Below are 288,358 nucleotides of genomic sequence, written 5' to 3'. Positions count from 1 at the left end.
CTTTCTGTGCACTGCGCCAGGATTTGCAGGTTCAAGGCCACAAATTATCAGTAATTTGTGACAGTAACAGAGATGGAATAAACGGAGAGAACATTGCTGGTATTCTTGCTCCTAGCGGATCTGGATCTTACATCTTCTCTAACCATACTTTATTGCTGGTTATTGGACACATCATATGGCAAAAAACAATCTGACATTCAGTGGGAAGCCACAAATTCAGCTAAAACCTGCACCCTTTGTAAGAGAAAATTGCACACCCCAGCTCTGAGTGCTCTGGTACTCATGCAGCAAATCACTTCAACACATATTAAATTTGAAACATACAAATAGTCCCACTGAAGTTAAGGAGCCAAACTGCTCAGCACCTACCAGGATTGAGCCATGCATGAGTGAGTGAGCACAGAACCTCTTAACATAATTATTATGTACTAAGTCATTCATACAGTGCCATAGACAAAGATGATCCTCATACCAGTGCACTGGACTGTATGATCCCTACTCCTGCTCCCAAAGAACTCAATGGTAAAAGTTCAGGACAGAGCCCTGTGCCTATCTTTCAGGGCATGTGAGAATAGTGCATTTCCTGATGCTCTTTTTCTAAATTGTCTCTGTTTAGCTTTTCATAGCAAACGGTCCAATGGGGCAGCTCTAACTCAGGTAAAAAGCCCCACTACAAGTGGGTGCCCACTGCAGTCAGTGTGATTACTCATATGACCACGGAGGAAGACCAGAACTTAATCAAATTACTGAAAGCAGCATCTCAAACCAAAGAGCTAATAAATGGAGCACTAGAATTACCAGTGATGCTGGGAATAATTCAGCTGAAATAATAGAGAGTTCTTCATTCGATAATAACAATAATAATGACAAACTCACAACACGTCCTGTCCTTTGGAATCCATCAAGTGTTTAATCATCTGCAAGAGGTCTGTTCCCTACACACTCTAAATATGCTGGGCCACATTCTGCTCTCAGTTTACACTAGTGTAAATCTGGAGTAAGACCACTGACTCTAATGGAGTCGCTCCACATTTACTTGATGTAACTGGCAGCAGAATCTGTTCTATGCATAATTTTCTTATTAGTGAGGTTTTAAGCAGGAGGGGACTGTTGATAAATGGCATAGTTAATTGCTTGACCCCACTTTGGTTCACAATGAAATAAATTTAAGAGACCAAATAACCAATGCTAGTTAGGTTTGTTAATATGGTACAGGAAAAAGGTTTGGAAAATGCTAGTTTTTGAAGAGCAGTTTCGTGAAGCAATGTTACGTTTACCTTACTCAGAAGATGTGCTTTCTAAGTTACACATTTTAACTGGTATTATTGATAGGACTTTAGAGGTTACACATTTTTACATGTTCCTAAAATGTAACCTATTAGTTTTAGTTTTTGAACTTGCTGTTTCGGGGAGGGTTTTTTATTTTTGTTTTGGATACTCGCATTTCAGGTACTGGTCTGTGAAGGTACTTTTCTAGTTTGTGCTAAGACACAGAACAAATGTATTGTGATTTTGATTTATTTGCTTATGCCAAACACTTACTTTATCATATACAAGGAGTTATGGGATCCTTAGAATAAGTGAACAGGATTATAGTATAGACCAGTTTAGGCTATATCATTGTTACAATATTTGTAGTTAATGCATACATACATGTATATATACAAACTTTCCAAACTTGCCTTCCTGTTGATAATTAGGCCATGTTATCTCAATATTTGCCGTGCTTCCTACACTAAATATCGGGAATTCCTAGCATGTGCTAGGAGATATACAGCTGGGATCAGCACAGGTGTTTGAGCTGGAGCTCCATTAAGTTTAAACTGGGAATGGGAGGCATTGCTGACAGGGCCTTGTCTTGCTGCAATTCACTCCCCCCGCAGGCCCCGCTCTGAAACAGCCCAGTTCTGGCGACCTTCAAGGCACATTACAGAGTTGCAGAGAGATTTGAGCTTATTGGTTCCTTACTGATGATGGCGGTATCTTAAAGTGCGTTGCTGCACTTAGCATGCATTTGTTAAACTATGGCAAGGGCACCTAGTGGATATTTCTTAGCCCATCAGTCTCTAAATACATAATTAAATAAATACTGAGGTAATGTCACTTACAACAGAAATGTTTTTAAGGATGACCTTTATACCTAGGGATTTGGAATAATTTGGAGATTTATTTTTATATGTAAAACTGATAAAATCTTTGAAAATATAAACATTCATCGTCCTTAAAATGTCACCATTTTGCAATTCCTTTGTTCTAAAAGACAAAAGTAAACAATGTAGCACTGACCTCCAGTGGAGACATGGGGGGAATACATCCATCCCATTCTTTAAGGTAATGAAGAGCTTTTCGTTCCCAGTAACATGGAGCAACGACATTTCAGCAGATGTGAGCACTGCAAATGAAGTTACACCTGTGATTAGCTTAGATGATGCTGTTATAATATATTAAAACTAATGGTGTAAATGATCTCAGGCCATTACCTTCTACAGCAATGACAGCAAGAACACAAACAGAATCCAGGAGGCTGTTTGCACAAGACATTTCTATGATGGACAGGAGCAATGAGGCTGCTGCTGTAAGGTAGACAAGGTCTTTGATACAATGACATCTCGTCTTGCCTTTGTGCCCATGTTAAAAAAAAATCAGCAACTTTGTGCATTTGTGGGCATGGGAGGACACCTGGCAGTTCAGAAACATCTAGTCCAGCTAGGGAGAGTTCTAGGCTATGGATATCTGGCCCATTTACTGGAAACAAACTTAGAGGAAGGTATCCTGAAGTCCTCATATAGTTTTCATTTAGTCCTTACTCAGGCAAATTCCCAGGGAAGTTTCGAGGATTTTGACTGCGTATAGGGTGAATGAAAATTGCGTAATTGTCTCTAAGAAATCTTTTTTCAGTCAGATGTTTTCATTTTTTTTTTTCAATTTCCCTTCAGTTGTTGTAACTGATGATGCATTAATAGGGTACAAGAGCTAAGACATCGTATGTATAGTACTTGCTATCTCAGGTGACCTCGAAGTGCTAGGGATTACTCCAGCCACCACTGAAATACAAACTATTCTGGGCAGGGCCAGCCCTAGATCAAATGGCACCTCAGACAAGGAGCATCTTCATTACCCCTACCTCCATTTGTTAAACTTTTGAATACCTTATTTTAAATTATATTTGTAGCCCATTTCACTACTTTGATGCAAAATCTGCACACATGATTTATCCCTGTCATATAAAACTGACTGGCAATGCCCTGCCCCTTATATACAACTGAGGGCATAGCTAACAACATTCTACGAGGTTTGAGGAGAAAGTAGTTCTCAGAAAGTCTGGAAGGTTCCAGGAGGTTCTACAAAGGTCCAGAACATTCTAGGAGGTTAGTGAAAAATGAATCCACATATGGAATACCTGAAGCAAAGGTAAACCTATTTTACCTCAAACGTTCAATTTTCCATTTTGTCATGAGCAACAAAAACAGTACCCCAAGCCTGGCACCCGAGGCAGTCACCTGAGTTGCCTACCCATAAATCCAGCCCTGATTCTTGGCAAAACGTTGCACCTGTTTCAGACTCTGAGATGGTTTCAAAAAAAAAAAAAAAAAAAATGGGCCACCCCCTTGATCTTTCAGTTATATTTGATTACTTGTAGCAACGTTACATTTACATGTGTGGTCTACTACACTGAAGGCTTCTCAGTCAGTATTTGCAATTCAAAGGCTGTGCTATACCCTGCACCAGGCAGCCTAAAAAAAACATGGCATGGTGGTTCTCTGCCTTCTGTTAACACACATCAAGGTCTTTTGCACTCGCCTTGTTATTTGGTTGTCATCTTATTAATGACTTTTGGAGACAGGTGTTGACTTCGAGGCATTGTTGGCCTAAGATTAGTCTTCTCACTTTCTTTTCTTTATGGAAGGTAGATCATTTTAAAATCAGAAGTGCCTTCACTATCACCATCTGCTGCTGCTGAATAGGAGGAGAACTTTGTTGACACATTAATAACGTTGGTGCTGGAAAGGATGTTAGATAGCAGGAAAGATGTATCAGTCATTAACACAAAAGCTTCAGCTAAATGCACAGGAATGACCTTCAAATTAAACAGACGAACAGCAGCAGAAGGGAAGAAGTTTGGTCACATAATGCACGCTCTGGCCCTGATTGAGGGAAAAATTCCCCTTTGGAAAGTCAGTGAGACTTCAGCATGTGCTTAAAGTTAAACACGTGTTTAAATGCTTTCCTGAACCAGGGCCTCTCCCTTGATTCAACACTTAGGCCCCACTTCTGCAACGATATCCAGGCACCCGGAAGCTTGCACCATCTCAAAGCCCCACTGAAGTCAGTGTCTGGAGGCTTGGGGGAAAGCCTGTGCAGGAGTTTTTGAAAACTGGGGTCTTAGAGAGATGTATTTGCCCCTGAGAGCGTGCACCATGCTCCCATTAATTCTAATGGGAGCATGTCAAGGGCAAAAGAGACCTCTCTAGAGCATGCAGCAGGTAACGACACGTTGTGTGATAGATCAGAGTTAGGCAACTCTGCGTACTTTCTTCAGCTCTCATTTCGCTTGATTGCGCTGCTGATGCCTTGGTCTATATTTTGTTAAGAATCTGAAATGTTATGGCCTCCAGCTCTGGGTGGGCATAATTGGGGAAAGAGCTTGAAATACAGTTAGACAGATGGATTGATCGTTAGCGGTTATGGTGATGGAAGCCTTAGAAGTGAGAGGATAGTAATATAAAAACAATTTAGGGGTAGATGAACTATTTTGGATTAAATAAATGGCTTTCTGGAACCACTGAATGGTCTCCAGAATGAAATCAGAACCTTTTATGATTTCTGGAAAATGTAGATTTATTTTTTTGACTGTCTCATTTTTATAAAACGCAGCCACTCCAATAGCTCTAGGTGCAGTTGCCGCCACCCCATCATCATTTTCCCATCATTGTATTCTCTGCGCTTCTGGGGTCCTCCCAGGACCGGAAGCTGAGAGTCCAAAATATCAGAAGAGATCCTATTCCTGTGAGATTTGGGGCTCCCACAAGTTCAGATAGCGCCTGATCCAATCTCCACTGAAGTCTTTTATCCAGTGTCCATTGCAGACTTCGGTTTGGTTAGGCATTGCGATTTAGTTCAGAGAAGGGGGAACCTCTGAATTAGATGAACGTACCCATCACCTCTGTGAATGAGCCCTTCCACTATTAGGAATGCCAGTGCTTCTCCTTTGTATTTAAAGAAGCTATGCTGTTGCTTATACTATCAGGACCTGCTGATATTACTTGTGCAAACAGTTCCTTTACTCAGTGGGATCCATTTATAATGCAGAATTAACACAAGATGACATACTACATCTCCTCCAGCATCTTGTTCTTGTGATACCTTAAAATACCGTGTGTTGATATTGTTCCTGAAAACTCAGATGGAATCCTGATATTCCCATACATGATGTTGCTTACAGCGTGTCCCCTTCTGATAAGATCTGCCCATGAGGGACTACTATATCTTTAAACAAACAAACAAACCACCCTTTATCCTGTATTGTAGCGTTTCTCCTTATAGGAGGAGCAATCTCATTCCATTTCTCTCTTGGAAAAGTTAGGAATGTAATTGTGCATTTTGCCTGTTTCTTATTACAACGAGAGGGAGAGCATACTAACATGTTCAGAAGAAACCAGTTAATGTCCCAGTGCATCACTCCTCATTGAAATGATGCTGCACAGAAAGGCAATTCTTCATCGTGTAAAAAACACTAACAATACTGCAGCGTCTCTACGTGCTACTGCCGGCGCAATATTAATGGAGGAGAGAATATATCGGCTTGAATCAATATTTCCCTGACTTAGTAAAGTTCGCCATCCATCAGCTCCCCTTTCACTTGATAAAATCCTTCCGTGTCACTTTTACTTAGACTGATGAGATCATAATGCCCCTTTCCAGTGTAACTGATGGTGCCTGGATGAATAATTTACCAATAAATTACCACTTCTGGATCAAAGAGATGAGATCCCCGGCTGCCAAGAAGGCTCACCAAACACCACAATAAAAAAACAAGATAATTAATTAAGGCTCAGTTTTGCCACCCTTACACACACTGAGCAGTACCTGACTTGATGAGTAGCACAAACTCCCTGGAAGAAATCCACACAGCCACTAATTCATTCTCATTCAAATCCCTCCTTAAGACTTCCTTCTGTCAGCATGCCTACAGAATGCTGCCGATTGACAGAAGTTAGGCAGGTGGCGAGTTACTTTGTTCAGCTAACTAATCTATGTGAAAATATGCTCATATTACTACTATCTCCACCTCTCCCCACCTGCACCTATTTATTTCATGCACCCATTGTATCTGATTACTAGCTTAAACCCCAACTTATTCCATGAAGGCAGAACTCACCCCTATACCTGCCCAGACCCTGCTGTATTCACTAGGGCTCTGTGTGGGAGCAGGAGCCTGCCCACGCAGAGCTTATTGCGGGATCAGGGCCCACAATTGTAAACTTTTCAGTGCAGGGACCATCTCGGTATTGAGACTGTGTGACCCAGGCACTGTACTGGGAGTTGGGAGAGCTGGAGTTTATTCCTGGCTCTGGCACAGGCCTGCTGGGTGATCTTGGGCAAGTCATTTTACTTCTTAGAGACTGTTTCCCTATCTGCAAAATAGGGATAACAACAGTTATCTGTTTAAAAGTGCTTTGAGATCTATGAATGAAAAGAATCTAGGTATTATTATTATTTGATGTCTGTATAGCACCTAACACTATGGGGTTCTGATTAAGGCCTCTAGGTGCTACCATAATACAAATCAGAATTAATTAACAATAATTATGGGTGCTACTACTTATGGATATTACAAAGCTCCTGCTGATTCCTTCTCTTTAAAGCACAGAAAGCAGCATCAGAAGCCCTGGCAGAGGAAAGCCATACAACCACAGAGAATAGCGGATGGAGGTTACATGTTGATGGGCAGTGTAGCCAATGTGCCCCTCTTGCCTCATTTGCTGCTCATTGACATTGAAAAAGCTGGAAGCAAACAGGGTGCATGGAGTGACAAATGATACAGCACTGCTTAAAGGTGCTGCTATTTGTTTTTAGCTTGGCAATTTGGCAGGGCTTGTTCTAAATGAGTTTGCTACAGTCAGTGAAACGTGTTAGACAGGGGTCAACGTGAAGAGAAGGTGGCGGGTCTCCATCACCAGGCCCCTGCTTTGAGGGCACCTCTGCTTCAACACCCTCTCTTCACCCAACCCCCATGCCCTTCTCCCCCAGTGGCTACTTCTCTCTGACTCATTTTGGATGATGGGATATAACTGGGAGTCACAGAGTAAAAGAAAGAAACTGAAGTTTAGGCTGGAACAATCAGGGAAGACAGAGTCAATAAGAACTATGGAACTCTGTAGTAGTCTCCCAAAGGATTTGTTGGGAGCTATGTACCATGAGCCATTTAAAAGTGGACTGGACAAAACACTGCAGAATATCATGTTGGGAGCATTCCAGAACTGGCCAGGGAATAGATTAGATTTGACCTAATGTGTCGTTTCTCTGACATCTATGATACCCCATGCACGGGAACATAGGACATACCACACTGGATCAGACCCATGGACTCTGACAATCACCAGCATCAGATAATTCAGAGGAAGGAAAAAGAAACCTCCTTATTCCTAGCAGTCAGAGACTGACTTATGGCCTGAAGAAAGAGTCTGAATCTCTCTTCCAAAAATTGTTAACATTAACTATTATAACTCTGGCTATTCTTGTTAACCATATAAATTTCGCTATATTTTTGACCTGAGCTCAAGGGATAAGCATAGTAGCAGTATGTTGTATTAAAATTAGTAGAAGTTGTTAACAAAACTGACTCAAACTGTTGTCAGTAGGCTTCAGGGTCAACAGACATCACAGTTGAGATGAATGAAGGCAGAGTGTTCTGAGGGCTGTTACTTCAGGTTCACCGTGTGCAGTTTTGAGCACTGGAACAAATGTTTGTGGAATGCCCAGACCTGCATGAACAAATGTCTTGTCACTTGACTCAAGGCTAATCTGTTAAAAAACTCGAGTGCAGACAAACATTCTATTACTGAAGGGCCTGATCCCACAACCTTTCCTCATGGGAGACAGCACTGTAAGGATTAAGTCCTAACATCTCTATATCTACTCTAATTCAGACAGTAGATCTATGTTTATTTTCCTCTGCATTGGTCTCAAGCCGAACACTGACAGTTTGCTAAACTGTGCGTGTGCACATGAAAAGATCCGCCTTTGCAAAGGAAAAAGAATAATGAACATATGGTGGAAAATTTTCAAAGAGACGTAGGAAGTTATTATATGGCTAAAACTGAGCAAAACGATGGACATTGAAGGGAGGGAATATGAGCTATTGTGGAAAGTGAACTTCACCATTTCTAAACATTGTGCTATGTTTAATTAACTGAGAGGTAGAACTATTTAATGGATTCTGTTTAGTGTACACTGTCTGGGTCATGTGTTCTGTGAATAATACATATAGAATGTAATGGAATATTTAAAAGCATGCAATGCTACTTAGAGGTTTTTAGATTTGCTTCTTTTTATGGGAGTAATGAGCATAAATCAGACTAAGGAAGCAAAATTTCAACAATAAGTAATAACATTGAGCAGTTACAATTCATAAGTCTCAGACAGCTGGATCCAAAACCCACTGAAGTCAGTTGGAGTCTTTCCTTTGACTTCAGTGTGTTTTGAATCATGCCCAAATGCTTACAAAGATGATTAGGGAGAATTACCCCCCACACCCCCCGCCCCTTTTTTGCAGATGTGGAAACTGAGGCTCTCAGAAGTCCCTCAACCATAACAAGGAGGGCTGGGGTAGTCCCACGAATGCAGTCCAAGACTTGCTGTGCTGTCCATTTCACCACGTTGCCTCCCAGGATTGGCTTTTTCAGTGCTCTCACCAGTTGCTGAGCATGGATCTGATTTCTGCATTAGTAGCTTGCCACCCACCTGTAGGCTGCTCTGCATCTGGGCGTGGAGGTGGGAAAGTGTTCCAAGATCATTTTGTCTTTGCTTGGCCTGCCCTCCCTTGGGAAACCACATTTACAATTGTCCAAGATCTATTGCTGCTCTGGAGGACCAAGACATACATCAGATTATAAATGTTCCCTAAAACCATAGTGGCTTCCACTAGACTCTCAAAAGCAAAGCCAAAGCTGTTTGTTTTAAAATTAATGTGGGAGCTGTGAGCCTGTCCCCTTTCTGAGCTCAAATAATTAAAGATTTTTAATGTGCTTTGTGGCATTCTGAAGGTCCAGCCATGACAAATCCCTCTCTTCCATAGTGTGTTCAGCCAAGACTTTTTGTAATCACGTAAAATTTGTCTATCTCAGCAGCATGCTTTGCTCTGCTGCTTTTGTGGCTCCATTTGCTTTTATGAATAGAAAAGGAACTAATCTACAAGGGGTTCTAATCTGAATCTACATTTCCCAACATGATCCAGTGTTTTGGTTCAGACTGTTCTCTAACCGGGTCACAGAGCTTTGATCCAGATATAGATTAGGTTTGGGCTCAAGGCTTAATCCAGGCTAGGACATGGGGGTTGAGTGACATCCAAATCTTGTAAGCTGCTTCAGCTTTATTATTGCTATTTACTACTTGTTTGCAGTAGGGCCATAACATGCTAAGCACTTTCCAGGCATACGAGAAAGTATGGTCACTAGTCTGAGGACCTCACAGTTTAAGAACTCAGACAAGTAGACAGAGGTCAGGGAAAGAGAACAGTAAAAACTGTTTCTTATACAAATCCACTACAATCGCTATAAACAGCAAAGCAGGGATGAAAAAGTGGACTGGGTGTGTTGAGAGAAGTCTAATTAGTCAGAGAGCCACACAGAAGAAGGTAGAGAGGCAATTCTGTGAGAAACCAACAAACAGGAGAAAGTGGGAACGTTGGTTGACTAGAGGTGGGGACAACAAGGGAGATTTGGACCATAAGTCCAGAATCTCCTTGAAAAGTGGAAGCCAGGTCATTGTGAGATTACTGCCATCCTGAGCCACACAGGAAACAGATCTGGTGGGGGGAAGATCCCTTTAAGCTTTGCAACTGAATTGGACCCAAAATCACCACCGTGGGTTTGGGGCTGGGAGAATCCTCTCACCAAAACTGAGTGCGAGGCTCTACTTTTCTGGGGCTGGTCAAAATTTTTTTATCAAAAAGACTTTTCAGTGGCAAGTGGCTTTTCTGTCAAAATAGAAATTTCCACAGGACGTATCTATTTTCATCAACGTTTTTCAGGTTTTCATTAAAAAATGAAAACCAAAAACATAAAACCAAAACTTTTTTTGATAAATACCTGACGAATGTAAAAGAAAAATTTTGACCAAAACAAAACAAAACTTGTTTTCATAAACATTTTTTTTTAAACAGGGGAAAAACCTGCAAATATTTCCCAACTAGCACTAAATCTCTACAAAGGCAAAAAGTCCAGAAGCTTTCAAATTAGCACTGGACATTTATGCTCCGTTTATTCTCAACAGTCCATACCCTTACTTTCTTGTTATCCTTTTTCAACAAAAAAACTATCTGAAGCATTAATTCACTTTAATTTATACCATGGAACATTAATGAATGAATGAACAGAATTGCTCAACCACACTGAGCAAAACAATGCTAACCTCATGGGTTTTCTTAAGGTAGCAAAGATTAGATCAGTAAAAGACACTTCCTCTGGTGTAATAAACAGTTTCAGAGCAAAGGAATAGCTGTATTGGCTCGAAGGAGCTGTGGTAGAAAACCGTGGGAACTCCTAAACTTCCCCAGACTGCCTCATATGGCATTTCCTTAATCTGCCCTATGAAATGGTTTGTGGTATGAAATGTGAGCATAAAGACCCATGAGGTACTCAAGTTCTCTATCACTAGTGTCAAGTATCAGGGGATAGCCGTGTTAGTCTGTATCCATAAAACCAACAAGGAGTCCAGTGGCACCTTAAAGACTAACAGATTTATTTGAGCATAAGCTTTCGTGGGTAAAAACCCACTTCTTCAGATGCACAGAGTGAAAGTTCACTATCACTAGTGGATATTCACTGAAGCTGTCCCAAGAGGTGGCGCTGTGTGTGTGTGTCTGCACACACGCACGCGCACACTAAGGGCACCTGAAACTTGAGCCCTACTCTTTTCTAGACAAAAGCTCTACTAAATTATCCCTGTCTGAGTGGGTAGGAAATACAATGAGCTGGGAGTTGCCTGCCACTCTTTGCAGGTCTTACAAACAAAAGTGTCACTGAATCAGATGCTTGAATCTTAAAAAGGTATTTAACACAGATTGGTGCCTAACTCCCATTTGAAAATACCACTTGGCCCCTAGATGCTTTTAAAAATCTGGCCTTTAATTCCCAAAACACCCCTGAACACTAGGAAAATTGAGATCTGGATTGCAATCTAGTTTTAAACTCCAAGAGTGTCCTTTCTCTGTTACAATGGGTCAAACCTGAGGGCCCTGAAACCCTGAGGAAGTTTGGAGCTTTGTTTGCTTGATCCCCTGTCTTTTGCTAGAGGACAAGGACCGTGGTTCCTGACAAAATAAGAGCCAGCCCAAGAATTATCAAAAAGAAAAGGAGTACTTGTGGCACCTTAGAGACTAACCAATTTATTAGAGCATAAGCTTTCATGAGCTACAGCTCAGAGCTGTAGCTCACGAAAGCTTATGCTCTAATAAATTGGTTAGTCTCTAAGGTGCCACAAGTACTCCTTTTCTTTTTGCGAATACAGACTAACACGGCTGTTACTCTGAAACCCAAGAATTATGTGAAGGTCAAAAAGAATGTTCAGCCCACTTTATTTTCCATTTTTACTGGCTCCCTGACTCTAGCAAGAACTGGCAGAAAAAAAAAATACTGAAATGCTGCAAGCAACATTGTTCTCTTAGAATTTCAAACCCTGTTTGATCAGACTCAAGGGTTTCCAGCAGTTAAGGTAAATTCCTGAACCACACAGAACTTCTGAGCCTGGCCCATTGCTACTTATAAACCACAGATACTTCTGTTAATGCTCTACCCCTTTGCTGCCCTCCACAAAAGGATGTTAGGGAAACTAGGAATCAGCTATCAAAACATAAATCACAAGCTCTTACTTTAACATCTCAAAGCCCTGACTGGTTTCATGCTTTTTCTTTTCTCCATACGCATGCAGGCTTCCTTGTTAAACAATGTTAGCCAAATATGTCACAGGTGCAGCCCCAATGACTTGAATGGAGTTGAATTTAGTCCTGCTGAGTTTAAATCTTGTGCACCTGCTTAACAGTAGCCAAGCACAACCCTATTGTAGCAACACTGATTTCAACAGGATGAATTTGGCTCAGTGGGTTTATGTCTTTGTACTTGCTGTCTCTGCTTCTCCCCTTGTTAAGTATGCAGAATACAAGGAAGCTTTTGGAACAAAGAGCCATTCATTCACTGGGTGACTTCATTACTCTGCTAGATGTCTTTACTGGATTTCACTTGATTCTCGCCACTCCTAATTTTATAGAATACTTCACCAACTTAACCGTTTAAAAGGGGGGTTTATCAATAGTGTGGTACACAGACTTTCACGTTTCTTGGGGGGGAGGGGAAGAGATGGGAGGGAAAGAAAATTAAATTACTTTGCTTAGTGCTCTTAATTGTCTGGAATAATTACCTCCAGTCAATTCTCAAACAAGAGCTTTCCAGAGAACTGAGTATTATAGTTGGGGTAAAGAAAAAGGAATTGAGTCCAAAAAACCCAATTTTGTAACTTATTTAGAATTACCTAATTAACCCTCTGAGTGAAGAATCCAATCAAAGCTTCTCCATTAGATTAATTATTAAAAGCCATTAAAGAGGGAAAAGTTTGTGTGTGCTGACTAATGTGCCACAAAGAGCTGTACATGTTTATATCTCCAAAGCACCATTCTGACATAGAACTGAACAGACTAAATAGGTAAAAGAACTGGAGGGGAAAATATTATTAATTAATTAATTATTATTATAACAGACTGAAAAAGGTGACTCAGGGCTAAATTCACAAGCGGTACTTATATACTTAACTGCCATTTTATTCCCCAAGCCTAATATTTAGGCTTTCCTAGCATTCACAAAGATGACTTAAACATTACAATACTGAGTGTCACAACACCTACCTTCTAGGTGCCTAGAAAATCACAGGAACAACACTACTATCCAGAGAGCCATGTTCCATGCTCAGGCTCTCTGTATGATGAATGGGGAGAGATAGACGCCTAACAACGCTAACCCCCTAAGCTAGCCAATAGGAGACACTAGCTATAGGAGAGGTTGCTAGGCCCTGTTCCTCTCTTAGTGATAGGCTGACTGCAGGGAGGCCCCTAGTTCTGTTTTAGCTATCCACAAATAGAAGCTCATCTGCTGGAGTCAGGTGTCCTAGGTGCATAAGCCACTTCTTAAGGGAATGAGTTAGGTCCCTCCCCACTCTGTAAAAAACAGCTGGAGGAGGAGCCTATCTTATAACTTTAAGCCCAATGGTTGAACCACTTATCTGCAGTGCTGGGAGATTCAGGTTCAATTCCTTCCTTTCATTGGTGAGGAGAAAGAATTTCAACAAGGGTGAGTACATTAACTATGGAGCTCTGGCTTAGTCTCATGTGGGACTCCCACAGTCTCTCCTGTTGAAAGTGTTCCTCGGTGGCTGTATAACGAAAGAGCTGTGGGACTGGACCCTGGGTCTCCCAGCCCCAAGATGGGGGCTCAAACTTCTAGACTGCGAAGTCATTCTCAGATGCTCTCTTTCCTCCCTGACCCAACAGAGGTGGGACTAGGCCTCCCATTTCCTATGCAAGTGCCTTAACCACTGGGCTATAAGGTATTCTGGAGGGGTATTTCTTAGTCTCTCCTATTGAAGCTGCCCCACTATGGACAATTAATTAACTATTACTTGGGAAGGTGGACAGGAACCGAAACCTTCCACTTTTCATGTGAGTGCCCTTGTCATAGGATGACCAGACATCTCAATATTATGGGGAAGGTCCTAATACTAGGGGCTTTGTCTTATATATGCAACCAGACTCTCCCCTGTCCCCACAAACAAAAAGTGTCCCAGTTTTTCACACTTGCTATCTGGTCACCCTACCTAACCACCCAGCTATAAGGTCAATCTCACACACTCTCTGGACCAGGGACTATTTAAGTATTTATGTAAAGTAGAAAAGTTGCACTAAAATCCCCTTACAAATCTAGCCTCAGTTACTAGCCAATCCCCCTAACCCAGAGGTTTTGTTCCCTTTATTGTTAAGATGGAATACAGTCATGCTCAGAACTGAATAAAAAGTAGAAGGTGGGTAGAACTTCACTGGATACTTTAGGTGGAATGGCTAAAAGACACCCTGTTCAGAATAGGTGAAAGTAGCAGTGCAGGCTTATAGCTGATGGCTCAGGTGATCCATGAGTCAATTTAGGGAGGAATAAAAGGACTCCTGCTAATTAAGAAGGAATTCACCTGCATACATTTTCTTTCTGGGGAAGGCCTTCCTGTTTAGTGCTCATGATAGTGTATAGTAAAAAGTTTGACCTGTTTCTGCTGCTTTAGTCTTTGTTATTGTAAGTCAGATATATTAGAAATATAATGCCAAATACTGGGAAAGGTGGGTTTTTTTTTTTGTTTCATCTGAAGTGTTTGTAAAATGTAGACTTTTAGTAGCAAAACCTCTTCCCTTAGCACAGCTCTGCCTTGCCCTAGGCCTTCCATGGATGGCATAAAGCTGAGGAGTACATTTCTTCTATTTTCAAGTCATAATATATTTAACAAGAACAACACTTTCCAAACATTTAATAGGGCCATGCACAATGGGGTGTACTAAATGTGATGCAAATTAATGTTTCTTATTTGGTACCTATGAGTTAAAGCCAAAACCTGAATGAATCTGGATAGCTCAGTCATAATAAGTGAGAGCTCAGACAGATTCACAGCTGGGTTTGAAAAGGGAGCTAATCATGAAAGCAACATTTTAAATCAGGAAGGAGCAAGGAGAAAATACAGGTTTGTTAGGGTAGGCCTAGCCAAGTGTCTGAACAGCTATAAGCATGTGTATCGTCCCCATACAAATATATCGGAATCTGAAAGGGCAAAGCGGGAAATGAAGAGATGAGTGAGAATTTAAAATAAAAGTTAATTGAACTTTATTTTCCATTTGCACAAGCGCGTGTGTTTGACAGCTGACATGTGGAAGCTCCACAGGGGCTCAGCGTTTCAGAGTAAAAAACTGTCACCATGTGCAAACTGCTTTTCCAACTAAAAACTGAGTCCCAGGAAAGTACCATGAGAGGCAGACTGACTTGTTACTCAAAATCATTTCTGGATGTCTTGCTCAAATTAACAAGAGCAACTCAAGGTTCTTGTTTAGTTCAGGAAGAATTTTATTTTACCTTGACATTAATCTGAACAAAAAGCCTGGGTCTGAACACCCACAAGCTGCAGGGAACTTGTAATGTGAGGAAAACTTACCACAACGTTCCATTCATGCACAGAGTATGCATCCTTTCCTAGTTCCCATGAGTTGTCATTTTCCACTGGTTAGTGGGAAGGAGTGTTGCCTAGCAGTTAGACTCTGGACCAGAAGTCAGGCATTCAGGCTTCCTCTGTGAGTTGCTTTGTGGTAGCAGTCAAGTCCCGTCCCCTCTTTGTTGTTGTTTTCCCTCCTGTAAAACAGGATAATAACTAATTCACAGAGATGTCAGTTAACATTTCAGATTCCTGGAGGAAGGTGCTATAGAAGTGCAGAATAGCAGCAGTATAATATAACTATTGCTAAGTACCAGGAGTAGTCTGCCTCAATTGCACTTTGCCAAGGATATTTATTGTTACTCTCTCACTACCCAACACACGCTTACTTCCTTACTTAATCACTCATGAAGATGCTTGTGCAGAGCTCTGAGCCTAACTTCTTAGGCTCCAAGGTAGTCATAGAGCTTAAATGCAGGACACTTGCTTTAAGGCTCAGTCAAAACAAACAAAATGCTAAAAATAAATTGGCATCTCATCTTTTGCTGGGAAAGGATCATTCAGGAGAAGGAATGAAAGGTCGGTAATAAACACCTAGAAATTCTGTGGCTTGAGAAAAGGAGTCTGTTTTTTTTTCTGTCAGATGGTGGAAAAGGCTCTTTCCTAAGAGAGCGTTCTTGATGGTGTGGGAAGGCAAAGAATGAATCTTGAAACAAAAATAATTTACAAATGAGCTATAGCAGATAAACCTGGTGGTGTTTGAAGGTTTAAATACTTGTGGGAGTCCGATCTGAATGCCTTGCAAGCCAGACTAGCCGGTTATATAGGCAGAGGGACTGTATCAGGGGAGAACAGCTGGTGCCATGGATCAACCATATTCCCATGGCAAAATGAGAACCTCCACCCTTTCTTCTTCTCTTGTCTGACGGTAGTAACAGTTCTAAGGCGAAGTGTTGGCCCGGGAGGGGAGGGGGGGGAACATATTTTGTAACCAGAGGCGGATCTACAGTGAAACACAGGGCCCTAGCACGGGCCTCCCCAGCTACAGAGGACCCCGGGCCGGGCAGCCCAGCACCCGCCGCGGGGGAGAGCAGGGAGGGAGCCGCGGGCTGGAGGCGCCGCGTGCGCTGCGCTGTCCCGGGCGGTGAGCCGGGCTCCGGCTGCTGGCTGGCGCTGGCGGCCAGGTGGGGGCCCGGCTGGGGGCGCCGGGCAGCGCAGGTAAAAGGCCAGGGACGCATCCGCCAGCCAGGTAAGGTAGCCCAGCGGCCGGGACGGCCCCAGCTCCCCCGCTCCCATGCACTGCCCCCTACACAGACACGCACCCCAGTCCCCTGCCCTGAGCCGCCCCCTGCCCTCACTCCTGCACCCCCAAACAACCCCAGCCCTGACTCTGCATCCCCCCCACGCACCCTAGCCCCCTGACCTCCCTGACTTCTGCAACCCCCCACCCCTGCCCTGAGCACCAAACAGGAGCTTCTGCACCCCCCCCCATTCCCACCTGCACCCCTCGCACCAAACAGAAGCTGCCCCAGGTAAGCGCTCCACACCCCAAACCTCTGCCCCAGCCCTGAGTCCGCTCCTGCACCATAACTCCTGGCCAGACCCCACACCCCAATCCCCTGCCCACTCCTGCACCCTAACTCCCTCCTAGACCCCACACCCTAACCCTGAGCCCCCTCCTGCACCCTAACTCCTGGACAGACCACTCCTACACCCCAACTCCCTCCTAGACCCCAACTCCCTCCCACACCCCAACCCTGAGCCCCCTCCCACACCCTAACTCCTTGCCAGACCCCACACCCTAATGGGTTTTTAAAAGTTTTTTTATTAAGCGTTCTTATCCAAAGCACTTAGAATCCTCCGCTAATGGTACAAACAATATTTGGAAAGATCATTGAGGTCTGCCTTGACCCTTAGCAATTTTCAAGTGGTCTCTGGGGGGGAAAAAAAAAAGTGTGTTAGCAAACCACAACAACATTACACACTGGTTTGGGACAGGAAGTGAAGAATACCAGGGTATGCCTACACAGCAACTAGACACCCGTAGCTGGCCTGGGTCAGCTAACTCAGGCTTGTGGGGCTTGGGCTTGGGCTGCGAGGCTATTTAATTGTGGTGTAGACTTCCAACTCAGGCTGGAGCCTGGGCTGTAGGACCCTCTGAAGTGGGAGGGTCCCAAAGCTCCAGCTGCAGCCTGAGCTTGGAAATCTACACCGCATTGAAACAGCCACAGGTTTCTCTTGTCTGTGTAGACACATCCATAACCGGAGAAGACCGTTTTGGTAGGCAGAAGATAATTACTTGAGTCAATGCCCTGGCCAAACTCAACTAATGGTGCCACAAGTACGCCTGTTCTTTTAACTAATATACAGTATCAATACATCTTTCAAGGATGATATGTCACCTGAAAGATGGGGTTGCCTTCAGAAACGTAGTGCTCCTTAACACCTTGCAAGGTTCCAGATCTAATACTGAATCAGAGGAAAGAATACCATCTAGTGTACACAGAGCACTTCCTTTTGCATTTAAACATTCCTTTAAAGGTCTTTGATTCAAGTATTGACCTAGTCTGATCCTGCTTAATTTATTTAAGAGCTTAGGGTCTGAGCCAAACCTCACTGAAATTAAAGAGAATCTTTCCATCCACTGCAAATGGGGTTTTGTATCCGGCCCGAACACTGATCACAGCAGAAGCTGTCATTTGATATAACATTATAATACAGCAATAACCACAAAGCATACCACAATTCTAGTCACTTTGACATCCTAGACAGCCTGAACTCCATCCCATTAGAGCACTTTGATTAGTGACATGCCATTTCATGTGTCATTCCTTTAACAAGAACATATTAAAAACCATCTTTCATATCAATGAATTTTATAATCTGATGTACACTACTTCTAGCAAGGTTAACTAATCATAGTGCTAAGAGAAAATATTCTTCTGCATAAATGATGCATCTGCCCAAGTTTGTATGTTAAGTATGACTAATGCCATATCCAATCTCAGCTTTATGAAGAATGGGCAAATTATATGTAATAAATAATGAGCTCTTTATTTATTAGAATCTAAATTTCTACAACTCACTGCAGATGATGAGGAAGAATATTTGGCAATAATTTAAGCAGAGGTGATGAAAGAGGTTCTGTTGGATGAAAAGACAACTCAATAAAACATAAATTTATTTTATTAGAAAAAAATAAATAGGAAGCACTAGAGCCAGAGGATAAACTAGTAATGTGATAGGGAAAGAGATTTCAGTCTCATGAGAGACGTGGAAATTTCATTTGCGGAAGTCTCTAAAGGTTCATCTGTAGGAGCTGATCCTCATTTGTTCACCCAGTAGGTAGCCTGCGATCTTCCTTGTCAATGTGAAATATGCCTGAAGGTTGTTTGTTTGGATTATTATACTGGCAGTGGGTTTTTTGCTTTGTGGGTTGTGGATTTTTTTAAAAATATAGAACAAGGATAGACAAGTAATATGAAATGAGAAACTCCCAAGTAAAGGTAGAGTCTGACATTTCAGTGTGTTGTGTTTGTCATTCTGTTCTTGACTATTCATGATTGTATATTGAAATAAAATGTGAATGTTACACTAAGTATCCTCTCTAAAATTCATTAGTTCATATCAAGTTAACCCTTCAGAGGCCTTCCTTTTCCATTCTATACTATCTTTGCCCAACAAACCCAACCAGAGTCTTCTGCGTTATCAAGCCCTGAATCCCATACCTATCTCCAGTTACAATAATCTTTGAGTCTCTATCAAGGTTTATTTTTACAATATACTCCAAAAGGAGAGGACTGAGTCATAAAAATAAATAAATGGGTTGGAGTGGTGCAAAATGTTCACATTAAAACTACATGCGACTCACCTGCATAAACAGTCCGACCCAGGTTGTCAAGGTTCGTGAACCTTACCATTAAAATTGGCTAAAGGTTGTTTGAACCTAAGTCAGGTTAAGGTTTGGATCAGACTCGGGCAAAATTTTTGCTTCTGCATGATTTTAGAACAAATCTGAGTAAGAGATTGTGGTTTCGGCCTTGTTTTGCTTTTAGTTGTGTGAGTAGGAGGAACCTGTTGCAACTTGTGGAACTCAAAACACAGAAATTGACTTTAATATTACAGAAAAAAATATACTAAATTTTTCACTATGTTCTGAGAACACTTTTTATATTGAGAGTATTTGCAGTGAATAGGGTATATCTCTGGCTTTTTTTATTCCGTCCACAAGGATCAGAATCCTAAGCAACTTCTTGGCTATAAATAATACACCCACTTCTGATTTTTCTCCCTCGAAGGTGGTATCACAGACGGTCCCCCTCTTTTTGTATCTTGCACCTTGATAAGGAGGCTCGGCATATATTGCCTCTCTTCCCCAATGCCAACCTTCTGAGAATGGACACTTGAAAGTGATTCCTATACTTTTGCAATATAAATAATAAACTGATTTTATTCTGGGTAGAATTCAGTGGCAAGAAATGACTCCAATAATAAATCAGAATAAGGCAGAATTTGGCATCTCAGCACTGATGTGCAGCTTTTATGAGGAAGGAGGTGACCCTCTTAGGAAACCTATCCGTATAAATCTCAGCTACTCAGAAGTTATAGCACTTGGCAATGCTGTTAGCAGGCCTTGTTGAAATTCAGGCCTTGAGCATGAAAAGTTGCAGGAAAGAGGATGGATTTATCAACTTCCGTGAACCACCCTAACTCTTGTTTTTTTATTTTCATACTTGTAAATTAAATTAAAGGCGGTGTAATTTGCTTACTGCTAGCCTTGCCAAAAGAAAGTTCTGGTAAACCTCAGGATACTGGGGAGTGGAAAACTGGTTCTGAAATATCTCCATGCCCACTTCATCAGTGGGAGCATCTGCTTAGTTTTAGAACTAAACCTCAAGCCGCCTTTGTACACTTGATTGGTAAACTGAGTGAGTTCCAGATTCTAAAAGCATTGCTCTTGCACCTATTGCATGTAGTATGTGAGCTGTGTGTCCTCTGCTACTGCCCTCTAGATTCAGAATTGTTCAGCTGTGTGTCACAGGGATTCTCCTTCATCACAGGACAAAGGGGTCTGTGCTTTTAGCAGCAGGAGGAGAGGATTCGCTGCCAATCTGCAGCCCCATTTGCCCACGGTTTGTGCAGTAAAGTGACAATGGAAAAGTTCTAGATAGTCCATGGATTTGTTACACTGATGTGAAAATGGAACTGAAATCTTGTGTGTGCCGCATGATCCTAACAGTTAAACTGCATCTAAATAGATGTCATGTATTGGCTAGTGGGGGTGGTGGAGTACTATTATCCTCTAACTGATCAGCTGTGTGTCAGAAGCTTTATACTACTGAAAGCTAATGGAGATTCTCCCTTGAGATCAAGTGGGAGGATCCTCTGCTGTTAGAAAAGCAGGACAATCTGTACTCAGCGTTGCTGAGTTCATGGGCAACACCAGATACGACAACTACGTTCTTAAGTGGATCTTGTCTGTTACAGCGTCTTTAGCCACAATGAAAAGCAACTTACCACCAGTGTCCTCCTTTAACTATTCTAAATAACAGCTGAAATCCATCATTTAAATGAACTATTTTTCCATTGTACTGCAATGCTCTTGTGCATTGTGGTTTATATTCTCTAGCCAACAACATTAAGTTCTGATGTTTCACTTCCCTGTGTATAGAAATCCCAGTGACATTCAGCACCTGCTTTTATCATTTCTCCTGTCCACATTCAGTTGTTCTATCCATATTTTTCTAAGCTGCTTACAAAGCCTGCGTTTTCAAAGGGAAAAATATTTAAGATGTCAGTCTCCATTATCCTCTTAGACAATGTAATTTAAGGGGCTGTCAGGTCACCTTAACGTGTACAGTTATCTGTCTTGTATGTTATCAAATTTTATAGGAAGGAAGCTTATTGCAGGAAGGTAAGAGGTGTTGATTTAAGGATGCTATAAGTAACTGTATAGTTTGTCTAAAGCTGACTCACTGCTCTTAAGGATAACATTCTATTTAAACAGTATGGTGAAAAGATAATTTAAACAGACTGGGATGTACTCCTTAAGCTCTAGTGGATGTATTAACTGTCAGCAAGTATAATATAACAATCCCCAAATAGTTAGAGAAGAGAGATTCTGAATTATTACTTACTTCTATCAATAACTATGGATGCATGCAGTATTGATGTAGCCATGTTGGTCCCAGGATACAGTACTAGATATTAGAGATACTACAGAGACAAGGTTGGTGACCAACAGAAGTTGGTCCAATAAAAGATATTACCTCACCCACCTTGTCTCTCTAATAACTATGGAGACAGGATTATCTGAGCCCCAAAACTGCCCAATGAATTATTGTGTAAGATGCTACCTTGGAAAATATTCCTGTATGTCTATGTTCTTGGCTCACCTGGGAGCCAAATAAAGTGAGGGACTCACAAGAGCTGATGGTCAACTAGATGCAGTGGTAAAGTTCCCAGAGCTTTAAGTCCAGGGTACTAAAGTCCAGTTTGTAATTACAGGCAGAAATGGGTTTCATCAGCAATCTCACATGCAGACTGATGGATTCTGTAGTTGCTTATGAAATATTTTGTTATGTATCTTCTAGTTTTCAGCAAGCCACTGAAAAACAAAAACTCATCAGGTGAGTTGTCTCACCACCTGTTGGGATTTTTTGGCTACTTATACTGAATGATAGAAGTCTCCCAGAGCTGATATAAAACCGAGAATTTGTTTATTTGTGATCACTAAACAAAAAAGCTAAAAAAAACCAAAGCCCTTTCCCTGATCTCACAAGTGTTAATGGTTTTAATCCCTGGGTCCTGCCAAAATTCCAAGTTGGCTAAATATTTTCTACCTCCTTTTAAATTCCTTGTACAGTTTAGGAAAGGATGTGAAGAATAACTTAAAAGTTAAACTATTTTGTAATGTTGCAGTGCATTCTTAAGTAGCTTCTGTGACCTGCCCCAGAGGTGGCTGCATTTCAGAAGCAAGCAAGGTGTTTCTGTCATGGTAGCATATGTGATGCATCAAGGGACTTTAGGCTCCCTTGGAATGTAGGAGGCCATATACATTGGCTTGGGAGAATTAAATTTTTATTTAATTTTTATAATTTAGTTGGATAATCTTGGTTATTTTTAAACTTTTTTCCAATTTTTATCTATTTAAATTTTCAGTTGCTGGAAATTATGGGGTGGGATCAGACAATAGAGGGGGTAGGGTAATTATTTAATGACAGTAGATGTTGAGATTCAAAAAATTAAAGCTTTATAATTGTCAAAATACAAATTGTCACCATTGCATGTCAAAATATACCAAGTAAATATTCTTAAACCAAGTATAATTTCACAAGCAGCATTTTTCTTACATTTACCGATCTGTAAATTTCAGTAATTATCAATGGAAATATGTTTGTCATGAAATTATGTTTACTAGCATCTACTGATTAAAAATCTCATCCTTCCAAGACTACATATAAAGGTAAAAATAGTTATAATTGCAACGTAAGGCGTAGTTTTTTAATGGTGATGGCAATTAACCACTGGAACAGGGTCGTGGTGGGTTCTCCATCACTGGCAATTTTTAAATCAATATTCGATGGTTTTTTAAATAAAAGATATGTTCTAGTTCAAAAGGAATTATGTTGGAGACATTCTGTGGTCTATATTATACTGGAGGTCAGATTGCTGATCTGTAACTTTCCTGCTGAATTGTAGAACAAGCTGACAGAACTAGTCTCTGGACTGAAATATTCTTCTGTGTAAACGCCATATTCAAAGGCATGTGTGGATTAGGCTCTAATATTTAATTTTTCTCAGAATAAACTCCTTTCAGAATGACAACTGGGTTGAAATTTCTCATGCGTCCATGTGGGGGAGCAACAGACCAAGCAATCTCACCGGTAGGAAGGTCATGGGTATACCAAACTGCTAAGAAATCATTACACTACTGACTGGATTTGATAGATGAATGTAGCTTGCAATTGGATTCAGAGCCACTTCACAAGCTTTGAGGACATCTGTTTTAAGAATTAATTAATCCTACACCCATTGAAAGAATCTGAGAAAAATCATAGGGAAAGATGTGCAACACTGTGTGTGTTTAGACTTGAACCAAGACTAAAGTTATTTACTTTTCAACAGCCTGTAGCTTTGTCCAGGTAATAGAATGCATTGTTAGCCAAATACAGATTTGTGTCTGTATTTTTATCTTTGGCTTTCTGACTCAGTTTGTATTCTGTTGTCGGGGGTTCATCCAACTGTAGCTGAGTCAGTTTTCCTTTTGCTACTCTTCACTTTTATCTACAGCTTTACCTACACTTGACCTTATAATGGTGTGTGGGTTTTGTTTTTTTAATAATTTCCCACCATTGCAGCTCACAAATATGTAAATATCCCACAAACAAGATCATCCTCCCAACACTCCTGTGTACGACAGAAGTGTTATCAGCATCCCAATTTGTGAAATCTCAGAGTAAATGTCTTGCAGAGCTGGGAACAGAATCTGTCTCACCTGAATCGGAGTCCAATACCATAACCATCAGACCAGTCTTGTTCTCTCTCGCTAATGGTTCACATTTTTAATCTTGTATCTGAACGTCTCTTATTAATATCTCCCTCTTGGGTAAGGGATAACAAGAATAATTTCATTCGGTCATGTTACTCTTGCAAACCAGAGCCTGTCCATTTGTTAGCAGCCAGAACATTATAACAGCCTCTTGCAATGAGCATAGCAGTAGCAAGTATAATAATCATCGTTAGACTAGCCATGACAACAATGAAAATTCCACATGTTGACAGAGGCCAGTACAGTTTGCAGCCCAAACCATGTGTCCTTCAGAGTAAATGCTGTGGGTACAGCCATATGATCAGCTGCACTTTGTTAACCCCTAATTCCCATCATCCTGATTGAGATTGCAAAACCCAAATACAGCAGCACACGTTCTTGAGTGAATTTGCTGCCACAACCTATCTGGAGCCGTCATGGAAAAGTTCTAACGGTCTCAATGTAATTCCTGCTTGTTTCTTAATCAACACCCTGCTGCTCCCAGTGGGAGACTCTGTGGCCACAGTTCAACATAAATACTAGAAAACAGCTGTACCTTCCCCCCACCCGTTCTTTTCTTGAATGTACTTTGGCAGAAAGGTAAAAAAGGATTTGCATAGGATCAGGCGTAGCCTATTTTGTTTCTGTTGTGCTAGCAATTGTATCAGTTGCTTATTCTTATTGGTCCCCTTTTATGTTGTCTTATTTGGAGCTGTTTTCAGAGTAGCAGCCGTGTTAGTCTGTATTCACCAAAAGAAAAGGAGGACTTGTGGCACCTTAGAAGCTAACAAATTTATTTGAGCATAAGCTTTCGTGAGCTACAGCTCACTTCATCAGATGCATTCAGTGGAAAATACAGTGGGGAGATTTATATACACAGAGAACATGAAACAATGGGTGTTACCATACACACTGTAACAAGAGCGTTCTCCAACTGGTTTTTGAATGCCAATTGTGCCCACATATCTATTCAGGGGACACCATCACAGGACCTAATAACATCAGCCACATTATCAGAGGCTTGTTCACCTGCACATCTACCAATGTGATATATGCCATCATGTGCCAGCAGTGCCCATCTGCCATGTACATTGGCCAAATTGGACAGTTTCTATGTACAAGAATAATAAATGGACACAAATCAGACGTCAAGAATTATAATGTTCAAGAACCCGTCAGAGAACACTTCAATCTCTTTGGTCACTCAATTACAGACCTAAAAAGTGGCAATTCTTCAGTAAAAAATCTTCAGAAACAGACTCCAACAAGAGACTGCTGAATTGGAATTAATTTGCAAACTGGATACAATTAACTTAGGCTTGAATAAAGACTGGGAGTGGATGGGTCATTACGCAAAGTAAAACTATATTTCCCCATGTTTATTGCCCCCCCCCCCCCGTTCCTCAGACGTTCTTGTCAACTGCTGGAAATGGCCCACTTTGATTGTCACTACAAAAGGTTTCTCCCCCCTCCCCTGCTCTCCTGCTGGTAATAGCTCACCATACATACTGTAATGAGAGTGATCAGGTAAGGTGAGCTAACACACATTGTTTCATGTTCTCTGTGTGTGTATATATATCTCCCCACTGTATTTTTCCACTGTATGCATCCAATGAAGTGAGCTGTAGCTCACAAAAGCTTATGCTCAGATAAATTTGTTAGTCTCTAAGGTGCCACAAGTACTCCTTTCCTTTTTATTTGGAGCTGATAATGTTACAGGGATATTTGTTTTCAGGGAAGCCCTTGAAATTTAAGATGCCCTGTGTAATAAGTATCTGACGTACAGTGCTAACAAGAAATTGAGAGGGCCTGATTCGCGACTGCCTTGCACCTTGTGTTATCATTTACACCAGTTCAACGTGCTACCAAATCTGAATGCTACCTTTAAAATCCACTCTCCCTCCACTTTCCATTGGTATAAAGATGCAGGGAAATAGTGAGTTGGGGTCTGAAAACTCATTTCCTGGCTCCAGCCACGTGATCTGGGCCAGGGCTCTAAAGACTAAGTCATCTGTTGCATACAGCTACCACTAACGTTACATACAAGTTTTTGTGTTTTCTGAAGTTTTAAAGTGACATATTGTAGAAAGAAACTATGGATTCACTGCTCTATCTAAAACTTCATGAAGTGAGAAGAACCGGTCACCCTAAGGAAACAATGAAATGTTGCAGGTGAGGATGGGGTTGTTTTGGTTTTTAAGGGTTTTTATTATTTAAAATTTTTGTCAATGGAGCATGCAGCATCTAGCAGGATAAATTTGTTCTGAATCAGCAAAGGAAAAAAAGAGAATATCCTGAGAGGCAGATACCGAGTCCTCCTGCTTACAGAGCATCCAGTCATGTATAAGGCCACAACATAATTCACAACAGTCTCTTGACCAGACAATAGTAGTTTGCACTTCAGTGCAACCTTTCCTACAGGGATTCCAAAATGTCTGATCGTTAGGTTTTGCATCATCTATGTGTTATCCCTTTTTAAAAAAAAATCAGATAGGAGAAGTGACTCTCCCAATATTACATTCAATAGCAGAGTCAGGAATATAACTCAAATCCTAACTATGTTTCTGACACTTCAATAAATTGCAAAAACCAGTACTGTGTCTGAATGCTAGTATTGTAATCATAATGTTGAGAGGTATCATCTTGCTGATATCAATGTGATAAGGGCAGAGGTCACTTTCAAATAGTGGGTTGGAGGGTTGCTCTCCCGTGGGGAAGGAGAAGAAATAAATAGGCTTGGTGACATTGAAATATGGCTGTCAGGTAATTTCTGTCTTCAAAGGCATATGCTGTCTCTTCACAGGTGCTGATCTACATGCTGCATTTAGCAAAATGTCTGCAGATTCCCCTTAAACCACTTTGACACATCTTCCTTTTGTTAAACTAGGCACTAATCCATATAATTGTTAGTGGTGGTTTGAATGAATGCAAGTTGACGGGTGACTCTTTCATATAAATGTATTACAATTGTAGGCTCTTGTGTATTGCTGGGTGTGCTCTGTATTACAGTGTTAAGTTTGGAATGTGTTCTCATCCCTAGAGGGGGAAGAACATATAAATTATCCCAATCTCAGCCGATCACATATTCCAGACTCCTGAGCTATTTAAAATTCCTAACTTACAAAAAGTGAGGGATTAAAACCTTTCAATTGACATGGAGTTGATACACTGTCCTTTTGTAGATGGATATTAGCCTCAAATTAGCCCCTTCAGACCTATTATGTAGCCTATGAGTAAAAGTTTACTAAATTATGCATCTTTGTTTGACCCTTGCCCATAACATGGAGGTGGCTACATGGACCCTTTTAGGTCTTTTCCATCTCTAATTTTTAGGATTCCAGTGCCACTACTTACTGATGGTGCTCCAATCCATCAATGTACATTATAAACAGATTGCACTTGATACAGTGTTGTATTTTATATAGTCTGGATAACTCTCCAGAAGACACATTCTAGCAAACCAAGAGGTTTTGGTAGGTGAGGTTGACAAGTAAAATATTATTTAATATGTGCCTGTTTTGACTTGCCATTGCCTTTGCCTTCGTGATAAAATGTAAAGTGATTCTCAGTGAGAAAGAAGGGAGACATGTAATGATAAAAAGGTTTGCTATGTTGTGTGTACGGTATGCAGGTATGTTCAAAGTGAGCATAATGGCAGTTCACCTCTATCATGGATTGGAAACTGAAATAGACACTGGTCTAAATTTTTACATAAGTTTTCAGACTTAAACTTTAATCCTGCATCAAAAAGATCCCCCCCCCCCCCCCCCCCCGAGCAGGAAGAGAGGTGGAGGGAATCGTACCTCAGAGCAGCATTGGTGGTACAATGCCTTCTCTGGCTACTGCTGGGGTGGTGCAACTCCTAGACCACCAGTTGCTCAGGGTTGTGCCTAAAGGTACAATCTACCCCCAAATGTTTTGGATTCTGCCTCCACTGGCTTTCTGGAGCTCATGCAACAGTTCCTCTCTCTGGCCCTCCTGCTTGGACTTTCATATACAGCTAGTGAGAGTGCTGCTAAGAGCCATGTTTCAAGTAGCTCACATGAGCCTCTGTTAGGAATACAGCATTGACTGACCTGAATTGTCCTTGCCTGTGGGTTGACATCATTTACGTCTTCCTGTTCACTGAGATGCTTCCCCCAGCTCTGCTGCTCTCCAAGGCAGTGGGGGAGCTTTCATGAAGAAAGTTAAAGAAGTAATTTTTTAAGCTCCTCATTCTTCACTTCTTACCCTAGTGCAGACAACATTCAGACTTCATGAGCTTCTCCCTCCCCAGATGCACAGCATCAAGTTCTGATTTATTATGGAGCCATAATTAGCCCCTGGAGAAGGCATCTACTTAAACCTCCATAATTAGTACTTAATTTCTCTAAAGCTAGTGAAAGGCCCTTTTAGGTTCCTAATTGGCTGCTACTTCCTGTTAGCATTCACTTTGAGCACGAATTACCAACTTGGGAAATAAGTTACTTTCACAGGAGTAATGCAGTGGCTGGGGATGTGAGCAGCTTATCAACCCAGAAGTGGGATGGTATGGTATCTTGGACTGCTGGTCAAATATGTTTCACCCATGTAGCAGCTGTGGAATGTAAACTAAATCTGTTGCCAGGTCTCACTTGAGTTGGAACAGTCTAGGCACAAACCCACACCAGCTGTGTTCAGGGTGCAGGGCACCCTCTGAGTACTGTAAGCTCCATGTGGCAGGCATTTGTATCATGCCAGTGTCATTTTTAATGATGTCCCTGGCTAGGTCCATAGGTGGGGCCTCCAGATGTAATATCATGAGTCTTTCCCATTTGAGGTGAAGGACCAGGCCCAGAGGTAGGAGCAGACCCATGAACCTCTAAATACTAATGGAGTGAGGCACTGAGGGCCCATACTGATCCTCAGGCCTCCGTCTTGTCTTGCCAAGTTGTCCCCCCATAACATGGTTCTCAGCACAAAGTTATGGTCCTGTCTCCCATCTACTAGCCTTAGAGAAGACACATACAAGAGATGGTTGACAACTACCAGTTACTATCCATAGGAAATCTTGAGTATTTGGGTTTTTTAAAAAAAGTCCTGCAAAAAATATATTTTGTAAGAAACTGAGATATATCAACATTTTTAGTGCAAAAAGATTGACCAAACTGGGGGAGGGGAAAAAGTTTTGATCAGCTCTAACGGTTATCATTGGACATGCAGCCATCCGAGGAGACACAGCCTTTGGCTTTCCATTTATACCAACAAATAAGATGCAGTGATAACTGACAAGCTTAAAAATATTTTTTTTAATTCAAAATTGACACGAACATGTATAATGCTCACCCATTTCTGTCTCTGTTGGGTCACTGAGCAGGTGAAAGTTAATGGTTCCTTATGGCACTTCTTTTTAAAATACTCGAAAATCCTGAGACCTAACTGACATTCCCTGTGACTGTAGAGAACACTACCTGATTAGCTACATAATCTCTATGCCCCACACCTTTAACACCCTACTTTATAAAGCACTTTGAGATGCCTGGAGCTTTAAAGGTACTAGAGAAAAACAAACTTTCCCATATTCAGTATCCCTAGTGTTTCAGGGCAGAGTGTGGTATGGATTTCTGATGGATGCAAATGCACACACTGAAAACTATTTTGGCATATTGCACAAGAGTTTGAACATGTGAATGAATGTTAAAATTTCTCCAGCAAGGATCATTCTGAATCATTCTAAATTAAATATTCTCATTGAACAGCTTGGAGATTTTCATCAAGCTTCAATGAATCTTAAATGCACTGATTCATATTACAAAGGTATTTTGCAAAAAACAGACCAACAACCTGTGCAAGCTTTGACTGTTCTTTAGAGACAAAATGTCTCTTGCATGTAAGGGCATGCTCCAGGAAGATGGGCCTCTCTGTGAAAACAGACTTGCACCAGAAGAGACTCTGTCTAGAGTTATTTAGAGACCTAATTAAGCTCTAGAGTAAATGTACCACTGAACAGCTTAATTAGCAATATGTTTATTAGGAGCTAATTACATAATTCCTTAGCATTTTTGAAAATTAATGATTGCCACTTAGCCCACAGAATCTAATTGACCAAGGTTGAGGAGAACAGGCAAAATCTGTTGCAGAGTCCTTTTGCTAATAGAGTTAATCATTTACTGTTACTTTCCTTGTACAAACAGGGACCTAGAAAGTGCTGCTTATCCCAACAGAAATTCACAGTTGCATCCCACATATACACAGAGATGTCCCTGGGAAGGAAAAATGTCCTCCAATTCATACCATATGGCAGCAATAGACAAACCCATTCAGATCAAGTAACTTTCTCCTCGCTTTCATCATTTTGAGTCTGCACACTGAAGAATAAAGTCTTTGTGCCATTGCACCTTCTCACCTAGGAATCCAAAGGCCACATCCATGTTTAAATCTTCTGATCTCCCATAAGATAACACAATGCATTAATGCTGAGACACTATGGGTATGGACAGGTGTGATGTAAGAATGAAAGTAATGCCTAATTTTCCTATTAATTCTTCCAAAACACAATCTGTTTTTAATCCCTAAAATGGAACCCAAGCGTCTGGACTAAGTCTCAGGGTGGTTTGAATTATTTTTGTGTGTAACATCAAAAGCCACAGGAAGATTCGTTTTTTAGGTGCTGTCCCTTCTAATTCTAACACCACTTCTCCTGCTAGCCCTTTGACTAACATCTATTAGCAGTTTAAACAAGATTTCCATGCCCGTGATAGCTTGCAGAATCTCCTTTTATGTTCCTGCTGAAGAACGTGGTGTCATTCAGTCTCCTCCCTGTTCTGTACTATGTTCTATGATTTCACGCCGTACATGAGGGGGAATCTTGAAATGTCCATACCTCTGATTCTCATCACGCCAGTCTATGCTGGTGCACAGAATTGTGATATATGAATAAGCAAGAGCACAAAGGCATGGAATCAAAAGTAGCTATGTAAAGACTAAGAGACCTTTGGATCTATTGCTATAACTCCCAAACACTACATCTCTCCACTATGCCTGGGCTTTTGCCAATATGCTGAAGACTTACATGTGGTGTTTGATGCTTTCATATTATAACTTAGACTGTCTGACTGTATTATGATGTTTCAAGAAGAGCAGACTTCTGCAATCCCGTGCTGGGCATCCCACAGCCCATGCATGTCTAGTAGAACGTATGGGATTAATCTCGGGCACGTCGACTCCCAGCTGAATTATATGCCAGTAGCGGGTTGGAAAATATAAAGAGAAATCTGTCTGGTTCCAGCTTCAGTCTCACTGCTTAAACTCATGAGAAGGAAGGAACAAGGCTGCAACAAGAAGTCTCAAATCATTTCCTAGACACCCAGGTATTGTAGAACAATTTTAAATATTGCCTTTTTCATTTGAACATCGTGCTTGACTGGTAACTATTGCCCCGGCTTTGTTTTCAGTGTCTATTTCCCCTTAGTGGTCTATTTTAATTTAAAGGGCATTGGCCATTTTGAATGATATTTTTACATAGGGAATATTTTATTGGCTTATTTTTATAAAAAAAAAAAAATTGGTGCCTGATCATGCTTGGGTGGTAAGTACCCTCAGTTCTCACTGACTTTAACACAAGGTGAGGAAATTCAAGCACTTTTTGATTGGGCCTTTAAAAGCAGACCTAAGATAAGAAAATATATATATCCATATCCACTTTCTTGTGGGAGGGCAATAATTCCTTTCACCAAAATAAGCAAACCAGGTCTGCACTTCTTGGAAGTTCAAAAACAGATCCAGCAATTAAGAGATGTGTATTCATCTTTCCAATAATGGTAAAATAACTGCTCTGTCTCATTATTTCTTTACCAATAATCTGTAAAGTGCACTTTGATGGAAAGGAACCTGGGCTCTGAAGGTAAAGCAATGCCAAAGATTAAATATCAATAATCGGACCCAGTCATCTGGTGACAGCTCCCCCTACCCCCTTGTAATTATAAAATATTACTTTGTTAATGTAGTGGGAGTCTCCAGATAAGGTCCTAAATATATCTTCTTTATGGAGAAACAGGAAGCATTAGAAGTATTCATGGACATAAAGAACACCACCCCTGGCATATGGTTTTTCCGTACATTCATCTGTGTGCTGCAAGGTACCTGCTTCTAAATAGCCAATGACCCAAACACACAAGGGCTGTGTGTATGCAAACTTTTGAAGTATTTTTCAAATGCCATTTTTTTACAAATTCTATTTTTTACTTTTTTGCAATCTGTTGAATTAACTGAAAATCACTGTTACAAAATCGATTGCCCCTAGGGATCTGAACACCCTTAGCAGATGGTATGCTATCTCTGCTGTAGTTGCTCCATCTCCGGAATTAACCTTTTCTAAATTGACGTTGCTGGAGATGTATTAAAATAGCGCATTTCATGCTGAAACTGGACTGGGAGCATTGGAACAATCTGGGGATTTTTGTTTTTCTGATTTACAGTTTTTTATGTCTCAGTGAAACTGAACAGAAAGCAGGCTTTCATTGCAATGATTTTAACCAAGAGTGCATTCTTCTCCATATCTGCTCTGGAACTTTTTACCTTACTCGTCAGGCACTATATCTTAATCCATAAATACTATCAATTTCAGACATTGTCTTACACTTTTTTAGATCTTGCAGAATCTAATTGATCCCCCACTTCTGAAAATGTTTTGTTATGGAGAGAAGGCTTACATGGATGCAAAATCTTTGGCAGCTGTACAAACCAACTTGCTATTGGCTTGAATGAAAACTCTCCTTTATGCAGAAATTCTTGTCAGCATGATTCAGCATGGTCTGGAGGAATGAGCGAAAGTGTCGGAGTGGGAAGGTTTCCCTGCCTCTATCCCAGACTCGCCTTATAGTTATGGACAAGTCATTTCAGCCCTCTGCTTCAGTTCCCCATATGTAAGATAAAGACAATAATATTTACCTGCCTCTTTTAGGGGTGTTATGTGAATTTAGCTTGTAAAGTGCTATAGAAATGCTACTTATTGATAATTACGTCAGCTAATTCAGTGCATAAACACTGTACTGATTAGCACTCTGTAAAGACCTACATATAGATAGTGTTAATTTTTGCTGGTCACAATACCAACACCTATTCACTAACAAAAAGCCTCAGACACCAACAATTTTCACATGGCTCTTGAACAGCCTATCAAAGGAGCACAAGTTTGTGACTAAGCTTTATATGTTTGCTTTTGCAGGATAGTCCTTAGTGCTCTTTCCCTCACAACTTCGACATGGCTAGTGATACCTGAGCCCATTATTGGATGAGGATCTTTAAGAAGGTCAAAATCTGTCCTAACTCTCTGTATGTAATGACACTTCTGAAGATCAGAATCAGGGTTTGAATCCAGAACCTTCAGTACCGCAATGCAAGCTTTTAACACCCAAGCTAAAGGACAGGTTTCAGTGGTAGCCGTGTTAGTCTCTAAGGTGCAACAAGGACTCCTCGTTTTTTGTTGTTGTTTTTTTTTTTGCTGAGCTAAAGGAGTAACTTCACTAACTGGTAGCATTAGTAGGTTGTTTTCTTATATTGGACCAAATGTTAGAGGGTATTAAAGGCACACACTTTGCAAGTACATTATATGACTTGAAACTCCCCAGTTTCTAATGTACATACCATTTCTTATGCACGATGTCCTTGCTTTGCAGAATATACAGATCCAGTTACCCTCCTCCATTTCCAGGATCAGTTATGGGAGCCTGGTTCATCTTTGACATGGTTGGCTTCATTTTATTGGACATGGTGGGGATCCCAGGGAACCTAGTCATCCTCTATGCCTTCACCCACATGTTAATGTGCCATAGAAAAGTCACATCCTCTGAAATTATCCTGAGCAAGCTCGCGCTTTCCAACCTCCTGGTTATCCTGACTCAGGGGATCCCCATCACCCTCAAAACCTTTAGGCTTCAGAACATGTACAATGACCTGCTCTGCAAAATTACCCTCCATATTTACTGTGTGGGCAGAGCCATGACCATTTGCATCACCTCCCTGCTGGGCTGTTTCCAGTGTCTCCTCATTGTCCCATCTCCTTGCAAATGGTTGCGCTTGAGAGAGAATCTGCTGAAAAATCTCTCCTCAGTTATGATTTCCTTATGGTGCTTCAACCTCTTTGTGTGCAGCACTCACCTGACTTATTCCTCCTCCCAGGCTGTTGCAAACTCCTCCATCATCAAAAGCCACACAGTGGTGTACAACTTCTGCTGCGTGGTGTTCCCCAGCCGCCTTTTGTACTTAGGAAACGGGGCAGTGTCCATCATTCGGGACTTGTTCTTCCTGGGAATCATGACTCTTTCCAGCTGCTACCTTCTCTCCATGTTTTATCAGCACAGGAAGCAGGCAAAACATCTGCTGGGGCTGCACACAAAGCATGCAGAGATCCAGGCAGCCAAAGCCGTGGTGGCTCTGTTAATTATGTACCTTCTCTGTTTTGGGCTGGACACCCTCTTCTGGATCTATACCCTCTGTGCGGACCCAGTCTCACTGTGGCTCATTGATGCACGGAAGTTCCTTGATTCCTGCTACTCAGCCATCAGCCCACTGGTGATTATCCTGACCAACAAGAAGGTACAGACAGGTTTGAAATGTGCAACCAGGAGGAGACCGTTATCAGGTGCAGAAAGTATCTCAAAGTACATCCAATGAGAAACAAATGGGCCAGGTAGCAACTTTCAGGCTTAAGGCTTATTCAGCTTTGTTTTTAATATTGTGTGTGTGTGTGTGTGTGTGCACACACAGAGCAATTTATACATCAGGTATCTCAGAACAACAAAACAAAAGTAAATTCTCCATGAGACAGAGTGAAAACACAGGGTAAAAAAAAAAAATCTTGTATTTGACTGTACACCCAGGCAATAACAAGAGAGGAAGGATGGTCTTGTGATTAAAGCACAAGTTGGGGAAACCTGGTTTGATTCCTACTTGAGCCATAGACTTCCAGTGTGAGTAGAGAAAGAAACTAGTTTCCTTCCATCTAAATAAGTACCGAAGTTTCACTAAATATACTGAATATATTCAGTAAAAACTGGGGTACATTTTCTGAAATAGTCAAATTGGAAAGGTTTCAGGGTAGCAGCCATATTAGTCTGTATCTGCAAAAAGAACAGGAGTACTGGTGGCCCCTTAGAGACTAACAAATTCATTTGAGCATAAGCTTTCGTGAGCTACAGCATCCAATGAAGTGAGCTGTAGCTCACAAAAACTTACGCTCAAATAAATTTGTTAGCCTCTAAGGTGCCACAAATACTCCTTTTCAAATTGGAAAGTGATGCATGCCAATAACTTTGTTGTAAAGTAACTTCCAGAATTATATTGTTCCTTGATGCTTTGTAAATGTGCATTTAATCTTCATATTACATGTTTAAACCCCAAAGAAGGTGTCACAAGCTTAATAGGCATATTTAAATGTAATGTATGTCACTTATGCATTTTTGATGTCTACCAAGCAAAAGATGAAAGCACCTCAGAGCCAAAACCAGTGGTAGACATATACAGCACTGTAATATTTAATGTCCACGACACAAATCTCACTTTCAGATAGTAAAAACTAGGTTTTATCCCATGGTTCTGTGGCCTTGGTTTCAGAAGTGCTCAGTATCTGCAGGTCTCCTTGAGTCCAGGTGGATATGTGGATTCTCAGCACAATGCAAAATCAGTCTTTGGCAGGCTGCACGTCAAAACTATCACCTATGCCTATTTAAAATGTGTGAGAATTCCCCAGCAACTTTTACAGCATGTTAACCAATAGGCTTGCAGAACACAAGTAAACTAGTTAGCTTAAAGATGGTTGGTTGAGACACTACTACTAATGATGCAACTCTGTCACCTGACACTGAGCTGTAAGAGATTGGTCCAGTAGCTTGTTAACATAGTATCATGTTTCAAAGTTATTTCAAATTTGTGCAGGAAGTTTGTGCTCTTCTAAATGTTATAAAAACCATTCTGAAAAATGCCACTGTTTTCCATGTGCCTGAACCACCACGACAGGGATCTTTTTCAAGCTGCTGTGGTTGTTAATAATGCTGTCTATCCTGGACACTGAAAATCATTGCACTTGTGGATCAAGCGAGACATCATATAACATTTTTATTTGAATTTCTATCAGTGGGAAAGATTCTGTTTATTAAAATTTAATAAACAACCCCCTTGTCTGTTCTTCTGTTACCAACTTCCACTTACATTCAGTGCAAAAGATTTTGAGCTCATTTCGCCTTCCTGATGATACTGACACACATCTACACAATTCTTCTCTGAGTAGTTGTAACTAATTGCCTTGCATCTCAGTGCCACTAGGATCATTACTAACCTCCCTTATTAAATTCATAGTGCAATATTTGAAGGCTGCTACTTGTGTCTCTCTATACTTGTCCTGATCATGCTTATTGCTCAAGTGAAGGTGGTAATTTAAACTTTGAAAAATGGAGTTTCTTGCCACCTTGTGGTGCAGTATCTCCTTGGCCACAACCCTGAAGAGATGGTGTAGAATAAACACCATTGCCCCTAACCTAAGGCATATCCTCTAAGATCATCTGCTTACATACTATTGTTCTACATCAAGAACAGAGCCCTAATTGCATGGCCGATATTTTAAAGGTGAAATTTAAAGTCCCCTAGGGAAAATCCATCATAAAATAGCTTGTGTATAAGTGCCACTTATATGAAAAAAAGTTTTTCACAGATTTTGGAATGCAAGATTTGTATACAGAAGATTATTCCGGGTAGGTTTTATTTATATGGCTAGAAAATAATTTGTAGGAGTTGGATCAAACTTTAGAAAATAAACAGTGACATTTGAGAAGCTTTCTGCCTATGGCATATTCATAAATCTGTAGAAATGTCTGAAGCATGATGGCTAGATCCAGAATTTAAACTGTTCCTAAGCAGCCTCCCATTCTGGCTGCATTTCACTAGGTCTGGTATCTCACTTACTAATAAGTCAGGCTTTTTAAGCATAGACAGCCAAGCAAGACCAACTGTTAAATCAAAGTATCAGAGGGGTAGCCGTGTTAGTCTGGATCTGTAAAAGCAGCAGAGTCCTGTGGCACCTTATAGACTAACAGACATATTGGAGCATGAGCTTTCGTGGGTGAATACGCACTTCGTCTGACTGTTAAATCAGAGAGACACAATACATCTTCTGCTCCTTGTTGTCTGCCAAGTGTATAGATATTCAAAGACCTGGAATTGATAAAGTTCATTAGAAAAGATTAATGGTTCACTTGGGAACAATTCCAGAAGGGAACTGAGCTGAACGTGTAGGTCAGGGAGCTATGAAAGATTAAAAAAGATAATTTAATGACTTTTCTTAATATATCATCAAAAATCAGACCCTAATAGATTGCATACCTGTTATGGGCCTCACTGAAGTTGCTTCGGGTTTTAGTAATCGGAGGAATAGTCTGTTGTGGTGAAAATTGGCTTCCTTTCCTCTGCATGCACCTCCTTGGAACAATCCTCAATTGAACTCATCAGAATCTGAGGCATGTAAGATGAACAGCACATTTTGCAGTGTAGAAGGATCTTCACTGAAGGTTCATCCAACCCACTTTTTTTTTTGTAGGGTTCTAGATGAATCCAATCACGACCCCACCAAAGAACTGGAGAATAGCAGACTGAGGTGAGAGAGAGTGAGAAGTGTTATGGGCAAAGTAGCATTAACCACAGTGACTGCCTAGAGTATTGAACACAATGTCCTTGTGTTTCTCGTATTCGATGGGGTCCACATCCTGAAAGAAATCTCTCCTGAACCCCCTTTTCAAACTACACCCCAGCCTCACCAAGCTCAATTCCAGAAGCAAGCTCCCTGAAGACCAGGACCCACCTACTCAAAGAGGTGCCAGATCCTGCCAGAACAGATACAGCAGTGGAGATATGTTTTCAGGTTTTGTGATGATCAATACCCTCCACAACACACCTTTCAAGATCCAACATCTGGTGTACCTCATCCAGTGCACTAAATAGCCCAATAATAACAATACAGGTGAAACCAGACAATCCCTGTGCTCTCTAATGAACTCACACAGGAAATCAATAAAAGACAAAAGCACCATCTCACCCATGGGCAAAAACTTTTCACATAACAATCACTCTGTGGCTGACTTATCAGTCTTCATTCTCAAAGGAAACCTGCACAAGTTTCAAAAGATGAGTCTGGGAGCTTAAGTTCATAACTTTGTTAAACACTAAAAATAATGGTCTTAACAACAACATTGAATTTATGGCTTATTACAATAATCTGTAACCCATTAACCCTCCCTTTGCTGTCCTACGATTGCAGAGATGTTAACAGGCCACTTCACCTTGAATGGTCTCTTACGACATGACTTACATAACTACTTATGCTAAACAATCTGTTCCATCTTGTATTTATCTGTGACACTCAGGACTTTTCCCAAACCTGAAGAAGAGCTCAGTGTAAGCTCAAAAGCTTGTCTCTCTGACCAACAGAAGTTGGTCCAATACAAGATATTACCTCACCCACCTTGTCTCTTTAAGACTAAATTGTGCTTTTAGGCACAGCCCTGAGCACTGAATGGAACATGAGCCATGCTGTTCCAGTGGCAGCCTGGAAGGCAGTGTGACTCCAAGTATCGGGGTAGCTGTGTTAGTCTGTATCCACAAAAACAACAAGGAGTCTGGTAGCACCTTAAAGACTAACAGATTTATTTGGGCATAAGCTTTCATGGGTAAAAAACCCACTTCTTCAGATGCATGGAGTGAGAATTACAGCTGCGGGCATAAATATACTGACACATGAAGAGGAGGGAGTTACCTTACAAGTGGAGAACCAGTGTTGACAGGGCCAATTCGATCAGGGTGGATGTGAGCCACTCCCAATAATTGATGAGGTGGTATCAATACCAAAAGAGGGAAAATTGCTTGTGTAGTGAGCCAGCCGCTCCCAGTCCCTATTCAAGCCCAAATTAATGGTATTAAATTTGCAAAATGAATTGTAGCTCTGCAGTTTCTCTTTGAATTCTGTTTCTGAAGTTTTTTTGTTGAAGTATGGCTACTTTTAAATCTGTTATAGAATGCCTAGGGAGATTGAAGTATTCTCCTAGTGGCTTTTGTATGTTACCATTCCTGATGTCTGATTTGTGTCCATTTATTCTTTTACATCGAGACTGTCCAGTTTGGCCAATGTACATGACAGAGGGGCATTGTTGGCACATGATGGCATCTATCACATTGGTAGATGTGCAGGTGAATGAGCCCCTGATGGTGTGACTCATGTGGTTGGGTCCTCTGATGGTGTCACTAGAATAGATATGGGGACAAAGTAGGCAACGGGCTTTGTTGCAAGGATAAGTTCCTGGGTTAGCGGTTCTGTTGTGTGGTGTGTGGTTGCTGGTGAGTATTTGCTTCAGGTTGGGGAGCTGTCTGTAAGCAAGGACTGGCCTGCCTCCCAAAGTCTGTGAGAGTGAGGGATCATTTTCCAGGATAGGTTGTAGATCATTGATGATGCGCTGGAGAGGTTTTAGCTGGGGGCTGTATGTGATGGCCAGTGGTGTTCTGTTATTTTCCTTGTTGGGCCTGTCCTGTAGTAGGAGTACCCGTCTCGCTCTGTCAATCTGTTTCCTCACTTCCCCAGGTGAGTATTGTAGTTTTAAGAATTCTTGATAAAGATCTTGTAGGTGTTTGTCTCTGTCTGAGGGATTGGAGCAAATTTGGTTATATCTTAGGGCTTGGCTGTAGACAATGGATCGGGTGATGTGTCCTGGATGGAAGCTGGAGGCATGTAGGTAAGTATAGCAGTCAGTAAGTTTCCAATATAGGGTGGTGTTTGTGTGACTATCGCTTATTTGCACTGTAGTGTCCAAGAAGTGGATCTCTTGTGTGGACTGGTCCAGGCTGAGATTGATGGTGGGATGGAAATGGCACCAGGTGTGCCGTGGCCTCATCAGCGATACTGTTCCTGATAGCTTGTAGTCCATCCTTGTGTGGCATATTGGTGTAGAGGGTTTCTACATCCATGGTGGCCAGGATGGTGTTATCAGGAAGATCACCGATGCATTGTAGTTTCCTCGGTAAGTTGATGGTGTCTTGAAGATAGCTGGGAGTGCTGGTAGCATAGGGCCTGAGGAGAGAGTCCAAATAGCCAGATAATCCTGCTGTCAGGATGCCAATGCCTGAGATGATGGGGCGCCCAGGTTTATGGATCTTGGGTAGCAGATAGAAGACCCCTGCTCGGGGCTCTAGGGGTGTGTCTGTGCGGATTTGTTCCTGTGCTATAGCAGATATAGATATAGCAGACTCCAGAGATACCTCTGGGAGCAACAGGTCCCCCGTTGCTTCCCCTTGATCCTGGAGCACTAGCAGTTTTCTAGCAATAGTAATTAATTCATAAACCTCATAAGTATCTATTTGACTCTTACCTTATCACTCACAATTAGCTTTGGGCTCCTGCGGGGACTCTGCTGTATTTCACACTCTGCAAAGGATTTGCAAATGTGATTGAACCTTGCAGGGATCAGATTTCCCAGAAGATCCCATATGTGTATCCACTGGGCACTGAAGTAGACATCCTGCTGCTTATAATACATCCAAATACAATTCTCAGAGGCACACGGTGTCTTTATCAATATCACCCTCTGATGCATGTCTGACTTTAAAGCGGAAACTCTGCTGCAACAGGAGATGGGTGTAGATGACTCCATCAGCAGGATGGACCCCTGTGAAGTATCAGTGTCCCCACTGCTTAGGGTGCCCTTCTCTGCAATGGGAAGTGCAGTCTTTCAGAAGCGGTGTCACATCTAAGGGCTTTTATCACCCGTAACAAATACATGATCTCAAAGCACTTTTCACAACTGTCATGACAATATCCAATGTGCCTTAGCTGGTGTCTACTTCTGGAGGTTACATTCTGCCTCTAAATTCCTCCTGCAGTTTTCCATATATGGATTCTTCTCTTCTTTTAAGCTCTTGTGCATTGTTGTTATTGCTGGTAGAGGGATTTTTGGGGCCTTGAATTTGAACAGGAACTCATCCTGACCCTGGCATTTTGCATTGGCAACTCTTTACTTCAGTTTCCCCAAGTGTAAAATGGGTACAGTAATGCCTACCACCCTGCCTCTTAGTTCTGTGGGAAGGATTAACTGCTTAACAGCACCTTGAAAATTACAGGGACAGATATTGAGCTTGAGAAAATCAGTGTGGATACAGACCAGCTGAGGATCTGATCACATAATGCAGTCTACAGATGCTTCTATGTATATAATAAAAAAATATTTTTAAATGAAGCTTTTTAGTCCCTCTAAAGGATGGCTAGTAACTAGACACATTCCTAGTTTTACAAACTATTTCACTGATCTCTGAGAATAATAAGATGTGTGTATTTGCAATGTAAGTTTCACTATTAGAAAAAGCCAACCATTAAGGAAAATAAAAAACACTTACAAAATTTTATTCTGCCAGAAGCACATAATTAAATTAAATTTAGCTCAGAGGAATTAATCCAGACATTTAAATCCCTCTGCCAACTCCTTAGAAATCCCATATGTACTGCTTTTAAAGGTCCATTTTTAAAAAAATGTTTTGCCTCAATCAAAATGATCCTTTCATTGTTGTGCTACACTGCTCTCTGCTGGCACCATGCTGGGAGTTTCTGTAATATTACAGCTAAATAATGATAATGACCCGCAGCCTTGATCCCACCGATTCTCACTAGCCCAGCAGGGTGTGCTGGTTGGTAGTCAGATGTGTAGATACAATAGAGCACTGCAGGAAGGGTTATTACTTGTTTCAGAGTCAGGCTCCCAAAAGGGCTGAGCTTTTTAAAAAGAATAAATTTGTGGGTGCTTTTTATTTGCCTTTTGTTTTTTGAGCATTTAGGTGGCCACATATTCAAGCTCTTCGCTGCAAGCAGAAGGGCTAGAAACGTCCTCTGTTTCCATGAAAGTGGAGATTCTCACTCGGCACGACTCCAGATATTGTACCACTCATAAAAATATCAGGGTTGGCAACCATGTTGGTGATTCGTCAGTCTGGGTTAGCACTAAAGCAACCCCCCAGCCTGATGGTAAGGGCACTGTCTGTCCACTCTCTTTAGCTGATTCAAGGTGCCTTCATCTTAGCAGGTAGAGGCCATTCTCTTGTTGTTCAGGGTGCTGTTTAGCTGTAGCAGCAGCAGCTGCATCTTTAAGGCAAATCCCAAAGCGACGTAGCCTCCTTGCAGATCGAGCGTGTCCCCGGAGATTGATTTCTAGCTAGGTCCTTAAGACAGTATGGCTGGATGTTCACTCTATATCTGTCCTTGGCAATCTTATCACAGCACCATCTGATCACTGACTGTATAGCGGAATTCTTTGGTAAACATGCTTTACTATAATTTTGTTGGTCTTCCATCCGAGCAGTAAATGTTTCTCAGCTGAAATGTAAAACTCTGATCCTGGTTTCTGGTGGTTTCTAAATATCCCATAGCACATTGAACATTCCAAATTCCCTACCTACAATTTTCCTGTTTTAAAATATCTTCCTTTAGCTCCAGGTCAACAATCCCCCAGAAACTCCTGTGGACTTGCTCTCTTGTACGCTGGCTGCTATTTCTATTGGTCTCCAAATACTGAAATGATTTAGGATTTTTCTACATTAGAGATTTTTGCAACCACATCACTACACAGATGTGCAATGTGTAATATCCAGTGTAATGTGCAGCACTGAAGTAACTTACCCACTTTGAAGTCAGGGTAAGTCACATGAGTGTGGGAGCTTGCATCCATGTAACTCCTTAACGTAGATAAACCCTGAGAGACTGTGCTCTGCACATACCTCTCCAGCTCAAGTTTGCAGGCACTGGCAAGGGTCAGCGTGTGCAGGGATTGGACCTGGTGCTGTGAATAGACAAAGGACTGTAGTCTTCAAGGCTATCAAACCAGCAACTTTCACCAGCCATTTTAATTAAGGAAAGCACCCCCCTACCACACACACACAGACACAACCAAACACAGAGATTGTTTAGAGTAAGCTGCCATCATGTTGGGAGTACAGGAATAAAAACTGCTCAGGGGAGGGGGATCTATAGGGCCAGGAGAGTAATTTATACCAGTGCCCAATTTCAGAATGATGATTGAGATGACAATATTTTTCCCTAATATGCAAGATTCCCTGAGTCCTGTTATTAGCGTCTCGGGGACCTATGATTGGAACAGGAATGCTCAGCTGCCTGCCACTGTCCATTGTCGTCTTTCCAAATCACGTCTTCATCCTGCATGTCAAGCTGGACTTCGTTGCTCCAAAACATGGAGACCCTTGGACTGTGCTTGTAATGCCTCCATATTTCCTGCTGCTTGCTTGAGATCACGTGCAAATAGTGTCTGCCTGAGCCTAAAGCATTGCCCTTAAAGATGGGACCCAGGTACAGCATTCAGACCCAGACCTGAATTTCTCCACATTTCAGAGTGTTGTATAGATCCTGGGGTGTGGAAAGAAATGTTTTTTCCTATTACACATAAAGCCACACAAGTTGTGTACAATGGGGCAGAGGGTTGTGTGTTTCCTTCAGTATTTCTACTTCCATCCATAACCCACAAGTGTAAAAAGTATAGGGGGTCTGAAGTTAGAGAAAATTAGACGTTTAACCAGACTCTTGTGAACCTCAAAGTTTTGGGGGTCGATTCTGTTCTCTACAGGTTCTTCTCCTCAGTGTGGTATCTGAGTATCTTCCAGTTGTGTAGTGAACAATGTGACTAACACCTGTCCTGTGCGGTGCGTTCTTTCAGCCTCTCCCTGGGGGGAGGACTGTGTGAGCAGTGTAGCGTTTGATTTTTTTTTTTAATGTCCACACATCTCTGTGTTTATGTAAGAGAACACAAGTCAAAGATGTGCACCTGACACTTGGAGCGTGGGGTGGGGAGGTTTGGGATGGTCCTTAGTTCCTGTGGGAATTTGTTCTTCATTCAAGTTCTGGCACAGATTCACCAGTGTGGGTTAGTGGGAGAGGGGTTCTAGTTATTTTCCAGATGGCTTTGACTGTTCCTAGTAGAAATCCTCTTGATAAACAGAGCAGTTGTTTTATCAGTGGTGATATTTCTTGCTAACTGATGCTGCCATCCAATTACACATTTTGCTAATTCAAATTCAGATTGGCTTCCAGGAGAAACTGACATCAACAACAAAATAAGAATTCCACTGAGGTTCCTTACTAGCAAATTACTGCATTCATCATACATATTGATAATAGCCAAAGCTGTAAGGGGCTTTGGCCTAATTATCAGACTAATTAAAAACAATTCTGTATTCTGATGATTAGAAAATCAGTCAGCTGTAAGAAAACACAATTTTGGAGTGGCGTCTCTTTTGTTGCAAAATTGCAAAGCTTTAAATATGGTTGATGGATGATTCTCACAGCAATCTATAAAACCCTGTTTCCTGCAGTCTCATCACTGGAGGGCCCTGTTGCTGGGGATTCAGTGTTCCAACTTGGGAATTTAATATGACACGCACATTCTGCATTTGGGCACTTAACACTTAATCACTTTAAATGAGTAATAGTGTAGATTTTCTATTAGGGTCTGGACCTGATATGCAGAAGTTTAGGCATGAAAATGCATCCATAAAACTGTGCTCACAATTGTGTGTCTCATTTGCAGCACAAATATCATAATTTGGGCTTGCAGCTGTGGTCACAGTGCATGTAAAATTACTACCTGTGTCTAACTCTTCATTTGAGCATGCAGTAGTTGTGATTCCACATATGCACACAACTTCTGAGCCCACTATAAATTAGCCTGTATAAAACTGGGTTTGTGGTGAATTTCTTGTGTTCTCCCGATAGGTTTGCCCTTTGTGGTTCCCATGATGCTGCAGAAATAATAGTGCAATAGAAATAAATGATAAGTAAAGTACTCGGAGATCCACTAACACGGGGACTGTGGAAGTTCAAAGCGTTAAGATTACTGGGTCAATTCCTAAGAGATGCCAACCTCCTGACCGTCTCACTGGCTTCAATGGTAGATGCAGGTGCTTAGCAACTGCTGAGGCGTTGACCTGAATCACTTATTTTCCTGGAAAGTGAGTTTAGCTTGTTTTAAAGCAACTAACGGGTAATGGTGCTGGGATTGTGCTCTGGAGACGTCTAGCTTCATTTCAATTCTTTTCTTTTGCACCCAAAGACAAAAAATCTTGCTGCCCTGTTGCTCGTCTCCCTGGCAACATGTAGAAGGTGTTTCTCTGTTTTCTTTCCTCCTCTCAAGATCCACGGAAATGTTTCCTGGCAGATCCTCAGCTGGTGTAAATCAGCATAGCTCTGTTGTCTTTGCAGGAGCTGCACACTAGAAAACATGATCCCAACTATCTATACAAGTGATGGGGTTTAAATGATCTGTTACCCCTCAAGAAAGAGACCTTGGAGTCTTTGCGAAATGTTCTCTGAAAACATCTGCTCAATGTCCGCGGCAGTGAAAAAAGCAAATAGAATGTCAGATACTATTAGGAAGAGATAATTAGTCAGAAAATATCATAATGTCTCTATTATTAGAGGTGGCCAACCTGAGCTTGAGAAGGAGCCAGAATTTACCAGTGTACATTGCCGAAGAGCCACAGGAATACGTCAGCAGTCCCTCATCAACTCCGCCCCACTCCCAGCGCCTCCCACCCACCAGCAGCCCCACTGGTCAGCACCTCCCGCTCCCCTGTTTCGTGGTGTGCAGGAGGCTCGGGGGGGGGGGGTGGAGTGGGGGCAGGGCCTGTGGCAGAGCCAGGGGTTGAGCACTGAGCACCCCGCGGCACATTGGAAATTTGGCGCCTGTAGATCCAGCCCCAGAGTCTGTGCCTTTACAAGGAGCCGCATATTAACTTCTGAAGAGCCGCATGTGACTCCGGAGCCACAGGTTGGCCACCCTTGTTCTATATAAATCCATGGTACACTCACACTTTGAATACTGCAGGCAGTTCTGGTTACCTCATTTCAAAATAGGTATATTAGAATTGGGAAAAGTACAGAGAAGAGCAACAAAAATGACAAGGGGTCTGGAACAGCTTCCCTGCGGTGAGAGGTTAAAAAGATTGTGACTGTTCATCTTAGAAAAGAGATGAGCAAGAGGGGGTATGAGAGAGGTCTACAAAATCATGACGGGCGTGCAGAAAGTGAACAGGGAACTGTTATTTACTCCTTCACATAACACAAGGACTAGGGGGGTCACGCAATGAAATGAATAAGCAGCAGATTTAAAATAAATGTAAGGAAGCACTTCTTCACACAACGCAATCAACCTGTGGAATTCATTGCCAGGGGATGTTGGGAAGCCTGAAAGTATAACAGGGTTCAAAAAAAAATTAGACAAGTTCATGTAAGATAGGTCCATCAATGGCTATTAGCCAAGATGGTCAGGGATGCAATTTCATGCTCTGGGTGTTCCTAAACTTCAGACTGCCAGAAACTGGGACTAGATGACAGGGGATGGATCACTTGATTAAATTGCCCTGTTTTGTTCATCCCCTCTGAAGCATCTGGCACTGGCCACTGTCAGAAGACAGGATACTGGTTTAGATGGACCACTGTTTTGACCCACTATGGCCTCTCTTATGTTCTAAATCATGCCTCTTCAGAACCACTGGTTTTCTTTTAACAACTGCTAGTTTTATTCAAATCCATTTACCATGCAGTGAGTGGCCCTGAATTGAATAGCCTATTTTCCCAGTATTCTAAGGTGCAGGGTTAAGAGGCACCTTCTTGATAAATTCATTTCACAGGAAAGCACATGTGGAAACTTCTATTCCTCTTTCCCCCACCCCACCCCACCCCGGATTATTGATGTTGTTCTCAATACTTCTCTGAAGGCCAAACTCTGAATGCAGATGGTGCAGGGGAAACTCGATGGCTCTTGTCTACCGTGTTTAAATAGAGCCATTCTGCTTGTTTCTTTGCTTGATCATCTTTCTTTGATGGCTATTTCTAACACTCCCTCAGTATATTCGTACTCCTTCTAACGCTGCTATCATGATCTTTGCATTGTTTCCGATTGTGAACACAGTAAATACCACACAAAAGCTAAAGATCGCAGTGCAGGAAGTGCTGATTATTTTTCTCAAGTTGCTTACTTTTAAACCATGTTCACAAGGCAACCAAGTCATTCTGAGCAGTAAACTTTTAAAAACATTTTATTCACATTTAATTGTCATGAAATTAACCAAATGCTGGCTGCCTTAATGTCCAGGCATGGAGGCACTCCAGCCATCAGTCTGACAGGGTAGAATCAATGTCAATTCCCCAGCAAGCAAGGGGAGTGGTTATCGATTCAGTCAAGAGGAGGAACTCTTATCACCCCAGTGAAAAAAGAGGGGAAGCTGCTCCTCCAAGCCAGGGAGAGGAGGGGAGCTGAAACCCAAGCTGGAGAGGTATGTTCCCTGTGTGTATGGTAGCTTGCTTTGAATTACGGTTATAAAGAGTTGCTCCTGATAAAAGACCTTGCTGCTCTGTCCAATTTCTTCTGCATTGCCCCACCAGCTTCCTTAAGGCATTTTGTATGGTGCTCATCACTGTGATATCTGAGTGTCCTATTCCCTTTCGCCCAGGTTGTCCCCTACTTAATCAGGGTCTTGGCTTACAAGACTGTTTCCTGAATGGGGCATTTTGTTGGCCGATGTGGGACTGGGGCTAAAGCATTGATCAGTGTCATGCAGATTGTATTTTTTATCCATCTGTGCAGGAAAAATGCAGTACAATTAAAGGGAGGTGCCCAGATTAACTGACTGCAATGTTTCCAGGGCAGAGACATAAACTGAATCCTGAACACTTGCCCCTCTGCTAGACTATGTCCCCCTTTCATACAAATCTTATGTATACTGCAAGCTTATTATTAATTGTTTATATGCTAGTAGCTCGTTGAGGCCCCAGCCAAGACTGGTATTCCATTGTATGAGGCACTGTACACACACCTAATAAGAGACAGTCCCTGCCTCAAAGAACTTGTGATCTAAACAAACAAGAAAAAGGAAGTATTTTACAGGTGGGAAACTGAGGACCAGACACAAGTGACTTGCCCAAGGGCACAAAGGAAACCTGTAGAAAAGATGGGAAATTAGTCCACATTTCTTTAATCCCAATCCAGTGTCTTAACTAGAAAACTATCATTCCTTTGCTGTTATAGAATTTCTGGGTAAGCTCTGCTTTGTTGTTTTTCTTTACGGAAATGAATTTTAAACTACTAAATGCATGAACAGATTTAAAAATAATAAGACCAGAATGGGAATTATGGTGAAGAGCTGAGGAATGAATGCAACAGAGCTAAATGACCATTAATAATGATGAAAAAGTACAGATGATTTTTTTCCTTAAAACTAAGGTGAAGGATAGGAACAGAATATGAAAACTGGCAGTTCTTTTGTTTCAGTGGGAGTTTTGCATGATCAAGGAGTGTACATTTGAGCCAGATGTTCATGGAATAAATGAATCTAGGCTAATTTAAAACAATTGAGAGTTCTGGTGCTTGGCTTTTAACTGAAGATGTACCTGATCAGAACTTGGCCAACATCTGCCATTAGAGGGCAGCATATACTCACACATTTAGGGGACTAATATAGACGGCCTCTTTATGCCCTGGCAGGCTGGAAATTTCTGTTATTAAAATCCATCTTTCTTATCACTGTGAAGCGAAGTAATGGGCTGAAGTGCCATTTATTTTAGACTGGAATGCAAATTTCTGAGATGGTGTCCTGCCCAATGAGAATCCTCTGGCATTTCTATAGTCCAGAGCTATGAGCTAGGAAGGTTGTTTTCTTATAAATACAGCATATTTTTTTAACATGAAAATTTCTGCTGATGAAATATTTGCTCTGTCTAGTGTGGGGAAAAAAGTTGAAATGTGCTTCCAGAGCAATAGAATTCATGGTCTCATTGAAGAATTGGCCCTCAGTGTTCCGTGTATGGCACAATGAACGGAACTGACCTCTTCCTCCCAGACTGAGTGGCAGAGCAAATGGTGGTTAGGGTGACCAGATGTCCTGATTTTATAGGGACAGTCCCGATTTGTGTGTCTTTTTCTTATATAGGCTCCTATTACCCCACCCCATGTCCCGATTTTTTTACACTTGCTGTCTGGTCACCCTAATGTAAATGGAGGAAGGATAGTATAACTTGCACTAGCATTCTCTGTGTGTGTGTGTTTGATTTTGTGCATGGGCAAAACAAGTGTGACACTCATGTTGAGGGGGCAGGAAAAGCAACAGACAGGAGATTGCATGATCAAGTAAGGGGAAGACCGTTAAACTTTTTAGGGCAGGGTCTGTAACTTAATATGTCTTTGTGCAGCAGGCAGCACAATGGAGCTTTGATTCTGTGTCGGGCACACAGATGCTACTGGAATACAAATAGTCATTGCAGGTGAAATGCAGAATGTTAAACTGAGGTCTCCCTGTTCATCTTTGAACTAAACAATTAATAGTAAAGCAAGGAAAATAATGTGATTATCCTGTATTGACTAAGTGTTGCTTTATTCCTGATACTGAATCAAATTCTGCACTGATTCATACCCAGTTTGTTCATGCAAGCCTAGTATCTTATATGAGGATATAACTCAGCTGGCAGTTCAGCCAATACTATTTTTATAGCCATCCCAAAATATTCTAAACTATCTTAAAACACTCAAACAGCAGCTATAGACAAAAACATTGGCTGGTTTAAAGGAGCCCAGAGTCCCTGACAATAATAATACCTAGCTCCTTTGATAGCACTAATAGCCAGAGACCTCAGTGCGCTATAAAGGAAGTAAGCATCACTATCCCAGTTTTAGAGATGGGGAAACTGAGGTGCAGAGACGCTTGTCCAAATTCACCCCGCAGATCAGTGGCAGAGCCAGCAACAGAACAGAGGTCACCTGAATCCCAATGCAGTGCTCTGTCCACTAGGTCTCTGAACATTTCCAACGTAATGCAAAAGAAAGTCTGGCAATTTTGTATACTGAGAAGCCGAGTATTTAAGAAAATCAAATTACTTTGCATTCTGTGCAAAAATGGTTTGATATGAATTGCTTTCCTTGAGAAAGGGCATTGTTGCTGTTATCAAAACCAACGAAATCCAATCCCTAGCTCACAGATGGGGGTGAGACTTGGTAAATCCTTGTCTGTAAGGTGCTTTGGGATCTTCAGATGAAAGGAGCCAGGTATTACTGTTCTTGCCAAAGGCGGGGGGGAGAGAGAGGCAGAGGCGCGCACCCACAGACAAGCATAGTCAATTTACTCCCCTTTAAGTGCTGCCTGGTTACCATCTCATGAAAGAAATCTCCTGCATTCCTCCCCTTTAATCTTAGTTTATTGCTAGCACCAGACCAGTCTCTAATCCCCGCAGACCTGTAGGAGTGGAACAGGAGCCAGATCAGGAGCTGCTTCATCTGTGATCATTTGGGTAAGCAAAGCATATTTTCTTAATAACCATTTGCCTTCCTTGCCTGTTCTGTGCAAAAGGCTTTAGGCCCTGTACAGTATTTTCTGTTTTAAGACCACTTTTATGATGTTATGACAAAGTAGTGGAGTACAGCTTTGCAGAGGTGGTCAAACTAATATTTCTCAGCTTTCACATGTTACACATGTGCCCTCATGTAATAGGGGTGGTACAGTTTTACTTTTAAACTATTTAAACTAATCTGTTTAACTGGAAAATGTGATTCAGCAGGAGTTCATCCCTGACTCCAAAAGAGCCCTTTGCTTTGGTATCAGTAGCACAGTTGGATGAATAAAAGATGTTTAATGTAGGTTTGGTTTTAATGCATAACAACTGGGTCTCTCTGCCATTCACTTCCTCATTATGCTGTCCCCTAAACATGTCTAACACTGTCTGTGTCTGTTCATTCAGTGACATGCAGAACACTTATTTTGTTGCATTTCCCACCCCATCCCCTTTTGTATGTACTTCTTGTTCTAAAGATAAAACCAGCTCTTCGTTTTCCCCCTCTCATGTATTGTTGTTGCAAGATTATGAATCGAGTGTTACCGCAGTTTTGCTAAGGAAATTCAGAAGAAGAATGTCTGCAGATGGATCTGCTGCTGTATGATACGAAAGCTGAACCAATTTCTCAGAGAAATATTTAAGCAAGATCATAACAACACATTAAATTCTAAGCAGTGATGCGTCATTCCCTGGATCAGACTGAACAAAGCAATAGTCCCGTTTATTGCTCTAGTCTCTGAAAGCGCAAAAAGGGTAGGCATGACAATTGAAATTACTTGTCATTTACAGCACAGACACTTGTCAGCCTGGAGTAGTAGAAGGGATCAATATTATACCGTCCTGCATGGTTAATTAATTCATTGTTGTGTGGTGGCTAAATAAATTAAAATAATACTTAGCACTTCAAAAGGCTTTACAAGCAGTAACTACTTAACGAGTATTTACATTTTGTTATGCAAACTCAATATACTGAAAATAAAGAGAGAGCCTATTCTTGCATTGCCAAAGGGGTATGGAAAAGATGAACACAGAAGTCTTTTCTCACTCTGACGTCTAGGATTCTATAAGAATGCATTTTCCAAGCACGTATTGAGTCTATTCTGTTTCTGTTCTTTCTTTCCCTGTGTGTTTTCCATTGATGTGAATGGAAGATACACAGGAAACAAAAGGATAATACACATACCAATAGAGTGTCAAGACGAGACTGACAGAAGTAATATAAGTGTACGTTAAGTATACAGATATAACACATATATGAAAAATTGTTAGAAAAATATGATAGGACAAGCACAAACTCTGCTTGCCCAACTTTTACCGTGATATTTTACTTCTCCATGGAAAAATAAAATTAACACAAACAATCGAGTAGAATTAGTAAGTATTTATTTGTATTGTGGTAGTGGTCTCAGGAAAGGTCAGGGTTTGCGCTAAGCACTGAATGAACTAAGTAAAACAAAGACAGTCTCTGTCCCACCCTACACCACTTTCTAGGATTAGCTCGAATTGCAAGAGGTGCATAAACAGACCAATGAGGGAAGGGAGGAGGACAAGGTCACTGTAAAGATGGGTGCATTGCATAAATCGCCAGCTGCAGGTCAGAGTAGTCCAGGGATTTTTACAAAGCTTCTGTGTTGTGTGCAATATCCTTGTGAGACTAGTTCTTTAGTAAATGTCTGCCAGGGGGAGGAAGGATTTTGAAAGTTTCTGTGTTCTGCCATAAGACGAGGCAGATGGGCACTTTGTCAAGTACTTACACAGCTCCCATGTCTTGGCACCTCATAAACATTCAGTGTATTTACCTCACAGTAATGCCTCCTATGTCACTGCTCTCCCACTCTGGGGCAGGTAGGAGAACTGGGATGGGAAGTGACTTGCTCAGACACACAAGGTGGCCTGTGGCAAAGCATGAAATGGAACCCGGATCTCCTGAGTCCCTGTCCCAACCCATCCCTAAAGCACAAGATTATCCTTCCACAGGCACAGACAGGCAAAAAGTAACTGCCCCATAAAAAATAGAGAGGGTAGAAGGGGAAGCTAATCATATGATCAGATGAATGATAAAGGAATATACAAACACATGATTCCTTATTTAAAAACAGTATACGTTTAAAAAAAAAACCTGTTGCAAATAGAATTAAGTATAAACTGCTTCCCCTTCACCCCCAAAGATCTAGTCTGAATGAGCAAACATCAGGCAACACAAAACTAGTATTCTAAAGGGTGTAAGCAATAGAGAGAGTACATTGTGCACACAGATATTGACTTGATCTGTTAGCAGGGAGACTAGGTAATGCTGGAGAGGGGCAGGGTATGAGCTCAGAGGTGGTTTCACGTGTCAGAATTCTGCAGTTGCCTGGTAGGTTTCAGATGAGTACTCAGCCAGGGATTGCACTGAGCCCAAGTGCTCTTTTGAATGTCACATGTTGGATCTCCTTTTTGTTTATGGCTTGGAGACTGTCTCATTCGTCTTCAGTGTTGCACACAGCTGGGTCCCAAACGTCCCTGGGGAGGAGGCTCCCTTTCTGTTGTGCAACTCACCGACGTTTGGATACCGGTTTCAAGTTTTTTCACAAGCTGAATACAAGCAAGCTTGAACTGCCGGCCAGCGGCTTCCCTGCTGCTTCTCAGATGTTCCATTTCATGGCCTAGTCCAGCCATCTCTCAGGAGTTTAGCTTCCTGCTGGGGCCCATGTGAGTTGGCTGGTTGCTCCATATCATGGGAATGCCCGGCTGGGAGCTTTCCACACACTGGCTGGTCAGTATGTCATTCCTCACATGAATGGGGGCAGGCATAGTTCTGTTCCAGTGGTACCTACAACAGCTTTGCTGCTCTGATGACAGCTGTGCAGTGGCCTGTGAGAAAAGGAATTAATGGCTGTTAGTCCATTTCCTCATGGACAGGTGGCGACATCACATAAATCACCATTAGAGCTGGAACCAAATGGCACCTGTGCAGCACAGTGAGATGGGGTGCATCCCTTTAGGGAAGAGAGGAGGCATATCGGAAGGGTAAGGTCCCAAGGAAGCCTGTGCTGCTGGTGCTAATCTAAGTGCTAGAACTGGGCCAATAATTCATAACCAATCATTATTTTGACCAATTTCCTCCCCCCCGGATACAAAGCAATGATCTCCATCATTCAGATTTATTCAAGCTTTGCAACTTTTACATTTGGATACATCATATGAAACTCACTTTCAGTCAATCTTTAAGCATTCATGCTTAAAATCCATTTCTGTGAGTGATTTTTCAGAGAGCAAAGGTGAAAGTGTTGAAAGAACGGTCTTGAATGAAAACTTGCTTATGAATTCAAACAAGTATATGCAGACAATGTTTTGCACTAATTGCCCCACGCCGCTAAGAACTCTTCATCAGCACTAATTAAATAAACAAAATAGGGCTGCTGTCCACAGGACTTGCATTGAACTGTCATGTGCACATCAGAATCTATAAAGTGGATAAAAACTAAGTCTGATTTGGCCTTTAAAGAGTTTATAGACTGAAGCTGTTATTCTTTTGCAGCTGAGTCAATTTCTCTTTCAACAAAGTTGAATTAACCTTTGAAATCTCATGTTAAGGATCTGGAAATCATTGTAGCTCTGTTAATTAAAGTAACAAAATCAGCTTGGCGGGAATCAAAAATCTAAGTTAAATGTCATGAGACATTAGCTTCCAGCTTCTTTTTTGCTTTAGTGCTCTCTGCCTCGTCTGAACACTTATTTTTTCTTTAACAAAAGACTCCATTTTGTCTCCCAAAGATTAAGCCATGTCTTACAGTCTTTTATGGAACGATGTGATTGATCCTGAGTAGTGAGAAATGGAGTGTCTTAAAGGCAGTGCTTTCAGCATGCAATCTGATTCTGCTAAACGGAGAATTTTCAATGCATTTCCTTAGTACGCTTGGCATGGGGGAGTCTCCTCCAGTATCCAAGGTCAATGTTGGTTCCAAAGGTCTCTTCTCAACTCAGCTGAAAGCCTCATTGATCATTCTCTAATGTATTTCCCTCTCTGGACTCTTAGATTTGATCTTATTAAGAATACTCACCGAACCATAGAATATTAGGGTTGGAAGAGACCTCAGGAGGTCATCTAGTCCAACCCCCTGCACAAAGCAGGACCAACCCCAACTAAATCATCCCAGCCAGGGCTTTGTCAAGCCAGGCCTTAAAAACCTCTAAGGATGGAGATTCCACCACCTCCCTAGGTAACCCATTCCAGTGCTTCACCATCCTCCTAGTGAAATAGTGTTTCCTAATATCCAACCTAGACCTCCTCCACTGCAACTTGAGACCATTGCTCCTTGTTCTGTCATCTGCCACCACTGAGAACAGCTGAGCTCCATCCTTTTTGGAACCCCCCTTCAGGTAGTTGAAGGCTGCTATCAAATCCCCCCTCACCCTTCTCTTCTGCAGACTAAAGAATAAGTCATGTGCTGTAGCCCGCTCATCATTTTCGTTGCCCTCCGCTGGACTCTTTCCAATCTGTCCACATCCTTTCTGGGGTGGGGGGCAAAACTGGATGGAATACTCCAGATGTGGTCTCACCAGTGCCGAACAGAGGGGAATAATCACTTCCCTCGATCTGCTGGCAATGCTCCTACTAATACAGCCTAATATGCCATTAGCCTTCTTGGCAACAGGGGCACACTGCTGACTCATATCCAGCTTCTTGTCCACTGTAATCTCCAGGTCTCTTTCTGCAAACTCTACTCCTGGTAGAGTTTATACTGCACGTCACACCTTCCAGACCTTTCACAAATGTTAACTAATTCTCATAGCATATCAGTATGCTCCAGTGAATAGTGGTATTATTTATTTGTATTATGGCAGCGCTATACAAAGTCTCTGCCCTGAAGATCTTATGGTCTAAATAGACAAGGGCAGACAGAGGGTGGGAGGCAAAACAGAGGCACAAGGAGAAGTGACTTGCCCAGCAAGTGGCTGATAAGAACTAGGTTTCCTGAGTCCCAGTCCTGTGAGCTGGGGAAATTGAGACAGAGAAGAGAGAGATGGGCTCAGGCCAAATTTTCAGGGTGTCACCTAAATAAGTGGCCTGATTTTCCCATGTGCTGAGTGGCCACGCCTCCCACTGAAGTCTTTGCTAACTAGCCTAAATCCAGGTACCTAAGTGTAAAAATGATGGTATAAGTGACTGTGTGACAGCCGTCCTGCAAGTCAGTGGTAGAACTGGGATTAGAACTCAAGAGCTGCTGACTCCTAAGTCTGTGCTCTGACTATTAGAGAACACTACCTTCCTGACACACTGCAGAGTAACAACAGAAGAGGAGAGGGTATTGTCATAGAGACCTAACTAACTTGCTCTGTGACGAGTTGGATCCCTTTTGCAGCTCATTAAATAAGATGAGTAGAACCAAGATGAGATGCTGCAGCTCTGTCGTCCCTCTAAACCTGTGGTTCTCAACTCGCAGCCCATGGGCTGCTTGCGGCCCAATCAGCACACAGCTGCGGTCCATGTGACATCCTCAGGGCCATACATGTAGTATACATATTCTGCGGATGCAGCCCCCATAACACAGAGAGCTGCATAAGTAGTCCACAGTGGTAAATTGGTTGAGAATCACTGCTCTAAATTTACAGTAATTGTCATCTAAACTCATGTGCTCACATCCCCAGGCCTTGCACTTTGCATGCAAATGTGCAGGCAGCCACCATAATGAAGAGACCCCCATGTGACTGTTGTCATGAGTTGGGATGGAGCTGGAAACAATGGAATGGAAGTCCTCTATGTGGTGAGTCCTAAGGCAGCTGCTGATTCACCAAGGAGCATGGAAAGAAAACAAAGGGAGCAGCGAGGGGTAGACGTTACATTTTAAGGCAAGCTTGTTTGCTGTGCTGGTTGTGTGGAATGGGAATAGACTGACCTCTATGACAGCTGCTGCCCATGCTGGGCCTGGGTTGTGCTACCAGCCTCCTGCACAGTCAACCTGACATCTTCCATCAGAAGCAAAATTAAGATCAAAACCAAAACCCCACCTCTGTTTGTGACATCACAATTCTCTCTATGGCCACCATTGTGATGTCACAAGCTTGAGACTCCACATAAGGTATAAGCACTAAGGAAAGGTGGAGATTCTTAAGTAACAATCCAGTTTCCATGCAAATATCTGTAGTAATAAAAAAAAAGAAAAAAAAAGAGAAGAGATACAGCGCATACTAGCTAGATCAGCAAAATCTTTAGTAAATTTTCTTTGAGTTAGCACCAGCTCTTTAACCAATTTTAATATTCAAGCAATTAAGCAGCTCTAATATAACCTGCCTGCATCTTCAGTTGCAACTAACTTTAATCAATTATATCAAGGGTGCTTTAGTATGTTAGCAGCCACCCAGCAGCATAATCACAGATTTAGCCATTATATATTCAGCAAAATATAAACATTTGTAATGGCCAATCTCTCACATTTGTCATTAAATGAATATCCCCAAATGACAAGTCCCACCATATGAGTGCTAGATTGCCAAGTGCCAAGACAGCTAATATTAGCTAAAAGAAAAGGAGGACTTGTGGCACCTTAGAGACTAACAAATTTATTTGAGCATAAGCTTTCGTGAGCTACAGCTCACTTCATCGGATGCATTCAGTGGAAAATAAAGTGGGGAGATTTATATACACAGAGAACATGAAACAATGGGTGTTACCATACACACTGTAACGAGAGTGATCACTTAAGGTGAGCTATTACCAGCAGGAGAGAAAAAAAAACCTTTTGTAGTGATAATCAAGGTGGACCATTTCCAGCAGTTGACAAGAACATCTGAGGAACAGTTGGGGGGGGGGGGGAAATAAACATGGGGAAATCGTTTTACTTTGTGTAATGACCCATCCACACCCAGTCTTTATTCAAGCCTAAGTTAATTGTATCCAGTTTGCAAATTAATTCCAATTCAGCAGTCTCTCCTTGGAGTCTGTTTTTGAAGATTTTTTTGTTGAAGAATTGCAACTTTTAGGTCTGTAATCGAGTGACCAAAGAGATTGAAGTGTTCTCTGACTGGTTTTTGAATGTTATAGTTCTTGATGTCTGATTTGTGTCCATTTATTCTTTTACATCGAGATTGTCCAGTTTGGCCAATGTACATGGCAGAGGGGCATTGCTGGCACATGATGGTATATATCACATTGGTAGATGTGCAGGTGAACGAGCCTCTGATAGTGTGGCTGATGTGATTAGGCCCTATGATGGTGTCCCCCGAATAGATTTGTGGACACAGTTGGCAACGGGCTTTGTTGCAAGGATAGGTTCCTGGGTTAGTGGTTCTGTTGTGTGGTGTGTGGTTGCTGGTGAGTATTTGCTTCAGGTTGGGGGGCTGTCTGTAAGCAAGGACTGGCCTGTCTCCCAAGATCTGTGAAAGTGATGGGTCATCCTTCAGGATAGGTTGTAGATCCTTGATGATGCGTTGGAGAGGTCTTAGTTTTGGGGGCTGAAGGTGATGGCTAGTGGCGTTCTGTTTATTTTCTTTGTTGGGCCTGTCCTGTAGTAGGTAACTTCTGGGTACTCTTCTGGCTCTGTCGGTCTGTTTCTTCACTTCAGCAGGTGGGTATTGTAGTTGTAAGAATGCTTGATAGAGATCTTGTAGGTGTTTGTCTCTGTCTGAGGGGTTGGAGCAAATGCGGTTGTATCGTAGAGCTTGGCTGTAGACGATGGATCGTGCGGTGTGGTCTGGATGAAAGCTGGAGGCATGTAGGTAGGCATAGTGGTCAGTAGGTTTCCGGTATAGGGTGGTGTTTATGTGACCATCGCTTATTAGCACCGTAGTGTCCAGGAAGTGGATCTCTTGTGTGGACTGGTCCAGGCTGAGGTTGGTGGTGGGATGGAAATTGTTGAAATCATGGTGGAATTCCTCAAGGGCTTCTTTTCCATGGGTCCAGATGATGAAGATGTCATCAATGTAGCACAAGTAGAATAGGGGCATTATGGGACGAGAGCTGAGGAAGCGTTGTTCTAAGTCCGCCATAAAAACGTTGGCATACTGTGGGGCCATGCGGGTACCCATAGCAGTGCCGCTGATTTGAAGGTATACATTGTCCCCAAATGTAAAATAGTTATGGGTGAGGACAAAGTCACAAAGTTCAGCCACCAGGTTTGCCATGACACTATCGGGTATACTGTTCCTGACGGCTTGTAGTCCATCTTTGTGTGGACTGTTGGTGTAGAGGGCTTCTACATCCATAGTGGCCAGGATGGTGTTTTCAGGAAGATCACTGATGGATTGAAGTTTCCTTAGGAAGTCAGTGGTGTCTCGAAGATAGCTGGGAGTGCTGGTAGCGTAGGGCCTGAGGAGGGAGTCTACATAGCCAGACAATCCTGCTGTCAGGGTGCCAATGCCTGAGATGATGGGGTGTCCAGGATTTCCAGGTTTATGGATCCTGGGTAGCAGATAGAAGACCCCTGGTCAGGGTTCCAGGGGTGTGTCTGTGCGGATTTGTTCTTGTGCTTTTTCAGGGAGTTTCTTGAGAAAATGGTGTAGTTTCTTTTGGTAACCCTCAGTGGGATCAGAGGGTAATGGCTTGTAGAAAGTGGTGTTGGAGAGCTGCCTAGGAGCCTCTTGTTCATATTCCGACCTATTCATGATGACGACAGCACCTCCTTTGTCAGCCTTTTTGATTATGATGTCAGAGTTGTTTCTGAGGCTGTGGATGGCATTGTGTTCCGCACAGCTGAGGTTGTGGGGCAAGTGATGCTGCTTTTCCACAATTTCAGCCCGTGCACGTCGGCGGAAGCACTCTATGTAGAAGTCCAGTCTGTTGTTTCGACTTTCAGGAGGAGTCCACCCAGAATCCTTCTTTTTGTAGTGTTGGTAGGAAGGTCTCTGTGGGTTAGTATGTTGTTCAGAGGTGTGTTGGAAATATTCCTTGACTCGGAGATGTCGAAAATAGGATTCTAGGTCACCACAGAACTGTATCGTGTTCTTGGGGGTGGAGGGGCAGAAGGAGAGGCCCCGAGATAGGACAGATTCTTCTGCTGGGCTAAGAGTATAGTTGGATAGATTAACAATATTTCTGGGTGGGTTAAGGGAACCACTGTCATGGCCCCTTGTGGCATGTAGTAGTTTAGATAGTTTAGTGTCCGTTTTCTTTTGTAGAGAAGCAAAGTGTGTGTTGTAAATGGCTTGTCTTTGTCTAGTTTTTGTAAAGTCCAGCCACGAGGAAGTTTGTGTGGAAGGTTGCTTTTTATGAGAGTATCCAGTTTTGAGAGCTCATTCTTAATCTTTCCCTGTTTGCTGTAGAGGATGTTGATCAGGTGGTTCCGCAGTTTCTTTGAGAGTGTGTGGTATGTAGGTAATGCATATTGGGAATCTGATGCAATTTGATATGTAAGATCCAATAGAATTTGAAGTCTCATTTTGTTAGTGGCTGTGAGTGGAGTGCACTGGCAGTTTTCGAGGAGAGTGATTATTTGTGTGTCAAATTCTCAGAAAAACAATTTTTCTTTTAAAAGTATACAATTTACACTTGCATTTTTGTACTGGCAATCGTGGGTAAAATTCTTTCATCATTCTACCTGGTAGTCACATGATTTGCACCAACAGTTTATTTTGTGGGTGCAAAATGTCTTCCTTGCATCTTGGCTTTGACAGAACCAAAAGGAAATGTTCAAAAACCTCCAAAGGAGAATCCATGCAAATGGGTACGTTGCAGGATACTATGCAGAGGTTTAAAGTTTTACACACCACTAGCTCCTGCTCTTGATACTGTGTGTACCTGACCACTCACCCAGTGGTCTTCCCCTCTCTCTGGCAGAATTCCCCGCTTCAGCTCTGGAGAAAATGGGCCACAAGGAAGTGGATGACACCTGTTCCTGGAAGAAACCGACCAACAACATCCGAAAAACATTTATCTTCATGGAGGCACTAGGATCGTAAGTACCTGAGTATGATGGCTAATCTCTGGCCTCCCCAAAATTGGAAGCAAGGCTTTTACTAGCTAGAACATGTGGTAGAAGGACTAAAGCACATGTTACTTAAGGAAGAAAGAAATGCACTTCAAACAAAGTGAAGAATAAAACTGTTTATTTAGTAATGGAAGGTTCGGACAATCTTTGGGAAATAGGATGGGTGTGGCAATTTCCTCCAAACGTTTTAAATTTATTTATCCCTGCCTCTCAACTGCCTCTCAGAGAGATTCCTTCTCCCTTTCCAAGGCTTCACTGTCTCTCCATCTCCCATTAATTTCTATATGTGCCAGTTTATAGTCTTATGACCATAGTGTAGTCATGTGACCACGTGAGAGCCATCCAAAGCTGAGGACAGGTCTGAGAGTCAGGAAGTCCTGAATTCTAATCCCAGCCTTGACAGGAATGACCTCTCTGGTGTAGAATGAGTCCCTTAATCTCTCTGCCTGTTTTCCTGAGAGATGGAGGGAGGTTGTGCCCTCTTGATTCTGGGTGAGAACATTTGGTAATAGGGCAAAAAAATCACTGGCAGTTGTACAACCCCGAAGCATTTCATGATGTTTTCATTAATTGATGTTTGTAAAATGTTTTGAACTACTTTGATGAAAGGTGCTGGAGATGTGCAGTGCAAGAATCTTTATTTATAGTTATTTGATTATATTGCTAGGGGACTATTGTCTTTGTTGTGTGTGTGAGATCTCCTGCCTCCACACCGGGTCACACACAGAGCTCTCTTGCTGCCAGCACCTTCTCGCCCATAAGGATCAAATTCTGAAAGACAGCCTTTACGTTTCCAGCTACCCCCACATTTTCACATTTTCACACAGGAGTAAGATGTCAATCCAGTATGCTCATGTAAACATGGAGCCTTGCTTGGAACCATGTTGAAACCTTGGTCCTAATCTGCAGTAAGAAAACGGATGCCTTTCTTAGCTAAACATACTTAGATCTGTTGTGCTTCTGCATGGCACATGGATTTCAGTGCAGACTGTACTTGAGATGCACAGATCAGAGTACTCATAGTTCAGTATCTCTGCAGTCAGTACCTGCATTGCAAAGAGCAATCCCATTTCCAATTGCATGTAAGGAAAAAAGCAGGTGCCCAAGCCAGTTACTGAATGGCTGTATCTGCACGAAGCTTTCCTCTTGAAAAAAACCCCCACTGCTCTAGCACTGGTGCAAACCCCAGTGTATCCAGGGCTCCGGGGTTCAGGCAGCGTGTGGTTTATGTCTCCTTGGAGCAGCTTCCTCAGGAATGTGCCTCCAAAAGTGCCTCAAATGCACAAGTGTCACTTCCCAGCTCTCCGCTCCATCTGAGTGAAAGGTAACATGGAAGCTGCCTGCAGGCATGGCAACTCAGCCTCAGCTAGCGCTAGGAAATTATCTGTACAAAATCCTGCCTGCACATTTCCACGTGGTGCTGGGTGACACCTTCTTTCTGCACACTTCTGTTTTGTATGCCTGTGCTCCTTTAAGGCCAACATGCTATAATAACCTGTGAACTGCAGCATCTTGGCATTGTATCAGCCATTGAAGAGTTTGAAGCCTGCTGAGTTAGCTGTGTTGATCATTCTGGACCTTTCCTCTAGATGCACACAAGAGTGCACGCTTCATTCACGACTCTGTCTGCTAGCGAGAGGTAGTGTTTCTAAGGCTTAGAACAGGAGACTGGAAGTCAGGACACTTGGGTTCTGTTCCTGGCCTTGAGAGGGGATTGTTATCCAATAGTTAGAGCAAGGGAATGGGAGACAAGACACCTGGGGTGTACTCCTGGCATCGCCTTGCTGTGCAAATGTAAGGAGGCAGTTTATATGTGCCTGTTGTCTCCATAGGGTTTTACCAATTTCCTTGGACTATGAATAGAGTGGTGGTGGTGATGTCCTAGAGCAGTGGTGCTCAACCAGGGGTACATGTACCCTTGGGGGTACTCAGAGGTCTTCCAGGAAGCACATCAACTCATCTAGATCAGTGTTTCTCAACCTGGGGGTTGCAGCTCCCATGGGAGTCACAGGACAGGTTTAGGGGGGTTGCAAGTGCAGGGCTGGCATTCAGGGGTGGTGAGGAGGGCAATTGTCCCAGGTCTCAGGCCCCCTACCATTAGGAGGCCACGCAAACCTAAGTTACATGTCCGAAGCCCCCTGTGACCCAGGGCTGAAACAAGGCTCACAAATGAAAAACAGGCTCAAGTATCACACTGAAATATAAGTACAACATTTATACGCCAATCAATGTATTTTATAATTCTATGGTAAAAATGAGAAAGTCAGCAATTTTTCAGTAGTAGTGTGCTGTGACTCTTGTATTTTTATGTCTGATTTTGTCAGCAAATAGTTTTTAAGTGAGGTGAGACTTGGAGTATGCAAGACAGATCAGACTCCTGAACGGGGTACAGTAGTCTGGAAAGGTTGAGACCCCCTGCTCTATAGTCCAGTGGCAAAAGTACTCTTTCAGGTGATTAGAAACCTTGATTCAATTCTTTCCTGGGCCTCATGAGAAGGGATCTCAACAGTGACAACTCTGAGGACTTGCATGATGAAGATGTTCCACTTTAATTATCTGTTAATTGGGCCAAAGCAAGAGTTGAATGTAGAAAGCCCTCTATAGGGTGGTGGCTAGGGTACTCACCCAGGATGTTAGATACCCTGATTCAAGTCTCCTGGCTGCTAGGACAAAAGGCTTTGAACAGGGAATGCAATCTGCCTTTCATGTTGAAGCGCTTCCACTTTAATTAACTATTAATTGAGGGCAAAGCAAGAGTTAAGTCCTAGAAGCCCTCTGTAGCATAGTGGGTAGGGTAAACACCCTGCAAGGATTAGCAACCCTAGTTCAATTCTTCCCTGGGCTGTATGAGAAGCAATCTGAACAGTGACAACCATGAAGCTTTCTTGTTGATGCTGTTCCACTTTAATTATCTGTTAATTGGGCCAAAGCAAGGTTCCAGTCTAAGAAGCTGTCTGTGGTGTGTTGGTTACAGCATTTACCTGGGATGTTGGCCTGCTTGGTTCAAGTCCCTGCTGTAGCAGCAAAGGTCCCTCATTTAAAGAGGGAGCTCTATCATTCTTGCCTGTTGGCGCTGTTCCCCTTTACTTAACTATGAATTGGGGCAGGTGAAGGGCTAGGATCACTCTCTAGTCCAGCAGTTGGGTGCCTGCTTAGGCAGTGGGAGATCCTTGGATTTCCTGGTTCAAATCCTTTCTCTGCCCCTTTAGAAGGGGTTTGAATGGGGAAATCCCATCTCCCAGGTGACCGGGGAGGTGGCAGACTCCTGTTTAGGTCCCCTCTTCTTCGCGGGAGCCCTTGTCTTCCTGGGAAAAGAAGGGGTCTCAGACACAGGTCTCTCACCTCTAGAGGGGACGAGCGGGCGGGTGGGGGTGGGGAGGCGGTCCCTGGGAGGTGGGAGAGCCCTGTTCCAACCCTCTCACAGAGGGGGGATTGGAATTGGGATCTCCCACTGCCTGGGCGGGTAGCCGGCTGCGGGGGGCAAAAGAGCCCCCAGGGCGGGTCATGGGACAGGTTTAGGGGGGTTGCAAGTGCAGGGCTGGTATTAGGGGTGGCAAGAGAGCAATTGTCTGGGGCCCCATGCCACAAGTGGCCACGCAAAGCTGTTACATGCTTCAGTCCTGGGCAGCGGGGCTTGGGCTTCAGACAAGGCTCACAAGTGAACAACAGGCATAGGTATCACACTGAAATATAACTACAAGAATGTGACCAGGATCCGGGGGCGGGGGGTGTCAGTTTCATCGTAGAGATGGTGAGCTGCTGAGTTGCAAAACGTTCTTTCAGAATCAGTGCCATAGTTACAGTCCAAGTAGGCAGCCAGTATCCAATATCAGGGTGATCCAAACGGGAGCTGGAGACCTCAGTCTTGTGACTCAGGCTTCCTCTGACAAAGCCTAAGCAGGTCTGAGGTACAGGATTGGAGCTCTAGAGTTCTTTTACAGATTCGCTAGCCTCTTGGTAGCAAAAAGAAAAGGAGGACTTGTGGCACCTTAGAGACTAACAAATTTATTTGAGCATAAGCTTTCGTGAGCTACAGCTCACTTCATCGGATGCATTCCGATAGCAGATATTCTTGATAGCAGATATTCCTTCGGTGAAGCAGTGTGGCTTTGAAGTAAAACCTCCTATTTCCTATGTATACACAGGTAATTAGTTGCATTCAATAACATAAAGTTATTATCCATTACACAGTTCACAGATAGTTTACTACAAACTTCAGAGAGAAATATAGACAATGATATTATCACACCCAAGTTTCATCTAAATGTTAATATTAGCTTTTGAGCTCTGAATCAATAGAATATAGTAACAGACAGGAACTGTTTGGTTACATGGTTAACATCTAAGATATAAGTAAACACGGACCAATGCAATCACTGTCTTCTTCCAATTCTCTAACAATACATATTTGCATTGCAACGCTCTAGTCTGTCTAACATGGCTTTGTTAGGTATTTATAAGGAATGTCCCTAATTACCATTCAGATACTATTTTATGATGTCCTTTAAGGTTGGATTTGGGTCGTTTAGCCTGCTAGTTGCTTAAACCTCTCTGGCCCAGTGTTACAAATATTTATATTCCAATTGATTTATATGATAATTCTATGGTAAAAATGAGACCGTAAACCATTTGTCAGTAACAGTGTGCTGTGACACTTCTGTATTTTTATGTCTGATTTTGTAAGCAAGTTGTTTTTAAGTGAGGTGAAACTTGGGGTACACAAGACAAATCAGAGTCCTGAAAGGGGTACAGTAATCAGGAGAGGTTGAGAACCCCTGTCCTAGAGCCCCAGCCATGAATATGGTTAGAGTCTACACTGCCTTTAAGCATGGGCTTTACATTTGGAGAAGCAGAATGGCCCATTGTTCGGGAGCAGGAATCAGAAAATCTGGGTTCCTTTCTTGATTCTGCTTCTGACTCTTTGCATGATTCTGGGCAAGTTGCTTCACCTCTCTGTGCCTTGGTTCCTGCATCTTTAAAATGGGGGTGACACCACTTGCCCATCTCCATAAGGAATTGGTTAAATACCCAGTGAGGTGCATGGAAACTTAAATTGCTTTGATGAAAATTGTTTCATCTTGCTCACACTTCAGAAAAGCCACCACAAGCTGCTGAATTACACTGAGAAAATAGGATCTCTTTTCCTAAGCATCCCCCTTGTCATTCTTTCATTCTATTTGACAAACAAAAGCACTTTGTTTTCCAAAGGCCCCTGAGCCTGCCTGGCTTCAGCATCAGTTGCTTGATTATGATTACAAGGTTGAGTGAGCAAAAGATTTCTCCTTCCCATGCTGCATCCTATTTAATTCTCTCTCAATGTCTCAGACTCCAACATTGCACAGTGAGTGGCCCTTCCCTTACCTCCAGTCCAGTTAGGAGGTTGCCTCACTCCCCAATTATCCCTCCAAAGCTGGACTGGCTCTGTGAGTAATGGGTTGTTTGGGACACAAGCAGCTATAATGACATAACTGTTTAGTCACTTTCTCTTAAATTTACAAATCTGCCACTTAAGTTTGCTCACGCTGACATCCACATTCTCAGTCAGCCACAGGTGAGATGCCTTGCACTCTCAGAGGCTCATCCATGGCTTCGGAAATGATACTAAAAGCAATTTGGTCCTGTCTGCACTATCTTCTGTACACAGTGCCGTCAGTCCCTTTTGGGTATCTGAAAGTCAGGAAAACAGACTCTCTGGAGATTTCTAGAATATCCTAAATTAGTCTTGGGTGCTCCCCTATTTTCCTGTCTCCTTTCTGGGCTCAGAGCTGTGTAGCTGCATTACTCGATTCCTGTTTTTCACCTGTCCTCTGCTTTCCAGCTCATTCCTACAATGTATCACTGCAGGGAGCATGCACCCCAGTCCCCCAACTCAGCCCTGCATTGCAATATTACAGGATTCCCCACATATCCTCCTTCTCCCTCTGATCCCTCTGTCCTTTCAATGCCCTGGGTGAAGAGGAGGGAGGGCCCTGGCAGAACGTAAACAGCAAATATGTAGCTCAGGTCCCCAGACTCTGGCTTCATTCCACTGTGCAGTGTAAACAGAACCAGCAAATAATTCCATCTCTGCATTAACCATCCATCTGCTGCTACCCTGAACAAACAAATCTTCTGGAATCATACACTGGGGGGAGATAAGGTGGGGTGAGATGGGGGGAGGGGGAGATCAGGAGAGGTGGCGAAATGACATGTCTGTAGCCATAGACAGCCTGCAAACAGCCCAGGCGGGATGCAGAGAGAATAAGGAAGCCCACTGCTCAGTTTTACCACATGCTTAACGAGGAGAATGACCCAGACACAGAGAATATTTGCTTGGTTTATGCTCCAGTCTGCAGACACTACCATGTTACTACAGGGCAATGTTAGGAGGGATGAGAAGGGCTGCAATGAATGCAAAGCAGCTCTGGTGAGAAGGGCACGTTCCCTTACTTCATTAAGGTCCCTCAGGCTGCTCTCTGGGAATACTACAATAAATAAGTGCAGTTTATCATTCGCACTGTAACGGTTTAAAATCTGAGGGCCTGGTTCCCCTGAAAATCCCCTGGAACTAACCGCGGAACCTGGCCCCAGCAACAGGCCCCGATCCAAGTGTTGTGGCTGCCCCTGATTCTAAACAACAACCTGGATTTGAGCCCCCTTGCTGATTAATGGGAAAAGCTCAGATCCAAACTCTAGTTCTACTAAGAATTGATGTGGCCAGTGCTCATGATTAATCCTCAGTGAGCAGAAAAGAAGCGGTTTTACCCCTTCCCTTGTCCTTCCTGTCACATTAGGTTGTCTTGTCCGCCCGCCGTAGCCTGGTTTGTACATTCTCTGAGGCACAGGCACCGTACAAGCACGTCTTTAAAAGACAGCCCAGTGCAGTACAGCCCTGATTCCTTGACTGGAAGCCTTTGATGCTATAATACAATAACAACAGAAGGGTTTTCTTGAATTAGGATTTTGAATGGAAATTTCCCAGAGCTCAGAAGCACTTAGATGCATTTTCCATTCACGATACAGGCTTCTAAGCAGACCTCAAATATGTATGATTCTAATTTTTATTTTAGTTGCTTGGAAACTTCCTTTTTTCTCTCCTCTCCCCATCATATTCCATCTACTTTACCACTGACCTGTTCCATGCTGGATGTTACATCTTTGGAAGTTAACAGCTTGACTAGTTCTCTTGTGTGTACAAAGTTGGTAAAACTTTAAGGCGGTGGAGTGCGAATTGAACTGCTTTTCAGAGCAGGGAATTCTATAAGATGAAGTTTTCCTGTGACCTAGGAACCTGCAGTTGAGCTTCCATGAAATTCGGCATTGTCTCCAGAGTTAAGCTGATGCTGTGAACTGCACACATGGCCATGGTCAGCCCCAGAAATGAGTTAAATCAGTGGTTCTCAACCAAGAGTACGTGTGGGTATGCAAAGGTCTTCCAGGTGTGTACTGGCTCAGCACTGGAGTGGAAGGGATTAAGGCAGCACTCTTAGCAGCAGAAGCTACACCCCCTGAACCTTGCTGGGCATGATCCAACTGCTGCTGCAGTATAAAAGGGAACAGCCTAGGTCAGTCTGGGCTGCCTGCTGGGGAGGATGGATGCATCTTGCTGGCTCCAGCTGAGGAGCAGCCAGGAACCTGGACTGAGGGAGCAGGAGCTGCTCAGGCACCTGCGGATGCCCTATGGAGATTGCAGTTGCCTCCCGAGGTGCCCTGAGACCCTGATGACACCCTGACTCAAACTACAGGAGTCATGGTAGGAAGCAGCCCAGGGAGGGATGAGCCAGTGTCCCTGTAGCAGTTGGGGTATTGTGGGTGGCTTCTCTGCTGATTTTGTGGTGAACCCCATTGCCGCTACCAGGGCTCTGGGCTTGAATCCAGTGGAGCAAGGAGAGCCTGGGTCCCCCTACCTGGCTTCCCCCCTTGTGGGACAGCTCACCGAACTCCTCTCACAGGGGCACTGGGTTGCGCTTCCCTGCTGCTGAGGGGAGCCCTGTGGCCTCTGGGTCATGCGTCCCTGGGGCTGAATGCAGCCATATTGACCTAACTGTGGGTTACCATGCCCTTGCCCTGCCTCACCCCACCCCTCTGGGTGATGGGGTGTACTGGCCCTGTGACAAGGGGGGTGCATCAAATCACCTAGATTTGCCTAGTTTTACAACAGGCTGCATAAAAAGCACTAGTGAAATCGTACAAACTAAAATGTCCTATAAATAGTGACTTGCTTATACACTGAACTGTAAGTATGGTATTTATATTCCAATTGATTTATTTTATAATTATATGGCAAAAATCGAGGAAATCATCAAATTTTTCAGTAATCTGCTGTATTTTGTCTGGATTTTTTTTTGGTAAGCAGGTAGTTGAAGTGAAAGTTAGGGGTATGCAAGACAAATTGGACTCCTGAACTGGGTAAAGTAGTCTGGAAAGGTTGAGAGCTGTCAAGGTTCCTCCCCCACTCTGAACTCTAGGGTACAGATGTGGGGACCTGCATGAAAAACCTCCTAAGCTTATCTTTACCAGCTTAGGTCAAAACTTCCCCAAGGTACAAAATATTACCCCCGTTATCCTTGGAATGGCCGCTACCACCACCAAACTAATACTGGTTACTGGGGAAGAGCTGTTTGGACGCGTCCTTCCCCCCAAAATACTTCCCAAAACCTTGCACCCCACTTCCTGGACAAGGTTTGGTAAAAAGCCTCACCAATTTGCTTAGGCGACTACAGATCCAGACCCTTGGATCTTAAGAACAATGAACAATCCTCCCAACACTTGCACCCCCCCTTTCCTGGGAAATGTTGGATAAAAAGCCTCACCAATTTGCATAGGTGACCACAGACCCAAACCCTTGGATCTGAGAACAATGAAAAAGCATTCAGTGTTTTACAAGAAGACTTTTAATAAAAAATAGAAGTAAATAGAAATAAAGAAATCCCCCCTGTAAAATCAGGATGGTAGATATCTTACAGGGTAATTAGATTCAAAAACATAGAGAACCCCTCTAGGCAAAACCGTAAGTTACAAAAAAGATACACAGTCAGAAATAGTTATTCTATTCAGCACAATTCTTTTCTCAGCCATTTAAAGAAATCATAATCTAACACATACCTAGCTAGATTACTTACTAAAAGTTCTAAGACTCCATTCCTGTTCTGTCCCTGGCCAAGACGACTACAGCCAGACCCTTTGTTCCTCTCCCTCCTCCCAGCTTTTGAAAGTATCTTGTCTCCTCATTGGTCATTTTGGTCAGGTGCCAGCGAGGTTACCTTTAGCTTCTTAACCCTTTACAGGTGAGAGGAGCTTTCCCCTGGCCAGGAGGGATTTCAAAGGGGTTTACCCTTCCCTTTATATTTATGACAAGAGCCACTGAGTTAAATTATCCAGCAGCACTGTCCTATAGGGGAGTGAGGCTCAAGGGAAGCTTTGTTCCCTTCTAGCCAATTTGTTGATCCATGAATTTTTAATATGGGGGCATAAATATTTGTTTAGGAATGAAATGTGGAACAGATGCTCTAGCATCTGATCTGTAGGTGGTTCGTTTCCTACCAAGGTGGTGTTCAAAATGAGGGGTGGTGCCACCTGCCAGTGGGTGTTTCAGCAGGGCAGCATTAATTAACACTGTGGAGGGTTGAGTAAAATGGCAATCTCGGTAAAAAACCTGAAATAAATGGAGGCACCAGTATCCTAGGAGGAAGTTCCAAGGATTCCAAGTGCAATGGAAAACCAAAGTGGCTTAAGCCATTTAAGTGGCCTTATGCCTATGAGGGTGTTCAGGGAATTAAAGATTGGGAATCAGGAACACAGGGAGATGAGGGCAAGACAAGGTGGAGGAAATAGTGATTTGTTCTATAGAGCCACAGAAAGAGATGGTGGGGTGGGGGGAGAGAGAGAACAGGACACCAAACTGACCCTGGGCACAGCACCAATTGAAGTCAATGGGCTCTGACCTGCTGGCATCAATGCTGAATTTGGTCTCGAGAGTGAACTGTCTTTCCCTTGGAAACCTTCTTTTTGATGCCAGTCTGGATTGGGCATGTGGCTTTGGGGAGTTTTCTGCACCCAGACTGCTGCCTTCTGGAAGGGATGTCCAGGGAGCACAAACTGAACAGCATTGTGATGGTTACGATATCAAGAGAAGGTCCCCTTCCTCCCACCCACCCCTCCCACCCCCACAGCTCACTAAGATCTGAGAGGACTATCTTCAGTGTAAGATGCTCACACCTTAGTGCCAGTTAATCCTCTGATTCAGTGTGAAACTCTACAAAGGTTGTATCCTTAACTTTTAACTCCCTAGACTTGCTGGGGACTGGCCGCTTCATAAACGTTCCCTGATTTCTGCTTCCAGACTAACTAGAAATTCTCTTGGACCATCCCTGTTCCAGGGCCTGATGAAAGGCCCCTTGCACAGCCCCAAAATACAGGGAGCACCAAGGTTGCTTAAATCAGGGATGGTCTGATTTGAGAATTGGGCCCTCACACTATCTATGCTTTCTGCCTCCATACCCTGCTGGACCCATAGCAGGAGAGACCATGATGTTTGAACCTCAAAGCATCTCAAGATTCACTCTGTTTCTCAAATAAAGTCACAGGCTGGTTCTACTCCAACTCAGTTGGCTCTCCCCCTGATGCTGACTATTCTATGATCTGCACCTCTCCAGGCTAAGCCAGTGCAGTCACCCATCGGTGGGGAAGGGCAAAAAGGACATGGGCATGACTGTGAGTAGCATGGCTCAGGGAATCTGCTTTCTCCCTACTGCAGGCAAGTCATGCCAGGAGCTGCTTTCGTCTTGTGTTTTTTTGTGTGTGCCATGAGTTGCTGCCGCTGGCTAGCAACTGAATACAAAATCAACCAGCTGTATGCCAGATGGGTACCACTCTGTGCTTAGCCAGGCTATCTGCACAATATGCTGGGTGCTTTATTGAGTGGGGATATGAGAGTGGCATGCTTTCTGTTCTTGCTAGTTATATTCATTATAGTAGCGTCTATAGGTCCCAACTGAGAACCTGACCCCGTTGTGCTGGGTGCTATATGAACACATGGTAACAGGCACTCCCTGCCTTGTGTATTTAGACTGTAAATTCTTCCAGACAGAGGAAGAGACTTGCTCATGGTCAAAGAGCTGGGAACAGATCCCAGGTCTCAAGTGCTACTGGATCACGCTGCCTCTCACACCGTTTTGCTCTTACCTTTTTTCTCTAGCTCCCTTAAATGCTCCCCGCTCTACTGGCAATGGTGTCAACACCGTCAGTTAATCAGCTGTGCAGGTGATGAGGATTACTTGAGACGAGCTTGGTGCAATGGCACCATCACCTGACATGTTTAGCTGCCTAAGCAAAAACCTTTAACAAGATTGTAGGCTTTGGCAATGTTATAAATATTCACCCTTCGTTGTAATGGGTTGAACTCTACTATGAGGGATGTGTAGGACACTCATCCATTGCATTTTAATTCAGAGCATACAGTTCTAAGCTGGTTGTGTGAGAAGCCAGGGCCGAAGCCATCAGATGCCAAAAGGAAATGTTATGTAGTGAACTTGGTTTATCCAGATATTTCACATTTGGTTGGCAGAACTTGGATTAATGCACAAAGCACCCAAACTGTTTTTCAAGCAAGAGGCAAAGTAAAGCTCTCACCTAACAGACATACAGCCACCTCTGGGGCAGGACACAGTCATTCAGTTCAGCTCTGAAATGTCACTGACACAGAGCTGGGAAAATGAGTATCTGCCTTCTCTGAAACAGCAGAAGGATGCTGAGGAGGCAGAATATAACAACTCACATTAGAATTTGGCTGGGATTCCATGAATACCCCCTGCCCTGGCCAAAAAAGTGCCATGGGATCTTTAATGGTAACGAGGAGATCGATCTTTGGTTCTGTGCCTCATTAGACAGTTGCCAATATGTTCTTCTAGCGGGGATTGCACTAGCATTTAGCATGGGGAAATCCTGACTGTGTCCCAACAGATTATGGTGCAAAGCTATGAGAGATCCAAGGGCATGGCATTTTCCTGCCTATCTCCTTCCTCCTGTTCAGATACTGATCACTGAACGCCTGTGCTGTCGAATGGTATATGGCAGCTGCCTTTCCTGAGATGGATCCTAAATCTGACACTACAGGAGTGGTCTCATGGGCTGGCATCTACATAAGTAGCTACTTGATTGTCTTTACTGGTGTGGGGTTCTCCTAAATGTTGCTATTGCGATTGTGTATTTAATCTATCTTCCTTTTATCCATCTGTCAGGAAGGTTCCATGCTAGATGTTCTGTGTATTTAGCCCTTTCCCTAGTCACTACCTTCTTTTCCGAGAATGACCCTACACTGTGGACCTTCACACTCTGGAACTGAAGTGGGTTCTCTAGACATTAGGTCAAACCATGATCCTGAATCAGAACCCACCCTAGATTTGCGCTGCTAGACATTCACATCCAGATCTATATTTTTCAGCTTTAACTTTAACTATTAGACACACCTTTGTCTGCCCCTTTCAGAAAAGATTCTTTATTAGGTGTCTACAGGTACTGATCATTTTATATCCATCATATTAAATAAATTGAGTACTAAAAGTTGAAGTGAAACTCTACAGGCTTGGTTAACAAGCTTCATTCAAATATTTTCTTTGGTTTTAATCCATCTGAGGTTCTTGTCTCCCAAATATTGCTGACACCTTGCAGTCTTAAATTGTAAATTTCCAAAGGGCAACATGAAATTAATAGAATTTTGAAGCCATATATACAGCACAATAATATCCTATGTGGACGCTAATTACAAATGCCATCCTCTTATAGTGGAAGCTTTAATCATTAGATTACTTGCCGGCTATTTACTTCAGCTCCTTGTCCACATGTATTTGCTTCCAACTCACAACTATGCCCTCTATTGAAACACCTTCGTCCTTCATCTGTGTTTTCTCCACAGAGGTGCTTTTTCGGAAGTTTTCCTCGTGAAGCAAAGAACCACCGGGAAGCTCTTTGCTCTAAAGTGCATCAAGAAGTCCCCTGTCATCCAGGACAGCAGCCTGGAGAACGAAATAGCCGTGCTGAAGAGGTGAGTATAATTTTAAATGTGAAACAGAGCCAACTACTTTTTCATGACCTGCAACTTTAGAACCAAAACCCTCAATCTCTCCAGGTGTAAGGGCCAGTTGCTGCTGGTGCACAAATTTGCATCTCATTAAAGGGGGAAGAATAAGATGAAAGGAAGATCAATGTTTGGTATTTATTTAAAATCTCTGAAAAGGGGAATATTTGTAAAGTTTTTATTTACACACGCCCCTTGCCAAGCCCAACAGCTTTGCAGTAGAACTGGAAAAAGAAACCAACTAAAACCAAACAATATAAAGAGTGACAGGAAAATTTAACAGTCTAAAAATAACAAAATATAGAGACTTATCCTTTGCTCACCAAAGGAGTGTAAAATGCTACCATTTTGCTTTGACAGTGTTTGACACCCACTTTGAACTGGTGTAATTGGCGACACACTGCAGGGCAGGAAAGCATCAGCCACAAAGGAGCCCGAGGCCTCTTTGAAATGGGCCTGGCTGACATGCATTAACCATTTGTTAATGCACTTTGATCCAGTCCTATGTGGACAGTCTTCAGCAGGCTAGTGCAGGGTCAATTCACACCCCAGCTTGCCAGGCTGACATGCATTAACCATTTGTTAATGCACTTTGATCCAGTCCTATGTGGACAGTCTTCAGCAGGCTAGTGCAGGGTCAATTCACACCCCAGCTTGCCAGGCTGACATGCATTAACCATTTGTTAATGCACTTTGATCCAGTCCTATGTGGACAGTCTTCAGCAGGCTAGTGCAGGGTCAATTCACACCCCAGCTTGCCACAAATTAATGTTCATGCAGACAAGCCCTGATTCTCCTCTCACTCCTGCATATATCAGGAGTCCCTGTTTTGGAAGTTAGTAGAATTTTGCCCAGAGAGAAACTGGTGTGAAACAAGAGGAAGATTAGGTGCATGACTTTCAGCTTGACAATGCATCCTAAATTTTCAAGTACATCAAGAGTTGTTACAAGGAGGAGGGTGAAAAATTGTTCTCGTTAACCTCTAAAGATAGGGCAAGAACCAATGGGCTTAAATTGCACCAAAGGAGGTTTTGGTTGGGCATTAGGAAAAACTTCCTAACTGTCAGGGTGTAGTTAAGCACTGGAACAATTTGCCTAGGGAGGTTGCAGGATCTTTGTTGGAGGTTTTTTAAGGACAGGTTAGACAAATGTAATAAGACCATTCTTGACATAGTCCTGCCTTGAGTGCAGGGAACTGAACTACATGACCTATCTAGGTCCCTTCCAGTCCTACACTTCTATGATTATCCTCATCAAATAGGTTTGTAACCCCAATTTGTCTTTGCTGGTTGCAGAATAAAGCATGAAAACATTGTGACTCTGGAAGACATTTACGAAAGTGCAACCCACTTTTACCTAGTCATGCAGCTGTAAGTACCTTCCTATGCAGCATAGGAACAACCATAACATTTTCCTGGTGCTGAGTGTCCATTTCAGCATCCCCATGCAGGATTCAGGCACTCAAATCTGAAAGTCAAATGCACAAAAAATATCCACTCTGACATGTTCATCAATGAACTGTGAACAGGGTTTGAGATGCAACTACCCTTGACATTTCTTCATTGTGCATGGGCCACCTTTTATATTATGTTTCTAAACTCAGATCAGGATCTAACTCATCACAGTTTAGCAGGACAGGAAAGGGCAAGTTTCTAATTAAAGCTATGCTATGTACTGGGCCTGTGAAAGGGAAAATGGGCAAATGTGTCACCAGCAAAGAAAGCAGCTAGCTGTAAGGAACAGCTGAAGGTGTCCCTGCTGTGACTGGATTAAGTGTGGATTCCTCTAACAAGGATTGTTTTACTCAGATTAACTCCATAAATCAGGTCATGTGGTGGACAGCTCAGCACACAAGGCTGAAAGTTAGAAGGGAAACCCCTCCGAGCCCTGGGGTTCAGATAACCAGTAGCAGCCTAAGGCAATTTGGATTTAAGAAATTTTCCAGTTGTACTTATCGGCTCCATGGGAATTATACTAGTGAATTATTTATGGAGCATTTCAAACGCTTGTGTCCGATTGAAGAGCCCAGTTGGTTGCATCAAGGCAATAGGTTTCAGGACAACCCCAAACCCTCCTATGTGCATGTGTCATGGGGCTGGTACACCCTATCCTCCTTTGGGGGAAGGGTGAAGGGGCATTATGGCCCCACAGCTGAGTTTGAATGACCACTCCTAGTCCTGAAGCAGTATGACTTAATGTTTGGGGATCATCAAGGTGGTCCTCCTACATCAGGCTGTGTGGCCTAATGGCCAAAGTCCATATAGCTGCCCTCTTAGTCCAAGCAGCATGATCTTAGGGCCAGAGTCAATAGGGCTGCCCTCTGTCAGGGCTGTGTAGCCTAGCAGCCAGGCTGGTTGGAGGGGTGGGCAGCAGCCAAGGTAGGAAGACCTGGGCCCTCCCTACTCCACCAGGTCCCAACCCAGGGCCCTGGCAGGGGCGGTGTTGCCCACCACCAGTTCGGCAGGGCTTCTGCCAAACCACTCCAAGCTAAGCTCCGGTTTTATGACCAATTCCCCTCTGTTTCTCTGAGTCACTTGCTACTTGTTCCTCCATGGCTTGTCTTGGGATTCCAACAGCCTCTCCTCCCCCTGTGGTGTCAGAGGTCTGGGGGTCATGGGTCATCACAATCTGGCTGGCCTCCATGCCCTAAGGTGCTGGCAGTCCCTCTGCAAGAACCTGCATCACATGTCCCTTCCCTTTGGTGGTCAGTCCCACCTGAGCTGAGTTGCTCCCTTTTATATCCATGTTCCAGCTGGAGCATGCCCAGCAGAGCTGAGGGGGTGTTGCCTCCTTGGCCCACAGAGTAGGATTAACCCCACTGAACCAGTTTGGGCCTCGTACACCCTGTCCGTGTTTAGGCATCCATTGGCACTTGAGCAAGGAAAGCCCAGATACCATAGTGATGAGTGTGATCTAGATAAAGATCTAGTTTCCATATCTAGATCAAGGAAAATTTCCTGCTCTTGTCTTTTAGTTTTTAATATCCATGCTCTTCAGCTGGTGGTGTGCGCTATCTTCCCTCAGGGTGTCTGGCGGGGAGTTGTTTGACCGAATTTTGGAACGAGGAGTTTATACTGAGAAAGATGCGAGTATAGTGATCCAACAGGTCCTGGCAGCAGTGAAATATCTCCATGAGAATGGAATAGTTCATCGAGATTTAAAGGTGTGTAGACACTGGCTCTTTGGAAACAGCATTGCCCTGTGAAATTAACAACGCCTGCAATGCAGCACTGCAGAGTTCACTAGCATGCAGTGAAATTCTGCTAATGTTCACCAGCTTTAAGATCAAGCTAATGTCACTATCACCACCCAGTAGATCATCTCCCTCCCCCCCAAGACTGACCCTCATGCTTTCATTGCCAAAAGCACACAAGGCTCCTATGTAAGGTGCAGGGGCAACTCCATTTGGTGGTAACGGTAGCAGGTTGCACCAAACACACTTATCCATAAAGTTGTGCTCAGTGAGTGTTAACCTGGCTCCTGAATTCCACAGAGCCACTGCCTGGAATCGGAACCTCACTCTGTATTCTGTGCAGTGACTTTCTAGAGGTTTTAGTGAGTCATCATACTGTTTGTTCTGCTGGCCTAGAAGTCAAAGAGCTTCGTGAAGTGGCAAGTGAACTGTTTACAAACCAATTAACTCCAATGGCTCTCTTGCCATAGGGGCCTCTAAAGAGAGGCCAGTGGCATAATCCATTGTTTATACAAGTGTCCCCTGGCACCAGCAATAGGAACAAAGTCTACAAGCATATGGGTACATAACAGGGTGTCCATACCTGGAGTCATTGCTGGTGAGAATAGATATGGGCCTGTTCTGGCCTAGATTCCTTAGACAATGTCACTTCAGCTCACAATAACAGTCAAGGTTGTCTGGTTTTCCCCATATAAGGCTGCAGCATCAGCAGCAAAATACAGAACTCCTTTGGATTGAGTGTCAAACCTGGTCCAATATTGAAGTAAAACTATTTGTACTATGGTAGAGTCCAGGGGCCCTACATGCAGTAAGACCACCCCTGTCCCAGGGAATTGACAGTTTAGGTTCTAGAAGGGTGCTTATCTGATGCTCATTTCTGCAGTATCTGAATGCCTTGCTCTCACTGATGGGTTTATCTTCAACAGCCCTGTGCAATAGGGAAGCATTACTCACCCTTACAGAAAGGGAATTGAAGCACAGGGTAGATGAAATGGCTTGCCCAGGGTCGCACAGGCTGTGTCTAGGAAATTAACTTGGGTCTCAAGTCCTAGCCCAGTGCCCTACCCCCTAGAGCATCCTTCCTACCTAAAACAAACCCTATAAGAGGAAACCAGTTGGTAGAGCAGACAACAGGCATTGTGGGGAGAACCTAGGAATGTATTCACCATGTTACTGATGTGGTTTTTAGAGCAAAGTTGCCATTATCTCTGGCCACCATTTTTATTTGTGCATGAACAGAAGCACAAATGACCCTATCATTTGTCAATTGTAGTTGTCCCTCTTTGATTGTTGGTGCAGCATTTAAATTCTAACCATTTCCTACCACCAGCCTGAAAACCTGCTTTACCTGACTCCTGAAGAAAACTCCAAAATCATGATCACAGACTTTGGCTTGTCTAAAATGGAGCAGAATGGCATCATGTCCACCGCTTGTGGGACTCCAGGATATGTTGGTGAGCAAGGGGCAAGGATGGACTTTCTCACTGACCTACATGACACAGGCCTACGTAAGCCTCCCAGGCACTTTCCAGAAGAAAGCAAAGAAATAACATGCTTATGCATATTAGTAACATGCTAATACACTGTGTAGGTGGCACAAAAATCCAACTGGGGACATGGTTTTTAAGGACAGCAAATCTCAGACTTAAAAGACAAGGTGTGCAATATACACTTTTTAAATTACAGCCAAATCTTGAAGTTTATTTTTTTTAATTATAAAAAAATGTATGGGAGTTTTGCTTGAGTAAGGATTTCAGGATTTGGCCTGTAAGTAATATTTTTGGGGATTCCCTTGTGTCTGGTTAGCAGAACATGTCTGAGACAGCTTGACCAATGGCTTGAGAGCTCCAGGGTTCTAACCCATCTCCAAATTGACTTGCAGAAGACTAGAGTGCAATCGGTCTGTCTTTACATGTTCCCCATCTGTAAAATGTAACAGTAGGGAGCCCATCCTAGGCTCTGGACCCCAACCCATATATTGAAAATCACAAAATAAACAAATTAATATGACTCATCACAAGGGGTGGTAGAGCTAATGTATGTCAGACAGCATTTTGAGGCTATAAAGTTCTGTGTAAGAACAACCAGGTATAAAAGATCAAACCGCGAACCTGGCTCCTTGGAACACACAGGAACTGAGATCCAAAGGTTGGAAGCTTAAGCTAGACAAATTCAGACTAAGGTGCAAATTTTTAACAGTGAGGGTAATAACCATTGAGAATTTACATTTATAGATTTGAGGTGGAGTCTCCATCACTTCAAGTCTATAAATCAACACAATGGTTTTCTAAAAAGAAGGGGTCTATAGCTCAACCAGAGGTTAGGCTTGATTCACACATTAGAGTGACCGTTGTTATGCAGGTCACATTAGATTATCCTGTTCTTTCTAATCTTAAAATCTGAGTCTGTCACCTCGCTGCTGCTTGGGATTCGGTGGGTGGCAAATGCACAGAACTTTGTTTGTACACAAAAGTCACTAACTCCCTCTCCAGTCTGAAAGCCTCACAGATCAGGTCGATGAGAAGCCAGTTATTGGATGTCCAGTCACTTGCTATCCTGAAATGGTTTATATTGCCTAACTTTGATTTGCTTTTGATTTCCTGTAGCTCCAGAGGTCCTAGCACAGAAACCATATAGCAAAGCTGTAGATTGCTGGTCTATAGGAGTCATTACCTATATCTTGTGAGTATAAGCCAACAGCACCCTTGCTTTTTTCAACAGGTGCTCAGGATTCTTCAGTGGTGTGGCCCCTTATGTGATCCCCCCACATGCTTGTGCAAAATGAGTGTGACATGCCACCGGTTTGTTCCCTCATTTGTTCACAAGGTGAAAGGCAGTGAAGAGTCAGTGTAATAAAGACTGCAGCCCAATTCACTATAGAGCCCACCCTGTGCACTATTCCTTCAGTACCATCACTATTATCCAGCATCCCCTCTGTGCTTTCTAGGTTCAGCTGCATCCCATTAGCTGCACACCAGCTGTGGCTGTCCTGACATTGCTGCACTGGAGCTTTTAACCTTTTTCTGAATTCATACACCCAGACTGCGCTGTGTGGTGGATACATACCACCTTCTCCATTCTTCACTTATCCCTGGGATACGCACCAGCTGACCCTGGTAGAGTTAAAAAAGCTTGTGTGCATGGAGAGAGGAGGTAATCAACTTCCCGTTCTGCTCCAGGCTATGTGGATACCCTCCTTTCTACGAAGAGACAGAATCCAAACTGTTTGAAAAGATTAAAGAAGGCTACTATGAGTTTGAGTCTCCATTTTGGGATGCTATCTCTGAGTCAGGTAAATCTCACCCATTGGGCAGCGCTTTATTAGCACCCTGTCCCTCTCAGGCATGCAACATCTGCAATCCAGAACTCTTTGGATCCTGGATGGGCTGAACTCTACAAGGGAGTGCAAGTGAAGGAGACTTTAGTGAATTGCATCCTCACATTTTCCACAGCAAGTTATTTTCTTTACTTCCTGGCCACAGTAAGGGTTTCCATGCACCTTTCTCTGAAGCATCTGGTGCAGGCCAGGATCAGAGATGGGATACTGCACTGGGTAGGCCACAGGTTTGATCCACTCTGGCAATCCCTACATTTCAGCAATAAAACTTGACCCATCTTCAGTTAACATGGGCCCCTTAAGCAATGTGTATCTACTGAACACATATCCATTTTACCTTTGGGACAGTGTTACAATACTGTGGGTTTAGACATAGAATATTTGATGCTTAAACAGCATGTTTTATCTGCCAGTGTTTGCTGTCAGCTTTAGGATTACTTCCTGTAAGTGCTAAGACATGATTCTATCTCTGTTCCCCACAAACAGCCAAGGATTTCATCTGTCGCTTACTGGAGAAGGATCCAAATGAGAGGTTCACCTGTGAGAAAGCCCTGAGGCACCCCTGGTGAGAGCAACGTATCCCCTAACATGTGCACCTAACATTGCTGGTCTCCACATTTAGTACTGGAGTGCTATCTGTAGCCTACAGAATGGTGATGTTACTATTCTCTAGTTTTTTCTTTGCAATCTGACTTGGAATGTTCTGTCTTCTTTCATTTTTTTTTGTGAAGAAAGTGGCTATTTGTGCATGGTTCACCTTTAAGATGGAGGGGAAACAATCCCACTGATATTTTCTCAACTCTGAAGTGTTTGTATTATGTTTTGTTGCTGTTTTTCCCTTTTGGGTTTAATTACTCTTGATTGAATATACAAAGTAGTTATCTGCCTCCAGAATATGGAATGCCTCTCAAATACCATCTGCCTACAAGCCTGTTTCTTCTTTCCCCAACTGCAGGATTGATGGAAATACAGCCCTTCACCGGGACATATACCCATCTGTCAGTGCTCAGATCCAGAAAAACTTTGCAAAGAGCAAATGGAGGGTAGGTTGTGTTGCCATTGGGTGCTCTAGAATTATTTCCAAAGCAATTCCAGTTGCTGCAATCTAGCCATGAGCACACCTTCAACACCACAAATGGGACCCCTTCCCCAGAAATCAATTTGGACATCTTGCATAACCATTATTTATATTATGGTAGGACCAAGAGGTCTCAGCTAAAATTAGAGCCCCTCCATAGGGCTGAATATGATACAAAAACAATACGACACAGATCTTAAAATCTAGACAAAGGGTGGATTAGGAAGGATTAGTCCCATATTACATGGGGGGGGGGAACTGGGGCACCAAGCAACTGACTTGCCTGTGGGAATTGAACCCAGGTTTCTTATGTCTTACCCTCACACCTGTCCTTCCTCTGTCAGCTAATCTTGTGAGATTGGACTGCTTCCTGGTTGCAGTGAGGTTGGCAATGCTGCAAGAACAGACTCTTCCATGGCATTTTAATTACTCTAGCTCAAAACTGAACCCTATTTTTGAACAAATCTTGCTGCTCTGACCAGTCTGTAAGTAACAGTAAATTCCACAGCTGCCTTATCAAAAAGGGTGGGTGAAATTTTCCCCTGCATTTCCTTATGCTGGGGTTGAACATGGCCCATCTTCAGAGCAGCATGGCACTAATTAGTAAATTGCTAATCAGGAGATATCCTCCATTCACTCAGCAGCTTGGGAGATGGTCATGGTGGTTTTATGTCCTCTTCCTCAGCAAGCCTTCAATGCTGCAGCTGTTGTGCGCCACATGAAGAAACTCCACATGAACTGCCATGCACAGGCTGACGTCAGCCTCCCGGTCATACAAGTGTCAGAAGTATCCAGACTCAACAGCCCTATGGTCACCAGCCAAGAGGTGCCCACTCAAGACAAGACGCTGCTAATCCCCATGTTAGCATGTCAAATTCCTCCCAGCCAGCTTGACCAAAACACCCAGATGACACTGAGCAACCCATTAGATCACTTGGTTAATGGGTCGCTCTCAGTTGACAAGTGCTTGATCCATCCAGACAATCCAAGCCCTCCAACTAGAACTTCTTGCAGTTGCAGTTCAGCTTCTGGAGGGCACGAGAAGGTGAAGACTGTCTTCTGTTCGGAGTCAGCACTACTTAAAAAAGCTGCCAAAAACCAGTAGGTAGCCACATTGTCCATTCTAAATATTGAGCCAGATTTATCTTCACAGCACAGTCCCTGCAACCAAGTGGCACTGGCCTTTGTGGAAACATGGCAGATGAGTTGCATTCCAAGCACCAGCTGTAGGTGGGAAGCGGGGGGGGCAGATGGAATTTTGGATAGGTGTGGCTGGCCAAACTCCCTCCCACTCCCTTGGAGGAGGGCCTTGGGCATCAGGTTGAGACACATTGGCCAGGTGACATGGCAGAGTCCTCAATGTACTGATATACCAGAGGGCTTCAGTTCCCCAGCATCCTCAATCTGGTGCCTGTCCACAATTTGGAAGGGCCTATTTTTTGGTTTTGTTTTGCAGTTGCTAAAAATAGTGGTCCTGCTCCTTAGCTGGCATTAATTGCACAGTTATGCCATTTGAGTAGCTAGCCTACTGTTTATATTAGCCTACTGTTATATTTCTGCTCAACTGAAGAATGTACCTAGTCTCTCTTCACATTTTGCATTTTTCTCTTTCCACCACCTCAAAACCAGTCACTTCAAATCAGAGGTGATCGTACCCATGAAAACCAGTAACAATTCATACCGTGGCACTGGGCAAACTGGTGTGTGTTTGGTCATGTGATTGGCAAGTCATCCACTTGAGCCAACACATCTTTAACGGTAAGTGCACCAAGATCAAAAGGATTATTGCTTTAAAGTGATGAAGCAAAATGTCTATGGATTATAGAGTTTTCTGGGTGGAATAAGCTTTTGTTTTGGTTGTAATCAAGGCTGAGCAATGTCATGGCAGCAAGAGTCTGAAAAACTGAAGCATCTTTCAACTTCTGTTGAGACCAGTTCTGTGAATCCAGGGTCCAGATTGGTTTCCATAGGAGTTGCTCACATCCTGTTGCATGAGAATAGGGCCCCTCTGGCCTCTAACCTATAGAAGAGAGGTAGCACATAGCCCTGCCATTCTGAACTATAAACAATTGGGAGTTATTAAATCAGAGCAACCACAAACTGGACAATGTCAGTGACTGTAAGCTGTTGCCACATAACTGCTCCATGGTGGCCTATATAAAATGTGATTGAGGGAGTCACAATCCAGCTCAGAGGAGGCAAGTGTCCATATCTCTCAAACCACCAGCACAGTCAGCACTGACTGGCTCCTTAGGCATTCTCAGCAGACATCAAGGACTGATGGGGCCATGAAACCTGAACTACTTTCCCATCCTTAGCTGTGATTCACCCAAGTCAGGTCTGAAACGTAGTGGCCCCACAGCCTCAGGAAGCCTGCACTGCTACCCAAAGCTCTGCTCTTGATTGGAAAGAGATCACCTACCAGAGGCACAGGGACGTCTGTGTGAGCATGGAAGTGGCTTTTTTTCTGACTGCAGATGAGATGGATTTGTACTACTGTAAGTAAGCACTAAGAAGTATTAGGATTAGACATTGCATGAAGGAAAATATTCCCCCAAACTAAGGTGAGGATGTTAGCTCAGTTCTCAACATCTACTTGGGAGAAGTCAGTCTTGCTTTATAGTACAGTTCCAAATTCTCTGTAAAAGGCTAATAGATATACAGACATGAGCAATATGTTACCAGTAGCTTTATGCACATCAGCAGAAAGTTATCAACCTGTTGGAGTCCATTCCAATTGATTAATCACTTAGTAATCCTTTATAAGCTGCAGATTAATGGAACCAAGCTAGCCCTGGTGCTGTAAGCTAAAGAAACACAGGCTGCAGGAACTGTCCACTGAAACAATTCTAACAGTGACATTGAACTCTCTCCCATTCCAGAAGGGCTGATTTACTGATTTCTGCACTTCACAGCCAGAAAGCACTAGCACGAGGAGGGGAGACTGAATCCTGGCAGAAGCCAGACAGGGAGCCATTTTCTCAGAGGAGAGCAGCCATGTGGTGGAGAGCTGCACACTTTTTAACTCCGAAGTAATCCTTCAAAGCAACAACCTTGAAGAGTACCTGTCTCATGAGAACATGGAGCAGTTGCTTGAGAGAAGGGAGGTGTAAGCACATGAGGCTTCTGCTAGCACCTTCCATCTATATGACACATATGTCCTTGCACAAGGCTGTATCTTCGTTCTTTGTAGAGATTGTGTAGTTGTTCAATGTGTAACAAACATGCTGCACAGTATAATTCTTTTAAAGCAAAGCCAATGGTATTTGTTTAGTCTATACCTCTCTGCTAGGTTTGCTGCTTACTCCTGAGCTCCAGCATGTTGAAGTCCAATATCAATTGCCTCTCTTGGGTGTGCAGTTTTCCTCAAGCTGTGAAAAGAGAGAACTTGCTACCCATCCTCCACCTGTCTGATCAAAGTGAGGTCTGAATTACCTGCTTCCACATCTGTAATTGTGTAATAAACACTATGCTTAATAAAGCTGACTTTTATTTTGTAAAGTACCTGGTGGTTAGACAAGGAAGTGGTCTCTTAAACCTCCCACTGCAAATGCAGACCTGTTCCCTACAGGCTTCAGTTTGCAACATATTGTCTAAGTCCAACTGGATGGTATCTAACTCCACCTGAGAGCACAACTGCTCTTACGTTTGTATAAATAGGGCTTATTCAGTTATCTGCTCCTGGGCCTGGTCCTATATTTATCTGTAGCCTTAGTTCTACTCCTCTTATGACTCCCTTAGAAGAACTAAATGCACTGTACCAGAAAAGTTAAACCTCAACTCTGGTCTTAGTCATTCAAAAGGTAAAATCCAGGTGCTAAAACAAACATCCCCGGTCACATTAACAAACCTCATACAGAAATAACTCCTTCCAAAAGGCTTTTTTCATTAGTTATATCTTCCCCCTTTCCTAGAGCCCCCCAGGGTTGCTTCAGCCAGGCCATATAACATTCATTCTCTCCAGAGGCATTTTTGTCCTTTTGGGCTCCATGCTAGCATTTTCTAAAGCTACAGCAGTTCTGTTACCAAAGACACTAAGTGTGAGAACAAGAAAATTCTATGAGAGGGGACTAACTACCCCAGTCAATGTTTGAACAGAAGGCAGACTCTGCAATTACAGGGCAAGATGGAGTCCCAGCAGCTCATTGATTGATTAGCAACCGGTGTAGTAGGTGATTCTTTCATGGATATGACTGCTGATCTTTTCCACTTGCTCCTCCAGGCCTGCAAGGCTGGCTGACTTGATGATTAATGCATTGTTGCTTTTCTGAATTTCCATTTCTATACCTGAGGAGAGAGCAAGTCAGGATTAGGGGAAGATAGTCCAGGAAAATGATATTGTGCCCTAAGGCCTTCATCACCCTTCTGAAAATCTACACCCTCTCAATCTAAGTCAGGAGAGCAATATGAGAACCCACCAGAACAGCCAAACCCACTAGCCCTGCCTAGGACATGTCCAAACCAGTCAGTAAGTACATCAGAAAGCCACTGTCCAGGGCACCCCATAACATCAGTCAATGTTTCTTTCCAATAAAGCCACTCCAGACAGTGACCATTGAAGTCAATGGAAATTCCATTACTGACATCAATGGCTGAGCAGAAACAAGCCCATACTGTATGCACCTTGTGTTTTAGAAGGGAAATTGCACACTAACCTATATAGCAACATCAAGACTCCTTGCTGAGTTCAGCAGTCTACAAACAGCATTAAGTGACTAGCAGCAGCATCCAATCAAATCCCTGACACGGAGAGGCACCTTTGGTGAATGATGTTCACTAGAGCCACTGCTTTATCACTGAAATCAGTGCCACAGCTCTGGCGTGATAACTACTTGGGCTCAGTGCCATTCTCCAACTTGAAAGGCTCAAGCCTTCTGGCCAGGGCACTTAATCTGCAGCGTGGCTGGTACCCAAAGCACACTGAATGAGGCCCTTAGACATGAGGGCTGGAAATGAATGCATGGTGCACCAGTGTATAGGAGAGGAAATAGAGAAGCAGGTTCTTGAAGCTAGTCCATAGGGGGTTGAGTGGTACGGTGGAGTTGGTACATCGGCTTTTGCTCTCCAGCTGCAAGTTCCGATCCCTGCATGGGCCACAAGGGATTTGGTGGAGTCTCAGCCTCAGTTCCCCTTGCATGCCTCTCACAAAACACCTACACCACTGGCATGGAGGGGAAAGGTACACAGCAGGGTCCAAATTCATCCTGGTGAGGCCAGGGAGGGGCATGGTATGAGATTTCTATTACTCAACCCCATAATGTTGCACTGCAACATTATCTAGCAGCAACAGAAGCAGCGACCAGAGCTGTGCAAAGTGCTGTGAGGTTCAGTGAAGAGATGTGACAAATGGTGGGCACATTAATCAATCCATTTGTCATGAAAGCCACAAAGCAGAATCCAGTTGTCTGGGTTTCTGTGGCTAACACATTTGTCCTCCAAGTTCTTTACTTAGGAGGGTGTTTCTTGTATCTACAAGCAGAATCACTCATTCAGGGCTTGGCTAGATTAAGGGAATTTGTACTCGCATAATTACATTACATTCCTGGGGCCAAACAGGGTTTATATAAGAGTAACTCACCCTGCTGGTTTACACCTACACTAGGGCTTTGGATCAATGTAGAGGGAGGAGGATGAGGAACCTAATATAGAGAGGGCTTCAGCCATCTAATTCTGCACCACTCCCTCTCAGTCTTCTGTTCCTCTTCTAGTTTCATTCCCTCATCACCTGGCATTATGCCCTGACAAAGCCTGCACAGATTTACTTACTTTCCATCCTGAGCATCATAGCCCAGGTTTCTTCAAAGAGCGCTTTTGCCTCCCTGTCGATACTTTGGATCCTGCTGCCCTGCACTCCCAGTGTCGAACTCTGTCCCATCCGCCTCTTTAGCTCATCGTATTTTTGTTTTACCCGTTCAAATCCCTGTGGGAAAGCGAATGAGCAGTGCAGGTGAACTCAAGCAAATAAATGAGGTCCAAGTGATGAATGACCTCTAGACACTGCATTGGAGCTCTGTATTATAAATGGCCATTATTACTATTATAGAGATATTAAAGACCATAATACATTTACATACTGGTTTCCAATGCCTTCATAGAAACCAATAATTCAGCATCATCTGGATTAACATGTTGCGTTCTGGTCACCCCATCTCAAAAAGAATGTTGCAGAAATAGCAATAAGAATAATCAAGGGCCTGGAAAATTCTCATATAAAGAGACGTTGAAAAGATTGGCATTGTTCACTATAGAAAGGAGATGAAGAAGAGGGACAAAATAATAGCATATCAAATAATGAATAGTTTAGAGTTGAGAGAGAGAGAGAGAGATCAGGAACTTCTGTTCTCCCTGTTTCATAACACAGGAAGAAGGGGACATTCAAAACTGATAAAAGAAAATTCCTTCTCACATGTGTAATTCAATTGTGGGACTCATTGCCTCAGGAAGTCATTGAGGCCACAAAATTAGCTAGATTCAAAAAAGGATTGGATATTTCTATGGATAAAAAGAAAATGCAGAGTTATAATAGTCAATGCTAACAATTTTTGGCAGGGATATTAAACCTCGTGCTTCAGGGCTGAAGTCAAACTAATTGTTAGACCAGGATGAGACCTAATGTGGGGGCAGATATCCTACTTCTGCTACTGCAGGGTTCTTACACCTTCCTCTAAGCGACCGGGTGCTGGCAATTGGCAGAGGTGAGATAAATTGACTAGATGGACCTTAGGTCTGAACCAGTCTGGTAATTCCTATGTTCCTAAAAACAGAGTAATTCACTTTCCATGCAGCATTCAAGTATGTTCTGCACTTTTGTGGCTTTGTTCCTGCATGAGAAGAAGAAGCTAGTAACAGATTATGGGCAGAGTCATTCCTAGGCTCCTACGAGACCTCCCTTGTACCTGCTGAGTGCTCCTTGCTTGCTCAATGGCTTCTTTTGCTCTCTGCTGAGCATCGGTGGCCTGCAACTGATTCTGCTCCGCCCTGTGCCGCAGTTGGCTGATTCTCTCGGTGAAGTTGTCCAGCTGATCAGTAATGTCTCTCATACTCTTCTCCGTTGGACCAAGGACAGCCTGGATCTGAAAGCCAAAGGTGTTTGGTATTTTAAAGAAAAGCTCCTCCCAGAACATCATTAATGATATATCATCCTCACAGGCACTCTTATGATTTATTATTGGTCTGTAATACAGACTCAATAGTGAGTACAGCCCCCAAACCAGGGTCCCACCATGATAGGCTCTGTTTAGCTCAACAGAACAAAGATGGGGTAGGGCACAAGGAGAAAAACAGTCCGATTTTTACAGCAAGCCAATTTTGCTAGGATCCTGCCTCTTTGCCACAATTGTGGGGCATCATTGCACCAGCAGGGTAGGATGAAAATGGGCGGGAGGGGCAAGGATGTGATTAGTAACTTACCCTCAGTGGCAAGGCACTTTGCAGGGAGTTCCACAAGAGTTTCAAAGGAGCAGCGTGCAGGCCACGCAGCATTATAATGCTAGGAATGCAGCGCACATCACTCACCTCATCAATGCGGAGTTGGATGAGCTGAAGGGAATAGCTGGAGCCACTAATAGCATCCTGGGCTTCCTGGAGCACTGTGTTTGCTTGTCTCAAATTCTCCACCACTTCTTCCACGTTGCCCTCTACAGCATTTGCTCGGTTCCTGGGGGAATGCAGTAGGGAAGCATAATTAAATCAAAAATGTATCGTTATCTTTATAATGTAATTATAATGACAACACATGATGAGGTATTGCTTTGTGGCTCAAAAGTTAAAAACCGGCAGAGGGGAGATAAGCTGGACAAGTGGAACATCTTGCAAAGAGAAGATGTGAAAAGCTTGTAATAGAAGCCAGAAGTCCTGAAGCCACTGTACTTGACCATGCTGCCTTCCAAGAAGAAAAGCAGTGCTGTACTTCCTACCACTCGGACGAGGAGGCAAGATGGGAAAAGAAACCAAAGCCTCCATTAGAAGCACAACTGCTTCTAATACTTGGTAAAGTGGGGAAAGACGAATTATTTAAGGGGGAAGAAAGTGCCCAATTAGTTGCTTAAAGCTTTACATCAGTTACACTGGCTGCCAGTTTGAAGTGAGACTTTTTACTTTCCCCTGGAATGTCTGCATGCAAAGCCAGACTCCCCTAACTCATCATACTCAGCTGGTGTCAGATGCTCTCAGTGGGTTTACACTCTTATCGCATTAACCTTCTCTCCAGAATATTGCTATGATGGAATGATCATAAAATAAACCCATTCCAGCTCCACAAGGGTGCTCTGTTTTGTTTTTTTGTTTTGTTTTCAAAGGGACAAGCCTCCCAACTTCCATCAGGATAGTAAATAGGCCATTTAATGCTCGTGTCCTCTCCCTTAGTAACTGTGCGATTATAAGATCCCATTACTGAGTCCCTGGAAATCCAGTTCAGCTCTATCATCTCTCATGATAGGAGCTCAAAGAAGCAAAAAAGGTTCCCATTGGTCAGGGAAAGATCCCCACCCCAATATCTATAATGAAGGGATGTCAGACTATTGTTATTAGAGGCAGGGTTTATTATCTGCATTGCAGTATCAGCTGGAGGCACCAGTCAAGACTGGAGTCCCATGTCTCTAGGTACTGTACAGACACACAAGCTATGGGGCTAGAATCTCAGCTGATATAAATCAGCACATCTCCACTGAAGTCAATGCAGATTTACACAAGCTAAGGATCTGGCCAGCAGTCAAATGCAATTTGGCTCCAGTAATTCTGGCAACATTATCCCAACCATGCTGTGTAACGTGACTCAGGCACAACCAAGGTGAATCTGGGAGTGGGAGTTGCTGGAAGGCCACATGGACAGCGAGAAGCAGGATTGAAATGGGGAGTCTCTCTCTTCTGGAGGGACTTGAGAAACGCAAATATACGGCCACTTCCATCCATTTCCAAGGACTCTGGGTCAGGCCCATAGACTCTCATCCTATTAGCTTAAAGCCCAGTTTACCTTGCCTGTTCAGCCTCTTGCTGAAGCCTCTTGGCCTTAGCGATATCACCAGCTGTTTGGGTGAGGATGCTCTCAGGACACTGCAGCTTAGCAGCCAGGTTTCGGATCTCAGTCATTTTCCTCAGGACGGCAGCAGTGTCCGTTGGGAGGCGGAGCGAGAGCACATAGTCGCTGACCTCCTGGATGGTGGCAGGGTCGGTGGCTGGGTCTAGAGAGTTTACAAACAAACAAAAGTCAGGTAGAGCTGCAAGAATAGCGTGCGGGCAGGTCTGGGAGCACAGCATGGGGAGCCAGAAGTCCAGGGGACAGGCAATGCAGCAAGTGACTATAAACACCAGGTTCAGGGGTTACGAAGTCCCAGCTCCTCTAGCTCCCACTACCTCCTCATTCAAAGAGTTGCATGTGTCTGCCAACATGCGGCCAGATTACCGCTAACTTAGTCCATTAGTGTATCCCCCATTTTACAGTCCCTCCTAAGGGACCCTAGGCAGTACTTCAGCCAGAGCCACTCGCTACGCAGATAAGATGTTCTGTATGTCCCAGCTGTAAATCAGTCTTTGTGGATCCCACCATGCAGGCAGGGTTTCAACCGTGGGACAAAATCCAGGAGGTGACTCTTTGACAACTGAACCCTCTGAGCTCAGGGGAGTCAGATCAGTTGAGCAGAGAGACAATGGGCCAGATTCAGCTTTGCACAAGTCAGTGCAGGTTGCTGCACCAGCTAACGCTAGGCATAAGCTTGACCCATGGCCTGGAATAAAATAAGAACTGGTTGAGATTTAACTAAGGACACTGCAAAACACTTCAGCCAAGCTTCCAGCCAGAGTACTAAAACAATACCTTTGATTTGACAAAGAAATCTGTGCCTCTAAATGTGGAGTACAGTCTGACACTAGCAACAGACTGAGCAGCATGTGTATTCCAGGACAAGCCTCCTCCTCGATCACCACTGAAGAGAGAAGAGCCGTGCACATCCCAAAGGACGCTGCGTTAGGGATTAGCTGGGGCTTGGTAATCTCTGTAATACCTGACAGTGCTGATTTTCTTCTTCACCTAATTCTCATAAGGTTGATCCGTTATTAAAATCTGCTTATGAATTATAGGTCATCCCACTGGCTGTGGGGCACAATAAATTCTTTAGCCTGGTTAATAGTCTGCACCATAGAAGATTTGCTTGAGTGCTGTGCAAAAGCCACCATCATAACTGATGCTAACTTAGGGCCCTCAAAGGCTGCCTCAGCATCGAGGTGAAGAAGAATGTACTCTGCTCTCAGATGCTAGGATAGAGGTGTAATGGCAGTGGAAGACACGTGACGAAATCTCTCCCTGCTGTCGCTGTACTGTACCTGCTCTGCAGATGGAGTGCTTGGTGCCCCAGGACTGTCACTCCAGCTCTTTTCACCTCTGCTAAATTCAGTTGATTTGTTTTTAACTGGTTTTTTTCCACCTTGGAAAAGGAGAGTGGTTCCTGAACAGCTGTGGGAAGCGTGGCTAGATTTCTCATTAAGTTCTACAGTACAGAAGGCCGAGGGCTAGCAACTTCTGCCCTCCCTACAGCCACTTACGGTAACTTCACAGATGGCATTTGGAGGCCATTAAGGCAATGGGCTAAATCTGTCCCAGGTGTAACTCCATGGAGGTCACCAGGGTTATACCACCAGTAGTTAATCTAGTTCTGTGAGAATGGCACAATCAAAGCTTGACTCTGAAGATGGTGGTCATGGTCAGACTGTACTTTCACTCCCCAGGGGAGAACTAATTTAAGTTTCATGTGCTGAAGGCCCAAACCTTTCTAGATATAGTCAAATACCCAAACCATTCTAGATATAGTCAAATACCAGAGCTGACGACATTCAACTTATATCAATGTTAGTCCATTTTTGAATACAAGTCTGCTGTCCGGGGCTCATGGTGCATTAGTGACATTTACACTCTTAGGCAAAGCAAAAGCAGCACTCCCTTTAAAAATGGTTGTCTTAGTGTTAGACTAAGAATATTAACCACGTCTGATTCCCCAGACAGTGCAGTGTGAACTGATGCAAGGATGATAGTGGGTATTGCAAAATATTATTAGAACTAAGAGAACTGTCCACAAAAAGGCCCAACGCCAATCAGAACTTGCTTGTTCTCAGGTCTCATTGAAACTCGGACTGCAATTCAAATATTTGCAAACCTTTTGAAAGCTCCTGGGCCTTTTTTCCAGCAAATCTGATGCCAATTTATTTTTTCCTTGCAACACGAATTAGGTGAAACTGAGACCTTTTCACTGAGTTTTGGGCTTCCTTTGAGCTCTAAGTACAAAGCAAACCTTGGAGGTGTTTAACGTACATGGATCAAAACCAAAGCAAATATTTGTACCATGAGACAAACCCCTGGGTTATTATTTCCCCGGCTCTTCAGAAAACACATCTAAGGAGCTAGAGCTGATGGGGATCCCAATGGCCTAGTGATTATGTAATTCTTCTGCCGGGATTCCCTTTCTCAATACAACCAAGAATTCCTCTCATGAGATTTAAAGACTAAGCAGAGAATACAAGGCCAGATCTTCAAAGGCTTCTTTAACTGTACTCAGAACTGGCACATCCACTGTAACCAGCCAACAAACCCTTGTCCAGGTGAACAGGTGTAAGTCAGGTTGGGGGAGTGATTCCCTGACCTGTTCTCACCTCTCCCTGTTCTTGTGGCTAAGGTTTTCCATCCACAAAGGGACAAGCATGGGCATGCTGTGGGCTTAGTTAAGGAGTCCCTTAGAGGTTTCCCCTCAGTGTCCTGCCCTCACATGCATGGAGACTAATGGATTTACCTGACAGGAAGTTGCGGACTTGCTGGATGAATTGCTGGATGCGTCGGACGTCTCCTTCTATCTGGGTCCTGGTTACACTCACTTGGTCCCCGAGACGTCGTGCATTGCTTTGGATTTGGTTTGAAGCTGTTTCTGCTGCCCTGATCTGCCAACAACAGTGCCCCCAGTAAAGTCAGGTTCTACTTGGCACAAGACAGCCTAGAAAGCTCACCAGCCCTGTCTGGGCTCTGCCACCAACTCCGTGGGTGACGTTGGGCAAGTCACTCCACCACTCTCTGTCTTGGTTGCCCCATTGTCAACAGATTGGAGGAGAGGCTTGAGGGATAAAGCTTTAAGATAGGATTTTCAAAACAGACTTTCAATGGGACTTGGGCTTCTAAGTCATGAGTCGCCTTGGAAAATTCTGCCCTTAGCATGTGCAAAGTGCTCTGAGATACTCAAATGAAAGTCTGTAGGAAGGGACTAATGTGGCTAACGTGTACATGCTGGGTCCTAACTAAGGATGGTGCAGAGAGACTGGAGCATCAGAGCAGCATCAAAAGACTTGAGAAGTTTAAGCTTTCTAAACCCGCTCTCCATCTTGCATTGCTGCCCAGGAAATTCAGTGAGAACAAGCTCCTGGTGACCTTCCCTGAGTGCTGGAAACACCTGGAGAAGAGCTGTTCCCTGGGTATTTCAGACCTTTGGCTTCCACTCTCAGAGGGAGCCAGGACATGCAGAGTCAGCACAAAAAATGACCACTTTTTAAAAGAAGTTCTACTAACATTTCCAAGCCACCCAGGAAATTCAGTTTTGGGTGAAGTTTGAGGTGAATTATTTGAGCCCTGCCTGGGTAAACATGCCTGCCATCCCCCTCTCTGCTTAATGAAGGTGACATCTCCATTGCAGTGTATCCTGGGAGCAGGTGAACACACAGCGTGTATGCTAATCAGCCCCTCCTTGCCGTTACCTGTGGAAGCAGACACCCCTGAGCTCCTCATTCCCTGTACCTACCATCTGCATGGTCCGCTGGAGCTGAGTCTTTATGCCATCGAGCTCTCTGGTGGTCTTCTCAGCAGTTCTGACTGCACCACTTGACAGTGGAATGATCCCTCTGCAGCTGAGGCCCCTTCCGCACCCCGTTGTGCTGTCCTGTGGACACAGCTCCCCGTCACAGTGCCCAGGGGTGCAGGCCTTGGATCTGACGCCACTGCAAATCTAAACACAGAGAGAAGCTGCATGCTGGTGAGAAGGCTCTGATGGTACTGGTGCTACTTCACCATCAATGGCACAAAGACTAGAGTGGAGATGAACCTTCCAAGAGAGACACAAGAGAACAGGGGTATCTGCATATCCATGGGTGCACAGTTCTTTTAGGACGATTTCTGGTGTCGCATTCAGCATGGGCTTAGAGGAGAGTACATGCAGGCGGGGCTATATATGAGTGTCGTGCAGGAGTGTAACAGAAGATGCACCCAAGAACAGTTCATGGAGTGTAGTGAAAGGTAATGTCTTGCAGTACGGAGCAAATGCATTGTGCGGGGAAGAGTTTATACAGAGCAGTGGAGGGTATGCATAGACAGCTGTATGTAACTCAGGGAGAGCATCCCTGGGTACCGTAGAAGGAGTATATATTTTTGGAGGCAGGTACACACTCGCTATTTGGCAGCCGTCAGTGGCAAGGAACAAATGGTATCGACTCCTGCGCTCCAGTTATCAGGTCTGTGAGCAACAGAAGAAGCTCCGTACAACACATCAGGGTGTCTAGAAATAAACGAATACACTTCAAAGGGCCAGGGCACACCTGGTCTCCAGGTTATACGTGATGCCCACAAATACCCTGTAACCCACAGGGTTTGCTTGTACAGATGGCCATAGGCTGAGAAATCCTAGGGGGTACTTCTGCATGAATGGCAAAGGTTTTGGATTGCACGTCGCCATCTAACAGTATCAGTGTGGTCTATTTAGTGAGGCGGCCAAGAGGAGCAGCCTGTGAGGGTTCAGAAATGGTGCAGGGACTGTCATTTACCCCCTTCCTGTCACAGGCAGGGATCTTTCACATGGGGGTGGCTCTGATGCTGTGAAAAGCAGCGAGATGAATGAGTGATGGTCTCCACAGCAACATACATCAGGAGACGCTGAAATGTGTCTCCATGGCAATAGCAGAGCAGCATAGGGAGGAAAAAGAAAAGGAGACCTTGAGCCGAAACCAGACAGCTCTTGGGGACATAATGCAGTGAGAACTGCTGGGGAAAAGTTTCACTAGTGGGGAGACCATCCCGTGCCTTCGTATCTGCTGTTACCAGGCAGATCAGGCTTGACAAAGATCAGGCATGACAAAGCCCTGGCTGGGATGATTTAATTGGGGATTGGTCCTGCTTTGAGCAGGGGGTTGGACTAGATGACCTCCTGAGGTCCCTTCCAACCCTGATATTCTAGGATTCTAAGCAATGCTCAACCTTGGCTCAGCTGAATAGCACCTGCCAAGAGCCCCAAGACCACACCCCTTCAGTACATAAAATGGGGCAGAGGGATGCAACCTGTGGATGCTAGAGATCCCAACATACCATGCTGGGCTGCTTGGGTCTAGGTGGAGCAGTGCAGGCTGAGATCTCTACCCTCTGTGCCCTGCAGCCATGTCTTAAAAATGAGACCGTCTCCGAGACAAAACATGGACCTGCACTGCCAGCAGAGGTGCAACTACAGCATGGGTAGACACGCTCAAGCTAGCTTTGATCTAGCCAGCTCAAATACCAACAGCAATGAAGTTGTGGCCTCAAGACTAGGCACTTAAGTATATACCTAGGGTCCTGGGTGGTCTTGAATAGCCTGTGCTGATACAGTTTCAGTGCTATTGGTACTCAAGCTAACGAGATCAAAGCTAGCCCTGGTTTGTACACACATGCTGCCGTCACACCTCTGGCCGCACGTAGACGTATCCTTGGCCAGGCATGCTTTGACCACCCCATTTCAGCCTGCGACAGGATCCATGTCTGTTTCACCTTATTTATAGTTGGTGTCAAGTTGGGGGAGGAGGCCATCTCGCCCTGGAGGGCCTCCAGCCTGGAGGGGTGGTCTGTAAAGCTGCTTTCCAGCCCCTCAGTCATTCTCCGGTTCTCTCTGGATTGAGCCAGCAGGCTGGAAGTGCCCGTTATGCGGTAGCTGGCGTTGGTGGAGCTCTGGTACGCAGAGCTGACAGTCTTGAAGGCTCCTGCAGGAATAAAACCATGTGCAACGTGAATGGCTCCATGACTCATCCATGCAGCAGTGCGACCTAAACCATGGGATTGATTTTAGCCTGCTGGAGAATGTGTGGTGGGGAAGGGGGAGGAAGCTGCGAGACTGGTTAGTCACAAGGGTAGAGATTAACGGTCCTTTTATTGATTGCTTCACTGTGAACTGCAGCCTCCCTTGTGTGTCTAATTCTGTCTTTGAGCTAATAGCTGTAAACAAAACGAGAACAAAATACATACAGGTCTCGATCCTGGGCTGCCCAGAAGCAGGTGGCAAAGGTGGCTTTATGGCACGTCTATGGCTTTCCCACACCAGGCCTGGGGACTGACAGGGCCTGGAGTAGTCCATGGGGGGGCTGCTCTCTCTCACACCCATCTAAGAGGGACTGTCCTGACAGCATGGGATCACATGATGCCCCGGCCATTCCCACGTTCTCCTAGCCAGAAACCCTCCACTGGGAGCCAGAGGAGGGGGTGGCGTAGGCACGGCTGCAGGACCTTCGTACCCCTCTGTGGTTATTCTCCTTTGCTGGAGCAGAGCAGTGTAAAGTGGCCATAGGAGGACCAAGGATGTGGCCTCACAGATGGAAGGAGAGGAGTGACCCGTACAGGACAATGAAAGAGTGAACTCACTTTAAAGTAAAACAAACCACTGGTAAAACCTTGGGTTGAAAAATGCGGAGGATTCTGGATGGGATTCTAGATTTCAGTTGAACCCAACATCTCAAAGGGAAGCTCACTACAAACCGCCAGGCTTTTCTTAGTTTCCTGCTGAAGCTACTACGATTCTCAAGTTCTCCATCTGAACTCACCAATCCGCCCAGCTGGCTTGCTGAATGCAGAACCCCTTTGGAATCATGGCAAGGGAGTCCTGCTTCCTCTCTACTGCTCAACAGAAGCACAGACACACACACCTCAGCCCTCAATGGGAGCAATCAGGGCCTAACCTTTGCTCAGACAGCCAGAGATTGAGAGAAGTAAATGGAACTGCAGAGAAGAAAGATGGAATCTACCATAAGCCTCCGAGGTCATTCTCTAGCGCTTCAGATCAGTGCTTTGCCAGAAAATCCAAACAGAAGTACACTGTGCAATGAGTCAATGAGGGAAAGCCGAAAACAATAAGAAAGAATAAGAAATCTTTAGGGAACTAGCTGTAGCAGGGATGTGGAGGCAATCCACCAATATCATCATCACAAGACTTAATTAGCTCTTCCCAACAGGGTCTGACAACCACTTGGCTTCCTCTTCTACCCCATCACTTTTTCCATCTGTGCAAAAGCTTCATTCGTTCTGCTTCCTTCCAGTCCTGGTGACAGATTCTCAGAGGGGCTTTTATTTCCCTTTTTCAATTAAGCTCAGGCTGTGTTTTAGGAGAGGTGCTTCTGTAACATCCAGAAGGAAGTGTGTGCTGTCTGGGAGGGAAATCAGCTGGACTGCTGGGATACTAGTAGCAACACTGCCTGTGGCTAACCTTTCTGATGCCAAAGCTTTGGAGACAAATTCTACCAGCTATAGGTGCAAAATTGCTGATGAAAGCTTTGAAGTTCAGTGGAAAGAGTACCCCTAACCTGCATAACTATTTGCTGATCCTAAATTGCCCATCAATACAGTGATGCTCCTCACCCATCCGACTGGTGGAAAAGTAGCCAGAATTGCAGTCACCATGGATGGTAGAGTACAACTGCATTGAGCCAAAACTGCCTACCTGAAAGGTCTGTGTGGCGGCTGGCTTCAAACTGGGTCTTCTTAATCTGGTACTGCCCGTTAACGAAAAGCAGGCTCTTGTCCAGGGCTTCAAGATCATTGGCTAGAGAGAAGGTGTCATTCACAAAGGGTAGGTCAGGATTTATGCCCTGGACCTGCTGTCTGAAATCGAGAAAGGAGAAAAGAAAATGAACCATATTAGAGAGCACCGTCTGTCCGTCTTATGTGTATTGCGTGCAGAGAGCCCAGCTGAGATCAGGGTCCCATTGTGCTAGGCGCTGTATACACACAGCAAGAGAGAGCTGAGAGTTCCTGCCCCAAAACTTTTGCATCCGACTAGATACCAGACAAAAGATGTGAGGGGAAAAAGAGGCTTAGGCAGGGGAAAGGATTTCTCCCGATCATAGAGGAGGTTGGTGGAAGAGCCAGGAATGCATCCTCAATCCAAGGCCAGCACTGCCTCTCTGTCTTATCTGTCTGTCTGGGGCAATAATTTCCCTAGGACGACCTGTGCAAACAATGGGAATGAGGGGCTCACAGTTTGTTCTACCCAGTCTGTGGATTAGGAGGACAGATAGGTTGGCAGGATGAGCACTTATGGCAGGACCTCCAAATTGTGCGATCACTGAGCCAAGCAGACGTATTTTAAACTGAAGAAGAGGCAAAAATGTTAGTGGGATTAAATGTGTAACACGCTAAGTGTGTATATTGAGCCCCTCTCTAGTATCAGGTCCACACAGGATAAGAGCCTCCTACTGCAGCCAGCCCAGGGAGTTCTTCCTTTCGCTCAAGTGGTAGAGGCCGGTATGGGGTTCTGGGCACTGTGAACAGATCATCTGTACAAGTGAGGAGGAGTCCTTTACCTGATTGCAGTGAGCATGCTGGACACCTGACCCAGGCCCTGCTGCGTCACTAGGGGGTTGCCGAGGATCCCCTGAATCTGCTGAACATTGCCTTCTGCTTCCAAGACGCGAGTGCTGAAGCCAGCGCCCCCTGTTCCCAGCTGCAGTCGTGAGGTGGAGTTTCTCAGGCTGACTTGGCGCAGGCCGAACCGGCGAATGTCGCTGTCGTAGGCCTGGAAGCAGGGGTGGCATGTCTCGCAACGGGGGTAGTTGCTGCAGTAACCCCGCTGGCACTGGTCGCAGCGAGGCCCGGTAAAGCCAGGGCGGCAGAGACAGCTGCCTGCGGTCTTGTCACACCCCATCCCCTCCGTGCCCTGGAAATTGCAGTCACACTCTGTTGGGTGGAGAGGGGGAGGTGAAAGCCTGTGACAGGCAAGGCAGTGCTGCTAAATCAGATCCCCATTGTATCCCACTTCCCCTGCATGGACCCTCTGTGGAAAGGAATTAGAGTGGTGAGCCCCAACATCTCACACCTTATCCAGGATGCAGGGGGGAAGGCTCTGGCATGGAAGGTGGCAGGAAAGGACCCAGCAGGAGGCAGTACTAGACACACGGAGGGATGGGAAGAGGAACAGAGACACACAGGGGGGCTGTTCCAGAGGGGAATGGTCTCGTCTACCAAAAGCAATAAGGTTTTGAAGTGGCAGGACAAGGGCCAGGAGACATTTTTAGAAACAATAATTCCCCGGTACTGAAAAACAGTGATAAACAACTATCGTACGGACCTCTGCATCCTGTCCTGACGTCACCATAGGACCCATCTGGACAAACCCGCAGCTGGGCAGCGGAGCAGGTACGCCCCACGAAGCCTTCCCGGCACTGACACTGCCCTGTGAACTACACCAAGAGAGGCACATCAGCGGGGAAACAGCTTTGAACTATGTCTGCAGGGGGACAGGGGGAAAGCCCTCCCTCGCTTGTTCTTGAACCAGCAAATCACACCCCCTCGTAGCAATGTCCCTTGGTAACAGGACTAGTGTGCAGAGTCCCCAGGAGTGGCAATCCCATTCTTTCCCGGGGGAGACTCAGCTACTTATTCAGCCCAAGTTTTTCCCCCTCTCACTTCCATTTCACGTCTCTCTTAGTGACGCCCTTCTGCTGCAGGGCCCAATGCTGAACTTAGTCACCCCTGAGTGCCTGAAGTTACACCCCTACCTCCACACCGAAGTGCCTCCATAAGGGTATGTCTGGGCTCTGAGCTCGAGGAGACAGCCCCGCGCTAGCTCTCATCAAGCTAGTGGGAGTATGTGTCCTGGCGTTGGGAATCACACTCCCAGCTCAGAGCACAGACACCTTACGAGGCCTGAATCCTTCCAGCCCCTGTTGGCTTGAGCACTTTTGACAACCCACATCACCAGTGTTTGAAAACGTTGGCCCAAGTCCCATGCTAGCTGTGATGAGAGTTCTCCTCCCCGCTGCGTCTCCTGCACGCAAAGAGCTCTCTCTCTCCATTACCCAAGCCCTTCTGCTCTGACACATCGGCTCCAAATCTTTACTAGGCCAAGGGCGAGAAACAAAGAATGTAGCACAGGATTTGATGTTTCTGCCATTGGAAGATGCTGACCTTACAGACTGTAGACAATGCAAATGCAAGGATATTACCATATCTCAGATTGACAGTATCGGAGCGGGGGAGGGAATTGGGGAGAGATCATCAGCTGACTTTAAGGAGGGAGATGTGAGTCCTTAGACACGTGTCCCCACACTGCTCTGACTGGTGACCATAGCTTGAACCATTCTAGGGGCCCACACAGCCTCTGAATCACCCTCAGTATCTCAGACCCCTGCAGTGCCCAGGGGAATGCAGAAATACTGACTTTCATTTCCCTCAGTCTCCACTGTGCATGCCCAACTCAAAAAGGCCCCTTTCCAATGCTTGTATCAGCTGCCAGTCCTCTGCAGCCAGTGGATCCATTGCATGTTCCACTCTCCCAACAAGGGGACAGTAATTAAGGATGAAATACCGGCCTGCTCTGCTTTAAAAGCAGATGATTTTGCAGGCGCATGCTGCCCCTTATCCTGCCCCATACAAGGGCTAGGGTCAGTCTGCAATGAGCCATCCCAAAGAAAACTCCAATGTACAGTCCTTGGAGAGAAACACCCTCTTTCTTTTACAGGGGAAAAGAATCAACTGACACCCAGTTCTCAGGGACGGCTCTAATGTAAAAATACAACCTAGCTGAGACTGGATTGTGACTCAAGAGACTGGGACTCAAATCCCTGCTCTGCCACAGACTTGCTGTGACCCCTGCACAAGTCACTTAGGTTCCCTGTGCCTCAGTTCCCCATCTGTAAAATGGGGATAATAATCCTCCCTTTGTCAGTATCCTCTGTGTTGACTGTAAGCTCTTTCAGGCAGGGACTGTGTCTTATTACGTGTCTGTGCATCTCCTAGCGCAGTGAGATGCCAGTCTGAGCTAGCCCCTAGGCATGTTTGCAACACAAATAATAAACAAATAATGTTGATTCCAGATTTCAAACAGCCCCATGTTCGAGATGTTCAGACCTCAGGTTTTGGTTCTATGTAGGACAGAGGAATCAACCACAAAAACTGGATCTGGAGTCAATTCTGAATCCCCAGTTGTTTGATTTTAGGACCCACCTCTGATTGTTACAATTGGCATATTTTTCCTAATACATAACCTGAATTTTCCTTGTTCTCCTCTCACTGATTAATGAGGATAATTAGTCCCCCTTCTCCCACAGCTTAAGAGCTCCTATTAGGATTTCTTTGCTAAAGAGCAGACCTTTAAAATGGCTTAGCCTTGTCTTTGTAATTACCGGTTTGTCTTCCTGCACTGCATGAAGGGCATGATGGACTACAGACAATTGCCGGGTGCTTTAGGGACACGTGATGCAGCCCTTTCCTAAAGGAGAGAGGCAGGTTCCATAGAAAAGTGGCAAGATGAGACCATCTAATAAGTGGTCTCAACTCTGTGATCACTCGGTGGCACAATACCATGTCACCGCCCCACACAGCAGGGGCCCTCGCGTGCGCTGCTGCTGGTGACATCCTCAGCTGTTCTAATAAACCAGCCGGACCAGTTCCAGTCTCAGAAAGATCCATTCAAGCCAAGAGCAGTGCCAGCAGCATTAACAGGATTATTTTTAGAGGTGATTGAAAAACAGTGGGGAAAGAGGGAAAACTGTAAAAAGTGCGCTGAATTTTTTTCCTCCTTTTTTTCAAAATAGAAAGTTCATCAAAATTTTGAAATTCATGGAATTTCAGCCAGTTCTAATTAATATCATTTCCCCGCACTTGTCTATGGTATTTATATGGTCCCCATTACTGTAATATCTGAGATCCTTGCAATTGTTAATGTATTCATCCTCATGGCACCTCTGTGAGAGCTGTAATCCTTATTTTACAGATGGAGAACTGCAGCACAGAGAGACACAGTGACTTGCCCAAGGACACACAGGATATTGGTGGCACAGCAGGGAACTGAACCCAGGTCTTTCAAGTTCTAACCTAGTATCCTGACCCAGCATCCCACCCACGGCACCAAGCTAATTGTGCTGTTACACAGCCATGGTCACTAATGGTCTAGGTGCCGTTTGACACAGGGCGTTAGTGGCTACTGACGGGGCAGACGGAGTGCAAAGTGCTCCCCGGCAGCGTTACGTGAGATACAATGACCCCAAGGGTTGCAAACTGTGCCCTGTAGCATAGTGTCTGTCCACGCCCAGGATTCCCACACTGCTGCTGCCAACTAGCTCCCTAGGATGAAATCTGGGGTCCGTACCTGGTTACACTGTGGGCTGAAAGAGTTGCGAGGGTCGCAGTTGCACGGCTGACAGCCTTGGCCGCTGGCGATCTTCCAGTGATTGGCAGAGCACTGATCGCAATTGGCTCCCATCACGTTGGGCAGGCAGAAGCACCTCCCTGTTTCGTCGTCGCAGGGTGTGTCCTGGCGGGTCCCCAGGGTGCTGCAGGCACATTCTGAAAGGCAAGGGGGCTTGTTCAGCCAGCTCTGTCGTTAGAACTGGGCGATGACCACTCCAAGGCCTGGGGGTTAGTCGGGCTGCTTGGGGGACCAGATTCCTGAAGGGATGTCTGCTTTAAAGGGGAAATGAGCATTCAGGAAAGGTGCAAGAGTGGGGTGAGTTCAGAGAACCACAGGACGGCAGCACAGGGTCAAAGCAGGCCTTTCTCCCAATATTCAGAGTCAAAAGGAGGCAGCTTCTATACCACTGCCCCTGTGCCAGAGCCTGGTGACATCGGTGCTACGTATCTGGTTTAATACAGTAGTGTCCTGTCAGACAATGCACCATGACATTGAGGTTATGACTCCAAAGTCTCTGTGACCCTGGGGTCCCCCCTCCTCCAGCCCTATCCAGGGCATGACAAATGCACGGAGATCATTGCATCCAGTCTTTTGCTGAGCTTGTTCCCCATGCCAATGACTGAACCTGAGCCCATGCTGCCACCTGCTGTAGCAGGGAAACCGCCTCGCTGCAGCACGGCACTGTCTTTCACAGCTGCTGAGGCATTTGCAGAATCCAGTGTGAGATGCACAGGACTAGCCGGGCGCGAATGTGGACCTGGAGGTCCTGGTTCTGTTCAAACGAGCACGCAAGGGTGAGAGTGCATCACACCCCCCCACGCTCCGAACCACCAGCCGGCGAGGCTCATCAGAACAGGTTTTCTCACCTGGCCCCAGAGGGCCCGGCTTGTTGCCAAGCTGAAAACCAGTTCTCTTCCTCAAGACTGGGACACAGCCACTGCAGGGGCTGGGTTTTGCAAATCTTCGCTGGCCGGGTCTGCAAGCCCTACCCCGAGGCTGGCTTGGAAGCTGATCCCATTCAAAGCTCTCCGGGAAGCCACGTAAAAGGGCTGGGTTGGACCCACCTTTCTGTTATGCCCTGGAACCGGGCAGCCAGGACGCACCATGAAGAGGCCTCTGCTCCAGGTTCAAGCACTGACAGAAAGCTCAGGGTAATTCTGATTTTACCCAGACAACTATGTTCCCCCACCACCTTAAAAACCCACCTCTCCTAAAGCCAATGTGTGCATCTGCTTTCCAAGACTCATTCATTTCAAGGCCAGAAAGGACCCTTTGATCACATAGTCTGGCCTCCTGCATAACCCAGGCCAGAGAATTCCCTGTTGCCCCTATACTGAGCCCAGTAATTTGTGTCTGACTAAAACATCTTCCAGAAAGTGGTGGTAGTTTCTGTGCTCACGCACTGTGGCATCCCAGGGGGTTGGCATTGGTGAGCTGGGTGAACCCAGGCTTGCAGAGATGGCAGCGGTCCCCTTGCACGTTCTCCTTGCAAACGCAGCGTCCGGTCAGAGGGTCACAGCTGGACCCAGGCACCGTGCCGTCCGGGTCACACTCGCAAGCTGAAAAATACACACATTACATAAAGAACAGCGACAAGGAGACCACGGAGAAGTCGCTGGGAGTGGAAGGGGCAGGTCTCCCAAGGAGATGGCCAGTGCCCAGGGAATGCCACTTACGCAGACAGGCTTCCGGATGGGTGACATCTTGCCGCTGGTTGCGGAAAAAGTAGGCCTGGCAGCTTTCGCAGTTCCTCCCCGCTGTGTTGTGCTGACAGTCGTCGCACACACCTCCACTCACTCCACCGCTGGCTTGGTACGCAGCTGGGTCAAAATGGCACGTCTCCGAGTGACCGTTGCAATTGCACCCTAGAAAATGAGGAACACCCCGTTTAAACGCTGATCATTCAGAAACCACCAGCAGCTGGAGTTCTTCCAGCTCGACACTAGATGGCACTCTATCCTCGTGCATCATATTCACAATGACAGAGTAACAGCCGTGTTAGTCTGTATTCGCAAAAAGAAAAGGAGGACTTGTGGCACCTTAGAGACTAACCAATTTATTAGAGCATAAGCTTTCGTGAGCTACAGCTCACTTCCTCAGATGCATATCGTGGAAACTGCAGCAGGCTTTATATATACACAGAGAATATGAAACAATACCTCCTCCCACCCCACTGTCCTGCTGGTAATAGCTTATCTAAAGGGATCATCAGGTGGGCCACTTCCAGCACAAATCCAGGTTTTCTCACCCTCCACCCCCCCACACAAATTCACTCTCCTGCTGGTGATAGAGTTACCAAAAGCAACTACAGCATTTGCTCAAGAAACTTCCTGAAAAAGCACAAGATCAAATCCGCACAGACACACCTCTGGAACCCCGACCTGGGATATTCTATCTACTACCCAAGATCCATAAACCTGGAAATCCTGGGCGCCCCATCATCTCAGGCATTGGCACCCTGACAGCAGGATTGTCTGGCTGTGTAGACTGCCTCCTCAGGCCCTACGCTACCAGCACTCCCAGCTACCTTCGAGACACCACTGACTTCTTGAGGAAACTTCAATCCATCGGTGATCTTCCTGATGACACCATCCTGGCCACTATGGATGTAGAAGCCCTCTACACCAACATTCCACACAAAGATGGACTACAAGCCGTCAAGAACACTATCCCCGATAATGTCACGGCTAACCTGGTAGCTGAACTTTGTGACTTTGTCCTTACCCATAACTATTTTACATTTGGGGACAATGTATACCTTCAGATCAGCGGCAGTGCTATGGGTACCCGCATGGCCCCACAGTATGCCAACATTTTTATGGCTGATTTAGAACAACGCTTCCTCAGCTCTCATCCCCTAAAGCCCCTACTCTACTTGCGCTATATTGATGACATCTTCATCATCTGGACCCATGGAAAAGAAGCCCTTGAGGAATTCCACCATGATTTCAACAATTTCCATCCCACCACCAACCTCAGCCTGGTCCAGTCCACACAAGAGATCCACTTCCTGGACACTACAGTGCTAATAAACAATGGTCACATAAACACCACCCTATACCGGAAACCTACTGACCGCTATTCCTACCTGCATGCCTCCAGCTTTCACCCTGACCACACCACACGATCCATCGTCTACAGCCAAGCTCTGCGATACAACCGCATTTGCTCCAACCCCTCAGACAGAGACAAACACCTACAACATCTCTGTCAAGCTTTCTTACAACTACAATACCCACCTGCAGAAGTAAAGAAACAGATTGATAGAGCCAGAAGAGTTCCCAGAAGTTACCTACTACAGGACAGGCCTAACAAAGAAAATAACAGAACGCCACTAGCCGTCACCTTCAGCCCCCAACTAAAACCCCTCCAACGCATTATTAAGGATCTACAACCTATCCTAAAGGATGACCCAACACTCTCACAAATCTTGGGAGACAGGCCAGTCCTTGCCTACAGACAGCCCCGCAACCTGAAGCAAATACTCACCAACAACCACATACCACACAACAGAACCACTAACCCAGGAACTTATCCTTGCAACAAAGCCCGTTGCCAATTGTGCCCACATATCTATTCAGGGGACACCATCACAGGGCCTAATAACATCAGCCACACTATCAGAGGCTCGTTCACCTGCACATCCACCAATGTGATATATGCCATCATGTGCCAGCAATGCCCCTCTGCCATATACATTGGTCAAACTGGACAGTCTCTACGTAAAAGAATAAATGGACACAAATCAGATGTCAAGAATTGTAACATTCATAAACCAGTCGGAGAACACTTCAATCTCTCTGGTCACGCAATCACAGACATGAAGGTCGCTATCTTAAAACAAAAAAACTTCAAATCCAGACTCCAGTGAGAAACTGCTGAATTGGAATTCATTTGCAAATTGGATACTATTAATTTAGGCTTAAATAGAGACTGGGAGTGGCTAAGTCATTATGCAAGGTAGCCTGTTTCCTCTTGTTTTTTCCTACCCCCCCCCCCCCAGATGTTCTGGTTTAACTTGGATTTAAACTTGAAGAGTGGTCAGTTTGGATGAGCTATTACCAGCAGGAGAGTGAGTTTGTGTGTGTATGGGGGTGGGGGGGATGTGAGAAAACCTGGATTTGTGCAGGAAATAGCCCAACTTGATTGTCATGCACATTGTGTAAAGAGTTGTCACTTTGGATGGGCTATCACCAGCAGGAGAGTGAATTTGTGTGGGGGGGGTGGAGGGTGAGAAAACCTGGATTTGTGCTGGAAGTGGCCCACCTGATGATCACTTTAGATAAGCTATTACCAGCAGGACAGTGGGGTGGGAGGAGGTATTGTTTCATATTCTCTGTGTATATATAAAGCCTGCTGCAGTTTCCACGATATGCATCTGAGGAAGTGAGCTGTAGCTCACGAAAGCTTATGCTCTAATAAATTGGTTAGTCTCTAAGGTGCCACAAGTACTCCTTTTCTTTTCACATTCACAATAGCTCTTAACTATAGTGCAGCATTCGGAAGCTGGCCCTGCCAGGTTGTGTCTTTGAGGGAGGCTGTTGCTGAGGCTGTAAGCTCCTTGGGACAGGGACTAAGTCTGGGGGAGGGCTGTCCAGCGTGTTAAGGCCCTGATCCTCATTGGGTCCTCTATGCTCTACAGCAATCCTAATATAGCATAATATAAAATAAATAACAGGAGCAGATATTTCTGGGACTGGTTTTGCAAAAGCCATATTCGGATGGTTTGGATCAAGGTCTATTATTATTCTAAACCCCCAAGTTGTTCAGATGAATGGATTCAGATTTTTGCCCCGCTCCAATCATTGCAATGCAATTAGCTTCTTAAGAAGATTCAGAAAATTCTCAGTGTCCAAGTTAGTTCTAGCCATAAAAACTTGACATGCTTTTCCAAGCTGAGCACAGACAGCGTGGGAGAGAAAAAGCCAGTCACTGTGGGTCAGGTCTAATGGTGAGAACCACCCATTTTTAGATGGTGATGGGAAATAATAAAAAATAAAGGGAATTAAATTCATTGTCCAGCCACAGCCCCAGAGTTACATCAGACAGATTTCAACTGGTCTGAGGGGTTTGGCGAGGGTGAGAGAGGGAAAGAATGGCTGGACAATGGACAGACATACTCCGGCATTCATTGGGGTTGCGGTCCTCTGCCGGCCTCCAAGGCTGGTCATTGTAGAAAGCTGCACAGCGATCACAGTGTGGGCCAGCCGTGTTGTGCTGACACACACAGTGTCCGTGAACCTGGAACAGAGAGAAAACTTCACAGCCTATTCGCAGCCAATCTGTTAGCTCACTGTGACACACACGCACACCCCTACCTCACTGGCAGTAGCTACTCCTTCTGGCCCCCCTGCTCATTCCCCGGTGAGAGTCACCTCTTCTTCCTGTCAGTCTGTGAGGACCAGAGCAGTGTGGGAACAAACTGCTGCTAGGAAATAGATGTAGATACGGCCTGATGCTGTTAACATGAATTCCCAGCAACTACACAAGGTATCTAATGTCAGGGGACGAGTATGTACACTAGAAGCCAGAAGCCTGTATTGGTGAATGTCATCTAGGTATGAAATAGAGTCAGCTAGGAGCTTCTGGGTCTCCTGGAGCCAGGGAAAGTGAAGGCTTGCAGTGGCAGAAGGTGCAGTTACACCCTCACTTCACCGCTGTGATGTGCAGCCTGAGCGCTGGTCTACATTACAGAGTTAGGTTGATGTAAGGCAGTTTACGTCAACCTCATTCTGTAAGTGTCTACACTAAAAAGTCGCTCCCGCCGATGTAACTCGCCCACTACCCCGACTTATCTCCACCTCTATGAGAGGTGTAGCGCTTAGGTTGACATCATTAGGTCGACGCAGTGTCAGTGTAGACGCTGGGTTGTTACATCAACTTGCTGCCTTTCAGAAGCCATCCGACAATGCCCCACAATGACAGTGAAATCAGTGCAAGCGCTCCTGTTGAGGACGCGCATCGCCGATGCAAGGAGCATAGTGTGGACATGCAAAATCAGTTTAATTACTGCGGTGGCTGTAAGTCAATGTAACTTAGGTCCACTTAATTTTGTAGCGTGGATTTGCCCTGAGTAAGAATCCGTGCAATCAACAAGCACCACTTCGTAGACATTTCCACCTTCCTCTTTGTGCATTAAAACATTACACACTGTGTGCTTTGCCCTGGCAAAACTGAGCCAAGATGATTGCCAGACCTGAGCAAGCAAAAGAGCTCTGTTCTCCTTGGATCCTGTATCACTCCCCGCATCCTCCTAGCTCAGGCAAAATGGATCAGCACTGTCCCTCAATTGGCATGGGGCCTGTGTTAAGCAACGTGCAGTGCTCCCTCCCTCCTAAGGGCTGATCGTGCTGCTGAAGCACCGCTGACCGTCCCTAGTACCAGTGGAGGGACAGGAGGCCAGGACTGGGACAGGAGCCTGGTGTTAAAGCTAGAACTCAGGGATGGTGCTGAGAACTGACACAGCAAAGCACTTGTCCCCTGGTTTTCCCTTGTGCTCTCACCTGCATCACGGCATTGGGGTCTCTGGAGGGAGTACAGCGGTCTGCGTGTCCATGGCAGAAGCAGCTTCCCTGCACTTGCATTTCTGTCACAGCATAGAAGGCACTGGGTGAGCGGTAGCCCTGCTGTGGGAGGCGAGGTAGCTGGGTGAAGTTGACTCTCAGGTTGGTGAATTCTCCCAGGTCTGTACGGGAGAAGAGGACAAATGAGGAGGAAGCAGCAATGAAGTCACAGGCCAGCAGGGCAGGGAAGCACATGTGGCAGAGAGAACCAGTGCCACAACCGGCATTAGCTGGGCCCCGTTGTTGGCAGCATCAGGATAGAGATCAAGGAGCAGAGAAGACTGAAGTATTCTCCCACCCATGGGATGTACGTCTCTCTCTATGGCAGGTCTGAAGCATTTCTGTGGGACATTGCGGGGGTGGGAAGAGGAGTGAGACCGCTGCTGTGGGGACTGTCCCTGCTCCGTGGGTTCATTGTTTAGAGGTGCCAACACAGCACCTACCACTAGGATTAAAAGATGCTTCAGAAACAAAGCACCTCACAGTGCCATGTCATTGCAAAGGCTGGCTCATCTCCAGGGTCCAGCAGCCTCCAGCTGGTGCTGAGCACCTACAATCTCCTCCTTTGCAAATCTGTAGCTGGAAGATGCGCAAGCAACCCTGGGAAACCCCCCTCCTCCAGGTATAAATGAGGAGATGTGCATACGACTGATGCTTTGGCTGTGAGATGTGGTGATGCCGGATGCCAGGTCAAGGGGGTTGAATTTGACCTGAGGAGAAGAACAGAGAAGCAACAATTAAGATGGTTAAAGGAAAAAAAATATGGGTCTTTCTTTTCATCTCCCAACCATCTAAACAATGAAATGCCCGCTCTGGAGCTGCCTCCTCTGGAGAGTAGCAGTTCCTGAGCACCATGCTGAAGGGCAGATTAACATTGCTGAGGAATCAGCAACAATTCCACCAAAATGCCCAGCTGCTCACAAGTCATTCGGTGCTTTTATACTTGAAGGAACATGAATCTTCCCATGGGACACTCCCTATGCTCACTAACCAGTCTCACACCCTGCAGAACATCAGCAGAAAGGTCTCTCTTGCTGCATCTGGGTGATGCCAGTATCAAACTATAGACTATGGGCTGAGAATGCTACTGGGAAGAAAAGGGTGCTACTGGGGAGTTGAGAAGGCAAAAATGGGGAAGCTAACTAGGTGTTGAAACAATAGATGGCCACACAGCTCAGTTTGCTCTGTGTCTCCACAATAAGAAAGTTGAACAACCATTTGGCTAGACCCCCAGAGCATGTAAATAGGGCAACAACATTCCTGTGTTTTATTAACGGCTGAAGAAGATATAGAAAGTGGAGGTGAGCTCTTCAGTTTGTTAATCACAGAGCTGCATTTGGTTCAACAGCCTGCAATGGGCATTGTGTCCCTCCCTAGCTTCTCCCGTCCTTTTCAGATCTCCCAGCTTTCCTCTTAACCCAACGGGGAAGAACAACTCCCTCCACGGCAGGGATTACTGGGGAAAATTCTACGGCCAGTGCTATTCTGGCACTCTGACAAGCTGATCGTGTTGGCCCCTTCTGACCTGTGAATCTATGAAATGCCGGGGTGGCCAATTCCAGTCCATGGGCCATAAGCAACCAGAGGTTTCCATAATCAGCCCATACTGTGCTCATGTTGAATATGAAGGTGCAGCCCAGAGAATCTACACTTCCCAGTATGCGGTGCTCTCAAAGGCTTGTTGCTTGGACCAAGACAGAGCATCACATGCTGGGAGCACTAGTTTTCATGGGAAGCTCCTCCATATTCAGGATGAGGTGGCTGCAGTCTGCTCTATTTTATGGCCTTCTGGGTCCTGGCAGGTTGCTAACATGGCCCTCCACGTGGGCCTAAGGCAGTGAGTATCTCAGACAACGTACCTTCCCCCCGTGCAGAGGGTGCCCCTGGTGGCTCTGCAGTTCCTGACAGCGCACGTCCTGCCAGCTCTGGGGGGAGCCTTGGGGGATCCGTGGAAAGGTAGCGGCGCAGTCAGAGGCCAGGTACTGATAGATCGTCCAGGTCTCGCCAAAGTCGGTGGAGCGCTCAATAAGCATCCCCACGGGCAGAGGCGCCTGGAAAGGGGTGGGGGGCAGGGGGAGGATGAGATCGCAGAAGTGCTGAGCACACACAGAGCAAGAAGCCCATTTTTAATTCCTCAGACCCCTCTCCTACGTGCAGTGCCCCGATTCTCCACGCATCTCCCTTTCCCTCCCCACAACAGAACTCATCCCCTCACAGCCCTACTTCTTTCTACAAAGCCTTCCCCACGTGGGCCAGCTCCCTCTCTATCCTCTGCCACTAGCCAGAGCCTGCTTCCCCTGAAGCCTGCTCCAACTCAACCCCTCTCCCTGTGCTCCTGGCCTCCCTCCTGGCTGGTTGGCTGTCCTGGTCAGGAACCAATAGGGATGCACAGGCCGCAGATCACTGAGTCCCCTCTAGAAAACAGCCAATTCTTTATGGACGAATCAAGGAACCAATCATACAAATACAGTGGAAGAAAGGAGAGAGAAAGAGAGGTGTGTGCGCACATCTGTGTGTTTTCACACTCCGTTTCCAAATACACTTTTTAAAGCAATAATAAACCGAGCTCTGAAAGGAGCAGAATATATACTGGTGCCTTCGTGCCCAGGAGAAGACATTTGTTTGCCTGTTTGTCTCATCTGGAGCCTGGAGGGGGCTATAGGTTTACATTCTCCTCTGCTTGCAAGGGCCCATGGGCTCCTCCCAGCACAGTTTACAACCCAGTAACTAAAATGCAAGCTGCTCACATACCCTGAAGTCCAGCAAGATGCTGCTGAGCTGGAACTTTTTGTCGAGATCCAGCTGCAAGGAGACCTGGTTCACATCTGAGGAGACACAAAAGGCCAGTTTTCAGAGCTGCAGACCTCAGGAAGTTTAGAAAAACAAAACCTTTACCCATCAGAGTCAAGTCATTCATTTTCCTCTTTGCTTGTAACCTGCCAAAACCAAAACCCTGTTTGCTGAATCCACAATCCTCACCCTGTCATTTCCATCATTATTAACCATGGGGGCCCCTGGGAAATCCACTGGCATCCTTCTGGTGAAAAGCTGGTGCTTTCTAAATGGCTCTTGTCCTGTTTGTATCAGCGATGGGTTCCCACTGGAGCCCAGAGCCAAACCACCACTTTGGGAATGTTCAGGTCCAGATCCAAATCCACAACCAGAGCTGAACTTCATGGAGCCAGATCCTCAGCTGGTGAAAATCAACAAAGATCCATGGATTTCACTGGGATTCTTTATACCAAAGGTGAGTGCGAGGAGTTTCACTGTTGTGATTAGAGCTGGTCGGGGATTTTCTGATTAATTTTTTTTTAATCAGAAGATGCCAATTTGTCAAAACAGAAACTTTTTGTAGAAATGTATCAGTTTGGATTAACATTTTGTTGGGAAGATTTCTCAGGTGCAGGATGTAATTTCAGAGGAGTGGAGAGCCACAGAGACCCACCAGAACAGACAATACCCCAGAGCAGGGACTTGAAACTGGTTTCCCAACCCCACTTTCTTACCAGCTGTATAGAGAGCTATAGATATGGTCCTAGCAGACCATATGCCAGGGTTTATTCCCTGAAATCTTTTAAGGCATCCGTAATGGAGACTTGTAATTATGCTAATAAACTGCCTGTCATTTATAAAGCGAGCAATGCTAGCTATATCTTCCCAGGATATCAGTGATCACACCCTTAAGGTCTCTGTGAAAGCCAGCTGCAGCTTCTGGGATGGATCCTAGCAGCTTGGAAGTGAATCCAATACCTACCATTCTGGGACTGCCACCAGCGCATGTGTCCTTTGGAGGAAAGCATGTTCTCCGCCCGGTGACTGTTGTAAGCATGAGGCAGTCGGGAATCGCATCGGCAGCATTTCATCCTCCACTGAAAGGAAAAGGAGGGCAAACATCAGATCCTGACTATGGGCCCGGCCCCGCAAACTCTGTAGCAAGTGGAAACTCAATTCTGTTGCAAAATCTCTGGATTTTGCAGTACTCTGGGCTATTCCTATAACCGCACTGGCAGGAAGACATGAGATAAATCCATATGTTCTATTACATCAGGGACTAAGAAAATATAAATGAATAAGCACCATCTCTTTGCTCAGATTGCTGGCCACCACCAAACCATTAAGGGAAAACACAGGGTTTTCCAGCATTGCACCATGAGGCTATTGCACTGAGACTCAAACAAACCACCCAAGCTTGAAAACTGGTGCATAAGATTCCGATAAATGGCCACACTCAAGAAGACAGCTTTCTGCACACTTAATAAACAACCTGTGTGATTTTTTGGACATTTGGGCCAAAGTTTTCAAAAGCAGCTGCTAATTTGGGGTGTGTTTGTTGTTGTTGGGAGCCCATCTTGGGCCTGATTTTCAGAGCAGCTGTGCAGCACGTTGATGCAATGGCTTCTGTAATGGCTGGCAGTTCTCAGCCATCTCCAAAAGGTGTTGGAGGTTTGCTCTGGCGATACGTCCAAGAGTTCGGCCCAGAAATGAGACTGTAAATCCCATGAAGTCAGGAGGGAGGAAGGGACTCAACTTTTCCAGTTATTTATTTGTATGGTGGTTGGGCCTGGAGACCCCCAATCAGGGACCAGGGCTCCATAGTTCTGGCCACTATACAGACACACACACACACAAACCAGCAGACATGACAATCCCTGCCCCAAAGAGTTTATAACCTGAGTAGCCCGAGTTACACTTAGTCATGCCTGCCTCGTGGCTTGCCAGCTTTTTGATGGAATTTGTATCTGGAGAGGCCGATGGTTAAAGCTCACCTGGCTCTCCCCTGATCTTGGGGGCTGTTCCCCCTGCACTGAGCCTAAAGGCTGCTCTAACTTGCACAAAATGCCAACAATCATCAGCATGGCACTGGGCTGTCCCAGCCACTCCTTTCCTCCAGCCGCACCTGCAGCCTGGAAGGAGAGTAGCATAAGAATCCCTACAGCAGCTCTGTGTCACCAGAGAATCACCACTTAGGGCAATCTTCCTGGGAGTGGGTCAGCTGGATTTAGGGCGCAACTACACAAGCAATGCAGCTGCTTCGCACCAGGAAATGAAGCCCAGTATGTCCTTGTTTAGCAATGAGCTCTTCAGTACAGAGAAGAGACTGTTCTGTGGTCTTCCACGGCGATAGAAGCCTTTGGGCCTTGCCCATAGCTGATGGCTGCACTGGATGGTCTGAGGGACGTGCCGTGTGTTAAGCAGAATTCTCAGTAAGGAACTCAGGGTGACCACAGAACAAGTGTAATAGGTGCCCATATAAGACAAGGCCCCAAATATCAAGACTGTCCCTATAAAATTGGGACATCTGGTCACTCTAAAGCAACTAGTCATACTCCTGCTCTCTGCTTTCCGAGTTCCATGAACAATCAACCCGCCTGGGTGGTGGAGGGGATGTTGTGGAATGGAATACAGGAATGAAGCACACTGCGGGTGAACAGATGTCGCGGATCTATTCAGTCCTGCAAGCTCTGGAGTTAGCGTTGCCAACTCTCCAGGATTTTCTTGGAGTCTCCAGGAATTAAAGATTAAGCTTTAATTAAAGATTATGTCATGTGATGAAATTTCCAGGAATACATACAACCAAAACTGGCAACCCTCTCTGGAGCCTTGGCTCATACAAACTCCAGAATCCTATTCTGCATGTTGCCACAGCACCACTGGGCCTCCTTGTGACTGGCATGATTTGAATTTGTTTTGACAGATTTGAGGCATGTGCAGGAGAGGGGTGCAGGGTGTTTATTTTGATGTTTTATACCCAGGAAACAGTAGTTCAAGTCTCAACTTAACACCTCTGGGTTCTGGTGTGTGGCAAATGCAAACACAAATCTTAGCCTGAGTGTCAGCGGGCATTTAAATGGTGTCATGATGTTGGTGATGAATGTGTGTCACTCAAGCTGGTCAGGAAACTATGTATTTTCCCTCCCCCGCCCCCAAATGTGGGGATTTTTTGGTAACTGAAAACCAGTTTTTTGGGTTTGACAAAATCCCAAATATTTTAACTAAAAACTTTTTTGTGTGTGTGGCAAAACTTTTGTTTGCAACAAAACCCCATTTTTCAACTACAAAACTTGTTGTTCAAGAAATTCCACCAACTCTAGACCCAAGCTCTCAGGGTCAGTGAGCCTTTTCCACATCATCCAGTGGGGCTGTCTGTCTGGGTGAACAGAAAGGCCTTTATCTAAAATGCTACAGCTTAGCCCAGCCTTTCTTCTCCCTCTCCCTGTCAGCGGAGCAGAGTGCAAACAGCTTAGTGGGTGAAAGGTTACTGGGTGGAAAGTCAAGCGGAGCAAAGTTCATCCCTTGAGAGTGTAATTCAAGAAGCAAACTGACACAGCAGTCAGGCAATGTGGGGTATGTACAAAGGATCCATTACAGGCTGGTTTCTAGAGGTGGGGAGAAACAGGGACTTTCGGGGGCACACAAATATGCAGGGTAAGAGCGATCGGGCAGAGCTAACGCCGTTACTTTTGGAAAGCCTTTTGGGTGGAGCACGCTTCGGCTTGGTTGTATGTGTATGCAGTAGAATTTGGTGGAGTAATCCATGCAGTAGAATTTGATGGAGGGGAGTGATAGGGCACCAGGAAATAGGATAACAAGAGCAGCAGCAGGGCTGATGCGGGGAATCGGTTTGCACAGGAGGAAATACTTTATAGAGGGGGTAATACAGTTATAGGTGGATATCCCAGCTGAGATGGATGTTAACGTGGTTGACAGAATGTGGCTGAGATACTGTGGTAACATGCATGGTATAAATGCCTTGAAGAACAAATGGATATAAACTGGCCACAAGGAAAATTAGACTAGAAATTGGACAAGGTTTTTAACCATCAGAGTGGTGAAGTTTTGGAACAGCCTTCCAAGGGAAGCAGTGGGGGCAAAAGATCTATCTGGCTTTAAGATTAAACTCGATAAGTTTATGGAGGAGATGGTATGATGGAATAACATGGTTTTGGTAATTAAGTATTAATGGTAAATAGGCCCAATGGCCTGTGATGGGCTATTAGATGGGGTGTGATCCGAGTTACCCAGGAAAGAATTTTTTGGCTGATGAATCTTGCCCATATGCTCAGGGTTTAGCTGATCGCCATATTTGGGGTCGGGAAGGAATTTTCCTCCAGGGCAGATTGGAAGAGGCCCTGGAGGTTTTTCGCCTTCCTCTGTAGCATGGGGCACGGGTCACTTGCTGGAGGATTCTCTGCTCCTTGAAGTCTTTAAACTACGATTTGAGGACTTCAATAGCACAGATATAGGTGTGAGGTTTTTTGTTTTTTTTTGTAGGAGTGGTGGGTGAAATTCTGTGGCCTGCGTTCTGCAGGAGGTCAGACTAGATGATCATAATGGTCCCTTCTGACCTAAATATCTATGTATCTATGTATCTATGATTAACAGAGGTGCGAGGACTGATGTAGAAAGGGCATCATGGACAGGCCTGGTGGCAGGGAGGGGACAATGGCTGGCAGGCATTACAGCTGATAGGGAGCAGGCAAAATGAGACTCTTCTATTAGAGAGCTCTCAGCTATGCTTGTAGCTAGTCCATTGCTTCACACTGACTCAATAAACATTCTCGGCTTCAGAGTAACACACAGACCAACTGACAATCCTGGAATCTTTGCATATAGAGCCTCGCCGTGGTAGGTCAATGCTATTGTCTACATTTTACTGGTGAGGAACAAGGCCCAGAGAGACGAAGCGATGGGGTCTGTGGCAGCAAAAGTTCCAGGCTAGTGTCATAACTGCTGGACCTTCCTTCCTCTCCTCCCTATCCCATAGAGGGATTTGACTTATCCCTAAGTTTGGGGTATAAACAACGCCCAAAACTCAAAGGAAAATCCTTACCCAAATCTGTCATTCGTTGCCTGAGTTTATCAGGAAACACATGAAGCCTAGCATGGTTTTGAATGAAAAACCAGAAATCAGCCCTAGATTTATTCAACACTGGGCCCAGATTTGCTTGAAAGTTTCACAAAGCTGAGGTCAAATTAAGACCTGACACAACTCTGCTGAAGACAATGAACCTCCAGATTAATGGAGCTGTAGCCACTTACACCAGATCTGAATATAGCATGTGGCTTGATTTTAATTTGTAATAAAGTCCAAAACCAAGTGAGTTGCAGGTAGATCTGGGTTCCACTAAGACAAGAGAGCTACGTGGATATTGCAAAAGATGGTTCTGTGAATATTCATTCCTATTTTTAAATGGATTCACTTCAGCTGTGTTTGCATCCTTTGTGTTCACTTTCTGCAAATATCCTAGCACAGGAGTTTGCTTGCAAGAATATTTGTAGAAACAGCCAATTTTAAACTAATATTGTAAAACAGCACAGAAAGGTGCATCTACTCAGAGCAGCTGCAGAAGCAGTGAAAGCAGGGACTGCTGCCCTGGAAGGAGGGAGTAAAATGGTGCTCGGCCAGAGACATCCTTGTCCCCAGCACCCCTTGACCGAGAACTGTATCAGAGAGATGCCCCGTGCTCTGGGTAAATGGGGACCCAGCTGTTGCCCTCCTACCTCACACCTTGAAGGGAAAACAGCACAGTGGAACCAGCCAGAGATGCCAGTCCATCAGAGCAGCTGCCAGAAGCAGCCAAAGCAAGGACCTTCGGAGAAGTTTCTACAGTTTTGACAGAGCTCTCTCTGCCTGATTCCGATTGGCTGTTTTCTCCAACCCTCGCCCTCCATTTCCCTCACAATCTTTTCCCATTAGTTTTCTCCATACTTGACCCTCTTCTCCCCTGTGCTGTGCTCTTTACCCACCTCCCCCGGCATCCCCTCTCCCTTCACTTTTCTTTCCATTTAGACGATCTCCTCCTAGTGAAACTCACCCTGAAAGAGGTTGTGGAACTGGAGACGCCATTTGCCACCATCCCATTGTTTGCTCTACTTGTGTGTTATACCCCTTCCCCCACCCCAGGTCTGTCTGGTCTATGTGGATTAGATGCTCTTTGGAACAGGGACCGTGCTATTCTGTTTTTGTACAGGACAGTCTTGGTTGGTCAGCAGGCACAACCCTAATAAACATAATTAACAAGAGTAAAGCAACCTTAAAATGCATAATCATGAGAGTTCCCTGGTAGTAAGAGTTATGCTCACCCAGTCAGGGAACAGAGAAATACCACGTGTCCAATAAAAGAATTCAGCTTTCAGATTCTGATTACTCATAACGTACTTCTCACCAAGAACCTATAGACCAGGGATATCTGCAAAAATTAGTGAACGATTTCCAATCAAGATTCAATGTGAGAACATTTCTGATGTGATCACAGAGAGTCCGAGGGGAAAGGGAGGGGAAATTCATCAGATAAACTATTCATTGGGAATGATGCACTCAGCTCTGTTAAGACTGTGTCACACAGACTTAGGCACAAGTAACTCCTAGCAGCTAAAACACAGTGCCCGGTTTTGGGAATCAAACTTTAATTGTTTTTTAAAACACAGCTCCACAGCAAGCTGTGGTAAAAATGTCTGGGTCAGAATGAAACCACTGAAGCTCAGGTCAGGAATCATCTGGAAGCTGTTTCCTAAGCAAAGCTTCTGTTTCCATTTACTGGCAAAGACTCCCCCAGCCCTTCCCTTGGTGCTCCAGTGACCTGAGCTCTTTAAATCCCACCTGTTTTTGCTCAACATGACTCTGTTACTGTGTGAAAGGTCTGCCTGCTGCAATCCTAGTGGAGGCTGGCATTGGCTGAAAGCAACATCAAGCCACTTTGGCTGAGTGCCCCGTGCCTCCCAGCCAGACTGAACACGTCCGCACTTGGAGACTGAAATAACCATTACATGAAGCAGCAGCCAGGAGTGTTGAAATCTCACTCGCCTTTTTTAAAAAAAACTATTTTTTTGGAAAGCTAAAATTAACTTTGGAAGCGAGACCACATTTCACTGGCTCGGGACAAATTGGGAAACTTTTGCATTGCACAAGAAGAGCATTTTGCCATTATAGAGACTTGGGCTGAAAGCAGAAACTATGTGTCTCAAAGTTCCCCAGGATAGACGGAATTACCAGATACCACAATAGAACTGTTGATTAAAAGGAGGTTTACCAAGAAAAATCCTTCTTTTTCTGTCTACTTCTCTTTCACTGCACTGTCATGGCTTTCAATATAGATTCATTTAGGGTGCATTTTCCCACGCTGTGTGGTCAACTGGATAGGGAACTAGACTGGAAGAAGGAGATAAAGATTCTGTTCCAAGCTCTGCCAGCGACCTGCCGTGTGATCTTGGACAAGTCACTTCACCTTCCTAACTTTCTGTTCTGTCTACTCAGATTGCAAGCTCTTTGTGACAGAAACTGTCTTCTGCTTTGTGCATGTACAGTCTCCAACACCGGAGGCCCCAATCTTAGTTACAACCACTATGTGCTAATGTAATATAACAAGTAGGTTCTAGACTATATAACAGTGCGATCCTGGGCTAAAAAGTGCTTTAGAAATTCAAACCCCTTTATAAACATTAATTAATTTAACCTCCCCAAAAAGCAATTTCAGGTAGGCAAATAATAATATCACATTTCACAGATGAGACCTTAGGCACAAAGTGGTGTTGGGACATAACCAGGCTTGTGGATGCAGGCAAAAGTTGAACTGAGGGTTTGAATCTGAGAAGTTGCACCTCTAAGTTAAAATTGGGCAGGTTCTCAGATTCATAATTACAACTGAATTGGGAGCATACAAATGTAGGCACAAGTTATGCTCACAAAAGGAGACCAAGGGAAAATTTGCCCGACATTAGATGAGAGATTAGATACCTGTAGATAGATTGTATGCACTCAAGTAAGGACATAGAGTTGGGGAGCCGGGTGTCAGAGATTGGGTGTGTGTGGCTGGTTTGCACATGTTATAAGTGAGTATAAGTATTTCCATGCTTTTGTGCTTTGTGAGAGTGTCCAAAGCAGTAACTCCTTCATACAGAGGCAAAACTAAGCTGTTGCAATCCTCGCCCACCTCCACTTTGGTCTCATTCTCCAGTGACCTTGCAAACCAGCTGCTGCTTATCCTCGCGCTGTGGGGTCGGGGTGAGGAGAGGTTATCACTTAGAGAATTGTAAGCTGACGGACCAACCAGAAATATTTTAAATAGCTCCAGCTGCCAATGTAAGACTGGCTTACAGCCCCTAAAAATAGAACCTCCTGGTGCAGTAACCAATATAAACTAGAATTACTGATCTCTCAGCAAAAAGGGAAAACTTCCTCCCCCGCCAGCCCCCTCTGGCCATAGTATGGAGGCCCATGATTCCTCTTGACTTTATGGTCACGTTTTTGACTCCATTTCTAGAGACATCATTGTCAGTTTGGCTGCCAAAATCCAGCTTCCCCTCTTCCCCCATTGAGGCCTTGCAGGAGGTCTATTATGGGAACAGCCGCTCTGAGCTTTATCTGGGGAGAAGCTGAAAGATTGAAGGGATTTTTTTTTAAAACGTGTAGGCCTGTCAGGAACAATAGCAGTAGCCAGAATAAATCATGTCAGGACAAGGGCTGCCAGTAAAGCTGGGTTACATAATATATTAGGTCAATGTACTTTAATTCCCCATTAACAACAAATATATGGATAAATTATGCCAGGCTGGACAGTCTCATTACACCTATAAAGCACCCCATCAAACCACAGATGACCTAAGCTTTTCAACAAAAAGCACTGAAGAAATATTGGCCGATATGCTGTCCGTGTTCCAGCTCCAAGGATTCAAATAGGCAGCTGAACGTGAAACTCAACCCAAATTGTTACATTTCACATCATTTCAAGTGAGAACCAGAGGTAAGGCAAGGTGAATAGGGTCGGGTTTAGCAAAACCACAGGTGATTTAGATCCCAGTTTGATTTTATCTAGGCCCCAAAGTCTGAAAAGGGATAGGGGGAGAGGAATGCCTGACCAACCTGATTGCCTTCTATGATGAGATAACTGGCTCTGTGGATATGGGGAAAGCGAGGATGTGATATATCTTGACTTTAGCAAAGCTTTTGATATGGTCTCCCACAGTATTCTTGTAAGCAAGTTAAAGAGGTATGGGCTGGATGAATGGACTATAAGGTGGATGGAAAGCTGACTAGATCGTCAGGCTCAATGGGTAGTGATCAACGGCTCACTATCTAGTTGGCAGCCGTTATCAAGGGGGTGCCCAAGGGTCTGTTCTGGGGCCGGTTTTGTTCAACATCTTCATTAATGATCTGGATAATGGGATGGATTGCACCCTCAGCAAGTTCACAGATGACACTAAGCTGGGGGGAGAGGTAGATATGCTGGAGGGTAGGGATAGGGTCCAGAGTGACCGAGACAAATTGGAGGATTGGGCCAAAAGAAATCTGATGAAGTTCAACAAGGACAAGTGCAGAGTCCTGCACTTAGGATGGAAGAATCCCAGGCACCGCTACAGGCTGGGGACCAACTGGCTAAGCAGCAGTTCTGCAGAAAAGACCTGGGCATTACAGAGGACAAGAAGCTGCATATGAGTCAGCAGTGTGCCCTTGTTGCCAAGAAGGCTAACGACATATTGGGCTGTGTTAGTAGGAGCACTGGCAGCAGATCGAGGGAAGTGATTATTCCCCTCTATTCAGCACTGGTGAGGCCACACCTGGAGTATTGTGTCCAGTTTTGGGCCCCTGACTACAGAAGGGATGTGGACAAATTGCAGAGAGTACAACAGAGGGCAATGAAAATGATTAGGGGGCTGGAGCACATGACTTATGAGGAGAGGCTGAGGGAACTGGGCTTATTTAATCTGCAGAAGAGAAGAGTGAGTGGGGATTTGATAGCAGCCTTCAGCTACCTGAAGGGGGTTCCAAAGAGGATGGAGAACACAGATGACAGAACAAGGAGCAATGGTCTCAAGTTGCAGTGGGGGAGGTCTAGGTTGGATATTAGGAAAAACTATTTTACTAGAAGGGTGGTGAAGCACCGGAATAGGTTACCTAGGGAGGTGGTGGAATCTCCATCCTTCGAGGTTTTTAAGGCCCAACTTGACAAACACCTGACTGGGATGATTTAGTTGGGGTTGGTCTTGCTTTGAGCAGGGAGTTGGACTAGATGACCTCCTGAGGTCTCTGCCAACCCTAATCTTCTATGATTCTATGAATCTATAAAGGATTTCAGCTTTGCCCTATCTCTAAATAGGCAAAGTGACATCAAAATCCAGGGCGAATCAGATCTGGGACCTGTTTTATCCAAACCCCAAAGTTTGGAACAACTGGATACCAGGCTGTGCTTTTGGTCAGTCCCTTGCAAAAAGACCAACCTGCCCCATGATTCCATCTGAAGCCATAATTCTGCCCAGGCTTGTTACAAATTAGGCTTACATTTGCCGAGGTTTTGGCAAGCTTTCCAGCAAACCTGACAAACTCTGGGCTCTGTAATGACACCCGAAACCAAGCAACACTCACTCTCACTCCTTATGGAGTTTCCCTAGTAACCTGAACAAGAGAAAAGAGTTTTGTTATTCTATACGGAGCTACTGAGTTGAGCTAAGTCATTTGTCTTCTGAAGCTGGTACTGGCTAAAAATCATTGCTGTCTGGTAACCTGAGTCAAATCCATTAGGTAGCTTGTGATTGATTCTTTGTTGGCAAGGTGGGACTGGTAAGTTAACTTTTATTAGACCAACTTCTGTTGGCGAGAGAGACCAGCTTTCGAGCTTACACAGAGCTCTTCTTCTTTGTTGGCAACCAAAGCAGAGGCCAGGGATGGAATGGGCCATAGACACTAAACTCCTCTCTGATGCCTAGTCTTTCCCCATCAGTGTCACACCTGAGGCAGGCTTTCCGGGATAGTGCAGGAAACTTGCACTACTGCTTCTTGTGCTCCACGTAGTTTGTGGATAAGCTGATTCCACTGCTGGACAATAATTCAGACCAAGGTACCACTTAAATCAAGGAATCTGCTTTGCTCGTTCCCAGTGGAACCACCCTTGCCTCGGTGTTGTCTAAAGGTATTTCACTGTGCCTTTCCCCAAATAAATATGCCAATAAGACCGTGGCTCCCGCTGCTGTGACAAGAGTGTTAGGCTGCTCTGAGCCGATTTCATTTGGGATCTGATTCATTGTCATAGTGAGGGTTTGGCAGTTTAACCAGATGTCACTCAAGGACAAGAGCACAATCATTTCAGGAAATGGGTTATACATTCCTCCTAGGAGCTTAATCATCTCTATATATTTTAGCATGACTTCCTTCCTGCTTTCTCACAGTAAACACACAGCTCCACAGTGGAGGTTTATCATAACCATTTCTAATCAAGAAACATGTCTAATGGCAAACACCCATGCGGTATCTGGGGACAGCATGAAGCCTGTTCGCAGCAAGAACAGACATGTGATGCATACATTTCTAATCACCTCATGCCAGACCTGATACCCTTCTTCCTAGGGAATAACACTTTACCCCAGGAATGATTCCTTCCATTGGTTTCAAGGATGAAAGCGGGGTGGAGTAAATAAACGAAAATCAAGTAAGAACACCCATGAGGTTTCCCTTCAAACAGGTATCAAAACTAACCAAGGGAATCATTTCCATTTAAAAGGGAAGCACATTTAAAACAGGCAGAAGGAGATATCTGTTTGTGAAACCTTAACCTGTGAAACTGGAACTTAACTGGATGCTAACAAGGCAAAAGTGTGAATAAATCAGGATGAGATTAGCTCCTACAGTTACACTAACTATGATAAACAGAGGCTCACATCTTTGGTTATAAAGAGTAGCTAGATATAATTGAAAATGCATGTGCAAAACACTAAAGTGGCAGGATATATTCACCCCACGATCTGGGTGTGTAACACTCACATACTTTCCAATAAGTTTCAATAATGAAGGGAGAGGCCACTGTCTATCCACCTTAGGTATTTACATGGGCCCATCACTAGTATCTGAGCAATTCCCCTGTGAGGTAGGCCAGGGTTGGGAAGTAAGACAGAGAGGCTAAGTGATGTGCCTAAGGTCTCACAGAAATCTGTGGTATAGCAGGGACCTGAACTCAGGTCCTAGGCTCGTGCTCTAACCACCAGGACCATGTTACCTCTCCAACAAGGCCCCTAGTAAGATGCTCATTTCTCATCTCTTATTGCAATAAATTTTCATTTCTACCATAATCAGTAAATGCCCCTGATTCTCCTGCCTCACTGCCCTGGGGCAACTGTTGGCAATCCTTGACTAAACAATGCTAAAGGCCTGCTAATGAACTTCTGGCCCCTTTCCTGCTCTCTGTTGGAGGTCAGCAGGTAGACATTGCATGACTGGAATCAAAGGTAAAATACTCTGCAAACTACCAGGGGCACCTGCTGGACAGGTATCTCATAGGTATAAGAAGTGCCTGGGCCTAGTTAGGCAACACTCAGTTCATCAGCCTTTCTGAAAAGCAAACATGTGGGCCCCTGTTTTGCTTGCTTAGAGTCAGTTCAGTCCCCTCAGCAAGACATGATTTAAAATCTGCTAGCACAACAATCTGGAGGAACCATACGGTGCTGTTTATCCGCACACGCCAAAGTATCTTGTTAGGGTGTTAAGCTGATGTATGGTACTCTGCTGTAATTAGTTCATAAAGCAGGGTGCTGTGCTGTCTAGAAGCATATGTAATGGTTAGCTTTTCTGCAGCTCAGCACAGCTAAGGTGAGCATAAACAGAGAACAGAGAAAACCAATAGGAATGCGTTTTCCCATTGCGTGACCCATACAGGTTGAGATGTATCCTTTGTAGGACGGAAGCAAACACAGTGGGAATCAGTGGAAGAATAAGAAAAGGTTAGCCACTGCAATTCCCATAGCAATGTTTTCTGGCAAACCAATCCCACAATGCTAGGTTTTTACCCTCAGAAGGACAGAAATAAGAATGCAGTGATGGCTATAGACACCTTCTATGTCCAAGGCATTACAAAGCAATGCCTTAGAAATAACCTTTCCCCAGAGAAGAGCTGAGTTTAATCCTGCTTTGGGTCACAAATGAAAAGGAGCTTGGTGACTCCTGGGACTGGGAAAGGGATGCTGAGTCTTTCCCCATGAGGTTGCTCGTTCTAATTTGTCCAAGGGTTATAGTACCATCAGATGGCTGTTTGGTGGCCTCTGGGAAGTGAGCTGTTGGGGTGAGACAGGAGTGTACTTTCTACACCCCATTCAGTCCTTGGCTAATTGGGGTTCCTGTGATACAGAAACTGTACTGAGATCTACACTCAGTTCAGATATGCAAGCCTGCATACTTGAGCAGCCATCAGATGGTAACAACAAGATGACCAGCATGGGGATCAGTGGGACATTCCCTTTTACTGATATTCTTCTGTCTATTTGGCAGGAGGCAAAATGTTCCAGTGCCTAGATACTAACATGATAGGTGCTATGAATAAACCAAAGACTGGTGGACGAGGTGCAGCAGCATCTCACCAGATTGCCAATGTAGAGCTCTCATTTGTCATTCAAGGATTCTCCCCTGTATTACAGTCCCCTCGCCCTGCATTTTGGGGATTAGGTGTATCTCATCACAGATATCACTTCACACCTCCTCACCTGCCGTGCCCACATTACACAGTCCTGTTATCACTCCGTATCTCAGGATGATAAAGATGCCTTCTCACTCTTCGTGGCCGTTACGTACTGACTGTCCAGTGAGATAATGAAAGAACTATCCTTGACCTTATGCAAACAAGGTTTTAATATTCAAGGTCTTTCATACGATAAACCTCTTGAGAAAGTTAGGGTGGCAGGGTCACCTGTAATCCTCACAGATTAGCTGCCTCGCTGTGAAAAGCTGAGACCCCGCACAGCGCCTCACGAACGTGGAAGCGTAATTTGTTTCAATCAGACTTTGGGTGCATTTCAAAAGGCTTTTGCAATGATGGGCAAGGCACTTGGGGTGCTGCAGTAACCAGCTAACACAGAGCGAGCAGCAAACTCAGAGCTATGGCTAAACCCAGGCTATGCTTTGGGGCCTAGCGTACTCTGTTGCCATTCAGGAAAGTCCCAACGATTTCAAGCGGAGCACCGGGAGCCCAGTGCCCCACCAGCTCTGCCTCTGCTTTCATATCAAAGGATGCAGCAAGGTGCCTGCCGCACTGCCCCAGGCTCCCAAGAATGGGTGATCTCATGATTAAGGGGGAGATTTTCAAAGACAAAAAAGAAACTAGCTAGGCACCTAACTCCCATTCAAAATCACTGGGAATTAGGTACCTACCTGCTATTTGTGTATAACTCTGAAAGGTCTGAGTTCAACATCTGCCTCTGCCATTGACTCACCGTGTGGCCACAGGCCTGAGACACGTCACGATCTCTCTGTGTCTCAGGTACTACTTCCTTTGTGTGACGCTTTGCCCATCCTGTTTAGTTAGACGGCAAGCTCTTAGGGGCAAGGACTGTCTCTCACTATGGGGCCCTGATTTGACTGAGGCCTCTTGCTGCCACCAACTACAAATAACAAATATAAATAAAGGCTATTTGGAGGGGGGGGAATTGGGATTTTGGACTTAATATGGTATGTAGGTTCTGTGACCAGAAAGGGAGAGAACTGAAGACACAGGGAACGTAGGGCAAATATATCATCAACACATGCTGTTGAGCCAAGCTAGCCATTTTTGCTCAGCCAATTTTCATAGGAATACATGACTCTGGGAAAGGATCTAAAGCCTTGTAACAGGGTATGTGGACTCAGGAGCTAACTGAGCCCCCCGTCACTCAAATCCCCCCCAGATTACATGAACTGACTACCAACTGAACAACAGGCAAACATACGTACAGAACCCACCAGCCCTCCTCCCCTCCCCACCCACACATGTAGTAAGAATGCAGTAAAATACAGTGGTGGGGAAGGAGACCTGGCTTTGTTGTGATGAGTTGCCAAGGCTGGAAAGGCCCCTCAGGGGACCACCCCGTGACAACGCAGAGTCAATCTGTGGAACCTCTTGCCAGAAGATGTTGTGAAGGCCAAAACTATAACGGGGTTCAAAAAAGAACAAGATAAGTTCATGGAGGATAGGTCCATCAGTGGCTATTAGCCAGGATGGACAGCGATGGTGTCCCTAGCCTCTGTTTGCCAGAAGCTGGGAATGGGCAACAGGGGATGGATCACTTGGTGATCACTGTGCTATTCATTCCCTCCAGGGCACCTGGCACTGGCCACTATCAGAAGACAGGATACTGGGCTAGATGGACTTGGGTCTGAGCCGGTGTCGATGTTCTTATGTTCTTAAGCCTGTTGAGGTCAATGGGACTATTCATGTGCTTAGCCACATGGCTGGATGAGAGCCCTTGTCAACAGGGGTGAAATCTGGGCCCTATTGAAAATCGATGGCAAAACTACCATGGATTTCAAGAGGGCCACAATTTCCACCAGGTGTTTGAATCAGAACTGGCTCTGTGCACACAGGCCAAGGAGTGAATGCACCATGGAGACTGCCCTCCCTGCATCACTCACAGAAGTGGTATCCCAGGTGAGGAGCAGGCATCTAAGTGAGGCTGGGAGAGGGGGAGGGTGTTAGAGAGAGACCTCTTATCTCCGCTAGGATTTTACTTTGTTTTAGCAAACATACAGTAAGAACACACCTTTTTTCCTAGTGAAGACAAGGCAACTGGTAGTTTGGACACGTTGGCAGTTCAAGGCAAACCCTCAGCTCCCCCTTAGTCTTTACCACGATTTGCTGGCACAAGTTAAAATACGATCTGCTGTCTTCACCAGGAGTTTACCTCATGTTAGTTACCACATGTTAGCTAACACGAGTCGAGGACACACCCTTTCCCCCCTGTGAAATACTGTGCTGGATATTTAAATAAATAAACGATATAGGGACCTAATCCAAATCCCAAGCAAGTCAATAGGATTCTTCCCATGGACATCAATGGCTACTGCATCACACCCTGGTCTCCTTTCACCAACACCAACCTTCCCTTAACAATGATTTGTTTGAATTCATTCTCTCTCGCTTTTACTTCCTCTGTCGACTAAACTCTCCCAAATTGTAAGTATTTTTCCAGTGAACTCTGTGTTTTGTCAGATTTCCCTCCTGTCTCACTTTTCTAAAAGCTATTGACCCTTCTTTGCTATATATGGCATCATCCCTACTGGATTTTGCTCTATGCCTGAGTTTCAGGCCCTGCCTAACAGCCAGTGGGTATGAAGTATAAAGGTTAGAGGGAATCACACTCAGAGCACTGGAAGCAGACCGTGGACCAGGGGGTTGGGGTAACGCCAGCATCAAGAGATCAACTGGGATTGCAAAAGAGCGCACTTTGGGACAATTCAAACTGGCACCAAAATCAGACAGTACATACTGGCCAGAAGGCAGGCTCAGGAGAGACAGAATGAGAGTAACCCCTCATTACATGACCACTGCTGAGGTTGCAAAATGGACTCTAAATCTGCAGCTATTTGGCACGGAACAAGTCACGTAGCACAGTCTAAAGAGCGTGCAAGGGAATAAAATGGGAATAAATAAAACAAGCTTTTGTACTCGGGGGGAATTCACTGCATAGATTCATCTTATCTCAGGATACTCTGACTGTAGAGGCATTTCAAGAGGGGAAAGATTAGGGAATAAAGAGTGAATGGAGAGTGGTCCTTCTAGCAAAAGCTGAATAATTCATAACACTCATTGGTCACTACAGTTAAGAAAAAGGAGCAGGAGTGTATTTTAGGTGACAATGAGCCTATCCATTCAGTAAGGGAAAGGATCAAGCATGTGCAGATGACAGGAAAACAGAATCACAGACACAAAACAGATGGACTCTCCTCTAAACTGTACCTCCACCTCAGTTGTCCCAAACCAAGGACTTGATTCTACATGGTGCTGGGTGCGTCCTGGCCATCTCTACATTTCCACAAGAGCTAAGGCCACTCAGGGCTTCACGGAATAGGGTCCTAGGGCTGGCTCAGTTTGAACTGCAGTTCCAGACAGCAGAGAACTGTACTGTTCAGATTATTGTTATTGTACCATGGGTCTGATTCTGCTTTCTTTTAAACCAGGTGGGATGAGGGAACATAGGGATTGAAATAATAGATTCATAAATGGCCACAAGGGTCATCTAGTCGGAAAAGAATCTCACCCAATAATCTTTGCATCAAGCCCATATCTTCTGTTTGAACTACAGCATATCTTTCAGAAAGACTTAAAAACTGCAGGCAATGGAAAATGTACCACATCCCTAGATAAGTCAATGTTGTTATACTGGTTTAATTGAGAGATTAAGCCCATTATATCTACCATATGCAGATCACCAACTTGGGCCCAATTAGCTTAGCTTTCGGAGGATCCTTATTCCCTAGTAGAAAAGACAGGCTTCTCTTGAGCTAAAAGAACACACTGTGTATTCAGGGGGAGGTTTCAAAGGCACAAGGGCAGTTAGATGCCACTGACAGCCAATGAGAGTTGGCCCCTTAACTCCCATTTCTGCTTTTGAACATTTCCCCCTCATTTATTAAAACCAGGGGATTAAATCTCATGACAAAGTTTGCAATCTTTGCAAAGCCTTGAATTCCCAAGGCCTCACCCATCTCTTCTGTTTACTTTAAGTCAGTGGTCTCGGTTACATGAGGAGAGGCACCATGAGCCCATGCTGTCTCTTCCACAGTAACATCATTGTCCGAGATAGAGTTCAGGCAGAAATGCCCACAGCTAACTGTTGCCCCATTCCTCCCCAAAGAAAACGTCCCTTTTACAAGAGCATCTTGTTGGGACCGTCTGCCCAGCTATCTGGCCCTAAGAGCCTCCACCGAGGATGAGCCTCAGACACCAACCTGAATCTGTCAAATGGTAGTTGGGTTTGGTCAGATGAGCATCCATAGCTTAGATGCTCATTCTGGACTTCCCGGGTCGGTCAGATCATAAGATTTTAGATACTTCCTGTTCCCTCTGGGCCCCCAAATGCCACGAGAAGAGCACAAGGGTAGGAGGCTTGTATGGGGCTTCACCCTAATATTGTGGAATCAGACTGCAGTCAACAATGACACAGCTGAGAACATGACATTTATAGTTAATAACCTGGACTGGTGTGAGGTACACAATGCATCCACTGTGTATTAATGGGAATTGGGAAAAATAAACCCTGTAAGACAAAACCAGAAAAAAATGCACTATTTGTATTGTCCGAGAGTCAAGGTGACAGACAGTAGGGTTTTTTAAGTAAAGAAGTCTGCTTCATTCACAGCAGCAAAGCAATTCGGTGTAAAGGTATCGGGACACACACAAAAACCCATCAGTCCCGCAAAAAGATCTGTTTAAAGCTTTAGATACTGCACCAGGTACAAGTGTTCAGGTCAGAGATTAGGCTAGATTATAGACAAGAGGAGTTCAGATCCAGGCTCTATTACGTCCAAACTATGGAAAGTAGTTGGATAATTTCAAACACCCACAGAAGTGTGTAGATCTTTGCACACACAAACATGGTTGCTAACCAGTAACACCCATGCATTTCCTGTCATTTTCCAGAAATTAATGCCAGTATAAATCTGACTCAGTGGAGCTGTAAAAGTAGTGTGCAAAATACTGGCCAATAAAGGTCCATCATTACCTCTTAAGCATCCCTCCTTTATGAGCCACACCTTCTTTCACAGACCTCAATTTCCACGCCTCAGCTAAACCCGCTCCTATCTGTGCTTCCATAGATGGCAGTTATTGAGATTAGAAATCACTACAAGGATCTAGGAAATGGCTGTGCTAAGGAAATTAACCCCACAAAGAAACCAGCAACTCACTTGGTTTGGGAGATTGTTAAAAAACCCAAACTTAGTCTAGGTTAGTGAAGTTCTTTGGTCCATCATGGCTGAGCTGAATTCAGCTGAGCTGAATTCAGCTGAGCCGAGGGAGATATCTTTGAGTTGACCTAGGATAGAGAGCTGACAATCTTTGAGTAAGTCTGAGCTGATTCAGTGCCATGTAAAACCCCAAGGAAACTCAGTGGTTTGAAACTCAGTGGGTTTTCTGTAGGACAATTGCTGCTTAGGACAATTTCTACTTTGAATTTCACTTTGAGCTTTTGGGTTCTAACAAATCCAGAAGTTCAAATATACCTTATATGAATCAAACCCGCTGTACCGGGCCTTGCCTACACATACAAGTTGTACTGCTGTAACTATACTGCACAGCCAACTCGGCCCAACGCCCCTATTTTGGACACAGTTATACCCATATAAAAGTGCTTATCCTGGTCTAGTTCCCATACAGGAAGGGAAGTAGGATATACACGTATAAGACACCCTTTCACCGGGATAGCTGCATCCATCCTAGGGGGTGTACAGAACATATCAGTAAAAACATCACACTCCAAACTGAAATGGTTATACCAGTACAAAGACTGTGTGTAGACCAGACTTAAATGGTTGAAAGGGCTGACTCAGCTCTGGCTTTTAGTGGGGAAATGTCACATTCTGTGCTGTTAGCTAGAGTTAGCAGCTAGAGTTGTTTTGGGGGTTTATTATCCCAGCATTTGTCCAGATGGCTGGGGAACTGGCCTCGCTGTACCGTTTTTAAAGTGCCCATGAAATAAAATACTGTTTAGTTCAGGATGCCTCTTAGTGCTAGCTGGACTGTGCTTCACCCTGTTATGAAAGGCCCTCTTTCCCGGCACCTGTCGCTGCTCAGAACTTTCCAAGGGCAATCACCTCAAGGCAGGATTAGAACAGTGGCCTTGGACTTGGGAGACCTGTGCTCAGCTCTCAGCTCTGTCAGACTCCCTGTGTGACTTTCGGCAACCCATAGTCTCTCCGTGCCTCTGATCCCCAGCTTCTAAAACAGGGATATTAGCACTGCCCTGCCTGGAAGGATAAATACATTAAAGAATATGAGATGCTTGGGCAGCATTTAAGTAGCACCTAAGCTAGACAGAATGCAGCAATGCTCAGAGGGGGGAAAACAGGAGTATAGTTAGCTTCCCTAGGGAATATCTGTGAATGCAGAGATATCTGAATTGAACGTACTTCCTCATACGATGTGCAGTAGGTCTCAGGCTTCACAAGGCCACATGTCGACGAGGCTTTCAAGTGATGGATTCTTCCTACCAGCAGGTCTCCCGCAGGTGGGTAGCAGGCACCATAGGAACAGGAGCCCTGTGCATCCAGGAGTCGTGGCAAAGCTAAAACAACACAAGAACAAGCCTTTAATAATGTTATATGCTATCCCACAAAATCACCATTGCTGGTGGCAGTAACTGGCCTGGCTAAGTGGCATCCTCCGAGGTAAGGGAGAGGAATGAATGGATGAACTACATGAGTCCAAGCTGAGTGTAAAGGTAAGATGAAAACACTCAGCCCAAGTGGTGAAAACTCTGAGTTGTACATAAGGAAAATGGGTTTTAAATAATTGGTCCTTAGTAACAATCCCTCCTTAGAGCTCTCCTTTGCCAAGATGTCTCCAAAAAACTTGACATCGGTTCGGCTGCTGGTGTGCCGAGACCCCTGCCTGTCATGCTGACCAATGGAGTCTCATCGTTTCCTTGTGCTCTAGCTATTATCGCTAACTCTTTGGGACAGGTCTGTCTTTTTGTTCTGTGTTTGTACAGCACCTTGCACCGTGAGATTCTTGGTCCATGACCAGAGCTCCTAGGTGCTAAGGCAATGCAAGTAATAACAGAAAATACATAGTTCATAACCTAACAGCATCTCATGACTCTCAGAGGCAAGTACACTAAAGTTTTAGCCGCTCGTGAAAGACTAAAATCATTTCTCACAGAAGACCCCATGGATCACCCTCTGTACTAATTACCTTTGCAGGAAATGCAGGTAGCATTTACAACCCACTTGACTGTACAACAGTTTTTATAGGAGCTAAGGGTAACGTGGCTCATGCCCCATCCAAATTTCCTGGCCACTTTCACTAAAGCACAGCAAAACCACTAATACACAAGGGCAGATATTAACTGAGGTCTCCTCAAGGCCCCTTTAGAGGCACAGATAGGATGGTAAAGCTTACCCAGGAGAATGAAACATGTCCATACAATGGGCCGGGGGGGAGATTCCATACTTCTGAGGACTCACCTGAGACAGAATTTGCAGCATGAATGAAACGGTACAGAAAACGACACACTAAAGCACAAATCACCATCTTTTTATCTCCCTCCCTTCCCGTTTTACGATAAGATAACTTCCTTCACTTCAACAGAGTTCAACAAGCGCAAGTGAGAGAGGAGAATCAGCTCTCTGGATTGTCTAGAGTGTATATTTAACATTTAAAACAAATGGACAAGCCCCCACTTTTGTTTTTAACCTTTTAGTATCAATACCTGTTCATGAACAACAGGTGAAAAGCTCTTCAATGAAGTAACTGGCTGTATGTTTGCATCTTTATTTTATTCTCTAAAGTGACCAATAGGTATAGAACAGAACAATTTACTCTGCTAGGATTCTGCTTTCATGTCTAACAGCCTGCTTTTTCAGAGGTGCCAAGAACCCGCTGTCTGATGGACTTTAATGCGAGTTGTTTGTGCACAGCACCTCTGAAAATCAGGTCCCAAATACACAGCAAGTAGACACATTTTAACCAATGAATATACTCGAGCAAGGACACTTCTTCACCTGCCTACAATGTAGTTATGTTTGAAGTCCCACCCTTTGTCCCTTCCTTTTCAGGCTTTATTCCAGCTCAGAACTTACCCTCGTTGCTGGAGGTTCAAAGTCTTCTACAGGTTTTGCAACGTTTAAAAAGTGCAGCAAAGTACATGCACTATACAAACACTTTCCATTTGTGTAACTTAATCACATAAATGTTCTCGGTGCCTGCAGGAAATGCCTGCCAGCCCTCCGATCTCGACAAGAAATCCCCTCCCTGTGCTGCCATTTTCCCTGTGTAACACACAGCACTGGTAGGGCTCACTGTGCAGTGCTGTACATACCTGGTTCAGGGACTAGACTTTTCTTTCCTCTTCCCCCGTTATTGAGCAGCTGATATGAATTCTCACCTGAATCCTCATGGGCTGTCTCCTTTCACTCTCTGCTTTTAAATGCAGCCTCACCTGAGGAAGGAAGTTCCTGTGGGATGGGTGCAGCAATGATAAAGGGAGGTGATTCAGGAATCTTCAGACGTACACACCCATTTACTGTGTAACTCATTACACACTCCCTAGACAGCATGCACAGCCTGAGACAGAAGTCCTTCTGTACTGTAATGCATGTGAAAAGCCCTACACTTAGCCAGCAAGTGGACTCAGATCTATGAATATACACTTCAGCTTTAGGAACATCTGAGGACAGTGACACAGTTTCACAACTAATGTTCATGTAGATAACTATAATCCAGAATGATTCTGAGCAGCTTGGATGTTTACCTGGAGGGCACATATCCTGACAAGAGTTTGGGGGTTATCATCGTCAGCCCCATTTTACAGATGAGGATTTGAGGCACAGAGTAATTAAGGGCCATGTTTTCAAAGTAGCTCAGTTCCCATTTAGCCACCTAAATAAGTGGCCAGATTTCCAAAGGAGCTCAGCATCTAACACACCAGGATTAGAACCCAGATCTCCCAAAGCCCAGTCTAGTCCCTCAACCACATCCTTCCCTGTTTTGGATCTAATTCTGGTCTCATTTACACCAGATTTAGATGAGCAGAGTCACTCCTGATTTACACTGATACCAGTATCACAGCCTTTGATTTTCAAATTGCTGTTGAAGGGTGTGGGATAGCACCGAAGGCCTCATTTAGTTCTGAGCTGCTCTGATAACACTGCCCAGTGTTGCACAAATACTAATTCAATCAGAGTTGGATTGAGACTCACCAACTCATTGCACACAAGAAGCCACCCTGCTGCTTGGAGAGTAGCCGCTTTCAGGCACTGCCTCTGCATGCTGCATTTGAACAGATGCAGAGAGGCAGAAAGCTGTGTGTTGGTTTGCCAATCCCCCAGAGCCATGTCATTCTCTCTTCTGACACCCTCCTTTTAGGGTGAGAGCCAAGCCCCATGAATATTGATGGAACTCAGATGAGGCCCTTAACCTCACTGAAACAACCACCCCAATAAACACCTGGTCTCCAGCTGCTAAAGCTGTTGCACCAGAACACTAGCTGTTAAAAAATTATTTTGACTCTTAGATCCAGATCCTCAGCTGGTGTATGCTGGCGTCGCTCCATTGGCTTCGCTGCGGCTATACCAGTTTGCTCTGGCTGAGGAGTTTGCCCTCAGTGTAGAGGGAACAATGAAGGAGAATCTGTCCCCTAAGGCTACAACATCTGAAACCTTAGCTCAGAGATTTAGGTGTGCCAAGTATGCTGTGTGGGCAGGCAGCAGCCCTGGGCGTGCCTGCATTGGACGGGCTGTTCAGAGGCCGATTAACAATGGTGTAATGCCACATTTTCCACTCTGGAATCTTCACCCAGCAAAGCCTCACCCCGCAGCCAGCAGTTCACAGCATGTCAAAACCAAGTGACTAAACATTCCTCCCAGGTGTAAACTCAGCATCTGAACACTGGCAGCTTTGTGGAACACTGCATGTGGAGCGGCCTCGCCTAGCCGTGGGACCAACCCCCAAACTCCAGATCCAAACCCTCCCAAGCAAATCCATCCATGGTAATAACAACACTTTGCACTCATATAACACCCTTCAGCAGGCCCCAGATGATAACAGGGGCCTGACAACGCAAAGTACCAACTGTGTCCCCGTGTCTCCTGGTGATAAATGCCCCCACAACTAAGCTGAGACAGGACTTCAGAGCATCGGTACCTAAATAAAAGCAGTACCGTGTGCGTCAGGGCCAACACTGACTAATGGACCGAAAGGAGGCTTAGAAATCAGAGACTGGTCCAAACTGTAGAGCTGAACACTGCAAACCTTGAGGAAGACTGCATCCGATCTGACTCCAAATCTGTCACTGCCCCGGACAACCACTGCATATGATAGAACCAGTCTGGCTGCCCGTGCCTGTGACAAAATGCAATGCCCCTCATTCTGAATGCCTAGCCCATATATCAAAAGGTGGTCTTGTGGTCAAGGCACTGTACTTGAGACAGGTGGGTTCAACTCCTACCTGTGCCACACACTGCCCGCGTGACCTGTGGCAAGTCACTGAATCTTCTTTTGCCTCAGTTTTCCATCCATGGAATGGGGATAATAGTCTATCACAGGGAAGTTCTGAAAATAAATTCATTAACATTTGAGATGCCAGGGAACCACATATGTCTGAGCACCACTGATGTGAAGTACTTTGGGCCTGTTCTGATCTGTTTTGGTGGGAGCTGGATCCGGGCCTTAATCTCCCAAGTAAATTGTGACAGAAGTTATTATTATTATTTGTGTTATCATAGCACCCGAATCCCATTGTGCTAAGCACTGTACAAACACAGAACAAAAAGACAGTCCCTGCCCCAAGGAGCTTGCAATCTAAGTCTTGTACTCATTTTCCTAGGGGTTTCCTCTAACGGCCCCTTCCAAAGCCAGATTGGTTACCTCGGTGGCAACTCACTAGACAGCTTGGACAGCACTGCTCAAAAAGCGTCCAAGTGTCCTGTGTGCTCTCCCCATTACATCCGGGGATCCTGAGCATTAGATGCCACATACCAGGGTGATTCACAATCTGATAAGAGGATGCGAAATCCCAGCCTACCATAAAAGGCAGTGTTGCAATTCTGTGGCACAGACAGGGTGGAGCAGAGAAACGTAGACAGACCCAAAAGCAGCTCAAAGTCTACCCAAAAAATGTTTTATTCCACTCTCCACCTTCTGCCCCTGGAGAACACAGACAGGAAGTAAACAATCACCTGGTTAGTCAGGCTCTACAGGCTGAAGCAGGAGCAAAAGTGAGGAATAGCCTGATTTCAGGAAGGTAGAACATCATCTGCCAGTGTAACAGAACTAGGGTTTCAGGTGTAGGATGGTCCAGGGATGAGAGATCCAACCTGGGAGTCAGGAGAACAGAGTTCAACTCCCCGCTCTACCGCAGACGTGTGCAATGTGGAAGAAGTCACTTACTCGCTGTGCCCTCATCTGTAAAAGGGGAATAACAGGCCTGCCTGTTAAATACTCGTGAAATAAGGTGGGTGAGATGATACCTTTTATTGGACTAACTGCTGTTGGTGAAAGAGACAAGCTTTGTAGCTCGAAAGCTTGGCTCTGTCACCAACAGAGTTGGTCCTATATAAAGATACTACCTCACCTGCCTTGTCTTTCTCATATCCTGGGGCCAACCCTCCTTGCACAACACTGCAAATAATCTTCCATAGCAGGGAATAAAACATATTAAAGATTGGGGGAGCATAAAAGTACCTAAAACAGACAGAATTGCAGCACAGTAGTGCAGTTTTGATTTATTTATTAATTAAGAGGGAGCATCCATGGGCATAGGAGGGGATTGGAGGGACACAACGCCAGACAAGTTTTAAATGTTTTTTTTTTTATTGTCTACAGCTGCACTCCCGCATGCTGAGGTCCCTTCCACTCCTGCAAGCTGAGCAGGGTTGGGCCCAGTCAACCCCCAGATAACTGACCTTCAAGGAAAAAATGAGTAGCATCAGGAAGTGGTTTCAGTGATTCAACAGCTAGTGCTCTGTCCTCTTAATCAGCACAGAGACGGTGCCCAAGGGTGGTGCTAGGCTGCTGACAGTGCCCTCTGTGGGGTGCCACACCAAGGTACTGAGTACTCATGGCCACTGACGATCTTATGGCACTTTTCCCATACGCTTGTTGTCCTGCCCTTTGGAGACTTCAATTTTGCCTCCCTAAACTCCCAGTGAAGTTTCATTTGGATTGGAGAGTCTCCTCTTCCTGCCCTAATCCGTGGGGTAGTGTTGCTGCGAGACCAGACAGCTTCTGTATCCCACCTCAGAGGCAGCTCTTCGGAACTGGAAGCGTTCTCTGTCTCGAGAGGCTGCCCACCGAGCAGCAGCTGGTTACAGATAGAGCATCCACGTTCACGTTGCTGCCAATGGGACATCGATTTTAAAAGACTCCACCCATGCTACACTAGCAACAGCCAATAAAGACGCTGCTAGTTTGGGGTCAACCGCAATGTGGAAAGGGCCAAAGTGGCTTGAACATAAATGCTCTACAGCCCGTTGGCTAGGACAACAGAGACAACCGATGGAGCCAGGGGTGAAAGGATCACTCATGCTTCTAAGAGACACACACAACGCTCTTTTTCAGTTAACACTCTCTGCGGTACCTTGCGTCCTGACCACACAATATCACTGCATCCTGCCCAGCCCGGGTGAGAAGAAACAGATGTAGGTGCCACAAGTCCAAATTCTGTGATTAAATCTAGAGCCGGATGTTTATTGGCAAAGTTAGAATCCCTGGCAGCAGAGCCAGCACTGTACCTCCCAAACCAACTGAGTACCAATGCAGCAGCAGAACCCCCGGGCTTGGAGTGGTTTCTGTCATATGCAGGGTTTACCATTTGGTTCAATGGCTCACAGCCCCCGCACTGTGCAAATGGTTCCAGCACCCCTGCCCTGAGCGCACACTCCACAGCTGCAGCCAGCATAAACCCAGGTCCGAATTCAACAACTTCAGTGATGTTACACAAAGGATGAACTTGGCAATGACTTTTTTTTTTTTTTAAAGTCAGTGGGAGCCAAAATTCATGAGCATGTGGCTACTCCCGGAATGGCTTTGTTTTAATTAAATTTCTCTTTCTGATTCTACTTAAAATTATTATTAGAGACTAGAAGTTTCAAAGCGCGTGAAATAACCCCAAAAGGAATAAACAAGAACTCTAGTTATGTAAGGAAATACTATCTGAGTCCATAGCTTTTGATACAGATCAGAGGTGAAGCCAGTTAAGTTAATACTGGGAAGTCTTGAATGATTGATTGTTTTCCGTTATTTTTTGTCTAGTTTCTCTCCAGAGCTCCAGGTGGGACATAAGCTCAGTTGAATGACAAGGGATGAAAGAGCGACACAGCTGGAGAACAGCATGTGGGACTACTTGAAAAAATCTCTTGAAAAAATCTCAAACCTGTTACTGTAGAAAGGATGATGGATGTGTAGAATTTATATTAAACCATTTCAAAATGAAAAAACACTGTAGTTTGATATCCTCATCCAACAGGGGACCTTAAAGTGCTTTACAAATGGGGTGACCAGATAGCAAGTGTGAAAAATCTGGACAGGGGGTGAGGGATAATAGGTGCCTATATAAGAAAGTCCCAAATATCAGGTCTGTCCCTATAAAATCAGGACATCTGGTCACTCTATTTACAAATGCTTATTGATCCTCACAAAACTCCTGCCACATAGACAACCATCATCACAACCATTTTACACATTGGAAAAATGAGGCAGAGAGGTTAAATGATTTTCTCAAGGCCACAAAACAATTCATTGACACAACTGGGACTGGACTCCAGTAGTCCAGATTCCCAGTCTACCCTGCTCTAACTACTAGAGACCACTTCCTTCCCAGAACTGTGACTAGAACCCAGCTATCTTGACTCCCAGCCTGCTCCTTGAAGTACTAGGCAGATGTAAAACACAATCCCACAATCATCAGACCACTGTTCGATGCTGTGACGTGACAGTTTCAGGTACTAGTATCAAAGCTGAACTGCTAAAATGAAAAATGTTCCCTTCCCCATCCAACCCACTTCCCTCGGCTTCTCTTCTCATTTTAAATAGAGCTGGTCAGGAAACTATTCTTTTTCCCCCTACAAAAAATGTTGATGAAAACCAAAATTTTCATTTTTTTGTCAAATTTTCTTTGGCATTTCTTGGGTTTTCAGTGTCAGATGATCCTGGTTTTCTAATGAAAACCCAATAAATCTCAACAAAAATTGATGGTTTCTATGAAAATATCCATGTTGTCAAAAAAATCAATTCAGCATAAAATGTTTGACCTGTTCTCATTTTACAGTCTCTTTTCCGCTATCCAGGAGTTCATTCCAGAGGGCTGTGCCACATCTGGTTATATAGGCCAATGCCTTTGCTTAGGATTTGATTGCAGTGTGAGTCAGATATTGATAAATAGCCTCAAACAGGAAGCATATTAGGCCTGTTTATTTATTGCTTTGGGCAGACAAGCTCTGAAATGTTCCACCCCTCCAAGTTAGCAATGGCTCAGAAAGAACCACCGTTTGACTAGCTGGTCAATGGGAAAACATATTACTAAATATTAGTCAATGGACTATTTTGCAGTGCAGGTAAGTTATAATAGCGAGACCTCCCTAGACAGAAAACAACAAGCTTGGGACTAGAGCTACTGGAAGAATTTCCATTGAAGTTTAAGTTCTAAAATCAAAAGTATTTTTAGTTAAATCTAAAATCAAAACCCCACTTTTTACAATTTTCAAAAAACTGAGATTTTTCAACTTTTTTAAACGAATTAAACAAAATGAAACATTTCCATTTCTTTTTACATTTTTCATGAAATATCCTTTTTAACCAGCTCAACTTGGGACATAGATTAAACCAGTTCTAGCCCAGTCCACACCCAAACTTTCCCCTAAAAGCAATTTCAAAATGTTTAGGTAACTTTTTGGACCCACTTTTTTTTCCATTTTCATACCCTTCCAAGCTTCCTGATACCTTCCCTAACATTAAATAGACAATTTTAAATTAACTAAGCAGTCAGCAAAATATTATTCACTACACTCTGTCTAGCATGTAGCTAAAGAAACAAATTAAAATGTGACTGTCATATGTGTCACCTTCAATAAAAATTCAATTAGTTTGCAGTGTGTATAATAAAGCTGGGTGGATTTTTTCAGATTTTTAAATTTAAAACAAAAAACGGGAAAAGATTTTTTGTTGGAAAAAAGGGAGAGTTTTCTCCCTCTTTCCCAAACAGCTGGTATATACAGTAAATAGTTTATAATCTATGTTCAAAATGTTTCATTGCAGTCCAGTAGCAGCATAACATATATACCGCCAGTCAGATCTGATGGATAAGGGCATGGAGTAAAGCTGGTTGCAATTTTTCTGTTGACATTTTTTTCGTCTTTGACAAAAAATGGCTGTTTGACCAAAATGAAAATTTTCACAGAAAATTTTCACTTTGAAATTTTTCAGTTTCTTGACAAAATCAGAAATTGATTGTTTCTTCAGTTAAAATTGGGGATAAACATTTTCAGGTTTTCTCAAAAACTTAACATTTTTACTTTTGCTTGTTTCAGAGTTTTTATTGTACATATGTAATTCTTTTAAAGATTTGCTGAATTTCTGTTGGTTTTAGTTTTGTTTGCTGATTTTTCTTAAGTTTTCTGAGAAAACTAAAGTTGCATTTTTTTATCTACTGTAGTTTGAGGATCAGTCTTTGAGGAAGGCAAGAGGCAGAAGTTCCACTACTGAATAACTCAGGAGTGGCATTAATGAGCATCATGTGAGAACTACATCCTGATCTTCCCCATCCACAAGAAACGGCTGGCCCAATACAGCACTTCATGGGAGGGTTACAGAGAACAAATGAGGGGATCCAGAGACGAGTTCTGCCTGCCAAACAGCCCAGGAGCCCAAATGAAATTGCAATTGTGAACAGCGGTATGGTTGACAATTGCCTGTTTTCCACTTCTAAAAGCTGATTTGTACACACAAATGTGGGCTTTACACATACAATTCAGGCAGCCACTTTGGAAATCTGGGCCTTGTCTGTGCAATGCTTCCGATCCCATCTTTGCAAAAGGTGTTTTGCTTCGTTCTTTTTGCACCCGTTGCCACTCTCAGAACCACAGACCACGTGCCTTAGCCTGCTACCTGGCTTCCCTACCAGTCCCAGCAACTACATTCTCCAGACACTATTGCCTTTATTATGTAACTTCTACTCCAAGCGGGGAGCCATCAAATCATTTACCTACCTGAACACGTGTTTATTAGAGACAAAGTCCAAATGCATCTGACCCTTGCCCGTATATGGGACATGTGGAACTGGGAGATGTGGCAATGGGCCCTTCTGCTTTAGCAATACAAGGATAAAAACAGTGCTGTGCAATATTTGGGGAAATTTCGCTATCTGGCAGAAAGTGGGCACTTCCATATGTCTGACTGGGCTGGGCTTCTCCTGGAAATGAGATGCAAGATACTTGTTCAAAAACAGTATTTAGCTGAATCGTATTTGAGAATTTCCCTCCAACTGTTAAATAAGCAGGGCCGGATTTCCAATACACACACGCCAGCCCGATTTCTCTCTTTCTGGTCTTGTTGATAAAGCTGTACCAGTTTAACTAAAGGTGGAAGGCTGTATCGATTTAGTGAAAGGTGCACCTTTGTGTGCAGACAAGCTTTCATGAGTTTAAACCTGGCTTGTGTTGGGTTAGTTTTCACGGTTGTAAGAGCCTTCAGTGCAAAGTTGCACCTGTTTAACTAAATCGATGCAACATCACATTTTTAATTAAGCCAGTGCTTAAACTGAGCAGACACTGAGGGTGTGTCCGTCTGACAGCGCCCTCCAACATCTGCCACTGCACAGAGGGACCAACACCTTCACTTCCTGCAGCACCCTGAAAGGTTCCCATCCGAGGCCTGGCACAATGCTAGCCTGAGAGCCTTGACAGGATCACAGTGCAACATGGTGTGACCGCAGGCGTAGGCGAGCACGTGACATCTGACGTACTTGTTGATGTCCCTGTAACAGTGCTGATGGCTGGACCACTGACAAAACCAAAGCGACATCACTGGGGCTATCCTACAAGCTGTGGAATGTTTACAAACATAAAGGGTCACTAAAGATCAGCGCAAGGAACTCAGCACAAGCCTTGATGGTCAATATAACTTTACGACTCAGGATCATTAATGAAAGAACAGATCAGCAGCCAGACCTATGTTCCTGCTGCTCCATCCCTGCTGATGTGTCTGCAGGCATGAGCGACACAATGCACCTGTGGACTTTACTGCAGCAATAAAGATTACACAAGGACACTTTCCTCGCCACACGGGTCCTTTGATCACTGTTAAGGGGCTCCGGCATTTTCCTCTCTGGGACGGAGTGACAGGGTGATAGATCCAACTTTGGTAAGAGAAGGGAGAGAGAAAATTGCACGTTTAGATGATCGGAACAGGTCTGAAGTGTTGAGGCGTGCACTCATACGGAGGATACAGAGGTAGAGATGGGGTAGGGCCCCAGACTGGGACTCTGCCTACACTGTGATTAAAAAAATCCTGCAGCACTGCATCTTTGCCTGGGGCAGCTGATACAGGCTTGGGTTGCAGGGCTATCAGCGTACGTGTTCAGGCTCAGGCTGGAGCCCAGGCTCTGAGATGCTCCCCCTCGGGGGTTTCAGAACCCTGAGTCTGAATGTCTACATTGCAATTTTACAGCCAAGCAGCCTGAACCCCAAAGGCCCAAGTCAGCTGGATTTATCCATATTCTCTGTAACAGTTATGTCAGTGTGTCTGGCCCCCAGTGTGTCTAGTCCCTAGATATTGCTAGCTCTAAAAAAATTTAATTAAAAAGTGCATGATTCATATTTAACTCCATTTGCAGCAGGGTAATAAGGCCCCCTGTAAAGAGAGTTACTGTGCTCTTCTTTGCTTGTTATGGTTTTGCAGCTTGGTTTCATAGCTGTTATTCATGGCCTTTAGCACTGGGATTTCCCCCCTTTTCTGTTATTCTTATTTTCTCTCACCCTGAAGTCCAGAGTTCTACAGACTAGCTTTGACAAATCTTTCCCTTCAGACTGGCCGCTCATCAATTCACAAATCTTTACAGAAGAGAGGAGATCAGTTCATCCTCCTCCTATGTTACAGAGCTCAGAATTCACCCTGCTCCTAAGTCCATAATAATCATCTTCCCAATTCCCCTTGCTGTTCACTCCTTTTGATGGTCTCCCTGCCACCTAATTAACACCCTGTTAAGTTTCATGCCCACAGCAGCTTTAATCTTCAGGCATTAACATTAATCGTGGGCACCAACCCTCTGCATGACACTCCTTCTCAAGCCCAGTCTGCACACCAAAACTGCACCGATTTAACTAACTGGTTTCTAAAGGTCTGGTCTACACTTAGAAATGGCCTAAGATACATTGCTCAGGGCTGAGAAAAATGTTGCACCTTGAGCACTGTAGCGAGGTTGACCTAACCCCTGGGGTAAATGTGACTAGGTTGATGTAAGAATTCTTCCATTGCCCTAGCTACTGCCTCTCGGAGAGGTGGATTAACTCCGGAACTGCACCTATGGAAAAACACCTTCCCTGGATGTAGGAAGCCTCTACACCAGAGCATTATGATGACAGCACAGCTCCACCACCGGAGTCCTGTAGCAGCTGCAGTGTAGCGATGCCCTGAACTGATTTAGGGCTTGTCCGTCCAGGAAAGTGGTAGTGGTATAACCTAAGGTGTGAATTTAGACCAAATACGGTTAAGATAAACCAAACGAAGCTGCTCTTAAACTGAAATAAGAGTGTCCACACAGGGGTTTGCACCAGTTTAAGCTGATTGGCAACAGGTTTCATTTAAAGAAAAATAACCCTCTTAAGCCAAAATAAAAGCAACCACACAGGGGTTTGCAAACTGATTCAAGTTAAGCTGGTGCAACTTTCCTGTGCTCAGAAGGCCTCCATTAAACCTGTATAAATGCCTTTGGCTGGACACTCAAATAAAATTAAGAGTGGCTAAAATTAGTTTAATTTAATATTAAGATCATTAACATTAGCCACTCTTAATCCAATTTAAGAGTGTCCACACAATGAGGTTGCATTGACTTAACTAATGTGATATAAAAAAATATTTCGTAAAATAGATGCAATTTCTGGGTATGATGCACTGCGGGATTGTTACCAACTCACAGGATCTGACCATAAATCTCATGATATTTATTTGTTTTTCTTAACTGTGTCTTCAAGGGCTCAAGCTTTATGTGACAATCTCAGCTTTCTTTTTAAAAACTAAAGTGGCTGCAGAGAAAAGCTGAAGAACAAACCCTAAATGCTCAAAAATCAGAGGCAAGGGTTTCGGGGAGCCGGACTCATAGTTTTTGAACTCTTGGGATTGCCAATACAGTTAATTAGCTTCTTGTTGCACCTACAATGTGCTAGGCACTGTACAAACCCAAAAAGGCAGAGTCACTTCCTCAAGGAGCTGATACAAAAAGCTATGACCAGCTCTCCCTTTCAGATCAGACTTTATTCCTTAAGGAGCCAGTACAGTCCTGTCCTGTCAGACAGTGGCTATATAGCAGTTAACAAACAATCTGATAATAATTACAATGCCCCTGAACTTTCTCTATTTGCTGTCTCCTCAGCATTTTTCTCTGTAATGCTCACTTTTCAATGTACCGAAGGAGAAAAAAAATGCCTTAAATGTAGTGACCAGCTGTAAAACGTGTTGCCAAGTTGTAGGAAAAGGTAAAGAATTTAAAAAGAGCAACCAAAGAGAACAGAAAGAACCAGCTGGTTCTTTAGCAACCTTTGCAAAAAATCCAGCAATTCAGTTTCAAATGCTCTTGGGGAATCTGTGTATGAAATAACAGAGCAGTTTCAATATCATAATCTTGCAAGGGTTCTTTCCCTGACTGACGTAATGTGTTCCCAGCAAGCAGCACCAGCAGTCCTGGGAAGGGGGAGGAGAGTGTTACAATGGTGAAGAACCATAGTGCTTCTGCTACGTGCAGGATGTGTGGGGAAAGCGTGAGAGTGACTCACTGACTAGCCCTTGCTCACATACTGAATGAAACTCTGGGCCAGAAATAAAGTTCCAGATTTCAGTAACAAGTACTTATCTGCACACGCAGTATATTTACACCATGACCCAGATCCTTGAGACTGGCTGTTTCGTGCCTGATGTAAGTCAGGGATGAGGATAGGGGGACAAGCCACCCTTATGCTCTTCCCCCCAATCACTCTTTGGCCCACGGTGTTGTCCCGTGGATCCTCATGGCTACTCCAAGTTGCACTGGCTGCCTGCAGCCCCAAGACCATGCTCCCTCCACAGCCCTATACCAGAAGGTCTGAGGAGCAAGAGGAGGAGCCCCCAACTGGCTAACACTGCCTTTTGGGCTGCTTCATATAGCCAGAGTAGTTCAGAACAACTTTAAAAGGGCCATGGGACTCGCCCTGCAGTGTACCGCTGCCTTTGGATGCACACAGAGTCAGTGAAGTGAGCTGTAGCTCACGAAAGCTTATGCTCAAATAAATTGGTTAGTCTCTAAGGTGCCATAAGTACTCCTTTTCAGTTTGCAAAGTGGGATCCACACCCACGCCCCCACCCAGTGGCTCTGCTAGAACAATCTCTTTGACCCTGCTAGACATCACACTGTTTTCTCAACGGAACTTCACTTCTCTTTCCACGATAATCAGCTGGTCAAAATTTCCCTCTTAGCGCCACACAGTCGATCTTGACTCTGATATGCTGTTCTCCCTAGCAAATCCACACATGGGGAGCGAGAACAGAATATCCACATTCAACACAACCATCTGGATCTGAGAGGAGACTTCTGCCCAAATTTCCCAAGCAGCTCTGAGGGATTAGAAGGCATCCTGCGGCCTCCTCTAGGCTTTAGCAGGTATTCAGACCCGGAGTCCATAGCGCTGCGTAAGGCTCTTTCAGACAAGGAAGCGTACTGCACATTGCTCAGCATTCACTGGCCCATGGGTGATGTAATCCACTTTACGCTGCTGATGCAATGCCCTTACAGAGCAGGCCGCAGAGGAAATGTCAAAGTTCTACAGAACATAATATAATGTACTTTAGTTTCATGCTCATTTCAATAGAAAAGATTGCATGCAACTGGCTTTCTTTTGGTTTCAGGATAGAAGAACTGAAGGCAAGAAACCAAATTCAGCAAGTGGGGTGGTGGGATGCAGCAGAGAGAGAGAGAGAGAGAGAGAGAGGGTATGTCTACATTACAGCGGCTGGAGTGGAGATGCGTCCTACTTGGACAGAAGGGTTTTTTTCCCCAATCGGGATTCAGTGTGGTTAATCCACTCTGAGAAGGGGTAGCTAGGCTGACGGAAGATTGTTATATGCAGCATTTAGTCCATGTTGTAACTGAGACAATCCATTTAATCATTCAAAGTGCTCAGTATTCAGCTGCTATTTTTTGCTGCCTCTTTTCCTGCCCATGTTTTGCTGTATCCCTGGACTGTGCAATTTCAACTATATGGTACCAAAAAGAAAGAGATCAATGCATTCCCCAAGCTCCTATGTACATACTGTAAATCAGGGGTTCTCGAACTGGTGGTCGCAACCCGCTGAAGGGTTCTTATGTGGGGGCCGTGAGCTGTCAGCCTCTACCCCAAACCTGCTTTGCCTCCAGCATTGATAATGGAGTTACATATATAAAAAAGTGTTTTTAATTTATAAGGGGGGGTCGCAGTCAGAGACTTGCTGTGTGAAAGGTACAAAAGTTTGAGAACCACTGCTGTAAATTACACTTTTCTGAAACACCAGGGGGTCTCTTCCCGAACTTGAAAGTGGGCAGAAGAATAAATTACCTTCCAAGGGCAATATTCCCCCTTTAGAGCCGCACTGCTGCTGACTTTCCCCAAGATCAGGTTTCAGAGTAACAGCCGTGTTAGTCTGTATTCGCAAAAAGAAAAGGAGTACTTGTGGCACCTTAGAGACTAACCAATTTATTTGAGCATGAGCTTTCGTGAGCTACAGCTCACTTCATCGGATGCATGCCGTGGAAACTGTAGCAGACTTTATATATACACAATCATACAAAATCATATTCTCTGTGTATATATAAAGTCTGCTACAGTTTCCACGGCATGCATCCGATGAAGTGAGCTGTAGCTCACGAAAGCTCATGCTCAAATAAATTGGTTAGTCTCTAAGGTGCCACAAGTCCTCCTTTTCTTTTTCCCAAGATCAGGGAGGGACATTACAATGCTTTTTGCAGCAGTTCAGGAGAGATCTGGGCAGATTCCAAACCTTGTGCATTTCACCCATCCGTCCCCCGAAGGGGGTTTATGATTCTGCTGCTGCCCCAGCCCCAGGCGCGACCACCCCCGCCCACCATAAAGCAAACGCACCAACCAGCCCACTCCTCCCCTGCCCGAAACTGGAGCGTGCCGAAACGTTTGCTACGTGACTCCCAGGCTCCAAGCCTGCCCAGAAGCCCCCTCCCACTCCTCGTGCCCAGAGGCTGGATTCGGCTGAGTGATGCCTGCGTGATCCGGCCGCGATCCTTCAGGCCCCCCCCGGGTGTGTCTGCTCCGCAGCTGGCGACCCCAGCCCCCGCAGCGAGCCTCAGGGCAGGGGGCGGTCACCCAACAGAAACCCTGCGGGCTGCACGCTCCGGGGCCGTGCACAGCCCTGCTGGCACCCAGCCTGCCTGAGCAATGAGGGGCCGGCCCCGGGCGGGGAGGAGCCGCCGGCCAGCCAGGCAGGCGATATAAGGCTGCGGGTGGCTGGGGGAAGCAGCTGCCCAGCTCCAGCCGAGCAGAGAGCGGAGATCCCTGGCTGCGAACCCGCGGAGCGGAGCGCGTCCTGCGGTGAGTACAGAGGGAGCGGGGTGCGGTCCCCTGCCCGCTGAGAAGGGGAGCGTGGGGCGGTCCCCTGCCCGCCGAGGGAGCCCCAGGTTATCCAGGGGGAATTTCAGACCCAAATGCCGGCAGTTACTATAGTTAGGGTGACCAGACGTCCCGATTTTATTGGGACAGTTCCGATATTTGGGGCTTTTCTTTTTTTAATAGGGGCTCCTATTACCCCCACCCCTGTCCCGCTTTGTCACCCACGTCTGGGAGTTCTTTAAACTCCGCTTCGCAGCGGGGGCTGGCTGGGATGAGCGCCCGTGTGGATGTGGCTGGAGAAAGGCCGAAGGGATCACTGTTGGGGGAGGTTTCTGGACTGCCCATCACCGCCGCAGCCCAGTGTCTGCATTTTCCTGAACTAGACCCTGGGCAATGACCGCGTTAAGAGTGGCCCTGCATGTGCCATGGGTCTGTGCAGGCTACACAGACTCCACTTTCTCTGGGAAGCGGCCCTGCTGAATGCAGAAGGAAGCAGCACTAGATAGCAGCTGATGGGTATCTGTCTTTTTTTCCCCCTCTCTTGCTCTGCAGGTTTTGTGACCTTCCAGGCCCAAGATGGAGACCATGCAGGAGCTGATTCCCTTTGCCAAAGAAATGCTCAGCCAGAAGCCCAGCAGAAAGATGGTCAAGATCTACATGCTGGGCAGCGTGCTGGCTTTCTTCGGGGTGGTTATTAGCCTGGTGGAGACAGTCTGCAGCCCTTTCACTTCTGAAGAGCAACTACAAGAGGAGGAGGAGAAGAGACCTCCCCTGGCAAAAGAGCACACTGTCCCCCAGAAACAGAGGGATTTGATCGTGGAGAAGAGCAAAGAGCAGGATGTAATGCAGAGGAACCTGGTGATCAGGCAGCGTGCATCCTAAGAGAGACTGCCCAGTCAGTGATAGGCCTGCACAAAAGACTGCTGCCCTGTTTGATCTCCAGGTGCGGACTCCAGGGAGAAGGGAATCGACACTGACTGCAAACACAAGGGACTCTAGAAAAGTGACTTCTATTTGCTGCCATGCAGCAGTTGAAAAATGCCACCCATTGAATATGTACCCTTTTGTGGTATACACAGGTGTAACGTGCCTGGCATTTTGCACCATGTTTTTTTTATTGTGAATAAACTTTACAAATATATTTTGCATTATAAATAAATATTTTATACATCACCAAGCCTCTTTCTTTTGTCAGTCTTCAAAGAGGGATGGAGTCTTAATCCAGCTAAAGTTATTGAAATAAATTCTTCGCAGCAGCAGCCTAATGCCTCCTGGTGGGTGGTGTTTATCAGGGCACTTAGGGAAGTGTCCTAAGTTTGGCAGTGAAACAGTTGCTGAATGCTGTCACCTTCCAATTAGTACACACACACGCACTCAACAATGTGAGAGCTTGTTTGTTTTTCTTAAGCCTACAGGTTAGGAGTTCTTTCCCACATCCCTCGCCCAAAAATAATGCACTGACTTTTTTATACAAAACTGCTATTACTCACATCCTTGTATTTACAATCATACACTGGTTGGTTGGTTTGGGTTTTTTTAAGAATGGAGGTGGGGGAATGTAGCCAGATGGTGATCTCTTGTTACATGGGTGTAAATGCAGAAAGGGATATCTGGCCCACTCTGTCTTATTTCTAACAAGCTGCAGGACTAATGAAAAGAGCCCGATCCTGCCTCCATTCATGTTTATGGCAAAACGGTCAAGGACATTTATACCCACCTCTTACATAGCACTTTTCAGTACCATTATCCCCATTTTGCAGAGGGAGCAACAGACACAGAGCAGTGAAATGACTTGTCCAAGGCCACCAACCAGGCCAGTGGCAAAGCTGGGAACAGAACTCACGTCTTTGAGTCCCAGTCCAGTGCTCTACCCACTAGGACACACTGTTCTCACCAGACTGTCCTATGGTCACAATTTTCCTGCAATTTCTCACCTGCATGGTCTTGAATGCAGCGGACTGTTAGCACCACATGCTTTAATTAACAAGCGAGTAGGTTAACCGTTTCCACTGTCCTTTAAAAAAAAAAGATTGGTGCACATATGCTACATGTAACACAATGCTAGCAAACTCTCCCATTCAGAAGTCAATGGGTCATCCAACTATGGGAGGGACAGTTTTAAATGTTGGTTTCTATTTGCTAGAAGTTAGAATCTGCAATGCTATCTCCAGTGCCCCCAAAGAGGCAGGGTAAACATTACGTGCTGTATATAGCATCAGGAAAAGCACACAAGCATTATGCCTCTGTCTAGCCCCAAGGGGAAAAAAAGATCCCTTTTCTAATTGCTACAGAGGACAGAAGATAGTGGAAACAAAAAAGATAAGAAAACGGGAAAGAACATGCTGCTCTCACTAGAAAGATCCTGTATGGTTTCTAGATGCTAGTGTTATTTTAAGAATAAAAACATCGATCAACTTCACCCTTTCATCTGTGTAACCAACACCTGTTGTCAAAAAGGGCACATTATTTGGGGAGAATGTCCCTGAGCCTGTGAAAACGTCATATTCTGAATTAAACACAAGGGTGCACATACATTTTCCATCTGTGGAAAAAACTGGGGTAGAAGTCAACATAAAATAGCACTTGAGAAATATCGTGTTTTATGTGCCAATCAAGCATTACTCAGGGTTTCAATTTCCCAGACAAGACAGACATGGGCCACTGCCTCATTCACTTCACTGACTGCTGCATGTGCAAAGGTGATGACACAATTTAGCCTGAAAAAAACAGCTGAACCATGTCCCTGAATAATGCCAGATCAAGGACATGGATAGTTTTGCAGCATACACAGATCCTTATGCTGCAGAAGGCTTGTTGTAGTGGAAAGAAAAACTTTGGGCCCATACTCCAATCCCCTTACTCACCTCGCTGCCCAGTCATGTACCTTACTTCAGAAACAGTCTCATTGAAATTGATTTTTGTTTTGTTTTTACAGCTCCAGTGGGGACCTGAGCTATGGTCAGGGCTCCTAGGGGCCACAAGTGTGAATTTGATTTAAATAAGAAGCCAACTGGATCTTGACTTGATTCAAGACTTTTTGGCTTCAAACTCTCTCAACATCTTACTCATTCACAGAACTAGACCAGCTTCACAGGTTACACCTGGTGCAGGACAATAGGGAAACCTAGAAAATGAAGAGGAACATTTCTTCTTTGCTGTCATGACAGGAAACCACTGTTCAAAGGCTTTGGATGAAGCCTCTCTGTTGGATGACCTGAATTTAATATGAGCCAGTGATTATTTTTATCATCCTCCAACTCTATGCAAAGGGGCATTTCATTTGGTCTGGGATGACAGGGAGAGGGTAATCCTGTCCTTCCACCCACTCCCCCTTTGAATAAAAATAGAGTTATCTAATTTCAGGGTTTATGAGCTTAAAGCAGAGAGATTTGTGCAACTGTCAAAATAGCTGCACTTTAGGCAGCTAATGGGATTAGACAGCTAGAATAGGCTTGACTACGCCAATATGTCTAGAATCGTCCAAGCAAGTCCTTCCTTCCAGTATGCAGCCTTCTGATCTACTGTGACCCTGGAGGTCATCCCTTTGCAAATATTTCCCCCAAAGGTCAATCTGAAAAATCAGTTCTGTATCTCATTGATTCTGCAACAGGAGTTTGCGCTTAATGCACAGAAAACCATGGCTTTCTACAGCCATGCAAATTAGGCAAGTGTCAGTGGCTAAACTGCCGTGCAATAATGCCCGGGCAAAGTTTAACATCAAGCCATGTGTAATAGATCCAGTGCTTGTGAATTCAAAATAATGTCATGGTAACAGTGGTGGGTTGCAGGAATCACCCACTAAAGAAGAGGTTTCAACAAACCCCACCTTCTACATTATGGCTGGAATTTTCAAAGTGGCCTGTCATTTTGGTGCTTCAGTTTTTGAATCCCCAACTTGAGGTACCTGGCAATTTAATGCACCTTAACTCATGGATCCAAAACCAGGAATTCTTGTAATGTTTTGGGGCTATACAAACAGCCCAAACACTGTCATTTGCAACTAAATGCCATAAGCAAATTGTATCTGTCAGATACAGAAGATAGAGTGTTGTATCTGCATCATACATGTCCATTTGCAACTTCCAAAAAGATAGAGGGATTTTTTTTTTATTAATGTGGGCTATTGGGATATAGCTAAGAGCACTGGGATGGAATTGATTAGAGGGACATGTACGCTCAAACTCAGGAAAGGCTCCTAATGGTGACGTTTATAGAGTGAAATAACATCACTTGGACCATTTGAAATTGGACTGTGCTAAAGCATTTGGGGCTAAGCTTTAGGAAAAACCCTGCATTGTCTAAAGGATGAATGAATCCCCTAATATGGCAGGTGTTAATTTCTATTATTCTGTTCCATTTAGGACAGATCTAAATTCTGCTTATTCTAAGCAACAAATCAGGAAAAATCCCCTGGCACGTTACATCCCCAGAGACTGCAGCTGGAGTGAGATCTGGTGTATGGCTTCCCCCAGGCTCACCATGCACATCTCAGAAGAGGTTATGTTAACGCTGAGACTTTACTCAGACCTTGGTAGCATGATAGAGCTGAACACTGCCGCAGGCACCATGACCTTCTCTGACCTGCCAATGCACCGCAAGAGTATGGGAGGCTTGTTTTTTAGAAATGCCTAACTTGCTATTTGCAGGTTGGGGTCTGCTTGGTTCAAGGGCCTCCCAACTAAATTTAGGACTTCAGCAATCAACACCTCGAGAGAAACAAGCCAGGTTTTTTTTTCAAGGGCACAGGGAGCATGGCCAGTGGCCAGGGCTCCTCCAGGCAGGCTGTAGTCAGGGTCCTGGAGATGATCTTTCCCAGGAGTGAGTTGGGTTAGGTCACCCAGCAGATGTGAACATCACAAACACACTGTTCCCCCTGTACTAGCAATGTGCAAACTCTGACAGTACTTGTACGTGGGGACTCTCACTGAGACCTTTGAACAGGAATAGCACCTGAAACCTTCCCCAATCTCACCTCTACACTGGCCTTCCCACCTTCTCTGCTTAACACACATCTCCACACCATTTGCCAAGCCTGTACCCACAAGGGCGTTTTGCCGCTTCATTAATCCAAGATTTACCACATAACTGGGACGAGGCTTGACACTGGAATGAGGTTTGTCAATGAGGTGAAGTAGTCCGAGGAGTGGAGTGCCAGTCCCTTTGGAACAGTACAGGCAGAGCTGCTCCCCTTCCAGACTTTCTCCCTGGAGAACTAGCAAGGCAAGCCAGCTTTTCCCAAACTCCAGGAGCGCTCTTCTAGGGGCCAGAACACCTTCTGCCCCGTCCCACCACCTGAACATCGCACCTAATCCAACTGCTGCCCCTGCAATGGCTTCACACGGGGGCTGATTGGTCCCAAAGCATAAGGCCCTCAAAGCTCATAAGAAACACACTGGCTGCTACTGAGCCCAAACCTCTCAGATACACAACAGATTCCCATGCACCGGCCACTGCATTTGCACTACCAGGCACTGTCCGGCTACTTGTTTCCCCAACTTGCTCTTTCATGGTTTCGACTGAGTTTCCCAAATCACCTCTGGAATGATCCAGTAGCTCAGGGGGCTGAGTGAACTGACTGTCGTCTCAGGCACACGTGTGTTTGAGAGAACACAATCAGCTCCCAAAAGGCAATGGTGCAATGTTCCTCGTGGCCATGCTCATACATGGCATTGCACGGTGGCGGGGCTCGGGCTCACATACAGGATAGAAGTCATTTGAGGCATGGCTGGCCTCTCTTGGAGCTCTACTGTCTACGCTGACCCTGCAGTTAGACCTTCACCTACATGTAAGCAGTGTCAGGATGAGCTCCACCCTGACATCTGGTGGTGAGGTGTGGCAAGTTGTGGAAAAGAACTTCAGGGGCCGATCTCATTTGCATAGGCACACCCACCACGCCTAGAATGATACCATAGCTGCCCAAATGGTCACTTTGGCTGCTGTGGGATCCCCAGTGTCTCTGTTATTGGGGCAGGAAGAATAAATTGCTATTACCCTGATTATGGGAACTGTGCTTGGAACTGTACGTGGCCTTTTGTTATGATGGAGGGATTCACCATCAACTAAGTAGCACTCGCTAGGCAAGGGTCATGGGTTCCAAAACTGTGTGAATGGAGAGAGGCTGGGGACAAGTATTAATACTTGGTGGCATGGGCCCCTTGGTGAGGGCCTTACATGCTGATTGCACTTCCTCCTCTCTCCACTGTGGAATATCAGAGCTAATTTTGATTTCATTAGAAGTCTAGTTATAGGCTGCTGAGCTCACTTTGGGCTGACAGTGCACCAGCACTGGGGCTCCCCTACTATAAGCTGAATTCACCTAAGAGCTGAAATCACTGAGTGTTGTGTTAAGTAGTGGGGGAGCCTGAAGATATATTGTGGAGCAATTTGCGGGACGGCTGGTGAAGCAGTTTGACGCGGAGCAGTGTGTGGATGGCAGGAGCTGCTTGTGGGCCGTGGAGCTGAGTGAAGGAGTTCGTGGGGCGGCTGGCGGAGCGGAGCGCAGCTGAGCGAAGGAGTTCGTGGGGCGGCTGGCGGAGCGGAGCGCCGCTATGGAGCTATGGGGCGGTCAGCTTCAGATCACGTAAGGTGCCTCTTACCCCTGTCCCATTTCCACCCAGATTGGGAGGTAAAGCTCCGCCGATAAACTTTCGAACTCTGGGGCTGCCCTGACCAGGGACAGAGACTTTTGGGGCATTGGACTTTTGGGACTTTGGGTGATTTGGGGTTGCTGGACTCAAGAACCAAAGGGAAAAGGGCATGCCCCAATTTGCCTGGGGTGGGGTTGTTTTTGCTCATGGGTTGTGTTATGAATCCTGTTGGTGGTGTTTCCCCAACATAATGCCACATTGTTTCTCTCTGTTATTAAAAGACTTTTGCTACACTCCGACTATGTGCTTGCGAGAGGGGAAGTATTGCCTCTTGGAGGCGCCCAGCGGGGGTGGTATATATTGGTCCCAGGTCACTGGGTGGGGGCTCGAGCCGGTTTGCATTGTGTTATTGGAATGGAACCCCTAGATATTGAACCCGGCCCTTGTTGCTGCCAACTCTGACGGGCAGAAGGGTTACATACACAAGCACATTTAGAACATATTTTTCAATGCCAGCTACCCTGATGCTGAAAAACAAACACTAAGTTGTCTTGGGAGCTCAGGTTCGATGGCCCATTCAGTCCTGACCCCTGCTAACACTGTGCCAAGTAGTGCCCTGGTGATGCACACCTCTGGGCATTCTGAGCTGCACTGTACCTGCCTTTTGTTGAGTAATGATCTAAGGCTCGATTGTAACCAATAATGACCAGGAAGTGACATGCCCGTGTCCCATTCCCAAAGCCCAGGACAGCCTCTCGAAAGTTTAGCTGGTAACATCAGCTTTTTCTTTATGATGAAACAGAAGCAAAGCTGCTTTTTTAAAAAAGCCATTTTAATTTCTGCCAAACTATTGAGAGCCCATCAGTTTTGCCTTGCATGCATAAACCTGACTACATTTTTCTCCTGTTCACTGTATTTGCCTCTAATACTCAGGCCATGGGTGGCTTGTGTGGGGAGGGAAGCTACAGCAGATATGATTTGCAGCTTCACTGACCATCCATCAGGACATTTAAAAATGCACCTTTAAATTTACATTAAATCCTCTCTCTAACGTGCTGTGGGTCTCAAGGAGTGGAAAGCATCCCCTGTGCAGAATGGCCAGCATAACGTCTATGCACCACTTATTTCCTTCAAGTGGGGTATAAATTGGACTTAAATGATACAGAGCTGACCCTCTGCACCAGGATGCATTTCTCCAAAGGGGAACAAATACAATAATGCCGCTGAGGTTTGTTCAGAAGTGGCAGCGTATTCTGCATGCTGCCAATACGCTCACTTCAAGGGCACGCTAAACTTGCTCTCATAAATACTTTACTATCAGGTTGCTGGTCTTTGGCTATGTGCTCTGCATACCTCTGGGCTAATTTAGAAGCTATGGGGGATAAAGGGAATGAGAGGTGGTGCCTGGTACACGTGCGCATGTTAGAAATGTGAGTAATAGTTATAAGATCTGCCCCTTTGGCAGGCCTTCTCAACCAAGGAGGGTGTGTTCATAGCAGCAGCAGCAGGCAGGAAGGTGCTGTTCAGGAATGACATTCTACATTTGGAGAGCAAACTTTGCTGCCTCAGTTTGGTCTCCAAATAAGTGAAACCGAAGTCTTGTTCCTTGGCAAAAGCAAATTGTTAAATAGTTCACAGCAAAAAAGTTAGCAAAGTGAAAAAAGATTTCAATGGAAAATTCTCGACCAGTTCTAGAGCATAGTTCTGCATGCTGGAGTCTAAAGAATCCACAGTGGGGGGCGGGGGAGGGGGCTTCTTGTCAGTCTTTCTGCTTCCATCCTTTCCCAGGCCATCCCAGCGCCTGGCGACCAGCTCTGAGGCCTTGTAAGGCTCACAGTGAACCTGAAGCACCGAGCTGATCAAATGCTGTAAAAGAAATCACGTGTGGATATGAGGAGGCCTCTCCCTGCAGACACAGGCCTGGGAGCCAGTGACTTCTGGGTTCTAATCCCAGTGCTAACACCGGGCCCTGGGCAGGTCACTTCCTTTCTTTCCGCAACCGTTCCCCCGGTTTTTCAAATGAGAAATAGCAACACCTGTTAATCCTCCCAAAGCACCTGAGAGCCAGAAAATGTCTGCACTGTACACTGAGGGTGTAAATAGCTACAGAAGGGCCTATTATGTTTAAGGAGGGTGTTAGATTTCAGGCAGCACTCAATCCCCTCCCCGTGAGCACCTCCAGTTATTCAGGGGCTAGGGGACTGACAAGTAGGTACCCATTGTCCCCACTCAGCCCCGCTGTACCCTCTGGCAGCACCCCAAGTCCGCCTGGGCATTTGCTGTGGGTGGAATGCTGCTTCCAGCCAGCGGGAAGGGGACTGAAGAAAGACCTGGTGACAGAAGGACAGCTGCTGAACAGTAGCATTTCCCTCAGGAAGGCAGCGTTAGCCCATGATCCACCGTGCAGCCTTTGACTCCCCCTATCCAGGAGCTACCTGGGAAAGAGCATATTAATTACACTAGCAGATGACGTTAAAGCGGGGGGGGGGGGGGTCATGAGCCCGAGTGAGGACAGAGGACCTTGAGAAAAATGGGCAGGAAATAACATAGGACGGACGGAACATCAGGTGACAGACTTTATGAAATGCTACTAAACTTTTATCTTCAGAAAAGGCTTCCCCCCATCACCTCCTCCTCACCAAACACCCCCAGCAAAAACAGCCTGAAACCAACAAGTCAAAGAACCAAACAACTAACAACATTTAAAAAAACTCTACCCAAGCAAAGATTTTACCCTGAGAAGGGAGAAGAGCCAGAGACTCCACGGAGCTCACTAAGGACGTCACTATTGATTTTACACAGAAGGCGATCAGACAGCATGGTGCTGGCAGCGGTGTAAAACCAGCCATTAGATAAAGTGTTCTGATTACCCAGGGACTGGTGGGGGCACTAAGCCACAGACGCCAAGTGGGATGGAGAAACCTGGGAAGGGTGACAGTCAGCAAACAAGGTGAGCTCCTGTTTCTGCGTAGCCTCCAAAACAGGCCCGTGTGATCTGGGACCGCACCACATACCCTGCTCTCCAGGGAGGCCACGCCAGGGATACTGGGCTCAGCTCTGTGGTATGTAAATGTTTAGACAAAGTGAAGGGATGGAGGGATCTAGAGGAAACAGCGAGGACCTAAAACAGTTCAGTTTGACAAAATAATGGGCAGGTGCTAATCCCCCCTAAGTCTTGGAAGGGAGTACAGTACCACACCACACCGTGGTGGGAGATGAATAACTATGGGGGCATTAGGAATTACAGGAGGCAATTAAAGAACAGGATATTTGGAGTAAATAGCAGGAAGGCAAAGCCTCCTCAGTGAGAGCCAGGCTGCAGAAGAACCTCCCAGGGAAATGATAGAAGACCCATTGGTTCAGAGGCGTACAGTTAGACTGGATAAACAACTCGGAAATGTCCTATAGGGGACAAACCTGCCTTGCTGGAGAAGGACTGGGCCAGATAGGACATTTTCCATCTCTAGCTCCCATACGTCTAGGGTAAATCCAAATCACTAGTTCCCCACAGGTTTCCATACTAACCAATGCCATTAATGGTTTCTTCTGAAAAAAGCCCAGCTACTGGGAGGCGCCTCAGAGGCCAGCAGCCAAGAGTCCCACCTTTGATTCTCCTGCTGAGTGTGTTAGCACCTCCTGCTGCCCAGCTGTTGCAATTAGAGCCAAAGCAGCCTGGAGGCTGGAGCTCGAAAGCAGCAGCAAATGTCAGCTTCGCAGGGAGGGCGATCGGATCCCTGTCAACTCCCCACAAGGCCCGCGGGACACAGTTGGGCAGCACATGAACCAAGAGGGGCTGTCAGACCTAAGCATTACACCAGCCCTGCATCTGACACTGTTTGCACTGTTAAAAACGCTCTCAGCCCAGAGCTCAGACTCTGAAGCCCACCCCAGTCCATAGGCTTCGGAGCTTGAGCCCCAGCCCCAGCCACCACTTCAAAGCACCGTCTCCACAGCTAGTTTCCGAGCACTAGTACAAGCTTGCGTCTGTCGACTTGGGCTGGGAAGCTTGCTTCCGACGGCTGTATAGACACACCCCAAAGCACCGGACCGGGAATCAGGAGACAGGGTTCTACTCTTGGCTCTGCCAGGGACCTGATGTGAGACCTGGGGTGAGGAATTTCCCTTTTCTGTGCCTCTGTTTCCCCTCCCACCCTTTGCCTATTCTGGGTATTTAGACTGCGAGGTCTTTGGGGGCAGGGGCGATCACGCTTTGTGTGTTTGTTCAGAGTTTTGCATGATGGGGATCTGAGATCAGCTGGGGCCACGAGATGCGACAAATACAAATAACAATAGTACCTAAGAGACTGACTTGCCCATCCCACATAACATAGTATCTGGCCCCCATCGCTGAATGCCTCACCATCTTGAACGTTTTTATCCTCTACACCCCCTGGAGAGGTACGGACGTGCTATTATCCCTGTTGTACAGAGGCGGAACTGAGGCAGGGAGAGAGAAAGGGCCAGATTTCCAAAGGTATATAGGGGCCTAACTCTCACTGCAATCAGTGGAAGTTAGACACCTGGAAACTTTTACAAATCTGGCCCTCCCTGACTTTTCCAAAGTCACACGAGAACTCTTCCACAGAGCATCTCCCAGATCCTAGGGCCCTTGCCACTGGACCATCAGTTCTTTCCACAGGTGCTAGGTGCACAGGTGCTGCAGGTAACAGAGAGTTCGTTCTTTTATTGTTCAGCCAAGAAAGTGAAGTGGCCAATTCCAGGAACTCAGGGTTAGAACAAAAGATGACGACACAGGGGAAGTGGCAGCGTTTCCCAGAAAGCAATGATGTTTATCTGACCAAAACATATGCTAAGTGCTTCTTTCCAGCAGAGGATAAGTTAAGAGTGAAGAGAAATCTATACTTTAAGAGCAGTGCCCCACTGGCAACCAGACAGACCCACTGAGTATATTATTAACCCAAATCATCTGTTCCTTCAAAGCTATAATGAAGCACTGTCCCTGGTTCATCACTGGAGGGTTGCTTGTGTGTGCTGGGCTGCACACACAGACACTGGTTTGTTATTGTAGGGTTGCTCCTGAGTGCTGAATTGCATCCACTGATTGGGTATGTTTGGGGAGGGTGTGGTACTTCAGGATGTATCCTCTTCCACTTGGCCAATGAGTTAACCTGAGGTTTCTCTAAATAGATGTGGGGTGTGTACAATTTGAGGCCCAGCCGGAGGGACCACAGGAACCCATTGCATTGTGCACCTGTAACTCAAACCATCTTGCCTTGCAGACGAGGCTTTTATCTTCATAAATGGAACTTTCCCCACTGCTTGAATGGACGGGGTCCAGAGACGTAATCTCGTCAGCACATGAAGCCCTGTCAGAGTGAGGCCACAATCTATATGTGCCATGGCACCGAGCCCAGAACCGCATGTAATAAGATGTACTGTACTGTCCTGGAGGATCCCAGAGCTAGAGCAGGGCTGACAGCAGCTTAAGCAGACACCTATTATAAGACCTCTGTAATCGACTTTACTGAGGCCTAACCCCCGAGCCGTTAGCTGTTGCTCTGAAGTTCTCTTCGATTTTTCCTCTTTAATCTGAAAATGAATTGAGTGCTAGTGAAAGATGCTGGAGAGACTCCCCTGGAGAGCAAAGACCTGCATTTACCCACACAATGGGGCACAGCATCAGGGCAAGTTTCCCAGCGCTGCCCCACTGCCTCCATCCTGAACCGGAGGGACCACACCTAGCGGGGAGTTCAGTGCAGACTCTCTGAAACCCTGGCTCCTCTGATGAGGCAGCCAATTAGTGGCAGCCAATTAGACCACTACGATAAAATGAGTTAAATTGGGAAAGCATCTTCTGAACGACCTGGGGCCTCCAGCTCAGCACCCACAAGGGTGACCCTTTGCGGAATCAAGGCCCTAAAGAGTATGTCTACACTGCAGCTGGGGGGTGAGCCTCCCAGCCTGTGTAGACTGACTCGTTCTAGCAGGGCTTGTGCCGACGACAACCGTGTGGATGTTACAGCTCAAGTGGCAGCTCAGCCTCTCAAGCCCACACGCCCCCTTGGGTCAGAGCGCGGGTGGCTAGCCTGAGGCTCTGCCAGCGCTGCAGCGTCTAAAGAGCTACTTTTAGCACGCTAGCTCGAGCCCTGCTCGAACGAGTCTGCCTACACAGGCTGGGAGGCTCACCCCCCAGCGGCAGTGGGGACACAACCAAAGTGTGTTACCCAGTCCAGAGCACTGCAACGCTGAACCAGTGCCCCCAGCTGGCGGCTTTCATGGGCCTGACTTGCTTTCCTTTTGCCTGAACTGCAATACAATTGCAAGCTCCTTGGTGCAGGGTCCGTGTCCTCTTATATGTCTGCAATAGTGCCTGAGTGCAGAGACAGTGCTTAGCAGACAGATGATAATACAACGCAACGTTCTCCCACCTTCAGTAGGCAGTCTCCAATGCTCCCTACAGTGAAATTTGATGCTTTCCAGCAAAGGCACACCTCTTTCAGGGTGTTGTGCAAAATTCTGTATTTTAACGTAGGGACAGGAAATATTAAATAAGCTGGCCAGACCCCAAAGCGAAGCTGTCACTTAGGCTGAGATTTATCAACTCTGAAGAGGAGCAAGTTAAAGGTTTTGATGGACCCATCAATCCCACCACTGTGATTTTCCAAAGGTTGAACCTTTGGGGAGCTGCAGTCATTTCACTAACAGGTTTTTAAAGGGCAGGCATTGGTGCTTCTGTCTGGAGCAGATCTGCGGAGGAGTTGTTTTTTTCCTTCTTCTTTCATGCTTGATTATTTCCTGATTCTGCAGTGGGATGGGTCTGCTGAGAAAGATTTTCATTCCCTTTGTAGGATTGGTCTTGGCCTTCTGTTTTTATTCAGCAAGGGAGGATTTTAAACCTGGTAAGTTATTAAAAGCAAATGTATTTTTAAAATTAAACAGAAAAAGCCACGTTTGAATGTTTTACACAGGATGTGTACAGAGCCTGAAATAAAACATGTCTGGGCATTTGTTACACTGCAGATAATAGACCACTCTGCTTTGCAGAGCTTTCAAACTACATCAAGCAAGTAACACAGAGAAATATTTTCTTAGGAAACAGGTGAAGTAGGAGTTTTATTATTCGGATTTACAGGGGGGGAACTCTTAACATTCATTTTCACATGATTTATGTTTGTAAAAAAAGAGCAAGAAAAAGGCTATTTTACAAAAAAAAATTTAAAAATACTTATTTAAAAACATTGAAAATATCTTTTTTGAAAATGGCTGGAAATTTTAATTATCACCAAAAAAATTCATATCCTGATTTGCAACATGATAGTTTAAAAAAAAAATCTGGCCATGTCCCTGTTAATATTGCTTTTTTCACATTAGGAATTTTAACTATTCTTCTTACGACAGTTTTCTTGGGACAAGGCAGAGAGTTTGCCTGGTGCAGGGTGAGCATGCTAGTTTGGGCAGGTTAGACTGGCTTGTTGTCCACTTTGGTTTCTTGACCCCGGAGGGCATGGGGTGGGGGGGTAAGAGAAGGGAAATCTTTCTCTGGTATCCTGGTAAGTTAACATCCCTGTGCCTTGCTTTCCAGAGATGTTGAAAGGGAAGCGAGTGATCGTCACTGGAGCAAGCACTGGAATTGGAGAGCAAATGGCTTATCACCTGGCGCGGATGGGAGCCCATGTTCTGGTCACAGCACGGACAGAAGCCAAGCTTCAGAAAGTAAGTACCGAGCACACACACGAAGGTCAGTCTTATGTCACACATATAGACATACAGACACGCATGGACACTCACCATTGCAATTACATGATATGCGCAATGGTACACTCGCATGCTGATTCTCACACATGCACAAACCTACAAGCATGCTTGTGAGGCACAAACATGTACATATTCATGCTCCTGGTCATGCGCACGCATACACTCTTCTTTTTATACATGCGCTGGTATCCATGCTCACACCCACTCATGGACACACAATCTCATACACACAGTCACATGTGCACGAACACACAAGAATGCCCTCTCACTGCATTGCAGTAATATACACATGCCCCACTCATCCTGCAAGCACAGACTTCCACTGCAGAGCAGACTCTACTGGGAAATAGCCAGGTTGCTTCAGATTTCCATGGTACACGGATTTTGCAGTCCCAGGAGGCTCCAATCCCATTCTGGCATCCTTTAGTGCCCACTGTTTAAAGCCAGAGCCAGAGCGTTCAAGACAGTAACCCTTGGCAGGCCGAATGCGCTCATTCTACCCACAGAGCCACGTCTATCCGACCATGGATGTAACACACTGAGGCGCTCCAAGGTTCATCAGTGGGGAATGTGTTTCTACAACATTCCATTCATGCGTTCCAGATCATCACCCGGTGTCTGGAGCTGGGGGCAGCCTCTGCGCAGTATGCGAGTGGCAGCATGGAGGACAAGGCCTTTGCCGAGCATGTGGTGAAGGAGGCTGAAGTAGTGCTGGGTACGTTAGCAGCTCACTGTCTGGAAATCGCCATCCGACCTTTAACGAGTGATGAAACGCAGAGAGATGTGGCATCACTCCTTAGCCACATTACTGTCTGCCACATTAAAAGGCAGGAAAAGCAGGAGGGATGTGGAAATGTCCTTCATTCTTCTCATTACGTGTGTGTGTGTATAACGAGAAGAATGAAGGATTTTATTCCTATTTGTATCTCACATTCACAAGTGACCAATCCATACATGCAGTAACTATATCGAGTTATAGTTACAATTATTGTTAAATGTATTAACTGGCCACTTGTGAATGTGAAATACAAATAGGATTGAAGAGAGCCACCATAGCATAGACAGGCTTTGTGCATGCACCCCCCGCCTCCCCAGCTCTGCCAACGCAACTCTGCCCTCATTAGAAGCATCATCTGTTGCGTCAGTCTTTGTTCTGCTAGTGGACTGCAATCCTACCCTGCTGGCCCCGCATGCTGTTCGAAACCTGGACCCACACACAGCTCGACCATTCAGGCTTGATCTCAAGTGCACTCGATTGCAGTCCTACACCTCCGTAATACTCCGCTCCTGGATCTCCGTCCCAGAGCCATGGGTATTACATTCCTAGGCCTTCCGTTCGCTTTGTGCTGGAGCAATCTTGCTATGCCCATTATAGGTCACTGCACAAAGCTGTGAAAAGCCACACCTGTCTGTTCTCTCTTGCCACACATCCTGATGCTGCACATGTGGGCCCACATGCAGGTCAAGAAAGATCTGCTTGCCCCCCCCCCCCCACACACACACATCCTGAATGAGAAGAAAGTACAAATCACAACACAGTGTTTTTGTAATAGAGTCTGAGGACTGGGACTTGGTGAGTGCATGCCAGTCACACTTGTACTGGCAAGCAGAATCTGGATTTTGACCCAGCTCTGCAGAGATGAAAGGCCCGTGCAGTGACCCAAGAGCCTCCCTTATTATTAAAAATAATAAGAATAATAGATGTATTTCATTCCAAAGAATAGATTCCTGCAGAGATTCATAGTGACTAAAGGAAAAGATACGTAGCGTAGACAAGTGGTGTGCTCTGAACTTCCTTTGTCCTCTTCCCCTCTAAACTAAAGCATCCCTGGCTCTCCCCTTTGCTTTCAGGAGGCCTAGACATGCTGATCCTCAACCACGTTGGCAACTCGTACTTTAACTATTTCGACGGCGACGTAGGGCACGTGCAGAAGCTGCTGAAGATTAACTTTCTCAGCTACGTGGCCATGACTGTCTCAGCCCTGCCCAGGCTGAAAGACAGTGTGGGCAGCATCGTGGTGGTTTCATCCATGGCAGGTGAGCCGTGAACGGGGACAGAGACCTGGGGGCTGATTTTCAGAAGTGATGAGCACCTGAAAATCCAAGGGATGTCAATGGGAGAGGCAAGTACTCAGCACCTTCAAAACTAAATTACACTTTCCTTGGGTTTGGCTCCCCCTAGTGCTTTGTCACTAGAAGCTGATCACCTTGGCATGCTTCTTTATGACAAACAAAGGGGATCATCGGAGGAGTACAGCTCAAGCTCTTCAGATATTGGCATCACAGTCTGACCAGCACAGACTGGAAATATTTGGCTCTCTCCTTGTATTGGCTATTTGACCGATTAGACAGGGTCATTTTGTTTCTGTGGATCAAGTTCAATAGCTAGCTGACTCCACTAGCTGATAGTTCTCTGGCTTACATGAAGCATCTTAGTGACAGGTGTCCCTATGGTAAATCTGCCATCTTAGTTAACCCCTCGCTGGTGAGCTCAGCTGTGGCGCCAAGGACCCAAAGGGCCACTGAGGCTGAACTCAGCACTGTGGGTGATCTCTCCAGGTCAGGTCTGAGCACATCCGTTGAGAGCATTGAAGGTGGGAAGCTTACGCTGCTGCCACCTGCTCTGTGCGTGGCCAGGACATTTGGCTGGGCTAGTCACAGGACCTGAAGAGAGTTCAGAGCAATAGGGTTTGAGTGCCCAGATCCCTTGCCGTCCTCTGAACCCCGCGCCTGCATCTCTGGGGCCGTTGGCGTGACACTTCACCGGCACTCAACGCACTTGGAAAGAATGTTACATCTGGTGCGGAATCAAATAAATCTTTACGCAGCACTGTAACAGAACTTAACCATGTCGACACTGCTGCTCTGTGTCTAGGTAAAGTTGGGTTTCCATTTACCGCTCCCTACTCTGCAACCAAGTTTGCCCTGGATGGGTTTTTCAGCTCCTTGCGGCAGGAATTAATCATTCAGAAGGTTGATGTTTCCATCACGCTCTGTATACTCGGCTTCATTGACACAGGTAAGATCAGTGCCGTGTGGACCTTGCTGATTAGGAACTAGTCACCCTCCAAATTCAAGCGTTTTATCCTAACTTACAAGTTGCTTCACACCTCTCTCCCCCATTCCTTCTCTTCTCCTGCCTCTGCTCGACCCATGCTACTTGTCAACTCCCCACCAATGTTCTTGTCTTCTTTCATGCCACCCCAAATACTTGAAATGCCCTCTCTGGGCTGATCTGGAAGGACACTACCCCCACCCTCCTCCAAATCCTAGTCTCAGCCTGGGCTACACTGAAATTTTATACCAGCATAACTATGTCAATCAGTGAAAAAAACCACACCCTGCCTGGCATAATTATGCTGACAAAACCAACGATGTAGCTGCAGCTATGTCAACCAAAGAGTGCTTCCATAGACGTAGCAAATGTTGTAAGGGGAGCTGCACTGATAGCACAATTCATTCTGTTGCTCTAAGCTACATCTACACTAGGGGGATATGCTGGCACAGCTCCGGTGACATAACTACCATGGTATAATCTCCGTAGTGTAGACATACCCTCAGACCCATTTCTGACTCACCATCCCAAAGAAATCAGCCAATGAATAATGGCTAGGCCAGCCTGAAGTGCAGTTAGGGTAAGTCTGCGGGCCAGATCCTCAGCTGGTATAAATTGGCCTAGGTCCACTGAAGTTAATGGAATGACAGCAATTTATACCAGCTGAAGAAGTTGCTGTATATTTATGTACTGATGCAAGTACAACGTGAATATATAAAATATGAAAGTGTATGCATGAGAGTTGCTTGGAAAATGGGGGAGGCGGGGGGAATTTACAACATTTTGCAAAATTCTCTTCCTCTGTTGAAATCTCCAACTTTGAGTTTGTTTTGTCTTGTTTTTACAGGCTCTAGTATGCCTATCAAAATCACTGAAACTGAGCTGACTCCCTCTCCCCAACCCTTGTGTTACTCATCTGCTTAAATCATAAGCTTTTGGGGGCAGGGTTTGCATTGACCTCTGCATCTGTAAAGGGCCTAGCACAATCGGGGCTCTTGTCTACTGTTGACTGGGGCTTCTAGTGCTACCAGGGTACCGAGCACACGTAACAACAAGAGAGGGGTTATGCTGGTTTTCTCCCAGGCTCACTAAGCCACTCAAGGCTCAATTGATGTTAAATGGCTTAAAAACAATCAGTAAAACAAGCAAATCCAAGCCGGGTTCAGCTGGCCCTGGACGTGCAGGGCTCACTAGTGGAGAGGACTGTAAATCTGACCAAAGCTCCTTTTGTTCTACGGTGCTAGAAAGTGCCATGAAAGCAGCTTCTGATGTGGTGCTGGTGTCCCCCTGCGCCGAAGGAGGAGTGTGCGCTGGAAATCATCAAGGCGGGAGCCCTCCGCCAACGGGAAATTTACTACAAATATGCAGCTACCAAAATCCCCTTCCTGATCCGGGACTGGGCTCCAGAACTCCTGGATTATCTGATCAGAAGAAGCTACAATGTGGAAAACCTAAAGAAAAATTCATCAGTCTGAGTTCTCCACTGCCTTTCTGCTCATATCTGTCTCTGGGGTTACCTTAAATCAAGGCCTGGTGTGCTGTGGAGCTCCCTAGCCCAGGTTCCTTCTCATTTAGGGAATGCAATGCTGGGATCCCTCATCGTGTGACCCTGGGATCATGTGGTATTTTACAGTCCTGAAAACCAATGCAGCATGCCTCGGGTTGCCAGGTGTCTGTTTTTTTACTGGAATGCCTGGTCAAAAAGGGACCCTGGCAGCTCCAGTCAGCACCACTGACGGGGCTGTTAAAAGTCCAGTAGGTACCGCAGTGGGGCTAAGACAGGCTCCCTCCCTGCCATGGCTCTGCACGGCTCCCAGAGCCAGCAGGATGTCTTCCCGCCACCCTGGCTCCTATGAGTAGGGGCATCCAGGGGGTTCCGCATGCTGCCCCCGCCCCAAACGCCAGCTCTGCAGCTCCCATTGGCCAGGAACAGCAAGCAATGAGAGCTGCAGGGGTGGCGCCTGTGGACAGGGCGGCGCGCAGAGCCACCTGGCCGTGCCTCAGCGTAGGAGCCAGAGCGGGGATATGCCACTGCTCCTGGGAGCTACCTGAGGTAAGGGCCACCCAGAGCCTGCACCTCTGACCCCCTGCCCCAGACCTGATCCCCCACCCACCCTCTGAACCCCTCGATCCCAGCCCGGAGCACCCTCCTGCACCTCAAACCCCTCATCCCCAGCCCCACCCCAGAGCCTGCACCCCTCCCACACCTCAACCCCTTGCCCCAGGCTGGAGCTCCCTCCGAATCCCTCAGTCCTAGCCTGGAGCACCCTAAGGCACCCCAAACCTCTCCTCCCCAGCCCCACCCTAGAGACTGCACCCACAGCAGGAGCCCTCACACACTCCCACACTCCAACCCCCTGCCCCATCACAGAGCCCAATCCCACACCCTGAACTACTCATTTCTGGCCCCATCACAGAGCCCACACCCCCAGCCAGAGCCCTCAGCCCCTCCCTCACCCCAATGCCCTGAGCCAGCCCAGGGAAAATGAGCAAGTTAGTGAGGGTGGGGAAAGCGAGCAACAGAGGGGGGGGGATGGAGTGAGTGGGGGCAGAGCCTAGGAAAAGGGGTGGAGCAGGAGCGGGGCCTCGGAGGAGGGACAGGGCAGGGGCTGGACAAGGGTGTTCAGTTTTGTGCCAGTACAAAGTTGGCAACCCTAAGCATGTCACTCCTGTCATTACAGGATACAAACGCAGGCACTCCTGCTCCTGCAGCTGGGAGCATGGTGAAGTCATGCTGGCCTTGAAAACCCATGTTTTGGAAAAGATTTTTGAATTCGGTGCCCTGGGATTGCATTTCCTATAACTCTTCCTTAGCTCACACTTCTCCGCATTTGAACATATTTAAGGACCAATTGACCTCATCAGTGAAATGCAATGGCCATTGCCTTTACCTCACTCGTCCTGTCTCAATATGATTTTTATGAGATTTTTATTTAAAGGAACTAGGCTCCTGTTGCACTATTGATTGTTAGTCTATGTATTTGTCAGCTGCGTATGAAGAGATCTTTGCAGAGGCGGAAGGATTGTATTTTATCCCATACTTCCCTCTCCTGGTAGATAAAATCCTTGCAGCAGCCAGATTTGAAATTCACAGAAGAAAGGCAATGCCTTAACAATATTATAACCACCCTTGTGATCAAGCAGACTGTGGGAAGGTCATTTCCACAGCAGAAATCTGGCTATGTTTGTTTTAAAAATCTTTGTTTTGACCTTTTTAAGCTAATACACAGCACTTTGTATTTTGAATTAAGAGTGCAATTCCTTCAGAATTTCTCTAGATCAAGGAGTCCTGGTTGTAAACGTGGAAAACTACAGTATCCTGTCCCAGGAAAAATCAGACAATTTCTACTCCAGAAATGTATCAATGTTTACTCAAGAGAGAAGACTGCCCCCCACCCAAAGCCAAGTGGCCTGATTTTCAGAGGAACTGAGTGCCCGCAGCCCAGTGGGAACTTGGCACCTCTAAAAACCAGCAGGCCAAGACCTAACAAAAGCTAGCCAGCATTCCAGCAAACCCCACTGCTTTAGCTACAGTATCTGGAATAATATAACTACATAATACAGAATATATAGCAAAAGTAGTATCCAGAATGTCTCTGACCAAAGTTCTGACTTCTTAGGAGCTGGATTATGGTTACTTAACAGTTGGCATTTGTGGTGACTGGGGAAGCAAGGTGACTGCTAGCAGACAGCAGTGCTGGCTTTCTGTTTTCCTTTTTGGGCCAAATAATTAGTGCTGATGGAAATTTTCCAAATTTAAATTACATTTTTTCCACATGTACAAAAAAATTGAACAATGTTCATGAAACTGTTCCCCTTTTTCTAAAAAACTCTAATAAAAGTGTCATTGTGAAACTTTCTCCTGTCCCCAGATCTGAGCTGAAGTTTAAGGAGAGATGGCTGGACTCTGCACCATTGGATTTTTTCATAACACATAGTCAAGACTGAACAAAGCATGAAAGACAGAAATCTCCCACAACTCCAACCCCACCCTTCCAGCCAGCCCTGGCCCCTACAAACACACAGAGCTGTGGAGCATGTACCAGAGGAAATGTAGTGATGTAAATTCATTATTAAAATAGAATTCACTACCCTTAGAGTTGTGTATATTCCACCCCCTTCCTTTCTCCATTTCATCTTTTTAGCCCACCCTACCTGGGTGCAGTGCCATTGACTCCAATTCAGGCCTTATCTACATAGGCAAGCCGCACCAGATGAACCTGACAGTATGTCTACACTACAAACCCGACAGCGGCACAGCTGTAAACTGTGCCATTGTGGCATAGATACTTTCTGCATCGATGGAAAGGGTTTTTCCATTGCTGTAGTAAACCCACTTCTCTGAGAGGCAGTAGCTAGGCTGACAAAATAATGCTTCCATCAACCTAGTGGGGTCTACACTGCGGGAGAGGTCAGCATAACTATGTTGCGCAGGGCATGACATTTTTCACAGTCCTGAGCAATGTATTTGGGCTGATCTAAGTTTTAAGTGTAGAGCAGGCCTAAGGTATAAATTTAAACTGACATAGTTGAACTGGTGTGAGCCCCTGTGTGGACGTACTTATTTTGGTTTAGGAGTGACTTTTCTCCAATTAGATTAGGGCCTGCGTCTACACACAGTTTATAACTATTTTGGATGAGGTGGTGATTATACATATTATAGAAAAATAGTTATACCAGCACAAAGTTATTCTGGTGTAGGTTATTCCCCCTTCCCATATGGGAATATCTATCCCAGTATAAAGCACTTTTGTACAGTGTAACTATGTCCACACTCGTGGGGTTGTACCACTTCAACTATACTGTTAGCGGCCTGATCTATGCTTACAATTTATACTGGCATAGCTATACTGGTGAGGGGTGTGATTTTTTTTTATTTTTTTTTACTGACTTTGGTGTGCCCATATAAGCCCTAGTGCAGGTGCATTTATACCAGCATAAAAGTGCTTTTACCAGTACAGTTTATGTCTCTTGGGAAACTGGTGTCAGTTATGCTGGCAGAAACACTTCTGCTGATATGAACTGCATGTACTCTAGGAGGGTTTGCTGCTATAGCTATGCCAACAAAACTTTTCTAGTGTAGACAAGGCCACGGTTAAAGCAATATAATTTCTATGTGTAGACAATTGTGGATTGGGAACAGACTTAAGCCACTCTTAAGCCCGGTCAACACTAGAAAAGTGATACAATTTTAAAGTGGGATTTATTTATTTTTACGGAGTTAGTTATACTGGCATAAACCCTAATGTGGGTGCAGTTTTAACACTATAAATTGTCTTATAACTATGTCTTATTTTGCTTCCCAGACTGAAATAAGCTATTCCACAATAAGAACTTTTATACAGCATAACTGCATCCACGCTAGGTTTTTCTTTGCAACATAAATATAATGGTATAAAGTAATAAATTTTCTTAGTGTAGACAAAATCCTTAAACTGAAATCAGAGCATCCAGACAGGAGTTTGGATCAGTGTGACTATATCAGTTTAAAAACTGATTTTAATTAAGTAGGTGCAATCTTTCCAATGTAGATAAGGCCTGAGTTTTGTTTGTTTATACCAGGAAAGAATTTGCCCATCTCTTCTTATTCACTCCCTCCATCCTCCACCTCTCCCTCTATCCACCACATTTCCATTTTCTATTTCCCTTTTTAAATTATTATTCTTCTGGTCTCCTTTCTGGGTCCCTCCCTTTCTCTTTCTTTATGTGCCTTTCTGTACGTGTCTTTACTTTCTTGACTCTTAGCTAGTTAACCAGCCAATCTCCCTGCTGATCTTCACTTTCACAGAACAAACAAAAAAGCCCCATGAAACACAAGCTGAAGATACACGACTGTTGTTCTTCCAAGGGAAACTCATTCTTTCCAAAAAGAAAAGGAGTACTTGTGGCAGCTGTAGCTCACGAAAGCTCATGCTCAAATAAATTGGTTAGTCTCTAAGGTGCCACAAGTCCTCCTGTTCTTTTTGCGAATACAGACTAACACGGCTGTTACTCTGAAACCTGTCATTCTTTCCAGTAAAAACCGCACCTCTTTTCAGTGTATAAACATGCTGATGCCTTCCAAAGCAGGGACAGGGTAAACAAAGCAAGAGGCAATCCATCTCAACCCTTGTCATTTTCACTGATGGAGAGCAAGTCTGATACAGCAGGTTAAAGACCTGATGGCCGCAGACTGATTTTACAGGTCAGCATATTTTCTATCATGCAGGCACTCACAATCAGGGTCCAAAGTTTATATATGGCTGCTTTTCTTGGAGGCAGCTTTGCAGGGTTTGCCTGGTGTATTGCCTGACTCTGTGGAAGCCCCTGTTTTAGGATGTGGATTGTTTTTCTATTTCAGTTGGTAAAAGAAAGGATTTTAAACAGAATTGTGTTTGGAAAACAATTCAGAAAAAACAGCATGTTTGAGTTTTACACTGGATCTGAGCAGAGCTGAGACCTAACCCAGACTTGTTTTACTGCAACTCCCCAGATAGCGAAGTTCTGAAATTGCGCTGTTTGCGGACAGCACTTTTATGCACAGAAATGCACTGAAAACATTGCACTTTGCCTCCCTGAAATGCAAATTCCTCCCGAAAGCAAATTAGCAGCAATAACTTTCTATTAGTTTTCTGTAGACATTTAGGAGCTGATCCTTCAATCCTGATACACTTACTTCTTTCCCCTAGCCTTAGAACTCCTGCCCTAATCTCGTCCACAAGAACTCACTCCTCTCCGCCTTTAAACATCTCCTTAAGAAAGCCTTCTTGAGAGAAGCCTGCAATCCCTATTTCCCCAGGAAAGGGTTTACACACGCACCCCTTTTAGCAATTATAAGATCTAATAAAGGGAATAATAAACTGGAACTGCAAGACATGTCTCACACGACTGTTTATTCACTCTGGTTTTTAGTACATTCCTTCCCTGCATGTGTGTGTTCCCTGTCTACATAGGCTCCTCAATGGATAGACCATGTCCTTTTAGGAGTTTAGAGCATCTAGCATATGGTGGATATTATACAAATAATAAGTGGTGACAATAAATAGCAGAATCCTGTAAAGTTTGTGCTGCAAACACTAAAGTTCTGTCTAGATTTTTATATGTCCCTCATTCCTATAGCATTTGAGCACTTCCCACTCATACATGAATTTATCCTGGCAACACCCCTGGGAGGTAGGGGAGTATCATCCCCATTGTATAGACAAGGAAACTGAGGCACAGAGAGGTTAGGTGACCTGCTCAAGTACCTGCTATTAGAGCCGGTACTTGAACCCATGAACCAAGGTTCATAGACTCACCCTTCCTTTCTCAGAAGCTGGTTCCTTCTAGCAAAAGGACACCTTCCTTCAGTGTGCTCAGAGAACACAAAGGCAGACCATAGCAGGAACAGGGTGCAATAGGGAATATGAAGTCCAAAATGACGCTGTTGTTTAAAGGTTAATGATTATTAACCTGGACAAAAAGTAAACAAAAACTATGACATACATTTGCAGTCAAACTTGTTTTCAAAACTCCCATAACTTGCTCCCTACTTTTCGGAATATTTATACATCTCTGCTTTTGCGGAGCTCAGACCTCCAGCATTTCTCTCTTTTATGCTTGTTTTTCTGCAGCAGGATGGGGCTGTTGCTAAAGATTCTTGTTCCATTTGTGGGATTGGTCTTGGCCTTCTGTTTTTATTCAAAGGAAGATTTTAAACCAGGTAAGTGATTAAAGCAAATGTCCTTTAAAACCATGATAGCAAAAGGGCACACTTGAGAGTTATAACAATGGATCTGCAGTTTCATGAGCCTTTCAAATTCCAGACTGTAGCCTTTTGAAATGAAGTGTGTCCAGGAATGTCACCTGAAATGGTATTCCTTTCTCTGGTAGAAAATGACAAATGACAATCACACAAAAGTGCAGACATATTCTAGCTTCCCAGATGAATAGAGGGGATTATTTGGGACTTGTAGGAATTTCCAAGGTAAGTGATTTGAAATCAACAAAGTTATACACTTTGAATCCTGTGGTTGATATTATTGTTAATAAAAATAACTGGACACAATGTTTAGCACCATGAAATCTAAAATGTTTCATTTTCAAATTAAAGATGGGCTTCAGCCACAAAACTCATCTCTGGATAAAAACCATCTTCACAGTGAGATGGTTTTCCGCTCCAACTAGATTTTCATATTGAACCCATCATCCTGGTAAAAGAATCCAGGGCCAGATTCTTAACTGGTGTAAATCACCATAACTCCACTGCGGTCAATGGAGTGATACTGATGTACACTAGCTGAGGAAATTGGTTCTAGGGGTTGGGCTTGTTCCATTAGAGAAACAAAGGTCAGTTATGAAGTTTGGATCCAAACTTCTACAGCTTTGAGATCTCAGATTTTAGTTTGCTACAGTTGTTAGTTTGTTCAGTTGTTGGAGTTTAGTTTTAGTTTGCTCTAGTTGTAGATACCAAGGTTTAGTAGGTTTTAAATGGAAGTGATAGTGCATCAAACCTGTATTTTTGGGTGAGTTTCCACAGCTCCCTTGATGGGTTCTTCTCTTGGGACAAAGAGCTCGCTTGATCTGAAGCTTGACTTGTACGGTTTGGGACAGAAATAGTTACTTTCACCAGTCTGTTTGGCACAAGTGATTTTGTGGGTGATGTTAGTGGGACATGTAACAGTCACCATGTGCTACTCTGCAGAGATGATGAAAGGGAAGCGAGTGATCGTCACTGGGGCAAGCACTGGAATTGGAGAGCAAATGGCTTATCACCTGGCCCGGATGGGAGCCCATGTTCTGATCACAGCACGGACAGAAGCCAAGCTTCAGAAAGTAACTGGATACCCAAACACTCCTGTGGTACCTAGATACTATGGTGATGGGTATATTATATACATGTGGATACTTGATTAAAGAGATATGCATGCTCAGACACAGTTTATGGAGATGCAATAATGTCTCATAATGAAGGTCAGAGGATGTTTTCCAACAAAAACCTATTTTCAACTCCCACCCGCTGCCATTTTAAAGCCTGTTTTTCGCTGACCACTGCAGGGTTTCTTGCACCTTCACCTGATGTACCTGGGGCTGGCCAATGTAAGACACAGATCACGGGAGAAGGTGGAACCCAGCCTGGCAATTCTTATGTCCCTACCCCCTCCATTCAGTAATCTTTACACAAACCATTCTTTTCCACAGACAGTTTCTCATGTGTTGCTTCTGCCCAGAAGAAACCGTTACTGAAAACTTTGAGGTCTATTTGCACAGGACATTTTTGAGCTATGAGATTTTGAGAAAGTGGTGATTTCTCAAGTCTTGTTACTTGTTCTTACGGCTTAGCCCAGTCAAACACCGTTGAATGTAAAAGCTCTGATTCTGGAAATGGACCCATTTGCCCTGCTCCTGGCCCCTGCACGGAGACCAGTTAGTGGATTGCATTGCAGGATCAATGGTTTAGACACAGCATCTTGGTAAAAACTAGTGCACAGAGCTGGTTTTACCAAGCTGGAGTGTTAAAACCTTGCAGGTATTATCAAAGCTTGAATTCTTAGTTACCAACATTTTTAAAAGATAAGCAGAATTGGAGAGTACACATTATTTTCTTACATAAATATTAACAGGAAAAGTTGACAGACATAGTTACTAACACCTGACTGCTATGCCAGGGTCTCCAGTGTGTTATTACAAGGTCTGCGCAAAAATAACCATTTGCAAATTTCCATGAAAAAAATTACAGTTTACAGCCAAGTAAGTGTTTGCAGAATCAGATGTTTAGTGCTTGCTGTACTTTTTGCAGGCAGAGCCCCAGGACCAAATACCTGCATGGTCTAATTCCACTGGAAATGGCCCACCTGATGATCACTTTAGATAAGCTATTACCAGCAGGACAGTGGGGTGGGAGGAGGTATTGGTTCATATTCTCTGTGTATATATAAAGTCTGCTGCAGTTTCCACGATATGCATCTGATGAAGTGAGCTGTAGCTCACGAAAGCTCATGCTCAAATAAATTGGTTAGTCTCTAAGGTGCCACAAGTACTCCTTTTCTTTATACCAGCTATGAATCTCACTCAGTGAACACAGATTGGACTCACCCAAGTAGGAGAACCTAATCACTCTGCCCACTGAGCTACCCAAGTGTCCTCTTGAAACTCTAAGAGGACTAACAGTGGGAAAATCCCTGTCTAAAGGTTGCATTTGTCTCAGGTTGTCACATGGTGTCTAGAACTGGGCGCAGCATCTGCTCACTATATGTATGGCAGCATGGAAGACATGGCACTTGCAGAAGACGTGGTGAAGGAGGCCAAACGATTATGGGGTATGTTAACTGCTTGCAACCTGGAAATCACCACCTGCCCCTTTCACGGAGGTGCTTTTAGCACTAGAGACAAATAACCCCAATCTTATTTTTACTTCTCAATAAAACCCAGGCTATAAGTGTAGATGAAGGACCAGTGAACTGATTCTGTGTATTGCTGACACCTACTATGATGACTTCAAAATATATACTTATTATAAGTATTGTTATTAACATTGCTGGCAGCATATGCTAGATAATGTGGTTACATTGTTTACTTTTCGTTTTTGACAGGATTTTATAGACAAAAAGGGGTTTTGGTTTTTGAGATACACTTACAAACTCAAACCAGTGATGCAACACAATGTGAGGTGTATTTAGTCTCTGGAAAATAATAACCTACTATAGCTGTTAGTTAAGGGTGTTTTCTCCTTTAGTGCAAATGGTAAAAGGTCTATGTGATAAGGAGAGAGTCTTGGGTTCAAATGCTGACGGCACAGGTTCATGAAACAGTTTCTTCATTTTCTTCTAGCTGAAGTTAAAATACCCCCTTTGCTTTCAGGAGGCCTAGACATGCTGATCCTTAATCACATCGGTTATACCTACTTTAATTACTTCGATGGAGATGTTGAGCATCTACGAAAACTCCTGGAGATTAACTTTCTGAGCTATGTGGCCATGACAGTCTCTGCACTACCAGTGCTGAAGGAGAGCGGGGGCAGCATCCTTGTGGTTTCATCCACAGCAGGTGAGAGTGAACCAGGCTAGAGACCCTTATTGTTCCGTAATGCTGGATTCTTTCCTTTGATTTAGTTCCACCTGGGATTCAAAGGAAGCTTCTTCTGAAATTCTGAAATTCATGCTCAAATAAATTGGTTAGTCTCTAAGGTGCCACAAGTCCTCCTTTTCTTTTTGCGAATACAGACTAACACGGCTGTTACTCTGAAACCTGTCTTCTGAAATTGTTTTTCAAAAAAGAGGAGGATGACCTGAGAAGACTCACATAATTGCCTGGGACTGGGGGTTCAACGTGATAAAGTCTGTTTACTCAATGCAAAAACTGTCTGTATGGTTCACACACTGCCCTTCTGACCCCACTCTGCTGAGAGGCAGCACAGGTCTAACATCTTGCAGATCAGCTTCCCAGTGGAGGAGAAATCCGTGAGGCACAGTCTGGGTGTACTCCAAGTGCAACTGGTTTTACTTATGCACGTACACTAGTCCTAAAATGAGATGGTCAAACAGCACACAGGGTAGTTTCTGCTTCCAGAAATCTCAGTCTAACACCAATGCCTGGTTGCCAGAGAGCAACTCTGCCTCAAGAATTGACTAAGTGTGAGTCCAAGGCAGGGAGCAAACTCCCCCTTTTCTGAAGCTGCCTCTACACACAACTTGGCACAACCAAAGACTAACATCACCACCATGTGTCTTCCCAACAGTCAACACTCACTTGCACACTAAGCAAAAGATCTTATAATACTGCGTAACAGAGCCACACGCTAATATCTGCCATCACAATACATATTATTTGTTTGCTAGAGTGTGTGTTATATACACATTCACTGATGTATATGTGGATGTGTGTTCTATGCAAGGGTCACATTTCTCGTGAGTGCGTTATGGAGGTCATTCAGACCTCACGCTGATAATACCTTTATATCACCCCATCTCATCATATATTTTGTACATGCCACATATTACAGGAAAACTCTTCGGGATGTTTTAACCCCACCCCTACCCTCAACCCCAACGTTAGTGGATTTACTTATATCCTTCAACCTATTGAGATAGTTAATTTCTTTGAGTCGAAATATGACAGTTGCTGAAGGATAAGACAAAGTCAGAATGACACGGTTTTGCTTCTGTGCACTGCAAGTGTTTAGCCTCATAAACGTTGTTGTTGCATCTTTCTCTAGGTAAAGTTGGAATTCCATTTGTTGCTCCCTACTCTGCAACTAAGTTTGCCCTGGATGGATTTTTCAGCTCCTTGAGACAGGAATTAATAATTGAGAATATCAATGTTTCCATCACGCTCTGCATCTTGGGCCACATTGCTACTGGTAGGATCAGCAAAGTTATTTGGCCTTGCTAATTAGAAGCGCTGCACATATGCTACCCAGGCATAAAAATATTACTTACATCCAGACTGTAGAATAGTGTCCACATGTCAGATTGTGTTTTTGGTGTTTTGGGTTTTTTTTTTTTTTTTTTTGGTAGTATGAACATTTTTAATGAAACACTGGGCTTTTAAAAAATAGTTTCACTCTTCTCCTTAGGAGTTTTTACAATACTGAACCCAAATCTCCTACTTGCTTCAGCTCCAAAATGAAGGAACTGTTTTTAATTAATTCAGTTGATCACATTAACTTTCATGCAAACCTCTTTACTACATCTCAAAATTGCATCAATGATGATTTTATAGTCACAAGAAATTCAGCCCAAATATGAGTGTCTCAGACTTGCTAAGGTAATTATTATTTTATTTTGACAGCACCAGTAAGTGCTAAACACAAGTAAAAGATAAGGTGTAAAATTTTCAAACACATCTAAGTGCCTTAGTAGCTTAACTCCTATTTTCAAAAGGGACTTAGGCACTTAGGACCCTAAGTCACCTTTGAAAATGAGACTTGAGTATTTCTGACAAAGTTATCCAAGCCTTTTGACCTGAATAACTTAGTAATAAAATTAGCAAAAGTTAAACAACACCACCACAATTTTCCAGTTGTATAATTACTCAAAAAGCAGGGGAGAAGGTCTACATCTCACCAATTTCCTTTTTTTAAAAAATAGTTGAAGTTTTGTTGAAATCTGAACACTTGATTTTTTTTATAACCCACTCTATTTAGTAATTAGTTTTCAGAATGCCAAATACCTCCTTAAATGTTGAACTTTAGATTTCTTTGCTCTGCACTGGTTTGTGATGACACAATTCTCTTTCTTGTATTTTTCCTTCTCCCCAGAAACTGCTGAGAAAACTGTTTCCCACGTGATGCAGAAGCCAGGTGCACCAAAGGAGGAGTGCGCACTGGAGATTATCAAGAGTGGAGCACTGCGGAAACGGGAACTGTACTATCCATACGCCGCTGTGAGAATCCCCCTCTTAATACGAGACTGGGCTCCGGAATTTTTGGACTCATTCACAAGAAATAGGTTAAATGTGGAAAATGTCAAAAGAAGTTAGCTTGTCACATGCACCAGGGCCTAACTAGAAAACAAACCGAATGGCATGAATCTCAGGTAAAAGGGGACATTTTCAGTCTAAATATTTTGGGCACTATTTTCAAAAGCATCTAAGGGACTTAGTAGCAACAAAGCCGATTGACTTTCAATGAGATTTGTACATCAAAGTCACTCAGGTGCTTTTGAAAATCCCATCCTTTGTTTTTATATTTTCTCTCTGGAGATGAGAAGAGGGGGCAACACAAGGCCTCTGCAAAGCAGCAAATTCTCACTGGCTGTAGAACAGCATTAGTAATGGCTAGGTTCATGTCTGCTGGGACGGGTGTGGGTCTCACCCACTTTGAACCAGGACAGCCACACTCAGACCTCCCAATGCTGCAAACAGCCCACTTTGGTTTCAGTAGCATACCTCCCAGTTGTTCTACTGCACAAAGCTGCTTAGAAGAAATCTGCTTTTTAAACATCCTTGCAAAACCTAAGAGGATCTCATTCTCCTCTCACTGTGCTCTAACTGAGTCAGCATCAGGTCCCCCAGCATCCCTTTATGCTAACCACTAATTGTTATTGTTAGTAATATTTATCTGCATTGCAATAACACCTTGAAGCCCAAGCAGGGGTCAGGGCTTATTTTTGCATTGGACGCACACATCATAAAAAGACTTCCTGTCCCAAAGAGCTTACAATCTTGCTAATGTGAATTACAGAATGTATGTGTATAGAGGCCAATTCTGCATTCCATGAACACCCAGAACTCCCATCAAGCCTGACTTCAAGTTCCCACCAACTTCAGCAGTACTTGGGGAAGAACCTTTAAAGTTTAGGGATTATATCGTCCAGCTCTGAAGTGCAGGTGCCTCTGTGGTTGAAAACAGCTGCATTTTAGGGCCAGGTGAAATGTCCTAAACTCTGTGAAATGGGAGGTGGAAAATGTACAACAGCACCAGGAACGTATAGCCTAAGGAGACTACAACCTCATTTTGAAGTTCTGATTGAAATATACATCAGGAAAGTGTCATAAGAGCTATAAAACTATTCTTGTCACTGACTGCTGGGCAAAGCACAGTGAATTTATGCTTGTTAAAAATTAAGTGCAGTAGGATAGAAACTCATCAGGAGTCCCATAAATCATCACAATTAATAACGTACAAAGCATATTGGAGTAACAGAGGTTGTGAATAAATGAGACTTTGTGAAATGTGTATTTTACATATTTTTCTCTATTTGTTTACTCTTGGTTGGTCTATTGCTTTGGCTGTTTGCAATTTTATACAATCTCACAAAAGTTTGATTTAAAAATATAAATAAAAAATAAAGCTGAGAGACACAATCCAGCAGGTCCCAAGGAGGCATGAGGAAATCAGGGGAGTTTAAACGAAACACACAAATTTGAAATGGATTTGTGTTTATTCTCTTGGGGCCAAAACTAACGTTCCCTAAAGTCAATAGGAGCCTTTCCATTGATTTCAATGAGCCTTGGATCAGGTCCTTGCTGAAAGCATTCTGCTTTGGTTAAGAATGCAAAGGGCAAATCACAAAAATATGCTCTGAATGGAGTGAAATTTTACCATGCTCTAGCATGGAGTGCGTGCGTGCACTGGTTTAGTGTCCAAAAACATCCCTCTTCTGAGGTAGTTCTTTGATTGGCAGTGGAAACGGCAACAACACTTAAGCTTAGTCTAAACTTTCTCGCCCACGCTAGGCTATTCCTAGGGTTTCCCTCCAGGACCTCTCTGTTCCAGGCCGTTTCCCCCACTTCTGCCCACACCTGCTTCTCTCCTACTCTGAGTGGAATTACCTAACCCCACGCCCACCACAGTGAGTCAGTATCAATCAGTCTGCCTTGCCACCTGCTGACAGCGGACCCCGATACACGGATCCTCTCACATCCTGGTACCAAAGCAAAACAGGCACGGTAGGCTCCTTATTCCCCACAGGGGATGTCAGCTGGAAGGTATCCCATGGGATCAAAGTGCCTCGGAAAGCAATAATGGCTGAAAGATGTTGGGATAATATTGGGTAGCAAATTCTAGTTGGCCTACTATTGCAGTGACATGGCAGAAAGGTGGCCAGGGTGACTTTGGGCTACATACACAATGAATCAGGTGAGCAGGGAGGCACTCGTCCCTGAGAACACACCTGGAATAGCATATTGAAGTTCCAGGCCCAAAGTCTACCAGGATGAGCATGACTGTAAGGATGGGTGGCAGCAGATATTCCCCTCTGACAATAATAATTGAAGCCCTCTGGGCCAAATGATCCCACAGGAATTTCAGAAACGTAAAATAAGAAACTTAACAAGGATGGTTGAAATAGAGGGGCAAATACAGAGAAAGCAAGGGATTTATGGTGAAGGGAAAGGGGGTCTGGCGTTCAGTCCAAATAAGGATTTATTTTGGGATGCGTAAACCCCGGAAGCAATGCTAAGGGAGGCTCTCACATTTTATTCTAGCACTGTTTAGCCATAGACTTGGATCAAGCATCACTTCTGGCTGAGTCCTTAGAAAATAAGGATGGAGCAATCATAAAGAAGATGGCTGCCTTAGAGTTTCATTTTCTTCCATTTTTACCTGGACACACCTGTTTGGTGGGGAGCATTCACACCTGCTTCACTCTGACCTTTGTCAACTCTGCCGCTGGCCTAACCTCAGAAGGCAGAAATATGAATCTCACACTACACAAGACTGTTAACACTACTTTCTTTCCCAGCACCAGGATTCCTCATGCCAAAGGTGGCAGGGCAGAGTCAGCCACAGCTCATTCTGCACAGCTTCTCAGCACAGAGCACCGCCTCAAGCTGCAGTGGCTGATAAATGGAGAAACAGCAAAGGACACTCCCGGACCCTGGAGATAATGGAATGCAGCCTGTCCCACCACAAGATACCAAACAACTGTAGTGTGCCGGGCACCAATGCTCGAGCTTGTGCCCTAGCCTCTCCTCCCATGTCACAAACTCTTAAGCAGAGACAGGAACCTGGGGTAAGTGTTGAGGCTTAGTACATTTCCTGTTTAAAAAAAAAAAAAAAAAAAAAGCAGCAAAGAGAAGTCATTCAAACGAGATGTCAGTTGCAATGTGTTAGCACCCGGTAACCCAGGGCTCACCCTTCTCCTTTCTGGCGTGGGGCTTAACTGAGGTCGGGGAGCAGAGCAGGGCCTCTGAACATCTGCCGAATCCACCTAAGGGCTGCCCTTGCTGAGTAGAGGTAAGAAACTTTAGATCTGTGGCTAGCTAGGGATGTACAGGAGTAAACGCTGACCCTGTGAAGGGAGGCAATTTGTGTCTTGTTTTTTTCCCCAAGTTTCAGCCTGCATGATTGACACTGGGAAGTTGTAACATGAACCAGCAAGGGATTTTTTTTCCCTTTGAAGTTTGAGTGTTACAGCATGCAAGAGAGAGATAAAGGGCATGCTCGTTAATTAGGAAGAGTAATTTTGGGTGACCATGGAAGAAAATAAAACCCATAACTCATCAGCAAGGGCTCAGCAGTTTGCTCAGTTTGGGGGTGAGTAACAGATCACACTTTTCTTTATGTTTCTTTCTTACTTTAAAAGTTAAAAGGTATTTTGTGTTTAAATCAAGCATATAAACAAGTCCTGCTTCCTGGGATGGACAATAAACAGGCTCTGTAGTCAGAAGAATGTAGTCAGAGCAGGTGAGAAGGTAGCTGAGCTGCTTGTAATGAGAAGAGTCTAACAAACTCAGGGCTTTGAGTACGTATCACACACCCGGATGAACGGGCAGCAGCACGCAAATTCAGCACTGGACTGGGCCATTTTTAAAATAGGAAAATATAGGCGGAGAAAAATATCTTTTCCAGGGCCTGAAAAGTTTGGAGGCCAGTTGTCTTTTTGGGGGGGAGGAGGAGGAGTGAGTTCACATCCTGATCCCGTTTCTGAGGGTTTTCAGCTCTGGGGTGTTGGCACAGGCCCCAATCATTATGTACTTCAATGTCGGCAAAGCTGTTCACCAGATCTACCCTCAGCCTGCTGTGGAAAGGAAGACTGGGCATGAGAGAGAAAGCCCAGAATGTGGGCCACAACGAAACTATTAAGTCAAGACCATAAAAGCTGTGTGGAAACAACATTTTAAGCATTTTATAACGTAAGTTCCCCAGTTCTGTTATTTCTCCAGCTGAAAGTTTGCAACAATAAAATCAAATGACTAGCAGATTTTGATGAGACGCAGAGGGGGCTGAGCGGAAAAATTAAGTGGAAAAAAAGGACATTTCAGGGCAGTGAGAGGTTTGAGAGTCAGCAGCATCTCCAAACAAATGATGAAAAGAAACCCCAAAAAGCCAAAAGCACAGGGCCATTTAGAAAGTGATTTATTTCAATATTATCTTGGCAGTTTTCATTTTCCTACTTGGCTGGGGGAGCATTTAAGGTGATGCATTGATGGCCAGTTTGCATAGATTTCTCCTACATAAAAGCATACACCCTTCGGATTGTTATTAAAAGGCTGTTCTCAGATTGACTAGAAGAACGCCTTTCCAAAGGAAAACATTTCAGTGACCTGCTGTGACTGTGCCATTATAAGAAATGTGTTTATCTGTAGTGGTTCTTTACAGGTAGCTATACTATTTTGTAGGGCAGATTATTATAAAATCCTCCCATCTTTCCTCCTCCTTCCCCAAAACCTTGCAAACTTGTTAATTGACACCACTAACTGCTCTCAGCGTTTCCATCAAAGTCAGTGATTTTCCAGTTGTGTGGGACAAAGAAATGCTAGTGAAATCGCTTATTTTTATTTGAGAGTGAACAAAGTTTAACCTGTTTTTTCAGAGACTAATTTGCCTTATTTTTTCTTTACTTTAGTTGATACATTTTTTCTTTCAGGCAGTCAGGCTCTCCGACTCAAGAGTAATTCGAGCTTTATAAGTACCTGGATAGAGAGTGCCCAGAATTTTGAAAGGGTTTGGATAGGAATTTGATCTGATCTATCTACATCTCAATCAGTCTGTCTGTCTTTCAGCTCTGAGTGCAAGAGTGTAGGAAGTAGTCTAGCTCATGGAGACATTAAGGACTGTAACAAATGGTTGCTATGAAAACAACATAATATATGTTGATGAGAATCTGAAAAATGTTTGCTAGGAATGGACATTACTACAACACTCTTAGCATACTGGTCCAGTGGTGAGAGCCCCAGCTCAGAGACTTTATGCATATGATGGGTGCCAGTTTATGTTCTTGCCAAGTGAACAGATGCTGGCATGTAGCAGATCGTATCGCTTTGGAGGACATGAATAGGAAACCTAAAGCTGGAAGAGAGCAGTCTCTCCCTATTTCCAATCTCGATTTCCAACGAACCACCAAACAACATCAAAAACTTTTTATTTTTTGTTTAAATTATTGTGGGCATTATAAAAGGGCTGACTCTGCTCACAATTACACTGGTGTAAATCATGAGTGCATCCACTCAGTGATGTTACTCCCAGTTGACTTCTATACAACTCAGAGCAGAATGTGACCCTAAGGTAAAACCTTGGGTACTTATCAGAACTGAACTCTAACGACTGAATCATTTGATGATCCCCAGTCATTAAGGTTGGGATTTTCAAAAGCATTCAACGTTGGCCTAAGAAGAGAATGGTAAAACTCCCACTTACTTCAGTAGGAACAAAGTTGGGCCAATGCGTTTCACCATTGAAAAAAATCACTCTTCGGGTATGTTTACACTGCAGCTGGGAGCATGTCTCCCAGCCTAGGGAGACAGACTTGTGCGAGCAGGACTCGAGGTCCTCCTCACCTTCTCCCATCAGTTAGGGTCTGTAGCTCTGGTTCTTAGTTTCCATGTGTTCTTGTCAAGTGTGTCTTCCAAGCTGTCACCAACCTTCTTCATATCCTCCTTCAGCATCTCAAACAACTTTTTTTAGGTGGTCTTTGTCCTGTGACTACTAGCTTTTGAACTCTCTGGCCAACACATCCTACATCCCGTCATTTCACATGACCCAGTCGTCTCAGTCTATCCTCCCCTCAGCTTTTCTGTGATGGAGGCTACCTGAATCCTGGCTTGTACCATTTCACTGCATAGCTTGTCAGCTCTTGTCTTACCCAGCACCTGCCTGAGCATTCTCCTGTTGGCAGCGCTGTAGTAGTTGTTCTCTCTGCTTCATTGGTCAGCATGCTGACTCACATATCATGGCTGACTTAACCACGATCTCATACGCTTGGCTCTTTAGTTTACTTGGCCTATCCTTATCGCAGAGAATTCCTGTCAACTCTCTCCATTTATGCTCGTCAGGTGATTCCTAACATCTGCATCCACATCCCCATCATGGCTCCACTGAGGTGTGTAAGTTATTGCACAGCCTTAACTCTGTACATCTAGTTTTACTGGCTTCGTGTTGTGTCCCTCTCAACAAAGCACTGAATGTATTCCATTTTTTGTCGGCTGATTCTTAAGCCATTTTCTTCTAATGTAGGCCTCCATAGTTCTAGTTCCCTTTCCAGTTTGCATTTATCTTCACAGTACAAAATAATGTCATTGGCAAAAAGCATGCTCCATGGAGCCTCTCCCCTAATCGCCTGCACCAAGGCATCCATTGCAATCACAAATAGGATTGGGTTTAAGGCTGATCCTTGATGTAGACCTATACTGTCTGTGAATGATTTACTCTAGGCGCAGCTGCTTCTCACTACTGTCGTGCTACCTTCATACATATCCTTCACAGTCTGAACATATGTCTCTGGCAGATTGTACAACCAAAGGCACCGCCAAAGCAATTCTCTAGGAACCCTGCCACGAGCCTTCTCTAAATCTACCAACACCAAGTGCAGTGCCATGCATTTGTTCCTGTACTTCTCCTGCAATATTCAGGTCGCAAATACAGCCTCCACTGTTGATCTTCCAAGCATAAACCCAAATTGGTTGTCATATATTTGATGCTCCAGCTCCTGCTAAAATCTTTTCTCGATAATTCTTTCTAGCCATTTCATAGTGTGCTCCATTAACTTGATGGTGTGACCCTGAAAGCCCCTTTATGCCAACTCGCAAAGACTGCACCCAACAGAATATGTAGCCAAACTATGTCTCAGAGTATCCTAAAAAAAAAAAAAACTTGTGTAATGTATGTACAGGTTGTGTATATAACAGAGTTAACGTATAACGTACATAACAGAGTTATGTATGTATGCTGGAAATATGTTCTTAAAATATGTTGTGGAGGCAGTTGATAAACTAGCCTGACCTAGACAAAGGAATGTGGATTTACCCATCTGCATGGATCAAGCAAACAGGTAGAAGAGAAAAACATCATGGCTTGATTACAAGCACAGGACAATAGAAAGACATTTATATCTAAGGTAAACAAAGTGATCAAGTGAATTAAAAAAAGCAAATTGACCTGAGGATGAAGAAGGGGCTTGGCACCTGCACCCCGAAAAACAAGCAGTAGGGGAAAGGAATTTTGTCTGGGTTTATTTTCAAAGAACACATTTCAAAGGCTTTTTGAACTATAAAAGGGCAGAAAGGGGACTCCATTGTTATCCATCACTTAGGAGACAAAGGGATCAGCACCTTCTGATGCTGTGATTGGTGGATCCTTCTGCCTGAGAGGCTGGGGATGCTGATAGCTTGATGTGAGTGAGACAGCTGCTCAAGCAAAGATTGTAGCTTGCTAAAGTTAAGTTTCAGTCACTAGAAAGTAGGTTATTTTTGTTTTGTTTGTAACCAGACCTGTCTCTCTTCTTTTGCTCACTATCACTTAAATCTATATTTTTATTAATAAACTTATTATTAGTTTTACTATAAACCATCCCCTTCCTGTTATAGTAAAGAGAGGTGCATAACTGGGAATTGGTCCTGCTTCGAGCAGGGGGTTGGACTAGATGACCTTCTGGGGTCCCTTCCAACCCTGATATTCCATGATTCTATATCTTCAACTGAGCCAACAGGCTGAGGTGTATTCTGTCTCTTTGGAGACAGGAGATGTGGTTAATTTCGATGAGTGTCCAAGTGAGGGGGACTGTGCACTGCAGAAAGATGCCTGTAGGGGACTCGGGAACCAGGGCTCACTAAATGTTACCTGCAAGGGGAAGTTTAGAATGGCGGAGTCTGGAGGTATTTTCTGCTGAGGTGGACAGAGTGGTGTGGCAGAAGGCTGTCACACTGTTTAAGCTCCAGCAAAGCTCTCTCTTGCTCAGGCAGAGAGGTAATACAGTGAGCTTATGGCTCTGGACTTCCTGAGGAGAACATCACAGATGGGTTGGTAATTACTACATTCCTGCACACCTCCTTTAGATAGGGACCAATGTGCTCTTCCTCCACTTGTCAGGCAATTTCCAGTACAGAGAATTAAGTTGAAGAAGTCTGTCATCATCACCACGACCTCATGGGTGAATGCTTTAAATGCCTCCTTTGGTACACTGTCTGCTCCCACTGCATTCCCATGTTTCATTGTTTTCAGTGATGAGGCTTATGGTCTTACAAAGCTGCTGCTTGCGCATACTTCCCACAACGATTTCTTCGCATTCTCTTCACTGAGCAGTTTCTCATAAAACCTCGGCCATCTCCTAATGATTTCACTATCATCCACCCGTTCTCTTCAGCTTTCTTCTTTGACGCACTTCGCAGCTGCCAAGTCCTCTGTGTTTCTTGGCTAATCTATATATTCCTTTCTCCCCTTCCTTTGTTAGTAGTCATGCATAAAAGCCTTGAAATGCCTTCCACAACTGCTGCTGCTTTTTTCTTTTGGTAGCAGGGCTTGAGCTAGTGTGCTAAAAATAGCAGTGTGGAAGCTGACGCTCCAGCCACCATAAAACTACGCAGGCTAGCCGCCCAAGCTCAGACCCAGGGGGTCAGGTGGGCTTGAGAGTCCACCTGCCATCTGAGCTGCACAGTGCTGTTTCTAGCTTGCTAGCTCAAGCTCTGCTAGCAGGAGTCTGACTCCCTGGGCAGGGCGGATCATTCCCAGCTGCAATGCAGATATACCCTAAATGGCCAGATAGTCAAAAGAGCTTCGCAATCAAGAGCTCCTATTGTCCTCAATGGGGCTAGAGAAGATTCTCCATTGTTCTGAATGGGAGCTGCTGGCTCTGAGCAATTTTGAAAATCTGGAGATGGGAATTTGCTTCTTTCTTTCATCTGTTCCTGTATCAATCCATAGTAACTTCACTGGAGTCAACGGAGATAAAACCACGGTGAGTGAAAAGAGAACCAGGTCCTTAAGAACATAAGAATGGCCACTCTGGGTCAGACCAAAGATCCGTCAAGCCCAATATCCTGTCCTCTGACAGTGGCCAATGGCAGGTGCCCCAAAGGGAATGAACAGACAGGTTTTCATCAAGTGATCCATGCCCTGTCACCCAATCCCAGCTTCTGGCAAACAGAGGCTAAGGACACCATCCTTGCCCATCCTGGCTAATAGCCATTGATGGACCTATCTTCCATGAATCCATCTAGCTCCCTTTTGAACCCCGTTATAGTATTGGCCTTCACAACATCCTCTGGCAAGGAGTTCCAGAGATTGACAGTGCGTTGCGTGAAAAAATACTTGGTTTGGATCCTGTTAGCTGGTCAAAATAAAAGGGATATTCCATTCCAGGGCTGCAGTGTAATACTCCTCTCCCCAACACCCAGAACCATGCAGGGGAGACCTCTCCATCACACACTGTGTGGGGACCCAGGTGGTGCTCTCCACCCCCTGCACTCCACCAGCTGTGTGTCCTTGGGGAGAAACTGCAGGGAGGAACCAGCCATAGGAGCAGCTGCAGAATCGGCCACAGCAGGGACCTCGGGACATTTTTCCAGAGCGTTTCCTTGTGCTGACTGGCTGTTTGTTCCAACCCTCCACCTCCCTCGGACTCTTCACCTTAGCTTCACTGTCCGCTTGCCCTCTTCCTCCTCTGCCCTGTCCCCCTCACCCTTCCCTTCCCGTTTAGCTGATCACCTCCTAACTAATACCTCCCCCCACATCACTGCCATCACATTGTTGACTTTGCTTGTGTGTTCTACTCCTTCCCCCATGCTGAACCTGATACTCGGGGTTTATGCCATGCTTAGCACAATGGGACCCCATTCTTGGCTGGCCCTTTGGCCCTGCATAATAAATATGATCAATAATAACTAACAGAGAATCTCACCGTCCAAACACAATAGGCCAAAAAGAGAATAAAATGTGCACTTGGGCTGGCAGGCAAGAGAGTCAAGTATTTCTTTACTCCCACTACTGGAGCACTAATCCAATCCCAAACTGCTCAGCAGAATGCCTAGCATGCTCACATGATCCTCCCAGCAACATTTCTGGAATGTGCATGATGATTATCCATCTGGATCAAGGAGCAGGAAATCCCTGTGCTGGCTAATAATGAGGGGTAGGAGGGGAAATGTAATGTTTAGGGATTTTGTCAGTGTCATGTTGTATTCTGTTTTCTCCCTCACTGGTGGAGAGGAGAAGACCCAAACACCTTCCATGTGGCCACAGTCTAGTAAAGCAAGCAAGAGGGAAGCTTGCAAGTGGAGCAGAGAATTCTGTAGGAGGAAGTGGAGGGAAGGGATTATCATTCACTCTGCACATGCACATAGGGTGACCAGACAGCAAGTGTGAAAAATTGGGACGGGGGTTATAGGAGCCTATATAAGAAAAAGACCCAAAAATCAGGACTGTCCCTATAAAATCGGGACATCTGGTCACCCTACATGTACACAGTGTAGGGAGGTAATGCCCAAACAAAGGAGCTCATTCTTAGGGCAGGCCTCTGGTGCAACCTACCTGCTTTGCTTGAGCTATAAACAAACAGAAGTGGAGGCAAGCCCACTGGGCTGAGCAGTGCCATTCAGCTCTCCTGCTTGCTCTCCCCTCATCTTGAGTCCAACAACGTTTCTAACAAGTGTAAACATTAATGTACAGGTATTTAATATTTACAACAGAGGAGGACAGGAAGCAGTGCCACTAGCCAGGAGAATTAAGGACATGGCATTACAGCCAGCCAGGTTTTTGTGAGGAGAAGGAAAGAAAAACGTTCAGAGTGCAAACTGGAATGTACCATTTCAGTCAAGCTATTGCAGAAGATGAGTGTTAAGGAAGAGGAGCTAAAAGAATGCAGCACTCAACATTAGGGTGACCATTATCTTCAGGTAGTAGAAGCTCTTAAAACTGATAAGACAGAAACAACCTGGGATTTTTCCAAAGGTTCTATAGAAAAACCCATGCAGTGTGGTAACACAAGCTACATGTGCTAGACCTCTCTGGGCATGCACAGAAGACAAACAGGATTTAGAAATACATGCAGCTGCATGAAAAGTAAATTATATAATAGCAAGTCTCCTACATCTACAGTTAATCTTTTGGAACAGACTGGAAAAATATATGTATGCAGGAAAGGAATGCAAGGCCACTACTACGGAAATTCCAGGAGCCATTATTCTTATTTCAGTCTTACTTTTTTAGGTGGGCCAAGGGCTTATAACTAGGAGCAGGAGGCTGAAACTGAGCAAAAGAAAATTTAGTCTGAACAGCAGGTGGTATTTGATAATGGCAAGATCTAAGACTGCAGAATAAATCTCCCAAGGAAGATGGTAGAAGCTTCATCACTTAGAACATGATTGAAACTGAACTGGATAAAGCACTGGAAAATCTTCCTCAAGGAGCAATCATGTATTAGCTCCAAGCGTGTGTGTATATATTTATCTATGGCTGGGGGTAGGGAGATGGAGAAGATGGGACATAATGAGTGTTTACCACTAATGTCTGTGATTTCATAGCGCTACAAAGATGCCACCTGCATTCACTGAATAAGGGAATATTCTAAGAGTTGGTGTCTCTCAAACATTTATTCAGCCTCCAGCCTGATCCTTTGTTTCATTTGTCTCTTCCCCCCCCCCTTTGGTTTCATTAGGAAAGGACTTCACCAAAGCAGCCAGAAGATCATCACAGGTTGGTGTGTTGTCTGTGCGGTTGTGGACAATATGATCAGTCAAACTGAGAAGTCCCCACGCCGGTGCAGGCGTCTGAGCGAGAGTTACGACGAGAAGTGTGAGCGCCGGCACGAGACCCGTGAGAACTTGTGGAGGAGAAACAACGTCACCACATGTCGCCGTGTGATGCAATGTCGGAAAAAGGAAGCAGAGGAGCAGTCCCAGAGCCCCCGCCAGAAAGAGTTCCTGAAGAGAAGGAACTTAGCCACCGAAGAAGGAAAGAAACAAGTAAGGTTTCCTACTGGGACACCAGCAACTCCAGGACAAGAGTGTGCAACAGGCACCCGCAAGGAAGCATCTTCCTGGATGGATCTGAGGTCACCCACATCCCTCCAGGTAACAGCTGCAGATATGACAGTCATACTTTTCGTAAATGGTTGGCTACCTACTATGGGCCTTATCCAATGTCCACTGGAATCAATGGGAGTCTTTCCATTGACTACAAGAGGTTTGGGATCAGGGCCTAAATATTTGACGGCAAATGGATATTTCCTTGACAATTCACAGACTTGATCCAGGGCAAGATTTTGTCCCATCACTCTCATTGTGTTCCTCTCCTACTTTCTAAATACTGAACTTTGACCCAGACGGAGATTTGCAGCCATTTCTTGTCATTCAAACCTGCATTTTGGTAAAAAAAAAAAAAAAATTGTTTTCCTCTTGTGCAAATTGCCTCTCATTCTCGTTAAAAGATCTGAGACGATGACCATCATAAACAGTTAGCTTTCTTGGGACGAATCTATGGAAGCATGTCTTCCCGCCAGCATCTTTAGTGGCAGGAATTTTCTCATGTTGAGTTAGTAATGAGTGTCTGATTGTATCCTAATTTCAGCATCCTTCTTACAAACTGTAAATTATCCTGCGTTTAGGCTTGGAAGTATCAGATTTTTTATCAGTAAACATTGTTAAACAGTGATATCACCCTAAATATACAACCAATCAGTATTTTCATCATAATAACCAAAATTTACAGATAGGCAAAGTTTCCAAAATGCTGTTTGAGAACTTATTGGAGTTTGATTTAAGGATATTTACTTCGTATATTTTGACAAGTAATGTTGACCGTCCCATAATATCTCTCAACTGTGAAAAATTAAATTGATAAAAATCAAAATGACACTGCCAAGCCTACCGATGTTATATGCAGCCAGCAGTGAACCAGATGAGCCAATGCATTTAATAAAACCAGATTAAGATCATACATAACTGTTCCAGTAAAACAATCAGATTGTACCTTCTAAACTCACAGCCTTTTAAATGAAATAATTCCCCCATCTGTTTTTGTACCTAAGTAAAGTTATCCAAGGGGCTTTTAATTGAAATGAACAACCAAGGGCAATAAAATAAAAGCACAGACATGCCCTGGGGGCTCCTCTACAAGGCATGAGTGTGGAGGACAATTATTTACGTCATGCTACTGTTTACTTCTTTTGATCGCTGGGTTTAATTACAAGCCAGACAGCAAGATCTTGGGGCAGGCGTTCACATGCTTGCAGCCCATGTGCCTGTAACGTTGGCTGCAGAACCGTTCTCATCCTAGCACCTGCAGGGGGCTCTGAGGAGCAGAAGTAAGGAGGAAAAAAAAAAAAGAGTTCATGCTCTTACTACCAGAGATCCTGAATAGGCACTCAGATATAACTCTGATGAGTGCAGAACAAATATCTAAGCCTACAGCTCGCCAGCTGCTAGCAGCAATGCTAGCCAGGAACTAACTCAAGGCCTCAAAAGCTCTTTTCTTACACTCGGTGTGGTTAGTGAAGCAATCGGCCTCCTGGCCTCTCAGAGGCACTTTCTTTCCCTGCAGCTTCCCAGTCTACCTGCAGGTAGCAGTTCCCCCACTGCCCCTGTCAGTGTTGCTGAGCGGCTACACCTTGCACTGACTCCAGTGGGAATTGGGGGTGCTCAGCACCTTCTGAAAAATTAGGCCTTGAACCCAATCTCACTGTAACCCTCAGTCTCCACCCATGTTATTGCCCAGGTCCGTGGCACAATGTGTACCATTCCAAGTGACAACATGCCATTGGGTTCGTTGCTTCCCCTTTTCTCTCCTGGTTTTTAATAGGCCATTATAAACATTAAACTCATTTCATTTCAGAACAACAGCACCTCCGTGGTCCATCACAAGCATCTCCAGCACAGTCTCAACGATCCTCGCACGCAGAACAACTGGCACTCCTGTGGTGTTTCATCACCAAACATCCTCCCCAAAGACATCTCCAAGACCAGCCGAGGTACAAGACGACTGGCTAAATGAGGCTTAGGTTTTGAAAAAAGGAACTCAAGCTTACTGGGATCTGGGGGCTGCATCTTATTTAAACCTCTGAGGTTCAAGGGAATCACATGGATTATTTTGCTTTGGACTCCCAAAGCAGGCAGAGAAAGAGGGTCTGTAATGATAAAAAATCCCCCCAGGTGCCACATCACAATGTACTGGAACCTGCACCTCTGAAATCAATGGGTGTTTTACCTGTGAATGGTATGGGAGCAGGATCAGACACAATCCTAACACATGCCAAAAGAGTTCCTGTTCCTAGAAGCCCTGTTCAAGTGTTTAAGGAGGATGTTCTGTATCAGCCAAATCTGACATTTTTCCCTTTCCTAACTGTGCATGATAAGAATATGTTGATTCACCAAGTGCTATTCTTTGTGCTGAGTCAAAAATGACCTCACTGCCCCAGCCTGCTGCAAAATGGCACTGTGCTGCAGAGGAAGCCATCATCCCATACAGATGTAAAATGGAGGCTCTGAACACTTGTGATCATTAAAAACTCCATGGCGGTTTTCTCAGAAATAGGTGTGTTTGCCAGTAGCTTGGCCAAACTTTAACTTAGGTTAATGACCTAAATTCCACTTGCATTTTCAGCTGCATACAAGATTCTTCTTTGCCTTCTGCCCTAAATTGTTGTGTTATGCTGCTGTGTGCAGTTTAAACTGCCATGTGTCATCCCAGCAATGGTTGCATTTCAGTGATGGTTGAAATAATCCCTATATACAATTGGTAAAGTACTTTATGAGTCTTCAGAAGGAAAGGTGCAGCTGTGAATGAGGGATTTTATACTAGCTATCTGCTGACACTGTAGGAACCAGTATACCACCCTCTCAATTTTATCTTAACAGGCACTCAGACATTAACAGATTCTAGTGCAATAAAGAAAGACTCAAGCCAACAAACAGAGTAAGTATTTTGTTATCTATCCTATTAGGAGCACATTCTTCCTGCTTCTGCAAGGGCTGGGGATTCACTGATACCTGTAAAGGCACTTTGACGTACTTAGATACAAGGTGCTATACAAGTGCAAAGAATTATTATTATTGGCATTATTTATTGTTCTATGAATCGTCATAGGATTGCTTCTCTCCCTAGCAAGTATTTTCAGTGCACCCATTCTTGTGATCTTTTTCATAAATCTGTCTCATGTCCATCTTAAGAAAATCCTTGTCTTTTTTTATTTTAGCTGTGGAATAGCAGTATTAGACAAGGTAAGCAAAACATATGAATAACCTGTACAGAAATGCCTATGAGGATCCTGTTGTCCTAAGAAACATTAACATTAAAGGGCCAAATTCTACAGTTCCGGGGTTTTAACAGTGTCAATGAAAGCAGGATTTGTTCCTGATTATTTCTTATTGGAATGTAGATGACAGAGATTGCTGGAAATTAATTTACTGACAAAAAGATCTATGACGGTACATCTAATGCAGTAGACAGGGACAGTCTTGTTCCAGGGAAGGCACTGACTGTGCGGTAAAATACCTACTAGTACTTCGGGTTTAGCCAGTGAATGGCAGAACAGCTGCATTATTGCACAAGCCTAAGCACAGTAAAGGTCTGTATAGCTTATTATCATTGCCCAGAGAATGTGATAACTTAGGGTTCCCATTTAATGCTGGTTAGAACTCATACCACTGACTGCAGTTACTTGCAAAATCTTTTCCTTTATGGAAGTGATTGGTTTAAAAATATCATCAAATAGAAGGTTTGGACAAACTGAATCTGGGTTTTACTTCGCTTTTCTTTCACTTTTAGGAAATAATTCAACTTTCCAACTACCTCAAGGTAAGCAGAAAAATGATAAATACAGTTCTAGAAATGGGTGGAGGGTATGTGTGAAGAGGTAGCTTTTACTAAACTGGTATCATGCACCTAGTTTTAAGGTGGCCAGGAAAACAAAAGGAGCAGCTGCTGAAGCCCAGGGAATAAGTTCCCAAAACACAGTGAGGAGTGAAAATAGCTATAATGAGTGCTAGAGGGGAAACAGGTCACCCCTGGCTGTCCAGATGAACTAGGGTCACTGAGACGCATTCAGAGCACCTATATTAGCCTGGCTTTCTCATTTTGCCTACAGGAGGCGTTACATCGAGAGCTGCTGCTGAAGCAGAAGATGGTGATTTTACAGGAGCTTTTATCCACATTGCTACAAGCATCAGAAAAATCTTGGAAGGTACCAAATGGCTACGCTGCGTACTTCTAGTTGGCTTTAGGATTATGCCGGGATCTCCCAGGGCAGAGTCCCATGCTTGCAAGGGGGAAAACCCCATCAGGTCTTGCTTATTTCTGCCACCTGAATTCCAGCTCTGTTTCTGGTCTTCTAATACATTCTGGGATGATCCTTTTCTCCTAATGGAGAAGATGGTATAGCTCTGAAGCTGAGCTGTGGCTGCAAGGGGACATGACTGGGCTCAGAACTATTTAGCATGTGACTATCATTGCCCTTCCTCTCCAATATTGTTTCATTTTAGGGCCAGCTGAAAAAAACCTCTCCATTGTTATGGAAACGTTCTTTTTGTTTGACATTTTCATTTTTTTCCCCTTCATTCTTTTGGACAAAAAGTGTTGGGATGAAACGTAAGTTTTCATTAAGCTTTGAACTAAAAATGTTTCTCTTCCTGTTTCTTTTTTTAAAAGTTTTGAGGATTTTCCCCCATTTTCTGTCACTCTTGTTTCTCCTCCTTTTCCAGTAGGAAAAAAGTCTAAGACCATGGGGGGGAAAAGACCATAAAAAAAATCTTAATTGCCCCCCGTCCTCCAAAAAAGTTTTCACTTTGAAACAAACTTTTGTTTCAATTTTTTGTGGGGAAGGGGAGACCAAAAATGATTTGAGCCAAAATGAATTTTTTTCACGCAATTTTTCATTTAGAGTGAAGTGCCATTTTTCAATTGAGAAAACACGGATTGTTTTTTTTAAAAAAACAACCACCCCATTTTGTGCAGAGAAACAAAGGGGGAAAAGAGGGATTTTAACAAGAGGGATAGCCTTGGTAAGGTCTGCAACAGCTTGTTTCTGTGCGCTCTCCTGCCAAAAGATGCCAAGATGAGGTGCTAAATAACAGTGCCAAGAATGAATCCAGAACCAGACGGAGCAGGCGTCTCAGTTTAAACCACCTGTGTATGGGAAAGAATTTCATTCTGGTGAAGGTGCTAGACTCACGATCCTGGAGGCTGAATACATCTGTTTATCCACCAGAACAGATACAACACAGACAGCAGCAGCGCAAGCTTCTGCCACACACCATATCTCAATCCATTCTTGATATACGTTAGAGGGAGCCCCTCGAAGTTAAAGTCTATTCACTTCTTTGCCGCTCCGTTGAGACAAGCAATCAGGAGACGACCTAGAGCCAGCTGCGGCGGCAGTTTGTGTTATATGGACACTCTTCCCGCAGCAGGGGCCCAGGGCCCTGAATCAGCAAAACACTTAAACAAACACACCCCTAAGTGTTCTGCTGAATTAGGGCCTCCACCCCACCAAATCTAGTTCCCATGGCTCACCAAACAGGCATCAGATGGTAACAATTTCTGAATACAGCTGACCCAGAGTAGATTTTTAACCAGCAGCCTGGAGGTGACATTAAGCAATTACTTCTGAGAAGTACAAGCCATTATGGACTAGGTCATAAAGCAAATTTTAAAACAGAAATTTAAAATCAAGTTACATTGCAAAATATTTGCTGTTAAAAAAATGTTAATTTGGAACTAGACTTAAAAAAAAAAAAAAAAAGATCTGAAAGAGTTCTGTCAGAGCAGAAGAGCCAACCGATTGGGTGACATGGAGCAAAAAATGCGTTAAGATGTACTGCGGTTTGAGACTTCCTCCGTAAAATGCTTCTGACAAATATAATATGAGCAGGAAAAAACACGCTGACACACACACTGGCAGGAAGTAGCCATGAAACCTCAGATTAGAAACAGGTGGGTGAACTTTGCTTCTTAATGTCTTTGCTATAGAAAATAGATTTCTCTGCTTCCTCTGCTTTTAGCCTTTCATGAGGCAATCAAAATTTATTTGTTGCTGGGGTTGTAGCCAACAGAGAAAACAAAGTAAATGATATTTAGAAATTGGCCCTCTGGGAATAGTTTAGCACAGATGATGAAGAAAACAGGCCTGTGGGAAAATGCTCCGAGGGGCTTCTGCAAGTTCACGGCTGGCAAATGAGGCTGCCAGACTCTTAAGGTTTCAGAGTAACAGCCGTGTTAGTCTGTATTCGCAAAAAGAAAAGGAGTACTTGTGGCACCTTAGAGACTAACCAATTTATTTGAGCATGAGCTTTCGTGAGCTACAGCTCACTTCATCGGATGCATACTGTGGAAACTGCAGCAGACTTTATATATACACAGAGAATATGAAACAATACCTCCTCCCACCCCACTGTCCTGCTGGTAATAGCTTATCTTACGGGTCCCATCTGGAAGCCTCTCTAAAGCAAATTAGGTGATGATTGCTATGTTTCCATAACGAGCTGAGGCACCAAACCTTGAGGCAGCATTTTAGAATCAATAGCTCCTATAATAGAAAGTCTGAAGGGAAAAGAAAAATGTGATCATGCTGTACAACAATGGTCTGATCATAATTACACTGAGAATCCCTGTAGGATCCTACTTAATATTTGTGGGTGCATCTAGACCAATATAATGAATGCGTTCATCAGTACAACAGGAATATATCTAGCAGTTGGGCCGAGGGGCTATATTCAGGACTGCAGGGTTCCATTTCCTCTGGGTTTTATTTCCAGCTCTGCCACCAACCTTCAGCAACCCGCATAACCTATCTGTGCCTCTGTTTCCTCATGTGCAAGCAGCAGGATAACAACAGGGCTGTTGTAAAGAGTAAATACTGTTTGTAAAATAGTTAGCTAACTCCTTTCGTCTGAAGAGCTCAAAGTTTCATGTTGTTACAGTAACCAGTAATGACTTTTTAGACCTGTCTTTTAAAGTGTAAAAACACCACCTGAATATATTTTTCCCATCCCCAAAAATTCTGTCTGACCTTGGGAAGTCTGGAACATTTTCTGTGTAGTTTAAAGACTGTTTCCACTGCCTCGCTGCCACTTTCAGGGATCACTTTTCTCCCTTTTATTTGGCATGGCATTTGAGCAAAGGGAATGCAGTCCAAAAACAATGCTTAAAATTGCTTCTTTAAACCAGGAATTGAAAATGACAGGTTTAAAAAAAGCAAAGGGGGAGGGAACATCAGATACAGTCTACCAATCATGGGCTAGCCAGGACACTGCAGAAAAAACACTGTGATTCGCTGACAGCTGAACAGGGATGCAGCTGAGGGAGGATTTTGCAGCCAAGTATTTTGGAGTGGCCACTTGCCATAGATGTCTCAATTTTTGGTAGCCCAACCTCAGATCCAGAGAACCAAGCATCCGTAGCTTCTATTGACTCCACATAGAATTGAGGTCATCCAGTCTCTGAAAATAAGGCCCCGGGGTACCCAAGGATTGAGGCATCCAAAATCAGCCACTTTTGCAAACATTGGGCCTCTGACTAACTTTGAGCTCCCTTTTGTGCCTCCTTCAGGCTGTGGAGGCGGGGATCTGCGAGAAGTGTGAGCCGTCATCTTAAGGGAGCTCAGACATGAGGAACAACCCGAATGTAACTGTGAGAATGAACAGCTAAGGGGGGCATTGTGGTGTCTTCTCAGCAAACCTTTCTGGGCTGGTAAATACAACCTGAGCCTGGTCAACAGGTTTAAGTTTTGCCACCATAGCTATGTTGGTCATGGGTGGGATTTTTTTCCCCACACGTAACCATCATAGCTGTGCTGGCAAAAGCCCAGTGTAGACACAGCTATTCTGGTAGAAGAGTCCTTTTGTAGAGTAGAGCTTACTCCATTTAGGGAAATGGTCTAAGTTACAGGGATCAAAGTGCTCTTGCGGGTGTAAGCTGCATCTCCACTTGGAGGAGGAGGGAGTTTGCTGGTATAAATCTAGTACCAGCAAACCCTGTCAAGTATAGACAAAGTCTGATTCTCCCATCAGGCCCTCTATGCTCATTTACACCTGTATAGAGTGGGTGAGAAATGCTACCACTCTGACTAGACAGTGCTTTACATCCACTTTCCACAGGCTTAAGAAGACTGCCAGTAGAATCTGGCATGAAGTCTCTTCCAATATCTTGCATCTAAAAATATCTCTCAAAATTGCCACCCCCCTCTTTTTTTTAAAAAAAAAATACAATTGGCCTCCAGTTTGTTATGGGAACTGACAGCTAGATTTATTGGACTTTACACTTTTGGGGCTGGGATGTGCAAACATCTGTGTGTTGACAGAGTGCCCAGCACGCCAGGGCTCTGATTTTGCTTGGGACCTCTGGATGCTCCCATGATAGGAATATTAAATAATAACCCAATGGATGTTAAGCGTGGCTTCACACAGTAGTGAGTGGCAGTGGTGCTGACATCCTTCAGATCAGAGGTGGAAGACGAGAGTCCAGGCAAGCACTTTGCTAGAAGCCTTGCCTGGATTTGCATAGAGCCTGCATCTTACAAACCCAACTAGAAAACCTGACCAACACTGGGAAAAAAATATGATGACTCAGTTTCCCCATTCCTCTCTCCACCCCCAACAAAGCTCATTGTGATGCAAACCCAATCTGTTTCCTATGGAAGCTGACGAGACAAGATGCTGCCACCCACTGGAGCTGTAAGCCAAAATGTTGTTGCAAGAGAGAATCATGAAGCAGAAAGCAAGGCTGTGTGTGTGGGCTGGAGGGCAGTTCTGCTCTCAGTACAGACAGTACTCAGCAAATCATCCAGAGTAACTATATGTCTCCTTTGCCTTTAACTTTTCTGAGCGCTCCTGCGTTCCTATAATTGATAGAGCTGGTTAGGGGGGAAAAAAGGGGAGGGAGGAAGAACTGCAAGTGTTTCATTTTTTTTCCTTTTTTCAAAACTTTGAAATTCTAAATTTTTCCCACTTTTTTTTGAAATTTTGAAACTTTAAACTTTGAAAATAATTTGGGCCAGCCCTGGGTATGACACTAGGAGCAGAAGAAAAATCAGAAACATGAGTGAGCAAAAGTATGATGGATTCACTTAGAAAACTGCAGAGTTTGTTGTGTAATTCAGTATTCCAGACCTTGCCTCAATTATTTCTTCCAGGGTCAGCTGAATGAAGACAAACTAAAGGGTAAACTGAGGGCCGTTGAAAATCAGCTTCACACCTGTGCCCAGGTAACATATGTGACTTTTTCAAAAAAGCAAAGAGAATAGATAGAAAGAAAAACTTTGCATGCAAGTAAAAACACAGAACAATTTAATTAGGTCAGGTCTTACTTTCCAGAAGGCTGTTATTAAATAGGGTCAAAAAACTGTTATGTTGTTTGCTGCAGCTTGATGCGTTTATCCATGTACGTGCTAATACTCAGATCCAGTGAGATCTCTCAGACTGGGGAGTAGCCCATCAAGGGTAGCGGTGTTTGAGACATTTAAAACTGAATCATGACAAAGCCGTGGAGAATGTATTAGAGAGAGAGCAATCCTGAACTGGAACCTGGTGGATCTTTTTGAATTTCTAGGCTTGTCTCTCACCAGTGGGTTAAAAGTCCATTGGTAATATTTGAATCAACTGTCAGTTCAGTTGTCTCTTTAAAGCATTACTCAAAGGACAACGTGAAGAGGATTCTGTTGGAGATGGAGGACCAAAAGCAGACCTACGAGCAGAAAGCAAGAGAAGCTCTGCAGAAGCTGCTGGAGGAGAAACTCCAAGCAGAACAGCAGCTACAGAGCGCTCAGGTGAGGAACATGAATCCCACAGCAGACGTCCGAGCGAGAGGGACAGGCCCGTTTTCAGGCTGATGAAAAGTATAATCACACCGCCAGTTCAATCACGTTTGGGCCCAATCCTGCTCCCAGTGAAATCACTGACCCAAACCCCTTGGCTTTAGTGAGAAGAGGATTTTGCCTTTTACCATCTTCAACAACTGTGCAAAATAATATATTTTAACTACTGAACGAAGGCTAAAGTGGTTGTCCCCCTAACCTCTAGCCCCATACTTAACAATACAATGTCTCATAAGAAGTTTGGGTGCGTGTGTGTGTGGGGTGTTATTTAAGTTGTCTGAGCCAAATGATGGGTGATTAAATAACCTGGTGGGAAGGAGAAATGCTGCTGCTTTCGGTAGCTTTATGGTTTGTAATCTCAATGTTATTGTGGTTTTTAAATGTACATCCAGAGCACCCAGAGCTCTGGATGGGTGCCCTTTGGTGTGGCTTTTTTGAGACCAAAATCCTAACAAATAACGTCACCAGGAGAGTTCTCCTGTGCCACATTTGTCCACTGGGCCAGGGAACAAATTAACATTTTCAACACCAAAAAACAAAACACGATGACAAAGCAGCACAGAAACAATCTGTTTTAAACGTACAGAAACACACAGGAGTTCAGGTAATCCCCTATGTCAAACTCATGGTAGTTATACTAAACACTCCTCTTGTATGTACAGTCATATGGACCTTTAACTTCCAGAGTGAAAAGCTCCTGCTTGTTTCTCTCCCCTCCCCATCAGGCAGCACCGTATTCTAATATGTCTCTATGCTACTTCACTACACAAAAACAGGGCAATGCCATCATGTTATATTACAAATGCACAGAACTTACTTCGCCCCTGCATTTCCCAGAGGTGTTCGAGACAGCGCTGTCAGAGTATGATCTTGAAAGAGCAAACCCTACACATTCATGTGTGTGGAGCGGCAGGGCGGGGGTGTGTGTCATAGTTCAGCACATTACACAGACTGGAATCTTCACAGATGACACCAAAAATCTGATTTCTGATTCTCCATGCTTGGATTTTGATGCGCTGTATTCATTTCAATGAGGGGAATGGAGAATCTTTAAAGGCGGGGCGCCTGGGTTGAGTTCATCACTGGTTCTATCAGATGAGCTTGTGCTTGTAAATGTATAGGTGCAAGATAAAAGCTGGCATTAAACAGATACAAGAGCTGCAGCGTTTTAACTAAACCAGTATAAAATCACACAGTGCAGCAACGTGGTGTGTAGATCAGTCCTCAGCTAACAACGTTGAGTCTTGGGTGTTGTTTTGTTCTTCAGAGGACCCTGGCAGTCACTGAAGACGACTGTGCTCTCTGGAAAGAACACTATGACACATTAGAAGCAGAGTGGAGTAAGACAGCCACCAAGCACACTGAACTAGAGAACAAGCTCTGTGTTTTGCAGAACCAACTGCAAGTAAGTTCGTTCTCTGCCGTATGGTTGTCTTGTTGCCTCTGCTGCTCTGGTCAGGCTGTCAGAGACCACGGATGTATGATCACGAATGGGTTAAATTCAAACACAACTCCACTATGGCAGAGGTTTTATCTGTATCCTCTTCTAAATTACAGTATTTAGGTGATTATAAGATTTTCCCCAGGCTGCAACTTTGTTTAAAATGTCTATAAACTCATTACATTTCTATGTAATGTCATCTGCTCCATATGACTGTAACCCTGATGTCCCAGCCATGGAGTTCAAATAACTGAATTCCCCTTGAGACTGAGTTGCACAGAGTATTCTTTTGTGTGGCATTTCTCCATACTGTTAAATAGCCACCATACTCCACTTCAGAAGAGGCTGCATTGCAATTGTAGGCCAAGTGGTTCCTGTAGCAGTGGAATCAATTACACAGTGAAACACATGTTTCTAGGTGTGCAAAAACTTCAGCATACAACTATGCAGGCCAGAGATTCAGGCCAATTTGAAAACAAGGCCTTTAATTTCTTGGTTAAACAATGCTGTGTTATTATTTACAAGTCAGACAGGAACAGATTTTCAGAGTTGTTGAGCACTCAGCTCACTTTGACTTCTGACGGCCAGACCCACATTGTGTATCCTTTGAATTGTTAAGTATAAATTCTATAACCAATGCCCTGATGCTGAGGTTCTTTCCTGAATGTAGTGGGCAGACACCCAGAATGAGCAGCTCCACCAGGCCCTGTATAACTTGGAGAGTGAGCGGGAAGATCTCAATTTGAGACTCGAGGCTCTACAAGAAGACAGCCAGCTCAGAATGGAGCACATCAGTGCAATGGAAGGTACTGACTTTGCTAAGGGAAGAGCAGGATGAGTAATGGCAAAGGTTTCTCCCCAACAGGTTACCTTCAGGAAATACGTTTTTTAAAAATCCCAGTTGTTAAAGCCCAACATAAAAAAATACCTTCCTTTAAGCACTTTGAACATCTAGGCTTGGAAGACTACTCTGGTTTCCAGTAGGGATCCTAGATTAAGTTTTATCCAATTTTCTCTACCTAGGGTGACTGAGTTAGAAGGAGGTCAAGTGACTTTTCCAAAAGAAAGGGTGGTCTGGGAGCCAAAAGCTCTGGGTTGAATCCCCAGCTCTGTCACAGACCCTCTGTGTGCTCTAGTCTAGAGCAAGTCACTGCATCTTTGTGCTTCAGTTTCCCTACCTGTGAAATGGGGATATTACTAACCCACCTCACATGGTTGTTGACAAATTCTTTAACATTTGAGCTGCATGGGAACAGTGATGGGCATGATGAGGCCATAAATAAATGCTAATCATATTGGCAAGTGGCAGTTCAGACAGAGGCCCTGAAATTCAGTTACTATTAATGTGGCTATTTTAAGTGTAGCAAATAAAATTAACGACCGATAAACTAATGGCAGCCGTATCTACCTAATGGATTTAAGTCTTGCAAACCGTCATTTAAACTAAAACCAGAACAGACAGCATTATTAATAGAGTGTAAAGAGCACCAGTAAAGCTGCCTTCACTGGTTAAACAGCATTTATTTGGGCATGTGTGATTAACAGGAAATCGCTGGAGTCTTAAGGAAAAACATTAGCTCATGAAGGCTCTCAACACCTTTCATTCCACTGTACAGAAGTTGTACAAATTTGGAGAGAAGGAAACCTGCAGCACTTGCAGAGATTTCCTCAGAGATTTTTTGTCATCCCTGACTTCTAATAATTAATTTGTTAATTTCAGGTAAATTGCAAAATGAACAAAAGCAAAAGCTGGCGCTGGAGGTGACAATCACTTGTTTGCGCAGTAAGTAGCACTGCAGGGCACAGGCCTGCATTTTTAAAATGCATTAAGTCTGACGCTGCCTTTGCAGCTTAACCCCAGTGAGCTCATGAACCCTGGCTTACATGGATAAGATAAGAGTCAGGCCCACTGCTCTGTGAAATGCGCCTTACAAGGAAATGCAAGAGCCTTCTCCAGTTACATCTATTCTTCTCCATTCATGGATAAACTCCCCTGCACAAAGACTGATGGAAAAGGAGGACTTGTGGCACCTTAGAGACGAACACATTTATTTGAGCATAAGCTTTCGTGAGCTGTAGTGGAAAAATGCATCTGATGAAGTGAGCTGTAGCTCACGAAAGCTCATGCTCAAATAAATTGGTTAGTCTCTAAGGTGCCACAAGTCCTCCTTTTCTTTTTTGCAAATACAGACTAACACGGCTGCTACTCTGAAACCTGTCATTATGAGAGACTGATGGGATTGTCTTTCCTATTCGTTATATAAAAGCAGGTTTACCCATCACCCAGATCAACTGTGATTGGCTCTAAAGGTGACCAGGTTATCAGAAGGTCTCAGCTGATTGATTCTGCAAACAGAAAATCCAGGGATCTGGAGGGAGGGAGGGCATGAAAGACACCCCTCCCCTCCCTCTTCCCCCCCCCCCCCCATAGCCTGCTCATCTCCACTAGGCACATCACCAGCACTTGGCATTGATCATTATTAGCACAACACAACCTCATTTTACAGTGTGTCTTTGACACAGACTTTATCCCAGATTGTCTTAGAGTTAAATATTAGCAGAGGGAGAAAAAGTACAACAGGAGAGGGCAGAGGAGACTGTTTTCACCGGACACTGGAAAAGAGATGGAGATACAGTGGAGTGGGCAAAAGGGAAGCTGTTTCAGACAACAGAAGAGTCAGAGGAGACGGCTCTCACGTTAACACAATCTGGATACTGTTAACAGGACACTGGGGCTAGAGAGAAGGGGAGAAGGATGAGGCGTGAGACACGCAGATAGCAGTGGCTGGAGCAAGACCACCGAGCATTTAAAATACAAGGACCTGGATTTTCAAAAGTGACTAGTCACTCTGACAGCCTGACTTCTTGGGTGCACAACCTGAGATGCCTTAAAGAGGTTTGATTTTCAGACAGTGCTTGGCACCTGCCTCTTGAAAATCTGCTCTCTTTAAGATCTCTCAGCTTGATTGCCCCAAATCACGTCATTTAAAAATCTTGGACATGGAGAATCATTTTGTACTGGGTCCTGAACTGAGTGGGGGAGCCAGTGAAGTTGCTGACAGGTACTGTTGCACTTCTCTGTACATTGCGAAGGAAGGCATGCTATCTTCAATAATCATAGGCAAATAAGATTTTGCCTTTCAGAGTAAATCTGTCCAGACTTCACAGCATCTGTTTGGGTATTTTTTTTTATAACAGCAACAACAGACCTAACTCTTCTGTCTTAGGGGATAGCCATACAACCCCTGGGCTTTTAGCAGAGTAGCTTGGGTATAACTGGTGGCAGAATTTTCCAAGAAATTGTATGAATAAAGCGAGTCAAACCACCCACACAGTAGAACCAGTTTACAGTGAACTAAAAACAAACAAGGAGGGCTGAGATAGGAGAATGGGCAGATTAGAAGAGAAAGAAGAAATGCCCATAATGAAACTGATTTGTGTACATAATTTGGGTGATAATAGTGGCTTATTCTATTTGCAGACCAGTTACAGAACCAGTCCAAGGAGCAGAAGGCTCAGGAAGAGGTGGTAGGAAGAAAAGGTCAGAAAACTTTGTAACTCAGACTCTAGACAACCATTATGCTTCTAACCTCACATGAAAAGGTTAAACAGTAACTTCTAGTGAAATCGATTTATCTGTTTAGCGTAAAGCAATTCTACTGTTCATAACAGGTTGCTATGTATTCCTAATTGATACAAAATTTAGCCTCACTATATACAAATACATGTATCTGTGATGGCAAATGCCTTAAACAATAAATTGATTTGATTTCAACACTTCTGCTTCAGAGGCCATGCCAGTCATTGTTTACTTGATATGCCACATCTCCAATTTCAGCTACCCCTGCACACCAAGAAAATCATCATCAAAGACTGGGGAGTTTTGACCCCCCTCCCCACCAAAGGTAGCTTACTTTGCCAGACTACTATCAAACACCTAATAATTGTTTTAAAAATAAATATTTCTAACTCATATGCACAACCGAGCAGTAAGACAACTAAGCCATGTCCTGCATTCATTTCCAGTTGCTTAGCAGCTGAATACATGTTTAAGTGTACAAAGTTAAAGATAATCAACTTGTAGAACAATGAAGAGGCTGACCAAAAGCCTGGACTCATTTCTCATTGGAAGTCTGGCTGTTTTTTTAGATCAGGTTTTAACTATGCAGCTCCAACCCCCCAGTCCAGTCAGAGAAAAACAAGATGCTTTGTTAAAGCATCCTGACCATGAGGGAGAGGAAAATCTGAAGGACCAGGTGCAAAAGAGGACAGCCCAGCTCATTGCAAAGGAAAAGGAGGTGAGGAGGTGATACAATCCGTTAATGAGATTCAGTGTTCTCATTAGGAGATTAATTGCTATTTTTAAAGGCTTCCAAGGCAGAAATAAAAATGGTGTGTGATGATTTTTAGGAATAACCATACAAATAGCATCTAATTCTGTAACTGGAGACTCACGGTCACTACATTTTGAGTCTGACCTCAACTAAACCCCCCGTTGGGTTTCCTCTAAGTATTTCCAGGTGGAAGAATAGTCATGCAGTGACCTCGAAGCAAGCCCTTTACACAGATAGCCTTAAAGTCACAAAATATTTCATACCCCGAATAAAACCTTCCCATGCAGAAGCTGAAATGTATGTTGGCATGCGAGTTAAATACTGCAGGTCAATCTTGTACATAGAGGAGCTCAGGGCTATCAAAATAAAACATAACATTGGTACCCATCTTCCCAGACCATTGACTTCCCCGCCCCTCCCGCCAAGCCAGCTCCTTTGACGCTGTTACCTCCTGGAGCAAAGAAGAGAATGATAGAAACACAGTTTATGTTCACCAAAGGGAATCAGTAAAGAGAAAATACCCAAAGGCACATTTTAAAATTAAGTGCGCACAGAGCTGTGGGATGCAGGAGCAGTGTTGGACGACAAGTCCCTCCCGCACGGGGCTCACCACATGACAGCACACGCACAGGGCAGCGCCACAGGGAGCAGACACAGAGACAGAGTGGTTGGGGTTCAGGGAGCAGAGAGGGTACAAGGGACCTGTATGCACCCGCGTGGGGGACAGGTAGACCCCTAGAATTAGCGTTTCGTAAGCACAAGCATGTGTTAGCAATGCCACTGATGCTAGATACCCCTAGGGAGCGCTGTTACGGGGAGCACACACCTACCCCTCACAGTTATCGTCTCAGCGGGCTCCCCCAGAACCACAGAGATGTTCTGCCAGTCTGTCCTCTGCACTCAGAAGCCCCTGGCAGCTGCCAGTGGGGCAGTTACGCGCTGCTCATCCCAAACACACCTGTGGCTCCAGTACTTGGAAGGTAAAGGATCAGACAATTAAAATGAGGCCTGGGGAATTGTGGCTCTGGGGAATTTAATTGCTCTGCTTTAATCTCTCTTCCCCTATTTCTTTATGTCCTCATCAGGCCCACACCCTTGGGAGGAGTTGTTTGGGTGGGGAGGGAGAGGTGAGGCTTTTTCTTTCTTTATTGACTGTCTAATAATAGTGCCTATAAAATACCTAGGCACCAAGGGACTTATACACAGGAATTTATCAAATAGGCATTTACCCTTCTCTGTGGCCGATGGAACTCAGAGTTACCTTTAGGGCTCAGAGTGTCTTACTGAACTCACATGGTCTCCTTCAATGACTAAAAGAAAAGGAGTACTTGTGGCACCTTAGAGACTAACCAATTTATTAGAGCATAAGCTCACGAAAGCTTATGCTCTAATAAATTGGTTAGTCTCTAAGGTGCCACAAGTACTCCTTTTCTTTTTGCGAATACAGACTAACACGGCTGTTACTCTGAAACCTTCAATGACTACAAGCACCAGACATTGCAAATTGGATCTAAATCAGCTGGGGGCAGGGAGAGTGCAAAATACCATTAAATCTAAAGGAAACAGGTGAGAGCAGGAACTGGCTAGAACACACAAAGTTCTTCCTTTGCCAACAGCTTTTACAGGGCTACATTACATACAGTACTGTGCACCATCAGGAAACTTGCAGTGCACCTTGCATAGACCATGGACTCCTCATACAATGCGGCCTCAAAACAATCTGACCAGCCCTAGGCACACCTGACCTGCTATGCATTGCCACAAACATCAATGCAACTAACACAGAATACACACAAACACTAGGAGGTCTCCATAGGTAATAACAGTGCCCCCCAGCCAGAACCTTAGTGCTTTGGGGGAGCTGCTGAAAGCACAACTTCCCCTCCCCAAAATGAAAAGGGAAAATATAACAGCCACTCTCACCTGCTGGAAGAAAGCGAGATGCAGTCAGCAGCAGCCCATTCCAAAACAGGCATCTTAGGGCTGCAGCTGTTTGACACTGCCCAATTTAAAGGGTCACTCCCCCAAGGCATGCTGGGGAGGAAAAAAGTTTTGGAGAGAGCTAATAATGACCAGTCAGGCACAGAGGAAGATGTGTTTTGGGGGAAGGGGCTGTTCCTGTGTGATGCCTTTCCCTTCCCTCCCGCTTCTTACTCAGTCCTACTGATTTTGTTCCTACCTTCCAGCCGGTAAAGCTCTGCGTGGGGGCAAGGGGTTTACCTATAAGGAGCCAGTTGCATGCCTGGGGACTTTCTCTTCTGCTGTCATAGGCACTAGGATGGGATTAAGTATATTATGTTTTGGTGGGGGAAAATATTACATTTTCGTCCCACATGACTTGAGTGCTGCTGAAAGATGCCAGCATACTAGCACTATAGGCTAAAGACCCCGGGAGAGGTAATATGCAGACAGAGGCAGCATGTGCTTCCCTTGGGCTCCTCTTAACAATAAACTGCTGTCCTGCCCTAGATGTCACAATACTAGGGGGGGGGGAGGGAAGATCACTCTCCACTACATGGGCTCTGTTGCACTGGGACCTTCACCGAGACCTGCCAAATTCTTGGTATACGTGGGCCATTTCCTAACGCTTGTCTGCTTTGTTTCCAGTGCGCAGATCTCCGCTCTGAGCTGGAGGCCCTGAGCGATGAGTACCGCTCCTGCATGACCAAGTTACGTCAGTGCCGAGATGAGCTCAATCAGTTCCAGAGCAAACAGTCAAAAGTAGGAGTTCGCTTTTACTGTGTCCACTGTTACCTACTGCAAACATCCTGAGCAGTTTGATACCTTTGCAAGCCCCACGCTGGGGTGGGGTGGTTGTTTCTTAGTTCTGTTCCACTCAGGTTCTTACACTGCACGCATCACTGTACAGTCTGAGCCCCTTCCAATAGTGCTTTAAGCAACATGACTACACATCTGTCAAGTTGGTTCCTTTCTCTCCCCAGGAGCAGCAGATCCATGGGCGTGTCTTGTTTTGGTAGGATTTGTCTTTCTTTTAAATACACATTATGTGTTTATATTAGAGGAAGCAAAGTCAAAGAAACACATTGCACTTGGAGCAGAAGGTGGTGAGGTTTGTCATGTCATCTGGGCAATGGAGGAAGGATAGCGCCTGTGTCTTTACACCGAATGTTAAATTAAAAATTTCCTTTGGTTGTGTACTGATTCACTCAACACATTTAATTCTCTCTTTCAGGGACAACGTGGCCACTGGATCCCTCTCCTACTGGTGGTGATAGCAGCAGCCATGGCGGCTTTCTTAGCCAATTTTGTACCCTGAGAATCTGTCCATTTCAATTACCTCATCTCAGCAACTGACTCAACTTTCTTCACTGTAATGTATAAAAATTTTGTAGGGTTTTTGGGGGGATATTTTTGAGCTGGTCTCACTCCTCAACAAAGTCACCCTGGTCCAATAAATGCCATGAGATCATTCCTGTTGCTTGGTTTAATTTTTAATTGCAGGTTACATGAGAAAAGGTTCAGTGTGTCTGCTGCAGCAACCGTACGTTTTATTGCATAGCATCAGCTCGAGGACAGAACTCAGTAGGAGACACAAAACCCTGCCCCCAACCCCTTCGCTTTCTGCCTAGACTACCTCAGCTCTTGTCCAGGTCCTTGTCACCTCCTACTTGATTACTGTAGCCTCTTCCTCTCCACCTCCCTGCCCCCCTCCAATCCATACAAAGCACTAGAGGTTGCTGATATTTTAATTAAGTGTGGGGAGAAAAATTGTGAAATGTCAATACCGCGTTAATCCAAGTCAATGCCCGGTACTTACTGAAATTCCTTTAACAGCTGAGTTCTATTGCTTTGACAACAGTATGTATCTTTAATGCAAACACACATTTGTGCTGTTAGCACAAGCAGGGTCTATAGTAGATGCGTTACACTAGATAACATGGGCATTAAGTAGTAATATTTATCAAACTTTACACGTTCCAAGCACAATACAAATATAGACCCCTTTTTAATCCTCACACTAGTTCTGAGAGGTAAATATCCCCATTTTGCAGATGTGGAAACTAAGGCACATATGGGGAGAAATCACTTGCCCAAATGCAGCCAGAGGAAAAAAATGAGATTAGAACCCATGGCTTCTTGACTCCTGTCACTGTGCTCATTCTTCTAGTCAAACTGCTATTAGGAGCTGCTGTTGATGTGGTAGGGCAGGGGATGGAATTACCACAGGCCTATGTGGAAGGCAGAGTTCAATTGTGCCATTAGAGTCAGGTTACTAGGCCCTGGTCCATACTATGAACTGATGTTGGTATAATGACATCACTCAGGGGAGTGGAAAATCCCCACCCCTGAGCAACATAGCTATACCGACTGAACTTCTGGTGCAGACAGCACTATGTCGACAGAATGGCTTCTCCTGTCGCCGTAGCTACCGCCTCTCAGGAAGGTGGAGTACCTACGCAGCTCTCCCATTGGCATAGGTAGCGTCTTCACTAAGTGCTACAGCAGTGCTATAAGTGTAGACAAACCTTAGGAGTTGAACACCCTACAACTGGGATCCATCCTGCATGAACTGCCTGCAACCCAGCTGTCGGTGCCTGAATCCACAAAGTGCACTTCCAGGAAAGGCAAGTGTTCCATGTACCAGTGACATGGCGAGTACAGATTCAGCATCTAACATGGTCACCTTTCACATCCAGTGCTTTGGGCCCTAAATTCCAGGTGTGGGGGTGAGCTGTGGTTTCAAGCTATTCCTGAGGGAACCTTAGTCCATAAGGGAGTGTTAAGTGTTCCTCTAGATTTCATGCCTAGCACCCCCCAAACCTGTGATAAGAAATGAAGAAATTAGATTTACAAAGCAACAGCTGCTAGAGAAACCACCTCTGTTGAGATACAGAGGTTTGCAAAGTCATTCTGTGCACTAAATACGTCCTTCAGGTTTCCACTCCATGCATCCAGCCCCTCCTTCATGGCAAGATACAGGTTCTCTGGGACACTAAAGGAATAAATTCGGACTCTGAGATCTTTACTTATCCTACAACAAGAGGCCTGGACAGTAAAAACTCTCAGTGGGGTCAGAGACAAACAGTTGTCAAACCCCTCCTCGGCAGTGAAAGTATAGGAAGCTGGGTAGCCCAGGAGAACACCAAAGATGGTGCATAGATTCCAATCAGCAGAGAAGATCTCACTGGTAGTGATGGCCTGAGATGTGATACTTGGCAGTGTTTTAACATGAGCCAGTATTTCAGCAATGTGGCCTTTTATAGACTCCACGTATTCTGGCTCACAACGGCCAGGACACATCCTAGAAGCTGAAACATCAATGAAGGGCACTTTGTTTGTGAGTAACAGCATTTCCAGCCACAGTGCTGTCTTCTCCAGGTTGAGTATCAGAACATTGTCTGCTATATTTAGAAGGTGCAGCCGATGCCTCGTCAGGCCGATGCCCTGGATCTGCTGAAGGTAGTTCTCAATTTTGTTTATTCCAACTGAATTGTAATCGTAAAGGAGAGCAGGTTTCAATCCAGAAGCTACAGCTAAGATCTCCCCAGCCAGGTGCAAGGAGCCAGCTGGAGATAAACCCTTCTTCCTCCCTGGTTTAAGGTTCTGCTGAGCTGCTGCAATTAGCAACTGACAGGATGGCGTTGCCATCTGCTCCCTAGTTTCAGGATTATTCTGGAGATGGCTGATGCAGAGTGAAATCGTGAATCACTGTTCTCTCTACCTCCACAATCAACTTTTCTTTAGACTTCTGCTGCCCTAAGTCACTTCCTGAAAGATACTGAAATAAACAGTATTAGCATTTAAAAGGGATCCAATTTATTTGTGAGCTTCTGAAAGTTAGATTTCCACCCCCACCTCCCCCATCTTTAATTCCTGCAAAAGCAAATATATCCCAAAATCCTCACATTTTCACCCTTGTGTGCACAAATAAACAGCCATTCAATCCCCATCTATCCTGCACAGGGCAGGGGCAAAATAAATTATTTCTACCTACGTTATAACAAAGAGTCTCTGGGATGTAACCCCATCCCATCAAGCTCTAGAATCAATTTACAGAGTCCACTCCAGGATTAGGGGTTTTAACGACTGAAGAGAACAGCTTGAATAATAGCACGAAGTTTAGGGCGGCATGGATAAGATACAGGCTCCTTAAACTGGAGGTTCCTAAACCGTGGTCCACGATCCGCAACGCACGTGCTGGTGGTGGCAGGAAGCTGGCGGGCGAGGCTCTCCTCCTGGCTCCCAACTGAAACAAAGAATATCGGAGAGGAAATGAAATGAAAGATGTTTTTCCAGAGGTCATGAAAACCCAGCCAGAGCATCACACTAGGGGATTCACCACCCCCCGTTGCACGCCCTGAAAGAGGCTGCAGAGAGCATTGAACACCAGTCGTCCAGAGGAAGCTAGGCTGAGGAACAGTTTGCACACCCACCCTCTTCCCCAGAGGGCTCTCCAGCGCAGCGCCGCGCAGCGCCGAGCACCGCCTGCGTGCACAAGACGGGGGGAAGGGGAAGGGGAAGCTCCTCTTGGGTCTGCGCCAGCTGGGGGCCGAGCGGCAGCGTGCACCCCCGCCGCGGGGCCCGGCCTCGCCTGCGCGCTGCCCGGCTGGTGCTTTCTCCGCTGCGGGAAGCGAGGGGCGGGACGCGGGCGCCGGCTCAGCGCTCAGGCTTCCGCTTCCCCCGGCTCGCTACGCCCCCAGCGCCTGACACGGCAGCGGCCGGGCGAGTCCCGCCCGCTGCCTGCCCTTAAAGCGGGAGGCTGGGCCCGGCCTCTCCTGCAAGCTGGGCCCGCTGCTGACACAGCTCCGCTAGCCCCAGAGCGGGCTGCAGGGCCATAGCCCCGGCAGGGGGGCTTCAAACTATGGCAGCTACGTCTGGGGACGGTGCGTTGCTGCAAACGAAACGCCAGACTTGGAACAAAAAGTTAAAAAACAAACAAAACCTTTCCCGGATGCAGCTGCAGCCCAGACCCCTATTGGGGGTGCTCTGATAACAAGGGTTGTATTGTCTCAGAATCGGGTCCTGTGACCATTTCAGAGACTAAAGCCAAGTACTGAACCAGCACCGGCCGAAGCACCCTGTAAAGCTAAAAGAACAGGAGTCCTTGTGGCACCTTAGAGACTAACACATTTATTTGAGCGTCAGCTTGCGTGAGCTACAGCCCACAAGCTAGCATCCAAACTCCTGGTAGGGACATTTTTCGCTGGAAAGGTTGTGTGGGTAGAAGCGCCCACTGGAGTGTCACAGCCAGCAGGCTGGAGTATCCTATTTGGCGAGTTATGCGGGGTTCCACAAACCTCTCCTCTGGGCCTGGCCTTTCGCCCTCTCCTGCTGGGTATTCCCAGTAGGTCAGAGAGGCCCGTTTTCAGCATTGTCTTGCTGCCTCCCACCCTGCTACAGGGATAAACCCCGCAGAGATAAAATGCGGGCAGCACCTGCTGCAGGCTATTGGGAGGTTCACCCACTCAGCAGCTCAGAGGCCCGCCCTGATACACTCCTTTCGCAAGAGGGGGACCTTGCTGCGCAACCTTCCCCGTTAGCAGGGCCAGGGCATAACAAAGCCCCAGTGAGCCTGGTGCAAGAATAGGTTTAGGGCCGCAGCCCATCTCAGCCCACCCCACCCCCAAACCTTGCCCTCAGGAACCCTCCCACCTCTTTCCAGGTGAGCTCTTTGCTCTTAAAGTGGCGGCAGCAGTGAGAGTCCGGGGCAGGGGCTGAAAACCTGACAGGGCCACCCAGAAAAGCCCCGGGCTGCAAAAAGCTTGAGCCACAGTGACCATCTTACCCAGGAGATGGGGTGAGAGGACTTCCTCAGAGCCCTGGTCAGCAGCCTAACCCCTCCCCTGGACGGTCTCACCAGCCTCACCGGTCACCGCCTCAGCCACCCTTTGGTGCAACCAGAGATCCCAAAATCTACCACCCTAGGCCCCCTCTGCTGCATAGGCCCCCGTAGCTTGTGGCCCCCGGCATGACTTGCACTACTGTAACTCTACCACTGTAGCAGGGCTTTAAAAAAGGCTAATCCACATCACATCACCCCACTTTCCCCTCTGGTAGCTTGGGATCTTGTAAACTAGAAGGCAAACGATGCCTCCACACCAGCTACTCTGAAGGCAGTGGAGTTCCCTTTCTTATACACTTGTGAAGGCAAGCTCTAGCCGGCCCCCCTCATCCTGTTTTCAGGAGACAGAAGACTTACTATAGCACATGCTTGTGAGGGTACGTAAACCTCAAAACAGGCAGCGGTTCCAATTTTTATCTAGACTGCCCATTTAAAAATCCTGAAGACCTGACAACAGCCTAAGGTGGGAGCTTAGATACAATAGGTAACCTAAAAGTACTTCAGAAATACTAAAAGCTAAACCTTTGTAAACGTACCCATCCCAGTATTATTTTGGAAACAAGCAGCACAGAGGCAACTAAAAGCAAGAAGAAAAATTAAACGCATTTCCAAACCTCAAAGTATTTGGATCGAACATGGGATTGGTTCATGCTTTGCTCAGATTGGGTTTGCCCATCTATTACTTATGGCACAATTAGTTTAGGGAAGCCATGTTCCATGTACTTTGAAATGCCAGTTCGTACACTAATAGATATACTGCTGTTTTGCCCGTAGGCGTTGTGTATTCTGGAAGCATCCCAAGGTTTTTATGGTGCTTAATGACATCAGCTTTCTTGGGTTACAGTAAATCAGAAGGAAAGTACTTCCTACAGTAAGTTTTAGTAGACTCAGAGGTTGACACTGCAGTAAACAGGAGCTCATTCACCAATGAGTATAGTACAGCAGGGATGTTATAAATATCCCAGTAAAGGTTTGGGTAAATTTGTTATCATTTGTAACATTGTTTGCTTCCTGTTAGGGTGCATATCATAGCACCTTATTTTTGCTGGGTATAGGGAAAGCAGAATGTCTTTTTTTTTTTTTTTGCAGCATGGTTTATATGATTAGCTGGGGTTGCTCGTTCACCTGCACATCTACCAATGTGATATATGCCATCATGTGCCAGCAATGGCCCTCTGCCATGTACATTGGCCAAACCCGACAGTCTCTGCATACAAGAATAAATGGACACAAATCAGATGTCAAGAATTATAACATTCAAAAACCAGTCGGAGAACACTTCAATCTCTCTGGTCACTCGATTACAGACCTAAAAGTGGCAATTCTTCAACAAAAAAAACTTCGAAAACAGACTCCAACGAGAGACTGCTGAATTGAAATTAATGTGCAAACTGGATACAATTAACTTCGGCTTGAATAAAGACTGGGAGTGGATGTGTCATTATACAAAGTAAAACGATTTCCCCTTGTTTATTCCCCCCCCACTGTTCCTCAGACGTTCTTGTCAACTGCTGGAAATACTTAAGAGAGCAGCACAACTACGGTCAGGAAGTGAAATAGGCAACTGAATAATGAAAAAGTTACACCTATTAGCCTCTTTCCTCCGATTTATGCATGAGGCAGTTTATACAGAAATACAGGTAGTTCGGTTTGTGATGAATGGGAGAACCACCTGCCGTGTCTGAAGGTTGAGGACGTCTCGAGACAGGTAAACAGACTTATGTGCAGTGCTGGAGAGGAGCAGGTGGTTGTGGTACATGTAGGTACCAATGACACAATGAAAGGTAGAAGAGAGGTCCTGGAGGCCAAATTTAGGCTGTTAGATAAGAGATTAAAGTCCAGGACCTGCATGGTAGCATTCTCTGAAATGAAATCACAGAATCAGAAATGTAGGGCTCAGATGGACCTTGAGAAGTCATCAAGTCCAGCCCCATGTGCTGTGGCAGAACCTTGGTCTGAAGGCTGTAAAGTTAAAACCTTAATCTTGAATCATCTGTACATATCAATGAAATTATTATGGATCAATATTTAAAGCATGATAGTAGATGAAGCATCAGCCAGCCACTTGTTGCTACAGAAAATTCAAAATAACTATTTTAATCTTGATCCATTATTTCTCAAAGCAATTTTAATGGAGCATAAAATGCACATTGACAGTTGATAATTAAAACCGTTTTTTACATTGATCAACTATTTTATACACAAGGCTGTAAGCATTAGCTATTTAAAAATATTTAAGATGTTAAAACCTGTGATTTATTACATAATAGATTGCTTAAGCAAACTAGCCTGAGATCAAAAGTAACTAAAGGCCCTGCTTCAAAGCCTTTCATTTTATTCTCTCAAAAAAGTGAATTTCATATACCGTTGAAATTTGACCATCTGTATATAGGATTTACACAGGTTTTATTTATATATGGGCAAGGCACCATTTAAAAATATCCTTTTCTATGTACATATAAGAAACCAGAGAGTGGAGCAGAGTTAAATCAGAGACTGAAAATACATCATTGTGCTGGGAGTGGCTGAGCAATATGCATAGTTGATGCCTGCATTGGCCAGCCCTCTTGGTGAGTTTGCAGGAGACGGTATAGCTGTTTCAGGTGGGCAACAATGTTGTCTTTAATGTCAGGAGTGGAGATCTGAAGCCGCACACTGCCGCTGTCAAAGGAACGTGTGAAGTCACCAGAAAACATTTCATAAATCATCCGAGCTACAACTGGGATTACCTGTTTAAAAGAAAGTGCAGTTATTTTAGCCTCATGAGGATAACCTAAACGTGGCATAGTAACGTTTCCAAACACTCAGGTATGCCAAGACACTTCTGTAGTGGTAGACTCTTTATCCACAGAACAGTTTCACTATCACCTGAGCTGCAGTTTACACTCAAACAGTCCACTTCACTGTAAGTGGATTCCATTTTACTTTGATTTAAAAGCCAAAAAAATCCTCCAGCTTGCAGTTCTGGTTTCTTATCTCATAAAGAAGTTCTACTTTGTTGCATATGCTGATATGGAGAAAACGTATTAAGGAAATCTGTATTTGATTCATCCATTTGTTCTAACAGATGTTTGTTTTGCAGAGCCAGAGCTCCCTTACCTGAACCACTATCAGCTTTCTCTCCCTAGGTTTTCCATCAGGCCATTCTTCTCCAAAACAGAAGTAGATCTCATAAGGTGGCTGTTTTTCTACCTGTCCTTTCTGATGGGCAATCAGCTCTAAGAAAAGAAGCAGTGTGATAACGTCAAATGGGGAATTATGTTTCTGATGGTGGTACAATATCCTGCTCCACCATCCGAATACAAGTGCTTACTACAAAGCAGCCTGTTCAGAATCTCCAGTTTTATTCCAGAGAAAAATGTTTACCCTTCTAGCATCACTTCTCTCACATCTCAGAGCTTTTTTGCTCTCCTGGATAGAAGCTTCTCCAGGAATTACACTAGCCACCAATGCTGCTCAATGAATGAAACAACCAGTTAGTTGTTTAGCAGAAGACAATATCTGTTCCCTTTTTCCTTCTCACCTTGGGCCTAATCCAAAGCTCACTGAAGTCATTGGAAAGACTCCCATTTACTTCAGTGGGCATTGAAACGAGGAGTAAGACTATCAAGACTGAGCCTAGTCTGGCTCTTCCAGCCAATTTGGAATAACGCTGTCAGCTGAAAAGCCAGAACTCAGCATTATTCCCTAGCATTTCAAGTTACTTACCACTTAGAAATGTTTCCAGACAGAAGAGTTTGACTTTCTTTTGTCTCTCAATCAAGTTTGGTGCGATGGATGAAGGGGCACATGGTCCAGACCAGTACACCTTGCACTGGCAGAGCCGAATGGCATAGATGGCATGGCCACTGACCTCCAGAATCAGTCCCCTGTCCATAACATCTAGTAGCCGACTTGTGAAGATCTTCTGCTTTTCGTTGGTGATTTGATCTGTTCCTGGAAACTTTACTTGCTCCAAACTAATAGGTCCAAACAGCTCTTCTTGGTCTGGCATAGGGCCCAGTTCTCCATAGAAGAGTCTACATCCCTGGGGGTTGCTTACAGTCGTTGTCTGCCCAATCTCTTTTCCTCGATACTCAAACTTTATTTCTAGATCTGTCACTAAGAGATAAATTGTTAGAATGACTTTGTTCCAGTTCAGTAAAGACTTTGGCATGCACCAGATAAAACACGGTAGACGTTATTACAGGAAAAACATTGCAATATAAATTAGACCTGATGAAGTATATTCTAAATACGTACAGTTATCTAATGTGCAGAAGTGTAAGAAGTCAAAATGCAGTAACAGTAAAGTAAAACAGACAGTTTTAGCCGCAGTGACAGATGCACGAGAAATCCACAGATACACTTACTAGGAAGAGAGCTAATCCAGAGCTCCGGAGAGCTGAAGAAGTCATGCTGCAGAGCAGATGGAGGCATCTCCATATCTAGAGGTTCATTCTTTGGCCACACCGCTTCAGGGCTGCAGTTTCCCGCACTGGCTGGCCCCATCGGGGAATCTATACAGAAGAATCAAGTAAGTTTGAGAACAAGTATATTTTAAAAAAACAAACAAAAAACACTAAAAATTTTGACAAATTACATTCACCTGCAAAAAACTAGCACAGCAGACCATTTTTTTTTTTTAATATTAGCATTTGACAGACATGCCTGGTCTGTTAAATATGCATATGCAGAGATTTCACTCTATTTAATAAAGTCATTAGAAACATATTATAGGTGCTATAATGATGCTCACTCTTTAATATGGTAGCCCCCTGTTAGTAGAAAGATCTGATCGTTGTATTCCTGTATAATGCCTTTAAACAAAAGCTAGCTGTTTTAATGAGTGTTTTGTTCTAATATTTACATAGCAAGGATTTGTAAACTTATCTTCCTAAGTAAATAAATAAATAGTTTAAAAACTAAACATTTATTTGGTCCAGTAATGACTGCATTTTTATTAACATGGCTAATTTATCTAGACAGAACTGTGGCGCAGAATTGATTGAAAGTGCTGTCATTGGCTTTCCATCGTGTCAAATATAGAGGGATAGAGGCATGAATAGGAACATCTGCTCTCATTCCCTTGGTCCCAAATTATTCTGTTAAGTTCAGAAGCTGCTGTAAGGCAAAACTGGTGCAGCTGTTTGGCATTCCACCCTCTAATCACAGAGCTGGTAACACATGAACAATGAGTTCTCTTACACCACTTCTCCCCAACACTACCAGCGTGCTTCCACCTGACCTGAAGCAAACATCTTCATCGACTGGAAGGGAGTTAAGTACCCAGGCAGAGTCAGACTGAGACGGCTAAAGAGCGTCAGTGGATAGGCAATATAGAATGACCACACTAACTGAGAACTGCACTGAATGATCTCAATGCATACAGGTTCAAACAGCTACGAGATGGCAAACTTCAGTCACTCTCTAGGAGCACTATTATGACAGCTAAGTACTAGTATCACTGTCCTAACACATGAAATGTCTTTAGTTTAGTTAAAAACTAGCAATCTGCCATAAAAAGAGCTCAAGTCAAAGGTTTAGAGACTGGAAAAGGGACAGCTTCACTGCATCTCGTCTAACCAGATTGTCTAGAAAATTTTAAACACCAGCTCTGACCCTTCGGAAACTAATAAAAAAAGTGCATTTAAGTGCTGAGGCAACATTACAGTTAAAATCTGCCAAACCCAAACCTAGCTGCATAAAAATATACCAACAGCAGCTATTTAAGAAATCTCCATTATTACAGGATATTTTGATTTGACATACAGAATAGTGCATCCCTTTGCTTTTTAGTTCACAGCAGAAATTTTCTTTTAATAAAGCTTATTAGAGGAATCAAGTTTGCTATAGATGTAAACTGAAGTAGAGAAAGAACACATTTGTCAATGTGGGATATAATACTGGTGTGTTAATAGATTTCTTTACAAGGCAAGAAGTTAAGAATAAGGTGGTCTGAGAAGAAAACTTTCAGAAGTTATTTTTAACCACTCCCTCTCGTTTTCTGATAGAGTTATAAAAGTCTGCTTCAATAATAATACCACCTAGCTCTTATGTAGTGCTTTTGATCCAGAGATCTCAGAGTGCTTTTCAAAGATGATCAGGATCATCATCCCTGTTTTAGAGATAGGGAAACTAAGGCAGAGAGAGGTAAAGTCACTTGCCCCGGATCATCCAGGAACAGAACTCAGTTCTTTCAAGCCCCAATCCAGTGCTTTATGTATGAGGCCACACTGCCCCTCTATCATAGTACTGATTAGTAAATAGCCAACTAAATTAAAATGCTAGTTACATACATTGATTTACAAGTCCATCACTTCATTGACACACTATATCCCATTCTACTAACCATTGATATTAAGAAATGGAAAGGTGTCCTGTATGGGAACATGCTGAGATGGATTCAGTTCCTCTTCCTCCTCATCATCAAGGTCATTATCTTTCTCATCCCATGGAGCAGAGCCGGTGGAGCCTGTACATAACCATACAGTATGGGGTTAGCAAGCAGTACCGAACCTCATTGACTACTGAGAAGAAAAAAAAAAAAAAAAGACATAGAACATCAATTCCCCCTTCCACTGCAGTACAGGGCCAACAGATGCACTTGTTGAATAACAAAGAGGTCAGTTTCAGTTACAAACTTAAGTCAAAGTTTAGTTTCAAGACACTGAGCAAAATTCATTACTGGTCAAATTCAATGGAAGTGTTGAGTTTTGCCCAATGTGAATTTAGTTTCTCCCTTTCAGTTTTATTCCATTTACCTTGAATGGTTTCATAGGTCAGCAGCACACAGCGAAGATAGTGGCCAATTGTCAGGCTCTGACCAATTTCCTTTTATTTCTCAATTGTGACATTTTTCATCGGCCAAAAGGGTACTGCTCACAGCATTCACCTCCCCCCAAGGAGGTGAATCTAACAATCCTCCACTGTAGTGCACTTACTGGTAAATACTGTAAATTAGAAACTAGTTTTGTGGAGTATCAGATGTTAACTTGCATGCTTTACCAACGTGAGAAGAGTCAGGGGCGTGCACAGGAATAAAAAAATTGAGGCTTTTGGAAGGGCACCATCCGTCATCTTTGGCCAGCTCCCCACCCCTGCAGCCCCAGGAGCTCTGACACACACACACACACACCGAGCGACTGGAGGAGCTCGCCTCCCCCTCCCCCAAGCCCCTGTGGTCATAGGAGTTCTGTTCCCCGCTGGTTATGGCGGGGGGGACGTCCCTGCTTGGCCCACCTTATGCACAACCCTGAGAAGAGTTATACATACTATGTATTAAAATCATGTATGCTAAAGAGGTAAGATGCAGACTGAAAAGTATAACCAATGACTGTACAACATTTAATATAGTAGGAAATAAGGGCCCACACCTTGAATACTGCGTACAGCTCTGTGATCACACCATCTCAAAGATATATTAGAACTGGGAAAAGTACAGAGAAGGGCAACAAAAACCATTAGGGGTATGGAACAACTTTCATAGGAGAAGAAATTAAAAAGATTGTCTCTTTTCTAAGCTGAAATGTCCCAATTAAGAGGAGATATGATAGAAGTCTATAAAACCCTGAATGGTGTGCCAAAAGTAAATAAAGAAGTGTTATTTACACCTTCACATAACACAAGAACCAAGGGTAGGCGGCAGGTTTAAAAACTAATATAAGGAAATACTTATATATATAAGGCCAGAAATATAACTGCGTTCAAAAAAGAATTAGTAAGTTCATAGAGGAGCGATCCATCAATGGCTATTAGCCAAGACGGTCAGAGACAAACATATGCTCTGGGTGTCCCTAAACCTCTGACTGCCAGAAGCTGGGACTGGACAACAGAGGATGGATTACTCAATTATTGCTCTGTTCTGTCTACTCACTCTGAAGTATCTGGCAGCAGCCACTTTCATAACACAGTATACTGGGCAAGATGGACCAGTGGTCTGACCCAATATGGCCACTCTTATGTTCCTCTGTAAGGGGCTAAGTTCACCTAGTATAACTCCATTAATTTCAGCAAAGTTACGCCAGGGATGAATGTGGATCTAAATCCTTTAGTTTGATTAGTCATCATGGACCACGCCACCGTCAACAATGTTTGCCACTTTGTTTGCAGAGGTAGCTGAAGAGTTAATACATCAGGGGAACAAGGCCCATGTATTGGACTGATGCCTGCTTAGTAACTAGCACTGTGTCACCCTTTTCCTCACCTGGGTTAATGATTGATCCCTGAGACTGTGGAATATCACACACTTCATAAATTTTAACAGGATTCATGGGCACCTCTTTCGTGCCATCATACATCAGGTTGAACTCCCGGCTTTTGTTAAGAGCGCATCGGAGCTGTGCTTTCCATTTTGCAGGGTCTGGATCATCAACTCCTTCCTGGTATTTCCCTGTTTCCACAGCCCATGCCTGGGGGCAAAGTACACAGTGTTCATATGAGTCCTGTTATGCCGATTTTGAATTGTGTCAGGTTTCCAAACAAATACATTATAAAAAACTGTTGTCTTTTACAAGAAATCTTCTAAGCTACAACACTTCTTAGAGCAGCTAACAATTAAAGTACCTTTGTTCCCCTGCACATTATCTTTCTCCCCTAACACAAAAAAGCCTCAAATTTTTATGAGTGACGAGTGATTTTACGTGCCCAACCTCAAACACCTTAAGGAAGCCTGATTTACATGGTGCTGGTCATCAGCACGCTCTCAAAATCAGGCCCCTTCTAGATCTCTCAGGTTGGACACCCAAAAATCACTAATCACTTTTGAAAATTTGAGCCACAGTTTGTTGGGTTAGAACAAGCTGGCTCAAATAGGAGGAAAAAGCACTAGCCAAGATGCTTGTTTTCTTTTTAACAGCCCTAAACTCTGCCTTAGTAAGTGGTCTGCAGCATGTGGCTGGATGCTACGGTTACACAAATTCTGCCTGTGTAACAGTAGCATCCAGCCACACATTGCAGACAAATTCTGTGATTCCACATGAGACCATAGTGGATATCAGAAAAGGGAGGCACACTTGAATTTGTTCACTCCAAATTTATTCTGTATTCTGATTTCAGGTCAAATTCTGCACAGAGGAAATATTAATTTAAATGAAAGTTTTCCATTAAATATTCGGAACAAGCCAGCCACTTTCCAGGCAAGGTAGCTATTAGAGGAAACAAACCTGTTAAAAGTCAGCAGTAACTAGGAAGTCTTCTACAATATGGAATTAGGCTGGTAGTTTGAAAGAAACACGAATGAGTACAGTGACGCCTTTAACAATTCTCTCTCCCAACTAAATGCCAAATTTTGCATTCAGATGCATGCAACATTCCTTCTGAAGTCAAAGGAACTGGATGCATTTAGTGGGCAAAATGTGGCTACAAATTATTACTAGAATGATCACACAATAATTATTCCAAACAACTCTTAACACTTTGTCTCCAGCCTAGAGCTGTTGCTTATGGGTTGGAATTCACAGTTATAGGCAGCAAAGAAGTGTGTTCAGTTTGTGTAAGAAATTAAATACAAAGGCTTGTGGTGTAATCTGCAAGTTTCTGGTCTGACTTACAAATGGTAGGTAGCAAGAGAATAAATCATCACAAAGCATTTGTTTTTAACAGTTCATGCAGAAAAAAGAAATAAAACAAGATTCAAACTGCTTAGAAGTAAGAGGAAAAGCAGTGTAACAAAATTAGCGGGGGGGTGCCCTCCCTCCCCCACCTTAAAGATGGTGTTCTCCTCTTCATGCTGAGGACTGTGTCGAGTTGCATGCTTCCAGGGGATCTGAAATCGCTTTGCTTCCCGATTAAGCCATACGAGGTTTGGATACATGCCACTATCTACCTGGGCTACTAGCCAGGGTTTCAAACGAACTCTGCGTGGATGTAATGCCATTATCTACAGAAAGAAAAAAAAACAGTCAGTAGGAAAACCACCAAGAATTACCTGAGTCTCTTATTCACTAATAAAGTAAGCACAGTTTCTTGAAACTGAGCAATAGAAACTGAATTAGGAATATCATATGTGATGGTTAATTAATTGTCGTTCTTCTATACTTATTTGAAAGCATGTCTAAATATGTAATAGCTATTAGATTTAGCCAGATTATATTCTATGAGAAACAGTTACTAATCTGTCACTAAAAAAGGCCTTAATGTTTGCAAACGGTTTAAAACAGTCTGGGTTAAATCTTTGTAAAAGCAGAAGCCTTCTGCATTAGAAGTTGGTGTATGATTTGTGTTAATAATTGAGCAAAGTGAAGGATAAAACCCAATCAGAATGTTGTTTTAGATGCCACAAAGCTTGTTATGCAAGAGATAAAGCTAAAAACAAACAGTGGAAGAAAAGATATTAGAGTTTAAAAAACTCTTCAAATACTTCCAATTGAACTACCTGATCAGATTATCCCACGATTACAATATTCTTTTCCCTCCTCAACTGACGTAAAAACATGCCGCAGCGGGCGCCCCCCACCGCCCCCAAAATCCAGCAATTGCAGCATAGTCTCAAGTGAGTCCGTTTTGTAGTGAAGGATAACAAACGCAGATTTAATTTGAAAGTAGTTGCACATCTACATGGTGTATTCCAAACAGCCATGAAAGTCATCTGTAGTTCAAATCTTACAGGTATTTGTGAAGGACACAGCTCTCTCTCTCTCTCGTTATTCAATATGCCAAACTACACTAAGCACTACGTTTTTAGTTTGGTTACAAGAGAGCTGTCAAAGGAAATGGACAGCAAAGATTTATTCATGTTTAAAGGAACCCTTGTTCCCAAGTTCAGATTTTTTGATAAAAAGTTTTATTAAACTTGTTAACAGAAATAACTCCTCTTTTTAAAAATCAACTGAACGTTTGTTGAGATTTAAATAAATACTCATCCACTGTGTTTGCAACTTAAACATTGCAGTATTTTATCAGTGTATGAGAACCAGATGTCGAACGAAAAGTAAAACTGAAACAATCTAACATGTACTCTCAGTTTGAAATGAATCAAGTAAACAACCAGACAAGGTGAAAAATAGTTTAAAACATCACATGAAAATTGCATGTGATCAAGATTAACACTATAAAAAATTCAAGATATTTAGAATATAGAGAGTGTTCTTCAGATAATTTTACAGTATATTAAATTTCAGGCTCAAATTACTTGAAAAGAGGCTTAAATTACATGTACATGTTTAAAGTTTTCATTTTTTGAGTGGTTTAAAACTCTTCCTTGTAACTATTTTTATCTGGCCTGATTTTTAGCATACAAAACCTTGGTCCAAAAGGACTTACGTACTGGGTGTATAAATCTTACAATGCAAATATTTTTCTTAATCAAGAATAGTTATAGAAGATATATGAATCTCTCACAATCTACTGAGGATTATTAATGTAAAAATTACAAAATATGATTTCAGCATAGGTGCAAAAAGCTTTAAAGAAGCTACTATAAGACCAAATACATCAATGTATTTGTAGAAATACCTGCAGGTCCAATTCCAAGGCACGTGATACAGAAAGAGTTAATCTGTAACCAGAATAGAGTTTGTTTTATTTATTAAGTGGGAAAAACATTCAGATCCTGTTACAAAATGCTGTTTATTTAATTTAGATTTAAGAAATAGGTTAAAAGATGCCTATTCAAGACTTTAGACGCCCTAACGCACCATTGTTAATAAAATAGTATCCCAACAGCATAAAAGAATGTCAACAGGAACTCAACTATCCACCTACAAAAGCTCCTTTCTGTTCCTTTATTGCTCGGGAAAGCATATCTTGAGCTCTCTCAAAAAAATGTAAACAAACAAACATTTTGTTGCATCCCTATAAGGTCACCAAATTCTGTCTATTTCGGACTAAGGGCTTATTACATTAGCGTGCAGCCAGCCGTGGCGCAAACCTACAGCACACCAGACTGCCTTGCACTAACATACTATGTGGCACACTCCAAGACTTTCACTGAATTGTAGCAGTGACCACATGAGACATAAGCACACAGCAGGCGGGTGCGCTGTAGATTCACACTCCGGCTTGCCACACACTATTAAAACAGATACAGAATCCACTGGTGAAAAGGACAAAAAGGAATCTCCTAGTGAATTTCCAGTATAACAAAAAAACCCTCAATGTAAAGTTAAAAGTGTGTGTTCGCTCCTAACTATTCCCATCCGTACACAAAACCCCTTAACTCAAGCGTGGTAGTGTCTGTAACTTGAGTTATGACTAGCCCATTAGGAGGTACAGGCAGGCTACTGCCGAGTTAGTACAACTCTGGGCTGCTCATCCAATCGCTCCACACAGCTCAAGTGTTATTCTGCTCTCACTTGAGCTAGGCTAATTCAAGTATAGATAACTCAAGTTAACTCTGCAATGAAGATATAGCCCTACAGCCATTTCAAGTACAGTTAATTTTAAGATTTATACACCCAATACATAAGTTTTCACACCCGAAGGATGTAGCTTGGTCCATTTTACTGTTAAGGGTAGAAAAGGCTGCCATCCTAGGGTTGCCAATTTTGACTGGATGTATTCCTAGAGGTTTCATCACATAACATACTCTCGAATTATGATTAATTTTTAATTCCTGGGGACTCCAGAACAATCCTGGAGGGTTGGCTACCTTATGCTATCGATACATGAGGCTTTCTGGGTTGGGTATCGATGTTGTCCTACCTATATGCCTCAGTTCACACTATATTCCCCAGCTGCAATGTTTGTGTTGCAAAAACTGAACTGAAAACTACCTTTAAACAGAAATGAAACTGACTCACTTCTCATTGCCTAAGCCAAGAGATGCCACAATTACACCGACAGCAAATCATGAAAAGTAAATTGGATTAGTTGGGTACAGTCATTCCTACCCCAGGGTCTCATGCTCTCCCTTATAGCTTTTCCAAGCATATTAGGGGAAGAAACTTCCCAACAAGGGACAGCAAAGCACAGTAAGGTACATCACTGGAGTGCTGTACTTTTTCTCTGCACCGCTGAGTGGATATGATCATTCAGATCTTGTCTACACTAAGGAAACTCAGCAGCAGTTTCCTACCATTGCTAACACTGGTGCAGCTCCACTACAATTAGCCAAATTGCGAAGCAGGCTGCCACTAGTTTTATAAACACCCAATGGATAAATATGGTTAGGATAACAGTGCTTAAAATGCCAGTGGTCAAACATCGATGGAACAACATTTTCCTAGTGTAGGTCAGTCTTCAGAGACAAGACACTAGATGAGAGATGGCCATTGTCTTTTCTCTCTATGGGAATCCCCACATAGCTAAGGCCTTGTCTACTTCAGGAAACTGACCACCATATAGCTATGCTGATCAATTTCTACATGTAGACTAGTCCCAAGGCTTTCCATGGCCCACCCATAGACTAAGGCAAGAGGGGTCTACTACACGCAGTGGTAAGTGACCCAAGGCTTTTTATAGGCTAGGAAAAACTGTGCTTTCAACAATCAAGTTAGTTTAACACCAGCATAGATACAGGTTGACTTCACCATAAAAATAACCCGGCCAGGCTGGTCAAATACCAGCCAGGTGATCACCCTACTGCCAAGACTATCATTCAACCTGCTGGAATCAGTCTAGACATGTTAAACTGTCTGCACTAGTGTTTACAGGAGATATGAACTGGGCTAATCCAGCTCAGTTGAAAAAACACGCCTTCTTTTCCTAGTCTGGACAAAGTCTAGTCCTGGTCTTTTCCTAGTCTAGTCCTAGTTCTTTTCCTAGTCTAGCTCAGCATTAAACCTTTTTCCCTCAGGGCTTCCCCTGAGGCATAGAAGTCATCCCCGGGGCAGATAGTGGTGGGTGTAGGCCATAGGGTGGGGGCTGGCTGGGATGGGAAGGATCCATAGGGGTGGTGGGAAGAGGTAGGAGGCTGAGGGATAGGAAGGGATGGGTGGGGGGGAGAAGGGCAGACTGGGGGGCATGGAGCTGAGGAGTGGGAACGGGCATGGGCAGGTGGGATGAGACAGGAGGCTGAGGAGTAGGAAGGAGTGAGTGGGAAGGGAAGGAGCCTGAGGGGAGGAGCCATGGGACAATAAGGGTGGGGCGGCGCTGGGGGGGCAAAGGAGTCAGGGAGTACCAGGGAGGGGGGGAAGGGGTTTAGGGGCACTGGGGGGCAGGGAGTACCTGGGGGGGAGACTGAGGGGCACTTGGGGGGAGTCAGGGAGCGGTAGGGAGGGGGCATGGAGTACCGGGGGGTTAGGGGCACGGGAGGGGGCTGGGGGGCCGGGAGTACTGGGGGGGGAGACTGAGGGGCACTTGGGGGGAGTCAGGGGGCAGTAGGGAGGGGACAGGGAGTACCGGGGGGATAGGGGCACGGGAGGGGGCTGGGGAGCAGGGAGTACCAGGGGGTTAGAGGCACAGGAGGGGGCTGGGGGGCAGGGAGTACCAGGGGGTTAGAGGCACAGGAGGGGGCTGGGGGGCAGGGAGTATCGGAGGGGGAGACTTAGGGGCACTTGGGGGGAGTCAGGGAGCGGTGGAGAGGGGGCAGGGAGTACCGGGGAGATAGGGGCACGGGAGAGGGCTGGGAGTACTGGGGGGAGACTGAGAGGCACTTGGGGGGAGTCAGGAGTGGGGGGGGCAGGGAGTACCAGGGGGTTAGAGGCAGGGGAGGGGGCCGGGAGGCCGGGAGTACCAGAGGGGGAGACTGAGGGGCACTTGGGGGGAGTCAGGGAGCAGGGGGGGCAGGGAGTACCGAGGGGATAGGGGCACGGGAGGGGGCTGGGGGGCCGGGAGTACCAGAGGGGGAGACTGAGGGGCACTTGGGGGGAGTCAGGGGGCGGTTGGAAGGGGGCAGGGAGTACCGGGGGGATAGGGGCATGGGACGGGGCTGGGGGGCCGGGATTACCGGGGGGGGGAGACTGAGGGGCACTTGGGGGGAGTCACGGAGGGGGCTAGGGAGCAGGGAGTACCAGGGGGATAGGGGCACGGGAAGGCTGGGGGGCCGGGATTACCGGGGAGGGGGAGACTGAGGGGCACTTGGGGGGAGTCAGGGAGGGGGCTGGGGAGCAGGGAGTACCGGGGGGTTAGAGGCACGGGAGGGGGCTGGGGGGCCGGGAGTACCGGGGGGGGGCAGGGGGGCCGGGAGTACCGGGGGGGGGACTGAGGGGCACTTGGGGGGAGTCAGGGAGGGGGCTGGGGAGCAGGGAGTACCGGGGGGTTAGAGGCACGGGAGGGGGCTGGGGGGCCGGGAGTACCGGGGGGGGGCAGGGGGGCCGGGATTACCGGGGGGGGGACTGAGGGGCACTTGGGGGGAGTCAGGGAGCGGGGGGGGCAGGGAGCACCGGGGGGATAGGGGCACGGGAGAGGGCTGGGGGGCACTTGGGGGGAGTCAGGGAGGGGGCTGGGGAGCAGGGAGTACCGGGGGGTTAGAGGCACGGGAGGGGGCTGGGGGGCCGGGAGTACCGGGGGGGGGCAGGGGCACGGGAGGGGGCTGGGGGGCCGGGATTACCGGGGGGGGGACTGAGGGGCACTTGGGGGGAGTCAGGGAGCGGGGGGGGGGGCAGGGAGTACGGGGCGGGGGCAGACTGGGGGGTGCTTGGGGGGTGTCAGGGAACGGGGGGGGCAGGGGCACGGGAGAGGCTGGGGGGCCGGGAGTACCGGGGGGGGGAGACTGAGGGGCACTTGGGGGGAGTCAGGGAGCGGGGGGGGCAGGGAGTACGGGGCGGGGGCAGACTGGGGGGCGCTTGGGGGCCGTCGGGAGGGGGCAGGTGGGAGGCCCCGCGGCCGGACTCTCGCTCACTCACCGCGCAGCCGGCTCCGGCGCTGCCCCAGCTCGGCCCCGCCCTTCCCCTTCCCTCACCTGGCCAGGTGCAGCCGGGCGCAGCCGCGGCCCGCCCCGCCCCCGGAGCCGCGCTGGGGAGGGCCGGCCGCTCTGGGCGGGGGCGGGAGCAGTGAGAGCTGGGGGGGCAGTGGGGGGGCCATTCAGTGGGTCAGCTCCTGTGTCCAGGCCCCACCTGCAGGGTGCTGGGGGGCGGCGCACCCCACACATGGGGTCTCTGCATGGACTGGATCCAGAGCGGCTGGCGCCCTGGGGCTGTGGCCAAGTGTGTTTTATCCCAGGGGTAAGAATCTGGGCCTTGGATTCTACTCCTGGCTTGGAGTCGAGGGGACTCTGGGCAAGTCCATCGTGCCTTCCTTCTCCTCTGTGCACTTCAGTTTTCTCAGAGGGGGGAACTTACTTTTGTAAAGTGATCTTAAAAAGGGCCTGCTTGCAGCCCAGCTGCTCTGCTGGAAGTAGGTGCTTGTCTGCCCAGGAAAATGATAGCGGTATAATTATTCTGCTATAGCTATGCCAATATAATGCCCTGTCTGGACACTCTGTTATGGAACAAAAGTAACTTTATTCCAGTATAGTTACTTTGCTTGAGTCAACTTTCCTGTGTAGACAAGCCCTAATTAAGATTTCACTGTTCCTGTGAGCCCTGTAGGAACCAGCATTGCTACAAGGAGAGGTAACTGGAGTGTAGCCTGGCTCCTGCATCATCCACAAAATTGTTAGCTATATTACAATTTCAGAGCCAAATTCTGCCTGGGAAAACACAACAGGGTTTCACAGGCGACAAAGACCCTGAATACACGAGTGAGAATTTCATAGTGAGAAAAGGTGCTGGCGGGGGCTGGTGTTTTCACCGCTGCCCTCAAGGCCTGGTCTGGGCATGGTTGGAGGACAGAGTGTTTACAATGCTGGGAGACTGCACCAACTCAGCTGCTGCTGGTGAAGCCGAACAACTGGTAGCACCAGTGGGAGACGATAAGAAAATAGCCTGGAGTAGATGCAGCCTCTAAGGGCATTAGCTAAAACGGTGGGACTGCACACATGTGACCAACAGGGGAGAACTGGGTTCTGCAGAATCTTTATTACTAATGATGGTGAACAAGCAGACAAGTTTGACCCAGATCCTACAATGAGATTGCAGGGCTAGCAGTTAGGAGGGAAGCATGTCCCCTCACTAATAAACAGTACGTACATGATTATTTAATGTATTACAAGTGTGGCCAGAGGCTGCAGTCAGGGTTGGGGTCCCATTGGGGCAGGTACAAGATAGACATACATGAAGATATGGTCTGTATCCTGAACTGTGCATTATTGAGAAATAGAGAGAAAGAGCCCCAGTCCTGCCATTTATACAGTCTCTTTTCAAAGTGGACCTGCACTTCAAGATCCTTGTTTTACAAAAAAAACCTTTAAAGAAAAAAATATTATTATAAGCAAATTAGGTGTAGGCAGTCAAGTTCTTGGCATGTTTTCAAATATTCTTCTGTTGTACTCTCTCTTGTAGAAATTTGAACCTTCGCTCTTTTTCTCAATTTGGCATAGACAGATTTGTCCTAACAGATCCCTAGCATCAACCACTGAGAAACTTCAAGATGAAGCATGATTAACAGATGAAAGTACAGACAGATGGCATTCTCAGAAATCCATAAAACTCCTCCTTCCCCTCCCGACCTCATAACAAAGCTCCGTCACTGCTCATAAACATACCTTGTGCTGTGACTCCACTACTGTGCGTTACTTCTCCCTGGCACGTTTTCTGGCTTCAGTCAGCAAATGATGTCTCTCAGCAATCCCTTACTGATTCTACCTTCTTTTTTCATAGTTGGGGAGCAGTGAGTCAAGGGTGAATCTTGGTTTCGAGAGACCAAGTTGAACATTACAGTTCAGTTTCAATGAATCAGAAAGACAGCAGGAAATTCCCTTCTCCTTACTGCCCACGCAGCTACCCAGCACCTAATGGTGTTCCTAATTTTGGAAAGCCTGGACTTTGCCTAAGTTTTAACCTTGTGCCAAGAATTTACATTTATTTGAAGTTGTGTGCTTTACAGGTTTTTCATACAGAAATCACAACCTTCACCACTGAAATGCAACCACCTCTGGGGTGAAAAATGGCAGATATTTAACAGTACATAGTACCATGACTTCCACAACAAAAAGGCAGTAAACTGAGGAGAGACTAGCATCCTCCTCAGTAATATCAATCTGCATTACTAGATTTGGTAATTTGTTCACTGTGGAAAACTGCATTTATTTAACAAACTGGTTCTATATTGAGGCCCCAGTTTTGAATGGGGCCTTTTGGGTAATGCTGTAATAGATTATAAGTGATAATATCTGCTATACTGTCATTTTCCCCCACATATAAAAAGCATGTGACAACCCAGATCTGCTGGTGATGGGCTCAGAAAAGATGAAAGTTTAGATAGTTAGATCGATTGATAGATATTGGCATAGAGCTTCCCACTGCCAGCTGTTTTGATCCATTCTGTGCCTTTTGAACTTGTCTGGGCCCTTCCACTGCTGCTTCAGCCTGGCATGAAATATCTGCCAGCTCCTCCAGACCTAGGTGCAAAATCACAGCTAGCTGCTTGTGAACGGGCTCTGGCTATAACCTGATTTTATGGCTAATTTTCCAACTAATGAGAGTTTCACAAGACATAGGGTAGCACAAAGACTTTCACAGGCAGCTGGAAAGGGAGCAAATGAGCCTACAGAAGAAAGAGAAACAATGAGCCTGATTCTTAGTTTCTCCATTCCTGCACTTTGGGAAGCAGTGGGGTGGAGGGAGCATAGATAACTTTAAGCCACCTTTGCATTTCCTGTATTCTGGGGCCGTGCTAGAGCCTGCCTGGCCCTTGGTGTAAATTAGAGATAGTTCAGGTCTTCTCCAACTGACAGTCTGCTTCCAAGGCGCCCCGTTGGCCCAGTGAAGCAGAAAATAGCCATGACCGTGTATTGTGGCCACACACCCAGATCTGTACACAATGCCAGCACCTGGAAACAGAGCTGGTATAGAACTCTTGCATCAGCTTATGCTCACCTTAAGGTTCTCTTAGACTGAGAGAAAAGTTAAAAGGGATCTTACTGTAAATGAGAATGAGACCCAGTTTGTTTAAGAATCATGGAACAACAGAGCAAATGAGTTATGCTTTCTCCATTCTCGGATACTTATAAGGATTGGCATGACTTTGCCTGGGGCAGACAACACCTGGTGATACCCTCTTACCTCTTTGTGCCATTTTTATGCTCAGCAAAGACAAACATGATTGCTAATGCAGATGCCAAACAACTCAATCTTTCCACTCCTCTGCAGTCATTTCCTGAATTTCCTGCAGGCTTCATCAAAGCTGGCATGTGGGAACATGCTCTGTCAATGGACTGAAGGATAAAAAGCAGTCTAGTTTGCCTAATTCTAACTTTTCATGCTCCTGGCTGGGAAACACAGCAGCTTCCGAGCTGTTGTCACTGGTGATAACTTAGGGATGGCTCATCTGGCAGAACACGTAGCTGGATCTCACCAGTTCTTTGCAGCTCAGTCACCTAACAAACTGCTCACTATACCATTGCATATCTCCAGTCTATGTGTCATTTGATCCAGCATTGGTCATCCCCTTAGGGCCATCTATTCCTTATCACACGGAGCTCTGGTCATTCCCTGAGTATCAGCTATTTACTACAGTTCAGCATTCTCCAGACTCCAGAGATCTCTTCTTTTGCTTTAAAAACTAATAATCTGTATTTACATTTACACCAATTTGCACAGCTGAAGTAATGCAGGAAGAAATCCTCCAGACTATAATAATTAAAAGCTATCCCACAGAATAATATTATACTGGCAGAACGGAGATAACTTTTGCCAGTGCAAAATCTGCAGTGTAAAAAATCTGAACCGCTGGGAATTCGTGTAGTATGCACAGGAGTTTTCATACCAGCCGCTAGCGGTTTAAAATTACTTGGGAGGAGCAAAAATAAACAGGGAGGAGCTATTATATTTGATGGGAAAATATCACAAAATTACCACAAGGCAAAACCAAGTTACACAATGAGGTAACATAATGTCCCAGGCATGTAGAACCTTGTTTTGTGCACACGGTAGAGTCACATTCCAAAATGCAGCTGTGTTTCAAACATAACAGCGGAAAATGACGAAATACTCTACACCTCTGGCATTCAACCTTCTCCATACCAAGATCCCAAGTTACAACAGCATTTATCTATCTACAGGTCGAATAATTTCTCACCCAATAATTTCTGCATTAAGCTCATAACTTCTGTTTGAGCTATAGCATACCTTTTAAAAAGATGTCTAGTTTGTTTTCGTGTCTCCAAGTGATGGAGAACCCATCACATCCCTAAGTAAGTTCTTCCAATGGTTAATTACCCCAACTGTTATAAATGAGTACCTTGTTTCTAGTCTGGGTTTGCCTAGCTTCAAGTCTCAGCCATTGGAATTTCTGATGTTGCATGTTTGCATTTTCTACACGTATGATTTGAAAGAGGAGAGTAAAAGCAGAGTAAACATATAACATATCATTTATCACATATCAACATGTACAATTTACCCCTCAGTTATTGGTATGTAGTGCCAGATTTAGCAACTGGCTGAATATAGTTTCATCTTTTCAACGAGAATAATTAATGCAGGCTTATCCAATACCTGAAGAGGGTGTACCTGATGGCTTCCTCTACTTCCTTGCTATCATTCCTCTTCGACTGGCCTCTTGCTGTATTGAAATGATGCTGCAAAAACTTCCTAGTTTGGAATAATATTTGCAGGTCTATCACCTGTAACTGACAAATCTTTTCTGACTGTTACCAAATCTTCTGATTGAAAAACTGACTTGGAGCAGACATGTCTCTTAAAAAAAAAACATTTTCAGTTAAAAAAAAATTGTTTTTCAGTAAAAAGTTTCAAGTTTTGGCTTCAGTTTAGGTCAAATGGAATGGTTCTGGTTTTCAAAAACTACTTTTTTTTTTACTGAAAACCAAAAATATTTATCAAAAACTGCTATTGAAATTTAAAAATATTTAAGTTTTTCATGAAAAACTGAAAAATTATCACAGGAAATTTTGAAAAAAACATGCAACATTTTTAAAAATTCACATGACAAATAACTGGCATCGTTGACAATCTCTTATTAGGACAGCAAAACAAAGTATGTCGATCCCTTTGTGAGGAAAGCCTGCAGACCTTTCCAGTAAAAATTAGCTCGACTCAGGGGGTATTATTAGCCCCATTTTCCGGAATTGGTACTACATTAAAGCACACGATGGGAATTCTAGTTTGCTCTAGGAGGGTCGACACAGACCAATTAGCATGCAACAAGTTGGTGCACTGTAGAAATCGTAACCTCATAGTGTGCATTGTTGCTCACAATCCCTCAGTTTCCCATTCTGTAAAATAGGGCTAATAAAGCCTCACTTTATAGGGGCTGTGATCTTGCAAACCCTTATGCATGTGCTTACACTACTAATGGTACTAAAGTTAAGCACATGCGTAAGTATTTGCAGGATCACAGCTTAATTTCACTGGGCCAAATCCATCCCTGTTGGGGCAGGGAGGTGCCAATTGGATTTCTCGGTACCATCTTGGTACACTGCACTTCAGTGAAATTCACTTGGCATTTTCCTAGGGGAAAGCAGCTTTAATCTCACTGGTGACTCCACGGGACCCCATGTGTACCCACACTTCACCTGCCCTGACCATGCCCCTCTCCCTTGTGCAGACTCTGACATGAATCGGCAAAGTGCTTGTAGAGAGCCTTGATTGGAAAGTGCTGAGGAAATGCAAAGTATGGAGGTGCTCCTGCAAACCCTCACCAAGGGGTTTAGTCCCATTGACTTCACTGGGGCTCCTTGCATGAGTAAAAGGTCAGCATGAGTGAGTAAGGAGTTGCAGGACCAGGAGCTATTCTTCTCAACAGCAGTCTGATTTGTTTGCAATAGCATGTGCCTAGCTGAGCGGCTGAACCATTTTCTTCCACGACATTATAAATTCCAACCTCCTGCTAAAAACAGTGACTTTAATCTTCATGCCCCTTGCTCCTGTAAGTGTGGCATCTATTGTTTCCTATTAACACTGCTCCAATCCTCTTAGGAGTAGAATCCTATCTCAGGCACATTTATAGCAATAGGTCATTTGTTTCCAGCTAACATGGTAAGACGAGTTGAACTCCGACACCTGGTGTGGCCGTGGATACCGTTCTGGTAGTCTCATAAAAACATGACAATAAAATAAAAAATAATATCTGGCACATAGAGAAATGGGGGCCCAATCTTTGGGAGTGAGGTGTTAGATTGTAAGATGTCTGGTGCAGGGGCTATGTTATCTGTATGCTGGGCCTAGCATAATACGGTCCTGATTTTTACTAGGGTTCATAGGTGCTACCATAATATAAATAATAAATAATAATTAAGCTATTAGAAGCTGATGTTTCTCCTCTCTCTATAAGACATGAAATGTTTCATTACAGCATGTAGTAAACACTTTCAAGCATTTCAATGAATGAATGAGATACAGGATTTGAAAAAAAAAAAGATTTTTAATATGATCTTCCTGTTTTAAATTTTTTTAAATAAATGTATAGGAGTGCTGTTTTTTGAAAATCAAACATCTTATATACAAACTATTAAGAGGTTTTAATTATCCTGTTTTTTTATTAATTCTCATACCAAAGGTCTGAAGCACAAAAGGCTAACTCTATGCATGGGAATAGTTCCCCTGATGTTAACAGGACTTCTCATGTGTATAAAGTTACCCATATGTGTAAGTATTTGCAGGATCAGAGTTAGTCATTAATACAACCTAACTGACCATATTTATGCATACAGAATATCAGAGAATGAAAAATTCATAATAGGAAAATCCAATGGGCAAATTTTCAAGCCTGGGTTCCTAAAGGCAGGCACCTAAATCTATATTTAATGCAACTAGATGGGCCTGATTTTCAGAGGTGCTTGGAACCCGAAGGTCCATCTGAAGTCACTGGAAGTTTTGCAACTCTGAGATCCAGGCATTGATGCAGGTGCCTAACTTTCAGCACACAATTTGAAATTTTGAACTGCAGTCTCCTGGAGAGAAAACACAAAAATTCATGTGTGTTAACCGCTCACACAATGTTTAAAATTGTTCTATGCAATAAATGGTAGACAGGTGGGGAACCCAAATGAACAGTGAGATGGTTATGGAAAGTGTAATAGCAGCAGTTGCAACAAAGGGTAGGAAGCAGCAAGATGATCATATCCAAGTAATTTCAGTTTAATATAAGATGTATGTCCTATTGGGGTACTATGAGGTATCCGTATCTGTATCTCTTATTGGGGTACTCTGGGTGAGATTTCCAAAAGAGTCCAAGGCTGATGAGTCACTTAGACGCTTTAAAAAACTTCCCCTAAAAGTTTCACTGGAAAAGGAGCCTACTTTTTAATTAAAAATGTGTAAAAGATGGCACATGTTTCACCAAACTGGACCTGTTTTAGAGGTTTTTTTTTTAAGTAAAAACACTCCTATTTCTTGTAGTTTCGGTTTCAGAGTAACAGCCGTGTTAGTCTGTATTCGCAAAAAGAAAAGGAGTACTTGTGGCACCTTAGAGACTAACCAATTTATTAGAGCATAAGCTTTCGTGAGCTACAGCTCACTTCATCAGATGCATATTGTGGAAACTGCAGCAGACTTTATATATACACAGAGAATATGAAACAATACCTCCTCCCACCCCACTGTCCTGCTGGTAATAGCTTATCTAAAGTGATCATCAGGTGGGCCATTTCCAGCACAAATCCAGGTTTTCTCACCCTCCACCCCCCCACACAAATTCACTCTCCTGCTGGTGATAGCCCATCCAAAGTGACAACTCTTTACACAATGTGCATGACAATCAAGTTGGGCTATTTCCTGCACAAATCCATAGTTTCGCTTATCCTTGTGAATATTTCACACACTTGAAGGGAAGCCTGGAGTGTCCATCCCAAAAACTTCATACATATGTCAGTGACTAGAAACTACTCATTTCTGATTGCTTTATTATTCAAATAATGCACAGACTCAGAGAGAAGGGGATTATACATCACATATTAGTGGGAACCTCAGCTTTCAAATCCTTAGATTGACATTAGAAATCATTTTGATCCTGCCTGGAGTTTGCTCTTAAATGAGGCCCTGCTCTGGAACATGTGAAGGTCTCTGTGACACATAGTGGGAATCTCCTAATGATCTTAGTTATTTTTATCCCATCTAACACCACATGTTGTACTAATTTAACTAAGGAAACCCACTCCGGGATCCTCTACTGAGGGAATGAGATTGTAGCGTTGAGCAGAGACCACAGAATAGAAGGAAAGAGAAAGAAAGAAGAGAAGAAATAAAGCAAAAGCAACACAAGGTAACAAAACAGAAATATACAGTACCCATGAAAGACAGGATAGAGAAACAAAGACAGGAAATAACCCAAGAAGAAACAGAAGAAAGAAAAAGCAGCTGAAGGAGAAAAAGAAACAATATAAGCTAAAGGACATTGACTAAATTTTCCTTTCTTTTTTCTTTCTGTCAATCTTTCTCTTCTGTTTTTGGGAGCAACATGGGACAACATTTCACCAGTGAGGAAGGGGAACAAGCAGACATTGATGTTGCTGAGTTGCAGGAATGGTATAAGAAGTTTGTGGTCGAATGTCCCAGTGGGACTCTCTTCATGCATGAATTCAAACGCTTCTTTGGAGTCCAGGATAACCAGGAAGCAGCAGAATATATTGAGACTATGTTCAAAGCTTTTGATAAGAATGGGGTAAGTGTTAAAGACCTGCAGTAGTGGTGCTGGTTAAGTAGATCAATCACCAGTGTTCTTTTCTTTCTGAAACTTGGGGATTGTCTTGGCTCATCGCATCCTATTGTTTGTTTTTTATTACGTTTGAGACAAAGTTAGTGACAGATCTGTCAGGGTTGAACCCTGGTAGCCCAAGAAGGAGCTCTAGTTCCTTCCAGGATGCAAGGACTAACTAAATGAAAACATCCCCTTTAGTTCTGGTAGCTGAATCTAAACCATAGGTAGCAATTAAGGCCAATATTTTCTCACTCACATGCCTAACTATGGATTTAGATGCTTAACTTTAGGCTCCCACGTTAGCCAATGTTCCCAAAGATCCTCAGACAGTAGAGATGAATGCCAACGAGTTATCTTCCTCTCATGGTATAGAGGGAATCGTAGTGAATGAAGGTCTAGTGAGGCTCTGTATTCTGTGAAATGGAATGAGAATCTTGTATTGTCAGTGCCATGAAAGCACAGACTGAAATCCCAGTTTTAGTGAACCATCTGGTGAGTGAAGCTGTTATGTGCAGAAAGTCACTTAACTTTGGGCCCATTCTAAAGCCCACCAAAGTCAATAGAAAGATTCCAATTGACTTAATTAGTCTTTGGATCAGGTCCTAAAAAAGAGCCCTGCTGTATATAGTTAATATAGAACTAAGGCGAAGCTGGAAAATAACAGGACAAAGTGCTCCTTTTTTCAGTCACTCCAGAACACCCCATGGAGTTCAAATACTGATCCAGTGCTGAGATGACTATTACTGAGCCAGATTCTGCCACTCTTACTCATCCTGATTAGTACTTCGCTCTGCAAGCAGACCCTCTGATTTCACTGGCTCATGTTACTCCCACGGTAACTCATGATGATGATGATTGATGATTAATTAAGCACCAGAAATGTGCAAGCCACAAAAGAAGACAACCTCTATCCTGAAGAGTTACCATGTAACTCATTTTTGTTAACATTAATTATTTGTACTATCATGACAGTATTTGGTCCTTGTTAGTTTCCAGTGCTCTGAAATTTCTCCACTGCTCTCACAACAGCATTAATAATTCGCCGATATAATTTAAATTATTTTCATAGCTGCTGTTTCCATGAGCAGTGCAAGATAAGTCCCTAAGTAGTGACAACTGACACATCTTTTTAACATCAGCTATGTTATAAACAGGAAAAGTATTTTGGATTTGGAAAAGTGCTCTGTAAAAGCTAGGTATCATTATCATTATCATATGCACAAATAACGATAAACAGGTGGAAGTTAATCAATATATTGATTTAAACCATTCAAGAAGTATGAAGTGGCTTAAATAATTATAACATTCTGGGCCTGATTCTCTGTTGTGTTGTCATTTACACGTTTGCAAAATGGGTGTGAAATGCTACCATTCCAGTTCAGTAACACTTTATGCCCACTGTGTACTAACTTTGTGTTGGTGAAAATTATGATACAAGGTCAAGGTAATGGAGAAATAGGCCCCTAATTCCAATCTGTTTTGCTAAATATTAACCTTATCAATTAGATAGATAGACAGGTAGATTTGGAAAGGAGTATAAAGCGTTAAGCAGCCAGCTCCGACTGAAATTTGAGGGGAGTTGGGTTCCCACAACTCTCCTAAGTTTCTTTGAAGCCCCAGCCATATTAGTTGCATGGTGGTGACCATTATTGCAAGTCAATTTGGGACAAAGGGTTGATGGTCATCTGCCTTCCATTAGATTTAGAGGGTCCCTATCCTGCTTCAATTGAAAGCAGTAGGGTCACGTCCAGAGAAAGGTTAGCAGGCGAGGCCATGAAAGAGAGTCTGACAAATCACATTTGGCTCAGAAATTAGGTTGCTGAAAAGAAGCTTCTACAAAACCTTAAGCCCAAGTACTGCAACTGCAGCCATGCCGGGGGCACCTGTGTAACCCCATTGACTTTCAGGGCCTTGCTATTTACCTGGGCAAAAAGGGGTGTTTTTCAATGCAGTTTAATTTCATTAAGATTGTTTCTTAAAAGTGTTAAACTGTGTCTAAATGGGCACTGGGACTGACTAAGTGTCTGTGTGGTTGCCTCTGCATTACTCTAATTTGAAATTATACAAATTCAGCAAAGATTGCATTTCCAAACAAACACAGGCCCCTGTCTTGCAAATGACAGCACATGAGTGCCCCATTTAAGTCAATGGCGCTCCAGTGAGGTGGAGCCAGGGACCTGCACACTAACAGTTGCAGTATCAGGTCACAGAAGTCAGTTCTGCGGTGGGTGCACATACTGTACCTACCTCCCATTAGCGCTAGCAGGAGAGAAGCGCAGCCATGAATGGAATGAAAAAGGGGATATTTTTAACAACAATGTAATGATCATAATACTCCCAAAATGTTATGGAGGGTGAATGTAAGGAAATCTTTCAGACATCATATCCTGCAAAGTATAGACTAGATACCGCACACACAAGATAGAAACACCTTTGACCTTCTGGTCTTCCCATAAAGCACAGACCCACCACAACTGTTATGGAACAGCCGTAATAAACTGAATGAACATGCTGGGCATTGACAAGTGATTCTCGCTGCCTTAAGAAGTGCACATTTTGGTGGGCCGCCCGAGTACTCTCCTGTGCAATTTCCAGTGTCCTTCTGATCACTGGCCATGAGCTGATACTCCTGTAAACCTGGTTTACATAGCAGGGCCTCTCTGAGGGCAACCTGCCCTGAGGGGAGACAGTCCTCGGACTTAGTGGTTGGGAATCTGGGGCCAGATCCTCAGCTGGTGTAAACTGGCTTAAATCTATTGAAGTCAATGTCGCTGCAGCAATTTGCACCAGTTAAAGATCTAGACCCATGTCTGTAGCTTTAGGTATTAGTGAAAAGTCACTAAGTTCTCCCTTTGAACCTCAGATCTCCAAGGAGCAGCACACCACGTTGTAGACTACCAGCTCACAAGTACCTTTGTAGATTGGATCATGGTTTATCTTTATATTGTTAAAAATCTTCCATTGTTTGGAAATTCAGGTTACTCTGGGCTGATATCAGTTTCAGTCCAGCAGGGTCACAGAAGGTGAAATTCATCCCTGTGCAAAGGCCTATGTGGTGCTAAGTCCCAGTTAAAACTCTCAAAGCAGAGCTTAAGTGGGGCGGAAGCAGGACTTACACAAAGCATAGACTTTGGCTGGCCCTCTGCACAGGGGTGAATTTCATCCACTGGGAGCAATTCTAGAGCACACTAGGGAGTATTAAAATAAATGCACATTTTAAACAGCGTTTTTTGTTCCTTGTTAAAATAAATAGACCAAAGTTTAAAAAATTCTGTATATACAAGACTTGACCTGATTTTTTCCTTGTCTTTTCCCTTCTCACCTAGTTAAATAGAGCAATTGAGGAAGGCTCTGTTTTTTGTTTAAGACAGTGAACACCTGAAACCTTCAGATCAGATTCAACAACAGATCGCCCTTTGCACAATCAATCAATTGGCTTGAAAGTGCACAGGATTCCTTCAAAAATGTAAGGAAGCAAATAAATAAATAAATAACCACATAATCAAGAGAATCACCTCAGCATATTTTTCATCCTTGTTTACAATACAAAACGATTGTATTGATCGGGTCTGACTAAGTGTCCCTGTGGTTGCCTCTCTTGTGTCTGCAGGATAACACCATTGATTTTCTGGAGTATGTGGCTGCTTTGAATCTTGTCCTACGAGGAAAATTGGAACACAAGCTGAGATGGACATTCAAAGTGTACGACAAGGATAGGAACGGCTGCATAGACAAACCTGAGCTCTTAGAAATAGTTGATGTGAGTAGGACTTCGCTATTACTAGCATTTAGAGGACCCAACTGAGACCAGGGGCCCATTATGCTAGACACTATATATACATATAGTAAAGGCAGTCTCTTCCTCAAAGAGCTAACAAACTGAGTAGACAAGACAGACAAAGGATGTAAGTAAGGATTATGTTACTGATGGGGAAGGGAAGCACAGAGAAATTAAGTGATTTGCTCAAAGAAAGGGAGTCTGTGGCAAAGGCAGGAGCGGAACCATCTTCTCCGCCTCAGTTCAATGCCTTAAGCCCAAGATCTAAATCTATCTACTCATTTGGGTATGCTCTTTATGCCCCATACTACTCATGAGCCAAGGGATTAATGTCATTAAGCAAGACACTCTTCCCTGCTCAACATAATGACCTGTACTGTTCTCAAATGAGTTAGTAATTGCAGAAATAATTCGGGATAATGACGAAGCCTGAAGTGAGAATGGCCAGCCTCAGTGACAGGGACTACCACATCCTTTGTGCAATGGCAGGATGGGAACCACTGGAGAAGGCCAGGGAATAAGTTCCATGATCTGCAGATATATGGATCAGTTGCCCACAGACCATGCATCAGAGGCCCAGGAAGGCAGGAGGCAGAAACAGTAGCCAGGGAGGACCTGTCCCTGTAACCACCAGTGAATTCCTCACACAACAACACATACTCTGACTAGTGTGGAAGGGGTGAATTTCATATTATTTATGAGTCTGGATTAAGGTTTTCTGTCTGAATACTGTGCAGTAAGGGGAGAGACACAAGTTAGTGGTAATACTGGGCAGAATCATCCGTGCTGATCCACACTGTGAATTTCTGTTATGTATTCTGCAATTGCTGTTGAGGGAGAGCTTGTGGCCTAGAGTTTAGGGCAAAGGGATTGAGCGCCAGGACTCATTGGTTCTAGTTATTGTGTGACCTTGGACAAAACTCTCAATCTCTCTGTGCTGCAGTTACCCCATCTGGGTATCATTATATGTACCTATTTCACAGGGATATTTGTGAGACTTAATTAGTGATTATAAACCCCTTTGAGATTCTCTGAAAAGATACTGTATCGAAAGATCTGGTCAAAGAAAGGGAAACTTTCTGCAAAAAAACATCCCTTTGTTTTGTTGAAAAGTCAACATTTGGAAAAATTCGATCAGCTCTAATTTACTGATGTCATTGTCACATGTGAAATGAGTATGGAACAAATAATCATCGGGGTGAGGGAGAAGGGTGAATTTTATTTTCTGGTTCTAATTGGAGAGGATGAATTGCTGGGATTAGGCTCATAACTAGAGTCAGATGAATGCTGCAAAAACATCATTAATAATATCCATTAGAATCCCCATCAGTGTTCGGTTTGATGAGGTCCCTTTGGTGAACATTTGCTTGAATGAGCTTTGTACACACAAGCAGTTGGAAAAAAGCCTGGTTTTTGTGTGCCTGTCAGCGTTTATACGTGAGCCAGGTTGCTTGTGCATGAAACAAAGATATTCACAATGCCTTATTCAGTCTTCTCCTGTTTAAAAGTTTTCAGTTACTCAGTCAGGGGTCAGAAACATTCGATGTGACATAAGTGATCAGTCAGATATCATGAATAAAAAAATAGCAAGTAGTCACAGTCCCTAGTTCGTAGATACCCTTGTAGGCTGAACATTTGTCAGCTGAAATCTTAGAAAAATCTTTATGAATAATGAATATGTTCAGAGAAATCAGGATGGACTAGCTCTTCTTGGCACAAGTTCTCTTTGACCAGGCAGGATCAGCTTTCCTTTGAAAGAATTAAGGTTGCTCTGTCTCTCTCTCTCTCACTCTTCACTGTGGTACCTGAGCATTTAGCCTCTTCTGGGAACTTCTTCCCAATTCTTAGAGCCCTGCAAATCTGTGGATATCTGCTTTATATCCGCAGATATCCACATCCTCAAATGAGGATATCCGCGAGCCATGTTTGCGGATCGTGGATCAGATGCCGATACAAATTTTGTATCTGCGCAATTCTCTCCTAAACAGCAAGGGAAGTACTTAGTAGTCACAGCAGGGATTGTAATTAGCTAGTATCTTCTTCACTAAATCCAATTGACCTCTCTTCTTGGATAGGTCATGGGCAGCAGGTGTGGTAAGGATCCTTTGACCAGCACCATCAGGGAGGACAGCCCTAGTGAAGTTTAGCCATGGTTTTTAGGTCAACAGGGAATTGTTTTAAGGTCACCTAAACAAAAGTGGATCTAGGCTGCTGGCACTTAACATTAAAAAGGTTGCAGAGCAGTTTTTAAACTAAGAGATGGAGGGGAGGGGGAAGCCGATGGCTGCAGAGCTGCTCATGGATCGGACAGAGACTTCTCTTAGAGGAGAGTCTATTGATAGAGATTCTCTAGGTTTTAGTCAGGAGGAGATGATGGAAGAGGATAAAGTATGGGCAAGATCAGACGAGAAACATTCACAGAAAGAATCTGACACATCAGAAAAGGGCAGACAAATAAACAGTGACAAGTTTTTAAAGTGCTTGTACACAAATGCTAGAAGTCTAAATAATAAGAAGGGTGAACTAGAGTGCCTCATGTTAAAGGAGGATACTGATATAATAGGCATCATAGAAACCTGGTGGAGTGAGGACAATCAATGGGACACAATCATTCCGGGGTACAAAATATATCGGAAGGACAGAACCGGTCGTGCAGGGAGAGGAGTGGCACTATATGTGAAAGAAAGCGTAGAATCAAATGAAGTAAAAATTTTAAATGAATCCACATGTTGCACAGAATCTCTATGGATAGTAATTCTGTGCTCTAATAAGAATATAACAGTAGGGATCTATTATCGACCACCTGACCAGGACAGTGATAGTGACGATGAAATGCTAAGGGAGATTAGAGAGGCTACCAAAATAAAGAACTCAATAATAGTGGAGGATTTCAATTATCCCCATATTGACTGTCACCTCAGGACAAAATGCAGAGACAAAATTTCTCGATACTTTAAATGACTGCTTCTTGGAGCGGCCGGTATAGCAACCCACAAGGGGAGAGGCAACTCTCAATCTAGTCCTGAGTGGAGCACAGGATCTGGTCCAGAGGTAACTATAACAGGACCGCTTGGAAATAGTGACCATAGTATAATAACATTTAACTTTCCTGTGGTGGGAAGAACACCTCAACAACCCAACACTATGACATTTAATTTCAGAAAGGAGAACTATGCAAAAAAGAGGAGGTTAGTTAAGCAGAAATTAAAAGGTATAGTGACTAGAGTGAAATCCCTGCAAGCGGCATGGACACTTTTCAAAGACACCATAATAGAGGCTCAACTTAAATGTGTGCCCCAAATTAAAAAACACAGTAAAAGAACTAAAAAAGAGCCACCATGACTTAACAACCATGTAAAAGAAACAGTGAGAGATAAAAAGGCATCTTTTAAAAAGTGGAAGTCAAATCCTAGTGAGATAAATAGAAAGGAACATAAACACTGCCAAATTAAAGGTAAAAATGGAATAAGAAAAGCCAAAAAGGAGTTTTAAGAACAGCTAGCCAAAAACTCAAAAGGTAATAACAAAATGTTTTTTAAGTACATCAGAAGCAGGAAGCCTGCTACACAACCAGTGGGGCCCCTGGATGATCGAGATACAAAAGGAGCACTTGAAGATGATAAAGTCATCGCAGAGAAACTAAATGAATTCTTTGCTTCAGTCTTCACTGCTGAGAATGTTAGGGAGATTCCCAAACCGGAGCCGTCTTTTGTAGGTGACAAATCTGAGGAATTGTCAGACTGAAGTGTAACTAGAGGAGATTTTGGAATTAATTGAGAAACTTAACAGTAACAAGTCACTGGGACCAGATGGCATTCACCCAAGAGTTCTGAAAGAACTCAAATGTGAAACTGTGGAACTATTAACTATGGTTTGTAACCTGTCCTTTAAATCAGCTACTGTACCCAATGACTGGAAGATAGCTAATGTAACGCCAACATTTAAGAAGGTCTCTAGAGGTGATCCTGGCAATTACAGACCGGTAACAAACAACAAACATGTGGACAAGGGGGATCCAGTGGACACAGTGTTCTTAGATTTCCAGAAAGCCTTTGACAAGGTCCCTCACCAAAGGCTCTTACATAAATTAAGTTGTCATGGGATAAGAGGGAAGATCCTTTCATGGACTGAGAACTGGTTAAAAGACAGGGAACAAAGGGTAGGAATAGATGGTAAATTTTCTGAATGGAGAGGGCTAACGAGTGGTGTTCCGCAAGGGTCAGTCCTAAGACGAATCCTATTCAATTTGTTCATAAATGATCTGAAGAAAGGGGTAAACAGTGAGGTGGCAAAGTTTGCAGATGATACTAAATTGCTCAAGATAGTTAAGACCAAAGCAGACTGTGAAGAACTTCAAAAAGAAGTTAAGTGATTGGGCAACAAAATGGCAAATGAAATTTAATGTGGATAAATGTAAAGTAATGCACATTGGAAAAAATAACCCCAACTACACATACAATATGATGGGGGTTAATTTAGCTACAACTTAGGAGAAAGATCTTGGAGTCATCGTGGATAATTCTCTAAAGATGTCCACGCAGTGTGCAGCGGCAGTCAAAAAAGCAAACGGGATGTTAAGAATCATTAAAAAAGGAACAGAGAATAAGACAGAGAATATCTTATTGCCCTTATATAAATCCATAGTATGCCCACATCTTGAATACTGCATACAGATGTGGTCTCCTCATCTCAAAAAAGATATACTGGCATTAGAAAAGGTTCCGAAAAAGGCAACTAAAATGATTAGGGGTTTGGAACGGATCCCATATGAGGAGAGATTAAAGAGGCTAGGACTTTTCAGCTTGGAAAAGAGGAGACTACGGGGGGATATGATAGAGGTCTATAAAATCATGAGTGGTGTGGAGAAAGTGAATAAGGAAAAGTTATTTACTTGTTCCCATAATAAAAGAAGTAGGGGCCACCAAATGAAATAAATGGGTAGCAGGTTTAAAACTAATAAAAGGAAGTTCTTCTTCACTCAGTGCACAGTCAACCCATGGAACTCCTTGCCTGAGGAGATTGTGAAGGCTAGGACAATAACAGGATTTAAAAGAGAACTGGATAAATTCATGGAGGGTAAGTCCATTAATGGCTATTAGCCAGGATGGGTAAAGAATGGTGTCCCTAGTGTCTGTTTGTCAGAGGATGGCAGGAGAGAGATCACTAGACCATTATCTGTTAGGTTCACTCCCTCTGGGGCGCCTTGCATTGGCCACTGTTGGTAGACAGGATACTGGTCTGGATGGACCTTTGGTCTGACCCAGGATGGCCTTTCTTATGTTCTTATGTTGAATCGGGCATGGCTGTGTCATACCTTCACCAATCTCCAGGCTGGCAAGATGCCAGCCAAACGCTTCAACCTCATGAACACAATTGGTGCTGAAGAGGCATTTGTCCCAAGGGCAGCTGGGATGGAGGGGTGAATAGAAAAGACCTGTCTAATTCTAGGGACAGAAAATAGACTAGACCATGCTGTGCTTTCAACTACATTACTCCAAATCTTGAGTAATGCCACTGACTCCAATTTGGACCAGATATTTTAGCATACTAGTGTATCTGGTCTTAGCTTGAAATCATATTAGGAACCTGTCTAGAACACTCATTTGGCACCTGTTTGGATGAAAGGTGCTACATAAATGAAAGGTCATTATTATTACTGGGTTTTTGCATTTTAGAGATGTTTACAAACTGAAATGCTTCTAGGGGTGTGCATGTAAGGATCTGTTCCTGCTCCCATTGAATTCAGTGGCAAAAACTTCCCTGAGAGCACAATTGGACCCAGAAGAGGAAACAATCCCGAGGATTTAGATTAATTAATTAATTAATCAATAATAACATTTTCACTTTCACTTACTATTATTTTTATTATTATTATTATTTCCCTTCCCCCTCTTTTTTTTTTCTATTAGCAGAGAAATTTTTTCTGCAGCTGGAGAGTGCCAGCAGGGCCAGAAGTAGCACAGAGTCTGCCAAAGCTGGCCCCAATGTCAGCAACTATATTCACCCCAAATAAATTAGTAGTAATACTGATAATGAGATGTGAATGAGCTCAGATCTGAGAGGCATGGATGGAGGGAGGCACTAGGTTTCTTTCCCCAGATATGCCACTGACATGCTATGTAGCCTTGGACAAATCATTTAACTTTTCAGCATGAATTTTCCCATCTGTAAAATGGGGACAGTAATACTTGCTTACCCAGCTTGCAGGGGAGCATTGAGGTTTGATTAATGTTTGTGATAGGCACAGGGAGACAGACAGACAGCAGATTCAAAGTGCTAAATGTCATCATTAATAACTCTCTTTCTTTGTTGTTTTGTGCTTGACAGCCCTTTTACTCACAAGCTTCTTTTCTTCCAGTCTATTTACAGGCTGAAGAAAGCGTGTCGGTCAGAAAGGGAAGAGAGGACTCCACTGCTCTCCCCCGAGGAAGTTGTGGAGAGGATATTTCAGTTAGTGGATGAGAATGGGGACGGTAAGAAATTTACAGCTCAGGTTGGATTCATGCCTTGTGAACAAACACCTATGCTGACTAGACCAATTTAATTGACTTTATTGTTGATCACCTAGAAGGAGGATCATCTTATCTATATTAGACATGGTGGACCACGCTCTGATCTCAGTTACATTGAGGTAAATCTTGAAGTAACTATATTAAGGTCAATATCGAAGGGAAGGAGAACATTTCCTGTTATCATAACAAAAGAAAACAGGAGTTCAACATGGAAAGATCTTCTAATCTAGCTAAGTAATTATTCCACACCCATCTACATCCCTGAGATCATGAGGTACCCTGCAAAGGCAGAATACAGGGCTCAATCCTGAAACCCTGGAGTAGTCCTTTATAGTCCCATTGAAGTCAATGGGACCACTCACATCAATAATGGTTTGCAGGATCAGGTTCAGAGTTGTTTGAGAAAGGATGTATCAGATATCAAACTATAGCAACATTTGATCTTAGTCAAAAGCCCACTTCATGAAGGATAGGCCTGAATATTTTTCTGTCTCTTAGGCCTTATCCACATGGGGAAATTGACCAGAATAGCTATTTTAGAATATTAGCTATTCTGGAATAACCCCCCATGTGGACACTGTTCCAAAATAAAAGTGACTTTATTGGAGAGTAATTACTCTGCTTTGGAATAATTCCTCCAGAATACAATCGCTTTTATTCAGTAATAGAGAGGCCACACAGAGGAGTTATTCCAGAATAGCAAAATGATACCAGAATAGTGCTAGTTGAATAGTTATTCTGAACAGTCAATTTTCCCATGTAGACAAGGCCTTAGGAAAGGGATCTGATGACTGTAAACGTGTTGTGGGATGGATCGAAACCTGAAATACCTATACCTTTGGTGATTTTACAGTACCCTGGAAGACAGGTCACACATTGATGAGCAGAGGACTGGTAATGAATTGTTGCCCTCATTGTTACATTTACATTTAATGTACAGAATATCATTTTTACTTCCTTTTCTCCTCTTCTCTCTGACTTCGAGTATGTCTACACTACAGGGACTACACCAGCATAGCTATGGCACCATAGGTATGCTGGCACAACCTCATAGGTGCATCTCCACTGGACCCTTCTTTTGGCAGCATGTAGGGTACACACATATGTAGTCCCCCTCGTGCAGGTAAAAAGAGCAGTTTGTAGTTCGTGAGGCATAGCTTAGGTAAGTAAAGAGGCGCCTGCAGGGTGTGAGTATGTATTCAAGTCCATACCCTGCACACTATCTATTTGCCTAAGCACTGCCTCTCCAGCTACAATGCTGCTTTTAGCAGTGTAGTGTCCTGCTGCCTGCTCACGGCTGGAGCCTTTCACTGACAGGTGTAGCTACACACCCTAGCGAGGAGACGATGTGCTTTTCACTGTGGCATGGAGTTGCATGTCCCTTAAATGCCACCACCAGTGGTGTGTAGTGTAGACATATCCAGGTTGTAGACACAGCCTATGCTGACTGAAAGGCATTTTCTGTCAGTGAAGGAATACCACCTCCCTGCGTCAAAGAACCTAGGCTAACAGAAGCATTCTTCCATCTTCCTAGCTGTGTCTACACTGACGGTTAGGTTGGCATAGATACAGTGCTCAGGAGTGTGGATTTTTCACACCCCGATCAACACAGCTATGTCAACCTAAATGTTAAGTGTAAACCAGGCCTTTCTGTCACACTCTATTGATCAAAAAAGAAAAGGAGGACTTGTGGCACCTTAGAGACTAACCAATTTATTTGAGCATAAGCTTTCGTGAGCTACAGCATCCAATGAAGTGAGTTGTAGCTCACGAAAGCTTATGCTCAAATAAATTGGTTAGTGTCTAAAGTGCCACAAGTCCTCCTTTTCTTTTTGTGAATACAGACTAACAGGGCTGCTACTCTGAACTCTATTGATCGCTATCTTCCCCATTTCTTCTACAGGGCAATTGTCCCTTGATGAGTTCATTGATGGTGCACGGAAAGACAAATGGGTGATGAAGATGTTACAAATGGACGTAAACCCTGGAGGGTGGATTGTGGAACAGAGAAGGAAAAGTGCTTGTTTTAATTGAATCCTCTGTGATCATGATGTGGATGAAAATGTGTGATCCTGGGTGCACCGGTGGCTATTTCATTTTGAGGGTGAAATCACCAGATGGCAATCGCCTGTCACTTTTAACACAATCTCAGCATCCAAATGAGAACTTCAGATTGCTTGAGGAACCATCTTTCCATATGTCACACCTGTATGCTGAATATAGCATGGAGACCATTGCTGGCAAGCCACTGTAGGGAATAGGCCTCTTTGTGTACATGCTACCCTGCTTGTCAGCTCAGGTTCCTGGTTGCACCCAAAGGAAGTAACGTCTGATAGTATCCTGCCACGGCTGGTATTCTGAGCAGTGTTTGATATTGAGACTGCCCCAGGGGATTGGGAAAGGAGTGTTCCTGATGCAGTGGTATAGCTTTCATGGTAGATCAGTGTGTCTGTCAATATCATCAATGCCTGCAGAGAGATGAAAATATTGGAAAACAACTACAAAAAATAAGTGCTTTGATAACAGACTCTGAGTACTCAAGAAGTCTGTTATGATGCCTAATACGTGTGTGAATGAAGGGTGGAAATATTTCATAGACCACAATAAGCTCTTTGGGACAAGGACTGTCTTTTTGTTCTGTGTCTGTACAGCACCTACCACCAGGTAGTCCTGGTATGTGGCTGGGGCTCCTAGGCATTCCAGAAATACAAACAATTACTAATTGTAATAAGTGCATTGCTGCTAACCTAAAATCATTAGACATCAATATAACAGCATCACAAATGCAAGTTACATTCCAGCCCATGAGATAATGTTATGTTCTGAATTTCTGTGCTGGTAGCCAAAACTATGCATACAGAGCACAGGAAAATATATCGTAGAGAACAATAGTATACTGGCTGGGCAGATGGAGCTCGCGCCTTTTCTGTCTCCCGTTTCTATCTGCCAAATCCTACCCCTGCATCAAGCCAGGTGGTTCTGGGTGAGTTGGGAAAATAAAAACTCCAGACTATGGAGTAGCAGTAGAAAGTGCAGTACTGCTCGACTGCAGGATTTAGATGCTGGGTTGACATAATTAGAAGTCCACTTCTTTTTGAGCCTCTGTTTTCTTATTGAATCGTTGCTGACAGGCAGATTTCTCTACATTGTGGATCTATTCTGAACTCATTCAGCTTGCAGAACTTTCACTGCCATTGAGAGGTGTTTTGTGTCTGGAAAGAGTGGGTAGGAGAGGGCAGAATTTTGCTCATTAATTTTCATATTAACAAGAGCACCAGCATTTGTTTGTAATGAGTGCTGGTAGAATGAAACAAAAATGATCTATGACTATCCTAAGGGATAAGCATGGTGTGAGTTTATTCCAGAGCTACTAAGCCAGTTGCACACCACAAATAGTGAATAGCTGATAGAGAAAATAATTTATAGGCATCCTCTAGCCTGAGATTTGTTATACTTACAAATAACAACCATATCTGCATAGTGCAGGTTGGATAATGGACAGGAAAAAAAGGGACAAATGTATTGAATAGTTTATTTGGAATAAAAAAATTAAACCAGGAAAAAATATGACTGAATATACTAGACCTGTATTTTTTCCCTTTGAAGCAGTAGGTCTAATCATATCTATGGGAGACTTGCAATCACTTTTCATTTTTCTGTGGCCTTTTACTGTAGTGTCCTTGCTTCTCATTAGTTCACTGGTTTGTTCTTCTATGGCTTTAGTGGTTTTTTAAACGTAGGGAAACGGGGGAAACAGAATAAGATTAATATTGTGCTGCAGTTCATGTTTAAAAGATGAATCCACACGTCGGTCTATTTGTTAAATAGACTTTGTAAGACCGTGTTCAAGTTATTGCCATAGCACAGAAAAGATGTGGTATTTTTCATTTCTAAGTGAAAGCTATACTTTGGGTTATACAGTGGCTGCTCTGAAAACATCATTCTAGTTTCAGAGTTATTACCAATTCCAGAGATATTCCCTACACTTAAAATGAAGAATACACAGCAGCCTCTGGATTAGTTGTAAACATTGTATAAATCCAGGACCACATTCTCAGCTAGCATAAGATAGTGTAGCTCTATTGACTTTAGTTCTACGTTTCTGAGTTATACCAGCTGGGGATCTTCCCCATAAAGCAGGGTTAGAGAGGATCAACCCAATTCAGAAGTGACATAGAGCGTGGCCTAAATTATGTGTCCTTAGACTCCTTCCACTTACATAGCTCTGTTCATACCCACTCTACTGATAGATGTTCCATGGAGCCCGATTCTCCACTGCCTTGCGCCTTGTGTCGTCATTTACTCAAGACCAGATTTTGAACTCTCACAGGTTTCATACGCATATAACTGCTTGACTTAATTGGAGTTAGTCCTACTTTACACTAGGGTAAGGGCCTGATCCAAAGCTCATTGAAATCAATCCAGAATTTACACCTTCATAATAGGAATTCCAGGATCCAAACCAACCTAACACAACTTGACAATTGCTTTTCCACTCCATATTTCATTTTCTTTTCAGGTTTACATATGGCTGGTATTTTAGTTTCTCATTACATAGTAGAAGCTTCCTTATGCCAGTCAGCCAATCAGATTGTGGAGAAAGAAAGATGGTTGAAATCCCCCATCCCCATTCAAATAACTGTATGCTGGTGGGCTATTACAATGAAAGCTTGTATAGAATCATTGTTAGAGTTTTGTAACATTTAAATTTAATAAAGAATATTTATTTATTAAAATAATGTGTTTCTTTCTATGTTCTACCTTTTCTCATTTCCCTTCAGATTGAAGTGGTGGCCCATGGGGTATAAGGCAGAGCAATGGGGTGAAATTAGCAAGATGAGTCTCAGGAGCAACGTTCTGTCTAAGAGAAATCTTTGAGGGTCTGAAATAATGAACTTGGGAAGGGGTGGGGCTCACCTTGCTTGGGTCTCGTATAACTAAACAGAATGAGGCAAAAACAATATTCAGTATGGGTTGACCCTGGAGCTACAAGGAGATGGGCTAGTGACTTAATAGGTCTCTTCCGCTGTCCTGTAGCTAATAGGATGCCCATGAGATAAGTATTTCTTTTCCAGATTGGATTTGATATAGCATCACTCAAAAAATCATGCACCACGCGAGATGCAGATGTGATGGCCACCATCTTGGGCACTGAACCAGCGAACTCCAGAGCTAAATGCAGCTGGAGTTAAAGAGTCAGGCTCTATAGCTGTACCAGACTCACAGCCTCTGTGGAGCAGGTAGAGAAGGGCCACTTAACACACGCTCACCAGTGGGCTACACAAGGACCTGTGACACAGAATTATTGAAGATGACAGTGGCAGCTTCTCCAATAGCAGCAACATATATAAAGAGCCAGATTTCCTGCAGGGGGTTAACTCCCAGGTGAAACCAGGAGGCAAGCCCAGCTCAGCCAGAGGGCAGTCCTCAGATGACTCTCCCTGCTGCCGGTAGTACTTGGTCTTATTTAATTGGTCATTGTTTGTCAAAGGTAAAGGCTACATATTTGGATGTAGCTGACCACTGTCCTTTGTGAAGGGACTAATCCGAAAGCAGCAAACTCATATGGCAGAAGCAAAGGTTCCCCCTTAAATCATTGACTTAATCAGATTAATGAGCTCAGGATTGTGGCTGTATTAGTTAGGAAGGAATACACCACAGTCAGTTTCAAGTAAGTATGTTTTACTGACTGCATAAGTGGAGCATGTGCATTCACTAGGAGCAGTAGGATCCCACTCAAATGAAGGCACAAAGTAGCAGATCCAAAATCAAGGTCAAACATAGCTCTGAAGGAAGCAGATGCCACTCCACTGAGCTCAGTGGAATTACACTGACTCATTCTAGGGTTGTATTTGGCCACTAGTGTTTACAAATCTTACTGGTGGTTTTTTGTTTTGTTCTTTTGTAATTAATGTCCTTTAAACTAACTTCGCTACCACAATAGTGAAATGATTTTTAATGGGGTGATGGAAACACCTGTCTGCATGTGTGACCAAATGTTGGTTTCTGCAATTTAGAGCCAGTGGGTTGGTAGTGGGCTATTTTAATTAGATGGCGCCTCTTATCAAATTACAAAATACAGAGTGCTATGTATTATTCCTTCTGTAACTTCTAGTGCAAGGCCTTTGCTAAGAATGGAAGCTGAGGACAAGGAGAAGAAGAGCTCTATTTTAAAAATCCCTAAATGTAAATTCTGGCTAAAAAAAAGAAATAATGGAGCCAGTTTTCCACTGGTATAAATCTGGTAGTGAGGAATCAGCCCCAATCTCTCTCTCCCTCTCTCTCTGTGTCATCAGTGCCGTTGTCATCTTCTGTCAAAAATATCATACTGTAACTATAGTCCCACTGCTAAGTCTATAAGCACTAAATGCTTTGATGTCCTCTCAAACTCAATTTGACCTCTGTGTTGGCTCTTGCTGTCAACTACTGTATTAATCCATTTTCCAGACTTACTGCCTTGCTGAAATTGGATTTGCCTGATCTGATTTCTCATTGGCCTAAATTGGAAAATTGGAGGATGGGTATTGATGCTTGCTAAAAGACAAATACCATCTGACTCTCTGAGCTGATCATCGTTTGCTCCCATTCTTGATGATCAACAAAGTTAGAACACACCTGAAGGTGAAATAATGAGGTTAGAAAGCTGAAGTCTTTGCTGCTCAGAGATTGGCTGTGTGGGAGATGTGATAGAGAATAGTAGAGTTATCTTGCTCTGAAGTATGCTGCACAGATAGATTCTCCAGGAACATTACTGAGCATGGCTGAGCATTGTTCAGGAATTGTCTCTGCTTTGAAAGAGACATGGGCCCCAACACAACCCCTGATTCAGGATCAGATCCGGATCTTTATGGGGCTTGGTCCTGCACAGTGCAGAGGTTCAGGTCCTCAACTAGTGTAAACTGTCAATGAAAATCAATGAAGCTATGACAGTTTACCCCACATTGAGGATTTGCCTCCAGTTGCAGATTGCTGTGCATATTAGCAAGATGAGGGAACCCAGTTCTGCATTAATGGAGGCACTGCTGGATGGGCACAATATGATCCCTGCCTGGAAGCAAGTATGCGACTTGAGCAGAAAGCAAGCTGTTACCAGGGCTAGGACTGCACGTAAGTCCATGTATATTCTGACACGCCCATTCTCTGTCCACAGGCCCACAGCCTTGAGAGGTAGGAGTGAGCACAGTAGGGGCTAGCGATTCACTCCTGCTCTGAGGGGAGGACTATGTCAAGGTCTTAACCCCACCTCCACCCACATGTATCCTCCACTCACAAATATCCTGTTGCAACAGTGGTGGGTAGCCAGCTGTGCACGATGTAAAATACTCGCACAATCCCTGTGCTGCCAACGCTGTAATTTTTTTTTAAGTCTCAGGATTTTTTTCTTAAAACCCTGTAACAATGTGAGACCCTCAGCTTTCATTGAAAAAAAAAGTAAGTTTCTAGCCCTCAGAACTGTAAAGAAAATCTGGAAAACATGAAGCAGGTTCACCTGAAAGGCTCAGAATCCAGCAGGGAAATAAAAAGCCCTCAAAATATATTATTTTTTTTAAAAAATTAATAATATTTAAGCTAGTTGCATGACATTTTAGGGCCTGACTCATGATGTTGGAATGTGTGGGGTTGGCAATACTGCAATCAAGCACCTACACACAGCGAAGTGGTAATGGAGAGAGAGAGAGAACTATTGAATCTGTTTTATGTCAGTTTCTGCCTTCTCTGTCCTCACACCCTAAAGTAACAGGGTGTAAAAGGAGGCATGGTTGCAGCTTGAGTGCATTAAACCTTTATTTATTTATTCTGGATTCCTTTTGCAATTGTTCTTCACTCTTCTGCAGCACTAAACAATGGAAGCAGTGGTCAAATGAAGCAAGGTCTCCTGGCCTAATCTCCTTTCTGTTCTCCTGGGTGGGGTCTCTCATACTTTCAGCGTGGCTATAATCAATTCAAGTCCCCTTTCCGGAATTATGAAAGTATTGTAAATTAGACGGGGGGAGGGTGGAAGGAAGCAGATTCTGATTTCCAGTGTTACCCATGTTCACTTTCAATGAGAGAGAAATTATTTTCTTGATTTCAAAGGATGCAAAATGTATTTATTGTCATTTTTTAAAGGGCTGAGAGAAAATGGGAGAGGGGGGTGAGGATTCAGCCAAGAAAGAGTTATTCCCAGTTTCCGCCAAAACAACTAATGATTCTATTCCTATATGGCAGATGTGCTCCATAAATGTAAAATAACATTATTACTTTAAGGATTAAAAGTTGCATTGTTTGCGATCAGCACGCTTTTGCAATGTGGTTCTATCTCCTAGATAGCTCAAGTGGAGACACATAATCCATGTGACCTCACAGCATGTGGGCGGGGGTCGCTTTGGAAAGGTTTCAGCAGCGGGCAATTCAAGTGATCCTGACAGCCGTCAGATGGTGGCATGATTGCTCTACTGCAGGAATCCGCGACTGCAGGAGAAATTCCTTGACAATGGGGGAAATGGTAAACACGTTATTCTTTGTATTACAGTAGCATAGAGAGGTCCTAGCTGAGATCTATGCCCAGAATGTACAAACACATAGTAAGAGACAGCCATTGCTGTGAAGAGTTTTATAATTGAAATAGTGAGGACAGACAAAGGGTGGGAGAAAGAGGGTATTATCTCCAATTTATAGATGGGGAACCAATGCCCCTAAAGCCCATTGAAATAAGCACCTAGGCACATTTGAAAAGCCCACTAAGCACATATTTGCATCTTTAGGCGCCGAAATACCTTTAAAATCTAGTCCTAAGGACCTTGTCCTAGGTCACAGTGAACAGGTAGAGAATTGAACTGAGATCCAGTAAGCCCCAGTCCACTGGCTCATGAGTTTTGCCCACCGCTCTGACCAATTGGTATTTCATTAATTTGTTCTTATTAAGCCAGTCATTGGAAGGAAGCTTCTCTAGTGCTCATAAGCAACTGGGGTTACAGTGTCAACTTGTCTACCAGAAATGCTAATAAAACATAAATTAATAGTAAGTAAAGAAAGACAGCTGGCACCTGGACAATCCTGAGGTGGTTGCTACCATTTTGCTGTTTATTCAATTATTCATGAGCTGGAGCAAAGCTTAGCCTTTAGAAGTTTCTGATAAAACAGAACTTGGGCCTGTCAAGGTTATGACAGGTAACACTGCAGCTTCCTTCACAATTAAGAGTATGGAGGAAATAAAGATCAATCTTCAAATACATATGGGGGTGAATTTCATCCTTGTGTGGAGGCCCAGCACAATGTCCATGCAGCACTTATGTCCAGCATAAATTCTATTTTGAGGGTTTAAGTGATCCATAAGTCTTTGATGGTTTCCCTGCCCCACAGCAAATTTCACCCACAGAGCTCACATGGGAATGTGTATGCCAAAGAAATAGATCATCCAAGAAGTTATCATAAAGCAAAATTCTGCTTTCAATTACGCCTGTGTAAAGGCTGTGTCACTGGGTGAACTGTCTTTTTACTAGAGTTCTGAGTTCAGCCTCACCTGTGACTATTTCACCTCTCAATCCAATGACCATGTGATGGGAGCACGTGATTAGGAACCAGGCCTGCTGGAGCATATAAATGCAACCTAAGACCAGTCAGAGGAAAGATTTAAAAGCGTAGTAAGGTTGTGTGAACTGTTTCATGCAGAGAAAACAGGTGGGAGATGCTCTTTGGTTCCCATGCAGAAGGCTTGCAAAGAACCGGAGCCAGCTAGGGAGGCTAGAGGGAAGCCTCAGCAGAGACAGGGCTAGGAACCCTGTATCAAAGGCTGCTAGCCAGTAAGAGAGTGGTGGAAAACTTGAGCTGGCTTGAACTTTGTGAATAAGTCAGAATCCAGAAACAGAGGGTTACTAGGAAAATGCCTGCAGGATGAAAGTTTATTAACTGTAGCAGAAGGGAAACTGAGCAATGGGGGCACCTGAAGCCAGACTGGGTGAGCCCTTCTGAAGCCAAAATAACATCAGTACAGTCAGCTAGCCCTGAAGTTACAGGGGATTCAGTGAATGTAGGAGCAGAATCTGAGTCCGAAAACCCCAGGCCTCTCTGGTATTATTTTAAGCTGTAGTGTAGCTCTAGATCCCTGAATAGACTTGCTTTTGATGTGTACCAGGGAATTAATATATCCTGCTAGGAATAGAAACATTGATTTAATAAAATAAAGTGCCCAAGTGAAATAATTTTATAAAATATCATCTTTACTTTGTTCTTTAATTACACTATAGGATCAGAAGTATAAAACTTAACAGTTAAAAAGCAGCCAAATGCGTGCACACACACAAAAAAAACAAACAGAAAAATCAGAAAAGTGCTTATACATTGGAAACAGCCAGTGCTAAATAACAAAACATTGAATGTGGTGGAAATAACTGCTTCCCGTGTGCAGTGCTGCCCAGTCACTTGTGCGTTAGTTGCTGCTGTGGGATGAAGAAACTCTCCACTCCGTGAGCACATAACAGAGAGATGAGCTGATGAGGAATGGCCAGCCCCACCCAGCTGCTGCAGAGGAGGGGCTGGTTAACCATCAATTACCAACCTTTCCTATGTATATGGTGGATACTGGGGGCAGCCAAGATATTACATCTGTCCTGGCAATAGAGGCAGAGAGAGGTAATTGCATTAGGTAATTAGCACACCATTGCGATCCCCAGGGCTCTTTCTGGAAAGGTGGGAAATGGCTTCTAGGAAGGTCAGGGACTCAACCTTATGGGGAAAGATGTTTGGTTCTACTCATTATCTGAATGCCCTAGTGTTTGGAAGAAGCTCACAGGTTGAACATTGTATTTGGCCCATCTCTAGCCATGGATTTCTTTGAACTGCACCTAGGCATTCCACTACCATCGTAGGTTCCCTTGTTTTGACCCTTTGACCTTCTCAACTGTCCTGGTTATATTTTCTGATGTCCCCCGTAATTATTTGAGTTCCCGGTCTCAGTGGATCCTCCCTACAGGCTGGGAACAGGTCCTTTAGCTTGCACCTGCCGACCTCCCCAGAACCCAATAGGACCATTGTATGAAAAAACTACTATTGCTAAAAGGTGTAATGGAAAATGAAATAGTGTAACCTACCAGCCCACAGCTTAGTGACTGACATTCCTCCAGCATGAAATTATCCATGGAGGTAGCTAATCTCTGGGTTGGAAAAGGAAATTATAAAAGCAAATCCTACTAAAAGTGTTAAACTAGATCACTTTCCATTTCCCATTGGACCTTGTGTTTGGTACCTGAACCTGTGTGGGTAACTAGTAGACTGGGCTCCAGAGAAAAGTAAGATGATTTGTTCCATTCTGATTCCCCAACAAACAAGTCACTGCAATTTGACAGCAGCGAGAGTAAACATGCCTGTGTTATAAAGAAGCAGGAGGGTGAGAAGCCTGGGGATAAAGATTTAACCCAGTCCCAAGACCAAGCCTTCCACAGTTGGAGCTTGCAAAGAGACAGAACTGGTGCGGTTTGGCTTTCAGAGGTGTTGAACACCCGCAACTCCCACTGATTTCAAAGCACTCTAACCCCGATGCTATACCCTCATTGGCACCTACCTGAATATTCTGTGGAGATGTTGTATTCCTCTGGATTTCCACCTTCCCCTCCAAACTTGTTATAAGGTCGAAATCTATGAAATGAGGTCGAAATCTATGAAAACTCTCTTTCCCCCACCTATAAAAGTGATTCTGACAGCTATCCAAATCCTAAATTTGCTGGACCAATCAGTAGAGTTACACTGGTGTAAATCCAGAATAACTGAGACCAAAATTTGGCTCACTGGGATCCATAGCTAACTAAGAAAGTATCCAAAGACCAAAGAGTGGACACTATACGTTGTTCTTTCTGTACAGATGAGACATGCAGGAGTATTTCTACAGACGCATAACAAGACATTACCTTTCAAGTCACTGCCATTGCTGCCCTTTCAAATTCCTTCATGGAGAAACAGAGCCACACAGACGTGTGTGTGAACAGTTCAGACAGGAGTAAAAAGGCACATTTATGTTTTTAACATTTTAAAAGGAAGACAAAAAGTCGCAGCTGCCAACACTCCTTTTTTCTCGCTCATGTTGTTGGTTTTTTTAACCTACCATTGCCTTTAGTTTAAAGATAGCCTCAAACCAATGGGCGACATAACCATGGAGTTCTTCGGCTTCCATGCAAGCATCAGAGCTACTACCAAAGGGCAGCTGTCTCAAAATACATATGGAAAGAGAAGATCCAGATCATTTCTCCAGCTGTTCTGGAATCCCCGCTTTCAGGGAGTTATAGTGAGTCAAAGCAAAAGAGATTAGACTGGACACTCTTAGAGTCAATTTTTTCTCCACAGAACCCTGTCACTCTGGGCAGATTTCACTATGGTTGAAATGCACCACAAGAGGAAAGTTAGCAAAAGGCCTATGCATCACTTACAGTCTATTCGGTGGGCTTACGATGGATTCAAGCTGTGCCCAAGTGCCCTGAATTTCACCCTATAATTTGAGTTGTGAAGTGACTCATTGATACCATTTCACTCCATACAATTTGCTTATGCTCCAGTTTACGACAAGCTCCGTTTCATTCCTTTCAAAGACATAATAAGGAGAAAAACGATTCTATCAAAAATATCTGTTTCCCTGTCATGTATGTTACTTGGGATACTTCTCAGTGAGCGCGCGTGTGTGTTTGCTTTTTCTCTGAGAGAAAAATCATCACTACTATATTTTAAAACACCTCTAAGTATGACTTAGTTCCCTTTCCCCAAACACACACATACACAGGCCTAACCAGAGCGGGGTTTGCCAGGGGTTTGCTCTGTTCAGCTAGGGTGCAATTGACCCCAGCACAGTGGGTCCACAGATGCCCATGTTGCCATTTAACACGTGTTAAGGATTTAAAGGGTGCCCTGAGTCTTTTTTTGTGGGCTCCTGCGCAGGTCCAAATTGCACCCTTATTGCCTATTTGTTTTGAACTCTCGCAGTAACCATGGAGTCTGTGCTGATTTGACTGACAGAAAAGCTGTTCATTATGAACTGAACTCTGCAAAGTCCTTAGAAGGTCACCTGTGTTTTTCACATACCAATTTCCATATAGGTCTCATAGCTGTGGTTATCACTCTACTCTCAGAGTGGGAAATTCACCCCTGGGCAGAGTGCCTTTGCAGTCCTACTTCACCTGCCCAGTGCTTACAGCAGGCCTCCCCCAGGGGTTAAGCTCCCATTAAGAGCCAGGTGCTGCTCCTTTTGAAATCAGAGGGTTTTGTCCTTGGCTTTAATGGAGTCAGGTTCTGACCCTAAGACTTAAGTGGCATGAAGACCTTGTGGGGCGCTTTGCACGGAGATGAATTTCCACAGTGGTCACTCAGCAATGTACCTTCTGAAAGTGTTATGTGATCCTGCTCTCACCTTCCTGGAACACATTCTTCACTTCTCTCCCTACACAGCAGCAGCAACATTCAGAGGCACCAAGCTGGCAAAGGACCCAGGTGGCACCATTCGGGAAGTCCCCAGCATCATTTGATTCTAGAGCAATGAGCCAGCTCGGCAGCTCGCTCTCTTTAAAGTCTGGTCCCTCTCTTTTACAGAGGCAGCAGTGGTTGCATTGGCTCCCTGGGCAGTGCTCGCCCAACGCCCAAAGGCTCTTGTCACTGCTGGTCTGTGTTGGCCTCACAATTAACTGCGTGCACAATTGGTTTGACATATTTAGAGGAGCTCCTGACTCCCCTGCTAGGGTGATATTCTAACATAGGATGCTCTCATCACCATGACAGTAGCACAGCTCACCAATTTCCCTACCCCCACCCCAATTTTTTAGTAATGTTAGACAATAAAATAAAAGAGTTTTGAAAATTTCTATTCAGCCGCCTCTCCCGTCTGCTCCGAGCCCTGCGGGTTCTTCCCATCATTCTGGATCATCTGGACAATGTGCGTCAGGTCCAAGCTCCGGGTGAGGATTTCAAGGAGCACCTCGTCCTTCTGTACTCCCTCCATGAACTCCTCCAAGGAGAGCTCACCTGTTTGCCGGAACACATGCAGAGAGGGTTCTGTTAAATCCTGCCCCCATTTCCACTGACTTCAATGGGCCTTGAATCTGGCCCAGAGGAATTATGTAGACACATCATAAGAAAGGGCCTAGCCATGGTTCTCGGCCCCCTGCCAAATGAAATTAAACTACTTGCACAACCTCAAAGCCACGCCACTCCTCTCCACAGCTCCAATCGCTCTCAAAACCCACCTCCTTCCCAGCCTCTGTGAACAGAAGCAGCTTGCAGTGTGCCCTGAAGGACAGTAGACCACAGGGCCATTTCTGACCAGCGGAGGAGAAGCCCTTCTGAGGGCTGCAGGCATCTCACAGAGAACCATCAACGGCCAGTTCCCTCTCCTTTTGAAAGAGGGGTGTCATAGAATCATAGAATATCAGGGTTGGAAGGGACCTCAGGAAGTCATCTAGTCCAACCCCTTGCTCAAAGCAGGACCAATCCCCAACTAAATCATCCCAGCCAGGGCTTTGTCAAGCCTGACCTTAAAAACCTCTAAGGAAGGAGATTCCACCACCTCCCAAGGTAGCCCATTCCAGTGCTTCACCACCCTCCTAGTGAAAAAGTTTTTCCTAATATCCACCCTAAACCTCCCCCACTGCAACTTGAGACCATTACCCCTTGTTCTATGTTATTGGGATCTCCTTGTTCTGTCCAGCTTGAGTTCCTCTGATCGCACCTTTATCAGTATGTCACGAGTAGAGGGGCAAAGTCCAACACCATTAAGGCCTTATCAATCAAAACTAGCATTAGAAATGCAATCTGGAACCAACTGGATTTATTTACTGAAGGAGAGAGATAAAAAAAAGGAGCCTATCTCCCTGCCAGGCAGTCTAGGACCGTTCTCTGAAAGTTTCCAGTATCGTTTTAAATCTCCCCAGTCAAAGGGTTTCTACCAGTCCTGTTGGGAGACTCTTCCCAGAGGAGTGCATAACTCACTCCAGAAGTTTATCTTGACATTTCAGCTAAATGTTTCTCTTTCTTAATCTCATCCTCTGCTTAATCCCCCTAGTGGATTCTGGGCCTTTGGGAATATGGACATCTAAATTCAAACACTATGACAAGAGCTTGAGATGTTGGTGTTACACCCCCATGCTTATTTTGGAACTGTTTAAATAGGGCTTCTGATTTTTGGTTTTGAATTTTAGGTTTTAGTGTTGTTTGAAACAGCACTACATTAAAGTGTGCAGAGGAACAAACACATTAAACAAGGGGGGGGTCTATAACAAGGGGGGGTCTATAACAAGGATACAAAGCTTAAAATAGCAAGTAAGTCATTTTTATACATACTATAAAAGATTAAGTAGATCGTGTTTAGACAAGAAATTTGGGAAGTACCTGAAAAAAATCTCACACCCCCGAAAACCCCCAATTGTTGGACATCTACATAGAACTCAAAAATTGCTAACAGTAAACCCTGAACAATAAAATTAATAACCCCTCCCCCCCCAAAACAGAAGCCCTAGACATAAACCCAGATTCATGAGGCAGAATTTGGGGCCTGTTTAAACTCTCGGGATTGGTAGAAGCAGAGCACATTTTGACACAGTCCCACATGACATTTTGATAAGTAAACTGGAGAAATGGGGGGTTGGCGGAACTACCATTAAGTAGATACCTAATTGGTTAAACAACCGCAAACAGCGAGTAACTATTAATGGAATGATGTTAGATTGGAAGGAGGTCTCAAGTGGAGTTCCACAGGGATCTGTACCGGCTGTGATGTTGTTTAACAGCTTTATGAATGACCCAGATGTAGGAATAGAGAGCATCCTGATCAAATCAGCAGATGACACAAAGCTGGTGGGCGGGGGTTGCAAACATTTTGGAGGACAGAGCTAAAATTCAAAGGGATCTTGATAAGTTGGAGAACTGAACTATTGACAACAAAATGAAATTCAGCAAAGACAAATGTAAGGTGCTACACTGAGGGGGGTGGAAAACAAATGCACAAATACAGAATGGGGGATAACTGGATTGGCGGCAGCACTTCTGGGAAGGATCTGGGAGTTGTGGTGGATCACAACCTCCACATGAGTCAACAGTGCGATGTTGCAAAATAAAGAAATGCAATTTTAGGTTGCATTAACAGAGGCACAGCATGCAAGTCATGGGAGGTGATGATAGTACCGCTCTACTCGGTGCTGGTGAGGCCTCAGCTGGAGTATTGGGTCCAGTTTTGGTCACCAATGTATAGAAAAGATGTGGAGAAACTGGAAAGAAACCAGGGGTGAGTGACAAAGATGATCAAAGGGATGGAATACAAGCCATATGAGCAAAGGCTGAAGGAAGTGGTATATGTTTAGTTTGGAAAAGAGGAGATTAAGGGGGGACATGATAGCGGTCTTCAAATACTTGAAAGGCTGCCACAAAAAAGATGAAGAAAAGTTGTTCTCTCTTGCCACAGAGGGCAGGACAAGAGACAATGGGTTCAAGCTACAGCATAGCAGATTTGGATTAAATCTCTGGGAAAACTTCTTAACTGTAAGAACAGTAGGACAATGGAACAGATGCCTAGGGAAGCTCCTTCACTGAAGGGTTCCAAAAGGAGGCTGGAGCCACCTGTCTTAGATGGTTTAGACACAACAAATCCTGTATCTTGGCAGGGGGTTAGACTAGATGACCCTTGCAGTCCCTTCTGACCTTATGATTCTATGATTAAGAGTGGGAAATGTATAAACACCTAGAGTTCAGCCAAGGGGGGAACAGGAGAGGACGATATGGACAGGTTAGATGGTACCTGTTTCTTCTTAGTTTGCTGAGACCTTGAACAAAATTTAAAAGGACTGGGGGCTAAATTTCCCCTCGCACTCTAAAGCTTTTTGGCCAGATCTTCAGATCCTCAGCTGATGTAAATGGCCATAGCTTTACTGATGTCAATGGAGCAACAGCTATATACCCCAGCTGAAGATCTGGCTTTTCAGATGCTTTCAGATCCATTTTTGACAGCTCTGTTTCTGGGCATTCCAGGAGTTTGCAGTAACTTGGCAGGAAGAATTAGGGTTAGGGGGTTCAAGTTAGAGCAAAAAGAAAAGGAGTACGTGTGGCACCTTAGAGACTAACCAATTTATTTATTTATTAAGGTGCCACAAGTACTCCTTTTCTTTTTGCGAATACAGACTAACACGGCTGCTGCTTTGAAACCTGTCATTAAGTTAGAGCAGTGCTCTCTCAGGCATATAAAGTTCCTTACCGTCTCCATTAATATCGATTTTATCAAACACCATGTCTGTGAATTCCTCAGCTGTCATTGTTTCGTGACATCGGTTAATGGCTCGAATAGCCTGGAGGCAAAGAAAGACATAGAGAACATTTAATGAGCATGTTGGGTAGATTTATGAATCTGCGGGCTATAAGTAGCAAAGGGGAGTAGCACAAATTACCAAATTTTCATGCAATGGGTTGGGTTCTCAAAGGGATAACAAGTACATTTTAAAAAAAGATTCAAATCAATTTAAAATACATTAAATGCATTAAAAAATTAAGTAGCTACAGAGGCACATTGGGATAATTCATAAACCTTTGACGTCCGGAAATCCTGTTTTAAATCCTTAGTGCGAGTCTCAACCTAGCCTTAAATTGATGTATCTAAGCAGCCCAGACTGGAACAGAAGGGATTGCTGCAGGTGAGAACTGGAAGTTACATGGGGAGATGTGTGGAGGCCGAGGGTTGAGGACTTGGACTGCAAGGGAATTCCAGTGCATCAGCACAGCAGTGCGGGAGAGCAAGTGGCACAATGCATGCCCACACCAGGCTTAGCACAAGTCACTGCTGTAATTCCCAATTTGTGCCTAACTGAGCCTGAAGGTCCTTCTGCCCAGTATTGTGAGTGGACTAAAGATTTGGCCAATGCTTGCGAATTTGCCAGTTGACGGAGCACAATTACCTCTCTGGCTTGGAATGTTCTCCCTTTGGAAATGTGTTCTTATGGCCTTTCAATCTCTGTACATTTGTCTAATGGCTGATATCCAAGGTGCTATGGCAACACAGTTATTGGCTGAAGAAAAGAGAGGAAGAGCAGCAATTGCTCACCTTGATGATATTCAATAATTCTCCTCTGTCAATGCAGCCATTCCCATCCACATCATAGAGCTTGAAATACCATCTCAGTTTCTGTTCCACTTTTCCCTTCAAGACCAGGCTCAGAGCTGCCACGTATTCCATAAAATCAATGTAGCCATCCTGAAAAGCACAAGAACAGGGCTACATCAGAGGTGAGGATGCGTCAGACAGACAGCTTTAAAGGTTCTGTCTGGTATCTTTTGGAACAGCTGACTGCGTTTCTGTAATAAAACTGGCATAATATTACTTACCTTTCCCTAACTACTGGACCAGATCCTAAACTGGTGTAAACTGGCTGTAGTTCCTGTGAAGTCAATAAATGACGCTAATTTATACCTGCTGAGGATCTGGTCCAAGAAGTGTAAAAGCACTTTGAAATCGATGGTACTTATCTGGCCCCCATCACTGTAGTATCTGAGCACCTCACAATCTTTCATGTATTCATCCTCACAACGTCTCTGTGAGGTCTGGTGGTGCTATTATCCCCATTCTACAGATGGGGAACTGAGAACTGACAGACTAAGTGACTTACCCCAATCTGGGGTGGAGTAGAGAATTGAACTCAGGTCTCTAAGGGCTGTAACCATTAGACTATCCTTCCCATTTAACCAAATCATTTGGTAAAAAAAACTAAATACGTTCAGATGAATTATTACTTTACTAATAAATACTACGAATAAATATTATTATACAACAAACTGTAGTAATTTCTCTCCAATAGCAGTGATGGGAATTGGGAAACCCAGTTGTGTGTCGTTTGGGAAAACATTTCTTTTTTTAATTTAGACATTTATTTTTCAAATTTGATTAAGTTCATATATTTTTAACTATTGCAAATGGAAGCCCAGGCTGTTCAAACAATCAAAAGTCGTGCTGGTAATTCATTCTTGCCTGGTACCCAGAAGGACACAACAAAACAAAAGCCAAACTCAAGTTTTGCTGGAGCAAATGGAGCCTGAACCTCAAAAGTGCAGGGTGCTATTTTTGATCGAGGAGGCCTAATTTGTTGGAGGGGGGAAAAAAATCAGACATCAAAGATTTCCTCTGCATTTCAGCAAAACAAGGGTTCTCTGGGGGGACATTCGCCCCCGTGCCAAGGCCAGCCCAGGGGATCGGCAACACTTAAGTTCCACTTAAAGACCTATTTCGCAGGCTTACCTGGTGCCTATGCCTTGTGCCGGTCCCCGTGTACAGGGGTGAATTGCATCTGCTCTGGATCAGGTTTTCTGTGTCCTGCTGCATTTTCCAAATTTGAATAAATATGCAAACCAAACAGACATAAGGACCTAGAGTTCAATGGCTCTATGTGAAACTAGCAGAGGTGAAGGCTTGCGCCCTCTCTCCAGTGCATTTTGAATGCAAGCAGCAGTTCGTTTTAGTTGCCCCAAACACCTCTGCCCCAAACACCTCCACCCCAAATGTGGTAATTTTTAAATTTGCAGATGCACAATGTGTTAATAATCAACAAGATCTCAGAAAGAACAAGAGGACTTGTGGCACCTTAGAGACTAACAAATTTATTTGAGCATAAGCTTTCGTGAGCTACAGCTCACTTCATCGGATGCATGCAGTGGAAAATACAGTGGGGAGATTTATATACACAGAGAACTTGAAACAATGGGTGTTACCATACACACTGCAAGGAGAGTGATCACGTAAGGTGAGCTATTACCAGCAGGAGAGCGGAGCGGGGGGGGGGGGGGAGGGAAGCTTTTGTACTGATAATCAAGATGGGCCATTTCCAGCAGTTGACAAGAACGTCTGAGGAACAGTGGAGGGTGTGGGGGACAAGCATGGGGAAAAAGTTTTACTTTGTGTAATGACCCATCCACTCCAGTCTCTATTCAAGCCTAAGTTAATTGTATCCAGTTTGTAAATTAATTCCAATTCAGCAGTCTCTCATTGGAATCTGTTTTTGAAGTTTTTTTGTTGAAGTATTGCCACTTTTAGGTCTGTAATCGAGTGACCAGATAGATTGAAGTGTTCTCCAACTGGTTTTTGAATGTTATAATTCTTGACGTCTGATTTGTGTAAATTTATTCTTGTACGTAGAGACTGTCCGGTTTGGCCAATGTACATGGCAGAGGGGCATTGCTGGCACATGATGGCATATATCACATTGGTAGATGTGCAGGTGAACGACCCTCTGATGGTTTGGCTGATGTGATTAGGCCCTATGATGGTGTCCCCTGAATAGATATGTGGACACAGTTGGCAATGGGCTTTGTTGCAAGGATAGGTTCCTGGGTTAGTGGTTCTGTTGTGTGGTTGCTGGTGAGTATTTGCTTCAGGTTGGGGGGCTGTCTGTAAGCAAGGACTGGCCTGTCTCCCAAGATCTGTGAAAGTGATGGGTCGTCCTTCGGGATAGGTAGTAGATCCTTGATGATGCATTGAAGAGGTTTTAGTTGGGGGCTGAAGGTGATGGCTAGTGGCGTTCTGTTATTTCCTTTGTTGGGCCTGTCCTGTAGTAGGTGACTTTTGGGTACTCTTCTGGCTCTGTCGGTCTGTTTCTTCACTTCAGCAGGTGGGTATTGTAGTTGTAAGAACACTGAATAGAGATCTTGTGTTTGTCTCTGTCTGAGGGGTTGGATCAAATGCGGGTGTATCGCACAGCTTGGCTGTAGACGATGGATCATGTGGTGTGGTCTGGATGAAAGCTGGAGGCACGTAGGTAGGAATAGCGGTCAGTAGGTTTCTGGTATAGGGTGCTGTTTATGTGACCATCGCTTATTAGCACCGTAGTGTCCAGGAAGTGGATCTCTTGTGTGGACTGGTCCAGGCTGAGGTTGATGGTGGGATGGAAATTGTTGAAATCATGGTGGAATTCCTAAAGGGCTTCTTTTCCATGGGTCCAGATGATGAAGATGTCATTAATGTAGCGCAAGTAGAGTAGGGGCATTAGGGGACGAGAGCTGAGGAAGCGTTGTTCTAAATCAGCCATAAAAATGTTGGCATACTGTGGGGCCATGCGGGTACCCATAGCAGTGCCGCTGATTTGAAGGTATACATTGTCCCCAAATGTAAAATAGTTATGGGTAAGCACAAAGTCACAAAGTTCAGCCACCAGGTTTGCCGTGACACTATCGGGGGTAGTGTTCCTGACGGCTTGTAGTCCATCTTTGTGTGGAATGTTGGTGTAGAGGGCTTCTACATCCATAGTGGCCAGGATGGTGTTTTCAGGAAGATCACCGATGGATTGTAGTTTGCTCAGGAAGTCAGTGGTGTCTCAAAGATAGCTGGGAGTGCTGGTAGTGTAGGGCCTGAGGAGGGAGTCTACATAGCCAGACAATCCTGCTGTCAGGGTGCCAATGCCTGAGATGATGGGGCATCCAGGATTTCCAGGGTTATGCATCTTGGGTAGCAGATAGAATACCCCAGCTCAGGGTTCCAGGGGTGTGTCTGTGCGGATTTGTTCTTGTGCTTTTTCAGGGAGTTTCTTGAGCAAATGGTGTAGTTTCTTTTGGTAACCCTCAGTGGGATCAGAGGGAAATGGCTTGTAGAAAGTGGTGTTGGAGAGCTGCCTAGGAGCCTCTTGTTCATATTCTGACCTATTCATGATGACAACAGCACCTCCTTTGTCAGCCTTTTTGATTATGATGTCAGAGTTGTTTCTGAGGCTGTGGGTGGCATTGTGTTCCGCACCGCTCAGGTTATGGGGCAAGTGATGCTGCTTTTCCACAATTTCAGCCCGTGCACGTCGGTGGAAGCACTCTATGTAGAAGTCCAGTCTGTTGTTTCGACCTTCAGGAGCAGTCCACCCAGAATCCTTCTTTTTGTACTGTTGGTAGGAAGGTCTCTGTGGGTTAGTATGTTGTTCAGAGGTGTGTTGGAAATATTCCTTGAGTTGGAGGTGTCAAAAATAGGTTTCTAGGTCACCACAGAACTGTATCATGTTCTTCGGGGTGGAGGGGCAGAAGGAGAGGCCCCGAGATAGGACACATTCTTCTGCTGAGCTAAGAGTATAGTTGGATAGATTAACAATATTGCTGGGTGGGTTAAGGGAACCACGGTTGTGGCCCCTTGTGGCATGTAGTAGTTTAGATAGCTTAGTGTCCTTTTTCTTTTGTAGAGAAGCAAAGTGTGTGTTGTAAATGGCTTGTCTAGTTTTTGTAAAGTCCAGCCACGAGGAAGTTTGTGTGGAATGTTGTTTTTTTACGAGAGTATCCAGTTTTGAGAGCTCATTCTTAATCTTTCCCTGTTTGCTGTAGAGGATGTTGATCAGGTGGTTCCACAGTTTCTTTGAGAGTGTGTGGCACAAGCTGTCAGCATAGTCTGTGTGGTATGTAGATTGTAATGGATCTCAGAGTATCTGCTGGGCTTAGAGGTTAATTAAACCGAGAGAGCTATTCTGTGCTATGAGAATCTCTTTATGCAATACAGTATATCTCAGGAAGCAAAGAAGAACAGGCTTATCCAGATGAAATCTGATGTGTCACCCAACACTATCCCATCCATGTGCATATGTAATTCTTTTCACTGCTAATGGGATTTGCATGCAGACGTCAAGGGGAGAAGAGAATTCACAAAGAGCATGCAGAATGGGGTCTTGCGCTGTAATCTTTTCCCTCTGGAAACCTGGGTTCACACTTGGACAGGCCACAACAGGAAAGGGGTTTTAGCCTCATTTTTCTACTTAGTTACATTTGCCCCACACTACCGTTGGGTACATTCAGCTGGAGGGGCTTAGTTCAGGGGAAGTTACAGGTCAGGACAGGTGTATTTGCAGCAGCGCTATGCAGGAGGGAGCTTGCTAGTCACCGTCCTGGCTCTAGGTATTGATCTTTGACAGTCACAACTTCTTAAACTGCCACAAGGCATACTCCCAAACATATTTCAAGTGAAAAATGGCACATTGTACAAAGCAATGGTAATTCCTCGGGAAGTACAGGCCATGTACTGTCATGGAATCAGCCCACTGCTCTGGGGGCCCAGTTAAAGAACAGATCATCTGCTTTATTCCACAGTACTGAATGGCAGACATGCTCCTGCAAGGTGCAAGGAGGCTCCAAAGATGTCTCTTCCCACCTTGGAGTTCAACACACTTTTCAACAGACAGCTCTGCAGGGGTCCCATTCTATGCAACCTGGACAGTAATCTCCTGTATTTCACCTACTGAGAGCTTTCTGTGTGGGTGAAATTAATTCCTGACCAGATGGCCTGCACAAGGCTTAGGTGACACTTAAATCTCAGTTAAGCCCTAGGTCAAGGATTTCAGCAGTGGACAGAACTCACGTTTTCTGCACTGGGTTGAATTTTAGACACAAACTATTGGGATGAAATGAAACCTCAAAAAGGGGTGATGGATGTTATGAATGGCAGTTTGTGAGACAGACAAGGTGGGTGAGGTAATATCTTATTGGACCAACCTCTGCTGATGAGAGAGACAAACTTCTGAACTTACACAGAGCTCTTCTTCAGGTCTGATAGATAAACAGAAAGCCAACTATTGATAGGGCCATGCCATTATGCAGTCAGTTAGACCCAAATAAACCCTCTTAAATAAATAAAGCTACCTTACGCACCGCTTTCTTACCTGAAAAGGGGGAAGAGCCACTAAGGCCTCCACCACTGCCAATCTGTTCTATATGGAAGGTGAACAGATACTATGGTGAGGTGCATCAGTAAACACCCTGAAATCAGGCAAATCCAGAATCACTCTAGTAATGTCACTTCCAGATTTATATCAGTGTAACAGAGACTAGTTAGTTATGCCTAGATAGCAATTCTTTTCATTTAATTTCCTGCTGAAAGCTCCTTACAAGTTGATGGGCCTGATTCACTCCTGCTTTACACAGAGAATTATGTGGGTGTAACTCCACTGAAGCCAATGAACTTGTGTCGGCATAAGACTGGCCATGCAGTAATGACTCAGGGCCTGCATATCGAGGGATCTTTCAGCCAATCACAGACATGGCAGCCAAGGAAGTGATTCTGGATAATAACAAATGTTCTCCAAATATGGCCTGATATAGCCCATGCAAGTCTTTCCATTGACTTGAATGGGCTTTGGATCAGGCCCATAAAGGACACTGTTAAAGAATAATCTTAAAGATCAGGTCTTTCTCCCTCTGAAGACAGTGGACACTTAGCTACTGATTTCAATGGGAACAAGATCGGTTCCTACGACAAAGCGCAGCATCCATTAGTGGCAATTGCTTTACACAAAGCCTCAACGAGTCATTTGGTGCTTTTGCTCCTAACAGCACCTTGTGACAATCATGAACGAATTTAGCAGGAGCAAGTAATTAGACATTTTTAAAAGCTGCAGAAAGAGAAGACCAGCACAAGAAAAACACAGCTGTATAATAAAACAAATCCAAAGATAATAAACATAGAAATCAACAATAAATAAATTTCATCTTTGCCCTAAGCCATGGAACATGCCATACTGAGTGGATGTGGAACTTACTGTTGCTCCATCAAATGAATGTGGCACTTTTGACTCAATTTCTTTTAACTGCCGTGACATTAGACAGTTTGGGATTAAAAGGTAGTTTACTTTAAAGGGATTAGAAACCAGCAGCTAAAATAATTCTTGTAAAGTTGTATTAAACAGAAATACCTACAATTCAAATAATTTAAAACTAAAAGGGATGGAACATTTGCTTTGGAAAGATTCCCTTTTCTTTTACCTGCATTCATATAACAGAGTCATACGGGACATTCATGTCAAATACTTTCACATAAATATATTTATATGACCTTGATTCTCTACCATCTTGCAAATTGTTCAGACATTTAGGCCTGTGCAATATGAGTGCAAAGTAGGTGCAAAATGCTACCAAAACTGGTTTTGGAGAGTGGAGAATTTGGATTTGATAGTGTTTTACACCCAGTTGGCCCTTTACATGGGTGTAAATGACTACATAACATATAAGGCAACGGAAAGACAGGCCATATTTATCTATTATTTTTATTTGTATTATCAGAGTACCTATGGAACCCTAGTCATACACACACACACACACACACACAAACACATACATATTAAAGAGGGATGTAATATTTACCTTATTAAAGTCAAATGTCTCAAACATTTGCTCAATGTATTTGTTTGATGCTGGACTCAGATTTTTCAAACCAAAAAACTGCTTGAACTCATGCAGGGTGAGCTGGCCTGAGGGACACTCCGTCATGAACTTCTTATACCATTGGTGGCACTCGGTGGCACTCAGTTCTTCCACGGATTTCCCATCCATGTTCCCCATTTCCACACCAAGAGGTGGTCACGTTTTTTTCAGGAAGAATGGAGATTTTGTAGACTTCTCCTTCTCGGTTGATGGGGGTTTGGTTGGTTTTTGGTTTTTTTTTTTCAATTCTACTTTTTGTCTTAAAGTTTCAAAATCAGATGATGTCACAGGAGTTACACTAATTAGAGAACCCAAACACCCAAGTGCAAGATTTTTCTAGTTCACTGTCATGGGTCACAGAGCTGCAAAAAGGCACCCCTCCAGAGAGAGTTTCACACTTCCTAAAGTGAATTTAAAATCGCAAAACCCTCTTCAAACAAGGACCTGACATTTAAGTATGCAGCAAATCCTAATCCAGCCAATGAGGAAGAGCCAGTGATGGGATCCCAACTGGGGCATCCAGAGTTCAGGGTTAAAATAGAAAGGAGGTAAAATGGGAGACCTGCAGATTACATGTAAGATTATGGTGGCAGGATTTGCTCCAAGCATAATCTCCTAATCCACTTCATTTCTGATTTTGTGTCTGACCCTGTGAGTGATGACTCTGATACTAACATCAGAACAAAAGAGAAGAGAGTAAAGTACTCCGAAGGCCCTTTGTTAGTCTGTCCTTTCACTTCTCCTCTCGAACCCATTATAGTCAGAGGTTTCAGAGTAACAGCTGTGTTAGTCTGTATTCGCAAAAAGAAAAGGAGTACTTGTGGCACCTTAGAGACTAACCAATTTATTAGAGCATAAGCTTTCGTGAGCTACAGCTCACTTCCTCAGATGCAACTTCCTCAGATGCATTATAGTCAGAGGGTTTCCAAAAGTGGCCAACAACCCGAGAATGAAAAGTGAGGCTGGGGAGAAGAACACTTCAGCTCCTGTCACATGTGTTTTGCTGGGGTTGATTTTGATGGCCTAGAACAACACCAAGGAAAGAGAATCATCCTGAGCACTAACTAGCAGCCCTCCTAGCAGAGATTGGGTTCAGGGGGCAAATCTCCAGTTAATAAATTGTCATAGCTCCACTGATTTCAATGGCATTATGACACTTTACACCAGCTAAGGATCTGCCGCCAATTATGATGTGCCTCAGAGATATGTGAAAAGGTCTTAGCATGAATGAGAATTGGGCCCAATGTTGTTTTCATATCTAAGGTGCAACAAACAGAGAAGAATTAACAAAAAATTTATCCTAAAATGTGTAATAGGCCAAATCCTCAGCTAGAGTATAAAATTAATAGAGCTACCTGGATTTACACCATCGTATTCATAAATGTTTTTCTCTTCTACACACCTTAAGGCAAGGAGCCCAATTTCTGAACATGGCCTGATGCTGCTTTCCCTGGATTTATGCAGTTAAGAATAATAAAAGAAAGGCTTCAAATTAAAGGTGTGCAGGCTGGTTACACTTCACCAACTCTTTGTCAGCTACATTTCCTAGAAGCTTGACAATGGCTAAACAGCAAAAACACCTAGCGGGGTAAACATCAGTGAAAAACCTGGAAGAATAATATAAGGCTGAAAACAGGGTTTTTTCCAGCAGAAATACTGTGAGGTTTGAGATTCCAGTGACAGTCAGTGTAATGAGGGCAGTGCACTCCAACAAGCCAGCACCGAGAAATTCAACAGGGAAAATGTGAACACGCAGAAGCAAAACCTTTCCCAGACATCTACAAAGCAACCTGTGCTAACCATGAACTGAACGTGGAGAGCTCCTCTCACCTGAGTGTGCCTCAAAGGGCTTTGCAAACATTAATTCACTAACCCTCACACTTCCTCCTTCTGAGGCAGAGCAGTATTATTTCCACAGATTTTACAAGAGGAGAAACTGAGCTACAGGAAGGTGATTCAATGGCAGAATCAGCCACAGAACCCAGGTGCCTGACTCTCCATCCTCTGCTTTAACCATTACACTGCACATGCTCCTGGAGCTGGGAAGAGAACCCAGGAGCCCTGACCCCACAGTCCTATGCACTAACCACCTAATACATTGCGCACCTGCCATGTTTTGCCTCGATGGAAGCAGAAGTCCTCCTCTGACCCCCTCCACTGACCTTCTTATCTGGGCTATTTATGGCAGAGATTGTTCCTGGCCCTTATGTGTGTTAACATGAGGAAGGAGAGCACAAGAAACTTTCCTCCCATGTGCAACCAATGTAAGGGCCTGGCACAATCGCACCCTCTGCACAACAAACCTACAGATGCACAATAGGTGCACAAGGGGGCAAGGAGGGGCAGGGCCAGGGGTTCCCTTTCTGCCCCAGCCCGTGGGGAGGACCAGCCCACCGGGAGAGTCAACAGCACCCTCTGAAGGGTAGTCAGTGACCTTCCTCTGCATGCCAATTGTGGCATTCTCGTTGCCTGCACCTCCCCCTACTCATGCTGAAGGGAAATGTACCTTGGGAAGGAGCCGCTCTGTCAGGGGCGGTGCAGAGCACTTCCTGCTCAGCGAGTGACAGCACTGTGTGGTTTGTGCAAGAGGGATTAAATCCAGGGCAAGGAAACACCTTGTGCCACTGGAGGAATCGAGGGCAACCCTCGCAGATGTGCAGGATGTAAGGAGATTTCCCCAGATTTGCTGCTGATATAAGCACCCGCTAGGGTCAAATTCAGCGGTGGGTTACACCTGTGAACATCTGCTTTCCGAATCCAAAGTCAATGGAATTATATCGGGGTTTGTGCCAGTGCAAAGGAAGAGCAGATTTGGCCCTCAGGGCCGTGGTGCCAGGGGGCTGCCCCCTAATCAGCAAAAGTGGTCTTGGCCCCTGGCCCCTGGCCTAAGGGAAGGGGGAATTTACCTTTTTTCACTGTTGTTTTCCAGCGTGGCCTCTGCCTGTAAGCTGTCTGCTCTGCACTACTCATCACGCTAGCAATCCCCAGTTCCCAGTGATCAGGCTGGGACTAGGAGATACACAGACAACCTAAAAATAAACCACTAATAAAAGAGTGTGGGCTTGTACCTCAAGAGACACCAATGTGCTAACAGTATATGAAATATCAATGCTTTGTAAGAGCTTCTGGTGGAGATACCCAGGACCCAGGGGAAAACAGCCCTCAGACTCACATTCAGTGCTAAAGGGGGAACGCATGAAGCAAATGGAGGCCTCCACTCTCCTGTGCATCTTGACAGCATCTGAAATATGAGGTGCCACTGTTCTTTAGTGTTAAGTGCACTCAATTCTTCAATTCAGAGTCAGCAAACGTAGTGGCACCTGCTGTTAGCAGGATCAGACAGAAGAGATGGGCCTGAACTGGATCTGGTTTAAACACACCCAAACTTGGCTCTGGCTATCCGGGCTAATCTCTAGCACACGGTGAGTAGAATGAAAGCCCTGAATTATTTCAGGATATTGCAAGGTGCCAGGTGAAATTCCCAGCGGTGCCACAGACTCCCTGTATGAGGTTAGGCTAAACACGTGAGCCCAGATCCTCAGAGTTATTTAGGTGCCTAGTTTTAAATTATTTCAATGGAAGTTGGGTGCCTAAACACCTTTGAGTTTCTGGGCCTTAAGCTCGCTGGGCCTCAGTTTTCCAGCAGTAAATAGGGGGATGATGATAGTCTTCTACCTCATGGGGGTGGTCATGAGGCTTAGTTAATTATTACTTGTAAAATGCTTTAAACTCCTTTGCTGAAAGGTGCTTCTAAGGGGGTGTCCGGGTTCTCCCCCAACCCACTCTGTTAACAAGAATTAGAACCCTACATAAAGTTGCTGAGTAAGTTCTGCTGGCTCATTATAGCAGGCGTGGCTTGTTAATTCTACCAAGATAGGAAGTGTGTGATGATCATCCGACCCAAAGTCTGGGGCACAGAGATTTCAGCAGGGAAGCCCTAGGACCAGACAGACTTGGGCTGAGATTTATGACATACTGTTGTTGTTTCAACTGCCAGTCAAGCCAAACTCCAGGAAAGGGGATACGTTTGGACTTTATGACTACACTGTTCAGAGCAGAGTGGGAAGTCCATCAGCTCACAATGCTACAGAAGGGCAAAATATTATGATTACAGTTGTACCTTTCTGCCAGTGCATTTGATTCGCCAGACTATTAAAAAAAATCCCATGTACCTTGTGCCCCCGACGTCTTTTACAGGTTCGTCTAAGTCGGGGCTAGTAAAGACCTCCCCCGTACCTGATATGTTTCAGTGACAATTACCAAACACAAAACAAGCTTTTACAGCTCCAAACACAAAATGAGCTTTCTGCCTCTCTGGGCACAATGTCATACCGTGCCTAGCAAGGAAGGGGTTCTTATGCTTTTCAGAGTCTGACCAGGACTTTGGGAAACCAAAGAAGAGACCAGCTCCTAGGGAATACAGCCCAGGTTCTACACTGAGCCCAGTGCATGCTGGGGCAAGACATCTGGCGTTTAGTTGTGGGGAGACCCATGCAGTACATAGATGATCAGTACAATCAATATTTTATGCACCTCACTGCTGAGTCTCACTACCTCAATTTAAAGAGTTCCCAGCAATACGGACACAACAAGTCTGACTGGGTTTTCCTGTATCATTACAATTACACACACTCTAGGCAACATATTTCTCAGAGATCAGTGCATTCATCAGGTGGATGGATTCACCCAACCCCCATATCCACTGCATTGCTATCACAGGCACCAGTTGTAATTTTTATATGGCTTCATTTAATGTGCCAGCTAGTGGCTAGCTTTGGTAACTTAACCACAATGTTAGGTTTACACGACTACACTGCATTCTGGGAGGAGTTGTGTAGAAGTGACGGTAGCTGTTTCCTAGGCTGCTGTGAAAGCTTAGCTCCTGCAGTGTCTCCCAAGTGGTCTTTTAGAGCCATCCAGATAAGCTTTACCTTTCCCCTTCAACCCACACACTGCACTAGAATATCCTGCACAAATGAGAGGCTCGGGCCAGGCATACTGTCAGTTTCATTGCTTTGAGTTTATTGTAACCAACTGTGGTTTCGTCCCAACAATGGGTCTCCATTTGACAATGTTTGCACGCTCAACGTCCATCACCTTCCTGGTGTGATCAGTGTCCCGGCAATACCGGTACCCACAGGTTGGCTTCTGCGCAGTATAAAATGGCATGTACGAATTAGAGTAATTCGATTTATAGAAGACAAACTTGAGCGAATCAGGCTTATGACTCCCCGGGTGTACGACGAAAGGAACAAACATAGAGGCTAAAGATTGGTCCTTACAATAGCCTATTGGAGACGACTGATCCTTGGATGTGCGCAGGGGACAAGGAAAATCCTGTAACACTTTGGCTGTTTCTCTTCCCTTTGATCTCTTGCAGGCATTGATGGGAGCTCCAGGTTTCAGAGCCCCACTGACCTGTGAAAAGAAAAGTCAAACAAAGAGACATTGCAATCCTTTTTTTCCTGCACAGAATTGTAGGAGTTTCACGTTCTCTCTATCATCTACCCAAACATAATGGTGCTGCACTGGTGCGTGAGAACTGGAAAGTGAAACAGATCAGGCCCAGTAGTGAAAGTGGCCAGTCTAGTTACACTGAACAGCAAAACGTCAATAACTAATATAAATGGTAAAAATCTGGCCATTTAAAATTCTTTAATGAGTGTCTGAGGTGTTGCTCGTAGCACAGGTAGGGGATTATTTAAAGAAAATGTATTATTTTTAACTTGGCAGCATCTTTTTACAAATACTACTAATAAAGAAAAAATATACCAAGGGAATTCACAAACCAAACATAAAACTAGATCTGAAGGACTTGATTCTCTGTAACCTTTCTCCTTTTGCAGTCAATTACACTACTGCAAAGTGGGTGTAAAGAGCTTTCAAACTGTTTTCTTGTGCTCCCCATCTGTCTGTCTATATCTAGCTGTTGTCACTTACCTTAGATTGGAAGCTGTTTGGGGCAGGGACTGTCTTTTTGTTCTGCATTTGTACAAAATTAAATGTTCATTGGAGTACGGACTAGGACAAAGATGAGTGCCCCAGAGTCACTCGCACTTTCTTTGTCCAAGTAACTACTCGTATATTTTATACAAAGTGGAACAACTTTAACAGAACAGATGTAGAGAGCTCCACTCCAGGATACATAGCCCACTGGTCACGGCACTCATGTAGGATGTGGGAGATGGGTATTCCAAGTTCCTGGTCCAGAGCAGTAATTCAAAACTGGGTCTCCCATGTTCCAGCTGACCTAACCAGTAGGCTACAGGTTACAACGGGGTACCACCCCTCAGTTTAATGAATGTTGCTCTTCGCTTTTATTAAAATTGACCAACATGAAATGCTTCATTTGAAGCCAAAGTTTTCCTAACTGTTTCAATTTGCCAGAAATTCCCCTCACACACACACAATCACATACACACACACAAGCACTTTCACTTTGAGCAGAACCAAAACATTATTTGATTTTTTGGAACTGTCGGTGATGTGAGACCATCAGTAAAATTATTCATACAGCTGTATCAGCAACTCCCTGATCACACTGCTGTGCTTGCTCACTGGCTTCTTGATGCCTTGCCAGGCCATGCATTTCTGTGCTACGTGTATGACATGTTCTTTGCAGGGCCTAGCCACGACCTTGGCACATCCACCAGTGGGTCTATTTTTATTTTGCACACAAATATGCAAAAGATGGAGAGGAAAATATGAATCAATAAATCTTATCTGTAATCAATAGAGATCTACATGTTCCTTGTGTCTTGAGACAACAATGACACCACACCCAAAATATGCTGCACAGTTCACTATCTTATTCCAGCTGAGCATATCCCCTGTGGAAACACCACCTTCCAAATTTGCACTAACATGATCTTTTTGCAGAATGAGGTGATACCAGCCTGATCACAGAGCACACTTGTGTTCATGTATTTTGAGCTATCCCTAGGGTGCTAGACTAAAGGGTCAGGGCGTAATTCTTTAGCACAAAAGAGTCTCAGTTCTACACCCAGTGATGGTTATGAAGCCATGGGATTCTTACAGCAAGTAGTGTGAACAGATTCACATCCAGGTGCACCTCACCAGGTAAAACACAGCACGCAGCAATGTTTCTCTGCTGACAGAATTTAGTCTTTCGTCTCCCCCCAGAGATTTTCATTCTCTCTTCACAGATCTTTTTTTACCCAGCTTTATGACAAACACACCCCGGGTGGGATACTATTGAACAGGAGTCAGTGCATCAGCAGCAGAAGAGCTCAGGAGATGGGAAATGGGAGAGGACAGCCCTTCATCCCTCGGTCAGCTGCCTGAATTCAGCCCTGACCAGATGTCGCTACTATCAAACTCATTTCTCAGAGGCTAATGAACAACTAGATGGTGGTCCTAGTCCAGTTCCTAATGGATCAGCTACCCACTGACATCAGAACTGCAACCAGGTAGAAGCCCTGCTAGTATTCAGGGACCACACAGGCCATAAATGCCTCTCTCAACCCTAAAGGTGATCCCTCTGTGCTGATGCATACCAATGTGGTGGCACGGGAAAGCTTGCCCATGCTGTATCTGTTCTGTGGGTCAACAGAGAGAGTCATTGCAGCACCTTGTGCTAGTGTTAAATTCTCTGAAAGAATGAAAACAGAAATAGGATTTAAATGCACGTAGGGCTCAAAAATGCAGGTCACTTGGGGAAGGTGCAAACATCTCTCAGAAGTAAAATCTACCCTGCACATATAGAGAGAAAACATTTAGCGTAGTGAGTGACTCTACATCACCCAGCAGTTCTGCTCCTCCAGAATTGCCTCTGCACTCACACTTGTTCTGACTTCATTACTACTGGTAATTTGAAGTCTTTCTTGGCAGGGACATTATGTTTTTTACCTTCATTACTTAACCACCACTTAGAGCTCCTTGGGATATGCTGCTTTTCACTGAGGATGCCTGTAATCCTTGGGAAGGTGAAATGGGAACCAAATTTTCCCTGTTCAATTATTAGTTGGGCATCCTAAACAAAATCTTGGATGCCTAGCTTTATTTTTAACCATGTAAAGAAGTTTCCATGACGCCCTGGCTTATACAGCTGATCTATTTTCAGCCTATATATCTGGCTTTGACCACTGGGTCATCAACCTATTAATCACTTAACAGGAAGTTCAGTAAAATGATTATGTAAATTAAATTGCCTATTGTCTTTGAGGGAAGGGGGTCAGCATCCCATAAAGTTACCCCCTGCTCCTGTCACCCACTCCCCAAACAGCCAGCTGCCAGAGGCCTTAATGCTCTCACTGCAGGACCATTTCTTCATGGAGCCTTCATCTGCTTCTGAGAGCTGCTCAGGTTTAGCTCAGTGCCTCCTTGATCCTCCCCAATGGTTAGTGCTTCCCTCTGCATTGTGGCAGCAGGATTCCACTTGGTGGTGGCTGTTTGGGGAAGAGAAAAAATCTTCCCTTCGAAGATATTCTCAGGATGCCACTACAATTCAGAAGCTTATCTGCTTTCTAAGAGCCTAATCCCAAACTCATTGAAGTCAAGGTTAAGAATCCTATTGGCTCCACTGGGCTTTGCATCAGACCTAGCTGCAGCTTGCAAGCGAGAGGTCAGCTTGTTCCAGCCTTATGGAACTACAGGCTTTCTACATGATTTGCTGACACCTCTATCCCAGTCTGAAGCATCTTGACTTTGGGAAGATGGCATTTACTTCTGGGAATGACCGTCTCCAAGCGGGCAGTGTCCTCGGTGCCAGGTGTGCGATAGCAGGTGATAGATGAATAAGATGATAGATAGATGATAGAATAGATGATAGATAGAGGTGATAGCAGACCTTCCTTGGAATGTGCAGAATTGCTCCCTATAGACCAGCTAAAGAGGATGGCTTGAGTGTCTCAGCCCCAGTTCTGAAGTCACTAATGGTACGTTTACATTGCATCTGGAACTGAGCCTCCCAACATCAGTAGACAGACTGACATTAACGGGACTTGAGCTAGTGGATTAAAAATAGTAGTGTGGACATTACAGCTCAGGGGATAACTTGGACTCTTATGCCCATTTGCACCTTGGGTACCAACACATTGGGTACACATTTGGTGCAGAGCTCTTCTGAATATCTGGCCCCACTTGGAGAACTGGGACCTTATTTTCTTGCTAATTTCCACTATAGTTTTCACCTCTTGCTAAAGTACATTATGTGCTTCGAGACGGAGGCCTGAGATCAGTAAATACGAAAGATGCTGCAGACAATTACCACACCCTTTAAACAAACAGCATTAGATAATAAGTATCCGTCCTGGGGCCGGTTTTGTTCAATATCTTCATAAATGATCTGGAGGATGGTGTGGATTGCACTCTCAGCAAATTTGCGGATGATACTAAACTGGGAGGAGTGGTAGATACGCTGGAGGGCAAGGATAGGACACAGAGGGACCTAGACAAATTGGAGGATTAGGCCAAAAGAAATCTGATGAGGTTCAATAAGGATAAGTGCAGGGTCCTGCACTTAGGATGGAAGAACCCAATGCACAGCTACAGACTAGGGACCGAATGGCTAGGCAGCAGTTCTGTGGAAAAGGACCTAGGGGTGACAGTGGACGAGAAGCTGGATATGAGTCAGCAGTGTGCCCTTGTTGCCAAGAAGGCCAATGGCATTTTGGGATGTATAAGTAGGGGCATAGCGAGCAGATTGAGGGACGTGATCATCCCCCTCTATTCGACATTGGTGAGGCCTCATCTGGAGTACTGTGTCCAGTTTTGGGCCCCACACTACAAGAAGGATGTGGATAAATTGGAAAGAGTCCAGCGAAGGGCAACAAAAATGATTAGGGGTCTGGAACACATGACTTATGAGGAGAGGCTGAGGGAACTGGGATTGTTTAGTCTGCAGAAGAGAAGAATGAGGGGGGATTTGATAGCTGCTTTCAACTACCTGAGAGGTGGTTCCAGAGAGGATGGTTCTAGACTATTCTCAGTGGTAGAAGAGGACAGGACAAGGAGTAATGGTCTCAAGTTGCAGTGGGGGAGGTTTAGGTTGGATATTAGGAAAAACTTTTTCACTAGGAGGGTGGTGAAACATTGGAATGCGTTGCCTAGGGAGGTGGTGGAATCTCCTTCCTTAGAAGTTTTTAAGGTCAGGCTTGACAAAGCCCTGGCTGGGATGATTTAATTGGGGATTGGTCCTGCTTTTGAGCAGGGGGTTGGACTAGATGACCTCCTGAGGTCCTTCCAACCCTGATATTCTATGATTCTATGATTCTATGATTAAGTACTTCAGCATCTAGTATAGTCCTTATCTAAAAGACATGATTGTGGAGAAAATTAAATGCAAGGGGAAAAAACAGAGTAGTTAGTGCTGACTATAAAGGAGACTTTTTGCTTCTCAGTATTGTCCACCCGACGTATTCAAAAAACATGTGTCAGGCTCCAAAAATTATAAGAGTGATTTAAAAATCATGCATTTTTAAAATGAATTTTGGGCACTTTTTATGTGCTTTCTGAACCTTTCAGATGCAGCTGGATCATATTTTCTGTAACCCTGAAAGCTAGAAACTTTTTTTTTTTTAATGAAAGCTGAGCTTCTCATGACATTACATGGCTCAAGGAGCTGGGATTTCAAGAAAAACACCAGGTATCATGCGACTGGAGATAAAATTCTGAGTTTTGGCAGCATAGGTTAAAACTGAAACAGACAGCTCTCCTTGCTTGGCTTGATCTGTGCTCAAAGCATTCACTAGCAACTAACCTAGAGGACATGGGGCACTCTGCATTCCCACACACACTACAGCTTTTAACAGAGCAGCAAAACAGTGGGTGTTCCCAAACTCTAGGTATTTTCTATGTTATCCAGCTGGTTTCCAAGGACCCTTTCTACAGCTGGTCACAGCAGTGACATGCACATCAGTAACCATGAACAACACTACCGCCCGTGCATGTGCGCTTTTGAGATGAGGTTAAAGGATGACAGGAATTGCATTACCCTGGTCCATCTCGTCCAGTACGCCTGCCTCTGACAGTGGCCAGCACCAGGTGCTTCAGGGGAAGGTCATAAATCAATAAACATTGTTATGACATGAGATGGCTGTGAAGGGACCAGAGCCGCCTTACATTAAATGGGCCAGCTGTTCAGCATATTAGCAGTGTCTCTGACAGCCCTGATGTGTCATGGTTTGCTGTAATTCATGTAAAAAAAAAAAAAAGGCCTCTCTCACAATTCATAGGGAAAGATAACACACGCGTAGAGTACCAGCGTCACCCAGTCACTGCTGCCAGAATGGCGGGTGGGGGGGGTGCTACAGCAGGTTGAATATTTGGAGTTAGGGCTGAGGACGGGGAGAAGGAGTAGAGATAGGTGTGCAAGGAGCACACGCACGGTGTGGATTGCGGATTTAGATCCACGTAGTGTATGTATATGTTGACATTTCATTATGGTTGTCTGTTTGGATGACAAGCTCTTTTAGGTCGGGACCTTTCCTCAAATTCATCGGTAAAGCACGTAGGATAAAATTTTCAAAATCACCAAAGTGACTTAGGCACCCATGTCCTGTTTTCCAAAGGGATTTAGACACTTAGGAGCCTAAATCACATCAACTGACTAAATGCCTTTTGGAAATGCAATTTAGGTTCCTAAATCAGTTTGGCTTTGCAACGCTGAGTGCAGCAATGCCTAAAAACCTTTTAAAAATCTAGGCCTGAGTACCTAAGGCCCAATCTAAACATAGATTTTGTGCCAGAACAGCCATTTCAGCTGGGAGTGGGCATTTTACCCTAAATAGTTACACCAGTCCAACCCCTGGTGTAGGTTCAGTTAGACCAGTACAAAGATGATTATACTAGTATCATATGTTCCCCATCCCATACAAGGATAAACTATACCAATAGAAACATATTTATATCTATAACTGCATCCACCCTACAGGGTACTTACTACCAGTATAGTTAAGACAGGGCAACTTTAGTGTGCAGACAGGCCAGAGTCACTTTTGAAAATGGAACTTAGGCTCCTAGGTTACTTAGGTGCTTCTCAAGTAACAGGGGGTAGCCCTGTTAGTCTGTAGCCACAAAAAGAATAAGGTTTCAGAGTAGCAGCCGTGTTAGTCTGTATTCGCAAAAAGAAAAGGAGTACTTGTGGCACCTTAGAGACTAACCAATTTATTTGAGCATCAGCTTTCCTGAGCTACAGCTTTCCTGATGCATCTGAGGAAGTGAGCTGTAGCTCAGGAAAGCTGATGCTCAAATAAATTGGTTAGTCTCTAAGGTGCCACAAGTCCTCCTTTTTAAAAAGAATAAGGCGTCCGGGTGGCACCTTTTTCACCCACGAAATGCCCCAATCAATGTTCGTCTTTAAGGTGGCACCGGACTCCGCCTTGTTTAGATGCTTCTGAACCTCTGACTCCCCGCGAGATGTGCGCGGATCTAGCGGGACAGCCCCTGGCGCGGCAGGGCCATGCCCAGGCTGGGGAAGGTCCCGGGCCAGTCTCTGCTTCGAGGGGGCTGTTGCACCGCTCCCAGGATGGTTAAAAGCTCCCCCCCACCCCATGCTTTCTGGAGCGATTCTGCTGAACGCTCTGGTCTCCCCAGGAAAGGACCGAGCTGCGGGAGTCCCCCTGCCCTCGGGGCGTGGATTTCCCACGCACGCCGCGTTGGGCAGCCGGGCCGGGCTCTCTCTGCCCCGCGGCTGGGGAGCGGGGCGGGGCGGGTCCTGCCACTGCCGACCGGAGGACGCCGCTGGCCCCGCCCCTGCCCGCTGGGCTCCTACCTGCGAGGGAACCCCCCCGGCGGGGATCCCCGGCTGCGTCATCCCGCCGCCCGGCCGCTCCGCACGGGGGCTGCCCGCCGAGCCCGGTGCCGCCGCGGCCGCTGGGGGCCTGGTGACCGGGGCCCGCTGCTCGGGCGGCCGGGCCGGGCCATTGTGACTCGGCCGAGGCGTCAGCTGGGGGCAGCTCTCCCCGCGGGCTCCTGGCCTCCCTCTGCCCCCAAACGGGAGAGCCGGGCTGGGGGGCCAGGGCACGAGGCGGAGGCGTCTCCCCCCGCGCCCCCCGGGCTCCACCGGGAATATACTTTGGTGGGGACAGGGGCCATGATCGGGGGCTGTTGTGAATAGGAAGGTCCTGCTCCGCTGAGCTGCTTTGTCTGGGCAGAGCCTGGCATCTGCGCAGGGCCCCTCCGGACTCCAGCCCCTCTCTTGCCCATGCCCGCTCTTGCCCATGCCTTGTCCCTTAGTGATGGTTCAAGTTTTCCCTAAAGCCCCAGCTCCTGGAGTTCTGTGAATCTCTGCTTTCATTTTTCAAAGTAACCTCTGCTTGTTTGTTTGTTTGTTTTTGCCCTCATCCTTGCAGAGAAAGAGCCTGCAATATTGACTGGAGTGCCCCTGAAAGGCCCACAAAGCAGAAGGCACATACAAAGTACCTGGGTGTTATTTTTTTAAAAAAATATTGTGGGTTTTAAGCCAATTTAATTATTGGGGAGGGGCTGACTTTCCCGGGTGGATTGGGGTCTGCCTGTTTGGACCAGCTTGAAGGAAGGGACCCTGTCTACATTCCAGGTATTATTTAGGAGAAAACAAAAGGACCAAACACCTAATGAAAGAGCTTGGCCCCCCTTCCAAACTACACTGCTAGAAGAGTTCAGTTCTTCCAGAGCACAGTGACCAGGCAGGAACAGCACAGCATTACAATGCTGTACAATCCTATAAGGACGGTTTGTAAGAATAGGGAACCATTGGTAGTTATATCACTGCACTGCTCAGCACAAAACTCTTCACTCATGCATCTGTGTGGAGCTGCCATGCTGATTACAGACCTTTGTTTTTAACAAAAATGCATTTTTTCCTGAGTGAATAGTTCTGAGTGAATGATTCCCCCCCTCCTCTCCCCCGAATATTGATATTTTCTTGAAGCATCCCTGAGCTGAGGAAAGGGGTCTTTCAGATGTTTTCGCAGATGAACCAGATTTGCATTA

General features: G+C 44.5%; 11 protein-coding genes across 20 annotated transcripts; 7 read left to right on the top strand and 4 right to left on the bottom strand.

Moving 5' to 3' along the window:
* Positions 1–33,658: 33,658 nt before the first annotated feature.
* Positions 33,659–34,612, top strand: LOC311510867 (olfactory receptor class A-like protein 1; the record flags this gene model as incomplete). The annotated part of the gene is made up of 1 exon (XM_084610920.1): positions 33,659–34,612. One exon carries the CDS (start codon positions 33,659–33,661, stop codon positions 34,610–34,612), a length of 954 nt encoding a protein of 317 aa, XP_084467046.1.
* A 15,584-nt stretch (positions 34,613–50,196) lies between these two features.
* CAMK1G (calcium/calmodulin dependent protein kinase IG) lies at positions 50,197–84,413 on the top strand. 2 transcript variants are annotated; one of them, XM_084611329.1, is made up of 13 exons: positions 50,197–50,303; positions 60,100–60,217; positions 73,143–73,271; positions 74,600–74,674; positions 76,329–76,467; positions 77,828–77,951; positions 79,104–79,179; positions 79,677–79,789; positions 80,321–80,399; positions 80,790–80,877; positions 81,598–82,013; positions 82,542–82,670; positions 83,795–84,413. In XM_084611329.1, the coding sequence occupies exons 2-12, from the start codon at positions 60,126–60,128 to the stop codon at positions 82,630–82,632; spliced, it is 1,422 nt and encodes a 473-aa protein (XP_084467455.1). In that variant the 5' UTR covers positions 50,197–50,303; positions 60,100–60,125; the 3' UTR covers positions 82,633–82,670; positions 83,795–84,413. The 2 variants fall into 2 exon arrangements, with proteins under 2 accessions (XP_084467455.1, XP_084467456.1); XM_084611330.1 differs by having other exon boundaries at positions 50,209–50,303; positions 83,828–84,413.
* LAMB3 (laminin subunit beta 3) lies at positions 84,386–207,493 on the bottom strand. Of its 4 annotated transcripts, none has more exons than XM_084611325.1 (23): positions 207,474–207,493; positions 132,702–132,766; positions 131,711–131,865; positions 112,610–112,724; positions 111,607–111,680; positions 110,715–110,906; positions 109,502–109,565; positions 108,796–108,977; positions 107,413–107,533; positions 103,969–104,157; positions 103,696–103,851; positions 102,251–102,447; positions 99,230–99,341; positions 98,466–98,838; positions 97,604–97,764; positions 95,668–95,876; positions 93,680–93,883; positions 92,687–92,831; positions 89,884–90,091; positions 88,428–88,569; positions 87,809–87,985; positions 86,679–86,832; positions 84,386–85,199 (listed from the first exon to the last, which is right to left on the bottom strand). In XM_084611325.1, exons 2-23 carry the CDS (start codon positions 132,748–132,750, stop codon positions 85,066–85,068), a joined length of 3,513 nt encoding a protein of 1,170 aa, XP_084467451.1. In that variant the 5' UTR covers positions 132,751–132,766; positions 207,474–207,493; the 3' UTR covers positions 84,386–85,065. The 4 variants fall into 4 exon arrangements, with proteins under 4 accessions (XP_084467451.1, XP_084467448.1, XP_084467449.1 ...); XM_084611322.1 differs by lacking the exon at positions 207,474–207,493 and adding an exon at positions 133,621–133,815; XM_084611323.1 differs by lacking the exon at positions 207,474–207,493 and adding an exon at positions 133,687–133,815.
* G0S2 (G0/G1 switch 2) lies at positions 147,822–149,269 on the top strand. The gene is made up of 2 exons (XM_084611487.1): positions 147,822–148,078; positions 148,649–149,269. Exon 2 carries the CDS (start codon positions 148,673–148,675, stop codon positions 148,976–148,978), a length of 306 nt encoding a protein of 101 aa, XP_084467613.1. The 5' UTR covers positions 147,822–148,078; positions 148,649–148,672; the 3' UTR covers positions 148,979–149,269.
* Positions 161,188–167,966, top strand: LOC311510922 (11-beta-hydroxysteroid dehydrogenase 1-like). Its single transcript, XM_084611039.1, is given in 7 exon segments — positions 161,188–161,543; positions 162,227–162,357; positions 163,003–163,114; positions 164,251–164,436; positions 165,275–165,418; positions 166,699–166,739; positions 166,741–167,966. Coding segments are annotated over 7 exon segments (891 nt in total). The 5' UTR covers positions 161,188–161,455; the 3' UTR covers positions 166,930–167,966.
* Positions 172,938–180,096, top strand: LOC311511008 (11-beta-hydroxysteroid dehydrogenase 1-like). Of its 3 annotated transcripts, none has more exons than XM_084611219.1 (6): positions 172,938–173,135; positions 174,117–174,247; positions 175,620–175,731; positions 176,273–176,458; positions 177,627–177,770; positions 178,671–180,096. In XM_084611219.1, the coding sequence occupies exons 1-6, from the start codon at positions 173,051–173,053 to the stop codon at positions 178,889–178,891; spliced, it is 879 nt and encodes a 292-aa protein (XP_084467345.1). In that variant the 5' UTR covers positions 172,938–173,050; the 3' UTR covers positions 178,892–180,096. The 3 variants fall into 3 exon arrangements, with proteins under 3 accessions (XP_084467345.1, XP_084467343.1, XP_084467344.1); XM_084611217.1 differs by having other exon boundaries at positions 172,959–173,135; positions 174,117–174,274; XM_084611218.1 differs by lacking the exon at positions 177,627–177,770 and having other exon boundaries at positions 172,959–173,135; positions 174,117–174,274.
* Positions 181,790–210,041, top strand: TRAF3IP3 (TRAF3 interacting protein 3). Of its 3 annotated transcripts, none has more exons than XM_084611327.1 (16): positions 181,790–181,866; positions 190,723–191,137; positions 192,897–193,032; positions 193,919–193,976; positions 194,257–194,281; positions 194,829–194,858; positions 195,148–195,243; positions 200,188–200,259; positions 200,680–200,820; positions 202,136–202,273; positions 202,980–203,115; positions 204,030–204,092; positions 205,791–205,850; positions 206,459–206,607; positions 209,251–209,364; positions 209,837–210,041. In XM_084611327.1, the coding sequence occupies exons 2-16, from the start codon at positions 190,793–190,795 to the stop codon at positions 209,918–209,920; spliced, it is 1,647 nt and encodes a 548-aa protein (XP_084467453.1). In that variant the 5' UTR covers positions 181,790–181,866; positions 190,723–190,792; the 3' UTR covers positions 209,921–210,041. The 3 variants fall into 3 exon arrangements, with proteins under 3 accessions (XP_084467453.1, XP_084467452.1, XP_084467454.1); XM_084611326.1 differs by lacking the exon at positions 181,790–181,866 and adding an exon at positions 181,988–182,090; XM_084611328.1 differs by lacking the exon at positions 181,790–181,866 and adding an exon at positions 182,214–182,390.
* A 38-nt stretch (positions 210,042–210,079) lies between these two features.
* LOC311510942 (UPF0739 protein C1orf74 homolog) lies at positions 210,080–213,242 on the bottom strand. Its single transcript, XM_084611074.1, has 3 exons — positions 213,039–213,242; positions 212,600–212,851; positions 210,080–212,383 (listed from the first exon to the last, which is right to left on the bottom strand). Exon 3 carries the CDS (start codon positions 212,251–212,253, stop codon positions 211,453–211,455), a length of 801 nt encoding a protein of 266 aa, XP_084467200.1. The 5' UTR covers positions 212,254–212,383; positions 212,600–212,851; positions 213,039–213,242; the 3' UTR covers positions 210,080–211,452.
* Positions 213,243–216,637: 3,395 nt separating this feature from the next.
* IRF6 (interferon regulatory factor 6) lies at positions 216,638–230,223 on the bottom strand. Of its 2 annotated transcripts, XM_084610939.1 has the most exons (9): positions 230,152–230,191; positions 225,881–225,923; positions 224,130–224,306; positions 222,633–222,837; positions 220,779–220,901; positions 218,800–218,946; positions 218,156–218,548; positions 217,547–217,665; positions 216,638–217,176 (listed from the first exon to the last, which is right to left on the bottom strand). In XM_084610939.1, exons 3-9 carry the CDS (start codon positions 224,301–224,303, stop codon positions 216,955–216,957), a joined length of 1,383 nt encoding a protein of 460 aa, XP_084467065.1. In that variant the 5' UTR covers positions 224,304–224,306; positions 225,881–225,923; positions 230,152–230,191; the 3' UTR covers positions 216,638–216,954. The 2 variants fall into 2 exon arrangements, with proteins under 2 accessions (XP_084467065.1, XP_084467066.1); XM_084610940.1 differs by lacking the exon at positions 225,881–225,923 and having other exon boundaries at positions 230,152–230,223.
* Positions 230,224–238,759: 8,536 nt separating this feature from the next.
* GUCA1B (guanylate cyclase activator 1B) lies at positions 238,760–251,323 on the top strand (the record flags this gene model as incomplete). Its single annotated transcript, XM_084611570.1, has 4 exons — positions 238,760–238,963; positions 242,610–242,759; positions 249,136–249,250; positions 251,193–251,323. 4 exons carry the CDS (start codon positions 238,760–238,762, stop codon positions 251,321–251,323), a joined length of 600 nt encoding a protein of 199 aa, XP_084467696.1.
* Positions 251,324–259,524: 8,201 nt separating this feature from the next.
* Positions 259,525–274,561, bottom strand: GUCA1A (guanylate cyclase activator 1A; the record flags this gene model as incomplete). The annotated part of the gene is made up of 4 exons (XM_084611174.1): positions 259,525–263,266; positions 266,484–266,574; positions 267,324–267,473; positions 274,364–274,561. 4 exons carry the CDS (start codon positions 274,559–274,561, stop codon positions 263,106–263,108), a joined length of 600 nt encoding a protein of 199 aa, XP_084467300.1. The 3' UTR covers positions 259,525–263,105.
* Between the last annotated feature and the right edge of the window lie 13,797 nt (positions 274,562–288,358).

This window comes from Lepidochelys olivacea (assembly GCF_965140295.1).
Source record: "Lepidochelys olivacea isolate rLepOli2 genome assembly, chromosome: 21".
Taxonomy (NCBI): Eukaryota; Metazoa; Chordata; order Testudines; family Cheloniidae; genus Lepidochelys; species Lepidochelys olivacea.
Note: the sequence above shows the minus strand (reverse complement) of the source record. Positions and strands in the feature narration are given on the sequence as shown.

Coding starts and splice junctions, on each gene's coding strand:
- CAMK1G (XM_084611329.1), top strand. CDS start 60,126: ATGGGCCACAAGGAAGTGGATGACACCTGTTCCTGGAAGAAACCGACC. Junction 73,272..74,599: donor GAAATAGCCGTGCTGAAGAG/GTGAGTATAATT, acceptor TGCTGGTTGCAG/AATAAAGCATGAAAACATTG. Junction 80,400..80,789: donor AAAGCCCTGAGGCACCCCTG/GTGAGAGCAACG, acceptor CCCCAACTGCAG/GATTGATGGAAATACAGCCC.
- LAMB3 (XM_084611325.1), bottom strand. CDS start 132,750: ATGGAATCTCCCCCCCGGCCCATTGTATGGACATGTTTCATTCTCCTG. Junction 99,342..102,250: donor TCAGCCCACAGTGTAACCAG/GTACGGACCCCA, acceptor CTCTTGGTGTAG/TTCACAGGGCAGTGTCAGTG. Junction 88,570..89,883: donor CAAGAGGCTGAACAGGCAAG/GTAAACTGGGCT, acceptor GCATTCCCCCAG/GAACCGAGCAAATGCTGTAG.
- G0S2 (XM_084611487.1), top strand. CDS start 148,673: ATGGAGACCATGCAGGAGCTGATTCCCTTTGCCAAAGAAATGCTCAGC.
- LOC311511008 (XM_084611217.1), top strand. CDS start 173,051: ATGGGGCTGTTGCTAAAGATTCTTGTTCCATTTGTGGGATTGGTCTTG. Junction 173,136..174,116: donor AAAGGAAGATTTTAAACCAG/GTAAGTGATTAA, acceptor GCTACTCTGCAG/AGATGATGAAAGGGAAGCGA. Junction 174,275..175,619: donor GATACCCAAACACTCCTGTG/GTACCTAGATAC, acceptor CATTTGTCTCAG/GTTGTCACATGGTGTCTAGA.
- TRAF3IP3 (XM_084611327.1), top strand. CDS start 190,793: ATGATCAGTCAAACTGAGAAGTCCCCACGCCGGTGCAGGCGTCTGAGC. Junction 200,260..200,679: donor AGCTTCACACCTGTGCCCAG/GTAACATATGTG, acceptor GTCTCTTTAAAG/CATTACTCAAAGGACAACGT. Junction 200,821..202,135: donor AGCAGCTACAGAGCGCTCAG/GTGAGGAACATG, acceptor TTTGTTCTTCAG/AGGACCCTGGCAGTCACTGA.
- LOC311510942 (XM_084611074.1), bottom strand. CDS start 212,253: ATGGCAACGCCATCCTGTCAGTTGCTAATTGCAGCAGCTCAGCAGAAC.
- IRF6 (XM_084610940.1), bottom strand. CDS start 224,303: ATGGCATTACATCCACGCAGAGTTCGTTTGAAACCCTGGCTAGTAGCC. Junction 217,666..218,155: donor TCTGGAAACATTTCTAAGTG/GTAAGTAACTTG, acceptor TTCTTTTCTTAG/AGCTGATTGCCCATCAGAAA. Junction 217,177..217,546: donor GAAAGCTGATAGTGGTTCAG/GTAAGGGAGCTC, acceptor TCTTTTAAACAG/GTAATCCCAGTTGTAGCTCG.